Genomic DNA, 274,523 nt, shown 5'->3' on the forward strand with positions numbered 1-274,523 from the left:
CCACCTACCAGGGAAGGCCCCGCCCCCAAAGGAGACGCCTCCGGACCCCGAACCGAGCCACGCTCAGCAGACCCTGCCCGGGCACCAAGACTGTGCCTCGCCAGGCCCCGCCCCTTTACCTGGCCCCGCCCACCAACCACCGCCCCTCACCGAGCCCCGCCCACCAGCCCCCGTCCCAGAACGAGCCTTGCCCGCCAGGCCCCGCCCCTTCGCGGAGTGCTGCCCACTAGTCCCGCCCCCCGCATTGAGCCACGCCCACCCGCCGGACACGCCTGCGCCGCTGACTCCTCTGGCGGCTGGAGCTGAGGTCTCATTCGTCCCGTTCCGCACGATCGAGAAGGAAGTCGGCCGTCTAGCTCCCGGTCTCCAGGCCTGCGACCGTCCGCCAGCCGTCCCGAGGTCAGTAGCCCCAGCGGTGCGGCAGCCTCTCGCCAGGCCTCCCCGCGCCGGCCTTGGTCGGGCTTTCTTTGGACCCGCGCTCGGCGCTACGGAGGCCCCTGCCGCGCCGGCGAGACACGTGTTCCCTCGGCGGGACGGGGTCGGGGGAGGCCGGGGGTGGTGCGGAGGCTGCGCTAGGCGGCGGCGCGGCCCGGCGGAGGTGGCTCGCCCCGATCAAGTCGTCATACCGCGAGCTGCCCTTAGGGGCGCGCCGGAAGTCCCTGCGCGGGGGTGCGACTGCGCCTGCGTGGTTCGGCCTCGCCCGCCGGGCACCCCAGTCCTGGGATGTCAGCGAGCTGCGTAACCAACGCTGGCCCAGCCGAGCTTTTTTCCCCAAACCCCGTCAGCCGTGACTTTATTCTCCCAAAGAAGCGGCCTCCCGGGAATGACCGCCCTGGAGAAGACGCGCTCGGCTCCCACCACGGGGCGTTGGGGGAAACGTGGGCGGTCTCGGGCGGGGAAGGAGGGTCCTCCGCGCTCCACTGCGGAGCCTCGCCCCGGCACCACCCGGGGACGGGATGTCGGGCCGCGAAGCTGCCGCCTGGTGCTGCGTAGAGAGCAACGTAACTGGGACGGCACTTGGGGGTTAGCGTCAGGGCTGTCGCCAGAGTTAGCGGAAATGACGAAGAGGCCCCAGGCACGTCCCGTTGTGGGGAGAGGCTCCAGGCAAGGTGCCCACGCGCCTCGGAAATGCCTGAGGACTTAGGCACCCTTTCCCGAGGGCAGTTTGGCAGTGTTTCAGAAGGGCCTTAGAACCGGGCGGGCCGTTCTAGAATAGTGGAAAGCCTAAAAATCTGAAATCCGTTTTAAATGTTGTCTTAGCGATGGGCTGAGTAAACCACGCGTGCCTGTAGTCCCAGCTACTCGGGAGGCTGAGGCAGAATTGCCTGAACCCAGGACGCGGAGGTTGCGGTGAGCCGAGATCGCGCCATTGCACTCCAGCCTGGGTAACAAGAGCGAAACTCCAAAAAAACAAACAAAAAAACCCAAAAATTAGCCGGTGCTGTGGCAGGGCCTGTAATCCCAGCTACTCGGGAGCTGAGGCAGGAGAATCGCTTGAAATCAGGAGGCGGAGTTTGCAGCGAGCCGAGATTGCACCATTGCACCCCAGCCTGGACAACAAGACTGAAACTCCGTCTAAAAAAAAAAAAAAAGTTACGTTGGGCTGGGCGCTCTGGCGCAGGCTGTAATCCCGGCACTTTGGGAGTCTGAGACGGGCGGATTGCTTGAGCCCAGGAGGAGGATGCAGTTAGCTGTGGCCTCATCCCTGCTATAACAAATTTGCCACAGATAGGTGGTTTTATAGGCCTGGAGCTCAGACGCCCAAAGTGAGGTTTAGGAGGTTAAAATCAAGGTATTGGCAAGGCTCGTCCTGGAGGTTCCCAAGGAGAATCTACTTTTCCTCTTCCAACTTCTGGAGGTGACCTTGTTCCACCTAGAAAACCTGTCTTTGCCTCCTGCATAGGAACTCTCCTGATTTTATGCAGACCACCCAGACCCCCCAGGGTAGTCTTAGCGTCTCAACATTTGCAAATTCCCTTTTTAGATAAAGCCACCGGTTTGGAGATTAGGGTGTGGACATCTTTCAGGGCCATTCGTATTTTAAAATCGTACTGTTGATAAGAATAGGCGGGGTGGTGGTACCCGCCTATAATCCCATCACTTTGGGAGGCTGAGGTGGGTGGATCACGAAGTCAAGAGATTGAGACTGGCCGGGCGTGGTGGCTCACGCCTGTAATCTCAGCACTTTGGGGAGGCAGAGGTGGGCGGATCACCTGAGGTCAGGAGTTCAACACCAGCCTGGCCAACATGGTGAAACCCCGTCTCTACTAAAAATACAAAAATTAGCTGGGCGTGATGGCAAACGCCTGTAGTCCCAGCTACTGGGGAGGCTGAGGCAGGAGAATTGCTTGAACCCAGAAGGTGGAGGTGGCGGTGAGCCTGGATCTCGCCATTGCACTCAGCCTGGGTAACGAGGGAAACTTCGTCTCAAAAAAAAAGGGTAAAATGTTTGAAGAGATTTATTGTGAGCCAGATGAGTGTGGCTGGTGACATAGCTCTCAGGAGACCATGAGAACGTGTCGGTGGTTGGGGCAGCTCGGTGTTTTTTTTTATTTTTGAGTCGGAGTGTCGCTCTTACCCAGGCTGGAGTGCAATGGCGCGATCTCGGCTCACCGCAACCTCCGCCTTTTGGGTTCAAGCAATACTCCTGCCTCAGCCTCCCGAGTAGCTGGGACTACAGGCACGCACCACCATGCCCAGCTAATTTTTGTATTTTGAGTAGAGACGGGGTTTCACCTTGTTGACCAGGATGGTCTCGATCTCTTGACCTCGTGATCCACCCGCCTCGGCCTCCCAAAGTGCTGGGATTACAGGCGTGAGCCACCGCGCCCGGCCCCGGTTTCTTTTTTTTTTAATAAGTGCTGCGCTCACTTTTCATGCAGCGTGGTTTTATGCATTTTGGAGATGTGAGACATCCACGAAACACAGTTAAGATACATTGGTTTGGTCCAGAAAGGCGGGACCAAACAAGATTTTTGAACGTTTCCCGAGCTCAGGCATGAACTATTGCCTGATGCTCACAGAGTTTTCAGGGCGGCCCAGCGCTCTCCGAAAACCCTCCTCACAGCCTTGTGCATTTCGCCTCAGCCACACGTTACCGGCTGTTTCTGTCTCAGGTTTGCTTTATTTCTGAGTTCGGGGAATTTCTGGAATCGGGCCTGGTTGTGGGAAGGGGCAGGGCGCGTCCCTCCTGGGTGGTCGGGGCTGCGGAAGCTGGAGGGACTGAAGGCGGGTGCAGGTTAAATGGAAAGGCTGGTGGGGGCCAGACTGTGGCAAACGGGTGGGAAGTGGGACGAGCCCGGGGGCTGAGCTGAGCAAGAGGGTAAGTGGGTGTGGCCCCAGGGGACTCCCGACCCGCCCTCGCCTGGAGGCTCCGCCCGCCCCCGCCTGTGCGGAAGGAGCCCGGGGCTGGCCGGGTGAGGGTTCTGGGCTGAGCCGGCGCGGGAGGGGACAACCCTTGCGTATTTTTCTGAGGTCCCGTCCCAGCCTTTTAGTACGGGGCAGGGTGTCCAGAACTAGTGGGTTCAGGGACCCGACGCGGCGTGGGGGCAGGGGTCACAGGATCGGGACCCTTTGCGTGTCACCTGAGCGTGGCCCGGGTCTTCTGGGGGGGGGCCCTGCGCCCCCGGTGGTTGCCATGTCCACGACCTGGTCACATCAGAACCTCCAGACAGCTCCCTCCTATGTGGCTCCCCAGGGTGGGGCTCAGGCCGTGGGCGCTGCGGAGACCTCCCATAAGGTTGAGAAGGTCTGGTCTCTGGATAAGGGACCGTCAGGGCCGTGGGTCAGACTCTCGCCTCGACCATAGCAGGCTGCCAGCTGGCGGCGGTGGTGCCTGAATGTGCTTTTAGCCCTGGCTGAATAGGGGGGTGGGGGCCTCCTCCAGAAACAGAAGGGTGGGCACACCCACATGCTCATGGGGTCTTCAGTGGGCTCAGTGTCCTACACAGGTTCAGATGTGCCTTCCTGGCTCCAGGGTGCAGCCCTGGGGATACAGCACGGTCTGGTCAAGCCTGAGTGATGGGGACTGAGCCCCTCCCACAGCCCTCGTCTCAGGTGGTCATGGGAGTGCTGGCCGCTCTGGGCCCCCACCAAGCTTTCTCAGGAGGAAGACACCTTGGGGTCAGCTTCCTCTGGGTGCAGAGGACACAGGAGTGTCAGGCTGATTCAGGGAGCGCGTGCAGCCTGGGGAGCCCCCCCAAGGCTCTGCTTCCCCCTTTTCCGCCCACAGTGCCTCCCAGTGACTCAATTCTGGAGTCAGGGTTTGGGTGACCACGCCCTGGTTGGGTTTGCTCACATGCTTGGGGCGGTGGGGTGTCACTGCCCTTTGCCACAGCACCCTTGCAGGCCCGGCGCTGAGGCATGTGGACCCAGACACAGCCCTGCTCTTTCCTCCTAGTGGGTACCAGGGGCCTCTTCCCCCCATTCAGCCAGAGTGGACTGGCTGCCTCAGAACCATCCCTGGGAGGGCGTGCCAGGCACCAGGAAGCTTAGGGTTTCAGCAGCGGCCTCTGAGCTGTACTGTCGGCTGTCTTTGTGAAGGGCAGCTGGGGATTTGTCATTCCTGGAGTGTGGCCTGCCAGCTTTCTGTGGCTCTGGGATGAGAGCCCTCTCCCTACTGTGCCCGCCCCTCCCCCCAGCATGGCATCAGGACTGCTACCTCCAGGGTCCCCCTCCTCTCCAGGTTCCCGCCCTGCTGAGGCCCCCAGGCCAGTGCTTGGCAGGTGCTCTGGGAATGTATCCACCTACCAGGCTTTGGGGTAGCTGTCTCAGCCTGACCACTTCGTTCCCCAGGCCCTGGCAGGCAGGTGGGTCCTGAGCTGTGCTCTCAGGGCAGCCGGTCTTGCATTCATTCCGGCTCTGTGCCTGTCCCTCAGGAGGTTTCAGGGTATGGCAGCTGTGCCAGTCCTGGGCGAGCCTGACAGCCAGGCCTCTGTAGGCTGGCATGCTGTGGGGCGGGGGGCGTGCTGTGGGGCGGGGGACGTGCCCTGGCCTGGTGAAGAGTCCCTAGCCCCAGAAGGGGACATGAAAGCTGACACCCCAAGTGCCTACCCCACCTGCTCCGCCCTGTGCGGGCACTGGCTGGTGCCCCTCCTGCCAGCTGTTTCAGGGCCATGGAGCCTGGTTGTGTGGGAGGTGCTGGGGTCCAGGATCCTGGCATCCTGGGAGGTCTTGGGCTCTATGGGCAGCCTGCCTGGCCCGCCCAGTCCACTTCCCCTGAGTGAGGCACAGGCCCCGTTGCTCCCCTGCCCGGGTCTCCGACCACCCATCCCTACCCTGTCCCTGCCCAGGCAAATTAGAGGCCAGGCTTCCTGGGCTGCTGCTGTCCCTGCCTCTGTGGGGCAGGAGGAGGTGCCCACAGAGGCTGGGCTGGCATCTGTGTCCCCAAGCTCTGCTGCCCATGGTGGCCTTTCCAGGGGTGGGTCCTGGCCCCTGCTCCTGGACAAAGGTGGGAAGCTCCTGAAGAGGAAGTGCTGGCCCGGGAGAGGCTGTGGCTCCTCCTGAAGCATCAGCCTTGTGGCAGAATTTGCAGACTCCCAGCTGGCAAAACTGAGGGGATTCCGCCAAGACGTTCTCTTCCCTCTGCCCCTAACCCAGGCTACTCCCGACCTCCGCCATGAGTGTGGACACGCAGTGCCTGGACATCCAGTGTGAAGAGCTGAGTGGTAGATGGGCCAAGCTGCTCCCCCTGCTCCAGCAGTGCCACACGGTCAGGTACACTTGCCCTTGGGGTGGCTTTGGGGCACTGGCAGGGGCAGGTTTGCGGGTGGCAGCTCCTCTGAAGGTGTGCTTCTGTGGAACACCTTGTTTAATAGATGGGCAGTGTGAATTCTATGCAGCCTCCACGTGTGAAATGTGATTCTTGTATTGCTTTTCAATGATTTAGGAATGTAAAATCATTCTGGGCTCATGCAGCGGGCTGAGGTGGGCGGGCACCAGCCAGTGGGTCTCTGGCTCCAGCGTCCTGGGCCCTCTCCCTCCCCTGGAAACACAAGGGGCAGGACACAGCTTGGGTCCCCTTAGTGGGCATCCGTGGGCACTGGCTGTCCCTGCCTAGCTTGGGGCTGGGAGTCCTCGGCCCTCAAGGTCCTCACAAACCCAGCGGCTTCACAGCAGGAACAAGTGCCTGCGTGGGCCTCATCTTTCCTCTCACTGGTTATTTGAAGTCGTGTCAGGCTTGCAGAGGAGTTGGGAGGATTGCACGGCTCTCCCCTGGTGAGGCGGTCCTGTGTGTACGGGGACGATGGCGCCAGCCCAGCACCTCCAAGCAGTCTCCTCTCCCCCGCCCTTTTCCTCTTCCAGTCCTCTGTCTCCATGGCCCTCTCCCAACTGTGACCGTCCCCTCATCTCTCCGGGTTCTTGGTGGTCCGAGTGTCTGGACAGGCAGACGTGGGGTGTCCTCTGTTGGGGTGTCTGATGGTTTCCCATGGTTGAACCCACGCACTTTTGGGAAGAACTCGGGCGCCTGCCGGGCCCATGCTGACGCCCTCCCCTGCGACGTCACTGCTTTTCCTTCTGTGACTGATCAGTGCCTTCGACAGATACTTTAAATTCTTACGTTTAGGGACAGGGCCTCGCTCTGTCACTCAGGCTGGAGTGGCTCAATCATGGCTCACTGCAGCCTCGCCCTCCTGGGCTCAAGTGATCCTCCTGCCTCAGCCTCCCGAGTTCTGGTGGCGGAGGTGCTGGCTGGTGGGGCTACTGAGGCCCTGCTCACTCCTATGTCTGCGTTCCACCTGCCTGCCATGTTCGGCATGCATCAGAGGCTCCTGCCGGACGGTGGTTCCTGTGAGATCTGTCTCGTTAGGATTTTGTACTTTTTTTCCTTTTCTTTCTTTTTTTTTTTTGAGACAGGGTCTTGCTCTGTCACCCAGAATGGAGCACAGTGGCTTGACCTCGGGTCACCACAACATCCACCTCCTGGGTTCAAGCGATTCTCCTGCCTCAGCCTCCCGAGTAGCTGGGACTGCAGGCGCGCACCACCATGCCTGGCTCCTTTCTGTATTTTTGGTAGAGATGAGGTTTCACCATGTTGGCCAGGCTGATCTAGAACTCCTGACCTCAGATGATCTGCCTGCCTCGGCCTCCCAAAGTGCTGGGATTACAGGCGTGAGCCACTGCAGCTGGCCTGAATTCTTCTGTAACTTCTTTCTTTTCTCCTCAATTTTTTTTTCAGATGGAATCTCGCTGTCACCCAGGCTGGAGTGCAGTGGCGTGATCTCGGCTCACTGCAACCTCCGCCTCCTGGGTTCAAGAGATCCTCCTGCCTCAGCCTCCCTAGTAGCTGGGATTATAGGTGCCCACCACCACGCCTGGCTAATTTTTGTATTTTTCGTAGAGATGGGGTGTCACCTTGTTGGTCAGGCTGGTCTCAAAGTCCTGACCTCGTAGTCCGCCTGCCTCGGCCTCCCAAAGTGCCTTTTTCTCCACATTTATCAATTGTCATTCTTCTGTGAGCAAGGCCTGGTTTTCCTCAGTTACTTAAATATCAACTGTATTTATTTAGTTACTCATTAATCACAAAGCACCTGAGTGTAGAAGCTGGTGTTACTGTTTATTTGCTCCTGTGTCTAAACAGCGAGCCGCGTCCCGTCCGGGCAGCTCCCACAGCTGTTAACTCAGGTTTGCTTTTTCCCTGGAGACAGACCCAGAGGCTAGTGTTAGGCCCGGCACGTCTGCCCGCGTGCAACATCTGAGAACGTTCGGCTCACGTTTCGTTTCTACAATGTCCCTTGTGACTCGCCTCGCTGTCTTCTGGGCCCACTGATGGCCGTCCCTGCGCGTGGGGGGCGGTGGGGTCTGAGGCCGGCGCCAGCCGTGGCCCGCCTGACCCTAGGTTTTGGCCGCAGGCTGGATGACTGCAGCCTCACGGAGGCCCACTGTGAGGGCATCAGCTCTGCACTCCAGGCCAACCCTGTGCTGACGGAGCTCAACCTGCGCAGCAACGGGCTGGGCGATGCTGGCGTGCACCGCATCCTCCAGGCCCTGCAGAGCTCCTCCTGCAAGATCCAGAAGCTGAGGTGAGGTGGGGCTGGCACCACCTCTGCCCCGTGCGGCCTGTTTGGTAGCCCGGCAGCAGGGGACGGAGCCACCAGGGGTCGTGGGCGGGCAGGTGGTGGCATTGGGCACTTCCGACATCAGCCAGAGGCAGACAGGCCTAGTGGCCTCGCAGTGGTGGGACAGGGCCCCTCCTGCCTTGTCCCAGCCCCTGCACCCAAGGTCTGCCCCTGCCTGCAATCCCCGGGCTTCCGGCATCACCGGAATGCTGGTGTCCACGGAGGCCTGAGCCTCTGGCTGGCTCTCCTGGACCCATGCTGAAGGGGTTTCTGCAGACAAGGCCTCCTTGGGCTGAGCCACACGTGTGCCCCCTGCTCCCGGCCGGCCTGGAGACCCCAGATTCCGTCCAGGGAAGGAGTAGGTATAGGCCTGCCGTTTGTAGGGCACCACTCTGGGCTCTGGGCTCCGGGCTCCGGGCCCGTGAAGTGGGCGGTAGCTGGCTCCGGGGAGCCCTGCTGACAGCCAGGCCTGTTCCAGCTTCGAGTGCTGCAAACTGACAGTGGACGGCTGCAGGGTCCTGTCTGGCTCACTGCGCTCCCTGCCCACCCTGCAAGAGCTGAACCTCACCTGCAACGCCTTGAAGGATGCAGGCCTGCAGCTGCTCTGCGAGGGACTCCTGGACCCCCAGTGCCACGTGGAAAAGCTGCAGTGAGTGTGTGCCCTTCCTGCGGCTGTGCTCCCTGCTGCCTGTCCCCTAGCAGCCCCTGCCAGGAGAGGAGCCGTGATGAGTGGACTCAGGTCACAGGGTCTTTGGGGGGCTCCGTCGTCACCCTCCCACCCCCTCAGTTGCCCTTGGCAAGGAACAGCTGTCCTGGGACCTGACAGTGGGAACAGATGTGTGGCCTTGAGTCAGGCTGCACTCAGCACCCCAGTGTGTGGGGGGCACCCCGGTGTGTGGGGGGCCTGGCCACTGAGTTGAACATAGCCGGCATGGAAGGTGGCCCGGCCCTCCAGAGGCTGGCTTCTTTCTCTTGGGCCTGGTTGGGTTCCAGAGTCTGAGGTGGGTCCGTTGGTTAGTGAGGGGTTTCCAGAAGGAATGCCAGTGACCACAGAGGCCTGAGCCTCTGGCTGTCTGTCCCTGACCAGCCACCTTGGATGAGTCTCTAGGGGGCCCTCAGCACTCCCAGCTGGTGCCCAGGCAGGAGGCTGGGGGGAAGAGACGCCAGCACCCCCACACTCCCTGGCATCACGCCCTCGGCTGGCACACATTCCTGTGTGGTGCTGAGCTTGGTCTGCCTCGCAGGCTGGAGTTCTGCAGGCTCTCGTCTGCCAGCTGTGAGCCCCTGGCCTCGGTGCTCAGGGCCAAGCCGGACTTCAAGGAGCTCACGGTGGGCAACAACGACTTCGATGAGGCCGGCATCCGTGTGCTGTGCCAGGGCCTGAAGGAGTCCCCCTGCCAGCTGGAGACGCTCAAGTAGGCACTGGGCCTTGGGCGGGGGGTGCGGGGTGTGGGCGGGGGTGTCCGGTGTGCCTCACACGTGACCTGCACCCCAGGCTGGAGAGGTGTGGTGTCACCTCGGACAACTGCAGGGACTTGTGCAGCATCTTGGCCTCCAAGGCCTCCCTGCGGGAGCTGGCCCTGGGCCACAACAACCTGGGCGACATGGGCATCGCGGAGCTGTGCCCGGGGCTGCTGCACCCCAGTTCCAGGCTCAGGACCCTATGGTAAGTCACCTCCCTGAGGCCTCCTCCCAGAGGGTCAGGGGCTCAGGCCATCCTTGGAGCCCTCCCCCGACACCTGGACTTGCCTCAGGCCATGCCACAGTGCTGAGGAAAGTCCCTGGGGGGGTCTGTCTCCCACAGGATCTGGGAGTGTGGCCTCACCGCCAAGAGCTGCGAGGACCTGGGCCGTGTCCTCAGGGCCAAGGACAGCCTGAAGGAGCTCAGCCTGGCTGGCAACAAGCTTGGGGACGAGGGTGCCCAGGTGCTTTGTGAGAGCCTGCTGGAGCCTGGCTGCCAGCTGGAGTCGCTGTGGTGAGTGTGGCTGGCGGGATGGGACCCTGTCACCCAAGAGAGGGTCAGGGTGACCAAGGCCAGGGGAGGTGCTGGTTTCAGCTCTGACCTTCAGAATGCACGGCCCAGGAGCAGCCCGTGGTTTGGTGGGGACACTGCTTGGGGCTGAGGACCAGCCACAGGTGCCCACAAGCTGGGAGGCTCTCGGATGTTTCTGCTCAGGTCAATGTGGGGCCTTTAGGGGAAGGGCCGGTCGCAGCTGTGGGCCAGCCTGGGCCCCTTCCAGGCCTCAGTCCTTGTCCGTGTCCACAGGGTGAAGTACTGCGGCTTGACAGCTGCCTGCTGCTCCCACTTCAGTTCAGTGTTGGCCCAGAATAAATTTCTTCTGGAGCTGCAGATAAGTGAAAACAGGCTGGGAGATGCAGGTGTGCAGGAGCTGTGCCAGGGCTTGGGCCAGCCTGGCTCTGTGATGCGGTCACTCTGGTGAGTGTGTGAGGGACATGAATATGCATATTTGGGAGGTCGTGTGTGTGTGTGTGTGTGTGTGTGTGTGTGTGAGAGCACGAGCATCCATGTGAGAACACGTTTGTAAGAACCTGGGTGTTCATGTGCTGGGGAAGGCAGCATGGCGGCACCATTCTGGCTTCTTGCAACTTTGATCAGAGTCAGAGACAGAGGTCTTGGTTCATGAAGCCTAATAGCTTTTGGGGCTCCAGCGTGCCCTGGCCACCCTGTGGTCCATTTTCCTGGAAGTCCCGCCCACCTTCCTGCCATGCAGGAACCCAGGGTCAGGATGTCTTCCCAGGTTTCCTCCCTTTGTTAAAGCACGTTGTCTTGCAGCTTCCTAAGAACAGGTTCTGCAGAAGGTAATTATTGGAGGCCTGCATCTGCTCTGCCCTTGGGTCATTCAGCTGGGTATAGAATTCTGGGTTACAAATTCAGCTGGGTATAGAATTCTGGGCTACAGATGTTCCTGTAGAATTGGTAGGTGATGCTACATCATTTTCTGGCTTCCAGAGAGGACTTTGCTGTTCTGATTTTTTTTTTTTTTTTTTTGAGATGGAGTCTTGTCACCCAGGCTGGAGTGTAGTGGCGTGATCTCTGCTCATAGCAACCTCTGCTTCCCGGGCTCAAGCCTCCCGAGTAGCTGGGATGACAGGGGTGCATCACCATGCCTGAATAATGGGGCTTTCACCATGTTGCTCAGGCTGGTCTCAAATTTCTGACCTCAGGTGATCCACCTGCCTTGGCCTCCCAAAGTGCTAGGATGCCAGGTGTGAGCCATCATGATCTTGTGTGCACGATGTGCTTTTTCTCATTGGCAGCTTTTAAAGATGTCTTTGCCCATTGTGTTTGGGGTTCCATGTGCTTTGCCTTGATGTGTGTCTTGGTTCTTTTATTGTGCTGGATACTTGGCTGTCCTAAGTATCACGCCTTTGGTGATTTTTCCTCTCATTTTTTTTTTGAGAGTTTCACTCTTGTTGCTCAGGCTGGAGTGCAGTGGTGCGATCTCACTGCAACCTCCGCCTGGGTTTAAGCAACTTTCCTTCCTCAGCCTCCCAGCTGATTTTCGTATTTTTAGTAGAAATGGGGTTTCACCATATTGCTCAGGCTGGTCTCGAACTCCCGACCTCAGGTGATCCACCCGCCTCGGCCCCCAAAGTGCAGGGATTACAGGTGTGAGCCACCATGCCCCGGTGTGCCCGTGAGGTCTCCTGGACTGGCCCGCTAATTGTGTTCTCCAAATGTTCTGTCTCTTCGAGGTTTTGTTCTTATTTCTGGGAGATGTTCTTGTTCCTCAACCAGTCTACTGAATTTCCACCATCAGTGTTTTGTCTTTTGTGTGCTGCTTCACCTGTGCCTCTCGCCAGGGGCTTTCCATGGGTGGCCGGGCACCAAGTGCAGAGTGAGGCCCGGGAGCCCTGGGCAGCGGGCTGGGCAGGCGAGTCGTGGCTGTGTTTCCTGGGGCGGGGGGGGGGGGGCTCTCAGGACGCCATCCTGGCTGCCAGGACCCTGTGGGCCTTCCAGGTGGGGCATGGAACCCTGGGTCCTGGTCACTGCAGGCCTGTCTGCCTGAGCCACTGCCAGGGTGGGGGTCCTGCAGCTTCCCTGGCTCCCACTTTGTAGAGGCCCAGCACAGCTCCTTGGCCTGGCTCCGGCCGGATGCGGCTGCACCCTGGGGAGTGAGTGCTGGGTTTTCTCCACTGTCTTTTGTCTGGCCTGTACCCTAGTCTCTCTCGGGAGCCTGAAGTCTGTTGTCCACTGTGCCTTCCTCAGAACCCTCCACACCCTCGTTTCCCCACAGCTGCCCCTCGGTCTCCGTGGCTGGCTTCTCCTCTTAGCCCCACTTGGCCAGGCAGTGTTGAGGAGGTGGGGAGCGGGGGGTGGACGTGGCTCTGTGGGTGGACATTGTCTTCCTCTGGTCCTTTCTGCCCCTCGTGGGAGGAGAGAGTTGCTCAGGGAGTCAGTCTGCTGTGCCCTGCCAAGGGGCTGCGTGCTGGCCTTGTCTGTGGTGGGCACCTGCCCAGGGCCACAGAGGGTTACCGCCACCTGCTGGCAGCTTCCAGTGGGTTCTATGGGAAGATGCTTTTCGAGCAGCACAGTAGCAAGAGCTGATAGAGTTCACAGTCACCAAGGTGGAGTGCCGGTCTGAGGGCGGCCTTCCCCAAGAACTGGAGCAAGGTCCTACAACGCCTTTACCAGGAGCAGTGGCTCTCGCCCCAAGCCTGCCACACAGCGGGTATCTTTGCGATACTGAACGCTGCCGCCTGGGCCATGGGTTCTTGTCCTGGCATAACTGTTTTCCCTTAAATCATGCTCTGCGCCATATCTGCTCTAGGCATTCCTCCGATTATGAGCTGCTTATTCCTTAATTCATGCTCTGTACTGTGTCCACTCCAGGCATTCCTCTGACCATGAACTAAGATATAATTATATATATATATATATATATATATATATGTAGGGAAATATTCTTTAGGCACTCCTCATACTATCAACTATTATATGATTACATATAGGGGATTATATCAAGGGATTCTTCAAGCCCTAATTCTATAAACTAATATATGATTATGTAAAGGATTATATAAAAGGAAATAGCTGAGTAGTGACACTGTACAGTGAGATATTCCTCAAGCCCTAACTGTGCCAGGGTTCTGCTTAGCTCTCATTCCTCGGGGCCTATATGGGGGGTTACCCACACACCTGACCCCCACCCTGCTCTACCCAGGCTGGGGGAGTGCGATGTGACTGACGTTGGCTGCCTCAGCCTCGCCAAGACCCTGTTGGCCAACGACAGCCTGCGCGAGCTGGACCTTAGCAACAACTGCATGGGGGACGAAGGCATCCAGATGCTGCTGGAGAGCCTGCGGCAGCCGTCCTGCCACCTGGAGCAGCTGGTGTACGTGCCTGTGCGGGGCGGGGGGCGGGGGTCCGGGGGGCGGGCTGGGTGAGGACACCTGCCTACTCCTCCCTTCTGGCCTGTGTGCAGCCTGTACGACATCTACTGGTCTTTGGAGATGGACCGCCAGCTGCAGGCCCTGGAGAAGGAGAAGTCATCCCTGAGGATCATCTCCTAAGCCGCTTCCTGCCCGCCAGGCTCCTGAGACCCGCTCTCCCTGGACAGCCTGGCCTCGAGGCACCCCTGGGCTCTCACCCTGCGTTTCCTAGATTTGAAGAGAAATGCTCAGATCAGCTTATTTCTGCTAGTGTATTTTGGATACTTTACAATCATTAAAACACTTTCTTGGCAGGAGGGGCTCTTTCTTCCTGGGGTCTCTGCGAGGGTGCTGGTGTCAGGCTCCTGTTCTTCCTGGGGTCTCTGAGGGCGCTGCTATTGGGCTCCTGTCCTTCCTGGGATGTCTGAGGATACTGGTATTGGGTGCACCACGCCACTTGGTATGAGCTTCTCTCTTGACATGTCGCCCAGGCTGGTGCTTGGTCTTGGCCTCCTGAAGTGTGGGCATTACAGGTGTCAGCCATTGGCCTGGCCCAATAAAGCCCTTTTCAGTGACCTGAGGCTGGGCGTGGTGGCTCACGCCTGTGATCCCAGCACTTTGGGAAGTAGGCTGGGGTGGGCAGTTCACTTGAGGTCGGGAGCTTGAGACCAGCTGGGCCAACATGGTGAAACCCCATCTTTACTAAAAATACAAACATTAGCCAGATGTGCTGGCAGGTGCCTGAATCGCTTGAACCTGGGAGGTGGAGGTTACCTCGAGCTGAGATTGCACCACTGCACTCCAGCCAGCTCAAAAAAAAATTAACAAAGTAACCCAGACTCTTAGCTTCCTAATCAGAGGACCAAGGCTCTTTGGGGAAATGGCTGGTGCCAGGCCTGCCTGGGGTAAGAGACACCCAGCGTGAGCCTGGAGTGGCTGATGGTGTGAGGAACCGGAGCCTGTGGGTGCTGTCTGGGCCTGAGGAGCTGCCAGGAAGGCTCCCAGGGGCCGGGTGCCAGAACACAGGACTGATCACAGCCCCCTGCCCACCCCTTAGGGAAGAGCAGACAGTGACTGAGGAAGGCACCACCTCTACCCACCCAGACACATGGCTCAGTGTGAGCAGGGATGCAGAGCATGGAGTGAAGGGGAGGTGTGGGGACTCATGAGGTGTGAGGGAGGGGAGGGGCCCCCGCAGTGGGAAGACCAGGTGAAAACTGCCACCTGTTCCTCCTGGGGGGTTCGAGCTACCACCCGCACAGAGTGGAGTGCTGAGGCCCTGTGTATCCTGCAGAGGTGGACAGGCACGGTGGGGCCAAAGGTGTGAGTGACCGTAGGGAAGGGACTTGCTGGGTGTGAGGCTCAGTGGCTACAGGGCACCATCCTGCTGAACCGGGGAAGCTGCTCTTGTCTCCTCATTCCAGCCTCATGACTTAACGGGTTGAGACTTTCCCCAAAAGCAGTAAAAGTAAAGCCCTTTGAAGCCTGGGGCCCGAAGAAGAGCAGGGGGTGAGGGTGCAGCTGGCTCCCGGGACCCCCCAGGCTGTGTCCAACCTACCACTGACACCCCCTACCCCATGCCCACAGTGAAGAACAGCACCCAGGAGACCCTGTAACCTGCGACCCACACCCCATACCCCATGCCCACGGCGACCCCTTTTCTCCCCACTTGTGTTTGCAAGTTTTCATGGTAAAGTTTTAAAAATAGTGGTCTGGCCAGATCCCAGCACTTTGAGAGGCCAAGGCGGGTGGGTCACCTGTGGTTGGGAATTCAAGACCAGCCTGGCCAAGCTGGTGAGCCCCATCTCTACTAAAAATAGTAAAATTAGCCAGGCATAGTGGCGGGGTACCTGTACTCCCAGGTACTTGGGAGGTTGAGGCAGGAGAATTGCTTGAACCCGGGAGGCACAAGTTGCAGTATGTGGAGATCACACCACCACATTACAGTTTGGGAGACAGGACAAGACTCCATCTCAAAAAAACTGGCCTGAGAAGGCAGTGCCCCTCCCCAGAAATCCTGTGTCCACTGGCCAGTGGTCACCAGCTCAGCCTCCCAGCAAGGAATGAATGCAGCAGGGGGTGGGTGGACCTGGACCCTCTTGGATCCCCAGCTGTGCCCCCACCTGCTCTGCTCTGGGAGGCCAGGCGGGCGCTAAATCCTTGCTCAGGCTGAGGCTGACCCTGGTGCCTCCCGTCCTTTGTGTGGTTTTCCCCAAGTGGGCAGTGGGCATGAGGGCAGGCTGGGGGGGGCTGCACCAGACCCCAAAGCAGGACACGGGGAGCTGGGGGGAAGGCTGAAGCCTCGGACTTCCATCACTTTATTGGTTCTCTCTGCTCATGAAGATGACCCTCGACTCAGCCATGGAGGCAGCAGGGCCCCGGCTCTGACTGGATGTCCCAAGAACCAGTTCAGTGGCCTCTACCCCTGTCCACACGTCCTCCAGGGCAGTCTGTGAAAGGAAGACTCGGAGGAGATGGCTCAGCATCGCTGCTGGATCCGCTGCTCTCGGCCACGGAGTGTTTGTGGACGATGCCCCACAGGTGCTGCTGGGAGGTGGATGTGGGGCCAGCATAGGCTCCTCTGGGCCTCAGTGCACCTGGGGCCCACAGAGTGCAAAAATGGTACCGAGATGTCCCTGCCTGGGCCATGCCACAGCTGGGTGACAGGGAGCTTGGTGGGCCAGAGGCCACGGGGCTGACTGGGCAGAGGGGGAGGGAGGACATGGTTTCTGACGGACCTGCTGTCCCAGAGCACACCCTTGCCACACCAGCCAGCTCCCGCTCTGGAGAAGCCTCGGAGCCAAGAGCACACGTGCATGCCACAGGCGGCCACACAGCACACACACGCACACATGCGTGCACACGAAAAGAGGCTGCGCCGGGGCCGCCTCCACCCTCACCCTGAGCCTCGCCAAGCGCACGGGAGAAAGGGAGAAGAAAACCTTGAGGGCAAGGCCAGGCACGTGGCTCCCGGTGGGACTCACATGGGAGGTGGCCATGGAGGCCGGGGCTCTGGGAGGCTCGTGAAGCAGCCATGTCCCAGGTCAGTTTGGAGCCGGTGCTCCCTCGCCCTCTGCCGCCCCGGGCCCCAGCAGGTCTTCGTCCAGCCCTGGTGGGTGCTGGTCCCCATTGCCGACGGCGCTGCCCGGGTCGTCTCTGTTCTGCTGCTTCTGCCGCCGGGTCTCCTTGTACCTCAAGGTAATGTCCCTGGGGGCAGGGGGCGGCGTCACCACCTGCTCCCACACTAGCCCCCATGGGCCCAAGGACACCTGGCACCTTGTCCCTGTGGAGGTCCAGGACAGGCTGGGTGGGGGCCGGGTACCCTGGCCCTGGATGGCAGCCGTGGCCTGGATCCCTCCATGCAGAGTGATGGCCCGAGGGCTGGTTCAGGAAAGCCCCAAGCGGGTGCCTCCTACCGGACAGTCTCACAGAGGCAGCCAGAGGGCCGGGGCACGGATGGTGAGACACCAACACCACGCAGCTCCTGCAGCCCCTGTGCCAGGAGACCCAGAGAGCCACCCTCCTTCGGGACCACCCACCATACTCACCGCAGGAAGAAGCGCCAGATGGTCCAGGTGAGCACCAGGATGGAGCCGAGGGTCCAGCACTGGGAGATGTAGAAGGGCAGGGACAGGGTGAGCGTGTGGGGGTCATACTTGACCACGATGAGCAGCTCCGTGGCCGTTATGGCTGCCACCAGCCAGGCCTGCTGGCCCAGCTTCTTGTGGGGCTTCCTGCAGGGGCGGCAGCGGGCTCAGCATCCCCAGCCCCACAGGTCCTGCAGGCGGCCTTGCCTAGGCCCAGCCTCCTGAGCTCTGTTCCCCCACCCCCGCCCACAGGGGCGTCTCCACCCAGCTCTCGGCAGCCCTCACGGGTCATCCATGAAGTCGTAGATCTCACGCATGGCCACGCCACCCACGTTCACGAAGAAGACGAGCCGCAGGAGGACCAGGTAGTGCTCCGGGGGCATCCACAGCACAAACTTCAGGTAGAACGTGTTCAGTTCCGCCAGCAGGAACTAGCGGGAGGAGGGGTGAGCACCAGCTCTGCTCGGGACCCCTGCCCACCACACCATCACGAGGCAGCCCGGCCTTACCACCAGGATGATGCCACACACGGCCAGCCAGCGACGCAGGCTGGAGGCCGGCTTCCACTCAAAGCGGACCCAGCTGTAGGGCGTGAACTGGAAGGCGATCCTCTTCATCTTGCCCCTGGGGACCACAGAGCCGGCAGCCTGAGGACAGCAGCCCACCAAACCCCGCCCTGACCACTGTCAGCTCTGCTCCCGGCCACCCGGCCACACCCTACGCCATCAGACCAGCTCTGCTCCCGGCCACCCGGCCACACCCTACGCCATCAGACCAGCTCTGCTCCCGGTCACCTGGCCACACCCTACGCCATCAGACCAGCTCTGCTCCTGGTCACCCGGCCACACCCTATGCCATCAGACCAGCTCTGCTCCTGGTCACTCAGCTTCACCCTACGCCATCAGACCAGCTCTGCTCCCGGCCACCCGGCCACACCCTACGCCATCAGACCAGCTCTGCTCCCGGTCACCTGGCCACACCCTACGCCATCAGACCAGCTCTGCTCCTGGTCACCCGGCCACACCCTATGCCATCAGACCAGCTCTGCTCCTGGTCACTCAGCCTCACCCTACGCCATCAGACCAGCTCTGTGCCTGGTCACTCGGCCTCACCCTACGCCATCAGACCAGCACTGCTCCTGGTCACTCAGCCTCACCCTACGCCATTAGACCAGCTCTGCTCTTGGTCACTCAGCCTCACCCTATGCCATCAGACCAGCACTGCTCCTGGTCACTCAGCCTCACCCTACGCCATCAGACCAGCTCTGTGCCTGGTCACTCAGCCTCACCCTACGCCATCAGACCAGCTCTGTGCCTGGTCACTCAGCCTCACCCTACGCCATCAGACCAGCTCTGTGCCTGGTCACACAGCCTCACCCTACGCCATCAGACCAGCTCTGCTCCTGGTCACCCGGCCTCACCCTACGCAATCAGACCAGCTCTGCTCCTGGTCACCCGGCCTCACCCTACACCATCAGACCAGCTCTGCTCCTGGTCACTCGGCCTCACCCTACGCCATCAGACCAGCTCTGTGCCTGGTCACTCAGCCTCACCCTATGCCATCAGACCAGCTCTGCGCCTGGTCACCCGGCCTCACCCTACGCCATCAGACCAGCTCTGTGCCTGGTCACACAGCCTCACCCTACGCCATCAGACCAGCTCTGCTCCTGGTCACCCGGCCTCACCCTACGCAATCAGACCAGCTCTGCTCCTGGTCACCCGGCCTCACCCTACGCCATCAGACCAGCTCTGCTCCTGGTCACTCGGCCTCACCCTATGCCATCAGACCAGCTCTGCGCCTGGTCACCCAGCTGCTACCTGGCTGCTTGCTGAGGTCTGGCAACCCAGGCACCAGCCCTGCCTCCCCATGGCCCTCTGCATTCAGAAACTCTTCCAACCTGAGCAGTGGCTGCAGCTCCTCAGAGGGTGTCATGGTGCTGTGAGCTGGCCATGTGTGCAGAGGTGTCCAGGCAGGGCAGGAGCACCCACAGGCAGGAGGGGGACCCCTGAACCCGGCTCTCCAGGCCTTTCCTTAGACTTTTGTTTCTTTTGTAAACTCCAAAGTAAAAATGACAAAGTACCTGCAACTATTTCATAACCAAGGGAGGTGGAAGTACAGGGATGGCCCAGAGCTGAGCCCGGCTGCTGGGGACCGAGGAGGGAGCTGAGTGGGTGATGCCCTGGCCACCGTGAGGGACACCTGGCCTTGAGTGACAGCGGGTCAGAGGGGAGGTTCCAGGAGGCAAAGCCCCACAGTCACCCCTCCTGAGCTGCACACTGGATAGGCCTGGTGCTCAGGGTCCACGGGGACACGGACGCTGAGGCCACCTCCAGGTAACACCCACCCGGCCCTGCCCTTGCAGCCCCACAACGTACTTGTAGGTTGGAATGTTCCAGAGGCCCTGCCACTTATAGGTCTTTAGGGACAGCCACTCAAGGGTCTTCATGCCACAGTAGATGCCCAGCCCATTGCAGACGAGCACGTCCATGATCCACTGCGGGCAGGAGGCAGCAGGTGTGGGGGAACGCCCACCGAGAACTCCGCAGGGCACAGGGGCCCTAGAATGCCCCCAGGCCTGCACCCACTGCCCCTGGGGGCCGCGCTGGGCACCCACGTGATCCCACCAGCACTCGCTGAAGTTGGGCAGCTGGTGTGGGGGAACGCCCACCAAGGACTCCGCAGGGCACAGGGGCCCTAGAATGCCCCCAGGCCTGCACCCACTGCCCCTGGGGGCCGCGCTGGGCACCCACGTGATCCCACCAGCACTTGCTGAAGTTGGGCAGCTGGTGTGGGGGAACGCCCACCAAGGACTCCGCAGGGCACAGGGGCCCTAGAATGCCCCCAGGCCTGCACCCACTGCCCCTGGGGGCCGCGCTGGGCACCTACGTGATCCCACCAGCACTCGCTGAAGTTGGGCAGCTGGTGCTCGAGGCTGTACTCCAGGAACTCGAACATGACACTCACGATGATGCACATCCACCAGTCCCGGATCATCAGCGTCTGCGGGCACCATGTGTCGAGCACTGCCTCAGCCAGCGTGCACGCAGCCCCACCCCTGCTGGCAGCATCCTCGGAGTCCACAGCACTGGCAGGGCCCCCAGTGAGGCCTCGAGGTGAGTGTGGGGTGAGCGGCCCCCAGTGAGGTCTCGGGGTGAGTGTGGGGTGAGCGGTCCCCAGTGAGGTCTCGGGGTGAGTGTGGGGTGAGCGGCCCCCAGTGAGGTCTCGGGGTGAGTGTGGGGTGAGCGGTCCCCAGTGAGGTCTCGGGGTGAGTGTGGGGTGAGCGGTCCCCAGTGAGGTCTCGGGGTGAGTGTGGGGTGAGCGGTCCCCAGTGAGGTCTCGGGGTGAGTGTGGGGTGAGTGGCCCCCAGGGAGGTCTCGGGGTGAGTGTGGGGTGAGCGGCCCCCAGTGAGGTCTCGGGGTAAGTGTGGGGTGAGCAGTCCCCAGTGAGGTCTCGGGGTGAGTGTGGGGTGAGCGGCCCCCAGTGAGGCCTCGGGGTGAGTGTGGGGTTAGCGGCCCCCAGTGAGGTCTTGGGGTGAGTGTGGGGTGAGCGGCTGCCCCTCCAACAGCCTTGATGCTATGGGTGTCAGCAAACAAAGCGCCCCAGGCCCCAGCCTGACACCAAGCTCTGCAGGGGAAATGGGTCCCTCTGCCACGCTAGCTGAGGCTGTGTGCAGGGGCTGCTGGGTCAAGCCCGGGCGGGGGCGGGATTTCCTGCCCTGCTGCCTCTCTTCACTGCCCCACCCTGGGACCAAGCTGGGATCCCGCCAGGATCAGGGCTCAGCTCCAGGCCTTCTGGGACACCCGGGAGCTCTGTGGCTTCGTGAACCTCTGGGTGGGTGCAGCACATCCCCCTCCTACCACACTCAGAGCACCCAGGGGACAACCCCATGGGCAGAAACAGCCCAGGGCACGGGGTGGCCTGGGACAGGACGTGACATACCTTCAGGTACCAGCCAAGAAAGTGTGCGGGAACAAAGCCATCCAGCTTGTCCTGTGGGTGACAGGGTGTGACCCTGACCCTGGGGCACAGCCGCCTCACCCCCACTCCAGCAGGTCAGCCCACACCTGAGCAGCACCAGCCAGACCCTGAGCACCAGGCCAGGGACTCAGAGGTGCTGTGGAGACCATGCCCTGGCAGCCCAGCGAGCAGGTGCCCCCCGCCCCCGAGCACCACCCACAGGGATGGGGCCAGCAGACCCCATGTATGGGTTGAGGGGCGTGTGGGGCGAGGCCGGGGCATGGGCATGTCTGGTCTGGCTGAGGGCCGCACCTAGGGAGGGACCCGCCTCGGGGCTCCTGGTGTCTCACCCAGACGTTGTGGAAGGGGTCAGTCTCGTTGTCAGGGTCGTAGATGAGGCAGTTGCCCCCGTAGTCTCTCTCCGGCAGCGGGACTCCCAGCTTGGGGTCGACATACTTCAGAAACTGCCGGCCGTCCTGGACAGTCTGTGAGGCGGTGCCACAGCAGTGGGGCTAGTTAACGGTGGCCACGTGAAACAAATGGTGGCCCCACTGCACATCTCCGTCGGCCTGGGAGGAGGGCAGCGCCCTGTCTGAGCAGCCCTCCCGCCCAGGGAAGTCCTGGTGAGGCGGTATGTGTGGCAGGAACCTCCAGGCATGACACCCCGTCTCCACACCTGTGTACTGTGGGGAGCGGGGAGCTTCAGGAGACGGGGGAGTAGGGCTGCTGGTCAGACGGGAGCGGCTGGGCCCGAGTTCCTGCTCTAAAACCCCACCACCCCCGCAACATGCGCTCAGGCCAGCGCCCTCACAGAAATCCCCTCTGGGACAGCGCTCTTTCCTCACCCCGGAGCAGGCAACACCGGATGCGACTCTGGGCCTTAGAGCAAGGTAGGCGTTTGGGCCTGACCTCGAGGGAGGTTTCCATCATTTACAGACGCCTGCGCACACACAGTGAGCACACACGCACCCCGCGACCGGCCGTGTCTACAGACACCTGTGCACACACAGTGAGCACACACGCGCCCCGTGACCGGCCGTGTCTACAGACACCTGCACACACCCAGTGAGCACACACATGCCCCGTGACCGGCCGTGTCTACGGACACCTGCGCACACACAGTGAGCACACACGCACCCCGCGACCGGCCATGTCTACAGACGCCTGAGCACACACAGTGAGCACACACGCGCCCCGTGACCGGCCGTGTCTATAGACACCTGCGCACACACAGTGAGTACACACACGCTCCGTGACCGGCCGTGTCTACAGACGCCTCTGCACCCAGGAGCAAGCAGCTGACCCAGCACCCAGGCCTGAGTCCCCAATATTCAGTAAGGATGCTGAATAATGACGGCTCTTGGAGAAGACGCTGACTGCAGGACAGGGGTGAACAGGAGGAGCCTGTAGCATCTGCATTGCCTGGAAGTCAGGCCATGCTCAGAAAAACAAAACAAAAAGCAAGAACTCCACGATGTTGTGTGAAAGCAACACAGGACCCCAGTGGGAATTCCCAACGGCAACGTGATTGGGCACCAAGGTAAACAGAGTCGTAGTGAAATAAAATATCCAAGTGTAAGATAAATATCTATAAGCCCACACTGATATAAACAGATAAATGATGGATAACACAGCCGGTGCACAGGTGTGTGTGTGCCTACTGTGCGCACAGTGTCCACACTGATATAAACAAATGATGGATAACACAGCCGGTGCACAGGTGTGTGTGTGCCTACTGTGCACGCAGTGTCCACACTGATATAAACAGATAAATGATGGATAACACAGCCGGTGCACAGGTGTGTGTATGCCTACTGTGCGCGCAGTGTCCACACTGATATAAACAAATGATGGATAACACAGCCGGTGCACAGGTGTGTGTGTGCCTACTGTGTGCAGTGTCCACACTGATATAAACAAATGATGGATAACACAGCCGGTGCACAGGTGTGTGTGTGCCTACTGTGCGCGCAGTGTCCACACTGATATAAACAGATAAATGATGGATAACACAGCCGGTGCACAGGTGTGTGTGTGCCTACTGTGCGCACAGTGTCCACACTGATATAAACAAATGATGGAATAATTAACAGTAGAGAAGCAGGATCTCTTCATGCACAGGAATTCAGGTTACGTGCAGATGCCACACCCCAAGGAGGGCAATGAAACTCCCCTCCTTCCCTGCAGGGGCTGCACACAATGACCTCCTTGTGGGGTGTACACTACGAAATGGGGAAGAGAGTGACTATATGGGGGGAACCTGACCTCCTTGTGGGGCATACAACACTATAGAATAGGGGAAGAGAGTGACTATACGGGGGGAACCTGACCTCCTTGTGGGGCATACACTATAGAATGGGGGAAGAGAGTGACTTTACGGGGGGAACTGGCAGACACATCTCAGCAGGTGGTCCACATTCACACCACCAGCATGCATCATGGTTCTAGTGGGTGCCTTCACCCCAGTCAAAACACGAGAAAACATCAGACCAGAAGGAGACATTCCAGGAAAATTAAAGGACAACATCTCTACTAAAAATACAAAAAATTAGTTGGGCGTGGTGGCGCGCGCCTGTAATCCCAGCTACTCAGGAGGCTGAGGCAGGAGAATTGCCTGAACCTGGGAGGCGGAGGTTGCGGTGAGCCGAGATCGCGCCATTGCACTCCAGCCTGGGTAACAAGAGAGAAACTCCATCTCAAAAAAAAAAAAAAAGATTGTCTCCTACGTTTCACCATGTTGACCAGGATGGTCTCGATCTCTTGACCTCGTGATCCACCCGCCTCAGCCTCCCGAAGTGCTGAGATTACAGGCATGAGCCACCGCGCCCGCCCCATAGGAGACAATCTTAACAACCTGATGTTAGACAAAAAATCTCCACAATCCACACACAAAACAATGAGTGACCCTGGTGACACCTGAAAGGACAAACATCAGCCCCAGAGGACGTATCTGCAAGTCACGCAAACAGCACAAGCCCTTCAGCAGGTGCCCTACAGCACTGTCAGGATACCGCTCTTCGGAGACAACCCACCTTTCCAAAGAGCAGAAACTAACAGGGCACCGAGGAGGACATCCACACGCAGATAACCTCCCGAGAAGGCCCACATCACCAGCCACCACAGAAACGCAAGTGGAAGCCATGGTCGGGTCCTGGTGCCCACCTGCTAGAGTGATCACCCACAGAAATGCTGACAAAGCTGCCAGGCACCAGGACACCCACAGAGGACAGTGGACATACAGCTGCCCCGCACAGCCACCAGTTGGCCTGGGGACCCTGCACAGCCACCCTGCACAGCACTGCACAGCTGCCACCTGGTCCAGGGACCCCGCACAGCCGCCACCTGGTCCAGGGATCCCACACAGCCTCCCCGCACAGCCGCCACCTAGCCCAGGGACCCCGCACAGCCGCCACCTGGTCCAGGGATCCCACACAGCCTCCCCGCACAGCCGCCACCTGGTCCAGGGACCCCGCACAGCCGCCACCTGGTCCAGGGATCCCACACAGCCTCCCCGCACAGCCGCCACCTAGCCCAGTGACCCCGCACAGCCGCCACCTAGCCCAGGGACCCCGCACAGCCGCCACCTAGCCCAGGGACCCCGCACAGCTGCCACCTGGTCCAGGGATCCCACACAGCCTCCCCGCACAGCCGCCACCTGGTCCAGGGATCCCACACAGCCGCCACCTGGTCCAGGGACCCTGCACAGCTGCCACCTGGCCCAGCAACCCTGCGGCTGGGGTCCACCCGGGAAACGGAGACCGTGTCCACACAGACGCCTGCGCAGGGATGCTTGTGGGTAACACCCGCCATGGGCACCGAGGAAGGAGAACTGTGCAGACCCCAGGCATAAGTAGTGCCTGAAGAATATCTTAGTTTATAGTGTCATTGCTCAGCTGTTTCCTTTATATAATCCTTCACATATAATCATGTATTAGTTTATAGAATTAGTGCCTGAAGTATAACTTACTGCTTACATATATCCAGCTTATATAATCATACTTAATACTTATATCTAGCATACTTAGTTCTATATAATCATACAGGTGTTGTAGTCGGAGCTGTACCGACACATTCAGTGCTGATTTATATAATCCTCCCATATAACCACATAGTAGTTCATAGCAGGAGGAATGCCTAGAGCAGTCACAGAACAGAAGCAGACATGGGAAAACAGCCAGACCAGGACGAGAACCAAAGGCCCCGGCGGTGGCGTCCCTGCCTGAAAGGGCACACGCTGTATGGCAGGCCTGGAGCGGGAGCCTCCCGTCCTGATAGAGGAGCTGTGGCACCTGCATCCAGTTCCTGTGGAAAGTCGGCCTCAGGCCTGAGATCCTGGAAGTAACCGAGGGAGAAGAACCCTGTGGTGTGACCAGTCACGGCGGCTGTTCACCCTGTCGGTCTTTTCTCACTTCTGTGCTGGCTCAAATCATCATCCCATAAATATCTTAGAGAAGAGCACAAGTCTGTCAGCTCCCACCGCAATGGCGTACAGTATCCTTCTATTAGAAACCCTTTGAAGGCTCCAGCCCCAGGTAAGAAGTGTTGTGCATGACGCCTGTTGCATGCAGCCCACCTCCTTGCCTCGGTGACCTAATGGGTGGACCCCTTTTCTGTACACGACCCTCTACTGCTGTGCATGGCATGGCCCCCTACTGCACACAGCCCACCTCTCTGCCCAGGTGACATAATGGGGTGGCCGCCTTGCTTGTGACTCACGTGATTATGTCTGCCCTGTCACTAAGCCTGTAGATGATGACCTCACTCACCCCCCTGCCCCCGGCTTGTACCTAATACATACAGATGCTCTGGGGCATTTGGGGGCTGCCACTGATCTCTGCTCACAGGTGGTGTGGCCCCCCAAGTCCAGCTGCTGTTCACCAGTTCTTCAGTGTCCTGTCTACTTCTCAGACCCTGTACCCCAACACAGCATAAGGGACACCCCATGACCCTGTGGGGCCCAACAGCCCTACAATGCTGAGAGCGGCTCTGCCCGAGACAGCCTCCCCTTGGCGCACGGACACCTCCATGCACATGTGGGATGCCACTCAGCAGCGAGTGAGCAGGCGCCGTGAGACACGCAACCTGGATGAACCTCAGAGGCACCGTTCAGGGTGGCGAGAGGCTGCCCACCGCGTGACTCCATGCGTAGGACATTTCTGAAGAGACAGAGGACATCCCTCACCAGCCGCTGGGATCAGGGGCGGGTGCCACAACCAAGGGGCAACACAAAGAAGTTTTGGGGCCAGTGGAAGTGTCCCGTGTCCTAACTGTTTCTGTATATCTATGCGAGTGTTAACACTCAGAGACCGTACATCTAAGCTGGAAAAGGAAATTCTGCTACAATGAATCGTCTGGCCACGCAGGGATGGACTGTGAGACTGGGAATAGCAAAGTCCTTTGTGAACTGAAGACAGACACCAAAAAGTGTGTAGAAACTGAGGGAGTGGAACGAACAGTATAAGTATAGTAGCATCAGCAGCGGACGCACAGCCTCACCCGGGGTTATGAAGGGGCCGCCTCTCCCACCTGCCCTGCCCGTCTTGTGGAATGTGGCCAGAGGGGGAAGAGGCACACACAGCCACAGCTGGTCAACCACACAACACCAGGAACAAAAACCCAGTCCCTCTTGGTGCTGGGGTTCCCTGGGAGGCCCAGATGTGCCCTGGCCACGCACACACTGGCCTGCATGGGGGTCCTGACTGGCCCCTCCTTTCATGCCCACTGCCCACCTGCACTCGAACACGACAGCTGCAGGCAAAGCCACCCCGGCAGCCACACCACTGGCCCTGCCCTCATCTGCACCCACACGGGTGAGGCCCGGCTGAGTGGCTGCAGGCAGTCCCCCACGCAGCTTGGCCTGCTTTCTGGGGGTCTAGCTCTGCTTCCTCCCACCACTCGAGGGCCACGTGTGCCAGACCTCCTGTCACCCTGCCTGGGGTCCCACTGTCACCTAGGTTCCTAGGTATCCAACTAAGAAAAATCGGCTTACCTGGAAGAGGATAAAGATGAGAAACAGCTCGTAGACCACACTCACGCAGAGCCAAAACCTCCAGTAAGCTACAAAGACAGACGACAGAGCGTTAGTGCCTCCGGCCCAGGACTCCCTGGTCCTGCTCCGCCCCAGGCTGGCTCCTGGCTCCCTGACACCCAGTGTCTCTTCTGGGCCCTCACAAGTCCCTGGGAGAGACTTGATAAAGCAAGCTGTAGCTCAGAATTAAGCACAGTTTCTCTCTGAGACGTGGAAGATTTTTCTTCATTTTTCCATTCCAGTCCTTAAATCTTCTGCCCATAAACTGTGGCACAGAAGCACTCAGCAAACATCCCCGTGCTATGTTTCCTATGACACTTCGAACCTAGCATCACCAAGTATGCAGTAGGTTTTTGGTAGATACTTTATTTTTTTTTTTTTGAGATGGAGTCTCTGTCACCCAGGCTGGAGTGCAGTGGCACAATCTTGGCTCATTGCGACCTCCGCCTCCTGGGTTCAAGCGATTCTTCTGCCTCAGCCTCCCACGTAGCTGTGATCACAGGTGTGCACCAGCACACCTGGCTAATGTTTGTATGTTTAGTAGAGATGGGGTTTCTCCATGTTGGCCAGGCTGGTCTGGAACTCCTGACCTCAAGTGACCCACCCACCTCGGCCTCCCAAAGTGCTAGGATTACAGACATGAGCCACTGCACCCAGTCACTTTCATTTTATTTTATTTTATTTTTTGAGACAGGGTCCTGGCTGTGTTGCCCGGGCTGGAGTGCCATCTTGATGCACAACAACCTCTGCCTCCTGGGCTCAAGCAACGCTCCTACCTCAGCCTCCTGAGTAGCTGGGACCACAGGTACATGACACCACACCCAGCTAATTTTTTATTTTTATTTTTTTAAAGATGGAGTCTCACTGTGTTGCCCAGGCTGGAGTGCAGTGGTGCGACCTCGGCCCACTGCAACCTCCACCTCCTGGGTTCAGGTGATTCCTCTGCCTCTGCCTCCCCAGTAGCTGGGACTACAGGTGCATGTCACCATGCCCAGCTAATTTTTTTTTTGTATTTTTAGTAGAGACCAGGTTTCATTATCTTTGCCAGGCTGGTCTCGAACCCCTGACCTCGTGATCCGCCCGCCCTGGACTTCCAAAATGCTGGGATTACAGGCGTGAGCTACTGTGTCTAGCCTTTTTATTTTTACTTTTTTGTAGAGATGGGGTTTTGTCATGTTGCCCAGGCTGGGATACTTTTTATCATGTTAAAAAAATCTTTCTCCTGAGATGTTTAATCGGGAAAAAAAGAAAAAATCTTTCAATCCGAGTCATGGCACCAAAAACAGGAAAATCTGTTTAATTCCACTATGTTGTTTCTGTCATGAATGAATGTGAATTTTTGCTCTTCTGCATTTAAGGGGATCACTGTTTCATGTTAATGATGAATTACGTTGACTGATGTGTAGTGTGAAAACACCCCCCAATTCCTGCCTCGCCACGGCTCTGAGCAGCTCATGGCAAGACATGCAGGTGTGAGGTTTCAGGACGCTCACTACGGTTCACGAAAAGCCATTTTGCTTTTTGTTTGTATCAGGAGATACAAACGCCGGAAGTTCTTAGGAAAATCTGTGTATGGGCCCAACACACACAAGTGAGATCACAAGCTTATTCCTCATGCCTTGGAGGATGACAAGAATCTGGAAAATTCCCACTGGCTCAAGAGTTGCAGTTAAAGGGGTTCCTGAGCCAGGTGCAGTGGCTCACGCCTGTAATCCCAGCACTTTGGGAGGCCGAGGTGGGTGGGTCACAGGTCAGGAGTTCAAGACCAGCCTGGCCAAGTTGGTGAAACCCCATCTCTATTAAAAAAAGGAGGGGGAGCTTGTGGTGAAATTAACTTGGGGCAGCCCTCGCCACATAAGGACTGGCTGACTGAAGGTGACACCTTTGGAGAGGGTGCTCAGCCTGCAGGCTCCGTCTGGGAGGACAGCTACCCCATGATCGCTGACTGAAGGTGACACCTTTGGAGCACCCGGGTGCTCAGCCTGCAGACTCCGTCTGAGAGGACAGCTACCCCATGATCGCTGACTGAAGGTGACACCTTTGGAGCGGGTACTCAGCCTGCAGGCTCTCTCTGGGAGGACAGCTACCCCATGATCACTGACTGAAGGTGACACCTTTGGAGCGGGTACTCAGCCTGCAGACTCCGTCTGAGAGGACAGCTACCCCATGATCGCTGACTGAAGGTGACACCTTTGGAGCACCCGGGTACTCAGCCTGCAGGCTCTCTCTGGGAGGACAGCTACCCCATGATCGCTGACTGAAGGTGACACCTTTGGAGCGGGTACTCAGCCTGCAGACTCCGTCTGAGAGGACAGCTACCCCATGATCGCTGACTGAAGGTGACACCTTTGGAGCGGGTACTCAGCCTGCAGGCTCTCTCTGGGAGGATAGCTACCCCATGATCGCTGACTGAAGGTGACACCTTTGGAGCGGGTACTCAGCCTGCAGGCTCTCTCTGGGAGGACAGCTACCCCATGATCACTGACTGAAGGTGACACCTTTGGAGCGGGTACTCAGCCTGCAGACTCCGTCTGAGAGGACAGCTACCCCATGATCGCTGACTGAAGGTGACACCTTTGGAGCACCCGGGTACTCAGCCTGCAGGCTCTCTCTGGGAGGACAGCTACCCCATGATCGCTGACTGAAGGTGACACCTTTAGAGCGGGTACTCAGCCTGCAGGCTCTCTCCGAGAGCACAGCCACCCCCATGAAGCCACAAACTGCTGAGTGGGCCCCTCAGGTCACCATGTCTGCGGCTGAACTTCCCGCACTGCTGAGCTCCGTCTTTCATGTTTCTCCTGCTGGGGAAGGCCCCAGATCAGAAAGGTGGCATCTCAGACCCTCTCCCACTCATGCTTTACACCCGAGCAACACTAGGCCTGCTGCCCCGAATGCCCAGCAGGCCCTCCCTCTGTATCCCGCTTCGCTCCCCTGAGCACCTCAGCCGGGGGGCTCCCTGGTCCCGACGCCACCCCGCCACCCCTGGTGCTCATTCGTCTTTCTAAACATCAAACCAGAGGGAAAGACAGACAGGCAGCCTCAGCTGACTCAGCCTTCAGAGGAAGCGGGATGAAAATGCAGTTTACCCTCCTCAGTGGCCCGGGACCCTCAGCTTTGCTCAGAAATTCCAAAGCAAGCAGCGCCCAGCTGCTTGGGCTGGGCCCACTCCCACTCCTCCTCATGAGGCCCCGTGGCTAATGGCTACAGCAGCCAGACTGGGCGTTCCTGGGCAGAACCCAGGGGAGTGGGAAAGTGGGTGGAGCCACGGGGACCACTTTTCTGGAGAAAAGCCCTTCGCCCGCCCCTCCCAGAGCCTCCAATGCGCAGGACTCATCACTTGTCCTCTTGAATGTGTTGTGACTGGAGAGGTCTGAGGGCTGCCTGCCAGCCCCCAAGTTAATGAGACACATGGAAGAAGGTGGCTCCGGGACAGGCTTCCCTGCCAATCAATCGGAGACTGGCAAAGTCACATGGAACTGATGCCAAGCGAACTAAACTGACGGAAGAAAGGCAGAGCAGAGCTCAAAACAAAAACCAGGAACCCCTGCCCTGCAACGTAGGAGGGGACGAGGCACAGCTCAGAGACGCTGTGGCAGGAGCTTTCGGAAGGTCAAGACCTACAGGCCAAGACACTCCCCATCCCGCCAGGTGCCCTACAGACGGGGCTCCTGGACTAGATAGAGCCGAGGGTCCCCCAGGGGTCTCTCCCTGTGTCAGAGCCGAGGGCCCCCCAGGGGTCTCTCCCTGTGTCAGAGCCGAGGGTCCCCCAGGGGTCCCTCCCTGTGTCAGAGCCGAGGGTCCCCCAGGGGTCCCTCCCTGTGTCAGAGCCGAGGGTCCCCCAGGGGTGTCTCCCTGTGTCAGAGCCGAGGGTCCCCCAGGGGTCCCTCCCTGTGTCAGAGCCGAGGGTCCCCCAGGGGTCCCTCCCTGTGTCAGAGCCGAGGGTCCCCCAGGGGTGTCTCCCTGTGTCAGAGCCGAGGGTCCCCCAGGGGTCTCTCCCTGTGTCAGAGCCGAGTGTCTCCCAGGGGTCTCTCGCTGCGTCAGGGCCGCATGCCAGGACAAACTGCTGCCCGCTGACCAGTCTGTCCTGCTCATGGCTGCGTCCCAGCGCCCAGCGATGCCAGCACCCAGGAGGGATCTGGTGCATCTCCAAGCAAGGATGGCCCCTGGCTGAGCTTCCAAATCCACTTGAGAAGCTCATAACTGCACCAGGCTTTTCACGGTGTGACCGGCAGTTTTCAGACCATCCCTGCACTTTTCCACTGCTCAGTGTAGCAATCCAAACCTGTCTGAGGCAGGACCGTCTGTGCTCAGTGGGCTGTGCAGACAGAGCCCTGGCCCTTCCCACACAGCTGTCAGCCAGCAGAGCAGCCCACCAGGCACTCAGGGAGCCCTTCCTTTCTCAAGGCTGTGGGCAAAGAAGGGGCCAGCGAGACCAGCCTGCTTTGGTCACCTGCTCAGGGCCTCTGGGGACGGGGGAGCTTCACTCACCACCATGGCACTGACCCTGGAGCAGACACTGCCCTCCTGGAGGGCAATTGAATCACGGGCTTAAAATGTGTATGCCGGGCCGGGTGCGGTGGCTCAAGCCTGTAATCCCAGCACTTTGGGAGACCGAGGCGGGTGGATCACGAGGTCAAGAGATTGAGACCATCCTGATCAACATGGTGAAACCCCGTCTCTACTCAAAATACAAAAATTTAGCTGGGCGTGGTGGCGCGCGCCTGTAATCCCAGCTACTCAGGAGGCTGAGGCAGGAGAATTGCCTGAACCCAGGAGGCAGAGGTTGCGGTGAGCCGAGATTGCGCCATTGCACTCCAGCCTGGGTAACAAGAGCGAAACTCCGTCTCAAAAAAAAAAAAAAAAAAAAAAAATGCATATGCCCTGTAATCTAATACTGACTTCTGGGACATTCTATCAAATGAATAATCAGATATTTACAAAGCATGCATGCAAAAATCCACGAAAGCCTGGTTTATTAAAATAAAAGTGGAAACTTCCTAATTATACAATATTATGGCTTAAACAAATTGGTTAAGTATAGTACATCTGAATGACAGTTAACAAGCAGTCATTAGAATTTCAGCTGTCAAAAAGTCAGTAAGGGGATGACTAACGTGGAGAATGCAGGCTGCACAGCCACACCGTGTCCCGCCTTCGAGGCTGTGGGTACACACACACCAACACATCAGAACTCAACAGTGCCATCTCCTAGAACATATACTCCTGTTGAAGCAGAAAATATGTTTCTAATTCCTTCACGTGGCCATGAGGGGAAACGGTGAACCCTACAGAGGCCTGAGCCGCTGTCCTGGGGTGGGACTTGGGCCAGAGAGTGCACAGGGGCTTGTTAGAACTTGGGGCCATAAGGTGGGCTGGTAACTGAGGCAGAGCGTGCTAGGCAACCACTTTGAAGGCAGGGCCGTCACAGCCCATCCAAAGCCCACCCCGCCCCCGCCGCCTTACAGCCCATCTGGAGCCCCCACCGCCACCGCCTGCCCTCACAGCCCCATCTGGAACCCACACCCTCTGCCAGGCCTCACAGCCCATCTGGAGCCCACACACCCCCCCCCAGCTCACAGCCCCATCTGGAGTCCACACCCCCTGGCCTCACAGCCCCATCTGGAGCCCACACCCACCTGCGCCCTCACAGCCCCATCTGGAGCCCACATACACTCCCCACCGCCTCACAGCCCCATCTGGAGCCCACAACCCCTGGCCTCACAGCCCATCTGGAGTCCACGCCCCCTGGCCTCACAGCCCCATCTGGAGCCCACACCCCCCGCCCACCTCACAGCCCCATCTGGAGTCCACCCCCCCCACCCACCTCACAGCCCCATCTGGAGTCCACAGCCCCTGGCCTCACAGCCCATCTGGAGCCCACAACACTCCCCCCACCCACCTCACAGCCCATCTGGAGCCCACCCCCCAACCCCCCGGCCTCATAGCCCCATCTGGAGCCCTTACCCACCTCAACCTCACAGCCCCACTAGGAGCTCTCCTCTGACCGCCCCTGGCCTCACAGCCCCATCTGGAGCCCGCAACCACCCTGGTCCGTGAAAAGAGGAGGCACAAGCAGGGAGAGAAGGGCTGGGGGGGGCCCCTGGACAGGGAAGAGTGAAAGGGCCGGAGAAGGCCTGGGGGGACCCTCGGGGTTGGAGGAGGAGCACACGGCCAGCTTGCAACCCCATGCCCTTGTCCCAGTGTGGGAAGTGGCCTTGGAGGCCTTGGGGAGGGTCCAGGTGGAGGGGAGGACGGGACATTCACACCCAGCAGCACAGACACAGACTGACCGCTCAGAACAGAACTGCCACAGGGGCACACACGAGAAAGAAATGGCAAGTTACCTGGATGAGGTCTGGAAAATGGCCCGTCTTTAGCTTGTGTGACTCCAAAACATAAGAAAACCAAAATACTGGCCACAATGCCTCTGGAAATAAAGAACAAACAGCCCCTCAGTGTGTGCAGGCTTCTCCCAGGAGGGAGGTGGGGGCTGCAGGGACCCCCAGACACCCGCTGTGGAAGGGACCCCCAGACACCCGCTGTGGAACAGCCCGATGCAGGCGGGGGAAAGGCCGGCTACCTCCACCCCCTGGCACAGCGTTCACACTCCACCTGCCCAGTGGCTCACGCCAGGCGAAGGCCCTTACACTCAGGCTGCTGGTGGCTCCCAGGGTCACATGAAAAGACCCTCGCTTACACAGAAAGCACCGAATGGTCTGCATGTGACCATCAGCACAAACGCCCACGTAGGACGGAACAGTGTCGCTAATGCCTCCCTGCTCCACTGTGGCAGGACCCAGGAGGTGTCTCTACAGAGCTCCTGTGTCTTTCTGGGGTCATCTCATCTGATACCAAGAGGACTCCTGCGGTTCATAAGCTGGCAGCGTGAGAGCTGTAACTGCAATCAAGATGCAGGTCCACGAAAAGGAAGGGGCACAGCCCCACCCAGGAAGGTGCGAGGGGTTGCGCTGGCACGGGGGAGGAGCCTTGGGGAAGGTGCTCCTTCCTGGGCAAAGCTTCTTGGGGCCGGCCTCAGCTAGAGGCCCAGTGGGTCTCCATGAGAAGCAGCTTAGGCCGGCGGATGTGCAGACAGCCCTAGCCGCAGGCACCCACTCACATCGGCACCCCCACCCGGGCGTGGACCCTCTGTGATCCGCAGGCACCCACTCACATCGGCACCCCCAACCGGGCGTGGACCCTCTGTGATCCGCAGGCACCCACTCACATCGGCACCCCCAACCGGGCGTGGACCCTCTGTGCTCCGCAGGCACCCACTCACATCGGCACCCCCAACTGGGCGTGGACCCTCTGTGCTCCGCAGGCACCCACTCACATCGGCACCCGCAACTGGGCGTGGACCCTCTGTGATCCGCAGGCACCCACTCACTTCGGCACCCCCACCCGGGCGTGGACCCTCTGTGCTCCGCAGGCACCCACTCACTTCGGCACCCCCACCTGAGCGTGGACCCTCTGTGATCCGCAGGACCCTCTGTGATCCGCAGGCACCCACTCACATCGGCACCCCCACCCGGGCGTAGACCCTCTGTGATCCGCAGGCACCCACTCACATCGGCACCCCCAACCGGGCGTGGACCCTCTGTGATCCGCAGGCACCCACTCACATCGGCACCCCCAACCGGGCGTGGACCCTCTGTGCTCCGCAGGCACCCACTCACATCGGCACCCCCACCCGGGCGTGGACCCTCTGTGATCCGCAGGCACCCACTCACATCGGCACCCCCACCCGGGCGTGGACCCTCTGTGATCCGCAGGCACCCACTCACATCGGCACTCCCAACTGGGCGTGGACCCTCTGTGCTCCGCAGGCACCCACTCACATCGGCACCCCCAACCGGGCGTGGACCCTCTGTGCTCCGCAGGCACCCACTCACATTGGCACCCCCAACCGGGCGTGGACCCTCTGTGATCCGCAGGCACCCACTCACATCGGCACCCCCACCCGGGCGTGGACCCTCTGTGATCCGCAGGCACCCACTCACATCGGCACCCCCACCCGGGCGTGGACCCTCTGTGATCCGCAGGCACCCACTCACATCGGCACCCCCACCCGGGCGTGGACCCTCTGTGATCCGCAGGCACCCACTCACATCGGCACCCCCACCCGGGCGTAGACCCTCTGTGATCCGCAGGCACCCACTCACATCGGCACCCCAACCCGAGCGTGGACCCTCTGTGCTCCGCAGGCACCCACTCACTTCAGCACCCCCACCTGAGCATGGACCCTCTGTGATCCACAGGCACCCACTCACATCGGCACCCCCACCCGGGCGTGGACCCTCTGTGATCCGCAGGCACCCACTCACTTCAGCACCCCCACCTGAGTGTGGACCCTCTGTGCTCCGCAGGCACCCACTCACATCGGCACCCCCACCCGGGCGTGGACCCTCTGTGCTCTGCAGATGCTCCATGCGCCCGTCCTCCTCAGTGGTGCTCAGCTCGGGGTCTGAGACCCAATGGCTGCTGAACTGCCCAGTCCCTCCCACGGCTAAGCGTGGCTGTGCCGACCATCACACCTCGGGGTGTTTGCACACTGGGCCGTGTCCAGATTTTGACTACCGTGAAGGAAGCTGCTGCGCGCACACACATTCACGTGGCTGCAGGAACAGACGGGGCCACAGAGACAAGCTAACTATGTTGTAAGACTGTGCCCTTAAAAAGTATCCAGAAACAACTTCAGTCTGAGGGATTCCCCTCTGCCTGCAGGAGTGCCTGGGCCAGAAAGTGGAGCGCCCGCAGGAGGCCTGCAAGACAGAGGATAGGTAGGGCGCAGGCCGCTGGCCCCCAGTGCCTCCAGGGAAACGATCTGGTCGTTCTGGAAACCTGCTGCTGTCCACTCAGAGCCCCAAGGGTGTCGCCTGGGAGGCAGGACATTCATGGCCCCCCGAGGCAAAACCTGAGCTTCTGACCTGTCTCCACCCAAGCCCCAGCTCCCACATGCCTGCTGTCAGCCTCCAGGGACAGAGGCAGTGATGCCTGCGCTGGGTTCAGCAAGGCGGGACCCCCGTCCCTGTGCAGGTGCCCCTCCTGAGCTCTCTCAGTGCTGAGGGGTGGGAGGGGTGTGAAAAGTTCCCTGCAGAGCCCCCTGGAGCAGGACCCAGGCCCTGCCTCAGCTGTGCCTCCACGGTGCGTGCAGAGTCCTAACATTCAGAGGAAAGACGCTGAAATGTTCTATGCCGCCCCCCCCAAGAAAAGATAGAAATGAAAAGAGAAACACAGGCACTGACCTAGGGAAGCTGCTACCCCTGCCATCCGCTGGACAGGCACGTGCCACCCCAGGCCACTGGGTGTGACCTGGCCACGTGGTGTGGTGCTGGTGTTCAGCTCCCGAATTGGCCTGTGGCCCCCCACATGTGTGCACGCCGCCCAGAGGCGTGGTCACACTGGACGCTAACCTGGCTGGCCACACACCACATAATGTTTGCCACAACTTCAAAAGGCTCATTTGTTCATAAGAATTACTTGCTGGGCACGGTGGCTCATGCCGGCATCCCAGCACTTTGGGAGGCCGAGGTGGGCAGATCACTAGAGGTGAGAAGTTTGACACCAGCCAACATGAAACCCCGTCTCTACTAAAACTACAAAAAAACAGCCAGGCGTAGTGGCACGTGCCTGTAATCCCAGCCACTCTGAGGCAGGACAATCACTTGAACCCGGGAGGTGGAGGCTGCAGTGAGCCGAGATTGCACCGCTGTGTGACAGAGCGAGACTCTGTCTCAAAAAGAAAAAAAAAAAGAAAACAAATATATTACATTTTAAAAATAAACTTTTAATTTTAGGCTGGCTTTAGATTTACAGAGTTACTGTGAAACTAGTAAAAGTTCCCATTATCTCCCACGCCCAGTTTCTCATTATTCCTCATGGTTGACAAGCCAGTGCTGACGCATGGCTGCTCACTGAGGCCAACCACCTTCCTCCCTGGTGCCCTCTTCCTGCCCACAATCCCTTCCTCAGCGCCACACGGCATTTACTCATCCCGGTTCCTCAGGCTCCCCTAGGCCTCTCCTCGTCACTGAAGACCTGCACTGTCTGAAGGAGGCCTGGCCAGGAATTCTGTGGAACATTCCTTACTGAGGTGCTGGCCATGCTCTGTATGACCGGGCTGGGCCTTTGGGTCGGGAGGACCGGGCAGCAGCCTCACTGCGCCATCGGGGCCACGCGATGAACCTGACCAGTGCCTGCTGACCCGGGCCGCCGGGCTCGGGGGTGTCTGTGGGTGCCTCCGCCATAGGGCCCTCCCATCGCCCTCTTCATGTTGTTATTCAGTCACTGAAATGGGTATGAGCTCCTGGATATTCATCTCGTACTTTAGGCTATATTTCAAGACAACTTTACTGATTTTGCTGCTCTAACTGATGCAGCTTTGGCCACTGGGAGGCCCTTTCATGTGGCAGTCTTGCTGGGATGCAGTCCGTCGCTGTGGGTTTTGTTTGTGGAGCTCCTGGCACCGCAGGAGGCTCCTGGCTGATCCTCCGCATTTCTTGCCCTGTGCTGGAATCTGCCATTTCTCCTCAGAGGTCCAGCCCCGTGGACTGCAGAGCACTGGAAGCCTGGACCTGGGGCTGGGTGTGCTCGTTGCCACGGCAGGCAAGGCTGAAGGCCCACTCAGTTCAGAGTAACAAGATGTGTGCGTATCCATGAACCACCGCGCATGCACTGTCCACCATCTGTGTCTCTATCAGGCTAAACGTGCAACGGTAATCCACCATCACAGGGTCACTCTACCTCCTCCCTCATGGGGTCCCTCTGGCCTCCTCCCTCTGATTACCTAGACCCTCCCCTCCCACAGCATAATCTACCTTCACAGGGTCACTCCACCTCCTCCCTCACAGGGTTACTCCAGCCTCCTCCCTCTGATTACCTAGACCCTCCCCTCCCACAGCATAATCCACCATCACAGGGTCACTCCAGCCTCCTCCCTCTGATTACCTAGACACTCCCTTCCCACAGCATAATCCGCCTTCACAGGGTCACACCACCTCCTCCCTCACAGGGTCACTCTGGCCTCCTCCCTCTGATTACCTAGACACTCCCCTCCCACAGCATAATCCACCATCACAGGGTCACTCCACCTCCTCCCTCCGAGACTCCCTCCCACAGCACAATCCACCATCACAGGGTCACTCCAGCCTCCTCCCTCTGATTACCTAGACACTCCCCTCCCACAGTGAGATGCTGGCTTTCACAGCCATCACACAATCACAAACAAAATGGCAACAGCTGCCACCCAGCACCTCTGTGGAGCAAAATTTTATCAACTAGAGCAGCGTCTACGCCGTTCTTTTCCCCCTGGCCTCACAGACACAGCTGATTTCTAAAGTGACTCAGCACCTTCTTCTCAACACCCTACAGGAAGCTCACCAAATGCATTTGCAACAGTTAAGATTCTCCTCAGTCTGCCTTCCCTGCTGTGATCCCCGATCTCCTAAATGAATGCTTAAAATCTCCACAAGGTTTACTCTTGTGTTGTCCAGTTCTACAGGTCTGGACAAATGCACAGTGTTACGTATCAACCATGACGGTGCCACACAGAGTGGCCTCAGTGCCACACGAATGCCGTGTTCTGCCACAGTGGCCTCGGTGCCACACGAACGCCGTGTCCTGCCAGAGTGGCCTCGGTGCCACATGAACACCGTGTTCTGCCAGAGTGGCCTCGGTGCCACACGAACGCCGTGTTCTGCCACAGAGTGGCCTCAGTGCCACACGAACGCCGTGTTCTACCACAGAGTGGCCTCAGTGCCACGTGAATGCCGTGTTCTATCACACAGACTGGCCTCAGTGCCACACGAACGCCATGTTCTACCACACGGAGTGGCCTCGGTGCCACCTGAATGACGTGTTCTATCACACAGAATGGCCTTGGTGCCACACGAATGCCATGTTCTATCACACAGAGTGGCCTCAGTGCCACACAAACACCGTGTCCTGCCAGAGTGGTCTCAGTGCCACACGAACGCAGTGTTCTGCCAGAGTGGCCTCAGTGCCACGTGAATGCCATGTTCTATCACGGAGTGGACTCAGTGCCACACAAATGGCATGTTCTATCACACAGACTGGCCTCGGTGCCACACGAACGCCATGTTCTACCACACAGAGTGGCCTCGGTGCCACCTGAATGACGTGTTCTATCACACAGAGTGGCCTCAGTGCCACACAAATGCCGGAGGAGGTGGAGTGACCCCACAGGGTCACTCCTCTTCCCCTGGAAACAACTAATCTTGCCACTATGACATCATTTCGCCTCTTCCAGGGTTATCGAACTGAAACCGCAGTGTGTGGTCTTCTCCACTGGCTTCTTTCACGTAGGAACGTGTATGTAAGGTTCCTCCCTGTGGTCATAGCTTGATGCTCACTTATTACTATCTTTTAGAGAGAGGGTCTCATTCTGTCACCCAGGCTGGAGTGCAGTGGCTCAATCACAGCTCACTGCAGCCTCAGCCTGCTGACAGGCGGAAGCGTATGTGCGTGCTGTGACACTGGCTAGGTTTTTCAGTTTGGCAGAGCTGGTGTCTCTTTTTCATTATTATTATTTACTTTTTTTTTTTTGAGGTGGTGTTTCACTCTTGTTGCCCAGGCTGGAGTGCGATGGCATGATCTCAAGAGCTGGGGTCTCACTATGTTGCCCAGGCTGGTCTTGAACTCCTGGGCTCAAGTGATCCTCCTGCCTCAGCCTCCCAAACTGCTGGGATTATAAGCATGAGCCACCGTGCCCGGCCTGCGTGTGGACATGAGTTTCCAATTCAGCTGGATAAATACTTAGGAGCACAACCGCTAGACTGCATGGTAAGAGTATATTTACATTCACTTCTATGAGAGTCTGTCCAACTGTCTTCCAAAGTGGCTTTCGCATTCTGTATTCCCACCAGCAATGGATGAGAGTTCCTGGTGCTCCTGATTCTTGCGAGTGTTTTTAAGATTTTAGCCACTCCAACAGGCGTGTAGTGGCGCCTTCCTGTCTTCAGTTCCTGAAGGACGAAGGATGCCGAGCATCCTCCCACTGCGATCTGCCGTCTGAATATCTTCTCTGGTGAGCATCTGCTTAGACCTTTCACCCAGGGTTTGCTTTTGTTTTGAGATGGAGTCTTGCTCTTGTTGTCCTGGGTGGAGTGCAGTGGCACGACCTCGGCTCACTGCAACCTCTGCCTCCTGGGTTCAAGTGATTCTCCTGCCTTAGCCTTCCGAGTAGCTGTCACCCAGGTTTGTTTTTGAGAGAGAGGGTCTTGCTCTGTTGCGCAGGCTGGAGTGCAGCAGTGTGATATTGGCTCACTGCAGCCTTGACCCCCCCCCGGGCTCAAGGGATCCTCCCGCACTCAGACTCCCGAGTAGCTGGAATGACAGGTGTGTGCCACCCTGCCTGGCTAATTTTTGAAGAGACGGAGTTCGCCATGTGACAGTTTAGCTCTGTGTCCCCACGCAAATCTCATCTCTAATTGTAGCCTCCACGTGTCAAGGGAGGGAGGTGCCTGGATTACAAAGGCGGCTTTCCCCCACGCTGTTCTCGTGTGGTCAGGGAGTCTCAGGAGAGCTGATGGTTTTATAAGCAGCAGTTTTTGCTGGGAGCGGTGGCTCATGCCTGTAATTCCAGCACTTTGGGGGGCCAAGGTGGGCAGGTCACTTGAGGTCAGGAGTTTGAGACCAGCCTGGCCACTATGGTGAAATTCTGTCTCTACTAAAAAGCACAAAAATTAGCTGGGCATGGTGGCAGATGCCTGTAGCCCCAGCTACTCGGGAGGCTGAGGGCGGCGGAGGTTGCCGTGAGCCAGGATCAGGCCACTGCACTGCAGCCCAGCGACAGGGAGGCTGGAAGAGGAAGCGGCAGCTGCTCCTGTGCTCGCTCACTCGCTCCTGCCGCCTTGCTTCCCCTTTGCCTTCGCCATGACTGTTGTTTCCTGAGGCCTCCCCAGCAGTTAGGAACTGAGTCAATTCACCTCTTTCTTTCGTAAATGACCCAGTCTTGGGTATTTCTTCCTAGCCGTCTGAAAACAGACTAATACACCAGCTTACCCAGGCTGGTCTGGAATTCCGGGCCTCAAGCAATCCTCCTGCCTCAGCCTCCCACAGTGCTGGGATTACAGGTGTGAGCCACCCTGCCCCACCTGCTTCTTTTCTTCCTGTTGAGCTTTAAGAGTCCTTTGCACATTCTGAATACAAGCCCTTTATCAGTGTTTTGTAAATACTTTCAACAGCTTATGGCCCACCCTTTCATTCTTTTGACAGTGTCTTTTACAAAATGGAAATTTTAATTTTTTAGAGGTCTCACTCTGTCGCCCAGGCTGGAGTGCAGTGCGTGATCTTGGCTCACTGCAACCTCCACCTCCCGGGTTCAAGCGATTCTCCTACCTCAGCCTCCCGAGTAGCTGGGATTACAGGCACCCACCACCACACCCAGCTAATTTTGTATTTTTGGTAGAGATGGGGTTTCTCCATGTTAGCCAGGATGGTCTTGATCGCTTGACCTCGGGTGATCCGCCCACCTTGGCCTCCCAAAGTGCTGGGACAGCAGGTGTGAGCCACCGTGCCCAGCCAGGTATTTTCAAAGTAAGAAATCTACCCTTGAGGACGTCAAATAACTCTTGTATTAAAAATAAACCAGCCCCGCAGACTCCTGGACAGCCAACGTGCAGCAGAGAGGTTGTGCAGGAGTCAGGGCAGTGCCACTGTCAGGCTCCTCGTGCCTGCAGTGCGGGTCTGGGACGTGAGAATGGCCTCAGGACAGGAGCACCATGGCAGTGTCACTGGAAGGGAGCTGCAGAGCCACGGTCAGTGCCAGGGTGACGCAGGGCAGCTGGACCTTCCAGGAAGGAGCCAGCAGCAGAGAAGGAGTAGCTTCTTTTGTGCTCTCAAAGTGGGTGAGGGGGCCAGAGAACATGAGCTGGGAGCATGTCCAGTATCCCTAAAACAGAGCCTCAAAGGAAAGTGCTCAGGGCCCCGTGAATTCCCGTCTCCTGGCCCTCTTGATGAACATATACAGGGGCTCCCTGCTGGAGAGGACAGGGGGGCAGAACCCAGCCTCTCACGTCGGGGGCCACTTGGGAGAGGCCAGTGCTAGTGAAGTGGGGGAACGTGTCCACCGCTGCTGCCCCCTCAGGGGTCTAAGCTCCTGGTTCCTCTGGGTCTGCGTCGTCACCCAGTGCTTCCCACAGCACCCAGGCCTGGGAGGACAGGGACTGGCTTGGGGTGCTGAGGCTTCGTAACATGCCTGGTGGAGTCTGGTGAATGCTCTCGCAGAGCGCTCCCAAGACGCCCTCTGCACTCCTGCTCTTCCTCGGCAATTCCTGCCATATGGGGACACTTCAAGGGAAGACCCAGTGTCACTTCCTAATCCACCTGCCCTGCTGTGCCTGGCAGATGCCACAGACCTTACTGGCCAGGTGGTGACGGATGAATTCAAGAAAGACCAAGTCCTACTTGAAACCTCCCTCTAGACAACATGGAGCTCCTGCCAACAGCCTCACTGCCTCCAGAGCCACAGGTGCAGCGTCCCCAGGTGGTCCCTCCACAGGGCCCAGGCACGGCACATGCTCCCTCATCTATTTCTGGACCCTAATTACCCAGTGCACCCTGGGCCAACAGGGACTGACGGCCTAGGAGAGAGAGAAGGAGCGAGCTGGACCTGGAGGATGGAAGACGCGGGCCGGGCCAGGCCTGAGAACAATATGCCACCTCAGGCTCAGAAAAAAGAGGAAGGCCCAGCAGAGCTGACTGGGAGACGGATGTCAGCAAGGTGGCAAAGAGCCCACAGTGTGCACAGCCAGGAGGAGGGGGAAGACCAGGACAGGACAGGCCACCATGTCTCACAGGGGAGGAAGGAGGGGTGAGCTCCTCTGGGGAACAGGCTGCAGAGCCCTGGGTCCAGGCACCCAACAGCAACTTGTAACCAGAAATGCCTGCTGCCCCCAGGGAGCAGGTGATGTCTGCTGTGGGTGACTCTAAGAGCATCCCAGTCCCCTACAGACAGGGCACTGGGTGTGCTCGTGTTCTGGAGCCCACAGGGCTGGTGGCAAGTCAGTGAGCAGACAGGGCCCCCGAGGCCCGTGCACGCATGAGGACGTTCACACTGAGCTTATCCATCACCCGTCCGACACTCATGAAGACACTGAGACCCTTGCTTTACAAGACAAAGCACTGGCACAAGAGTGTAGGGACTGTAAGGCTGGTTGCCTCGGCGGGAGGCTGGACACACCCACCTCTGCACTCAGCCCCTGACTGCATCCGGCACCCAGCTCCACGCCACGTAGCCCTCCTAACTCCCAGAACACGTCCCTTTGCACTCAACACCCAGCTCTGCACCAAAATTTAAAAGAAAGCCTGCTGAAACCTGCCCAATAGCAGCTTGCCCCACCCACGTCCCCTCCTCCATAACCAATCAAAGCACCCTGCTCCTCCTCGCTCGCTATAAAAACTCCCCGCCTCAGGAAGTCAGTGCGACTTCTCTGGCCCCTCTCCTGGACCACAGAACCTTGCCCGGGAGCTGAATAAATTGGCATTTAATTTTCTTATACTGGCCTCACCTTCCTCATTTCGAACTTGGCAATACCCCTTACAGGGACAGCAGACGCCCCACAGGCCCCAAGGCTCCTGCCAACCAGAGCCGCCGTGTGGCGCGGGCACCAACAGGCCTCCAGTGCCTCCCTCCACCTCTGCCCTCCGTGGTGCTGCTCTTCGGACCCTGCTCTGGCCTCCTCCCGCCATCCGCCCAGACCCTGAAGGTGTCAACGGCCTTGCTGCGCTGGAGGCAGCCCTGGGCAGACACACCAAGGTGTGTGGATTGGGAGAGGAGAATCAGGCACAGAAAACAACACAAATTCCCAGGCTCTAAAGCAGCTTCTCTTCCACACACACTTCTGAGACTGGCGTGGGAACCTGTGGAACTCGGCAAAGGACACACCCCGTGTCTAGCCTGCTGTGGAGATCACGCTGAGAAGACATGTTTGCTTACTTCCTGAACGCAGAAGCGGGTCGCAGGCCACCACCCCCGTCCGTGCAAGAGCCACGCTGGCTGGAGGAACCAGCACCAGCCACCGCAGGAACCTCACACCAGGAGACGCCGGAACTCAAGGGCTCAGCCCTGCAGGCTGCCGCAGAACGTTCCAGCCTCTCAATACACAACACTCGGGAAATGCAGCACAGGATGCCGGGCGCATGGAGATGGCACAGACTCCCACTCCCGGGGACAGGTGAGGGGGGCTGACCAGTCCACGGCAGGAATGCCACACAGCACCCAGGGCGGCCCCAGGAGTCCGCGCATCAGACACACTCAAGGGAGAGGATGGCGGCCCACGTGGCAAGGACACCACACGGGGCTGCTTCGGAAAGCAGGACGGGATGGCCGGTTACCTCTTGGTGTTGTAGGCCGTGTCCTGAGGCGTTTCTTCCAGCAGCGTCACATAGCCAAGCGCACAGGTGAGGATGAAGAGCACGGTCAAGGTGTGGGCTCGCCTGAAATCCAGAAACGCATAAACATGGTGTCAGAGCATGGGGAGCATTGCTAAACACTCACATAACAGACCCCCAATCTGCTCTACACCAAGGAGAGAGCTTCAATTCCACTCTCCAACTCCCAACGAGCACGTGGTTGCGAGTCCCAGCAGGGGAATTCCGGGAAGACCCTGCGTCTGCTGGCCAGTGAGGGCTGAGACCAGCCCCCAGGACGCTGGACAAGAAGAGCCCCGTGCTCCTGGGGAGCTGAAGGCTGATGCTCAGAGGCCAGGAGGGCACTGACATCCAGGGCAGGTATCTGCTGTTAAAGAGTAAACATGGTACTTTTCATTGTGTAAGACGACCAGCCTTCCGGTTCAGGAAATCACAGCTCAGAGATTCAGGACAGCATCCCAAGAAACCAAGGGCTGAGAAGGGACCTGAGCAGAGGCCTACAGATGACCACGGCCAGCTGGGGGAGGTGCCAGCCATCTCTGCTCATCCTCTGATGGGCTGTCAGAGCCCATGTGGGAGGAGGAGGCAGGGTGCTCTCTTTGCAGTCATGTCCTGTCCCGTCGCTGGTGGAAAATGCCACACTTGGAAACAGCCTACAACAGGCCCAGGACCAGAATCACAGCGCCACCAGACCTGGAACACCGCCGGGGCCAGACCCTCGCCTGAGACCCTCTGCACAGCCACCTGCAAATGCAGCCAGAGACCTGGTTCCTACACCCACCGAGTGTGTCCTCGGAGGGAGGATGTACCCTTCGCAGCTCAGTTTCCCCATCTCTAACCCGGTTCCTACACCCACCAAGTGTGCCCTGAGAGGATGTACCCCTCGTGCCTCAGTTTCCCCATCTGCAACTCGGTTCCTACACCCACCGAGTGTGTCCTTGGAGAGAGGATGCACCCCTCATGTCTCAGTTTCTCCATCTGTAACCCAGTTCCTACACTCACCAAGTCTGTCCTTGGAGAAAGCATGTACCCTTCGCACCTCAGTTTCTCCATCTTAACCCGGTTCCTACACCCACTGAGTGTGTCCTCAGAGAGAGGATGTACCCCTCATGCCTCAGTTTCCTCAACTCTAAATGGGGGAGCTTCTGACCTCCAAGGACATTGTAAAAATTAAGTGAATGACGCACGTAAAGCACCCTGCCCAGGACTTGCCTCCATGAAACATAAACTGTGCCCTAAAGAAATGAAAAGGCAAATTACAAACTGGGAGAAAATATTCACAGTCATGTATCGGACAAAACTTTGTAGGCTGCGCCATCTGTAGTCCCAACACTTTGTGCAGCTGAGACAGGAGGACTGCCTATGCCCAGGCATTCAGGACCAGACTGGGTAACACAGTGAGACCCCATCTCTATAGGAAATTAGGTGGCATGGTGGCACGTGCCTGTAGTCCCAGCTACTCGGGAGGCTGAGGCGGGAGGTTTGCTTGAGCCCACGTCAAGGCTGAGTGAGCTAGGACGATAGTGTCACTGCACTCCAGCCTGGGGACAGAGCAAGATCTGTCTCAAAAAAAAAAAGACTTTGTATCCAGAATATATAAAAAACAAAAAAACAAAAAAAAATTCTTACAGCTCAGTAAACAATTTAATGAAAAAAAGAGGCAAAAAATTGAACAGGCACCTCGCAAATAACATATGCAAATGGATAATAAGCACATGAACAGCTGAAGTGCGTCACACAGGAACAGACGGTCACCGTGAAAGCAGGTCAAAGTCACGACACGACATCAGACACAGCCGCCACAATGGCTGAAGTTAAAAGCATCACAACGCCAAGTGCTGGTGAGATCTCGGCGTAAAGACGACGCTCACACACAGCAGGTGGGATGGTAAAGTGGGACAGAAAAGTTAAACTCACATCTACCACACAGCCCAGCCAGACACTCCCGAACATTTACTTGAGATAAAACTCGAAGACTTACATGCAGACGTTTCGTTTATAATAACCTGAAATGGGAAACAGACCGAAACGCTGTGTCCCCCCGCACTGCTCAGCACTGCTCAGCACTCAGAGTTACGAGCTGCCGGCAAGGACCTCAGTGTGGGTGGAGCTCAAAGGAGGGCAGCTCCGGGGCAAGAACTCAAGATTAGACGGGGCAACTGTGAGATCCCGTCTCAAGAGAAAGAAAAAGAAAAGCACGCCACAGAAGCCTGGCACAGAAGACAGCTCCCATCTGTCACCCACGCATGACTCGAGGAAATGAGCTGGCACCCATGAAGAGCAGACGGGAATGGGACACAGGTCTTTTGGGTGACGGAACGTTCTGGGGCTGAGCGCGGTGATGGTGGTGCATGGACGTGTCACCCGAAGATGGTGCTGCCACTGAATACACCCATGCCTGAACCTGGCTGGTTTCATGAAGAGCCAGGGTGGGGTCTCCAGGCTGGACCCTGGCCAGAGCCCACCTGTGTCTGGAATGCTGCCCCTTCTATCGTTGTTAATCCTAATTATGGGTGCACATTTATTCCACATTAATTTTAATGCATGTTAATTTAAATGGCAGTCTGGCAAGTGGACACAAATGATCCCGTGAGGATTCTGACTGGAACGGAGTTTATAGAGTGGTGTGAGAACTGATGGGTAGCTAACACTTAGGGTTCCCATTCGTGAGACATGGAATACTCTCCATTCATTCAGGAATTGGCTGACGCCTTTTAAGTTTTGCAGACTGGTCCCAAGTGAAGAAAACAGAGAAGTGAACTCCTTTGTTCTGAGACAGGGTCTGGCTGTTACCTAGGCTTGAGTATGGTGGTGTGATCTTGGCTCACTGCAACCTCCCACCCTGGGCTCAAGCCATCCTCCCAGCTCAGCCTCCCAAGCACCTGGGACCACAGGCGCATGCCACCACGCCCAGCTAATTATATATATATATATATCCCTCCGCTTCCCGGCTTCAAGCAATTCTCCTGTCTCAACCTCCCGAGTAGCTGAGATTACAGGAATGCACTACCATGCCCAGCTAAATTTGTATTTTTAGTGGAGATGGAGTTTCACCATGTTGGCCAGGCTGGAATTTTTTTGTATTTTTGTAGAGATGGGGTCTTGCCATGTTGTCCAGGCTGGTCTCAAACTCATGAACTCAAGTGATCTGCCCACCTTGGCCCCGCAAGGTGCTGGGATTACAGGCATGAAAGTGAATTCTTCTGCCATATTGCACAATACTATTCATTTAAGACAACCAGAGGTAAAGGTAAGTTTCATTTTAGCTATCAACCACCTTTTTCTTTAAATCCATTCTCACTTGAGTCCTAGGCCATGAGGAAACTGCAGGGAATCTCAGCCTTCCAGCTGAGCTCCGCACGGAGGACGGAGGAGGCCTTCAGTACCTGAGACCTGACCACAACCGCAGCAGAGAAACCACTTCAGAAGGCCCGCTTAGACGCCACTCCTAACGGTGCCTCGATTTGGCTACTCAGAAACTCACTCTGCTGAACACAACACTCACAGAACATGTCTTCCTGGACACAGCCCTGAGGGGAAACAGGCTGGAGCCCAGCTGGGGCCCAGGAGTCCCCTGTGCGCCTGCCTGCCCCTCCATGAGGCCCACCCTTTCCTCCACAGGAGTCATTAGATCTCGGTGGAGACGAAGACAGCTCTGGTTAGGATGAGAAGAGTCAAGCGTGTTTGGGGGCAGGTGCACTGGCTGTGACTGTAATTCCAGAGCTCTGGGAGGCTGACGCAGGAGGATCACTTGAGCCCAGGAGTTGGAGACCAGCTTGGGCAACATAGTAAGACCCTATTTCAACCAAAAAAAAAAAAAGTTAACTGGGCGTGGTGGCACGCGTGTGGTCCCAGCTACTTGGGAGGAGGGAGGGTGAGGTGAGAGGACTGCTTCAGCCCAGGAGTCAGGGGCTCCAGTAAGCTGAGATCGCACCCCTGCACTCCAGCCTGGGTGACAGCGAGATCCTGTGGAAATAAAAGAAATAAAATAAAAGGAGAAAAAGAAGAAACAAACCAAAACAGCAAAAAGCAGTATTCAGAACACAAAGCCAAAGACCCGAGGAGGACGCCCAGGGCCAGGGCAGCTTCTCGGGGTGTGCCTGGAGCCCGCAGGCTGTGCGCCCAGGGCCGGGGCAGCTTCTCGGGGTGTGCCTGGGGCCCGCAGGCTGTGCGCCCAGGGCCGGGGCAGCTTCTCGGGGTGTGCCTGGGGCCCGCAGGCTGTGCGCCCAGGGCCGGGGCAGCTTCTCGGGGTGTGCCTGGGGCCCGCAGGCTGTGCGCCCAGGGCCGGGGCAGCTTCTCGGGGTGTGCCTGGGGCCCGCAGGCTGTGCGCCCAGGGCCGGGGCAGCTTCTCGGGGTGTGCCTGGGGCCCGCAGGCTGTGGATCCAGGGCCGGGGCAGCTTCTCGGGGTGTGCCTGGGGCCCGCAGGCTGTGGATCCAGGGCCGGGGCAGCTTCTCGGGGTGTGCCTGGGGCCCGCAGGCTGTGGATCCAGGGCCGGGGCAGCTTCTCGGGGTGTGCCTGGGGCCCGCAGGCTGTGGATCCAGGGCCGGGGCAGCTTCTCGGGGTGTGCCTGGGGCCCGCAGGCTGTGGGTCCAGGGCCGGGGCAGCTTCTCGGGGTGTGCCTGGCGCCCACAGGCAAGTCAGGGATGCCAAGTGACAGTGTGAAGGTCACACAGCAAGGAGGGAGCCATTCCCTGAGCCCCACCCTGGCCACACTGAGGACAAGGCACAGCCTGCCTTCCTGGGCCCTCCTTCCAGTGGAGCGAGACCAACACAGGAGGCTAAGAAACCCTACATGTTCAGGGAAAAACAAGGGCTGGGAGTACAGGGTAGAAAGGGCCTCACGCAGGGACACTCAGGCAGACCAGAGATGAGGGTTAAGGCCTCACGACAGGGCAGCCGGACCTGTGCAAGCAGCCCCAGGGCCAGTGTGGCAGGAGGAAGGGGCCCCCCTCGAGGGTCAGATGTGGCTGTGGCTGAGCATGAGCTGCAGGGCAGCGAGTGGAGCAGGGCTGTGACTCCATGGGACCTTGGGAGCCACGGCAGCTGCAGCGAAGATGTGACTCTCCAAGCCTGAGAAGCTAGGAGTGCTCGGGTTGAGATCTATCCAGAGGAATGAGGAGCTGGGAATGCTCGGGGTGAGATCTATCCAGAGGAACGAGAAGCTGGGAGTGCTCGGGTTGAGATCTACGCAGAGGAATGAGGAGCTGGGAGTGCTCGGGTTGAGATCTATCCAGAGGAATGAGCACCTGGGAGTGCTCGGGTTGAGATCTATGCATAGGAACGAGGAGCTGGGAGTGCTCGGGTTGAGATCTACGCAGAGGAATGAGGAGCTGGGAGTGCTCGGGTTGAGATCTACGCAGAGGAACTACGCAGAGGAACGAGGAGCTGGGAGCACTCGGATTGAGATCTACGCAGAGGAACGAGGAGCTGGGAGCGCTCGGGTTGAGATCTACGCAGAGGAATGAGGAGCTGGGAATGCTCGGGGTGAGATCTATCCAGAGGAACGAGGAGCTGGGAGTGCTCGGGTTGAGATCTACGCAGAGGAATGAGGAGCTGGGAGTGCTCGGGTTGAGATCTACGCAGAGGAACGAGGAGCTGGGAGTGCTCGGGTTGAGATCTACGCAGAGGAACTACGCAGAGGAACGAGGAGCTGGGAGCGCTCGGATTGAGATCTACGCAGAGGAACGAGGAGCTGGGAGTGCTCGGGTTGAGATCTACGCAGAGGAACGAGGAGCCGGGAGTGCTCGGGTTGAGATCTACGCAGAGGAACGAGGAGCTGGGAGTGCTCGGGTTGAGATCTACGCAGAGGAACGAGGAGCTGGGAGTGCTCGGGTTGAGATCTACGCAGAGGAACGAGGAGCTGGGAGTGCTCGGGTTGAGATCTACGCAGAGGAACGAGGAGCTGGGAGTGCTCGGGTTGAGATCTATGCAGAGGAACGAGGAGCTGGGAGCGCTCGGGGTGAGATCTATCCAGGGGAATGAGGAGCTGGGTCAGCCTCAACCTCCCAGGCTCAAGCAATTCTCCCACCTCAGCCTCCCTAGGAGCTGGGGCCAGACGTGTGCCACTGCACCCAACTAATTTTTAACAATTCTATTTTTGGTAGAGACAGGGTCTTGCTACATTGTGCAGGCTGGTTGAAAACTCCTGGATTCAAGCTATCCTCCCATTGCAGCTTCCCCAAGTGCTAGGATTACAGATGTAAAGATTCCCACCTGGCGAAACCACCATTTCTGTTGCAAAGCCAGGTCCCAGTAATGCCACGTCAGGAGGGCTTGCGGCCTGGGAGGCATCACTGGAGACCACAACGATGATGGAGCAGAGGAGCAGGCACCCTTGGGCACAGGCTCCCAGGACCTCGCCAAACGGTGCACATATCTGAAGTGACCTGGGAGGACAGAAGTGCTGGAAGCCAGGACCAGCCTCACCCTGGGGCTTCCTGACAAGGCCCACCCTGCAGAAGAAACAAGGGTCAAGGGGCTCCAGACACCCAGGCCCACTCTAAGGGTCCACAGCACAGACAGACAGGGTGTGGCGTGCACGGAGAAGGACTCGGCCTGGCTGGAGCGTGGTGCTGGGACAGGAGCCTGCTGTGAGGGAAGAGCCAGAACATAGGTGAATGTGAGGACTCCCCACCCCTGTTCTGCAAGAGACCAACATGAACAAGTGGGCCGAAAAAGAAAGGGAAACAAGCAGGCCTCAGGGACACCCACACGCAACCTGCTGGAGGAGGCTGCTAGGCTTGGCTCCACATGACCCCGCAAGCATGCCGACACCTCAGGGCATCATCTCCCAGGCACTGCCATCGTACAGGCTCCAATTCACATGCAGTATCCCAGGAAGCCATGCAGAGCACAAGGGTGGGGCAAGCAGCCATGTGTCACCAGCACTGAGTTCCACAGGAGAGAGACAGGATCACACTCCAACACACGTTCCATAGGACACAGAGACAGGATCACACTCCAACACACGTTCCACAGGAGAGACAGGATCACACTCCCAACACACGTTCCACAGGACACAGAGACAGGATCACACTCCAACACATGTTCCACAGGACACAGAGACAGGATCACACTCCAACACATGTTCCACAGGAGACAAGACAGGATCACACTCCAACACACGTTCCACAGGACACAGAGACAGGATCACACTCTAACACATGTTCCACAGGAGAGAGACAGGATCACATTCCAACACACGTTCCACAGGAGAGACAGGATCACACTCCAACACACGTTCCACGGGACACAGAGACAGGATCACACTCCAACACACGTTCCACAGGACACAGAGACAGGATCACACTCCAACACACGTTCCACAGGAGAGAGACAGGATCACACTCCAACACACGTTCCACAGGACACAGAGACAGGATCACACTCCAACACACGTTCCACAGGACACAGAGACAGGATCACACTCCAACACACGTTCCACAGGACACAGAGACAGGATCACACTCCAACACACGTTCCACAGGACACAGAGACAGGATCACACTCCAACACACGTTCCACAGGACACAGAGACAGGATCACACTCCAACACACGTTCCACAGGACACAGAGACAGGATCACACTCCAACACACGTTCCACAGGACACAGAGACAGGATCACACTCCAACACACGTTCCACAGGAGAGAGACAGGATCACCCTCCAACACACGTTCCACAGGACACAGAGACAGGATCACACTCCAACACACGTTCCACAGGACACAGAGACAGGATCACACTCCAACACACGTTCCACAGGACACAGAGACAGGATCACACTCTAACACACGTTCCACAGGAGAGAGACAGGATCACACTCCAACACACGTTCCACAGGAGACAGGATCACACTCCAACACACGTTCCACAGGACACAGAGACAGGATCACACTCCAACACACGTTCCACAGGAGAGACAGGATCACACTCCAACACACGTTCCACAGGACACAGAGACAGGATCACACTCCAACACACGTTCCACAGGACACAGAGACAGGATTACACTCCAACACACGTTCCACAGGGCACAGAGACAGGATCACACTCTAACACATGTTCCACAGGAGAGAGACAGGATCACACTCCAACACACGTTCCACAGGACACAGAGACAGGATTACACTCCAACACAGGTTCCACAGGGCACAGAGACAGGATCACACTCCAACACACATTCCACAGGACACAGAGACAGGATCACACTCCAACACAGGTTCCACAGGGCACAGAGACAGGATCACACTCCAACACACATTCCACAGGACACAGAGACAGGATCACACTCCAACACAGGTTCCACAGGACACAGAGACAGGATTACACTCCAACACACGTTCCACAGGACACAGAGACAGGATCACACTCCAACACAGGTTCCACAGGGCACAGAGACAGGATCACACTCCAACACACATTCCACAGGACACAGAGACAGGATCACACTCCAACACAGGTTCCACAGGGCACAGAGACAGGATCACACTCCAACACACATTCCACAGGACACAGAGACAGGATCACACTCCAACACAGGTTCCACAGGACACAGAGACAGGATTACACTCCAACACACGTTCCACAGGACACAGAGACAGGATCACACTCCAACACACGTTCCACAGGACACAGAGACAGGATCACACTCCAACACACGTTCCACAGGACACAGAGACAGGATTACACTCCAACACACGTTCCACAGGAGACAGGATCACACTCCAACACAAGCTAAAATTAAACTTGACTTTGTTTTGTGGTGGGGAATGGAGTCTTGCTGTGTTTCCCGGCTGGACTGCAGCGGCAGGCTTGGCTCCCTGCAACCTCTACCTCCCAGGTTCAAGTGATTCTGCAGCCTGAGTCTCCTGAGCAGATGGGACTCCAGGTGTTTGCCGGCTAATTTTTGCATTTTTAGGAGAGAAGGGGTTTCAGTTTGTTGCCCAGGCCGGTCTGGAACTCCTGACCTCGTGATCCACCCACCTCGCCCTCCCAAAGTGCTGGGATTCCTGGCATAAAACTTGACTTCTTTGGTACTGCCTTCCATGACAGAGACCCTCCTGCAGCGTTTAAAGTGGCTGCCAGCAGTCACTCCTTGTGCAGCCCAGGGAAACTGATCAGTGATCAACCCTAATTGGAACACCATTTTCCAATTTCCCCCCAAACACAGAGATGACCTGAGAGATAAAGATAACCCTTTGTCCCTTGAGGTGGTCACCAAGTGCCCAGCACCCTCTTGGTCCTGTGGAAGCAGAAATGGGAATGAAGAGGACCCAGCAGGAAGGGAGGCAGAGGGCAAGGGACCCAGAGAAAGGGCTCCAGGCACGGCAGCCCTGCAGGAGGACACGCTTCAGAGCTGCTCAAACCCAGTGCTTCTGGAGAGTAAGGTCCACAACTGTGAGTTCCGGTCCTTGCCCTACACAGAGCACCACGTCCACACATCACGGTGGGGACAACAGCACAAAAAGACTCAGAGGCCGACTTCTGTATCCTCACCAGGATGCTGGGTCTGTCCAATGGCTCCTCCTACCTGCCTGCTGTCTGGGCAGACTCCCCGGGAAGGCACACAGAACAGAGCTGCGATACATCCTGGGAATTCAGCCACTTCACGAGGGTGAGGGCATGAGGACAGCTGGCTCTCTGCCACGAGGAGTGGAAAATACCAGCTGCCTTCCTGGAGATGGCTGCACTTATGCCAGGCGGGCAGGAAGGCCAAGACCAAGAGGAAAACACAATGGCATCGCCCAAAGGGCCAAGGAAAGGCCACGCCCGACGGGCTGTCCCAGGCCTGCGAGAGGCTCCTGGACAGTGATGCTGGCGCTCCTGGCTCTGACCAGCAAGACCAGAAAGACTTCATCTAGCTACTCGCACTTCCCAAGTGTAGGTGAAACTGGGAAATGCTGATCCAGGGCGACTAAGAGAGGTGTCTTCCGGAAACCTGCGGTATCTGAGATGACCCCACACACCACGTCCTCGGGTCCCTGACAAGCTCATTTGAGGTGCCATTCCTAGACCTAAGCATACAACTGTGGGTAACCCCCCATGTAGGCACTGAGGAAGGAGAACTAAGCAGAACCCTGGCACAGTTAAGACCTGAAAAATATCTCAGTTTATAGTGTTACTACTGCTATTTCCTATTATATAATCCTTTACATAATCATATATTAGTTTATAGAATTAGGGCTTGAGGAATCCCTTTATATAACTCTCTATATGTAATCATATAATAGTTGATAGTATGAGGAGTGCCTAAAGAATATTTCCCTACATATATATATAATTATATCTTAGTTCATAGTCAGAGGAATGCCTGGAGTGGACACAGTACAGAGCATGAATTAAGGAATAAACAGCTTATAATCGGAGGAATGCCTAGAGCAGATATGGCGCAGAGCATGATTTAAGGGAAAACAGTTATGCCAGGACAAGAACCCATGGCCCAGGCGGCAGCGTTCAGTATCGCAAAGATACCCGCTGTGTGGCAGGCTTGGGGCGAGAGCCACTGCTCCTGGTAAAGGCGTTGTAGGACCTTGCTCCAGTTCTTGGGGAAGGCCGCCCTCAGACCGGCAATCCACCTTGGTGACTGTGAACTCTATCAGCTCTTGCTACTGTGCTGCTCGAAAAGCATCTTCCCATAGAACCCACTGGAAGCTGCCAGCAGGTGGCGGTAACCCTGACAGCTCTGTCACTGCTCTGTGACTTAAAGGATCCTCCTATAAATCTTCTTAGAAGTAGTTTGCCCATAGATAGAAGTATTGCACACTGCACGCTCCTTACTGAGCACGACCCACCTTCAAGCCTCGGTGACCTAATGGGGGTGGACCCCATGTTTTATTGCTCACGACCCTATCACTGTCCTTAAAGATGATTTCACTCACTGCCCTGTCCCCTAACCTATACACAATAAATATTGTTGCTTCTGGACATTCGGGGCCTAGCCTGACTCCGCTTACAGGTGGCGTGGCCCCCTGAGTCCAGCTGCGTTTTCCTTGTACTTCTGTGTCCTGTCTCTATGTCTCGGATCCTGCCCCTCAGCACAGCATAAGGCTCACCCACGACCCTGTGGGCCCTCAGCCCTATATATAATTTATTTCTCGGATCCTGCGCCTCAGCACAGCATAAGGCTCAGCCCATCATGACTCTGTGGGGACCTCAGCCCTATATACAATAAAAACCCTCCAAACATCACAATGGTCCCCTGGCTCAGGGCTTGGTTAGCACATGTGGTCATGCCACGCTGTTTCAGCAACTTCCACGGACAGGCGGCAATGTTCACAGGCACCTCGCCAGGGTAAGGGGTCTCCAAGTGTTCTCCCAAACAATTTTCAGACCACAGCAGCTGCCACATCTTCGCATAGCGCTTCTCGGAGTCTGTGGCTCTAAACATTTTCCTCTGGATGTCCCCCGTAATTGTCCTTGTTATCTTTAACAAATCCAGAGAAGGAGAGCTCAGCGTGCTCCCAAGACCAGACAAACTCTGACTCTAACTGCATGCCTTATCCTTATGGCTGACAACAAACCACACATGGTCCCGAGGAAGCGCATCTTTGAAAACGAACACCCTGGCTGGGTGAAGTGTCTCACGCCTATCATCCTGGCATTCTGGGAGGCTGAGGCCAGGAGTTCAAGACCAGCTTGGGCAACACAGGTGAACCCTATCTCTATTAAAAAAAATAAATGAAAAGATCAAAAAGTAAAGTTATCTGAAACACAAAACTAGAGTTAAAAACATCCCAGCACAGCAAACCAGTACAGGTGGACTCAGGGGGTTGGTGGGGACCTGCAGGTACAGAGAATTCTCACCAAGCAGGCACCGTGGGCTGGGTGCGTTCCCTGGTCCTGGGTGGGCTGAGTGCGCTCCCTGGTACTAGATGGGCTGGGTGGGCTGAGTGCGCTCCCTGGTACTGGAAGGGCTGGGTGCGCTCCCTGGTTCTGGGCGGGCTGGGTGGGCTGGGTGCGCTCCCTGGCACTGGATGGGCTGGGCCGGCTGGGTGCGCTCCCTGGTACTGAATGGGCTGGGCGGGCTGGGTGGGCTAAGTGCACTCCCTGGTTCTGGGCGGGCTGGGTGGGCTGTGTGTGCTCCCTGGCTTCTCCCACACTCAGCCTCCCTCCAGCCAGCACATTCTGTGCCTTCTGAAGTTCCTTGTCTGTGCCAGAATCTAAACTTGTTTAGTTCTTACCCCTTAGAACAGTAACTGACATGCAGCAGGGTCTCCAAAATGTGCTGAATGCCCCAATGAGAAACAAGAAGAGCCAGTGCAGCCTCCTTACTCCAGGACCTCAGAGATCCCGGTCGTCCCTGGCCATGCTGTGGGAAGACTGTGCTCTCCCTTCCGCCCGAAGGGGCGTGGCGGGACCTCTGATGGGGAGGCCTGATGTCCATGGGACCGAGGCCAGAGGGTCTACACAGCATGTACCCCACCTCCTCTCTCTCTCGATGGCTCCACGGGCAACCAAAGCAGAGCTTGGACATGACCCACGGAAGACCCTGCGTCGGTCCGGACGCAGGGCTGCCTCCTCCACCCCAATCCTCTTTCCCACCCTTCGGAAGGTCTCTCTGGTGCTTCAGCTGCTGGGGACAGGCCGGGCCCGTGAAGTCTCTGTCCCATGGCGCCTTGCCCTGATACGCCCCTTCCTCCTCACCCCTCAGACTTGTTCTCCGACCACCCCGCAGTTAGGCGTCCACGCCGCCTTCCACCGCCAGCCACAGGCGTCTGTCTCTCCCACAGGCTCTGCTCAGGCTGAGGCCACTTCTACTGCACCTGCGCCCCGGGCCTTCCCCAGGACTGGAACTCCGCACCGTGCAGCGAAGAGAAGTAGCTTGCAGGCCTCGCAGGGGAGCAAAGGTCGCAGCGTAGGCGGGGGCAGGAGCGCGCCCGGAGCCTGCCTGGATAGAGCGCCACCCTCCAGCGGCTCCCGGGACCTTTTCCGCCTCCATCCCGGGAAAGGCAGAGCGGCAGACGCGGGACCCCAGGGCTTGGCGGGGGCCGAGCTGTGCAGGGGGGACGCGCTGGCTCCTCTGGGGGCAACTGGGGAGAGACGCGGAGCCCGGATTCGACCGACGCCGCCACGCTCCCGCAGCACGCGCGACACTGTCACCAACGCGGCCGCCACGCGGGGGTCGGGGCGACACACACACGAGATGATGTCGCGCAGCCACAGGCGGAATGACGGGACACGGGTCGAGCGTGGACCGAGACCAGAGAAAGCGTTTCTGGGGCGGCGCGGAGGCTGGCGGCGGCGAAGGGGCTGGACCTCCTAACGCGCGGTGGGCGGCGAGAGACGCGAGGCAGCCCCGGGGAGGGTCCGGCCAGGGCCTCCCCCGCCCACAGCACCGCCCTGCGCCCCCCGCCCCCCGCCCCGCCACGCCCGGCCTCCGGAGCTCCGTCCGGCCCGTCCCCGGGACCAGGTGCTGCATACCCTGGAACCCCGGCCGCAGCCCCGGACTCCAAGCCGGCGGGAAGGCGCTGCCGGGACCCCCGGGCCGAGCGCGGCCGCGCCCCCCGCGCCGCCCCCCGTTCCTCACCAGAAGAAGGTGTTGGTGCCGTCGTCGTAGACCTCGGACTCGGTGCTGCGGCGGCCCGCGCCCGGCCCGGGGTCTCGGCCGGCAGACGGCCCGTCAGGCGGCTCCTCCAGCGAGGCCTTGCCCGCGGGCACCGGGGACCCGGGCCGCGGACCCCCAGCGTCCCTGCGCTCGCCCCTCCGCATGGCGTTTCGGCCCGGAGCCGCTCCGCCTGGAGCCTCGACCTCACGCACACCGGGTCACCGGCGAGGGAACGCGCCACGCACCGCGCGAGGAGCGCCGGGAAGGGGTCGCGGCGCTCGCCCGCGGGGTCTCCGGAGAGCGGCGAGGGGCCGGCAAGAAAAGGGTGTGCGGTGCATTGTGGGGCTTGTAGTCCGCGCGGGGCATGCTGGGCCTTGTGGTCCAACTCGCGGGTTAGACGCAGGGCTTGCTGGGAAGGATGCCACCTGGTTGCCAGGTAACCGGAGCTGGACCGCGGTGCGATTGAGGCCGCGGGAACCGAGCGGCGGGTGGCGAGGGTCTCACCAAGGCCGCCAGAGCTCGGAGGTAACCACAGACATCCCCAGCGGCCTGGTCCGAGGCCCTCCACCCCTTCGCCCCTTCCTCACCTACGGATCCCGGAGCCCAGCCCGGTTCTCCCTTTGGGCGCTTCCCGACCCTTCACCCCAGTGCGATCTGGGTCTTTTTTTTTTTTTTTTTTTCGTTTTTTTTTGCGATGGAGTCTGGCTCTGTCGTCTGGGCTGGAGTGTAGTGGCGAGATCTCGGCTCACTGCAACCTCCGCCTCCCGGATTCAAGCGATTCTCCTGCCTCAGCCTCCCGAGTAGCTGGGATGACAGACGCCTGTCACCACGCCTGGCTAATTTTTGTATTTTTTTTTTTTTTTTTTTTTTTTAGTAGAGACGGGGTTTCCCCATGTTGGCCAAGCTAGTCTTGAACTCCTGACCTCAGGTGATCCGCCCACCTTCCCAAGTGCTGCGATTACAGGCGTGAGCCACCGTATCCTGCCCAATCCGGGTCATTTTTTCTCGGGATTGCGTGAAATTGGATGCCCAGGATGGGGTGGACACGCTGGTTTTGGTTGAATCAAATTGTTGGCATGGTACCCCGCAAAAAAGCTCCTGAGCCACTTTGAAAAGCTAGATAGCAGCTCCTCAAACATGGAAACACGTGTCCACGCCAGACTTACACATGGACGCTCATAGCTGCAGCATCTTGCTAACAGCAGCCATCGAGGAGCGAAGCATCTGCACGCTACAGCATGGCTGGACCCTGGAAACATTGTGCGAGGCAGGCCAGGTACCCTGGCTCACGCCTGTAATCACAGCACTTTGGGAGGCCCAGGCGGGCCGATGACCTGAGGCTAGCAGTTGGAGACCAGACTTGGCAACATGTCGAAACCCCATCTTTAATAAAAATACAAAAACTAGCCAGGCGTGGTGGTGGACGCCTATAATCCCTGCTACTCCGGAGGCTGAGGTAGGAGAATCATTTGCACCCTGGAAGTGGAGGTTGCAGTGAGCTGAGATCGTGCCACTGCACTCCAGCCTGGGCTGCAGAGCGAGACTGTCTCAAAAAAAAAAAAAAAAAAAAAAAAAAGAGGCCGGGAGTGGTAGCTCACGCCTGTAATCCCAGCACTTTGGAAGCCTGAGGCAGGTGAATCACGAGGTCAAGAGATCGAGACCATCCTGGTCAACATGGTGAAACCCCGTCTCTACTAAAAATACAAAAATTAGCTGGGAGTGGTGGCGCGTGCCTGTAATCCCAGCTACTCAGGAGGCTGAGGCAGGAGAATTGCCTGAACCCAGGAGGTGGAGGTTGCAGTGAGCCGAGATCACGCCATTGCCCTCCAGCCTGGGTAACAAGAGCGAAACTCTGTCTCAAAAAGAAAAAAAAAAAAAAAAGAGAAAGAAAGAAAAAAAATATATTATGCTAGGTAAAAGAAGCCAGTCACAGGAGACTGCATTATGTGACCCATTTATATGAAATGTCCAGAAAATGCAAATCTATGAAGACAGAAATTAGTTTTCACCAGGGATTGGGGAAGGGATAATAAGGGGCAACTGCTAAAGGGTGGCAGATTTCTTTTGGGGCGACGAAAATGACCTAAAATTGACCTCGGCTTCTAATCCTGAAGGTACTAAAAACCACTGAACCGTACACTCTAAATGAGTTGAATGGGTGAACTGCATGGTATGCGAAGTGTATCTTGTATCGGCTTTATTGAAATATAATTCACATACTAAATATATAAATATATTTGTAGGGGTCCTGCATGCCTAGCAGGGATGGGGCCTGTGGTGTGACATTCACCCCAGCTCCTGGCTATGGTGTGGAGCCCCCAGTGGGCCTGGGACACAGGCTGGGCAGTGTCAGGATGCGCTGGCCTCAGGGGCCATGCTGTTGGGCCTCCCCATGCCTGGCTGCCGCCCTCTGCCCACCCCTTGGTTCACCTTCTGCCCCAGGCCCTGGCCTATCCAGTTGGGGGTTGCCTGGGTGGCCAGGGCAGCCAGCTCCTGTCCACGCCATCTTTCCAGCAATCACTGCACAGGCCTCGTGCCCAGTGAACCATCCTTCAGGGAACCTGAAGGATCCAGCAATCACTGTACAGACCTCTACCTATAGGGTCAAGCCCTTACAGGGCCATGGGGTGTCCCCTATCACTGTGCTGACGTGAAGAATCCGAGAAATAAAGAGACAAGACACTGAAGGACTGGACAAGAGCAGCTGGGCTCGGGGCGCCACGCTGTTTACCAGTGGAGACAGGTGAGGCCCGGAGCATCCAGGAGCGTCTGTATTTATTGGGTACCAGATAGCGGGAAGGGTAGTGAGTGAGGTCATCCTAAAGACAGTGATAAGGTCAAGACAATCATGTGGGCAGTAAACGAGGGGTCCACCCCCATTAGGTCACCTAGGCAAGGAGGGGGGCCGTGCGCAGTGAGGAGTGCAGCGCGCAGTATCTCTTGTCTGGGGCAGGCTACTTCTGAGGAATTCTATAGGAGGACGCCTTGAGCAGCAGCAGAGCTGACAAGGTCCACAGACACCTGCTGGCAGCTTGCAATGATCTCTCTAGGAGGTTGCTCTGAGCAGCGCAGTAGCTAGAGAGCTGACAAGTTACCTCGTCACCAAGGCGCGGTTATACCCGAGGGCTTTTAAGTCCTCAGAGGCTCTCGGGATTGCGGGTCTGAGGGCAGCCTTCCACAAGAACTGGACGCAAGGTACTACAACTCCTTTATCATGAGGAGAGGCTCTTTCTCCAAGCCTGCCACACAGCGGGCATCTTTACAAGACTTAACGCTCCCACTGGGGCCAGGTTCTTGTCCTGGTGTAACTGTTTTTCCCTTAACTCATGCTCTGCACCGTGTCTGCTCTAGACATTCCCCTGACTATAAGCAAGATAGGATGACATATGTATAGCTGTTTTATCCCTTAATTCGTGGTCTGCACCGTGTCTGCTCTGGGCATTCCTCCGACTGAACTAGGGTATAATTATATATATGTATGTATATATAGGGAAATAACGGAGTAGTAGGATACTCTTCAGGCACTAATTGTGCCAGGGATCTCCTTAGCTCTCCTTCCTTGGTGCCCAGATGGGGGGTTACCCATAGTAGTAAGTGAGGTCATCTTAAGAAGAGCGATAGGGTCGAGACAATCACGTGCCATAAGCAAAGGGTCCAGCCCATTAGGTCACCGAGGCAAGGAGGGGGGCCGTCCATGCGCAGGGAAGAGGGCGCAGTTTGCAGTTTCTCTTATCTAGGGGCAGGCTGCTTCTAAGGAACTCTATAGGCAGATGCTTTGAGTCAGCGCAGTAGCCGAAGAGCTGACAAGGAATACAGCCACCTGCTGGCAGCTTCCAGTGATTTCCATAGGAGGATGCTTTGAGTCAGTACATAGCAACAGGGCTGACAGGGTTCACAGCCACTAAGGCGTGATTATACTGGAGGGGTTTTAAGCCCTCGGACGCTTGCGGGCTTGCCAACCTGAGGCCAGCTTCCACGGAACAGGATGCAAGGTACTGCAGCTCCCTTTCAGGAGGAGTGACTCTTGCTCCAAGCCTGCCATACGGCGGGTGTCTTTACGATACTGAACGCTGCCACCTGGACCAGCCTGTCATGTAGCACGTGCCCTTTCAGGCAGGGGCGCTACCGCCTGGGCCACAAATCCTTGTCCTGGTGTAACTGTTTTTCCCTTAAATCATGCTCTGCGCCGTGTCTGCTCCAGACATTCCTCTGACTATAAGCAAGATACTACTATATTTATATCTATATATATCTATATATATGTATATATAAATGGAAATAACTGGGTAGTAACATATGCTTCAGGCACTAAGTTCTGACTATAAACTATGTGATTATATATAAAGGATTATATAAAGGAAGTAACTGAGTAATAACACTATAGCAATAACACTATAACTAAGTAATAACACTTCAGGCACTAACTGTGCCAGGGATCTGCTTAGCTCCCCTTCCTGGGTGCCCCGATGGGGGGGTTACCCACCCTTCCCATCCCAGCCGGTGGCGCTCACATTCCAGGCGCCCTCTCAGTGGCGTTAGGATCGTTTCCTGGGTATGGGTGTTTCTCCCAAACTGCACAGAGAGCTCTAGGCCAGGGCGGGGACATGTCCGGCCCCACTGGGGTCCCTGGCCCCAAGTACTCTTAGCCCAAGGCCTCCTGGCAAGAAGTTCGGGCCAGTCGGCTTGGGGGCGGGGCATGAGGGCGGGGGCCGAGGGCGGGCGTGAGGGGGTGAGGGGCGGGACCTTGGGGATCCCAGAGCGGAATCTGGAGGGTGTGGCCCACCAGACCCTGCGGCTCCCGCTCTGGGCGCTCAGACCACGTGTTCATTACCCAACACTATGGAGCTCTGGTCACCTGCCAAATAGAATTCCCAGCGCTTGGCAAATGCTAACTATTGTGATTTTTTTTTTTTTTGCCACGGAGTCTCGCTCTGTCACGCAGGCTGGAGTGCAGTGACGTGATCTCGGTTCACTGCAACCTCCACAAGTTATTCTCCTGCTTCAGCTTCCTGAGTAGTTGGAATTATAGGCGCCCACCACCACGCCTGGCTAATTTTTGTATTCGTGGTAGAGACAAAGTTTTGTCTTATTGGTCACGCTGGTCTCGAACTCCTGACCTCAGGTCATCCTTGGCTTTACAAAGTGCCGGGGTTACAGGCGTCAGCCACAGCGCGGGGGCAACTATTGTGATCTTTACACACCCCGAGGTTCTATTTTTGACTGTCGCTTAGAGATGGAGAAACTGAGGCAGAGAAAAGGTTGGTGACAGCTACACCCAGCTCCTTCCACATCCCAGAGCCTCCACCCTGAACCCCTGCACTCTACAGGGATCTCTCCACCTGCAGTTTTGCACCTGCCGTCTGATATCTGAGTCTCACCTTACCCTGTCCCTGTCTTCACCCCCAGCTGCAAAAGCGCGCATGGCCCAACCCGGGAATGGGTGGACCGGCAGAGTCCATTGCAAGACGTGGGCCTGAGGGGCTGGGGTGAGGCCAGAGGTTTGTGGCTCAGGGAGCACTGTGGCTGGTGAGAGGAGGCAGCTGAGTAGCTTGGGGGACTTGGTCCATGGCGGCGCCAGAGCAGCAGAACTAGGGGCCCCCCGCCTGGGGGAGGGGTGCATGGACAGCTGCAGAGATGCCTGCCAGAGCCTCAAGACGCTGGAACTTTTAAGCAAAAGGGCTAACACCCTTTTCGGCCTTAGCCCACCTGCACCCAGGTGAATAAACAGCCATGTTGCTCACACAAAGCCTGTTTGGGGGGGGGTCTCTTCATTCAAGGCGAGCGTTTTGTTTTTGTTTTTGTTTATTTTTGAGACGGAGTTTCGCTCTTGTTACCCAGGCTGGAGTGCAATGGCGTGATCTCGGCTCACCGCAACCTCCGCCTCCTGGGTTCAGGCAATTCTCCTGCCTCAGCCTCCTGAGTAGCTGGGATTACAGGCACGCGCCACCATGCCCAGCTAACTTTTTGCATTTTTAGTAGAGACGGGGTTTCACCGTGTTGACCAGGATGGTCTCGATCTCTTGACCTCGGGATCCACCCGCCTCGGCCTCCCAAAGTGCTGGGATTACAGGCTTGAGCCACCGCGCCTGTCCTGACGTGAGCGTTTTTAACATTCGGTGCTAGAAACCCGGGATGGGGAACTCCTATGGGAGACCAAACCCCCATCCCTGTTCTTGTGCTCCCTCCATGAAGAGATCTACCTACTGACCTGGGGTCATCAGACCAGCCCACAGACGCACACCACTAGCTATTTTGGTAAGCAGTCATAAAGAAAACATAAAAATAAAGATAAAAAAAAAGAAACGAAAAGGGTCGGGGCTGGGTGCCGTGGCTCACACCTGTAATCCCGGCACTTTGGGAGGTGAAGGTGGGTGGATCACAAGGTCAGAAGTTCAAGACCAGCCCGGCCAAAATGGTGAAACCCCATCTCTACTAAAAATACAAAAATTAGCTGGACACAGTGGGAGGCGTCTGTAATCCCAGCTACTCAGGAGGCTGAGGCAGGAGAATTGCTTGAACCCGGGCAGCAGAGGGTGCAGTGAGCTGGGATCGTGCCACTGCACTCAAGCCTGGGGGATGGTGTGAGACTCCGTCTCAAAAAGAAAAGAAAAGAAAAGAAAAGAAAAGGGTCAGTTCCGTCCTTACCCAGGGCCAGAGTGGGCCAGAGTCACATTTGTGGAGGAGAGGGAGCCTAGGAATTTCTTTTCTCTTTTTCTGTTTTTGATACTGAGTTTCATGCCGTCGCCCAGGCTGGAGTGCAGTGGTGTGATTTTGGCTCACTGCAACCTCTACTTCCTGGGTTCAAGCGATTCTTCTGCCTCAGCTTCCTGAGTAGCTGGGATTACAGGCACACACCATCACGCCTGGCTAATATTTTTGTATTTTTAGTAGAGACGGGGTTTCACCTTGTTAGTCAGGCTGGTCTCAAACTCGTGACTGTGGGTAACCCCCCATATAGGCCCCGAGGAATGAGAGCTAACAGAACCCTGGCACAGTTAGGGCTTGAGGAATATCTCACTGTACAGTGTCACTACTCAGCTATTTCCTTTTATATAATCCTTTACATAATCATATATTAGTTCATAGAATTAGGGCTTGAAGAATCCCTTGATATAATCCTCTATATGTAATCATATAATAGTTGATAGTATGAGGAGTGCCTAAAGAATATTTCCCTACATATATATATAATTATATCTTAGTTCATAGTCAGAGGAATGCCTGGAGTGGACACAGTACAGAGCATGAATTAAGGAATAAACAGCTTATAATCGGAGGAATGCCTAGAGCAGACACGGCGCAGAGCGTGATTTAAGGGAAAACAGTTATGCCAGGACAAGAACCCATGGCCCAGGCGGCAGCGTTCAGTATCCCAAAGATACCCGCTGTGTGGCAGGCTTGGGGCGAGAGCCACTGCTCCTGGTAAAGGCGTTGTAGGACCTTGCTCCAGTTCTTGGGGAAGGCCACCCTCAGACCGGCAATCCACCTTGGTGACTGTGAACTCTATCAGCTCTTGCTACTGTGCTGCTCGAAAAGCACCTTCCCATAGAACCCACTGGAAGCTGCCAGAAGGTGGTGGTAACCCTGACAGCTCTGTCACTGCTCTGTGAGTGACCTAAAGCATCCTCCTATAAATCTTCTTAGAAGTAGTTTGCCCATAGATAGAAGTATTGCACACTGCACCCTCCTTACTGCGCACGGCCCACCTTCAAGCCTCGGTGACCTAATGGGGGTGAACCCCTTACTGCACACGGCCCTTGCCTTCATGGGAACGGGCCCCTTGCTGCGCACTGTCCACCTCCCAGCCTCGGTGACGTAATGGGGGTGGACCCCATGTTTTATTGCTCACGACCCTATCACCATCCTTAAAGATGATTTCACTCACTGCCCTCCCCCTAACCTATACACAATAAATACTCAGGCTTCTGGACATTCGGGGCCTAGCCTGATTCCGCTCATAGGTGGCGTGGCCCCCTGAGTCCAGCTGCATTTTCCTTGTACTTCTGTGTCCTGTCTCTTTATTTCCCGGATCCTGCACCTCAGCACAGCATAAGGCTCACCCAACGACCCTGTGGGGCTCTCAGCCCTACACCTGACGTCATGATCCGTCTGCCTGGCCTCCCAAAGTGCTGGGATTACAGGCATGAACCACAGCGCCGGCGGAATTTCTAAAGTAACAAAGTCTGTTACAATATTTCCTCTGCTGTGGTAAATCTCTAAAGATGAGTGGATTACAGAACACTCACCTGCCACATGTACACCTGTGCCTGGGAGTTTTCTCAGGCTTGGTGGAGGGAGCCTGGACAGCAGGACTGCTCCCTAAGTCAAGAAACTGGAACTGGTGGAAATTTAAGGCCCAGAGGTGCTGGGGAGGGAGCAGGGAGACAGAGTCGTCCCTGTCATGAGGACATGAGGGGTTTGAGTCCCCATCCCACTGCCACCCTGGTATGGCAGGCAAGGACGGCTTCAGGCAGACCTCAAGGGCAGAGGCCCAGCTGGGAGAGGGTCTCCCCTGCAGGGGCCTGAGGCTGGGGGTTGCCTGCCAAGCAGTCAGCCAAGAGAGGCTCCAGTCAGCAGGATGCCTGAGACCAGCCCAGAGAGAAAATAGGGGCAGGTTCCCAGAGGCACTGACTTCAGCTGACCTGGAGGGGCCCCGGACAAGGCACGCCCGGGAGGCTGTGGGGTGTGGGAGGATGGGTCTCTTGGGGAGGGGCCCAGGGCAATGGCAGTGGCCATCGGTGCTCCGACCTGGGATTTCACCTAGGGTCCTTATTGGCTTTGTCATCCTGACCCCTCTGCCAGATCCCACAATTGAAAGGAGACCGCAGGGATGGAGGGCCCGCCTCTGCTGCACCTTGGGCCTGGGGGTGGCGGAGGCATCAGGACGGTGGGTCTTCTGGAGGGGGGAGGAGGAAGGACAGAGGAGCAGGGTCCAAGGTCCACAGAGGAAGAGCAGGAGGCCTGCGGGGACTTCGACCAAAGTTCTCTGCCAAGGCAGGGCAGGGCCATAACGGCAGGGCCAAGCTCCTGAGTTGTATGCAGGAGCTGCATACAAAACGGGAAGCTGAGTCAGGCTGAGTCTGGGGAAAATAAAGGTTTTAATAATAGACTTGAATGTGATTGTTTGTGTTAGGAAATTCGAAAACAGTGAAGGAAAGCATAATATAGCATCCTTAGTTCACATTGTTAGGCACATATAAATACCAAATATCAATCTGCTCTTCCCCCCCTTTTTTTTTTAAATTGAGATGGCGTCTCCCTGTGCCGCTCAGGCTGGAGTGCAGTGGCACGATCTCTGCTCACGGCGACCTCCGCCTCCCAGGTTCAGGCAATTCTCCTGCCTCAGCCTCCCAAGTAGCTGGGACTACAGGCGCGTGCCACCGTGCCCGTTTTTTCTGTAATTTTAGTAGAGACGGGGTTTCACTGTGTTAGCCCGGATGGTCTCAGTCTCCTGACCTCGTAACTGGCCCGCCTCAGCCTCCCAAAGTGCTGGGATTACAGGCCTGAGCCACCGTGCCCGGCCCTACTCTTCCCATATTTTAATGCACCTTAGCTGAGTTGAAATAAACATTTTATGCATGTTTGTGACGGGAGCACCAAACCACCATAGCACACGTTTACCTGTGTAACAAACCTACACGTTCTGCACAGGTACCCCAGACGCAGCGGCTCACGCCTGTAATCCCAGCACTTTGGGAGGCCAAGGCGGGTCGATCACCTGAGGTTGAGAGTTTGAGACCAACTTCACCAACGTGGAGAAACCCTGTCTACTAAAAATAGAAAAATTGTCCGAGCGTGGTGGTGCATGCCTGTAATCCCAGCTACTCAGGAGACTGAGGCAGTAGAATTGCTTGAACCTGGGAGGCAGAGGTTTTGCTGAGCTGAGATCGTGCCACTACACTCCAGCCTGGGCAACAAGACTGAGACCCTGTCTCAAAAAAAAAGACAATTAAAAAAAATCAGTACATCTTGGCCAAGCGAGGTGGCTCACACCTGTAATCCCAGCACTTTGGGAGGCTGATGTGGGTGGATCACCTGAGGTCAGGAGTTCGAGACCAGCCTGACCAACATGGTGAAACCCCGTCTCTACTAAAAATACAAAATGAGTGGTGTGGTGGTGCATGCAGCCTGTAATCCCAGCTACTCGGGAGGCTGAGGCAGGAGAATCACTGAACCCAGGAGGCGGAGGTTGCGGTGAGCCGAGATCGCGCCATTGCACTCCAGCCTGGGCAACAAGAGCGAAACTCCGTCTCAGAAAAAATAAATAATAAATTAATAAATCTCTTTTGATTTAGACAAATTTTTCTAGACTTGTAATCTATGTTTTTCAATTTAACAGTATAACAGAAGCGTTTTCCTGTTTTCTCAAAAGCTCTTTGAAAGTGTAACTTCTGACGTCTGCTTAATCAGCATACAAATACGAAGACCGCGCTTACTCTGATATTTCCCTGTTGTTGAACATTGGTGCGTTACAATTTTTGCAGCAAATGACATATATATTTTTTCACTATTTCGCATTGTTTCTTTAGAACGGTTTACAGAAAGTTAGATAAATGGACCAAAGTCTCTTCATCCGTATAACGGCCGAATTGCCTTCTGAAAGGGTTGTACTGGTTTTCCGTCCAGACGGGCCTGGATGGGGTCTGCCCTTCCTCCCCCACCTCCTCCTACTTCACCAGATGTAAGGGAACTTCCACATGCCTCAGGCCAGCATCCAAGGCGGCCGCCTCGGTGAGCTCTCTCCCCTGAGGCTGGACACCCCGGCTGTGCCGGGAGGACTCCGGAAGACTGGGGATTCCTCAGGTGATGCCTATGGAAGGTGTGTGGGGAGGAGGAGCCATGTTTCTGCAGTGCAACTGGAATGCTGAAAAAGCCACGCCTATAGTCCCAGCACTTTGGGAGGCCGAGGCGGGTGGATCATGAGGTCAAGAGATCGAGACCATCCTGGTCAACAAGGTGAAACCCCGTCTCTACTAAAAATACAAAAAAAAACATTAGCTGGACATGGTGGCGCGTGCCTGTAATCCCATACTCGGGAGGCTGAGGCAGGAGAATTGCCTGAACCCAGGAGGCAGAGGTTGCGGTGAGCCGAGATCGCGCCATTGCACTCCAGCCTGGGCAACAAGAGCGAAACTCCGCCTCAGAAAAAAAGAAAAAAAAAGCCACTGAAAAAGAGCACAGCTGTGCAGATGCTTGAAGTGACACCTCAGAAGGGTAACACCTGTGACCCGCTGGCAGACTGTCTTTTTATTTTTTGAGACGGAGTTTCGCTCTTGTTACCCAGGCTGGAGTGCAATGGCGCGATCTCGGCTCACCGCAACCTCCGCCTCCTGGGTTCAGGCAATTCTCCTGCCTCAGCCTCCCGAGTAGCTGGGATTACAGACACGCGCCACCATGCCCAGCTAATTTTTTTGTATTTTTAATAGAGACGGGGTTTCACCATGTTGACCAGAATGGTCTCGATCTCTTGACCTCGTGATCCACCCGCCTCGGCCTCCCAAAGTGCTGGGATTACAGGCGTGAGCCACCGCGCCGGGCCACGGCAGATTGTCTTAACACGGTGAAAACGTGAGCACAGAGCGTCCTGGGCAGGCTGAGTTGGGGGCTGGGGACGGACACCTGTCCTGGAGCGTGCAGGCGCTGGCTGGCCACGTGGCCCTTGCATGTCCCTTCCCCTCGTGCTCAGTAAGCCTCGCAGATTCTGTTTCTGAATTCTAACTTGGCAGCTGTGACCCGCTGGTGAGACTGCTGGGTGTTCTGTCTTCCACTTACCTTTCCACGGGAAAAGAGCTCACAGGCCCCAGGCTTCCGTGCCGTAAAGTGTGGGCATGTGACTAACCAGGCGAAGGGTGGGGTTCCCTCCTTCACCCTTTCCTCTTCCCGCTGTCTGGAATGAGGATGTGATGTCCAGAGCTTGAGCAGCTATTTTGGAGTGGGTCCTTGGACCCTCTGCATTCTGGGTCTCCAATGACTATAGTTTGGCCACACTAGTGCAGGACTAGCCAACTCCAGCTGCGTGTGTGTGTGTGACAGCGTCTCGCTCTGTCACCCAGGCTGGAGTGCAGTGGTGTGAGCTCGGCTCACTGCAACCTCCCAGGTTCAAGTGATCCTCTAACCTCAGCCTTCTGAGTAGCTGGGATTATAGGCATGTACCACCACACCTGGCTAATTTTTTGTAGTTTTGGTAGAGACGGGGGTCTCAGCATATTGGCCAGGCTGGTCTTGAACTCCTGACCTAAGGTGATCTGCCCACCTCGGCCTCCCAAAGTTCTGGGTGTGAGCCACCATACCCGGCCAACTCCAGATTTCACTTATAGGAAAAACACACAGCTGGTTTAAGCCACAACCCTTTGGCACACAAATCTCAGCGTGTTCCATCTGGATTTGTTCCATCTGGAGAGTTCACGGGTCCTCGGCCACCATTTCACTCCCTTGTCTTTGCCAAAGTGGCAGAGTTGTGGTCTCTGCTGCTATCCCAGGCTGCCAGGAGGTCCCCCAGGGAGAAATGCGGGTGGGGCCATGTTAGCCCTTGGGGAAGCCGAGGACTGCACCACAGCTGAGGGTGCTGGGCTTGCCCGTGTGTGCTCCAGCCCAGCAGGCCTGTGGTGCTGTCTGTGTGACAGTGTCTGCCCGTGGAGCTCTGGCCCTGCTTCTCCAGCTTTCAGAAGCGGGTCTCGAACTCCTGACCTCAGGTGATCCTTGGCCTTCCAAAGTGCTGGGGTTACAGGCGTGAGCCACAGCACAGGGGCAGCTATTGTGATCTTTACACACCCCCTTAGGTTCTATTTTTGACTGTCGCTTAGAGATGGAGAAACTAAGGCAGAGAAAGGTTGGTGACAGCTACCCCCAGCTCCTTCCAGACCCCAGAGCCTCCACCCTGAACCCCTGTACTCTACAGGGAGCTCTCCACCTGGAGTTTTGCACCTGACGTCTCAGATCTGAGTCTCACCACACACGCTGCAGATAATGCCTGCCAGCCCGCCAGCCTGGGCCCCACTCCCTGCCCGCCTCTGATCTCGGGCACTCCACCGGATGCCACTCTCAGGACCCAGAGTCTTCCCAGCTTCTCAGCTTCGGTCCTCCACCCAGCTGCACAGAATGTCTTCAGGGCCTGGGGATGTGGGGTCTCCTTCTCCCTTGTCTACACAGGCTGGGGATGCAGGGGGCTCCTCCTCCAGCACAGCCTGGGGCCAGCCATGTGTCCCCAAGACTCCAAGGACTTCCCAGCTGGAGCCCAGAAAGCAGAGCTGAGGTGGGAGAAGACAGTTTCTTTGGGAGTCTGTTTCGTCCTCAGTCCTCCTTGCCCCCGTTTCTCCTCTAAGTGAATCAACACTGGACTTGTGGGGTGGTAGGTGGTGGCCTGGTGTGGTGTGCTGCCTGGGGCCGGGAGGTGGTCACCTGGGGTGGGGTGCTGTGTGGGGTGGGGTCCTCTCTGGGTTGGGGTGCTGCCTGGGGCTGGGAGGTGGTCACCTGGGGTGGGGTGCTGTGTGGGGTGGGGTCCTCTCTGGGTTGGGGTGCTGCCTGGGGTGGGGAGGTGGTCACCTGGTGTGGGGTGCTGCCTGGGTTGGGGTGCTGCCTGGGGTGGGGTCCTCTCTGGGTTGGGGTGCTGCCTGGGGTGGGGAGGTGGTCACCTGGGGTGGGGTGCTGCCTGGGGTGGGGTCCTCTCTGGGTTGGGGTGCTGCCTGGGGCTGGGAGGTGGTCACCTGGGGTGGGGTGCTGTGTGGGGTGGGGTCCTCTCTGGGTTGGGGTGCTGCCTGGGGTGGGGAGGTGGTCACCTGGGGTGGGGTGCTGTGTGGGGTGGGGTCCTCTCTGGGTTGGGGTGCTGCCTGGGGCTGGGAGGTGGTCACCTGGGGTGGGGTGCTGTGTGGGGTGGGGTCCTCTCTGGGTTGGGGTGCTGCCTGGGGTGGGGAGGTGGTCACCTGGGGCGGGATGCTGCCTGGGGTGGGGAGGTGGTCACCTGGGGTGGGGTGCTGCCTGGGTTGGGGTGCTGCCTGGGGTGGGGTCCTCTCTGGGTTGGGGTGCTGCCTGGGGCTGGGAGGTGGTCACCTGGGGTGGGTGCTGTATGGGGTGGGGTCCTCTCTGGGTTGGGGTGCTGCCTGGGGTGGGGTACTTTAGGAGGGAACGTGGGGATGTGTAAGCTGGGGCTGAGAGGCAAAGCAAGTGGGGTGTTGGTGCGGGCTCAGCCAGGGCTCCATGCCATCCTGCTTCCCCCTAGGAGTGGGTGTCATGAGCCCCATCTCATAGCGGAAACCCCCCTCCCAGAACTCCAGCCTAGGAACTGTCTCCTTCCCCTCCAGCCCCTGACCCCGCCATCTTGGCTTCAGGAAGGTGTCTGAGGCCCCAGAGGCTGGGGGACTCTCCTGGCCCAGATGCCGGCTCCTCCCCGACTACACCCAGGTGGCAGGCAGACGGTGAAGGATGAGGGAGGGGCAAGCCCCACGCGGAAGTCAGGTAGGAGTGTCCAACTCCTACCTGGCAGCCACTCTCCTGGCCGCCAGCGCCAGCCCCGGAACTCCAGCCGCAACCAGCATGCAGGTGAGTCCCTTGCTACAAAGGGTCCACACCTGTGCTGCCCCCAGCCACGCCCCGGCCACTGGGCCCCAGTCGCCCACTGGCAGCCCCACCTGGAAGGCTCCTGTGGGGGGGGTCCCTGCAGGCTGCCAGGTCGGGTGTGGGTGAGACCGCAGCAGAGCTCAGCTGCCTCTCGGACCTCCTGGATGGCTGGGGCACCCTGTGGGTCGGAAGCACTGCGGGAGGGCGGCTTTCCTCCGTCCAGCCTGGGATTCTGGGCACACCAGGGCCAGGCTCTTAGCAAGTGTGTGGGACCTGGAACCCTTACCAGAGTCCTCAATACTAGATGGAGAGCGCACGCTCACCCAGGCCGGGGGCTGCTGGTGAGGACCCCAGACCTGGCGGCTGTGCCTCGCAGCTGGCCCCTAAGCGGGAGGGGCTGAGGACTCCAGGCAGGCTGCCCTGGGGTTGGGAGCTGCAGCGTGGCCAGTGGGCTGTGGGCTGTGGGCTCTCTGCTCCCCAAGGAGCCCTGCCCCAGGCACAGGTGGGGGCCAACCACTGCTGCTGGATTCCAATTCTGGGGCTGAGGGTGCAGAGCATAAGTGGGGTGCAGGAGAACAGGCAGGAGGACATCGTTTCTCCCCTCTGCCAGTGAAGAGGTCACTTGGGGCCGGGCCAACGCCTGGGTGTGTCTGCTCCTGGTCGGCCCAGGGAGGAGGCAGTGCCGAGGCGGAGTGAAACCAGCCTCCCTGTTGCCTCCTTGTGTGGGCTGCGCAGGCAGCCTCTGGTTTCACCTCTGCCCAGGACTCTCCTCAGCCCTCCACATCCAGCCCTGACATCATGGCTGCTCAGCCCAGCCCCTGATGCCCCTTGGCCTGAGCTCAGGGTCCCCTCTGTCAGCCCCTTCCTCCCATGCTGGGGTTCGAGGAGAGACTTGGGGTTGGTTAGGGGTTGGGGCTGGGGGGAAGCAGCATCTGGTTTGCCCTAAGTGAGAGCATTAGTCCTTGAAAAAGGGCGGTGTGCATGCCTGTAGCCCCAGCTTCTCCGGAGGCTGAGGCAGGAGGACTGCTGGAACCCAGGAGTTCTGGGCTGTAGTGCTATGCTGATTGGGTGTCTGCACCGAGTTCAGCCCCAATATGGTGACCTCCTGGGTGCGGGGACCACCAAGTTGCCTAAGGAGAGGTGAATCAGTCTAGGTGGGAAACGGAGCAGGTCAGACTCTTGTGGGGATGAAAAAGGACAGTTGCAGACACAGGGAGGACTTGGTAGTCCCAGCTCCATGCCTTTCCTCTGCTCTAACCCCTTCTGTAGCTCCCCACTGCCCCCTGCTGAAGTCCAAACTCTCCAGCTGCCCAAGCTGCCTTCCCTGATTGGCTTCTGCCAACCTCTGGCCTCCCCTCTGGCGGCTCCCTTCTTGCTCTTTATGCTTCTGTAAAGGTGGAGTGTCAAGGACGGAGTCCCTGGAAGGACTAAGACTCAGTTTCCATAGGTGCTGAGTGCTGAGTCACCAAGAGTAGTAGCTACCGAGTCCTCCTTGGAGGTGCCGAGTGTTGAGTCCCTGGGAGGTGCTGACTGCTGAGTCCCAGATGCCAATTGCACCCTGCCCCTCAGGGCCTGCCCACACACATTCTTTCTCCCAAGAATGCTGCCCCCATTTTCTCAACCTCTGCCAACCTCTTGCCCTACAATGCCAAGCTCCATGCCTCCTCACCTGCCAAGTAGGCCCCCGCCCGTGTCCTCGAACACCACGCAGTTCCTGGGAGGGCAGCACGCAGGTCACGCACGCCATCAGTGTCTGGGCATGGATGGGCACACGAACGGGTGAACTGACAGATGACAGAATGGGCGGCTGGAGGGGAGTGGGGGGTGGAGATGATGAGCTTGGGGGCTCAAGGAGCAGAGCCAGGTGGGAGGACTCGCTCAGAGGCGAGGCGCTCTGGTTCAAGGGGTGAGCCTCTCTGCACGTGGGACGGCCCTCGGCACATGACGAAACAGCAAAGTACTCAAGGGGCAGATCCCAGAGGGCCCGGGCCGCCGGCAAAGGGGCAGATGACGTGCCAACACCGTCCGTGCACACCTGGGGCGATGTGCATCCTGGGACGCACTAGCCAGGCCTGCTTGGGAGTGGGCTGGGGCCCATCTCCTCTGCCTGTCCCAGCCTGGAGGCTGGACTGCGAGGACGGACGGGCAGGACCCCCAGCTCCATCCTCACACTCCAGCCCTTGGGAGGGAGGGTCTCTGTGGGCTGCAGTGCCTCTAGAGGCTTCCTCATTGGGAGTCAGGGGCTTGCCCACTGGACCCTGGCCCATGCCCACAATGCAGTGCCAGGGCCCTCCACCCACTCCCTGGGGCCCTGGATCACTGGGCATGTGGCCTGTGAGGCTGTGGGGCAGGAAGGACAGGGAGGACAGTGTCTGTGGTTCCGTCCACCTCCTTCCTGTGTCTGCACATCATCGAGGGGACTAAGCAGGGTGAGGGGCACCCTGCTGTACACACGAGGAAACTGAGGCAGGGGGTCTTTCGGTGGTGTCAGAGCCAGGGCCTGGCCAGCTGTCTGCCCAGAGCTGGCCTCCTTCTCTGGGTTTGCAGACGGCAAGGCTGGCTGAAGCCTCAGAGGCCCGAGACTGAGTGTGTCAGGCCAGCCTCTGTCACTGCCCTGCCATCTGGGAGCCTGTGGGCCCACACGTGGCTTCCCGGAGGTGGGGCCCATGGACTGGGGACATGGGGGGGTCCCAGACTTCTCTCTGCGGACAAACCCACCCAACAGTCTACTTGGCTGGAAGTGGAGGTGACTTCAGGTCGTCCAGCCCCCACCTCTGAAGGCTCCGAGGGCGGAGCAGAGAAGCCAGAGTCCTGTGGCTCCCTGGACACTGGCCATCAGGACAGATGGACAGATGGATGGCCCAATCCCGGGGGCTGGTGGCTGTGGCCCCGGGACCAGCCAGTGGGCCCAGTGTTTGACAGCAGAGTCTGGGAGCCTGAGGCCTGCCTGGCTGTGGGTGAGGGGCTCCACCTGCCTGGCTGTGGGTAGGGGGGGGGCTCCACCTGTCTGGCTGTGGGTGGAGGGGCTCCCCCTGTCTAGCTGTGGGTGGGGGGGCTCCAGCTGTCTGGCTGTGGGTGGGGGGACTCCCCCTGTCTGGCTGTGGGTGAGGGGCTCCACCTGTCTGGCTGTGGGTGAGGGGCTCCACCTGCCTGGCTGTGGGTGGGGGGGCTCCACCTGTCTGGCTGTGGGTGGGGGGGCTCCCCCTGTCTGGCTGTGGGTGGGGGGGCTCCACCTGTCTGGCTGTGGGTGGGGGGGCTCCACCTGTCTGGCTGTGGGTGGGGGGTGCTCCACCTGTCTGGCTGTGGGTGGGGGGGCTCCACCTGTCTGGTTGTGGGGGGGCTCCCCCTGTCTGGCTGTGGGTGGGGGGGCTCCAGCTGTCTGGCTGTGGGTGGGGGGACTCCCCCTGTCTGGCTGTGGGTGAGGGGCTCCACCTGTCTGGCTGTGGGTGAGGGGCTCCACCTGCCTGGCTGTGGGTGGGGGGGCTCCACCTGTCTGGCTGTGGGTGGGGGGGCTCCCCCTGTCTGGCTGTGGGTGGGGGGGCTCCACCTGTCTGGCTGTGGGTGGGGGGGCTCCACCTGTCTGGCTGTGGGTGGGGGGTGCTCCACCTGTCTGGCTGTGGGTGGGGGGGCTCCACCTGTCTGGTTGTGGGGGGGCTCCCCCTGTCTGGCTGTGGGTGGGGGGGCTCCCCCTGTCTGGCTGTGGGGGGGCTCCACCTGTCTGGCTGTGGGTGGGGGGGGCTCCACCTGTCTTGCTGTGGGTGGAAACCTCCCCCTGTCTGGCTATTGAGGGAACCTCCATCTGCCTGGCTGTGGGTAGGAGCCTCCACCTGGTAGCCCTCGTGCATCCCCCCTGTCCGAGGGAGCAGCAAAGGGCAGCCAGGGGCCAGCGCAGTCCCCAGGTGTGTGTGTAGCTCTGTTCTAGGGTGGCAGGCTCCCTGTCAGCCCAGGAAGGTGATGGGGGCTGGGGCCAGTCCCAGCCACACCCCATTCCCCCGGGGAGGCTGGTTCTGCTGTTTCCAGAGGCGTGGGATGATATGCACGATACCTCTGGTGGGGAGGGGTTTTCTGTGCCGTATTTCTGGGGCTAAGGACAGCTTCCCTCCCCGACCTCTGAGAGTGTTCTCCAAGGATGGCCCCCTCTCCCCAGGCTTCTCTGAACGTCCTGCCTGGCCTGGGGTCCCTGCCTGGTCCCTTCCTTCTTGGGGGTCTGGGCTTATCCTGCCCACTTTCAGCTTTGGGCCCAGGCTGACGTGAGGGGGGTCTCTAATTTCAGCCTCTGCCAGGGGAGCTGAGGTTCTGGGCTGGGGAGGGACCCTCACCCAGGGTCCGAAGCCAGGCAAGTGAGGGGTTGTTCCCTCACTAACGCCTCTGACACGACACTTCCTGGGCCCCTACAGAGGCAAGCCACAGAGCCACTGCCGTGACGCCCACAGCCCCCAGGCCACCAGTCCCCTTGGGGGAGGCCACCGTCTGCGCTGAGACAGAGAGGTGTCTCCTGCCTGGGCAGGTACCACGCCCTCCCTGCATCTCCATCTGAAGATGGAGGTTTCTTCTCTGACCCAGGATGGAGGGGGGATGTTTCTGTGGCCTGCCACGCCTGCATGCAGGTATCTGCCTATGAGCTGTGGGGAGGGCCAGCCAGGGAGTCAGAGGAAAGGCGGGCAGAGGCAGGAGAGCTCTTGGCCTAGGAGGGGGCAGAAGGACCAGATGAACCCCATGGGCCAACTGGGGTGAAAACCCCCCTGCCCAGGGAGGCTGCAGTGCGGCACTGGGCTTTGCTGGTGTCTGCGTGGGCCCACCTCTGTGACCAAGGTGGTGTCTGCCCAGGTCCCACCTCCCCGTGACCAAGGCGGCGTCTGCCTGGGCCCACCTCCCCGTGACCAAGGTGATGTCTGCCCAGGCCCCACCTCCCCGTGACCAAGGCAGCCGATGCCTTAGAGCATCAGTTCCCAACCTTTCTGGCACCAGGGACTGCTTTTGAGGAAGGCAGTTTTTCCACGGCTGTGGGTATGGGGGGTGGTTTCAGGATGAAGCTGTTTCGCCTCAGATCATCAGGTGTTAGGGTCTCATCAGGAGCACACAGCCGCGCTCCCTCACCTGCGCAGTTCACGGCAGGGCTCTTGCTCCTGTGACTCTAATGCCCCGACTTTGACGGGAGGCGGAGCTCAGGCAGAAATGCCCCCTTCCCCGCTCACCTCCTGCTGTGCAGCCCGGTTCCTAACTGGCTGTGGACTGGTACCAGCCGTGGACAAACCCCTGCCTGAGAGCCTCCCATCCTGTGGTCCGTCGGATGCATCTCCTGGCTTTTGTGGTTGAGATGGTAGCTAGAATGGGAGGCCTGTCCTGGAACCAGCAGCTCCTGGTGTGTGTGCGTGGGGCGGGCACTGGAGGGCAGGCCTGGACCAGGGTGGCAGACTTAGGGACACAAAGTGAGAAACAGACACCCAGTCAAGCTGAATGTCAGATAAAGAGCAAGGCTTTTAGTGCAGGAGTGCAGGCCCGTGCAATCACTGGAGTATACTTTGTTATACCATACTATACTGATACTCTACTAATATTAATACTAATACGGTGCTACAAATACTCTACTAATACTATACCATGCTATACTGATACTCTACTAATATTAATACTAATACGGTGCTACAAATACTCTACTAATACTATACCATGCTATACTGATACTCTACTATTAATACTAATATGGTGCTACAAATACTCTACTAATACTATACCATGCTATACTGATACTCTACTAATATTAATACTAATACGGTGCTACAAATACTCTACTAATACTATACCATGCTATACTGATACTCTACTAATATTAATACTAATACGGTGCTACAAATACTCTACTAATACTATACCATGCTATACTGATACTCTACTATTAATACTAATACGGTGCTACAAATACTCTACTAATACTATACCACACTATACTGAAACTCTACTATTAATACTAATACGGTGCTACAAATACTCTACTAATACTATACCACACTATACCGATACTCTACTATTAATACTAATATGGTGCTACAAATACTCTACTAATACTATACCACACTATACTAATACTCTACTATTAATACTAATACGGTGCTACAAATACTCTACTAATACTATACCACACTATACTAATACTCTACTATTAATACTAATACGGTGCTACAAATACTCTATTAATACTATACCACACTATACTGAAACTCTACTATTAATACTAATGCGGTGCTACAAATACTCTACTAATACTATACCACACTATACTGATACTCTATTAATATTAATACTAATACTGTGCTACAAATACTCTACTAATACTATACCATACTATACTGATACTCTACTATTAATACTAATACGGTGCTACAAATACTCTACTAATACTATACCATACTATACTGATACTCTACTAATATTAATACTAATACGGTGCTACAAATACTCTACTAATACTATACCACACTATACTGATACTCTACTAATATTAATACTAATACGGTGCTACAAATACTCTACTAATACTATACCATGCTATACTGATACTCTACTAATATTAACACTAATACTGTACTACAAATACTCTACTAATACAACACCATGCTATACTAATACTCTACTATTAATACTAATATAACGCTACAAGTACTCTACTACTATACCATGCTATGCTAATACTCTACTATTAACACTAATACGGTGCTACAAATACTCTACTAATACAATACCATGCTATACTAATACTCTACTATTAATACTAATATAACGCTACAAGTACTCTACTACTATACCATGCTATGCTAATACTCTACTATTAACACTAATACGGTGCTACAAATACTCTACTAATACAATACCATGCTATACTAATACTCTACTATTAATACTAATACAATGCTACAAGTACTCTACTAATACTATACCATGCTATGCTAATACTCTACTATTAACACTAATACGGTGCTACAAATACTCTACTAATACTATACCATACTAATACTATTCTAACACTATGACATACTATATTAATACTCTACTAATACTATACCATACTATACTGATACTCTACTAATATTAATACTAATACGGTGCTACAAGTACTCTACTGATACAATACCAGACTATACTAATACTCTACTATTAACACTAATACTGTGCAACAAATACTCTACTAATACTATACCACACTATACTGATACTCTACTAATATTAATGCTAATACTGTACTACAAATACTCTACTGATACAATACCAGACTATACTGATACTCTACTATTAACACTAATATGGTGCTACAAATACTCTACTAATACTATACCACACTATACTGATGCTCTATTAATATTAATACTAATACTGTGCAACAAATACTCTACTAATACTATACCATGCTATACTGATACTCTACTATTAATACTAATACTGTGCAACAAATACTCTACTAATACTATACCATGCTATACTGATACTCTACTAATATTAATATTAATACGGTGCTACAAATACTCTACTAATACTATACCACGCTATACTGATACTCTACTAATATTAATACTAATACTGTACTACAAATACTCTACTGATACAATACCAGACTATACTAATACTCTACTATTAACACTAATACGGTGCTACAAATACTCTACTAATACTATAGCACACTATACTGATACTCTACTAATATTAATACTAATACTGTGCAACAAATACTCTACTAATACTATACCATACTATACTGATACTCTACTATTAATACTAATACTGTGCAACAAATACTCTACTAATACTATACCATGCTATACTGATACTCTACTAATATTAATATTAATACGATGCTACAAATACTCTACTAATACTATACCATGCTATACTGATACTCTACTAATGTTAATATTAATATGGTGCTACAAATACTCTACTAATACTATACCATGCTATACTGATACTCTACTAATATTAACACTAATACTGTACTACAAATACTCTACTAATACTATACCATGCTATACTGATACTCTACTAATATTAACACTAATATGGTGCAACAAATACTCTACTAATACTATACCATGCTATACTGATACTCTACTAATATTAACACTAATATGGTGCAACAAATACTCTACTAATACTATACCATGCTATACTGATACTCTACTAATATTAACACTAATATGGTGCAACAAATACTCTACTAATACTATACCATACTATACTGATACTCTACTAATATTAATACTAATACTGTACTACAAATACTCTACTGATACAATACCAGACTATACTAATACTCTACTATTAACACTAATACGGTGCTACAAATACTCTACTAATACTATAGCACACTATACTGATACTCTACTAATATTAATACTAATACTGTGCAACAAATACTGTACTAATACTATACCATACTATACTGATACTCTACTAATATTAATATTAATACGATGCTACAAATACTCTACTAATACTATACCATGCTATACTGATACTCTACTAATGTTAATATTAATACGGTGCTACAAATACTCTACTAATACTATACCATGCTATACTGATACTCTACTATTAATACTAATACGGTGCTACAAATACTCTACTAATACTATACCACACTATACTGATACTCTACTATTAATACTAATACGGTGCTACAAATACTCTACTAATACTATACCATGCTATACTGATACTTTATTAATATTAATACTAATACTGCACAACAAATACTGTACTAATACTATACCATACTATACTGATACTCTATTAATATTAACACTAATACTGTACTACAAATACTCTACTAATACTATATCATACTGTCCTCATACTCTACCAATATTAACACTAATACGGTGCTACAAATACTCTACTAATACTATGCCATACTAATACTATTCTAACACTATGACATACTATATTAATACTCTACTAATACCGTCCCATACTATACTGGTACTCTACTAATACTGTCCCATACTATACTGGTACTCTACTAATACTATACCATACCATACTAATACTCTACTATTAACACTAATAGTGTGCCACAAATACTCTAATAATACTATACCATACTAATGCTATTCTAACACTGACATACTATATTAATACTCTACTAATACTATAGTATACTACCACCATGCTAATACTGTATGAATACTAAAAGTAATACTATACTATGTTTCTGTTATTATCTGGAAATGAAATGTGACTTGGTAACTGGGTGGCCTCTATTTTACCTGGCAGCCCTCAAGGGCCACTTGTCTCAAGCAATCAAGTGAGACTTTCTGGAGGAGGCAGGTCTTGAGCTTGGCAAGCATGTGGCGGGGAGAGGGGAGGGCTGCAGGTGCAGGGACTGGGTGTGATGCAGCCAGAGACAGCATGGAGGCTGCCTCAGTCGGTCACTCTGAGGCCCTGCAAATTCACCTCTTCCAGAAGGTTCTCGTGTCCCTGTGTCTGCTGGGATGTGCCTGAGACAGTCACCTTCAGGTGTGCTGAGCCCCGTGCACAGCACCTCACCTGCAACAGGATCCTTTCTGTGTGAGGACAGCAGGGTGTCCTCCGTCTGCCCAGCCCCCAGGGGCCTGCTGTGAGCGCCCTTGTCTGCACCTCCAGGGGCAGATGGGCTGTACCAGGTGCTAGGACCGTTCAGTTTTAAACACTGCAAAAAGTTTCCAGACCCACGCTCTGATACGCACAGCACCAGGAGCACGCAGGATGCCCGTGGCTTCTCCCGAGCCACTGGTATCGTCCCGTCCTCTGACCCCAGTCTACCTGGCTGTTCTGACCCCATCGGTCGCTCACCACACTCTGTTTCCGTGGGCTGCGTCTTCCCCGATGCATTTGCAGGAATCCAGGAGGTCCTTTGCACCAGGCCCTGCCCGCGGCGCTGTCACCGCCCACAGCCATCTCCTCGGGACTGTTTGCTGTTTTCGTTGTGGAGAGGGGTGATGTGTGGCCGCATCGTCGGCTGCAGGAACCCGCCAGCAAGGGGCATCTCACCCCAATCACATCCTGGCATCTATTCCTCTTCCCTGAACCCCCAGGGCGAAGAGAACCTGGTGGAGCCTGAAGGGGACAGCTTCCCGCTGATGGAGATCGGTCACTGCGAGGTGGGTGTCCATGGGCCCCTCCTGGGCCCCGCCTGGCCCTGCCCTGCCCCTTCGCCTGCACCTGGCCCTGTGCCTCCTCCTGCAGACCGAGGCCTCCGAGCAGTGGGACTACGTCCTCGTGGCCGACCTTCGCACCCAGAAGGACCCCCAGCAGATGCAGCAGCAGTGGCAGTTCCTGGAAGAGCTCAGGAGAAAGGGCTTCCACACCAAGGTGGGCTGGTGCCCAGCGAGGGGCAGGGGCGTGGGGCGTCAGGAGAGGAGCCACTGCTGCAGATGTAGGGGAAGGTTTTGAGGTGGAATAGAGGGTCTCATGCGGCCCCCCTACCCCCAGATGATAAAGGACCAGAAACAGGTGTTCTTCGGGATCCGTGCTGATAACAGCATCTTCGACCTGTACCGCACCCTCCTCCCGGAGCCCGAGGGTCTTGCCTGCCGTGCCCAGCAGGCCTCGTCTGTCCCAGTCACCACAGGGTGAGAGGCTGCACCCAGAGCCATGGCCGGGAGGACCCCTCGCCGCCTGCTTGGTCCAGACCGAGCAGGAGATAGTGCCAGGCTCTTGGCGCCGCCAAAGCAGGACAACCACAGGGTCTCAGGGCAGGGGCCCCGGGTGTGAGACCCACCAGCTGTGTGAGCCTCAGCTTCCCGTCCCGATAAAGGCTTGTGACGGTTCCCGCCTCTCCGCGCGTTCTGAGGGCTCCGTGTGGCTGCCTACGTTCCTGGGAGAGTCAAAGCCAGCCTTGGGGGGTGGGCAGGATTCACAGAGGCCCAGAGGCCCCCCTGGACTAAGGCCAGCATCTCCTGAAGGCCCCTCCTCTGCAGGTCCAATGCCCCTCCCTGGACACTGTCCCTGGCCTCCCAGAGGCCCGGCAGGGAAAGCCTCCTCGCTCCCCAATCCCCTGCTTCTCCCCAGTCCTGGAGCCCAGGAGGGAGCCTCCAAACCTGGCCCTCCATGCCCCCCTGACCTGCTCAGCCCTGTCCAGGCCCCACGGGGCTCAGCCCACTTGGTGAATCAGCCAAGGACATTGTGAGCAGAGACCTGTGGGGGAGGAGCGAGGGGCATCAGATGGGGAGGCGGGTCCAGGGTCTGAGGGGAGCTGCCTCAGGACGTCTCAGGACGTGGGCCTGAGACCTGCCCTGGGGTGCCCAGGAGCCATGTCTCTCAGCACGAGGCGGGGCTTGGAGCCGGCCTGGCTGTGCTGCTCCCTGGCCATGTGGCCTCGGGACGTTCCCTTCCTAAGCCTCAGTCTCTGCTCAGGCAGAACAAAATCACTCACAGGGTGTGAGGAGGGTTTGTGTGTATAACGGCTGGGGTGTGCTCTGGAGGTGGGGGTAGGGTTGGAGGTGGGGCTGTGGGTTGGGAGGGGAAGGAGGCCCCCCAGAGCAGCCTCATCCTGGAGGCCGTGGGGCAGGCCAGACCCCGGGAGGGCTTTCAGTGCGGGGGTGGACTCCTGGGTGAGTTGTGGATTCTGGGGTCTGGTCAGGGCTGGCAGGTTGGGGGCTCTGCCAGGACGGGAAGGGGCCTAGGCCTGGCCAGACCAGAGGGCAGGTGGAGACCTGGAGGCAGGGTCCACTGTGGCCACATGCGGCCGTCCTGTCCCGGCTCTTGGGTCTCAGAATCCGAATCGTGAACTTCGTGGTCCAGAAAAACAAGACCTCCGCTGGCAGTAAGTGCAGGGCAGGGCAGGGCTGGGCACAGCCGGGGCTGGCGGTTAGGGTAGGGCTGGGCACAGACAGGGGCATGGTAAGGGCAGGGCTTTCCCAGCACCTCGCTCCCCCAACTTGACCCATAGAGACATTCGAGAATTTGGTGAAGGACGGGGTCTTCGAGACCAGCTTCCCCCTACACAAGGTGAGGGGTGGGCCAGCCGGGAGAGGGCCCTGAGGTGGGTTCCCGGATGGGAGCTCTCACTCCCTGTCACCCGAGCCAGGAGGAACAACAGCTGAAGACCTGGGCACAGTGGAGGGGCATGTTCCGCAAGCAGCCAGTGAATGAAATCAGGTAAGGTGGCCACAGCGGCCACAGGAGCCCCACGGACACCCCCACACCCTCCCAGAGGGCACCTCACCCTGCAGACGCCTCCACACACCGCCCAGAAGCCACCACCCCACTGTGGATGCCCCCACCCCTGTGGATGCCCACACATGGCCGTGACGCTCCCATGCCCCCCACACTGCCATGGACAGCCCCACACCCCTACCCTGCCATGGACGCCCCCTTGCCCACAGATGTGCTACCCATTCAGACTCACTGATGCCACCAAGGCAGAACCCCACCTCCCCCACCCCCATCCTTGCCCCACCGCCCCCGACAGCCCCGCCCCTGGCAGAGCGAGCCTCGACCATGGCTGCCTGCAGGGACTACTTCGGGGAGAAGGTGGCCCTGTACTTCGCCTGGCTGGGCTGGTATACCTACATGCTGGTGCCAGCCGCCCTGATGGGCCTCGTGATTTTCCTGAGTGGATTCTCGCTGTTCGAGGCCAGCCAGATCAGGTGGGCTTCGGCGGGCACTGTTGGGGGGCTGGGCTCTGCTGCCAGGAGGAGCCACCCCAGCCTCACCCTGCCCCTGCAGCAAGGAGATATGTGAAGCCGACAACATCCTCATGTGTCCCCTTGGAGACCACAGCCGCAGGTACCAGCGGCTCTCGGAGACCTGCACTTTCGCCAAGGTTTGTCACCTCTGGGTCCACCCCAGGGCCTACGGAAGGTGGGGAGGCCAAGGCCTGGAGCCCCGTGGAGCTGCTCAGCTTCCCCATGGGGCTCGCAGGGAGGCCGGACCCCACCCACCCACCCCTCTCCCCTGCTCACCCCTCCCTTCGCTGGCTCACCTCCCCACCTCCCAGCTCATCTGGGCCCTGTTCTGGCCCCACTCTCCTGGCCCATCTGCCCCCTCTCCCTGGCTCACCTCTCCCACTCCCCAGCTCCCTGCATCCCCACTCTGGCCCACTCACCACTCTCTTGGCCCACCCACCCCCTCAAGCCTCCCATCCCCCCTCCCTGGCTTACCGGCCACTCTCCCGGCTCACTGCCCCCCTCTCTGGCACACCCACCCCCTCCAGCTCACCCACCTCTTTGACAACGATGGCACGGTGGTGTTCGCCATCTTCATGGCTCTCTGGGGTGAGTTGCCGCAGGACGCCTCTGCCGGGCAAGGGGAAGGGCCAGCCCAGATGGAAGGCTCCCCAGAGTATGCACTGATGCCCCCCATTCCCCGGACACAGCCACAGTGTTCCTGGAGATCTGGAAGCGGCAGCGAGCCAGTGTGGTCCTGCTGTGGCACCTGTACGGGTGGGACGAGGACCAGGTGAGTTGGGGCTGCGGCGTGGCCACTGTCGGTACCCGGAGCTCTGCGCAGCCCAGCTATGCCTGATGTGTCTGAGGCACATGTCCCTGTGTTTCCCCACACGTGGGTCATGTGTCCCGTGTCTGTCTCTCCACGTGTGGGTTGTGTGTCCTGTGTCTGTTTCACCTGTGAGGCATGTCCCGTGTCTGTCTCCTCACATGTGAGGCTTGTCCTGTGTCTGTCTCCCCACGTGTGAGGCATGTCCCATGTCTGTCTCTCCACATGTGGGTCATGTATCCCATATCTGTCTCTCCATGTGTGGGTCGTGTGTCCTGTGTCTGTCTCTCCACGTGGGGGTTGTGTGTCCTATGTCTGTTTCACGTGTGAGGCACGTCCCGTGTCTGTCTCTCCATGTGTGGGTGATATGTCCCATGTCTGTCTCTCCACGTGTGGGTTGTGTGTCCCGTGTCTGTCTCCCCACGTGTGAGGCATGTCCCGTGTCTGTCTCCTCACATGTGAGGCTTGTCCTGTGTCTGTCTCCCCACGTGTGAGGCATGTCCCATGTCTGTCTCTCCACATGTGGGTCATGTGTCCCATATCTGTCTCTCCATGTGTGGGTCGTGTGTCCTGTGTCTGTCTCTCCACGTGGGGGTTGTGTGTCCTATGTCTGTTTCACGTGTGAGGCATGTCCCGTGTCTGTCTCTCCACGTGTGGGTGATATGTCCCATGTCTGTCTCTCCACGTGTGGGTTGTGTGTCCCGTGTCTGTCTCCCCACGTGTGAGGCATGTCCCGTGTCTGTCTCCCCACGTGTGAGGCATGTCCCATGTCTGTCTCTCCACGTGTGGGTCGTGTGTCCCGTGTCTGTCTCTCCACGTGTGGGTCGTGTGTCCCGTGTCTGTCTCTCCACGTGTGGGTCTTGTGTCCCGTGTCTGTCTCTCCACGTGTGGGTTGTGTGTCCCCTGTCTGAGGCCTGCGCTCCACTTTCCTCAGGAGGAAATGGCACTTGAGCTCATTAACTGTCCCAGCTACGAGCTGCGGCTGCATGAGCACTCCTACCTACGCAGCACTGTCATCCTGGTCCTCACCCTGCTCATGGTACGCAGGGGACGCCGTGCTGGGGATGGAGACCTGCACGCCCTCTCCGCTCTCCCTGCCCCTACACCTACTATCGGCCCTACATCCCCCCACCCTCGCACCTGTGCCCTCCCTGTCCCCATACCTCCCTGCTCCCTGTGGGGGCTCTCCCATCCCTGTGCCCTCCCTGGCCCCACACGCCCTCCCCGGCCCCCGTGCCCTCCCCGGCCTCTGCGCCCTCCCTGCCCCCGCGCCCACCGCAGCGTCCCACAGATCTTCCTCATGATCGGCATGGCGCACGTCCTGGTGGTCTACCGAGTCCTGGCCTCCGCGCTCTTCAGCAGCTCGGCGCTGCCCTTCCTGGAGGAGCAGGTGACCACAGCCGTGGTGGTGACCGGGGCCCTGGTGCACTACGTGACCATTGTCATCATGACCAAGGTGGGGCCGGGAGCAGGGTGGGCGGAGCTGGGGTCTGTGGGGCCACAGTGAGTCCACTAGGAACTCTCCTCCATAGGTCAATAAGCTCGTGGCCCTGAAGCTTTGTGACTTCGGTGAGAGGACGACCCAGACCCTCCTGGGGGACCTGGCGGGAGGACTCAGGGCTGGAGCCTTGGAGCTGTGGTCAGAGACCGGGGAGGGGGCTCCTCCCTGAGCAGGGAGAGAGGTGAGGGCCCATCCCTTTCCAGAGAAGCCCCGGACCTTCTCGGAGCGGGAGAGCAAGTTCACCATCCGCTTCTTCACGCTGCAGTTCTTCGCCCACTTCTCCTCACTCATCTACATCGCCTTCATCCTGGGCAGGTAGGCTGGCGCCGGGCCCTTCCGACCAACGCGGGGGGCTGGTCCCGCTGCCTGTAACGTGGCAATGTCCATTCCTTTAATTTTAAAAACAGGCCAGGCGCAGTGGCTCACGCCTGTAATCCCAGCGCTTTGGGAGGCCAAGGTGGGCAGACCACCTGAGGTCAGGAGTTCGAGACCAGCCTGGCCAAGGTGATGAAACCCCGTCTCTACTAAAAATACAAAATTAGCCGGGGGTGGTGGCAGGTGCCTGTAGTCCCAGCTACTCGGGAGGATGAGACAGGAGAATCACTTGAACCTGAGAGGCCGAGGTTGCATGAGCCAAAACTGTGCCACTGCCCTCCAGCCTGGGCAACAGAGTGAGACTCTGTCTCCAGTAATAATTAGTGCTGAGAGCAATTGGAAATCCAATCTAGAGGCCTGTGAGGGAAGCCCGCAGCGAGCCCAGCCCCCGAATCCCAGGCCCAGAGGGGGCATCACAGCCGTCACTGGTGGTCCAGGCCTTCTCATGCATTTGCACGCACAGAGCTGGCAGAAATGGCTCTGTCCTGGGAATAGCTGCACCTGCTCTTTATGCTGAAAGGGTACGCAGGTCTGCCTTTCCACACATCTTCATAGACACACACACGCACATATATACATATACATATGCACATATATATATATAGAGAGAGCACACGCATGTGAGACAGAGTGAGTGACAGGGTCTCGCTCTGTCGCCAGGCCAAAGTGCAGTGGCACAATCTTGGCTCACTGCAGTCTTGACCTCCTGGGTCTCCTGAGTAGCTGGGATTACAGGTGGGCACCACCACCCCCAGCTAGTTTTATATTTTTTGTAAAAATGGGGCCTCACCATGTTACCCAGGCTGGTCTTGAACTCCTGGGCTCAAGTGATCCTCCTGCTTTGGTCTCCCTAAGTGTGAGGGTTACAGGCGTGAGTCACTGCCCCAGCCAAAGAAAGGTGCAGATCGATGGGCCCAGAAGGGGTCATCTCACTGATAGGGAAGGCGGGGCCAGAGGCGTGCCGGCTGCAGCTGTACCTATTTTTTTTGAGACAAAGTCTCCCTCTGTCACCCAGAGCTGGAGTGCAGTGGCAGAATCTCAGCTCACTGCAACCTCTACCTCCTGGTTCAAGCGATTCTCCCGCCTCAGCTTCCCGAGTGGCTGGGACCACAGGTGTCCACCACCACACCCAGCTAATTTCTGTATTTTTTGTAGAGATCGGGTTTCGCCATGTTGGCCAGGCTGGTTTTGAGCTCCTGACCTCAGGTGATCCGCCCTCCTCGGCCTCCCAAACTGCTGGGCTTACAGGTGAGCCACCGCACCCGGCCCTGTAGATGTTGGTTCTTGACCCCCATCTGTCTTGGGAAAGGCATGTGCCAGGCTTGCTGTGGGCCATGTCTCTCCTGATAGGGCCTCTCACTCTGGAAGTTCCTGGAGGCGAACCCTGATCTCCCATCTGGAGGCAGAAGGGTGCTGCCCATGTGCAGAGAGACCAGCTGGGGCTGGGGAGGGCTGGGGGGGACAGTGGGGACCTCAGTGTCAACTGGTTCAACCCTTCGTGCTGAGTTCTTAGCTGTTCAAACCCCTACTGAGCTTCTAGTCCTCCTGGGGGGCTTTGTGGTCAGGTAGGAGGCCCAGGGGCCTTCCAGCTGGGTCTGCACGCCCCCAAACCAGCAGGGGTACCCAAGTCCTGAGGCTTCCTGGGGATCCTGGCAGGCTGTGTTGCTTCCTGAGTGTCTCCCCTGAAAGCTGGATGTCTTGAGGGGACAGCAGGCCGCCCCGATTCCCTTCCACTTATATGACGATACTGGGAAGTGAGGGTCAGCAGCCTGTTATTTTATTTATTCACTTTTAGAGACAGTATCATGGCCGGGCGCGGTGGCTCACGCCTATAATCCCAGCACTTTGGGAGGCCGAGGCAGGTGGATCACGAGGTCAAGAGATCGAGACCATCCTGGTCAACATGGTGAAACCCCATCTCTACTAAAAATACAAAAAATTAGCTGGGCGTGGTGGCGCGTGCCTGTAATCCCAGCTACTCAGGAGGCTGAGGCAGGAGAATTGCCTGAACCCAGGAGGCGGAGGTTGTGGTGAGCCGAGATCGCGCCATTGCACTCCAGCCTGGGTAACGAGAGCGAAACTCCGTCTCAAAAAAAAGAGACAGTATCTTGGTCCATTGTCCCAGGCTGGAGCGCAGTGGTACAATGAAGGCTCAGTACAGCCTCAGACTCCTGGTTCAAGTAATCCTCCTGCCTCAGCCTTCTGAGTAGCTGGGACTATAGGCATGCGCCACCACGCCGGGGTAATTGGTTGTATTTTTTGTAGAGATGTGGTTTGTCATGTTGCCCAGACTGGTCTTGAACTCCTGGGCTCAGGCAGTCCCCCCACCTCGGCCTCCCAAAGTGCTGGGATTACAGGCGTGAGCCACCGCGCCTGCAGCCAGCCATTTTAATTGCAAGTTGGGAGTGTGCATTTACGTTAATATAGATACGGCTAAACGGACCCCCAAAAAGGCTGGGTCAGTAACACAGCCACCCGCAGGGTACGAAACCACGCGTTGCATCTCGAGCCGACAGGCGGGGTCTTTTTATTCTGTAAAAGTGCCTTTAAAAGCTGTTGGTGAGGCCTAGCATCTTTCTGGATACCGACCGCTGGCTATCTTTTTTCCTGTGAATGGACTGTGCATATCAGCGGAACGTTTGTTAGCTTCTTGTAGCAACGAAGCCACGCGTGTGTGTATGTTTCGTCCTTCCTTCCTTTTCCTTTCTTTTTCTTCTCTTTCCTCTCGTTCTTCCTTCTCTGTCAGTTTCCTAAAATCATGGCATGTTTTACTTTCCATTATATTCAGAACATTTGTTGTACAGCTCTTCGTTTTTCCTGGAGTTTTTTTTTTTTTTTTTTGTCTGCCTTCCAATCCATTTCCTGGGGCTCCTAATGCCTCTTTCTCTTGAGTCCAGCCTCTCTCTAGGATACTGCGTGTCGCACGGAGCCTTTTTCCCGGAGATCTTCCTTGCGAGCCCCCCTCTGTCCCACCCACACCCCGCAGGCTGCTCCGAGCCTCTTCGTGGCTCTCTTCCTTCAGCCCCTTTCCGGGTTCCTGAATTTCCAAGCCAGCTTCTTTCTTGGTTTCTGCTCTTATTTCCTAACAAATGTATATTTGGTAAACTTGCTGAATTCTTCATGTCTACAAATGTCCTGATTCTACGCTTGCACGTGATTGTGACGTGGCTGGGTGTAGCAATCTCAGGTCAAGAGAATTTTCCCTTCTAGAAGCCGAAAGTCACTGCTCTGTCGCCTTCTCACACACAGAGTGGCTGGTGAGAAGCGTGTGGAAAACCCTATTTTTCCTTCTGGCAGCTCTAGGACTTTCCCTTTAAGCCGGGGAGCAACGCAGGGTGGGTTTTCTCTTTGTCACTGTGCCGGGCAATCCGTGAGCACGTCCAGCGGAAAACCTGGGTCCTATCTTGGCTCCTTCAATATTCGTCTTAAACATTTTCTTTTCTCAGGTTTGGTTTTAAAAATGTTTCCTTCTGCTCTCTCTTCATGGAGCTCCGGCCTGGTGGCTTCCTGACCACGTTCCCTTCCTTCTGCTCTCTCTTCATGGAGCTCCGGCCTGGTGGCTTCCTGACCACTTTCCCTTCCTTCTGCTCTCTGTGTTCATGGAGCTCCGGCCTGGTGGCTTCCTGACCACATTCCCTTCCTTCTGCTCTCTCTTCATGGAGCTCCGGCCTGGTGGCTTCCTGACCACGTTCCCTTCCTTCTGCTCTGTGTTCATGGAGCTCCGGCCTGGTGGATTCCTGACCACATTCCCTTCCTTCTGCTCTCCATGTTCATGGAGCTCCGGCCTGGTGGATTCCTGACCACGTTCCCTTCCTTCTGCTCTGTGTTCATGGAGCTCCGGCCTGGTGGATTCCTGACCACGTTCCCTTCCTTCTGCTCTCTCTTCATGGAGCTCCGGCCTCGTGGCTTCCTGACCACGTTCCCTTCCTTCTGCTCTGTGTTCATGGAGCTCCAGCCTGGTGGATTCCTGACCACGTTCCCTTCCTTCTGCTCTCTCTTCATGGAGCTCCGGCCTGGTGGCTTCCTGACCACGTTCCCTTCCTTCTGCTCTCTCTTCATGGAGCTCCGGCCTGGTGGCTTCCTGACCACGTTCCCTTCCTTCTGCTCTCTCTTCATGGAGCTCCGGCCTGGTGGCTTCCTGACCACTTTCCCTTCCTTCTGCTCTCCGTGTTCATGGAGCTCCGGCCTGGTGGCTTCCTGACCACGTTCCCTTCCTTCTGCTCTCTCTTCATGGAGCTCCGGCCTGGTGGCTTCCTGACCACTTTCCCTTCCTTCTGCTCTCCGTGTTCATGGAGCTCCGGCCTCGTGGCTTCCTGACCACGTTCCCTTCCTTCTGCTCTGTGTTCATGGAGCTCCAGCCTGGTGGATTCCTGACCACGTTCCCTTCCTTCTGCTCTCTCTTCATGGAGCTCCGGCCTGGTGGCTTCCTGACCACGTTCCCTTCCTTCTGCTCTCTCTTCATGGAGCTCCGGCCTGGTGGCTTCCTGACCACGTTCCCTTCCTTCTGCTCTGTGTTCATGGAGCTCCGGCCTGGTGGATTCCTGACCACGTTCCCTTCCTTCTGCTCTCTCTTCATGGAGCTCCGGCCTGGTGGCTTCCTGACCACGTTCCCTTCCTTCTGCTCTGTGTTCATGGAGCTCCGGCCTGGTGGATTCCTGACCACGTTCCCTTCCTTCTGCTCTCTCTTCATGGAGCTCCGGCCTCGTGGATTCCTGACCACGTTCCCTTCCTTCTGCTCTGTGTTCATGGAGCTCCGGCCTGGTGGATTCCTGACCACGTTCCCTTCCTTCTGCTCTCTCTTCATGGAGCTCCGGCCTGGTGGCTTCCTGACCACGTTCCCTTCCTTCTGCTCTGTGTTCATGGAGCTCCAGCCTGGTGGATTCCTGACCACGTTCCCTTCCTTCTGCTCTCTCTTCATGGAGCTCCGGCCTGGTGGCTTCCTGACCATGTTCCCTTCCTTCTGCTCTCTCTTCATGGAGCTCCGGCCTGGTGGCTTCCTGACCACGTTCCCTTCCTTCTGCTCTCTCTTCATGGAGCGCTGGCCTGGTGGCTTCCTGACCATGTTCCCTTCCTTCTGCTCTCCGTGTTCATGGAGCTCCGGCCTGGTGGCTTCCAGACCACATTCCCTTCCTTCTGCTCTCTCTTCATGGAGCTCCGGCCTCGTGGCTTGCTGACCACGTTCCCTTCCTTCTGCTCTCTCTTCATGGAGCTCCGGCCTCGTGGCTTGCTGACCACGTTCCCTTCCTTCTGCTCTCTCTTCATGGAGCTCCGGCCTCGTGGCTTGCTGACCACGTTCCCTTCCTTCTGCTCTCTCTTCATGGAGCTCCGGCCTCGTGGCTTGCTGACCACGTTCCCTTCCTTCTGCTCTCTCTTCATGGAGCTCCGGCCTCGTGGCTTGCTGACCACATTCCCACCTGTGTCTCCTGCACCTCCTGTCTCTGTGTCTCCTCCTGCAGCATTTGGGGAGATTTCCTTCTCTCTGCCTTTTTCTCCATCCATTGATTTTTTTTAAAATTTAACAATTAAAGTATTAATTTCTAAGATTTATTTTGTTCCCTGTTTTTTAGTCACAGCCTCCCTTTCATGTTTTTCTTTTCCTGTTTTTGTTTTTGAGACAGAGTCTTGCTCTGTTGCCCAGGCTGGAGCGCAGTGGCTCAATATCAGCTCACTGCAACCTCCGCCTTCTGGGTTCAAGCGATTCTCCTGCCTCAGCCTCCTGAGTAGCTGGGACTACAGGCACCTGCCACAATGCCCAGCTAATTTCTGTAGGTTTAGTGCAGGTTGGGTTTCACCATGTTCGTCAGAAACTCCTGACCTTGTGATCTGCCCACCTTGGGCTGGGATTACAGGCGTGAGCCACTGTGCCTGGCCTTCGTGTTTTTATTTTCTCGAGGATGTCAATTAGGTTTTCCTTCTCCCTAACTTCTCATCTGTTCCCGAATGATCTCACCTTTCCTAAAGGGTCCGTTTTTAAAAAATCATTACCCTCTCCCTTACACAGCTGGTTTCCCTCTTGGGAGTAAACCTTTGTGGGTATTCACTCATATTAAAGACTAAAGAACTGAATTGGTTTTTCTTGATGGGTGAGATGGGTCTTTATAATAATAGCTACTCGCACATTCTACCCTAGGTTCTAGCTATGTTCATTGACACATTTAATGTGCACACTAGCCCTCCAGGGCAGAGCTTCTCTCATTGCCATTTTACAGATTAGATGACTGAGGACCAGAGAGGTTAAGAAACTATCACCAGGTCACACAGCCAGTGGGTGGTGGAACAGTCAAAAACCACAAAGTCTGACTGGAGCTGTAGAACACAGAGGCGTCTCTTGGAAAACAGAGGTGAAAAATGTATCTGGTTTCCAGTGCTACGCTAGAGGCAAATTTTCTTTCTGACAATCTGTTCCTTTATGGTTCTGTTTTTTCATGCCACTCCTCAAGATTAATAAGTACATTCAACTGTGGGCCGGGTGCAGTGGCTCATGGCTGTAATCCCAGCACTTTGGGAGGCTGAGGCAGGCAGATCACCTGAGGTCAGGAGTTCAAGACCAGACTGGCCAACATGAAGAAACCCCGTCTGTACCAAAAATACAAAAATTAGCCAGCATGTTGGCGTGAACCTGTAGTCCCTGCTACTCAGGAGGCTGAGGCACAAGAATCATTTGAACCCAGGAGGCAGAGGTTGCAGTGAACTGAAACTGCACCATTGTACTCCAGCCTGGGTGACAGAGCGAGACTCCATCTCAAACACACACACACGCACACACACACACACACACGTGTGTGTATATATATATATTTATTTATTTATTTGTGATTTCCTTTAGATGTTTATGATTTCAAAATATTAAACATTTGGCCGAGTGCAGTGGCTCACGCCTGTGATCCCAGCACTTTGGAAGGCCAAGGCAGGAGGATTACCTGAGGCCAGGAGTTCAAGACCAGCCTGGGCAATGTAGTGAGACCCTCCTTCCTGCCCCTGCACAACACTACAGAAAATAGAAAATCAGTTGTGTGTGGTGTGGGCCTGTAGTGCCAGCTACTCAGGAGGCTGAGGTGGGAGGATCGCTAGGGCTGGGAGGTCGAGGCTGCAGTGAGCCATCGTCTCCCCAGTGCACTCCAGCCTGAGCGACACAGATCCTGTCTCAAAAACCAAAACAAAAAACAAAATTAAACATTCAAATCCCTGATTTTTTTTTTCCGCACAGGCAGAGGAGGGAAGCCTGTTTGATTTCCCAACGGCAGCCAGTCGTGCAGTCCCTAAACCACGATTGACTAACCATCCCCACCACCACTCTTAACGTGAAATGCCTTCTTTGCCACACACCGAATTCCACTCTTCACTTGCCTATTTTTGTCTTTTCATGGATTCTGACATTCCGGGGGCAGCCCCTACTGTGTTGGGTACGGTCCTTTATGCCTCAGTGTTGCGTGGGGCTAGCTGCTGTCCATCACTCTTCTTTTCTACTTTTTTAATGGTTATTCACGTTTATTCTTTCAGATGAATGTCGGAATCACTTTGTCAAACTACCTCAAAATCCTGTGGGACTTAAGATTGTATCAGTAAAATGATACATTATTTCCAGGAGAATCACCTTAAGGAGCTTAGTGGCTTCAAAAGTACAAACTAGGCCGGGCGCAGTGGCTCAAGCCTGTAATCCCAGCACTTTGGGAGGCCGAGGCAGGTGGATCACGAGGTCAAGAGATCGAGACCATCCTGGTCAACATGGTAAAACCCCGTCTCTACTAAAAATACAAAAATTAGCTGGGCACGGTGGTGCGTGCCTGTAATCCCAGCTACTCAGGAGGCTGAGGCAGGAGAATTGCCTGAACTCAGGAGGCGGAGGTTGCGGTGAGCCGAGATCGCGCCATTGCACTCCAGCCTGGGTAACAAGAGCGAAACTCCGTCTCAAAAAAAAAAAAAAAAAAAAAAAAAAAAAAAAAAAAAGTACAAACTGTTCTCTCCCAGTTCTGCAGGCCACAAGTCCCAGCCGAGTCCTGCCACGTGAAAACCAAGGAGTTGGCAGGGCCGGGCCGCTCTGGAGGCTCCAGGGGAGAATTCATTTTTCAGCTTCCCCTTGGTGCCCAGCTGCTCCTCCCTCGGCGGAGCTCACAGCGTGGGCTGAGTCCTTCTGAGTCAGGACAGCTCCCAGCTGCCCCCTGTCCCCATGTAGGGACCCTTGTGATTATACCGGGAAAACCCAGATAACCCAAGATAATCTCCCCGTCTTAAACTCAGCTGATTAGCAGCCTTAATACGGTCTGCTGTGTGACATAACATTCCTTTGCCAGGTGAGAGTGCAGTCAGGGCTCCAAGAAAGAGCACGTGGACATCTTCGGGGCCTATCACTGCCTACAAATACATCCTGCGTTTTCTTTTCTTTTTTGGACGCAGTTGTGCTCTGTCACCAGGCTGGAGTGCAGTGGCACAATCTCGGCTCACTGCAACCTCCGCCTCCCGGGTTCAAGCAATTCTCCTGCCTCAGCCTCCCGAGTAGCTGGGATTACATGCGCCTGCCACCACGCCTGGCTAATTTTGTATTTAGTAGAGACAGGGTTTCACCATGTTGGTCAGGCTGGTCTTGAGCTGCTGACCTCTTGATTCCCCTGCCCTGGCTCCCAAAGTGCTGGGATTATAGGCATGAGCCACCATGCCTGGCCTCTTTTTTTTCGAGACAGAGTCTCGCGTCGTCGCCCAGGCTGGAGTGCAGTGGCACAATCTCGGCTCACCGCAACCTCCGCCTCCTGGGTTCAGGCAATTCTCCTGCCTCCGCCTCCCGAGTAGCTGGGATTACAAGCACCCGCCACCATCCCCAGCTAACTTTTTGTATTTTTAGTAGAGATGGGGTTTCATTATCTCTACTGGTCACACTGGTCTCGAACTCTTGACCTTGTGATCCGCCTACCTTGGCCTCCCAAAGTGCTGGGAGCCACACGCCCGGCCGCATCCTGTGTTTTCTTACTGAAGAACAAGCTTCTCCATCAAGTCTTCTTTATGCTCCTTATTAATTTTGTAGATTTCTTCACTTAGGCCCCACAGATACCTTGTGAATTTCACTCTTGTTATGGTTAACATGTGCTGGCCACTGATACTTCTCTCTCTCTTTTAAAAAAATATATATTTCTTTTTTTTTTTTTGGGACGGAGTTTCACTCTTGTTACCCAGGCTGGAGTGCAATGGCGCGATCTCAGCTCACCGCAACCTCCGCCTCCTGGGTTCAGGCAATTCTCCTGCCTCAGCCTCCCGAGTAGCTGGGATTACAGGCACGCGCCACCACGCCCAGCTAATTTTTTGTATTTTTAGTAGACACGGGGTTTCACCGTGTTGGTCAGTCTGGTCTTGAACTCCCGACCTCAGGTGATCTGCCCACCTAGACTCCCAAAGTGCTGGGATTACAGGTGTGAGCCACCGCACCCGTCTAAAATATATATTTCTTTTTAAATAGAGACAGGGTTTCACCATGTTGGTCAGGGTGGTCTCTATCTCTTGACTTGGTGATCTTCCCGCCTCAGCCTCCCAAAGTGCTGGGATTACAGGCGTGAGCCACCGTGCCCGGCTGCCACTGATGCTTCTCATGCCACATTTCCCTGTGGCTTGGTTTTCCAAATATATAATCACATTTTTAAAAATAGTAATTTTTGTCCTTTGCAAATGTATTCTATTTATACTTTGTATTTCTCTTGCCTATTTGCAAGGAATCCCAGAACCGCGTTAGAAACTAGTTGTCAGGAACTACCGGAGGAATGCTTGTGGAATTTCACCAGTGACCATGAGCCTGACTTTTTGGTTTAAAGGAGTTCACATTTTCTTGTATTATGGAAAGCAGATGATTTTTAAACACAGAATAACCCAGTGTGCCGTTTCCACGGGGAGAAACCGAGGCCACTCCTAAGAGACACCGTCGGGAGCCTGCGTGTGGCCTGTGTGTGCGCCACGTGTGGGGTGTGGTCCCTCTGGGTGTGAGCGCCTGTGCCCCGCTCACCTGCAGGGCCTGCCCGCCTGTTCTGTTTCTTTCCTCCCGCCTCTGTCCTTGCTGCTCCCACCCTGTCAGAGGCAGGACGCTGCCCGAAGTGCCCCAGACCTCCCTTCCCCCCACAGGATCAACGGCCACCCGGGGAAGTCCACGCGCCTGGCGGGCCTGTGGAAGCTGGAAGAGGTCAGTCACCCCCAGGCTTCACGCCCTGCCCAAGCCACGCTGCTCCCCTGACCCTCCGGCAGGGCCCCTCCCTGACCTCTCGCGTCTGACCCCGCAGTGCCACGCCAGCGGCTGCATGATGGACCTGTTCGTGCAGATGGCCATCATCATGGGCCTAAAGCAGACGCTCAGCAACTGCGTGGAGTACCTGGGCCCGTGAGTGCCGCCCCGCCCGGCCCCGGGAGCCCCAGGCCCCTCCACCCTTGCGCCCTCCCCACGATGTCTCGCCCGCAGGTGGCTGGCGCACAAGTGGCGCTCCAAGCAGGCCTCTGCGCCCGCCCGGGACCCCGAGCTCAGGGACTGGCAGCGAAACTACCTTCTGAACCCCGTCAACACCTTCAGCCTGTTCGACGAGTTCATGGAGATGAGTGCGTGGGCGCCGTGGGGCAGGGTCCCCGGGGACGGGTGCGTGGGTGCTGCGGGGCGGGGTCCCCGGGGACGGGTGCGTGGGCGCTGCTGCGGGGCGGGGTCCCCGGGGACGGGTGCGTGGGTGCTGCGGGGTGGGGTCCCCGGGGATGGGTGCGTGGGTGCTGTGGGGTGGGGTCCCCAGGGATGGGTGCGTGGGCGCTGCTGCGGGGTGGGGTCCCCGGGGACGGGTGCGTGGGTGCTGCGGGGCGGGGTCCCCGGAGATGATCGCAGGGCGCCCGCGAGCTTGACCCCCACCCCGCAGTGATCCAGTATGGCTTCACCACCATCTTCGTGGCCGCCTTCCCGCTGGCGCCGCTGCTCGCGCTCTTAAGCAACCTCGTGGAGATCCGCCTGGACGCCATCAAGATGGTCCGGCTGCAGCGGCGCCTGGTGCCCCGCAAAGCCAAGGACATCGGTCAGGCCCGACGGGCGCAGGATGGGCGGGAACCGACGCTGAGTTCAGCCTGTGGGCTTCCCTCTGGCCACCGGGATCTCCGTGAAATCATCTTTCCGATCTCACCCCGCAGACAGACCCAGCCCTTCCTCAGAAGCCTTGGATGCGGGTTGAGCCTGGGTGGGAGGGTCCCAGGAGTGGGCAGGGCTGGGCGCTTTGTAGACCCCTCCCACAACCCGTCAGGATCTCAGAGGGGCTTGATGCCCCCAAGGGGGACCCAGATGCTGCCAGTGGCTGGAGAAGGAACAGAGCAGCTGGCCTGTGTCCCAAGATGGGCCACACTGAGAGGGCAGCTAGCAGGAGAGTGACCGGGGCTGTGGCGCGCTGGACGTGGGGAATGGGGGAGGGGTGTTGGGGAGGCCCCCAGTCTTGAGCCCAGGTTAGGAGGTCCTGCCCTGGGGTGGGAACCCAGGAGGTGGAGGGGGTTGGGGGCAGCTGAGAAGTTCAGGAAGGTGGGGGGGGTGAGGATTCCTGGGTCCCTCACCGTCCACCTCAGCGTGAGGGCACAGGAGAGCTGAGGCCATGCTCTGTGGGGCCGGGGACTTCCTAGTGAATTCTGTGGCCCTGGAGCTGCAATGGGACGCCATGCATAGAGACGTGGAGGGCCCCTTGTGGGCAGGTGGGGGCAGAGCCAGCCGGGGGAGGCCGGAGGAGTCCAACCGCTTGCTGGCTGCTCTGTGCAGGGACCTGGCTCCAGGTGCTGGAGACCATCGGCGTGCTGGCGGTCATTGCCAACGGGATGGTCATCGCCTTCACATCTGAGTTCATCCCTCGCGTGGTCTACAAGTACCGCTACAGCCCGTGCCTGAAAGAAGCCAACTCTACAGTCGAGTGAGGCCTCCAAGTGTCTGGAGACCCCTGGGAGAAACATCCTGCCACAGCCAAGCCCGGGGGGATGGGGGGGACCCAGACTCTCTCTCCTGGAAATGGCTGGATCTGCCGGTAGCTCCTGGGACTTTAGTGAGGCTGGGGCTGGGGGTGGCCTGCAGGCCCTGGGCTGGTCAGGAGTAACTGACCAGGACTGCAGTGGGGGGTGAAGTTCCCAGACTCGGCCCCTCCCGATGCGGGGCCTGCGTGTCCTCTTCTGACTTATCCAGCTCCTCTGACATTAAGGAGCCACCAGACCGCCGACTGGGTCCCCAGGGTCAGTCCTTGGCAGGGAAGGCGGCTGGTGATGTCCAGAGTCCCCACAGGCCCCCGAGCCCCCTGGATGTGAAGATGTGCTTGGCCCTGGGGCCCGTCCCACTGGTGGCTGTCTGTGGTGTGGCCTCCATAACGCAGGCTAGAAGCACCCTGGGGCCTGAAGGGGCCTCCTGAAAGCCCACCCCCTCCCACACTCCTCTCCCCTCTCCCCAGCTGCCTCACGGGCTACGTCAACCACAGCCTGTCCGTCTTCTACACCAAGGACTTCCAGAAGCCTGATGGGATTGAGGGCTCAGAAAATGTGACTCACTGCAGGTCTGGAACTCCCCTTCCCCCACGAATGCCCTCTGAACTCCTGAACCCTGACCTCAGGCACCCCCTTTCCCAGGTACAGGGACTACCGTCATCCCCACCATTACACCCTCACCAAGAAGTTCTGGTTCCTCCTGGCCATCCGCCTGGCCTTCGTCATCCTCTTTGAGGTAGGCCAGAACCGGGAGAGGCCTCGGAGTGGGTTGGGGCAGTTCTCTCTCCACCCCTCCTCCCTGGCCCTGAGCGCCCAGATCCCTGCTGGCGCCTGATGGTGCTGGGCCTCTCCTATGATGCTCCCAGCACGTGGCCTTGTGCATCAAGCTCATTGCTGCCTGGTTCGTGCCTGACGTCCCGCAGTCGGTGAAGAACAGCATTCTGGAGAAAAAGTATGAGAAGATGAAGGAAAGGCAGCCCCCGACGCCCACCCATCCCACCTCAGCCTCCATCTTCAGCGCCAGGAGCACAGACGTGTAGGGCCAGAGCCTGTCCAGAGGCCCTGGCCCCCAGGAGCTGAGACAGTGCCAGTGCCTCCCACCCGGCCTCCGCTGTGCATGTGGAGGGAGAGTGCTGTAAGAAGGCTGTGCGCATGGGGGCTGCAGGAGTTCCTGTATGTTCGGGGCATCTGTGAGCCGCCGGCTTGTTCTGCCTGCTCCGTCTCTGGGGGGGCTCTCAAGCTTGGTACATCCTGGATTGAACTCTGGATGACCCTGGGCACCCACAGAACTGGGAGAGGGACTTCTCAGGCAGCCACAAGGCAGGAGAACTGGCCCAAGTTTCCTGGGCCCCAGATTCTGCCGTGCCCCCATTCTGGGTGTTGGGAGGTGGCCGGAGCCCACCTGGCCGGCCTGTTCCCTTTGGCCAGCAGGAGTTTCTGTAATAAAATTAAACCTGTTTGTCTTGCTTTCTTGGCCTTGCTGGGGGGGGGGGCGGGGGGGATTATATCTGCTCTCAGGGATAGATGGGAAACTGAGGCACAGAGTGTGGAAGGTCTGGAAGCAGGTGAGGAGCAGCCTCAGGCCCTGGCCCTTCTCCAGTAGGGAGGGACGCCTATGGGGGTCCTCTTGTCCCTGCACCTGGGGTGCTAAGGGTGACAAGAGAAGACTTGGGGGTGGGGTGGGGGTCAGGACAGGCTTCCTGGAGGAAAGGAAAGAAGTAGGGGAGTACGCTCGGAAAGGTCCCCAAGGCTCTGGGGCTCCGCGCACTGGTCGGGCTGTTTTGAACACTGGTTCCAGGCCCAGCGGCCGTGGCTCCCCAGCAGCGGTACCGCCTCCAGAGCGTCCCAGCAGAGCGGGACGCTTGGGTCCGCCCCCGCCCTGACTGCGGGGCGGGGCCGCACCTGCTGCCGCCGCCGGGGCCGTCACCGCTGCGCACCTGGCTCAGGTGAGCTGCTCCGCCCCCGCCCCGCGCGATCCCCAAGTTCCGGCAGCAGGTGAGTGGCGGTGCGATCGGACCCGCGAAGGTGAGTGGAGGCCGCTGTCCTCCCAGGGCCGCTCCAGGCCTGGAGTCGGGGCCCACGGCGCTGCTTGTTTCTGGGCGCCGTCTCTCAGGAAGCGGCTCGGAGCCAGGGAGGCTCCCGCGTCGCCCGCGTCCTGGTCCCTTCCAGGCCTGGGGAAAGGAGGGACAGTGGGCGAAGGGGGCTGGGGAGCCCTTTCCTCTGCCCGACCCCCGCGCAGGAGGAGAGAGAGGGCCGAGGCGCGCGGGGATCCCACCTCCGTCCCCCAAGCCTGGATCCCTGCTCGAGACGTCCTAAGGCGCCGAGGGCGACCAAGAGTCAGGCTGGGGCCGGAGCTCGCCGGGTGCCGGGTGGAGCTTCCGCCATCCGCGCGCCTGTGCCCGGGAGAGCGCCCCGAGCCGCCCCAGTGCGTGTCCCGGTCCCTCCACTCTCTGCACCTGAAGGGCGCCGGGAAGGGGAGGAGATGCGGCCCTCGACCTGCCGGGCCGCAGCCTCTTGCGCACGTTCCCGCTTCAGGGCAGGCGTGGGGGGCCCAGCGCGCGCGGGGAGCACAGCGGCGGCGCGTCCTAGTTGCGCTGGAGTCGCCCTCAAGCTGCAGGGCGCTGCGCGCACCGAGGGCGTTGGTTGGGTCTGAGGGCGGGAGGAGCTGACGCTTTCTAAGAACCTCAGGGTGCCCGGCAGAGCGTGGTGGGCAGTGCGAGGCCGCCAGGGCCAGGCTGGGACTGAGATTCCCAGCCCAATGCGGCTGAGGGCAGGGCCAGGGCCAAAGGAGACTCCTGTCTGATTCTGTGGGCAGTACCAGCCACCAGTCACTGGGTCCTGAGTCCCAGGTCAGCCTGGTGGGCGTCCGTGTGGTGACAACGGGGAGAGACCGTCTGCCCCCCATCTGCTCTGAGCCAGGAGCCTCGGCCAGCTGTGTTTGCTCCTTATCTGTCCTCCCACCCCAGCCTGAAGGGAAGGTCCACAAGATGCCATAGCAACTGCTAACCCACTGGGGGCCCCTGCCTGTGACAGGGACAGGGAGAGGGCCAAGGAGCCCTGCTGGAGCACCATGGTTGGCTTGGAGTTCCGGAAGGCCCTGTCCCCTGGGGTCAGAGGTCAGAGACGCATGGGGGAGCAAACTAGCTGGCCCCTTGGCTCCTGAGTGTGAACCCCAGTGCCGACTGGGAGGCAGACTGCAGACCGCACAGCCCTGTCCTCCCTGCGTACACGCATGATGGCCCTGGCTGGGGTCTCTGTGCCAGGAGGACGCCCCACCCATTATCCCTGGAACCTGCCCCTTTGAGCACCCTCCCAGCCCCCAACACACACACACACACACACACACACACCACAGAGGAAAGTGCTGTGCCTGGGTGGGTTGGGGCGGGCCCCAAAGGAAGGAGCCGCTTGACTCAGAGCTACAGGAAGAGCTGGGGCAGGCGGGGCAAGAACCACCACTGCCCGCCGGCCCGCCTAGGGAAGGGGTGGGTGCCTGGGTGGGGTTTAGGTTTAGGAGAGGATGTGACTGCAACGCCAGGAAGCTACAGGCAAAGTTCTGATGAAAATACATATAAACACACACCAGGTCCTCACGGTGCTCGGCGATGCATCCGGGGCAGCCTGGGTGCTGTGGACACTCCCTGGGGCCCAGCGGAGGGGACAGTTCGCTCCCAAAGGCACATCCATGACCAACATTCCCCCACCCCCGGAGGGAAGAACTGGAAGCAGGTGACTGTGCCTTCCCTGCTGCTCTGAGTGAGCCTGTGGCAGGGCCTGTCCTTAGAACCGGGCCTGCTGAGGGGAGGCTGGCGGTGCACAAGGCCATGTGCATGTGCATGTGAGAGAGAGTGAGGGGCAGCAGGAAGCTATGAGTGTGGCACTGGTGGCCAAGGGTGGGTGTGAGGTGCAGTGTGTGTGTCATGGGGTGCTTGTGGCCCTGGGCTCTGTGACAAGTGTTGCGATGGGTGTCGTAGATACTCAGAGGGTGTGCAAGTTGTGTGTAGCCTGAGCTGTGTGCAGAGGTAATGGGAGGTATGTGTGGTAGGAAGTGTGCCCATGTAGGAGGTGCAAGCGTCCACAGGCTGAGACTGAAGCTCAGTGCAGGTGTGCATGGGCCAGAGGGCTGTGCAGGGGAGGGGATGCAGGGGAGGGGGTGCAGGGGAGGGGGTGCAGGGGAGAGGCCGCAGGGGAGGCTATGCAGGGGAGGGAGTGCAGGGGAGGGGGTGCAGGGGAGAGGCCGCAGGGGAGGCTATGCAGGGGAGGGAGTGCCGGGGAGGGCAACTGCTTTCTCGCTGTGCTCATATCTTGGCAGTCTGCCCTTGACTTCCAGAAGGTTCTGAGGCTGCTTTTGGAGGGAGGGGTTTGAGGTCTGAGCTTGGGGCAGTCAGGGGTCTGCTGGGCTGGGATGTGTCCTCCTGGGCTGGCTGTTGGTTGCATGAGGAAGTGTGGGTTTTATGGCCCCTCCATGGGTGGTTCCCATGGGTCAAGGACTTTCCTTGGGCTGTCCTCCACCGCAAAGGCACCCCCTTGCCATCCCCCATGGGAGTGCGCCTCATGCTGTATCGGTTCCCGAGGAAATGCCAAACAGCCAAACCTGGGCCTCTGGCTGTGCTTCGCCCAGGCAGAGGAACAGGTGGGAGTCTGAGAGGGTTGTCCCTGCCACAGCCTCTGGGGCCTTTGGTGTGGAGTCCCACAGAAGCTGGGGTGCGGAACCTTAGGCTTGATCCCTCATCCCCACCCCATGTCCCTGCCACAGGGAGGGGAGCAGACAGTCAGTTGGATAAACGGGGTGACGCTGTGGCACCCAGTGAGGAGGGGCCCCCAGGATGCCAAGGAAGAGGCTCCGGGCTCCTCCCTGCAGCCACCTCACTGAGGAGCTCTGGGAGACGTGAGGTGTGTGTGGCTGCGGCCATGGGCTGGGAGAGGGTCAGGATCCGGGACCAGGGACCAGGAAGAAGGGGTTCCTGTGAGCCCCTTAGAGCTCCCTCATCCCAGCCTGGCCCCATTCAGTCTCCTGCCTCACAACCTCAGGGTGAGGTTAAGCTTAGGGTTCCCAAGGTGTGAGGTGTCTGTGCTCAGGTGTACTACTGACTGCATTGAGGTGTAGCCCAGGGTCTCAGCTGGGCGCCCACTCCATGGCACAGGGCATATCACACCCCTGCCCAAGGCCAGGCTGTGTCACTGGCACAGCAGCACGCCCCTGCAGTGGCAGCCCGGTTGAAGGGGACAGCCAGGGGTGAGGCTAGCTGCCATCTTGGGAGACAGGGTCCCACCTGGGGTATGTCCACTGTACCCCAGGTCATCATGGTGGCCCCGGGCCAGTGGAGGTGGTCCTGGACTTGAGGGTCCCTCCCTGTTGCCCTGGGCTGTGTGAGGTGGTGCCCATTCTGGCCATGTGTGAGGGGCTGGAAGAGACGCCCTGCTGGCCTCTGGGAGCTCTGCCAGCATCCACGAGGCTGCTCTGGGTGGCATCTGGTCAGGCCCAGTGCCGTCTGCGGCCGGCAGTTACTGGTTAACTCACCCTGTTCCTGTTTAACTTGCTCCCTGGGGATGGCGGCAGCCTCTGACCCATCCAGGTGCCCTGTCCAGCTGACTGCAAGCAGAGAGGAATCCTGCCCAGCTCTTGGATTAGGCTGCTTGGCTGAGGAGCCCTGTGGAGCTGGGGGTGGCCCCGGAGCTCAGCCTGCCCCGAGGAGGCCCTGGCTCAGAGCCATGCCAGGTAGGCTGGTCAGAGAGGGATGGGCGAGAGTCACCAGTCCCATCTCCTGCCCCTCGGGCTGACCCATATCATGCATCCTGCTCTCATCCCAGGCTCTCTGCTTGGCCACATGCCGGGGGTACAAAGGCCCTGTTCACCCCTCCCACTGGGCCCTTGGCCCTGAAACCAGGGTGGGGGTGAGGATGGGTGTCTTGCACCCTCCCCTGCACCAGGCCTCCACTCCAGGCCATGAGAGTCAGTACGGCCCAAGAACAGAGGAGTGGGCACTTCGGGGACCATGCGGGGCTGTGGTAGATGTGGGCTGGTAGGAGACCACACCCGACCGAGGAGATGCTGGTCTGGCCTTCTACTAGGGCTGATCACCCTGATGTAAAGGTGAGAAAGTCCAGGCCTCAGGTGGTGAGGAGGGTTTGCCTGTGGCCAGGAGCAGAGGGCTCCAAGACCCCTGGGCCAGGGATAAGCCAAGGCCAGCTGCTACTGGCTCCCAGCTCTGCCCATCCAGTGGAAGGTGCTGGCACACTGGGCATCTGGGTTCCCAAACCCACCGGTGCCCATACTCCCTGCAGATACCCCAGCAGAGGCAGGCTGCACTGAGGGGGTGCAGTGCCCAGCCCCTCCTCTGAGACGGGCATCACGGTGTCACCAGGGATTGGCACCAGGCATATCCAGGAAATGGGGGGATAGACTCATGTTCTGGGTGGACAAGCAGCCAGATGAGGCTCGTGCGTGGGCCTGAGGCAGCTCAATTGTCACTGGCCACTGCTCTCTGTCCCCTTAGCACAGGGCAGGCGGAACACACAAAGCCCGGCCACTTCTGAGGGAAGATGTGCCAAGTGCCAAGCCCGTCCCCATGGGACTCATGGGCAGACACGGTGTGACCACCAACACCACATGGAGGCCTTGATTCTTCCTGCGCCATGGGCCCCTGTGGAGGTGGCGGGGCCGGGCACTCTGGCACAGCTGACCCACTGTGTCCTCTCTCTTCAGGTGTCTGCAACAGGGCCCCTGACTTCCTCTCCCCGGCTGAAGACCAGGCGCTGGGGCCTGCCTTGGGCAGCTCAGTCGCTCTGAACTGCACAGCTTGGGTAGTCTCTGGGCCCCACTGCTCCCTGCCTTCAGTCCAGTGGCTGAAAGACGGGCTTCCACTGGGAAATGGGGACCACTACAGCCTCCACGAGCACTCCTGGTAAGAGGCCTGGGTTTCCAGGGTCAGAGTGACCCCTCAGACATGCCAAGGCCAGTGGTCTCCCTGAACTATGCCAGGGTCCAGAACCACCTGGCAAGACATGATGTGAGCAGAGTGCCTCTGTGGCCCCAGAGGGTCAGTGATGTCAGGGACAGAGCTGGGGTCTGCATGGCCCCTGTAGACACACACCTTGTACACTGCCCAGGGCTCTGGGTGTCAGCAAGGTCTAGGGCCTGAATGAACGCCAACCATCTGGCCAAGCCTGCCATCAGAGGACCTCCAGGCCCCACACCCAGGACTGGGACGGCTGTTCTGAAACAAATCTGCACCCCCTCCAGGTTTTGGTCACTTCTCTTGGCTTGAGGCCCAATTCTACAGCCTCCCTGGGCGAACCCAGACAGGTAGGGTTCTGGGGTGTCCACTGGTATCCCCAGTGGACCCTGACCCTGGCTTGGTGTCCCCAGGTTCAAGGCCAACTTGTCAGAGAGGTTTGTGTCCAGTGTCCTGGGGGTCAACGTGACCAGCTCTGAGGACTATGGAGCCTTCACCTGTTCCATCCAGAACGTCAGCTCCTTCTCCTTCACTCTTCAGAGAGCTGGTGATGGGGGTTCCCCGAGTAGTGGGTAGGAGGGGACTCAAGGCTTGGAAGCTCCTGGAGGGGCGCTGGCTCAGGCAACCCATCCGCAGGCCTTGCAAGCCACGTGGCTGCGGTGCTGGCCTCCCTCCTGGTCCTGCTGGCCCTGCTGCTGGCCGCCGTGCTCTACGTCAAGTGCCGTCTCAACGTGCTGCTCTGGTACCAGGACGCGTACGGGGAGGTGGAGATGAACGGTGCGTGGGGCCCGCGTGGGCGCAAGGAGGGGTCGCCGCGGCCTCCCTGAGGCTGCGCCGCTGAGCTCCGCTCTGGAGGCGTGGGGCGGGGAGACATCGGCCTCCGGGACTCTGTGCTGGGGTTAAAGTCCGGGAGGGCTGGCGTGAGGCCACCGGGATGACTGGCCGCCGTCCGCAGACGGGAAGCTCTACGATGCCTACGTCTCCTATAGCGACTGCCTGGAGGACCGCAAGTTCGTGAACTTCATCCTGAAGCCGCAGCTGGAGCGGCGTCGGGGCTACAAGCTCTTCCTAGATGACCGCGACCTCCTGCCGCGCGCCGGTATCCCGGGCCTCGCCCCCACCACAGGCCCCACCCCACCCTCCCGCGCCCGTCCCCGTCCCACCGGAGACCCCGCCCCACCCTGGAGCTCCGCCCACACTTTCCCCGCCCCCTTAGTACCGCAACCGGCACTGTCCCATCGGAGGCCCCGCCCCACCCTGGAGCTCCGCCCACACTTTCCCCGCCCTCTTAGTACCGCAACCGGCACTGTCCCATCGGAGGCCCCGCCCCACCCTGGAGCTCCGCCCACCCAAGGCTCCGCCCCCTTAGTTCCCGTGCCCGCCTCGTCCCACCGGAGACCCCGCCCCCACCCTGGAGCTCCGCCCACCAGGCCCCGGCCCCTTAGTTCCCGCGTCCGGCCCACCGGAGACCCCGCCCCCACCCTGGAGCTCCGCCCACCCCAGGCCCCGGCCCCTTAGTTCCCGCGTCCGGCCCACCGGAGACCCCGCCCCCACCCTGGAGCTCTGCCCACACCAGGCCCCGCCCCTTAGCCCCGCGCCTCCGACGCCCGCCCTCCGGCAGAGCCGTCCGCTGACCTCCTGGTGAACCTGAGCCGCTGCCGGCGCCTCATCGTGGTGCTCTCGGACGCCTTCCTGAGCCGGGCCTGGTGCAACCACAGCTTCCGGTGGGTTCCGCGCGGTGTGGGTAGGCCCCGGCTTGGCGCCTCCCCTGACGGTCCCGCCCCGCAGGGAAGGCCTGTGCCGGCTGCTGGAGCTCACCCGCAGACCCATCTTCATCACCTTCGAGGCCCAGAGGCGCGACCCCGCGCACCCCGCGCTCCGCCTGCTGCGCCAGCACCGCCACCTGGTGACCTTGCTGCTCTGGAGGCCGGGCTCCGCGGTGCGCTGGGGCGTGGGAGGGGTCGGGGCGCGTGGCTCCGCGGTGCGCTGGGGCGTGGGAGGGGTCGGGGCGCGCGGCTCCGCGGTGCGCTGGGGCGTGGGAGGGGTTGGGGCGCGCGGCTCCGCGGTGCGCTGGGGCGTGGGAGGGGTCGGGGCGCGCGGCGCGTTGGAGACGGGTGGCGTCCGTGCTGCTGACGGAGAGCTCTAGGCACCTCGCTTTGTGAATGGGCCCTGGGGGAAGGTTCTGCTGTCGGGGACCGGATGTGGGGAGCTGCCCTGGAGGCCCTGGAGCCGCGGAATAGCTGCTGCAGCCGCAGGGCTCTCACCGGGGGCTGACGATGTGCGCGCCCTCCCACGTGTTCACACCTGCAAACCGCCCCAACCTGGCCCCCAGACTCCTTCCTCCGATTTTTGGAAAGAACTACAGCTGGCGCTGCCGCGGAAGGTTCAGTATAGGCCAGCGGAAGGAGACCCTCAGACGCAGCTGCAGGACGACAAGGACCCCATGCTGATTCTTCAAGGCCGAGTCCCGGAGGCCCGGGCTCTGGAAGACGGCGACCTGGGTATGCCCATCCAGCCCCACTCTGGACCGGAGAAGCTCAGCCCAGGGCGTAACGGGGGCAGGCACGGGGCAGACAGCCTGGAGGGGCCCCGGTGTTGAGGACTCTTCCTGGCACCGTCGGCCCCTGCACAGCCTCTCTGCCCTGGGGGTGCTCGATCCTGGGCCTGCCTGGGAATATCCTGGGCCTCACAGGCCACCACTGCAGGGGCTGAGCTAGGACAGCCCCTAAGTGTGTCTGGGACAAGGCTGTGGGTGGTCACCTCAGGCGTCTCGGTCTTCCCTCCCCAGGTGTCCCGGGGTCGGTCTTTGGAGAGCAATCAGCTCCACCCAGCACTGGTGGCGTCTCGCTGGGAGAGGGCCGGGGCAGCGAAGTGGACGTCTCGGACCTCGGCTCGAGAAACTACAGTGCCCGCACAGACTTTTACTGCCTGGTGTCAGAGGATGACATGTAGCCCCCACTCAGAGTGCAGGATGATAAGGACAGCGGGTGCCAGGGCAGGGGGGTCGTTCCTCTGCTCAGCAGGACCACAACCCCTGTCTGCAGCCCTGGGACCCTCAGGGCAAGGCTGTGTCCCCAGCGCCCCTCCCAGTGCCAGAAAATAAAGTCCTTTTGGATTCTGCCTGGGCCTCAGTCCCCTCCCCTGCAGCAGCAGGAGATTTCGGTTTGGCTTCCCTCTGGGGCTCTCTTGGCCCTCTGCCCCTCCCTCCCTCCTCACCCCCCAAATTCCCAAATCTGCCCTCTCCCCATCCCCTTCCTAAGCTCAGGTTTGTCCCTTGCTTACAGTAGCCTCCCTGCCTGGTCCCTGCTTGAGGATGTGACTGTCCCTAGACCCTTCCCAATCCAGGCAGATCCTTGATGGGCAGGCCCCTGGAGACCTCAAGTTCTGAGCTTCACAGACGCTGTTTTAAGAATATCAACAGTAGGCCGCTGTGATGGCTCACGCCTGTAATCACAGTACTTTGGGAGGCCGAGAAGGGCAGATTACGAGGTCAGGAGTTCAAGACCAGCCTGGCTAACATAGTGAAACCCATCTCTACTAAAAATACAAAGAATTAGCCAGGTGTGGTGGTATGTGCCTGTAATCTCAGCTACTTGGGAGTCAGAGGCAGGAGAATTGGATGAACCTGGGAGGCAGAGATTGTAGTGAGCTGAGATTGCACCATTGCACTCCTGCCCACACGACAGTGCGATACTTTCTCAAAAATAATAATAATCAACAGTAACTTCAGACTAAATGGCCTGGCTCTGGGTGAGATTAAGGGGTCCAGAGCCTGCTGGGCCCCAAACCTCAGGCAGCCAGTGTGAGAGCCCCTGGTCCTGGCAACTCCAGGCCCAGGGTGGGTGGAGAGGGAGTTGGGTTCGTTTGCAGTATGAGTATAGCCTGCGAGGCAGCCCCCCTTCCCCACTCGTCACCCCTCTGCTCTTGAGGCTCCCAGCTCTGCTCCATGTGTGCCTGTGGTCCCCCTGTGTCCACCCTGTCCCCTCTTGGGCCTGAGGTACCAATTGTCCCTCTGCTGGGCTCTCCCTGTCCTGTGTCCTCTGACCTTGGGAGGCTTGTGAGCCCAAGGGGTGGGTGTCCTCAGGGGCAGGGGGGTGCCTTCAGTCCCAGGATCAGCCACCCTGGTCATGCTGCCAGCCACAGGGTCAGGCCAGCCATGGAAGGATGCAGGGCAGTGACTGTTCATGGCCATCTTTATTCCCAGTGCTGGCTATCCCAAGATTCTGCCAGGCCACGGCCAGCCCCACCTCTGTCAGTGTGACTGGGTCACCACCCCACACACCCGAGCAGCCTCAAGCCCTGCCCCACCCCCTGCCCTGCGGAAGCCAAGTCCCCAGTTATAAGCCCCTGTCCCTCCTGGTGGCCCAGGACCCTCAAAGGTGCACACAGGGGTCCCAGCAAGGGGCCCCTTGGTCATCAGCCTTCTCTGCGAGGCTGGGCTGAGTCAGGCAGCCCGGAGCTGAGTCTGTCCCTCGGATGCTGGGTCACATCACCTTCTCCTGCAGGAGGCTTTGCCTATGGGCCCAGGAAGTCCTCCTTTCGAAAGCCCTTCTACAGAGGAGAGGGCACAAAGTCATGTCCTGTCTGCCCGTGCGGCTCTCCGCCCTTTGTCCACCCTGCCTCTGCCCTCTGTCCACCCTGCCTGCCTGTCCGTGCGGCTCTCTGCCCTCTGTCCACCCTGCCTGTCTGCCTGTGCGGCCCTCCACCCTCTGTCCACCCTGCCTCTGCCCTCTGTCCACCCTGCCTGTCTGCCCCTGTGGCCCTCCGCCCTCTGTCCACCCTGCCTGCTTGTACGTGTGGCTCTCTGCCCTCTGTCCACCCTGCCTGTCTGCCCATGCGGCCCTCCGCCCTCTGTCCACCCTGCCTGCCTGCCCGTGTGGCCCTCCGCCCTCTGTCCATCCTGCAGTGTGCTGAGTGTGGCCTAGACACTTCCTCTCTGCCTTCCTGGCCTCCATCCACCCACTGGCCTCTTCGCCGACTGCTCCACGTGGGTTCCCTTGACCCTCCCCCGCGTCCCATGCCCCGCGTTCCTGCTGGCCTTGGGCTCAGGGAACCTACCGCCCGGAAGTCTCGGTGGAGCTTGCTGTACTGCCACAGGTTGGCCAGGAGGCTGGAAGCTGCCCGGGAGGACTTCTCACTGTCAGGGCTGAGGGTGGAGGGAAGTCAGGAGGGGACACAGTCAGAAAGCAGGTGGCTGGGAGGGGCCCGGAGAGCCCCCTGGCTGGGCTGCTGCAGGGCAGGGCCGGCCCCCACCTGTCCCGCTTCTTCTTGATGAAGACAAGCTTTCGGAGCCCGTCGAAGTAGAGCAGGTCCCGGGCGGCGATGGGGCTGGCCACCACCAGGTTGTTGAGCACGGCTATGATGTTGACCAGCACCTCGGCGGGCGGAGACTTCTCACCCACGCTGCCCGGTAGCTTCTCGATCAGGTGGCTCACGACCTTGGTGGCTGCGGGAGGTCGGGGGTCCGTCTACTCCCCACTCCAGCCACCCGGGCACTGGGGGTCCCCTGCCTCCCCCAGGGAGCTGCGTGCCTGTCTACTCCCTGTGGAGTGGCCGGGAGCCCCCGTAACGTGTGTGGACACGGCGGGGCGGGAACGGGGCTGCTCGACTCACACATCTCGTCCTTGTTCCGCGCGTTCCGAGACAGGTTTCGGATGAGGCCGGTCAGCGAGCGAAGCTGGTGGTGGTCGGCAGTGCGGACGCGGTCCAGCAGGGGGTTCAGGATCCGCTCCTGCTCCAGTGCCAGGCGGCTCAGCACCCCCGCCCACTGCAGGGAGAGAGGGAGGGAGGGAGGGAGGCACGCGCGGTGACCGGAGGCCTCAGACCCTCACCTGGGGGGATCCTGCCACCCTGGGGTCCCTGCATCCTCCTGCCACCCCGGGGGGTGGGGGCTCTGCTTCTGCCTTTGCCCCCAGGGACAAAGCCAGGGGCGTCAGCCCAGGCAGGATCAGGTGCCTCCCTTCAAACTCAGGGCAAAACCTAAGTCCTCCCAAGGCCCAAGGCCTGCCCACCGGTCGCTGGCCTCAGATGCTCCGAGGCACCACCTGCCTCCTCCCCTCCCCCTTCCTCTCCTGCCCCTCCCCCCGCAGCATGAACTCTCGGGAGCCCCTGGGTCTGGGGGTGCGCCCACCCTGCGGTCGCCCGCGGTGATGTTCTGCAGCGCCCCCGCGGCCGCCTCTGTCGTGTGCCGGTTGAGTTCGCAGCGCTGCAGCAGCCGGTTGTACAGCCCCACGATCTGGGGGCTCCACAGCCACTCGAGGCCCTTGGGGTCCTTGGACACTTCCGCGAAGGTGAGCGCGTCGGCTGTGAGAGGCAGCTGCGCGGGGCGGGGCCGGGGTCAGCGGGGCGGGGTCGGACCCACACCCCCCACGCCCCGCCCAGGCCTGTGCCCGCCCACCCCCACGCCCCGCCCAGGCCGGTGCCCGCACGCCCCGCACGCCCCGCCCAGGCCGGTGCCCGCCCACCCCACACGCCCCGCCCAGGCTGGAGTCCACGCCCCACCCAGGCCGTTGCCCGCACACCCCACGCCCCACCCAGGCCTGTGCCCATCGACTCCCCACGCCCCGCCCAGGCCGGTGCCCGCCCCTCCCCACGCCCCGCCCAGGCCGGTGCCCGCCCCTCCCCACGCCCCGCCCGGGCTGGTGCCTGCCCCTCCCCACGCCCCGCCCAGGCTGGTGCCCGCCCCTCCCCACGCCCCGCCCAGGCCGGTGCCCGCCCACCCCACACGCCCCGCCCAGGCTGGTGTCCGCGCCCCACCCAGGCCGTTGCCCGCACACCCCACACCCCACCCAGGCCTGTGCCCACCGACTCCCCACGCCCAGCCCAGGCCGGTGCCCGCCCACCCCGCACGCCCCGCCCAGGCCGGTGCCCACCTCGCGCAGCCGCCGGCTCTGCGGCGTGAAGCAGCCCACCATCTCGCCCGGCGGCGCCCCGGCCAGGTCCCTGCGGCCGCGGCCCTCCAGCCGCTGCAGCGCAGAAGGCGGCATCTCGTCGTACAGGCGGTAGGACAGGTTCCGCAGCACGCACACCGCGTTCTCCACGCTCTGCGGGCAGGGGCGCGGGTCAGGGCGGCGGCGTCGAGGGCCACGGGCCCCCCTCCGCAGCGCGGACCTCACCTTGTCCTCGCACTTGCCCACGTCCAGGGCGTGGTTGATGTAGGTGACCAGGGCGTCCACCAGTCCGTGGCACTCCCGCATTTTCTGGCGAGTGGCCTGAGAGGCTGAGCTGAGGTTCCTGGGGACAGAGGCAGATCAGAGCCCCCCAGGGACCCCCAGGCCCAGGCCCTGCTTTGGGCAGAGGCCCTGAGCACGATGCCGTCCCACCCTGGGCCCTGCTCGCCCCACCCCCAGTGCGCCCCTTGCAGTGTGTGGGGCTGTGGGCGCCGGGCCAGGCGGGGTCCCTGACAACACGTGCCTGCGGCCCCCACCCATCTGCCGAGGCCGCGCACCTGAGGAAGCCGGTGGCGTTGTAGAAGATCTCCGCCTCTGAGGCGTTCTGCTGGATGAGTGGGGGACCCCCAGACCCCGACAGGGGGCTCAGCACCAGGTCGGTGAGCTGTTCCAGAGTGTCTCTGGCCAGGCGGTCCTTCAGGTGGTCGCTGGATGAAAGGTTCCACAGGATTCCTGGACGAGGGGGAGGCTGCTGTGAGCGTCAGCCCTCCAACCCCCTGGGCGTTTCTGAGGATGGTGCGAGGAGGTCCTGCCTCTCCCCAGGGCTGGCCCTGTGTTCTGTGCCTCATTCACGAGCCCCACTGGGGAGACCCTGGGGTGGCATCTGGGGTGACAGAGCTCGGACCAAGCAAGAGGGGACGAGCTGGTTGGGGTGTGAGCGGGCTTGGGGTGGAGGTAGCTACCAGAAGACTCAGCCGCAGAACAGGGTGACCAGGGGTCCAGGAAAGAGGCAGGAGTGGAGGCCAAGTAGAAACAGCCAGCAAAGGGCTGAACAGCAGGATGGAGGGGAGCCGTATGGCGTGGAGGGGCCAGCACGGAGGAGAAAGGACAGTCGGAGGAGGGAGGGGAACAGGCAGAAGAGGGGTCAGGCGGAGGAAGGGACAGGCAGAGGAGTTGGAGGTAGAGGAGGGAGAACAGGTCGGGGGACACAGGACAGGAGGAATGGGGCCAGGCAGAGGGTGTAGGTGGAGGAGGGAGGACAGATGGAGGGCAGGTGGAGGAAGGCTGGGAGGAGGAGGGGCCAGGCAGCACCTGTGACGTTTTTGCGAAGCTCATCGTCCTGCTCCCGCAGGGTCCGAAGCAGCTCAAAGATCCCGTTCTCCTCCACCAGCGCCAGCTTGTTGTCTGCATTGTCGTAGATGAGGTTGCGCATGGCGCCTGTGGCGTGGCGCTGCACTTCCTGGTTGGCATGGTTAAAGAGCTTCACCAGCCTCGGCACGGCCTGAAGGCTGCGGGCCTGTGGGCACAGGGATATGGGGTGAACAGACTAGATACATGTGTGTAGATATGTCCAGGTGTATAGATATGGATATGCAGGTGATGCAGGTGTATACACAGGTGCAGAGGTGATGAGGTGTGTGCAGGGAGCTGGAGGTGATGCAGGTGTACACAGGTGCAGAGGTGATGAGGTGTGTGCAGGGAGCTGGAGGTGGTGTAGGTGTACACAGGTGTACGGAGGTGATGCAGGTGTACACAGGTGTACGGAGGTGATGCAGGTGTGTACACAGGTCTACGGAGGTGATGCAGGTGTATACAGAGGTGCAGAGGTGATGAGGTGTGTGCAGGGAGCTGGAGGTGATGCAGGTGTGTACAGGTGTACGGAGGTGATGCAGGTGTACACAGGTGTACGGAGGTGATGCAGGTGTGTACACGGGGCTACGGAGGTGATGCAGGTGTGTACACGGGGCTACGGAGGTGATGCAGGTGTGTACACGGGGCTACAGAGGTGGTGCAGGTGTGTACAGGGCTACGGAGGTGGTGCAGGTGTGTACAAGGCTACGGAGGTGATGCAGGTGTGTACACGGGGCTACAGAGGTGGTGCAGGTGTGTACAGGGCTACGGAGGTGGTGCAGGTGTGTACAAGGCTACGGAGGTGGTGCAGGTGTGTACACGGGGCTACGGAGATGATGCAGGTGTGTACACGGGGCTACGGAGGTGGTGCAGGTGTGTACAAGGGTACGGAGGTGATGCAGGTGTGTACACGGGGCTACGGAGGTGGTGCAGGTGTGTACACGGGGCTACGGAGGTGATGCAGGTGTGTACACGGGGCTACGGAGGTGGTGCAGGTGTGTACACGGGGCTACGGAGGTGGTGCAGGTGTGTACACGGGGCTACGGAGGTGGTGCAGGTGTGTACACGGGGCTACGGAGGTGGTGCAGGTGTGTACACGGGGCTACGGAGGTGGTGCAGGTGTGTACACGGGGCTACGGAGGTGGTGCAGGTGTGTACACGGGGCTACGGAGGTGGTGCAGGTGTGTACACGGGGCTACGGAGGTGGTGCAGGTGTGTACACGGGGCTACGGAGGTGGTGCAGGTGTGTACACGGGGCTACGGAGGTGGTGCAGGTGTGTACACGGGGCTACGGAGGTGGTGCAGGTGTGTACACGGGGCTACGGAGGTGGTGCAGGTGTGTACACGGGGCTACGGAGGTGGTGCAGGTGTGTACACGGGGCTACGGAGGTGGTGCAGGTGTGTACACGGGGCTACGGAGGTGGTGCAGGTGTGTACACCGGGCTACGGAGGTGGTGCAGGTGTGTACACGGGGCTACAGAGGTGGTGCACATGTACACGGGGCTACGGAGGTGATGCAGGTGTGTACACGGGGCTACGGAGGTGATGCACATGTACACGGGTCTACGGAGGTGATGCAGGTGTGTACAGGGCTACGGAGGTGGTGCAGGTGTGTACACGGGGCTACGGAGGTGATGTAGGTGTGTACAAGGCTACGGAGGTGATGCAGGTGTGTACACAGGTCTATGGAGGTGATGTAGGTGTGTACAAGGGTACAGAGGTGATGCAGGTGTGTACAGGGCTACGGAGGTGGTGCAGATCTGTATAGGGTATGGAGGTGATGCAGGTCTGTATAGGTATATGTGGCTGATACAGGTATATCCACATTGTATTCTCCTACTCTTCCTTTATGAGGGGGCTCTGGACAGAGTAGGGTCTGCCCAGTCAGCCTGGGGATCTTGAGGGGTGGTCAGGGAGCAAAGGTCAGTGGGAGGTGGTGGAGCCCCAAAGGTGGTCACCTGGGGGCAGTGAGCAGGTGGTCAGGGATGGTCACCTGGGGGCAGTGAGCGGGTGGTCAGGGGTGGTCACCTGGGGGCAGTGAGCGGGCGGTCAGGGGTGGTCACCTGGGGGCAGTGAGCGGGTGGTCAGGGGTGGTCACCTGGGGGCAGTGAGCGGGCGGTCAGGGGTGGTCACCTGGGGCAGTGAGCGGGCGGTCAGGGGTGGTCACCTGGGGGCAGTGAGCGGGTGGTCACCTGGGGGCAGTGAGCGGGTGGTCAGGGGTGGTCACCTGGGGGCAGTGAGCGGGTGGTCACCTGGGGCAGTGAGCGGGTGGTCAGGGGTGGTCACCTGGGGGCAGTGAGCGGGTGGTCAGGGGTGGTCACCTGGGGGCAGTGAGCGGGCGGTCAGGGGTGGTCACCTGCTTCTTGGCGGCGGCATCGCTGTAGCACTTGTGCTGGATGTAGGCTGCTCCCAGCACTTGCAGATTGGGGTCTGAAGCCATGAGGTACTTGACTGCTGATGGCAGGTCAATGTCATCAAAACTGCAGAGCCAGGAGTCAGAGGTCAGGGGTCAGGCTAAACTTGGGTTCAGGCTGGGGCCATGGCAGAAGCCCCCTCCCTGTGCCAGGCACAGCCCCTCACCCGCTGCTGAGCCTCTGCAGGGTTCGGTGGCCACTGTAGCTGTTGAACTCACGCACGTCCCCCAGGTGACCTGAGTCAGCCAGGCTGAGGCTGAGGCTGCGCACAGATGGTGCTCGGGCCACAGGCTCCAGGACGGGCCCAGGCGCTGTCCCGCCTACCCCGCGGCTCCGGTGGCTGCTCTGGAATCGCTGCAGGGTCCTCATAGCAGGGGCACGGATGGTCCGGCTCGGGGGAAGCTCGCTGGCCTCTGGCCAGTCCAGCCCCCCTGCCCGGGCCGAGCTGGAGCTGGCCTGGCGCTCGTAGGCAAAGGTCCTGTAGGTGGAGGTGGCCGCGGGCTCCAGCTGCTCAGACACCACACTGTAGCGGTCGTCCAGGCCCCCAGCCCCCAGCCGCAGGGAGCGCAGGGACAGCGTGTCATACTCGGCCCTGCTCCCAACCCCACCATGCTCGTGGAAGGACACAGGCCTGGTGGGCATGGGAGGGGTGGGCTGGGCACCCCCGTACCCAGCGGCCACAAAGGCGCTGCCCCCGTTGTGGGCGGAACTCAGCCTCCGACTGCAGCTCAGGTCCACGGCAGAGCGGGAGGACCAGGAGGCTGGACTGTAGGGTGGCTTGGCAATGGGCCGGAAGCCCTGTGGGTGGAGGGGGCAGTGAGGACGCGCCTGGCTCACCTGTGCCCAGCCTGCTGCAGAGCCTCCCGCTCTCCAGACTGCAGAGCCCAGATTGCCCCCCCCCAGGCTGGGCCATCACTCACCAAGGTCTTGTCCCCACTCAGGCCCTGAGAGCGAGAGCTGAAGCCGGCCTGCAGGGTGTGGTACTGCCCCCTGGATGCACCTGCGGAGAGGGACAGTGGGAGTCCAGCTCTGCCAGACAGCAACTCACTGGCCTCCTGCCTCCTCTCCACCAGTCCATCTCCATTCACAACCCTGGGAGCAGCCTCAGTCCCGGGCAGGGAGGCCAGGCGGGCCCGGGGGCCAGTGCCTCCCCGTTCCTGCCATGTCCTGATCTCCTCACCTGTCAGCCTGGTGGTCCACCTTCCACAGCCCACCCCCCAGCTGTGCCTCCTCTACCGGAGAAGGCAGATGCGCTCACCCTCTGACCTCCTGGTCCCTGGGGAATGTGCCAGGGACTCTCTGTCCAATCCCTGCCATGGTATAGCACCTGGCCCCCTCCTCCAGGAAGCCATCCTAGTCTGCCCCGGCCCACACTGACTTTTTTTGAGCTCCTCCTGTGCCCAGACCTCATCTGTGCCCAGTCACCGGAGAGTGCCCTGTCTCTCTAGACCAGTATGTCCTGTTGCAGTGCCCTCTCCCACCTGGCAGAGCCCGAGGCAGGGGCCACACCCATCCCATCCAGCCGCACACAGGCCAAGGGCAGCTGCATCAGCCCAGCCCCACAGTGAGTGGACAGACAGGTAGGTGGGTGGGGGGAGGGGGGAGGATGGAGTGATGGGCAGGAGGAGGGCAGAGAGCGGGGGGGGGGAGGTGGAGTGATGGGCAGGAGGAGGGTGGGGGTGGAGGAAGGAGGATGGAGTGAGGGGCAGGGGGAGGGTGGGTGTGGAGGGGGGAGGATGGAGTGAGGGGCAGGAGGATGGTGGTGGTGGAGGGGGGAGGATGGAGTGAGGGGCAGGAGGATGGTGGTGGTGGAGGGGGGAGGTTGGAGTGAGGGGCAGGAGGAGGGCGGGGGGAGGGGGGAGGATGGAGTGAGGGGCAGGAGAATGGTGGGGGTTGGGGGGAGGATGGAGTGATGGGCAGGAGGAGGGCAGGGGGGCCGCTGTGAGTGTTGAAAAGATGGAGAGTGCTGGGTGGAGAGTGGAGAGTGGGCGGCGAGTGAGGGTCCCACAGGTGGATGGTGACTGGGCATCAGGAGGAACCCATGGGTGGGCAGAGTGGACAGGCTGGCGGTGGGGGCATGAGAGGGCCTGGCAGGGCAACCTGGCTGAGGCACTCAGGGTGGGGTGTGGGAAGGGGGCCATGGCCTCCCACAGCTCTGCCCAGAGCTGGACGCTCTGTGCGGGACACCCCACATCAGGGGCCTCACCCATCCTGGTTAATGGGGCTTCTGGGCAGGGGCTATTAACCCTGTGACGCTCCTGAGGCCCAGCCTGGAGTGGGGGCACGCCCCAGCCTAGAGACCTCGCCCCCACCCCCCAATTATAATTCACCTCCCTCTAATTGGCAGGATAGCCGGGTGGTAATTAACCCTTCCCTTATCCTCCTCCACCCCATGACCCCTGGGCACCCAGCTTGGTCACCAGCAAGGCTGAGTTCCAGGGAGGGAGGACCCCTCAGTCCAGGCCTCAGGGCTGGCCCCTCTGCTGGGCGACTGTCACTTCCCCCGGCCAGTGGCTGGAGGCCAGTCCTGGGGAGGCCCCTCTAAACACCAAGTGGACCACAACCAACTGGCATCTGGGTCCCTGGCATTCTGGGAGGTTCATCTCACTGTCTAACCTTAATCCCTGTTGCTGTAGCGTGGCAAAGGACATTTCTAGAGCCACTGCCTTCTACTCCCAGTGTGTGTGTGAGCCTGTCACCTGCTCTCACTGGCACACACACACTCGCTTGAGCGGGGCCAGGATTCCGCCACGGGTGGGCCTGGCCGGCACCGAGGGTGCTCCTCCACCTGCTGTCCCCACAGAGAAATCTGGGTCACTCCAGCCGGCCTTCCCCTCTAATTCCTCAGGGAGCCCCTGGCCCAGACAGGCCTGGCTTCCCTCCAGGACTTGCGGCGTCCCCACCGCTCCCCGCTTTCCTGCTCTGCTCTTCCCACGAGGTGTTGGGGGAGCGTGGGTGTCTGGGTGTCCTGAGACCCTGTGTGAGCCTGTGCTGCCTGGGCCAGGTGAGGGTGTGTTCGGGGTTTCCCGACCCAGGGGCCTGGACCACCTGCTAGGTGCCAGCCTTCCCGTCACCCCCCACAGGGAGGGCTCAAGGCTGGGCACAGGTGGGGCCCAGCCAGGCTCCACATCTGGAGAACCCCGGGATCCATGCTTGTATGAGGCCGCCCCACCCACGGCTTCTCCCCACGCCCGTTGGGGCGGGGTGCATGACTCAGTGTGAGGCCTGGGTGAGTCAGGAGCTGAACCCTGGAGCTGGCCCGCCGAGGCCTCTGCCCTCTCACCGTCCCACTGCCCCACCGTCCCCGCCGCCTGGCACCCGCCTTGCGGCCGTGGCCTACCTCGGGTTGTCTCGGCCTGGGCCTCGGGCTCGGCGGCCCCGTTGTGCCGCGGCTGCTGCCCCAGTTGCAGGAGGCGGGCGCGGACCTGCTCCTGGACACGGGCTGCCCTCAGCCGCTCGGCCTCTGGCCCCTCTGCGGCCCGGCGGTCCAGCTGCAGGTCAGAGGGCAGCGCCAGGGAGCACACGCCAGCCTCTGGCTGCAGGGCCGACAGCAGGAAGTTACCATCCTGCATGGCGGTGGGCGCCTGCCGTCCTCGGGCCTGGGCCTGGCGGCCGCCTCTGAACCCAACTGTCTTCACTCCGTCCTGTCCCTCGAGGCCCTCTCCCCGGAGTCCCCGCCCCGCCGGCCTCACCCAGAGCCGCCTGGAGACAGACGCCTGCCCAGCCCCGAGCACAGCTGGGGGCGGGGACACCTGGCCAGGTGGGAGGGAGGGGCTGCGGCCTGCTTAAGGTGGAATTTGGGTGGAAGAACAGGCCCCGCCTGCATGGCCCCAGGTCCCAGCCTGGCCTCCTGCCTCCTTTTCTCCCATCCACAACTGGGCCACCGGCCTGGGTCCTCCTTGTTCTTGGCCTGTAAAGGCCAGACTGGGCCCTTTGTGGTGGGGGTTGGACAGAGGGGCCCCCTGTGTCCTGAGTATCGGGGAAGGGCCAGGGGCTTTCAGGGGATATGTCCCGTCACCCCCAGCCTGAATGGGAGCTGTCCCACCCCGCGGGGTCTAGGGCCTGTGGGAGCTCTGAGGACCAGGCAGCCTCCATGGTAGCCCAGCCTTGCTGGGGAGGCAGGGATGAGGCCGAGGTAGGGTTGGCAGGAGACAGTGTGTAGGGGGGGCAGGGGTCAGTGCCAGGGGTCAGGACAAAGGCTGGAGGGGTGGAGCTTTAGGGTCCAACGGGACCCCATGGAGCCCTGGCCCTGGTCCTCAGAACCCAGTGAGCCCCTCCCCACCAGGAAGCCTGTGGATGGACCGGCCCTCCCTCTAGGCCTGCAGACCCTGGAACTCACCCCCAGGACCCCCTCACCCCCCACAGAGGCCTCCAAAGAGCTGGATCGACCCCCTCTGGCTCCCAGGACCCTGGCACCACTCTGCTCCTGTCCTCCAGGCCCTGGGTTGAGAGGCTGTTCCCAGCACATGAGTCAGGGTGCAGTGGGTGGGGCTGCCCCAGGGGGTTGACTCAGAGGGACCTGGCCCGCCAGGCTTGGGGCAGGAGTGGGTGTGTGGGGAAGAACCAGGGGGTTCTGGGAGAGCGGAGGCTGGGGTGGAGAGGGTGTGAGGGTGGAGTGGGTGGGGATGGGGGTGCCAGGGGGTTCTGGGGGAGCGGAGGCTAGGGTGGAGAGGGAGTGAGGCTGGAGTGGGTGGGGATGGGGGTGCCAGGGGGTCTGGGGGAGCGGAGGCTGGGGTGGAGAGGGTGTGAGGGTGGAGTGGGTGGGGATGGGGGGTGCCAGGGGGTCTGGGGGAGCGGAGGCTGGGGTGGAGAGGGTGTGAGGCTGGAGTGGGTGGGGATGGGGGTGCCAGGGGGTCTGGGGGAGCGGAGGCTGGGGTGGAGAGGGAGTGAGGCTGGAGTGGGTGGGGATGGGGGTGCCAGGGGGTCTGGGGGAGCGGAGGCTGGGGTGGAGAGGGTGTGAGGGTGGAGTGGGTGGGGATGGGGGTGCCAGGGGGTCTGGGGGAGCGGAGGCTGGGGTGGAGAGGGAGTGAGGCTGGAGTGGGTGGGGATGGGGGTGCCAGGGGGTCTGGGGGAGCGGAGGCTGGGGTGGAGAGGGAGTGAGGGTGGAGTGGGTGGGGATGGGGGTGCCAGAGGGTTCTGGGGGAGCGGAGGCTGGGGTGGAGAGGGAGTGAGGCTGGAGTGGGTGGGGATGGGGGTGCCAGGGGGTCTGGGGGAGCGGAGGCTGGGGTGGAGAGGGTGTGAGGGTGGAGTGGGTGGGGATGGGGGTGCCAGGGGGTCTGGGGGAGCGGAGGCTGGGGTGGAGAGGGAGTGAGGCTGGAGTGGGTGGGGATGGGGGTGCCAGGGGGTCTGGGGGAGCGGAGGCTGGGGTGGAGAGGGAGTGAGGCTGGAGTGGGTGGGGATGGGGGTGCCAGGGGGTCTGGGGGAGCGGAGGCTGGGGTGGAGAGGGTGTGAGGGTGGAGTGGGTGGGGATGGGGGTGCCAGGGGGTCTGGGGGAGCGGAGGCTGGGGTGGAGAGGGAGTGAGGCTGGAGTGGGTGGGGATGGGGGTGCCAGGGGGTCTGGGGGAGCGGAGGCTGGGGTGGAGAGGGAGTGAGGCTGGAGTGGGTGGGGATGGGGGTGCCAGGGGGTCTGGGGGAGCGGAGGCTGGGGTGGAGAGGGAGTGAGGCTGGAGTGGGTGGGGATGGGGGTGCCAGGGGGTCTGGGGGAGCGGAGGCTGGGGTGGAGAGGGATTGAGGGTAGAGTGGGTGGGGATGGGGGCCCAGATCAAACGAGGCTTCTGCCTGGAAGATCTCCCTTGAGCACCACAGCCAGTGCGGCCGCAGGAGGGCTCTGGGACAGGCCCTGGTAGATGGGGGTGGGGGGCAAGCCTTGGAGGGCTGAGGGTGGGAGCTGAACATCTGTGATCCCCCTCCGGCTTCCCTCAGGAGCTCGTCTGACAGCCTGTGCCTCTCCCCGGACCCTGGACTCTGGCTCTGGGCTCTCCTCCAGGGCAGACCCTTAACCCAGCCCCGTCCCCTGAAGACTTTTGCCCTAGTGGGGCTGGGGGCAGAGGTCTGGTGTGGGGGTGGGGTCAGTGCTGATGGGGCAGAAACTGGAGGGTGGGAGTCAGAGGTCAGTGTTGGGAGTTAGAGGGGGAAGGGAGGCCTCTGAAAGGATGGGGAGGCTGGGCTGGGGCTGCCAGGGGCGGGGGTGGAAGACCTACCTTGCCTGTGGTCCGGACCCCACCAGCCTCCCAGCTCATCCCAGAGGCCACTGTGGATGGCCAAGGTGTCCTGGGCTCCATCCCCGGCCCAGCGTTCGGGGCAGCCTCTGCGTCGGGCCAGGACTGTGGGGCCCCGGAGGGCGGGGTGGGAACGCCCAGCACATCAGACTGGCTGCTTCCCTGGGAGACGGGTTTTGTGTGGAAAAATCCTGGGAGACAAGTTGGTGCGGCGCAGAGCGGGCTGAGGTATGTACCTGGCACGGGCTGGGGCCCGCCCTGCACCCAGGTCCACCCCAGGCCCACCTGGGGCCCTGCCGAGTCCAGGCTGGCCCTGTTGACAGGGAAGCCGGCCTGGAGGATCTCTGCAGCCCCGGCAGTCCGTAGGGCTCACGAGTGGGCGCCGTGGAGGGGCTTCCGTGCGGCCCGAGCCGGGATGGGAATGCTGGTGCCTGTGGCCTGCGATTCTGCTGACCTTCCCTCCTCCCCTTGGCAGAGAGGGCTGCAGGTGCCCCCCCAGAGCTGTGCTGCCTCCCTGAGGATGCGTGGTCCCTGCCAGGCAGTTTTGGCAAAGCTGGGAAGTTTTGGCAAAGCCGGGCACCTGGGCGCACCTTCGCTCACTGCTGCAGGGCCAGAGGGATGCGATGCCGGCCGGGCCTGTCACTACAGCTCCAGCCCAGGCCCGGAGGAGTCTTGTCTGACCCTGTGACCAGCCCTGAATGTCTCACTCTCCCAGGAGCCCTGGAGGAGGCGGTTGTCCCTGGAGCCTGGAATCTGCATCTGGCCTCAGGCCGCTCTGGTGCACCGTCAGGTTGACAGCCTGGCAGCTGGGAGCCTCGAAGGGCGAGTGAGTGAGCGCTGCTCTTCGATGGGTCCCAGGTGGCGGGTGGCCTGTCTATCATCTCCAAGAGGAGGTAGGAGAGGGCACAGGAGGCCTTCAGCGGGCGGTGGGCTCAGCATGGGGCACGGGAGGCTCTCGGAGAAGGCGGGCTGGCCCAGGTGCCAGCCTGGAGTTGTGGGAGGGCACAGAAGACAAACCTCCAGGGCAGAGGGGGTGGGGTGGGCGGATTGAGGAACAGAAGAGGGAGAATCTGGGCAGAAAGGCGTGAGGATGTTAAAAGCAAAACAGTCTCAAAACCGAAGTGAGGAGTGTGCTGCCGCATAGAGACTCGGGAGGCGGCCTCCGGTCCCAGCGCCTGAGGGGGGAGGCGGGCAGTGCCTCGGGGAGTGATGGCACCCAGTGATGGCACCCAGTGCCTGGGTGGGTGATGGACCTGGTGTGGGGACACAGCTCACCCAGAGGCAAGCGTCCGTCCTGGTGCTTCCTGTTAGCACCCACGCTTGCAAACCTTCCGAGCTGGGCTCTAGCCAAGTCTGGCCCAGGGCCCAGCCGCTCCGCGGAACCTACGGGGCTGCCCGTGGGCACCACCCCCACCCTCTGGAGTGTGGCCGGGTGCTGGAACAGCTCTGAGATCTCCAGCCTTGGCCTTTGGCCTGAAAGGTGGCTGAGGGGTATGGCCCCCATAGGCTCTTGGGGGGGGCCCTTTCATCTGCACACACCCCACCTACTGCTGGCCTGTGGGTCAGCCTGTCCATCTGTCCATCCAGCATTTGTGGCTCACTGGACGTGTTGGGCTCTTCCTAAGCCCCTGGCAAGGCTCTGGGCAAGGGTGTGTGTGTCTGAGACAGGCAGGGCACATCTGGGGGCTCTCCCAGGGTCTGTCAGGGCCTGGTGGGGCACAGTGAACAGACAGCAGCCCCCAAGTAAGGATGCTAGTCGAGGTGGCTGGTGCAGCAGAGGCCTCTGGCTCCGGAGACCCTGTAGCTGCCCTCCAGACAGGCGGTCCCCAAAGGGACCTGAAGAGCCCAAAAGGAGCAGAGTGGTGTCTGACAGCAGGATGCTGATACCCTGGATACTCTTCAGGAGGACAGCAGCCTCCAGATGGAGAATCAAGTAAAGGGCAGGGAGGGGGCAGATAGGGCTGAGGAGGTGATGGCTGGTGTCTGGGTCGCGGTGGGGGGCGGATGAAAAGCACCTGCCCCTCCCACCGCCCAACCGTGAGTGCCCTGCACTGCTGGGTGCAGGTGGATGCAGCCTCCCTCAGGTGCCTGGGCTGGGGTCCTGGTGTGCCGGCACCACCAAACACTTCATTCTTACTCTTGTTGCTGTTAATGTATATATTTTTTAAGACAGTCTTGCTCTGTTGCCCAGGCTGGAGTGCAGTGGCACCATCTCAGCTCACCACAACCTCTATCTCCAGGTTCAAATCATTCTCCTGCCTCAGCCTCCCGAGTAGCTGGGATTACAGGTGCGTGCCACCATGCCCAGCAAAAAATAAAAAAATGTTTTTTTATTTTTAGTAGAGATGGGTTTTCACCATGTTGGTCAGGCTGGTCTCGAACTCCTGACCTCGTGATCCGCCCGCCTCGGCTTCCCAAAGTGCTGGGATTACAGGCGTGAGCCACCGCACCCCGCCTTCCTACTCTGTTCTTAATCCTCATTGGAATTCCAGAAGGGCAGCGCTATCACACCTTCCATCTTACAGGTGGGGAAACTGAGGCCCCACAGGCTACTGACTTTCCAGAAGTTACCAAGCAAGCCAGGGTGTGTAGATAAATTTCTGGCCCCGAATGACAGCAGATTTCAGGCCCTGGGGCTGGGTGGGTCGGGGCTCCCATTTGCTCCGTTGAGTGGCGTCTTGGCAGTGGCCACTCTGGATGGGCTGCTGCCGTCACGCCACCTCTGAAGAGCTCCATCTAACTGCCATTAGGACAGGGACGATGCCACTCTAACTCCTCATGCTGACGGGGCCATCGTTTTGGGAAAACGCAGCCAGGTCTCTCTCGAGGCCTATCTAAGGGTTCCTGGAGAAAGGGGGCCATCATCCAAGGCTCATCTGCAGGACCATTTGGGGTCTGACGGCCCATCCCTTTTGTTTCTTCTGAGCTGCAGTCAGAGGTCACGGGTCGATTCACTCCACAACTGAGAAAGCCACTTGATGCTGGAAAACAAAGGATCAGCGTGTTCCAAGCAAAAGAGTCAGAAGAGGCGACTTCAGGGGTCAGCGCCTGTTTTCGGTCTCCCAAGTTGCGATCCGTGCTCTCTTCATTCATCCTTTGAAGAGAATCAAAACAAGACAATTGTCTGCACGTCAGAGCACCCTAGGGTAGCACAGTCTAAAGCACGACCGACAAAGGAACGTGGCCACCTCTGTGGTCTGCGATGGCCTCACGTGGCCACCTCTGTGGTCTGCGATAGCCTCGCACGAGAACCGTGATCACGACGGAACACTCAGATATCAGGGTTTTGGAAACCGCGCGCCATTCTGGAACACATATTAATGTTACTCACTAAAATATAACCTGAAGATCAAACGCCACCTTATTTTCATCATTCTGTGTAACTAAACATGTCTTAAAACACTTAATAGGCAGCCGGGCGCGGTGGCTCACGCCTGTAATCCCAGCACTTTGGGAGGCTGAGGCAGGTGGATCACCTGAGGTCACAAGTTTGAGACCGGCCTGGCCAACATGGCAAAACCCCGTCTCTACTAAGAATCTAAAAGAGTAGCTGGGGGTGGTGGCACACACCTGTAATCCCAGATACTCAGAAGGTGGAGGCAGAGGCTACAGTGAGCCAAGATTGTGCCACGCCACTCCAGCCTGGGTGACAGGGCAAGACTCCATCTCAAAAACCAAAAACAAAAACAACCCTCCCCAAAAAACATTTAATAGAATTTCAGGTTACTGTAAGTCATCCATATAGCCAAAATGATGACTCAAGTTTTTAAAAAAGCAAAAGTTTTTACTCATTAAGAGGGCCGGGCCAGGCGCGGTGGCTCAAGCCTGTAATCCCAGCACTTTGGGAGGCTGAGGCGGGTGGATCATGAGGTCAAGAGATCGAGACCATCCTGGTCAACATGGTGAAACCCCGTCTCTACTAAAAATACAAAAAATTAGCTGGGCATGGTGGTGCGTGCCTGTAATCCCAGCTGCTCAGGAGGCTGAGGCAGGAGAATTGCTTGAACCCAGGAGGCGGAGGTTGTGGTGAGCCGAGATCACGCCATTGCACTCCAGCCTGGGTGACAAGAGCGAAACTCCGTCTCAAAAAATAAATAAATAAATAAATAAATAAATAAATAAATAAATAAATAAATAGGGAAGACTTGTTTTTCCAAAGAGCCTGTCTGTTATCCTTCCCTTCTTTTTCAGTAGTTTATTCACAAGGCAAACAAAAGTGTTTCATTACACGAAGATCTTGTTTGAGAGAAAAAGCCAGATTTCACCCTTGTATCAGTTTACCATTACGGTCAACCTCAATTTTTAAAATGAAACCTTACAGACAAATCAATCCAATCTTAATCAGTTTGACCACAAGGTGAGATTCTTATAAACCTTTTATAACCCTTTACAGATTTTTGTAAAAGATCAGGGTAGTTTGTCAAGAAGACCTTGTGGTGCTTTTATTCCATCGTTCGATCTATGGATGAAGCAAATTAGAACCTTTTGAATTGGGTCGATATAAATTTCTTTTATGAGATGAATTTTTATTTATAACCCTTCCACAATTTGTTCAAACCTTTAGCTTTTAAACAGCCTTTAACCCTCTAAACTCAGGTAGAAATTTACCTTCCCCCTTCATTCACCTCAGAGAACAACAGCAACAAAAAAGTTTACCTTCCCTTGCCTTGTTATAATCTTTTACCAAACCACATTTTACTCTCCCCACACACCTTGCATGTAAATCTATTTTCAGTAGTCTCAATTACATGTTATAATGACAACTCCTGACCATTTTTAATTTCGGTGTAGAACACGGTGAGTTATTTTAATTATGTATTAGGCGCAGGTAAGGTCTGGTTCTTTCCAGCATAGTTAGTGGTGTGGCTGCGCTGTATGTCCCCAGCCTTCACCAAACTGTAAACCAGGCAAGCTGAACAGTTTTCAGAAGCCAAGAAGTAGTGTAAGGCCGGGCGCGGTGGCTCCCGCCTGTAATCCCAGCACTTTGGGAGGCCGAGGCGGGTGGATCACGAGGTCAAGAGATCGAGACCATCCTGGTCAACATGGTGAGACCCCGTCTCTACTAAAAATACAAAAAATTAGCTGGGCATGGTGGCGCGTGTAATCCCAGCTACTCGGGAGGCTGAGGCAGGAGAATTGCCTGAACCCAGGAGGCGGAGGTTGCGGTGAGCCGAGATCGCGCCATTGCACTCCAGCCTGGGTAACAAGAGCAAAACTCCGGCTCAAAAAAAAAAAAAGCAGCACTTTATGAGCTCGAAGCATTCATCAAACCCAGTATCTGACCTGCATAATTGGGGCCACATGTACACTCTGAAGACATTTAATTTTTAAAACTTTTTAAAAACATTTAATTTTTAAAACTTTTTATTTCTCAAAGATTAAAGTCACATGAACTGAAAGACATCACAACTTCTATTCTTCTTTAAGACTATTTGATCTAAGTGCTTATTTCACCTTAAGCCAACCAGTTAGAGTTCTTTTATATAAACCTCACACGTATCACACGTATATAACTACCCAGACAGACAAAAGGAGATCCTGTAGTTGGGAGATTTTTCATGTGCTAATCTCTTAATTGGATCCCTGGCCCCAGAGTGGAGCTCTTCTGGAGCCAGGGCTAGAAAAACATGCAGTTTCTAAGGCCTGATAAGTGGGCACGGCTGGAAAACCAAACAGATTTTGAGAGGAATCCATTCACTTCTAATTCCTGAGGTTCAGGGAGGGAAACAGAGGTTTCTCCTAAAACAAGGTCAGCAGCACCTTCTCTGCCTTACCAAGGAGTCCCAGACCATCAGAAGTTTATCTTGGGGCCGCTTATGTGTGCATTAGAGTGGCAAAACAAGGCCCGGGCATGGTGGCTCACACCTGTAATCCTAGCACTTTGGGAGGCCAAGGTGGTGGATCACCTGAGATCAGGAGTTCGAGACCAGCCTGGCCAACATGGTGAACACTGTCTCTACTAAAAATACAAAAATTAGCCAGGTGCAGTGGTGCAAATCAGTTTGCGATCTGGGCTCACCACAACCTCCGCCTCCTGGGTTCAGGCAATTCTCCTGCCTCAGCCTCCTGAGTAGCTGGGATTACAGGCACGTGCCACCATGCCCAGCTAATTTTTTGTATTTTTAGTAGAGACGGGGTCTCACTATGTTGACCAGGATGGTCTCGATCTCTTGACCTCGTGATTCACCCACCTCGGCCTCCCAAAGTGCTGGGATTACAGGCGTGAGCCACCACGTAATCCCAGCTACTTGGGAGGCTGAGGCAGTAAAATCACTTTAACCCAGGAGGTGGAGGTTGCAGTGAGCTGAGATTGTACCAGTGCACTCCAGCCTGGGTGACGGCACAAGATTCCTTCTCAAAAGAAAAAAAAAAGACTGGCAAGACAAAAATGGAGAAAAATAATTTAGCTGACTGAAAAGAAAAAAAAAAACTTTCTTCAGGAAAACAGGATCCACAAAGAGAAATGACATACAGACCTTTTGAATATATGTATCGCTTGGATATCCGTGGACATCCGCTTTTAATTAAGCTAACTTTTAACCCTAGCATTCCTTTGCTAAAAAGTCATTTGATATGTTTTATTACCTGACCTCAGCCATGCCAAGTGGCCAATGCTTCTGGCTTTTGAACTCATGGAGGTGTAGAGAATATAGTGATTTTTGTTGTTGTTGTTGCCATTCCTACAATCAGTTTGCACAAAGAGAGGGTATGACTGGCAAGAATCTTTACCCTTTTGCTGGCATGCCAGGCATCTGGGTTCCTTTCCCCCAAGCCATAGAGCTCTGTTGACCTTGGAGTCCTGTGAAGGGGGAATGGACAACGAGAAGTCATTCCTCCTCAAGAGATTTCCAAGCAGTTTAATGTTTGGGAAAACGAAACTCTTCCCAGTTTGGGGGATGTACCCGAGGGGAGTGTCCTGTGGCACAGAGATGTGATTACCCATCCATGAAGAGAGGACGGAAGAGGGAAAAAGTAAAAAGACTTTTTTTCTTAAGCGTCTGAGGGTCAAATGAATTCTAGTGATTTTAGGTGCATTCGAGGAATGCAGGCTGAAAATTATTGATTGGTTACCCATCTGGAAATGGGGAAAAGGCAACCCTGTGTTCCCCTCTCTTTCCAGCTAATACCCAGGGTATGTGACAGAGAGGAGGCCTTTTTCTTCTTCCAACATTACATCCCCGAGTCCCAGAGACCAGGGCAGGTGCTGACCATTGGTGCAAGTTCAACCTTCACCCATGAAGCGGGGAGGCTCAGCCAGCAGGAATATTCATGCTCATCTGTGTGGTGCCTAAGGCTCCCACTGTGAGTAACCTCCGAGTTCCCTAGACCTTATCTGTGCCGTGGATGTGAGCATGACCTCCATCCTTGAAGCAGGAGGGCCTAATTGGCAGGGATCTGTCACACTCACCTGTGTCGTGCCCCTTGACTCCTGCTGTCATCTCCCTCAGGTCTAGTGCTCCATTCCGGGGATTCAAACTGAAGTTGGGATAAAAAAGGTGCCTCGGGAGGGTGTATGGACCCATTCAATCAGTCCCAAGTGGCTCTTGCCAAATTGCAGCTACTAACAGGTGGGGGCAGCCCCTCTGTTGCTTCCTTATTATAAACAGGTGGAGCTGTGGGGCCAGGACCTCCTCAAACAAGGGGGAGGAAGCAAGTCCCGGGAACAGGGGAATTGGCCTGAGAAGATGACTCCTTAAAGGAAAAGAAGCTAACCCCTTGCATAGAAAGCTCCCTGTATTCATAGGACGGTGTTGACTCCCGACGCGGTGGAGAAAGGGGACCTAAGATACCTCTCACGGTTGTGCCAAGAGATGGGGGGACCCAGAGTGGAGAGGAGAACCGGCAGGCCCACTCTGGAGTCCGGAAGGAGTCCATCCTCCTTCCCTCGGCCCCCAGAATCACCTGGGGCCCCTGGATAGCAGTGGTGGTCTGGACTGCTGGAGGTGGGGAGAGGAGCCCCAGGACCCATCAGTCCTGCTGTACCAGCTGGGAGACCAGCCCTAGACCCAGCAACCCACATCTCCAGGGACAGGCTGTCCTCCAGAGGTCCCTGCAAACTGGGCAGGGTCAGGGTGGCCTCCAGTGGTCCCCACAAACTGGGCAGGGTCAGGGTGGCCTCCAGTGGTCCCTGCAAACTGGGCAGGGTCAGGCTGCCCTCCAGTGGCCCCCGCAAACTGGGCAGGGTCAGGGTGGCCTCCAGTGGCCCCCGCAAACTGGGCAGGGTCAGGGTGGCCTCCAGTGGCCCCCACAAACTGGGCAGGGTCAGGCTGCCCTCCAGTGGTCCCCGCAAACTGGGCAGGGTCAGGCTGCCCTCCAGTGGTCCCCGCAAACTGGGCAGGGTCAGGGTGGCCTCCAGTGGCCCCCGCAAACTGGGCAGGGTCAGGGTGGCCTCCAGTGGTCCCCGCAAACTGGGCAGGGTCAGGCTGCCCTCCAGTGGTCCCCGCAAACTGGGCAGGGTCAGGCTGCCCTCCAGTGGTCCCCGCAAACTGGGCAGGGTCAGGGTGGCCTCCAGTGGTCCCCGCAAACTGGGCGGGGTCAGGGTGGCCTCCAGTGGTCCCCGCAAACTGGGCGGGGTCAGACTGCCCTCCAGTGGTCCCCGCTAACTGGACAGGGTCAGGCTGCCCTCCAGTGGTCCCCGCAAACTGGGTGGGGTCAGGCTGCCCTCCAGTGATCCCCGCAAACTGGGCAGGGTCAGGATGGCCTCCAGTGGTCCCTGCAAACTGGGCAGGGTCAGGCTGCCCTCCAGTGATCCCCGCAAACTGGGCAGGGTCAGGGTGGCCTCCAGTGGTCCCTGCAAACTGGGCAGGGTCAGGCTGCCCTCCAGTGATCCCCGCAAACTGGGCAGGGTCAGGGTGGCCTCCAGTGGCCCCCGCAAACTGGGCAGGGTCAGGGTGGCCTCCAGTGGTCCCCCACAAACTGGGCAGGGTCAGGGTGGCCTCCAGTGGTCCCCGCAAACTGGGCAGGGTCAGGCTGCCCTCCAGTGGTCCCCGCAAACTGGGCAGGGTCAGGCTGCCCTCCAGTGATCCCCGCAAACTGGGCAGGGTCAGGGTGGCCTCCAGTGGTCCCCGCAAACTGGGCAGGGTCAGGGTGGCCTCCAGCCATCTGGAAAGCCCCTCCTGAAGTGCCCTGGCCCAACGCATTTGCAGCAGGCAGCAGGTGTACCCAAGGATTCTGGGGTCCATGAGCCCACAAGGCAGCTGTTGGAGCCTCTGCCTGTTCCCGTACCTCCCCTCTCTTTTCTGGACTTCCTTCCAGTCCCCACTGCAAAAAGCTGCAGTGACCACTCCCAGGATGCCCTCCAAAGTACCATCTGGTCCCACAGCCCATTTCCTCATCCCTCCTGCTGACATTAGGGGCTGCCTGTGCAGTAAACTCATCCCCCTCATCCCCTGAGATGAGCTGTTCTTTGACCAAATCAGGAGACAGCGAGGCCCACTTCACCAAGGCCCTTCCCATCCCCCCAGGAAGGCAGTGGGCCTCCATCTCATCCCTGCCCCACCATGGACAGCCCGGTGCAATCCAGAGGCCTCGTCCCATTCCCTCACAGGCCCTCCAGTACACGCGCCTGAAAGCGTTTCATCCTCTACCCTCCGCTGTCATCATGGGTTGAATTTAGGATCCTCCAGTGGTCCTGCTCTTCTCCCAGGTGGATAAAGCTCATCCTCTTCCCTGGCCCTATATAAGCTCATGCCCAGAATTCTTGGCCACTTGCAGGGTGGCCGGCTTTGCAGCAGTGGTCAGGGTTGGATTCAAAAGTAACATGACCTCCTTCCAGGAGAGCTCGAATACTTGGGTTAAGTTCTAGGAAGCCTCTATATATCTGTCAGGGTCATCTGGAAACGTGCCAAGATCTCCATTAAGTTGACTGGGAACGGCCTAGAATGAGGATTTGTACACTGGGGAAGGCTTGAGAGGGAACCTGGATGGGAGGAGCAGAGGGTTAGATTCCCCCACTGCAGGTGCCTCTGGGGTTCGGTTCTCTACTTCCCTGGGTTGCCTCTTGTAGCCTCTCCTGAGGTGGCCCCTGGGAGGGCCGGATCAATTCTACAGCATAGGCAGAGGTCCAGCCTGTGCACATGGGGCCTTGGCCCTTGAGTTCACAGAAGACCTTCGTTCCACAGAGCAGCTTCCCTTCTGAGTCCGAAGGTGCTTGGCACCAAGTTGGCAACCAAGGAACTGGCAAGAACATTTTTTGCCACAAATTCACCTACAGATGCCAAGGCACACTGGCTTCACCCGCGGTAGTCTTAGCCCATTTTATAGTTTCGAGGACTAAGCCAAATGCTCATTCTACATAAGGATGTTGCAACAACATTCTTAATACTTAACCCTGTGTATAAAGAAGAGCTGGGAACCACGACAGCCACAAAAGAAAGAAAGAAAAGAATGGCAGGGAAGAGCGGAGGTCCTCATGCCAACACCCTAATGGGAGGCTGGGGTCTGGAGTTAGTCCGGAGGCCTTTGGATAACACCAAGAGGTGACCTAGGCCAGATACCGTCAGTTGCTCTGGGACCTCCTCCGGTCCCAGGTGACAGCTAGACCTCCATGAAGGAAACTGGGTTGGAGATTGGAAGACAGCCAGCATTCCCAACACCCGAGGGTGATGGGGGATTGGACGGGGTCCTCCCCAGCAAGCCTGTCCTCCGTGCGTTAAGTCTGGCAGCTGCACTAGTCACTTGTAGCTGGTTGACAGAGGCCTGGCATTTTTCTTTCATTTGAGTTACTGTGGAGTTTAGGGACTAGGAGAAAAAGACAGAGAGAGAAGGTCCACTTTTACTCACCCGTCCGCAGATCCCAGACGAGCCCCCCAAACCCCCCAAAATGTTACAGGATATTTGAGGCCAGAAACCTCTGTGATACACAGGTAAGTGGAGGGTGAGCAAGATGAAGAGGAGCTTTAGTAAGTGTTAGAGCAGCTCAGAGGCTCTCAGCAGAGGAGGCCGGGAGTGAGTGGCTCCTCTCTCCGGGCAGGTCATCAGAGTGGGTGTTCCGCTTCAGGACAGAGGGTAGCTCCTCTCTGCAGCTGGTCATTCTGTTGTCTCTGTCCTCCTCTGCTGCGGCTGGGGCTTTTATGGGCTCAGAGGGGGGGAAATGTGTGCCAATTGGTCCATGGGCAGCCATGGGTGGGCCCAGAAAAGGAACCGTAAGTCCCCACGCTGGTCCTTGGGACCGACAGCCTGGCCCCCAGCCTTCAGGCCCACCCTAGCTTGAAGGTGGGGCCTCACCAGGGAGCTGCCCCTTCCCTCCCGGGAGCCTCTCTGCCTCCCGCATGGTGCCCAGGCTGCTTGTGCCAAGGGTTCCCACAGAGCAGCTCTGTGCTGCCCCCAGCCCCACCTCGGCCTCCCTCCTGCACTCAGTGGTGCCCACCGTCTGGAGGGCTGAGGTGGGAGGGGACTGGTGCATTGGCACTGCCCTGAGGGTGCCCACACCTGCTGGGCTGCAACAGCACCAGGGCTTGGCCCCAACCCCGCTCCAAGATCAGCGTGGGCACCAGGAGCAGGGAGAGGCAGGCAGCAGGAGCGGACGCTCCCAAGTCTGTGGTGATGGGGCGGCCCTGCCTGGCCCCCAAGACCATCAGGAGGCCTGGGCCCACGGCCACAACCTGGATGGCTGCAGCTGCACCTGGGGAGCTCCCGGAACAGAAAGCCCAGTGCTCCAGGGCTGGCCCATGGGTCCCAGCTGTCTTTGGCTGGGTGCTCACAGCAGGAAGGGAGGTCGAGGCTGTGGTGGGGGCTCCAAGCCTGGGAGTGGATCCTTCCCAGCCATGCGAGGGTGGGGGTGGCACTGTTGGCTGCCCTGGGGACTTGGGGCACAGGGACCCACTGCTGCCATCCTGCTGCCCCATCTGCCACCTTGCAGCCTGGGTCGGGGGCTCCAGGCCCTCACAGGGCCCAGGCTGGCATCCGGGCAGAGGTGATATCACAGTGAGTTCCCCCTGCAGTTCCAGTGCTCAGGGGTGGCCTGGGGCCACCCCTCACCTGGCTCACAACCATGCCCGGGGGCCGCCTCTGGGAGCAGACTGCAGGCCCCGACTCCAGCTACCCGGAGCGCCAGGCTCTGCAGTGGGAGCAGGTACTTCCAAGCCTACAGGGGGTGGGGGGTCCCCAAGAGCACAGGAATGCTGGGGTGCACACAAATGAAAGCAGTACCCGGGAGGTGGGGCTCCTGCCTGTGCTGTGGAGTGGGAGGCCCGGCTGTGCCTCCCCACGGCGGCCCGTGGCCACTCTGGATGGGCTACTGCTGCCATCACTCCTGCCTCGGTCTCCCAGAGTGCTGATATTACAGGTGTGGGCCACTGTGCCTGGCCTCGTCATTGATTTTTAAGACATTTCCTCACAGGGCCGCCTGTGTCCTGGGCCACCCTCAGCTTCTCAGACTTGGTCCTTCTGACCACCCCACTTAGAAACGCGGCCACACTCACATGGGCCGCTGCCTTGCCAGGCTCCCTGTCCCTCTGCTGTGGCCGCCAGCTCTGTACAGATGTTTTGCTTATGGCTAAGTCGTGTACCCCTCCCCCCACATTAGACTGGGAGCTCCACGCGGGCAGCAGTTTTTCTCTGTTCTGCGCACTGCTTTTCCTCCGTGGGTGATGTAGTGAGTGCAATGAACCTTTGCTAAGTGCGTTAAATCACGCTGTGAGTATTGTCCAGATCACGCGGAATTGTGTGTGACTTCCTGTGTTCCAAGGTGGATTCTCCGATGTGCAGGCTTCCCCTGCCTGTGGCTTAGGATTGTTCTCTCCTTTCCTCATTCTCGGGGTTGCGTGGATCGTTGAATCCACTGGTGGTTCTCCTGCTGGGACGCATCTGTGCGTGGGGACAGTTCCATCTGAACTAGGTGCACAGGGCACAGTGGGCAGGACGGCTGGTCATCGCGTGGCCCACAGGCGCGTGCGTGGCCGGCCGGGTCCCCCGTCCTGTGGCTCCTCTCCCCTGTGGACCAGCGGGACCCGTGCAGCCCACCTCAGGCAGCTGGGTGCTGCTCTGGCCAAGGGCAGGTCCCCCTGGTTCCTCCTCCGGCTCCACCTCCCGCCGCCCTTGTGCGCAGTGAGCGGTGACCTCAGGACACATCTTCAGAGGGCAATTTTGGCTGCTGGGCGTGTGAGCTGTTTTCCCACCCAGTGTGAACGAGGAGGTAGGAAGAAGAGTGGCCCCTAGAGATGGGCCTGCCCCAGCACCTGTAACTGCTGCCTTCACGGCAAAGGGCCTTTGCCAATGGACCCAGTGAGGGGTGTGATGGGGAGGTTACTGCGGGCTCGCTGGGTGGGCCCAGTGTAATCACAGGGGTCCTTATAAGAGCAGGGTCAGAGTCACAGAAGGAGATGAGAGAGAGAGGGCGAGAGAAAGAGAGCAAGCTGCTGAAATCCAGGTGGCCCCGAGCAGCTGGAGAAGAAGAGGAAACAGCCCCACACCTTCTCCAGAAGGGACCAGCCCTGCCGACACCTTAGTTTTAGGACATTTTTTTCTAAGACAGGGCCTCGCTCTGTTTCCCAGGGTGGAGCGCAGCGGTGCAATCACAGCTCATTGCAGCCCCAACCTCCCAGGCTCAGGTGATCCTCCTGCCTCAGCCTCCCAAGTAGCTGGGACTACAGGTGCACACCACCACGTCTGGGGCTCCAGCTGCTTCAGCCTCCCAAAGTGCTGGGATTACAGGCATGAGCCACTGTGCCAGGCTTAACTTTGGGACTTCTTACCTCCAGAACTGTAAGGTAATAAAAGTGTATGTTTAAAGCACTTCATCTGTGCCGATTTGCTACAGCAGCCGTAAGGAACTGACACAGGCACTCAGCGCCTGCAGGGGACAGCCTCCCTCATGATGGGGCCCAGGCTAGGGCTGCGCTGGGACCCACGGGCAGAGAGGAGACAAGTGAAGTGGCCTCCACCGGCCTCTGGGCCAATCCTCTGGTGCCCTGCTGACTCTGACCTTGCACTTACCACAGTCACACAGGCCCCTGATGACACAGCTTCACCAGCTTGAGTTGGGTTTCTGTTTATGGCACCCCGGAGTCCTGCCTGATCACCCCCAACCCCAGCACCGGACATGCCCCACCTGGGTGCAGATGGCTCCTCCACTCTAGAGGAGGCTGGGGCAGGACTAACACTCTAATTCTCACTGCAGAATCAAGGCCACTGGGGTGGTGACTGCTCATTCCTCACCCCAGTACTATCGACGTCTGCTATCAGTGGGCACAGGCCCTACAGACTCGGCGCAGAAGGAAGAAATCGGAAGCCCCTCCCCCAGGGCCCTGGGCACAGAGGCTCACAGGCAGGAAGGGGCACGTGGTCTTGGGGGTGGGAGAGGATGGGCTGGGAAGGGCTGCAGCTGGGAGTCAGGAGGTCGAGCTCAGGGACCCTGGGGGTGAGGACTCTACCTCCCAAGAGAACAGACGCAGAGGACGAGTCAGAACTAAAAAAAATATTTCATTTCATTCTGAATAAAAAACAGAACAGACAGAACTCTTGGGTATCCTGAAAACAACGTCATCGCTACAGCAAAATTTCACAGAAATCATCGCAGAGTGGGGACAAGGCCAGGCCCTGACCTGCCGTGAAGCTGCCCCTCCGGGGTGGGCCTGGCACGGGGGCCCCGTGGGCCAGGAGGGGCAGGCATGGTGGTGGCTGTGACCCATTGACCAGCCCTGAGCCCTGCCGGGGCCCTCAGGACCAAGCTCTAAGCCCAGGCCCCAGCAGCTGCCCTGGGCCTCCCACTGGGGTTGGGAGGGGCTGCCCATCCTCACGACGCCCCCACCCCCGTGTGAGAGGCTTTCCTGCTGCGGGCGCTCCACATGCCCCTTTTGGAGTGGTAGTGGTGGAAGAAGTTCCGCAGACGTAGCCGCTCCACCTCCAGCCCTGCCTGCAGGACCCTGTGAGGGGCAGAGAGGTGGTTAGGACCCTGGCGGGGGTGGGGGGGCAGAGAGGTGGTCAGGACCCTGGCGGGGGGTGGGGGGCAGAGAGGTGGTCAGGACCCTGGTGGGGGGGGGCAGAGAGGTGGTCAGGACCCTGGCGGGGGGGGGGGCAGAGAGGTGGTCAGGACCTTGGTGGGGGGGGCAGAGAGGTGGTCAGGACCCTGGTGGGGAGGCATAGAGGTAGTCAGGACCCTGGTCCGGGGGCTGGAGGTGTCAGGGCTGCCTCGAGCCTGCAGGACCCCAGTGGGAGGACGGGGGGACTCAGGGCCACCATGGGGTCACAGGATCGGGGGCAGAGCTGGTTCAGGGACATCCCTGAGCTTACAGGACCCTGAGGGTGGGAACGGGTTTCAGGAGTGAAGCCGGTGGAGGGTCTCTCTGGGCCTCCAGGATACTGGGAAGAGGAGGAAGGGCAGAGTTCTCTCAGCAGGTGGGGCCCCATGGCGGGGCACAGGGCCTGCTCCATGTCCGCTCCCCTCCCCCACTCAGAGGAGGAGGAGGCAGGGGTCAGGGGTCTCCTCTGTCTCCCTGAGGAGTGGGGAGGCGGTCACCTGTCCAGGAGCTCCCAGTCTTCACCCCCCCACTGGTCTCGGAACTCCTCAGTGTTCATGCCTCCGACCCGGTCAAAATCCGACTTGTAGATCCCAAAAAGGCCAAAGCCGTTCACCTCCCAGTAACCTGGGGCGGGGAGGGTGCGAGGGTTGCCCTTCAGACCGGGTCCTGCAAGGCTTCCCCGAAAATGGCCTCTAGGAGACCTCGGGAGGGGCGCAGGTGCAGGGTCCCATCACCACAGGGGCTTCCAGGAGTCTGTCCACTGGTGCTAGGTCATGACCCTGGAGTGCCCAGCATAAGTGCGGGAGACTTGAGGAGGTTCCTGGGGACCCACTGTGGCCCTGGGTGTGCTGGTGCCAGGGAACTGGGGCCCTGGGCCCTACTGAGGGCACCGATGGACTCACAGGCCTCCCCTGGGGATTGAGAGAGGCCCAAAGTTCCAGGACTTGTCCCTGGCGGTGGGTGGGAACCCTGGCATCACAGGGTGGGGCACTTGGGGCCTCACCGTGTGGGTCCCGGGGTGAGCTCCCACAGCCCAGGCGCATGACCACTGGCGCGAAGGCCAGCCTGCCCTCCACACAGTGCTTGCGGATGGCGTCCAGGATGTTGGGTGGGAAGTGGATGTGGAGGTCGCAGAGAAACACGATGCTACTGGTGTCCTGGGGGTGCGGGAGGTCTGAGCCTGGCCCTCTTCTTCCAAGGGCTGCTCCTCCCCGGCCCCCACGTTGCTCCCCCACCCCGTCTGGCCCTCGGACCTCCACCGCGTCCACTCCTGCTTGCAGCCCCGCGGAGCGCTCGAAGTTTCCGGTGCGTCTCAGGTACTGGTACCTGGGGAGGGGGAGTCACAGGCAGGCTCTCTGGGGTGGGGTCAGGAAAACCCACCTCCGAGGGAAGGAAAGGCGCGCCATTACCGGGGCAGGCGCGCAGCGCGCAAGGCCCGCTCCACGTCCATGTCCTCGCTCTCGAAATCCACCAGGACGACGCTGAAGTGCGAGTCCCCAGTGCGCGCGTGCAGCGTGGCCATGTCCGCCAGGAACTGCGCTACCCACCGTGCCTGATTTTTCACTGGAGGAGAAATGGGGGGACAGGGGGTTGCTGAGCCGACCCGGCTGCTAGCTGGGGCCTCCCAGCTCCAAAAAACCTGGTCCCTGACACCCACGCCCTTCCTGGTCAGTGGGGTCACATTCTTCCTGGGGGTCTCCCGGAAACCACAGCCTGCCCTGCGAACCTGGCACGATGAAGTGGACCATCACGTCCTGGCGCCAGGCCAGGCGCAGCGGCCGGCAGAGTTCCGGGCGGCCGTCGGGGCGCACGGAGGCGGCGGGAGCGGGCTCGGGACTTTCTCCGTCTGCATCCCCCACGCGGGCTCCCGGCAGCCGCAGGAAGACGTACTCGGACAGTCGCAGGCGGCGGCCCCCGCGCTCCTGCAGCTCCAGCTCTAGCAGGAAGCGGCTCCCTCGCGCCGAGTCCCGGCGCTTCTCCACGTTCACGATGCGCAGCAGCGCGAAGTGCCTGCAAGGCGCGGTGGTCAGCCCCGTAAGAGGGCTTCGAGCCTGCACCCCCTGGCCACAGAAACTCAGCTAACTTGCGGTGGGGGAGGCTGTGAGCTCCTGGGCACAGCTCCTGCCCCTCCAGGCAGGCCCAGCAGGCAGGTCCACCTTCCAGCCACCCTCTCCCGGGTCGGGGCAAGCCTGGGGCACCGAGCCCAGGCCTGTCCCTGACTCCCAGCAGGCCTCCTGGCCACCACTCACGTCCCAGGTGACCTTTATGACATGCCTGCCTGTCCAGTTACCCCCTTGCTCAGAAACCTTCAGGAGTTTGCCACCACCCATGGGACCAGGTTCCAAGCGCTTCTGCAGCATTCTAGGACCATAAGCAGTTTCTATCCTGCGGCCTTCAATCCTCAGCAGATTGCTCCTCAGGCACAGCCACTGTCTCCTCTCCTTTGTCCTTCAGTGTCCTCAAGCTGGGATGTTTGTCCCAGCCTTCCTAGCCCCTCCTCTTTGAGGCCCTAGGTCACCTCTTCTGAGAAGCCCCCCATGCCTTTCCCCAGGCAGCAGCTCCAGGCCGATTCTAACCCCTGCGTGGAGGAGGCTGCTGCACTGCTCAAGCCGTTTCTGGCCCCTCCTCTTCATTCCTGCCCCAGTGAGAACCTGACTTTTCCTTCCACTCTGCTCTCCTAATCTGGAGAAAACAGAACTCTGCCCTAGACTAAGGTTCCTCTTCAGTCGGCCTCATGCCCTCCCTCAGCAGTCAGTGCGCTTTACGGGGGCGCCCACCTGTGTGACCCTTAAGGGGTCCAGACACCCCCCTCCAACTCCTGTCCTTCCTATGTCCCCCGCGGCCCAACAGTCAGAGACCCCCGACCCAAACACTCTTGGTGTCTCTACACCATTGCTCCACATCCAGGTGGGCAAAGGTGGGGCTGAAACCATCACCATCCCACGAGGCCCCCCTGGGATGACGAGCTGCTCTCAGGAAGCTGAGACCTGGCAAAGGCAGGCGTGTCCTAGCAGCCAACCAGAATCCAGCACCCACTCCCCAGGGCTCCAGGCTGTCAGCCACCACCTGTCTGCACCCAAACGGGCCAACTCCTGCCCTGCTCACAACCTTCCATCACACACAAGAGAAAGTCCCGCGCGGCTCTGTCTCCATCCTCTGCCCCGGCCTTTGCCTGTCCTCACTGTGCGGCTCCTACTTTGCCTTCAAGGCTGGCACAAGAGACACTGACCCTTCTTGTAGGTCCACAGCACCTCCCCAAAGCAAAATCAGGCTCCCCACTCCTGCCTCCACAGCCCTCTGGGGGTGGGGTCAGCACTAGATTCCTGGGGAGATGAGAGGGGCCCATGGGGCAGAAGCCCTGCACCCTCCGCTGCAGTCAGGCCCTGAGCATCTGGGAGCACTAGGGGTACTGCCAGGGGAGAGGAGGAGGGGTGTGGGGCCCCGATGAGGCCATCTGTCCAGCAACTGAGACTGAGAGGATCTCTGCAGCTTGGACTCATCATCCCTGTGCCCAGGTTCAGGGTGACAGAGTGAGGCTTACAGGTACAAGGATGGGACCTCAGCCCTGGGTGGGGCTCCAGGAAGGTCCCTGAGGCTAGACAAGTGCTCTGGGCAGTCAGGAAAGCCGGAGGGAAGAGGAGAAGCTGGGGCTTCCCTGGGGTGGGGGTGGTACATCAGACCCAGGCCTGGACACCATTGAGCCCTGGGGAAGGTCTGAGGGGCCCACCCAGGCCAGGCCCTCCTCTCCGCGGCCATCCCCGCCCCCTATACCCGCCATGGCGCGCGTTGAGCCGCTCCATGTACTGAGCCACCACGTCCACGGCCTCCGCCTCCGGCAGCTGCAGGTTCCCCGACACGTTGCACCGCAAGTCGTTCCAGTCCGAGCGCAGCAGCTCGAAGTCCACGGCGCCCACGCTGAACGTGCGCTGCCAGTCGATGGCGTCCTCACGCCAGCGTCCGAGCGCAGGGCCCGCGGCCTCCTCGCTGTCCTCCGACGCGGCCTCGGCCCCGTCGTCCTCCCCCTCCTCCTCCTCTTCGCCCTCCCCCGGCAGCCGCGGCCCAGACACCTGAGACAAGCTCAGGAAGGAGGTCACGGGCTGTGCTTCGGAGGACGAGTTCGAGTCCACCGTGGGCGCCGCAGGTCCCAGCGTGCGCGCCTGGCTCTCCCGGCCCCCGGGGGTGGCCTGCGCCTGGGCTGGAGGCCGCAGCTTTGTGGTCTGGGGGCCGCCGGTCCTGCGGCCGTGAGGCCGTGGGGGGCGCGGGGGCACCCGCAGCTGCACTCTGGGCAGAGGCCGAGGGCGCAGGAAGACGCCGGGGAAGGGCGGCCAGGGCGCGCGCGGCGCCGGGGCTCTGGGGGAGGCCCGTTGTCCCGGCCGCACCCTGGTCACGTACACCTTCCCGGGTGTCCGGGGCGGCTGCTCCGCGGCAGGGCGCGGGGGAGGAGCTCGGCCCAAGAAGAGTGGCAGGGGGCGGGCGGCCCGGGCGGCCCAGCTCAGGGCCCGGGTGCGCCTGGGGGTCCTGTCGTCCCGGGGGCCGGGAGGGGTCGGCGGGGCGGGGGACGGGGGGCTGCTCCTGGGCGGGGCCGCCTCCGTGGGCTCCAGGCTGTCCAGCGGCTCCCCTTCGTCCTCGTCATCCAGGAAGTCTGCGGGAAGCGCGGGTTAGAAGCTCCGCGCATGGTGGGTGTGAGCCGGGGGCACTGGGGACCCTCACCGTCGGGGTTGAGGAAGAGGAAGGCTCGGCGCTGCACCTCCTCCTCTTCGTCGCCGTCCCCCTCCTCCTTGTCCATCTTCATGTATTTGTAGAACCCAAACCTGGGGCGGGTAGGGCATCAGAGCCGAGCCCCGCCCCACTCCGCCCACCCCTCCCCCCCACCCCCCCCCGCCCCCGCCCACCTCTCCAGGTACAGCGGAGACTCGCGGTAGAAGCACTTGTTCTCGGTCTCCATGTGCGTGAGGCGGGTGTAGTCGTTGGGATACACGAAGGACAGGTACACCTGGGGGTGGGGGTTGGGGGCGGGGCTCAGGGCAGGCCTCCCACGGGGCTGGATGGGGCTGCGTGGAGTCCCAGACAGACGGGACGGGACAGGACGGGGTCCCCAGCCGCACTCACAAATTGCAGTCCCTGGTATCTGGCGATGGGGAAGTCCTTGACCACGTAGGTGGGGGCGTAAGCGCAGGGCTCCAGCACGTCCTCCAGGCTCGAGGGCTCCACGCGCGGTGCTGCAGGAGGGGCGGTCACAGGGTGGCTGGGCAGGCACCCCCTCCACCCTGCGCGGGCCCCGTCTCACTCAGGAAGAAGGTGTCCCTGGGGTCTGGCCGCAGCATGTCTGCGCTGGTCTCCTCCTGCGCCGGACGCCCCCCTACGTGGCTGGCTGGAGACTGGGGGACGTGGGCCACATGGTCCATCTTCAGGGCTGACTCATCTGGGGGCAGAGGAGTTCCCAGGAGTGCTTGGACCCCCTCCTCCACTATGCCCGATCCCGAGAGGCCCCACACCCCCAGAGGCAGCTGTCGCACCTGTGTACAGGGAGATGTGAGCAGAGTCGATGACCTCGAACTTCAGGCCGGGTAGGAAAGCTCGCCACTGAGGGGCAGAGAGGGTGGGGGTCGGGCGCGGCCGTGGCTGGGTCCAGGGAGGAAAGGGTCTACCTTGGCTCAGGGCGGGGGGACTCCTAGGACCAGTCCCTTAAAGGAGGCAGGAGGGGAGATGGCAGAGGGGTCCCAGGGTTGCAGGAAGGGGCAGCAGGGAAGCTGGGGAAGGAGGCCCCGAAAGCTGAGGGGCCCTGGGAGTAGGGCCAGACCCCACGCTACCTTCCTCACCTTTCCTCCTCCCTCCTTTCCTCCCTCCTGAGTCCCTCCGGGCCTTCCAACACCACCCACTCCCAGAGGTCACTGCCAGCCTCTAAGGGCCAGGCCTGGCGGCCCCTCCACTAGACTTCTCTACCCCCCCACCAAGTTGGGGCTTCAGGGGCTATTCTCACCTCATCCTGGGGCCTCCACACAGACCACCCCAACCCCCTGTCTCCAGCCTGGGCCCTCTGCCCAACTGAGCTGGGGTGAAACACGCCCCATACACACCAGACACAGGCAACGTGGCGCAGCCCCCCACAACCCGAGGCTCCAGGCCCTGCCTTGCTGTCACCCCTTCCCCTCCCCCGTCCATCCCGGCCACCTCCCTGGGATGAAGGACCAAAGGCTACAGTAAAAATCCTTCCCCCAGGCTCTCTCATTCTGTGGCCAGGGTTTTTTCCTGGAATGCAAATCCGATGGCCTCATTCTCAGGACAAAGCTCTGTCTGTCCAGGGTGCCCAGGCCCCGCCTGCCCTGGCCACCAGATCCCTCCTAGTCCCCAAGACGTGGTTCCTCAGCTGGGTCCTTCCTTCGCTGTTCTCGTGGTCGGGAAGTCACCTGCTGTGCACCGTACCCCAAATTCTCTGCCTCCACATCTCTACTGAATGCCTGTGTCCTCTCAAGACTCTACTCAAGGGTGACTCCTCAGGGAAGCCACACGAGCCCCCCCAGAGGGCAGAGCAGACTCTCCTCCTGACCTCAGGCCCACAGCCCTGACCATCTGCTTTGTTATCTTTGGGATGGGGACCCCACTGCCGTTGTCCTGCAGGGAGGAGGTGGGAGTGGAGCCTCCAGAAGCTTCTGTGGGTGGGGGGCATGGGGGGAGTGGGGGCCGCACTCACTCCCACTTCCACATGGTCCGAGCCACGGTCGTCCTGCTTGTGCAGCAACTCAAAGTAGTACCTCCGGGATGTCATGAGCCTGGGGACGCGAGGAGAAGGGGCTGAGCCCACCATGCCCAGGAAGTGGGGGAGCCAGGGAAGAGGGGAGCCAGGGAGGTGGGGGAGCCAGGGAGGTGGGGAGCCAGGGAGGTGGGGGAGCTAGGGAAGGCGGGGAGCCAGGGAGGTGGGGGATCCAGGGAAGGGGGGGAGCCAGGGAAGGGGGAGAGCCAGGGAAGGGGGGGAGCCAGGGAAGGGGGGAGTCAGGGAAATGGGGGGAGCCAGTGAGGTGGGGTAGCCAGGGAAGAGGGGGGAGCCAGGGAGGTGGGGGGGGATCCAGGGAAGGGGGGATGGGGGAGCCAGGGAAGGGGGGAGCCAGGGAGGTGGGGGAGCCAGGGAAAGGGGAGCTGGAGGGAGCCAGGAAAGAGGGGAGCCAGGGAAGCGGGGAGCCAGGGAAGGGGGGAGCCAGTGATGTGGGGGAGCCAGGGAAGGGGTAGGGAGCCAGGGAAATGGGGGGAGCCAGTGAGGTGGGGGAGCCAGGGAAGAGGGGGGAGCCAGGGAAGGGGGGGCCAGGTAAGGGAGGGCGGGGGAGGGGGGAGCCAGGGAATCGGGGAGCCAGGGAAGGGGTGGGGAGCTCCCATACCTATCAGGGCTGGTCCTCAGGAGGATGGCAGCTGGTCTGGGAGCATGTGTGCAAGTGTGCACAGGATAAGGAGACAGTGGGCAGCCCCCTCCCACGAGTACGTGAGTACATGCGCACATGCACACCCCGTCACTCACCGCCTGGGCTTGGACACCTGGGAGCTGAACTTGGTGAATTCCCCAGGTGCTGTCCACTCAGAGCCAGTCTAGAGGGTGACAGAGCAGGGGTTGGGGGACTCACTCTCTCCTTGGGGACACCAGACCCATCCAGTCCTCCTTCCCAAGAGGCTGGAAGGACAGGTGACTGAGCTGCAGGAGGCCCAGGAAGACGATGGGGCTGGGGTGGGGGTACCTTGCCCACGAAGGCCACCAGCTGGGCAGCAGCTGGGCTCTCATCCAGGCTCAGCCAGAACTCCGAGTTGTCATCTGAGGCCACAGAAAACTGGACATCTCCTAGTCCACAAGGCTAGTCTCAGGGGGGTGGGGCCTCAGGACACCACCCCCCTCCCAGGGCGCCCTCACCCCCGTACCATCCCTCGCTGGGTGGATGAAACCAAAAATACGGAGTCCATAGTTCTTCCACTTGGGGGACACGGCCAGCTTCTTCACAGTGGTGCGAGTCTTGGGGGGGAGCAGTGACTGTTACTGCTGAAGCCCCCAACACTCCCTGCCCACCCTGCACCCCCAATCCCGGCACTCACATGAGGGAACAGCGGGAAGTGCAGGTTCCTCCTCAGGTGGCCCACGGCGCCCCCACACCAGTCCTCGAACACATGCAGGTTCACCTGCCCCTTGTACTGGGGATGGGAGGGCCTTACCCACTGCACGGCCGCCACCCCCAGCCCCCGCCCCCACCTCCCAGCCCATGACAAGCCAAGCAAGCTCACCTCCTCCCGCCATGGGGGTGTCTGATGGGTGAAGTTCAGTGGCAGCCTCCTGCCCTCCCCAGGAAACAGCATGTTTGAGTCCCGACCTTCCGGCTGCAGGAGAGAAAAGGCAGCAGGGTCAGGGCTGAAAGAGCAGGGAAGGGGTCACATACCCCAAGCCAGATCTTCACAAAGACCCCTTTCAACTGCAGCCACACGGCCCTCGAAGCCCAAGAGCCCACAGCCAGGCAAAGCCTGATGCATGGCACCTGGCACACACACTCAGACACACTGGTCACTCTAGCCCAAGAAGATGCTCCGCTGCCCCACACACCACCCGCCAGCACATTTGTGCACCTGCTGCAGCCCCGAGACACAGCTTCAGACCGGATGCCTGGTGCTGGAGCACACACCAACGAGGCATGACGCGTCCACCACCCACATGTCCTGTGTCTTCTGACCCCCCTGCCGTGCCCTCCAGAATAGACAGGTTCTCAAGGCACCAACACATGAGTGGCTTCGGGGTCTTGTGAGCTTATGCACACCCGTTCTTCCCAAGGCCCTGCTTACCGCCTGCTCCTCTTCACGGCTCTCGCTAGAGTCCTCCGCCCTCTGTGTGGATGGCACAGCGTGGACACCCCGGCCGTCGGTCACGCTGGTCAGCTTCTCGCCGTCTGCAGGTGGCACATGAGGTCTGTCTGGGGCCTAGGTTCTCGCCAAGGCCATTCCACCTGCTGCTGGGGTCAGCAGGGCAGGGACCCACATGGCTGGAGCAGGGCAGGGAGGTGGTGTCCGCACTAAAGCCTCTCCTTCCCATCTGCTTCCTCTGCCACAGGATGACCCACCCCATGGTGAGGCAGCTTCTTCCACACCTCACCTCTGTTGGGGCGGCCCGGCCTAAGCCCTCCACCAGGCTTTTCCCAACCTGCAGCTGGTGTGAGGAAGGAAAGCTGGGTGCGCCAGCTGGCATGTGTAGGCACCCACATGCAGTCCCATCTGGCCCTTCCCATTGAGTGGGTCTGCCTCCAGGAAGACCCCAGGACTTCCCTGCCTTCTCAGCCTTTCTGTGTGCTGGAGTGTTCACGTCTGCCTCCCTTACCAGAACTGGGAACTCATGCTTAGTGCCAGAGACTGTGGAAAGGAAAGCCAGTACTGCCTCTCCAAGTCTGGCTTGAGGGACAGGCATGGATGCTGAAGCCCAGGCGTGGCCCTGGATTTGAGTGTCCTTGGGCAAGAGGAGCAGGAGGAGCAGAATTGGGGTGAAGCAAAGCCTCCCTTTAGACGCTCAGGTCCCCCTGGAGCCGCAGTGAGAATGTCTAGGCCCTCAGCTTAGGGAGGTCCAGGAGGTGGAGAGGGCTGGAGCACAGAGGCCTGCCCAGGCTCGAGTGGGGAGGCTGTGGAGAGGTCCACAGGCAGCAGACCTGGGAAGGGTCTGTCTCCCCCCCGGCACTGTCAGGCTCCTTTTGCTTGTGGCCCTGACCTCAAGGGGTCCTTGGAAGAGGGGTTCCTCTGCCTCCGCCCCCACCTGGTTGGGCTTAGACCTCTGGCTGCTCAGAAAACCAGAGGCACCTGCTAGGGTGACTGGGGGCGGGGGGGGGGGCGCTGGTTTTGTTCTGTGTCGCTGGGTCAGCTGTGGACCCTGCCCCGTCTGCTGATAGCTGGGTTGAGGCTTCTCTTAGGGATTCAGCAGTGTCGGGGGGTCCCCTGAGGATGCGGCAGCCGTGAGGTATGTGGGTTGGGACAAGAACCAGACCCTTGGCCTGTGTGGGGCCCAGCATCCCAGCACAGAAAGAGAAGACAGAGGGGCTCTGGTAGGTAGAGCAGCCCAGGTGTCCCCAGCCAGTGTCACTGTTCTGCCCTTGCAAGGACACCCAGTCCCTGGAGAGGCTCAGAGGCAGCCAGCTGGGGTCTCTCCCACTCTGGGACAGTACTTCCCTCCCTCCTTCGGGAGGGGGCAATCTGCCCCTTCCCCCCAGCTTTCATCTTCGCCTTCCTGTCTGGAATCCTCTTTCCCCCAAAGGTGTGTCAAAGATCACCATCTCCAAGAGGCCCTCCCCCGCTGGCCCAGGGGACGATCTGCTTGTGGGTTGGGAGAGCTTACTTCAGGCTCCCCAGGCTGGGCCCATCCCCACACCTGGATCCCCAGAACCGTGGCACAGTTCACTGAGGGCACCCCCACCAGGAAGCGTTCCAATTGCACCGGCCACTTTGCCGTGCCCCAGCCCGGGTCCCCAGCACGCGGGGAAACTGAGGCCCTGCTAAGCGGGCAGGTGGTAGAGGCCAAGCCTGAGAAGGCCTCTCATGAGCCTCAGCAGGGCCGAGGAGGCAGCGGCCTCCCCAGAAGCCCACCGTTAGCCCCCTCACCGCCGGATCCAGGCCAGAACCCGGAGTCAGGGACCATCCTAAAGAGGGTCGCACGCGTCACCGCCAACGTCATCGGGCGTCCGGGCCGAGCCGAGCCGCGCCCCCTCCCCCCAAATCGCAGAGCTGGGGACGCCGGGCGGGGGCTCCGGGCGGGTCGGGCCCAGCCGATACCCGCGTTGGGGGGGGGAGGCCGGGGCCCCGCCGCCCGCGCCCCCGCGACCCCGCGCCCCCCGCGCCCCCCGCGCCCCCCGCGCGTACCTCGCCCGTCGCCCAGGCGCTGTCGCAGCCCGCGGCCCTGGCGCACCAGGCCCAGGTGCAGGTAGGTGACCCACGCGGCGCAGCTCAGCAGCAGCAGCAGCAGCAGCAGCTTCACCTGCTTGCGGAGCTTCTTCACCGGCAGCCACGGCATCGCGGCCGCCGCGCCCGACCCCGGCCCAGCTCAGCGGCGCCGCCGCAGCCCCCGGCCCCCGCCCGCCCCGCGCCGCATCCCCGGCCCGCCCCGCCGCGCTCAGCGCCCGCGGCCCCGCATGGTCCTTTGTCCGCCGCCCGCGGCAGCCCGGTGCGGCCGCGACCCCCAGGCTGCCCTCGGCCGCGGGCCCGGGGTGGGCGGCGGGGGCGGCTCCTCGCGGTGCCCCCCGCCCGGCCCCGCCCGGCCGCTCCCGGCTCCGCGCTCCTGGGGCGGCGGCGGGACCGAGCAGCATCCGCGCCGCGGAGCTGCCCACCGCGAATCGGGCCCCGGCAGCGCGCGGAGCCAATCGGCCCGAGCCAGGCCGCGGGGAGCCAATGGCGGCGCGCGGGGCGGGGCGCGGGGTGCGGGCCGGGTGCATGGTGCGGGGCGCGCGCATCCACCTGGGCCGCGGAGCTGCGCCGGAGGGCTGGGAGGCGCGGGGGTTTGGGGACCGCGGGGGCTGCGGGGGAGGGGGACGGCCCGGCCGGGAGTCGGGGCAGCCTGGAAACAGCGTGACCCGGACCGGAGCGGAGGACACGGAGGAGGGAGAGAAGGGGAGCCGGGCGCTTGGGGCGGGGAATGCGGGGGACAGGGCCGGCGACAGAGGCTGGGGGGCCCCAAGCACGGGGTGGGAGTCGCTGAGGGATCTCAGCCTCAGGGCTGGACCCCCGGGGGCCGAGGCTGTCCCGGCCGTAGGAGGGGCCCAGCCGGCCGCCTCCACCCCACGGAGCGCGGCCTGACGGTTCTGTGCCTCTCGCCCGGGCGTTGTCCCACTTCCTGCCGGTTCTTCCCTGGTCCGCACCAACCCCTGCTAGTCCCCTCGGTCCCCCCAGCACGCCCCCTGCCCAGCTGCCAGCGCCACCCTTCGCTTCTCCCTCGTCTGCTCCGTTGTCTCCAGAGACAACCGGTGTCCGACAAACCACCCGCTCCGTGCTGTCCAGCAACAGCGTCCTGTGGGTCAGGAGCTTGGGGCACTCAGGGCAGCTCCTCCCCGATCCCCGGGGTGCTGGGCTCCAGGGGGAGGACGTGAGTGGCCGGGCGGCTCCGCGGGACAGGCTGGAGCCATCCAGAGGCCTCGGCTGGAATGGCGGGGCGCCCAGGGCCGTTGGCCCAGAGCACCTGCACGCCCAGCTGGCGGGGCAGGCCGCCTGGTGCAGAGCACAGAGTGAAGCATCTTGGAGTCACCTCTCCAGGTTTGCCACATGGCGTCGTGGCCACCCAAGTTTGTGGGTTGTGGGCATGTGGACCCCACCTGACGATGGAAGATTGCCCAGAGTTGCCTTCTTATTTTAATATAACCCTCGACTCCATCCTCCATCCCCTCCAACCTCCTCTCCTAACTGCAGAGCTCAGGAGCAAGTTGGTTACCTCTGCTGTTCATAGCTGCCCTTAAACAGAACCTTTATCTCCCCAGGCTTCCCCCAGCCCATCACCTCCCGCCTTCGGGCCACTGGTATTTACGTTATCTGCATATTCATTGAAATATAGTGCCCCACCCCTTTTGGAGACAGGGTCTCACTCTCCCAGGTTGGGGTGCAGTGGTACACAGGCTCACAGCAGCCTGGACCCCTCCAGGGCTCCAGCAATCCTCCCACCTCAGCTTCATGAGGAGCTGGGACTAGCACGTGTCACCATGCCAGCCTAATTTTTTGTATTTTTTATAGACCTGGGGTCTCGCCATATGGCCCAGGCTGGCGTTAAACATCTGGGCTCAAGTGACCCTCCCACCGTGGGCTTCCGAAGTGCTGGGTTACAGGGTGAGCCGCTGAACCCGGCCAATAGCTTTCTCTTACGTATTTCATTCTGAAAGTACTTAAGAGCCCCGTATTTTTATAGGTATCTGTCTTGCTGTGCATCTACTGCTTTCCCTCTTTTCACTGCCTGGCGCCCCATCCTAGGCACATCCAGCCAGCCAGCAGACACTATCTCGTATTGTAGTGTTCTGACCAGCCAGGGACTTAGGGGACACAGTGAGTGAGACAGAAAAGGACCCTTCTTTCACAGAGTTTATGTGTCACAAGCAAGGACGCACAAGTGGACATATGGTGACGTTGCTAGTGGTGAGCGACGTGAAGGAGATGAGACGGGTGACGGGGGGGGGCCGGCTTCAGCTCCAGGGTTCGCTGTCTGGGGAGGCAGCGTCTGGCCGCACCCGTAAACAGCGTCCTTAGAAGGCAAGCATTGGCAATGTTGGGAGAGACTGTTTGGGACACTTGATGGGTCCACAGCCAAGCAGTGTCTTCTGTGGATCCAAAGCATAGTAGGTGCAATGGAGGGGCGAGCTGGGATCTGCCAGACAAGGCTGCTCCATATGCTACCCCGGTGGCCACGGCCACCCTCCAGAGAATGGCCACTGCCTCACGTCTGTCAGAGCCAGCCACAGAGGGAAAGGTTCTGGGAAAAGGTCTCCTGCCTAGAACAACCTGGCAGGATCCCCCTCTTGACTGGTACACACTCCTTTTTAAAACCACATTTAACTTCAGACTCATGCTTCTGCTTGATACGATGCAAGAATTCCAACCAGGACTGAGCAAAAGGTTCGTGCCGTTTTATCCGCAGTCGAGAAGATCCTCATTCCTCTGCTCAGTTTCTCTAAGAGCATTTAACACTGGACACTGCGAAGAGCATGCCTGGGGGTTGGATGGCACAAACACTGAGACGAAATGTCTAGTTAACTATTGTGAACATGTTCTGTGTGTGATAGCAGGAACTGGGAGACGAACAATGCAGGGAGAAGGATTGGGCAATGTCAGTACAAATGTGACTTGTGCGGGGACCGGAAGTCCTCACTGCTGCAGGTCTAGGCAACTCCTCACCACCCATGACGTGTTTCAGAGAGACGAGGCCGAGTTGGGGGAGCTGCCTGTTCACAACCAACCTCCTCCACTGGCTTCACGGGGTCCCCAGGACCTGCTTGAGCTGACCACGCATAGACCACTATTGTCGATGGCATCTGCTGTGGCTGGGTGGGTCTGACAGCACCCAGGGCATGATGGCAGCCCAGGCATTAGAATGTGGCCTGTGGGGCTGGTCATGGTGGCAGCCCAGGCATTAGAACGTGGCCTGTGGGGCTGGTCATGGTGGCAGCCCAGGCATTAGAACGTGGCCTGTGGGGCTGGGCACGGTGGCAGCCCAGGCATTAGAACGTGGCCTGTGGGACTGGGCACGGTGGCAGCCCAGGCATTAGAACGTGGCCTGTGGGGCTGGGCACGGTGGCAGCCCAGGCATTAGAACGTGGCCTGTGGGGCTGGGCACGGTGGCAGCCCAGGCATTAGAACGTGGCCTGTGGGGCTGGGCATGGTGGCTCATGCCTATAATCTCAACACTTTGGGAGGTGGAAGTGGGAGGATCGCTTGAGCCTATGAGTTTGAGACCTGCCTTGGCCACATAGGGAGACCCATCTCTACAAAAAATATAAAAATTTGCCAGGTGTGGTACATACCTGTAGTCTCAGCTACTTGGGAGGCTGGGGCAGAAAGATTGCTGAGGGCTGGGAGGTCGAGGCAGCAGACCCCTGAGTATACCACTGCACAGCAGACTGAGCGACAAAGCAAGACCCTGTCAAAAAAAAAAAAAATTGAATGTAGCCCTTGGCCCTCCTTAGTATCTGGAGCCTGGTGGGAGCCTGGCAGCTCTGTCCCAATGGTGGGGGCCGGGACACCTCTCTCCAGATGGTGGAGGTGGGGACACCTCTCTCTAGATGGCGGGGGATGGGACACCTCTTTCCAAGTGGCGGGGGCGGGGACACCTCTCTCCAGGTGGCGGGGGCCGGGATACCTCTCTCCAGATGGCGGGGGCTGGGATACCTCTCTCCAGATGGTGGGGGTTGGGACATCTCTCTCAGATGGTGGGGGCTGGGACACCTCTCTCCAGATGGTGGGGGCGGGGACACCTCTCTCCAGATGGTGGGGGCGGGGACACCTCTCTCCAGATGGTGGGGGCTGGGACACCTCTCTCCAGATGGCGGGGGATTGAACACCTCTCTCCAGGTGGCGGGGTATGGGACACCTCTCTCCAGGTGGCGGGGGCGGGGACACCTCTCTCCAGGTGGCGGGGGATGGGACACCTCTCTCCAGATGGCGGGGGATTGGACACCTCTCTCCAGGTCGGGGGGGCCGGGACACCTCTCTCCAGGTGACGGGGGCGGGGACACCTCTCTCCAGGTGGCGGGGGCCGGGATACCTCTCTCCAGATGGCGGGGGCCGGGATACCTCTCTCCAGATGGTGGGAGCGGGGACACCTCTCTCCAGATGGTGGGGGCGGGGACACCTCGCTCCAGATGGTGGGGGCGGGGACACCTCTCTCCAGGTGGCGGGGGTTGGGACACCTCTCTCCAGATGGCGGGGGCCGGGATACCTCTCTCCAGGTGGCGGGGGTTGGGACATCTCTCTCCAGATGGTGGGGGCCGGGACACCTCTCTCCAGGTGGCGGGGGTTGGGACACCTCTCTCCAGATGGCGGGGGCCGGGATACCTCTCTCCAGGTGGCGGGGGTTGGGACATCTCTCTCCAGATGGTGGGGGCTGGGACACCTCTCTCCAGATGACGGGGGTTGGGACACCTCTCTCCAGATGACGGGGGTTGGGACACCTCTCTCCAGATGACGGGGGCGGGGACACCTCTCTCCAGATGGTGGGGGCGGGGACACCTCTCTCCAGATGGTGGGGGCGGGGACACCTCTCTCCAGATGGTGGGGGCGGGGACACTTCTCTCCAGGTGGCGGGGGATGGGACACCTCTCACCAGGTGGCGGGCCCGGGACACCTCTCTCCAGATGGCGGGGGATTGGACACCTCTCTCCAGGTGGCGGGGGCGGGGACACCTCTCTCCAGGTGGCGGGGGATGGGACACCTCTCACCAGGTTTCGGGGCCCGGGACACCTCTCTCCAGGTGGGGGGGGGCCGGGACACCTCTCTCCAGGTGGGGGGGGACCGGGACACCTCTCTCCAGGTGGCGGGGCCCAGGACACCTCTCTCCAGGTGGTGGGGATGGGACACCTCTCTCCAGGTGGGGGGGCTGGGACAGCTTGTCCAGATAGTGGACCCCAGGACACCTCTCTCCAGGTGGTGGGGCCCGGGACACCTCTCTCCAGGTGGTGGGGATGGGACACCTCTCTCCAGGTGGGGGGGGGCCCGGACACCTCTCTCCAGGTGGCGGGGCCCGGGACATCTCTCTCCAGGTGGTGGGGATGGGACACCTCTCTCCAGGTGGGGGGGGGCCCGGACACCTCTCTCCAGGTGGGGGGGGGCCCGGACACCTCTCTCCAGGTGGCGGGGGCCCGGGACACCTCTCTCCAGGTGGGGGGGCTGGGACAGCTTGTCCAGATAGTGGACCCCAGGACACCTCTCTCCAGGTGGCGGGGGCCCGGGACACCTCTCTCCAGGTGGGGGGGCTGGGACAGCTTGTCCAGATAGTGGACCCCAGGACACCTCTCTCCAGAGGATGGCAATGCTTCACTGTAGGTCAGTGCAGGGATCAACTAGGTGTCCAGCCGGAAGCTCCACACAGTTCAAGCTCCATTGCATCTCTGGGCCACGTGGTGTAAGTGGCAGAGCAACCCTGTGGTCCTTGGCCACCAGCAGGCCTCCTCTTGTCTCAGGTTAAGGAGTGGAGCAGCACCCCCAAATGAGGCCAAGGTTGCCTCCCAGATAACATGGGACTTACAGTACTAGGCATCATGTGTCTCTCTTCGTGGTAGAAGGGACTGCAGGTAGCCACGGGGCTTGTGCTTGGGACAGGAAGGACCGCTGGGTCCCTGGAAGTGTGGGAGGCGCTGGCCCCAGGCGTTTGGCTTACAGATGTTCGAGGGAGGGGTTGAGGGCGGGGACTACCTTCTGCTCAGCGAGTTCAGCTCGCATGATGCCACCCAGGAACGGGCAGTGATGCCCGTGCAAGGGAAGGCGATGTGGGTTCCCGTCACCAGAGGATGACTGAGCGGGGAGCCGGTGTCCCTGGAGGGAAGGAAGTCAACGTGAGTTGTTGACCTAGCCGTCGAAAGCAGGGTCTTCAACGGTCTTCACTCTCAGGCATGGAGACAAAGTCATTCCCCATGAATCGCTGTGCTCGAGGCCTCAAGGGACGTGTGGATTTGCTGCTCATTGAAACCATATCAGGAGCAGAAGTTACGGTCATCACCATCTGGTTATTCTTACAGTCATTCCCTGTCCTGCAGAATCCACCTGCCTTCTGCACAGGCCACATCAGGGAGGGAAATGGGGCTGTGTGGAATCGCCAGCCCGTGTGTCCCCAGGTCCTCAACGGAAGCACTAATCTCTGTCATTCCCCAGGGAGGCAGGACTGATCTTGACTATTTTCCTGGGTAGAGGCAGCTCTGTGGCCTCCGTCTGGCCTTTTCCAACACGAGAGCCCTCACCCCATGGGTCAGGGGACCAGTGTGGGATTCTGAGGATGGCTGTGCCATGGTGCATTCTGGAACTGGGGAGTAGCCACAGCGGGACTCCAGCTCACTGGCCTTGCCGAGAGACAGACCTGAGCTGGAGCTCCAGGTCTCCTGACTGCCACAGCCCCTGCTCTGCCCGGCAGACCACGGTGGAGTCAACGGCCGTGCCCAGCGAGTCCCGAAAAGCCTGGCTTGCTGTGTCTCTCTCCCTCTCTGGGGACTGGTTCAGAATGGAAATGGCGGAGTGGCCACAGCCCTGCTGTGAAGGTCCCAGGCGTCTCCTCGTGGGCTGAGCAAACACACAGGTTGAAGCCCTAAGCCTGTGCGATGGCATTTGGGGGTGGCACCTGGGAGGTGATTAGGGTCAGATGAAGTCTTGAGGGTGGGGCCTCCAGGAGGCGGTCGCTGCCCTTATAATAGGGGAGCCCGGAGCTCATGTACCTCTTCCCCCAATGCTCTCCCCTGACCCCCCATTCTCTCTCCCTGTCTCTCTCCCTCTCTGTCTCTCTCCTCATCTCTATTTCTCCCTCTCTCTCTCCACCATCTCTCTCAGTCTCTCCTCCGTCTCTCTCCCCATCTCTCTGTCTCCCTCTCTTTCTCTCCACCATCTCTCTGTCTCTCCCTGTCTCTGTCTCTCTCCTCATCTCTCTGCCTCTCTCTCTACCATCTCTCTCTCTCAGTCCTTCCCCCATCTCTCTCTCTCTCAGTCTCTCCCCCCATCTTTCTCTCCCAACTCTCTGTCTCCCCCTCTATCTGTGTCTCTCTCCATCTCTCTCCCACCCCCCACATGCACACCCGAGGAGAGGCTGTGGGAGGACACGGTGAGATGGAGCCCACGTGGGGCAGCGTCCTCCTAACCTGACCCTGCTGGCTCCCTGATCTCAGGCTTCCAGCAGCCAGAAAGGCGAGAAAGTGCATTTCTGTTTTGCAGTGTTTTGTAATGGCAAACTGAGCTGACTGACACAGGCCCAGAGTGTTTTCTACGACACACATCAGGGGAGGCTTCAGTGGGCAGCCCCCAGCCTAGGGGCACCGGGACAGGTGAGCAGCTCCTGGGTTTCTGTGGTGGCCGCACTGCCCGTTTCTGTGGCCACACCCGCCTGTCTGTAGACATGAGGTGCCACCCCCAGTCCTGCCATGCTGGGGCCGGCGGAGACCCCGTTTCCAGGGCCACTGCAACACCCTGGACCCCTCATCTGTGCCTTTCACAATAGGGAGGAGGGGGCGTGACAACATAGTCAGTTTCTCATTTTAAGAGACGAATGGACTTTATTTTTCGGAGGGCTTGAGATGCACAGAAGTGAGAGAGCTTCCCCATCCCCACCAACAGCTCCCCCTGTTATCACCGCCCTGCCTCAGTCTGGTACAGTTGTTACAATTAATGAACCAATATTAACACATTGTTAACTAAGTCAAGTCACACTTTGTTCAGATTTGCTCATGTGCTTTCCCTGACGTCCTTTCCGCGTCTGGACCACGTTCCTCCGTGCCTGGATGGGTCCGCCAGCTCCCAGGGTTTCTGCAGGTGGAGCCCAGCCCCTTCCACATGGCGCGCTCTGGAAGGACAGTGAGGGCCCCGGAGGGACTCTGCCTCTCCTGAGGGGTGGTGTCTATGCCATTGATTTATTTATAGACACACATATTGGCGTATGTGTGTCTATATGTGTGTGGTGTATATGTATGTGGTGTGTGTGGGGTATATGTGCGCATATGTGTGGTGTATGTGTGTGGTGTGTATAGTGTGCATGTGTTTGGTGTGTGTGTGTATGTGGTGTGTGTGATGTATGTATGTGGGTGCTGTGTGTTTGTGTATATATGTGCAGTGTGTGTGGGGTATATGTGTGCATATGTGTGGTGTGTGTATATGTGTATGTGTGTGATATGTGTGATGTATGTATGTGGAGTATGTGTGGGGGTATATGTGTGCATATTTGTGGTGTGTGTGTGGTGTGTGTGAAGTATGTATGTGTAGTGTGTGTATGTCTATATTCGTGTGTGGTGTGTGTATGTGTGTATATATATATACATACAGACATCACATACACAGCATACATATACAAATACATACACGCCTGCATCCATACATACACACCAGAACCCCACACAGACATGCATGCATACACACCACACACCTACTCACACATCACACACCCAACACAGCCATACATATACCACACACATACATGTGTGCCTGTGTGTGTGTGGTATATGTGATGTATGTATGTGTGTGGTGGTGGGGGGTATACTTGTGCATATGTGGTATGTATGTGGTGTGTGTGTGTATGTGTGTGTGGTGTATGTGTGTGTATAAGTGTGTGGTGTGTGTGGGGTATGTGTGTGGTGTGTGGGGGGTATATGTGTGGTATATGTGTGGTGTGTGTGATGTATGTATGTGTGTGCTGTGTGTGGGGTATATGTGTGGTATATGTGTCGTGTGTGGGGGGCATATGTGTGCATATGTGTGGTATGTGTGTGGTGTGTATGTGTGTGTATATGTGTGTGGTGTATGTATATGTGTGTGTATGGTGCTTATGTATAAGTGTATGTGTGTATGTATGTGGTGTGTATGTGTCTGTGCATGGTGCATGGTGAATGTGTGTGTTTGTGGTGTGTGTGCATGGTGCATGTGTGTATGTGGTGTGTGGGGGGGTATGTATATGTGTGTCCATGGTGCTTATGTATGAGCGTATGTGTGTATGTGATGTGTATGTCTGTGTATGGTGAATGTGTGTATGTATGTTTGTGGTGTCTGCATGGTGCATGTGTGTATGTGGTGTGTGTGTGCATGGTAACAGTGGTGAGATGACACACAGCCTCCCACAGTGCTGGGATGACAGGTGTGAGCCGCCCGCCTCGGCTCCCACAGTGCTGGGATGACAGGCCTGAGCCTCCTCGTCCGGCACATTCTTTCCTGGGATTCCCTGCCCTCCTAAATTATTATTCAAAATTTTTGAGGCTGGGTGTGTTGGCTCATTCCTGTAATCCCAGCACCCTGGGAGGCTGAGGCTGGAGAACTGCTTGAGCCCAGGAGTTCAAGGCCACTCTGGGCATATGATGAGATCCCATCTCTACAGAAAACACAAAAATTAGCCAGGTGTGGTGGTGCCCACCCATAGTCTCTGCTACTGGGGAGTCTGAGCTACGGATACTGCTTGAGCCCAGGAGGTTAAGGCTGCAGTGAGCAGTGATCGTGCCACGGCACTCCAGCCTGGGAGACAGTGTCATACATAACAGTTTTACCATTTTTTTTTTTTTTTTTTGAGACAGAGTCTTGCTCTGCCGCCCAGGCTGGAGTACAATGGCAAAATCTCGGCTCACCGCAACCTCCGCCTCTGGGGTTCAGGCAATTCTCCTGCCTCAGCCTCCTGAGTAGCTGGGATTACAGATGAGTCACCATCTCTTTATTGTCTGAACACTGTGCTTCGTAGAACCGAACTTTTAATTTTAATAAAGGCCAACTCGCTTTCTTTCGTGGATGTTCATGATGGACCTAAAAATGTCATTGCTAAACCCAAGCTCACCTAAAGCGTCTCCCGTGTTATCGCGCTCTGTAGTTTCGCATTTTACATTTAGATCCGTGATCCATTTCGTTAAGTTTTGTGACAGGTGTAAAGTCTGTCTAGATTCACTTTTCCATATATGGAGGTACAGTTGTTCCACCACAATTTGTTGAAAAGATTATCATTCTTTATTGAATTTCCTTTATTCTTTTCTCAAAGATCAGTTGACTATATTTGTATGGACCTATTTCTGGGCTCCCGGTTCTGTTATATTGATCTATTTGTCTGTTCTTTTGTTGATGCCAGGCTGTTTTGATTACTATAGCTTTATAATAAGTCAGTTCTCTTATTTATTTATTTATTAGTACGGTGTTGGCTATTCTGAGTGTTTGAGTTTTCACATAAACTTTGGAATCGGTTTGTCAATAGCCACAAAACAACTTGCTGGAATTTTGATTTGGATTGTATCGAATCTATAGATCGACTTGGGAAGAACTGATACCTAACAGGGTATCAGTTGGTTGATTAAATTTCTATCAACCAACACAAACTATCTCACCATTTATTTAGATCTTCAATTTCTTTCATCAGAGTTTTGTAGTTGTTTTCATGTAGTTCCTGTACATATTTTGTTACATTTATACCTACGTATTTCACTTTTATTGTGCTAATGTAAATGCATTAAGTTTTTATTTAAAATTTTTTTTCTCAAGGCAAGCTATAGTAAGTCATTTGCATTGAGTTTTTTTTTTTTTTTAAACGGAGTTTCGCTCTTGTTACCCAGGCTGGAGTGCAATGGCGCGATCTCGGCTCACCACAACCTCCGCCTCCTGGGTTCAGGCAATTCTCCTGCCTCAGCCGCCTGAGTAGCTGGGATTACAGGCACGCGTCACCATGCCAAGCTAATTTTTTGTATTTTTAGTAGAGACGGGGTTTCACCATGTTGACCAGGATGGTCTCGATCTCTTGACCTCATGATCCACCTGCCCCGGCCTCCCAAAGTGCTGGGATTACAGGTGTGAGCCACCGCGCCCGGCTGCATTGAGTTTTAAATGCTGAATTCCCATAGTTCATTGCTAGTACACGGGAAGAAATTGACTTTTGTGTATTAACTTTGTATCCTGCAGTCTCCTATAATGACTCACTAGGTCCAGGAGTTTCATAGTTAATTAGCTGGGATTTCCTATACAGGTAGTCTTGTTATCTGCGAACAGAGACAGTTTTACTTTTTCCTTCCCAACCTATATACATTTGATTCCTTTTCCTGTATTATTTCATCAACCTGGGTTTCCAGTGCAACGAGGATAATTAGGAATGGTGAGAGGGGAGAGCCTTGGCTTCCTCTGTGTCTTAGGAGACAGAATCCACAGCCTCACCATGAAGGGTGGTGAGAGGGGAGAGCCTTGGCTTCCTCTGTGTCTTAGGAGACAGAATCCACAGCCTCACCATGAAGTGTGGTGAGAGGGGAGACCCTTGGCTTCCTCTGTGTCTTAGGAGACAGAATCCACAGCCTCACCATGAAGGGTGGTGAGAGGGGAGACCCTTGGCTTCCTCTGTGTCTTAGGAGACAGAATCCACAGCCTCACCATGAAGTGTGGTGAGAGGGGAGACCCTTGGCTTCCTCTGTGTCTTAGGAGACAGAATCCACAGCCTCACCATGAAGGGTGGTGAGAGGGGAGAGACTTGCCTTCCTCTGTGTCTTAGGAGACAGAATCCACAGCCTCACCATGAAGGGTGGTGAGAGGGTAGAGACTTGCCTTCCTCTGTGTCTTAGGAGACAGAATCCACAGCCTCACCATAAAGTGTGGTGAGAGGGGAGAGCCTTGGCTTCCTCTGTGTCTTAGGAGACAGTATCCACACAGCCTCACCGTTAAGAGTGATGTTGGTTGCACATTTTTTTGGTAGATGACCTTTATCAAGTGGAAGAAATTTTCTTTTATTTCTAGCTTTTTGAGAGTTTTAATCACAAATGAGGACTGAACTGCATCTGCTGCTTTTTCCGCCGCAATTGATCCTCCATCTGTGGACGAAACAAGGAAAATCATATATATGATCTTATCAACAGATGCAGAAACCCATTGATGAAGAGGATGACATTGATTGATTTTCAAATGTTGAGCCAGGCTTGCACAGCTGGAGTAAACCCCTTGGTAGTTGTGTACAATTCATTTTATACATTGTTGCATTCGATTTGTTAACATTTTTTCAAGGTTTTTGCACTGACGCTCAGACTTCCTTTCTTCTGTCTTTACCTAGTTTTGGTTTTGTTAGCGTAATGCTGGGCTTAGGGTGAGTTAGGAAGTGTTTTTGCTGTTTCTATTTTCTAGAAGAAATTGTAGAGAATTGGCATCATTTCTCCCTTAAATGTTTGATAGAATTCACCAGTGGAACCATCTGCTTGTTTCTTGTTTGGAAGATTATTATTTATTTACTTTCTTCCCCCCCCACTTTTTTTTTTTAAAGAAATGGGGTATCTCTGTTGTCCAGGCTGGACTTAAACTTCCGGGCTGCAGTGCTTCTCCGGCCTCGGGCTGCGAAGTAACTGGGACTATGGAAGTGTGCCACTGCGCCCAGACAATTCAGTTTCTTTGATACAGGCCTACTGAGTTGATCCATTTCTCCTTGCATGCGTTTCCGTGGTAACTTTCTCTTTTTGCAGGGCGAGGGGAGAGGGACAGACTCTCGCTCTGTTGCCCAGGCTGGAGTGCAGTGATGCCAACACAGCTCACTGCAGCCTCGACCTCCTGGGTTCAAGCAATTCTCCCATTTCAGCCTCCTGAGTAGCTGGGACTACAGGCACCTGCCCCTACCGCACCCAGCTAATTGTATTTTTCATTGAGACAGGGTCTCCCTATGTTGCCCAGGCTGGTCTCTAACTCTGGTATCAAGCGATCCTCCCACCTCGGCCTCCCATAGTGCTGGGATTACGGGCACACGCCACGCCCAGCAGTGGAGGCCGCACAGCTCAGTGTGACGCTGCCCTGTGGCTTGGGTCTAACCAATGCACCAGGTGCAAAGCAGGTTCAACCACAGACCCCACTGGAGCGGCCGTGCCCTGGGAGGGTGGGTGGGTCTCGGACGCCTGGCCATTGGGGATGGGGGCTGCCTTGCGGCCACACTGTCAGGAATAATTGCCCGAATCTCCTCCGTGTCTTGTTGGGCCCCCAGAAAAACGGGGTTGTCCTAGGGTGGGGCCGACTCCTGGGTCCAGGCAGCAGGGTGAGACAAGGCCAGGACTCCAGCCCTGGCTGGATCAGTAGGCCCGGGCGGGGTGGGGGGGGCGCCCATGCGCACGGGTCAGGGGCGCCTGAGTCTCTTCCCTGCCGAGTCAGGAGAAGCACCTGCTGCGTCTGGGTGGTCGGGACCTCGGAAAGGAGGCTGGGGTCACGGGAGATGCAGTCTGTGCTCGTCTGTGACGCACGGGGCGCAGAGTCAGGGTCCCGGCCAAGGACAAACGCAGGGATGGGGCGGGGGTCCCGCCTGCCGGCGAGTGTGACCTGCAGCCCCCGGGCCGCGCCGAGTGGGTTCAGCTGAGGGTGCAGCTGCCGGGCGAGGCGCGCAGCGGCCCCTGAGCCCCGCGTGTCCCTGCGGAGGGGCCCTGACCGGCCCTCCAAGGGGGAGCGGCTTCTGGGGCCGCCGCGCAGGCAGCCGAGCAGGTCGGGGGACCGGGGTGGGCGCCGCCCGTGTGTCTGCCGCGCCCGAGCCCCCGCGCCCCTCGCTGCGAGAGGGCACCGGCCTGTGGCCCTGGGAGGCCGCGCGGAGGCGGCGGGAGGTCGGACGTTCGCCCGAGCCAGGCCCGCTCCTGGGTCCCCGCAGCCCCCAGGCCTGGCCCTGCCCCTCCATCCGGCCCTCCCTGGGGTGCGCACCGGCCCCTCCTGGGCACCCCCCGGGCCCTGACCTGCCTGATCAGTCCTGGGGTCCTTCGACTTGTTTAGGGTTGGTTTTCCCAGGGGCAGCTGAGGCGCCTTCGGCGGTTCCTGCCCCGAGTGTCCCCCCAGCCTCCTTTCCCGGGGGCGGCCCCGGGACCCCGGGACCCAGCGGCCTTCGCGGCTCCAGCGCCCTGGGCGCCTCCGCTCTCTGTTGATAGAATGAGACGGGCCCTGGGCTGTTGGGGCCCGAGCCTGCGTCTCCGCGGGGTCCCCTCCACCCGCCCCGGAGAACCGGACAGCAGCGGAAACGAACGCCCGCTCGGGTCCCGTGAATCCTCCTAACGCGGCTTCGTCGGACGAGAAATGCTCGGGACCAACAGGACCAGAATCCGAGGTCCCGGGGGTAACGGGATGGGGGCGTCCCAGGGGTAATGGGACGGGGGCGAAGGCCGCGGCGGCTCCCCCGCCTCCCCCCGCCTCCCCCCGCCTCCCGGGCCCCGTTTCGTCCCCTCCCCGCGGGCGCGTTTTGCCGGCAAGGCCACCAGATGGCGACGCAGGGCCCGAAGCGGCCGAGGAGGCGCGCGCAGAGCTGGCCGGGCTCCTCTCGTGGGCGGGGCCGGGGGAGAGGCGGGGCCCTGGGGATGGGCGGGGCCCTGGGAGGCGGGGCCAGGGGAGAGGGGGGACCCTGGGGAGGCGGGGCCCTGGAGAGGCGGGGCAGGAAGGGCGGGGCCCGGGGAGGGGCGGGGCCGGGGCAGGCGGAGGGGGGAGAGGCGGGGAGGGGGGAGAGGCGGGGAGGGGGGAGAGGCGGGGCGGGGGGGCGGGGTCAGCGGGCGGCTCCGGGGACATCTGAGTGGGTCCCGCGCCGCCCGAGGTCAGGGGGCTCCGCTGGGGCGGGGCTCGCAGTGGCGGGAAGGTCCCCACCTCCAGGACCCCGGAAGGAGGGGGTGGGGGGGATGCTCTGGTAGCCTCCGAACCCCGCCCCCGATGCCCTTTCTCCGTTTCCCCGAAGTGACGACCGCACCTGGGCCGGAAGCGGGGAGGGGCCGCCGCGTGGGAGCCGGTCGCCAGAGCCCTCTGTGGTCGCGACGGGGGCGCAGGGGGTGGGACGGGGTTGGGGGGGCGGGACCCCCTGTGCCCGGCCCTGCGGAGAAGGAAGGGGCTCTAGCCCAGGACGGACGCTCCTCCGCGCGGTCGGGGGCGCTGGGGGCCCGAGACGCAGACCCGCCCCCACCGTGGGAACGCACCGCCCCCGCCCGGCCGCTCTCCGGGGACCGCTGGGAAACGCGCCCCCACAACGGTTCCCGGCCGCGCCTTGATGTTTTCCTCCGGCTGCAAACGCCCCGCCCCGTGACGGGCCGCGGGTTGGGGATGTTTTCGTGGCGCGCAGCCCTGAAGGCTTCCCCAGCGCTAAGGCCAGTGCTGTTCACCAACCCCGCGTGGCAGCCCGTGTCTGGGGCAGAGTCCTTGCCCAGGCTCCGGTCCTGCCGCCACCCCCTGCGTGGCCCCGGTCCCCCCAGGCCTCCCGCGGGAGCAGAAGCGGTCCCCTTGGCCACCTCCCTGCGTGGGAAGTCCGCAGTCCTGGCCTCTGAGCCGGGCTCGTGTCTTCTGACGGCCTCCGTGGAGCTGTGGCCGGTCACCCCCAGCTGGCGGGTCGTCGGAAGCTCAGACCACGCTGCTTCTGCAGGGGCAGAGCCCCCCCCCAGGCTCCTGGAGTCCACCCACCTCCCAGCCCAGAGCTCCAGGCGCAGCCTCGTGTTCTCTCAACCGCTTAAACCCGCGGCCAGCCAGGCTTCCAGAAGGCCGTCCCTGGACGCAGTGAAATTGACTCCCTACGTTCTGAGCCCCCATTCCCTTCCTATCCTGTTTTCCACCCAAGATTGTTCTTCACACTGTTGAGCTCAGTGTAATAGAAGTTATGCTTTAGTCAAATGCATACCAATTTGGAATGCCAACTTAGAATATACACCCTTTGGCTGGGCTCAGTGGCTCACACCTGTAATCCCAGTGCTTTGGGAGGCCCAGGTGTGTGGATCACGAAGTCAGGAGTTTGAGACCAGCCTGGCCAACATGGTGAAACCCTGTTTCTACTAAAAATACAAAATTTATCTGGGAGTGGTGGTGCTCGCTTGTAGTCCCAGCTACTTGGGAGGCTGAGGCAGGAGAATCACTTGAACCCTGAGGGTGGAAGTTTCAGTGAGACAAGATCGTGCCATTGCACTCCGGCCTGGGTGACAGATGAAGACTCTGTCTCAAAAGAAAAAGAATATATTATCTGAAGTAGGCTTCAGAAGGTGGATGATAAGAAACTTCTGGGAGTTAAAAGAACTTGTTCTAACCCAATGTAAAGAAACTAAGAACTTTGAAAAAAGGTTTGACGAAATGCTAAAAAGAATAGTCAATATAGAGAGGAATATAAATGAACTAACAGCGTTGAAAAATACAACACGAGAACTTAGTGAAATATGCACAAGTTTAAATAGCAGAGTGGATCAAGCAGAAGAAAGGATATCAGAGGTCAAAGACCAACTTAATGAACTAAAACGACAAGACAAGAATAGAGAAAAAAGGATAAAAAGGAATGAGCAAAGTCTCCAAGAAATATGGGAGTATGTGAAAAGACCTAATCTGCGTTTGACAGGTGTACCTGAATGTGAGGGAGAGAATGAATCCAAGCTGGAAAATACTCTGCAGGGTATTATTCAGGAAAACTTTCCCAATCTAGCAAAGCAGGACACTATTCAACCCCAGGCAATACAGAGAACACCACAAAGATATTCCTCAAGAAGAGCAACCCCAAGGCACATAATCCTTAGATTCACTAGGGCTGAAACGAAGGAGAAAATACTACGGGCAGCCAGAGCGAAAGGTCATGTTACCCACAAAGGGAAGCCCATCAGACTTACAGCAGATCTCTCAGCGGAAACCGTACAAGCCAGAAGAGAGTGGGGGCCAATAGTCAACATCCTTAAAGAACAGAACTTTCAGCCTAGAATCTCATATCCTGCCAAACTAAGCTTCACAATTGAAGGAAAAATAAAATCTTTTATGAACAAGCAAGTACTCAGAGATTTTATTACCACCAGGCCTGCTTTACAAGAACTTCTGAAAGAAGCATTACACATAGAAAGAACAACCAGTATTAGCCTTTCTAAAAATACACCAAAAAGTAAAGAGCATCAACATAAAGAAGAATTTACATCAACGAATGGATAAAATAGCCAGTTAACATCAAATGGCAGTAACCCTAAATTTAAATAGACTAAATCCCCCAATCAAAAGACACAGCCAAAACCTAATGATATGCTACATACAGACCCATTTAACATCCAAAGATATACAAAGACTTAAAGGGTTGGAGAAAGATTTACCAACCAAATGGAGAGCAAAAATAAACAGACAAAAAGCAGGAGTTGCCATTCTCGCATCTGATAAAATAGATTTCAAAGCAACAAAGATACAGTGGTAAAAGGATCAATGCAACAATCAGAGCTAACGGCCCTAACACCCAGATACATACGACTCATAAAGAGATTTAGACTCAACGAGACAGAAAATTAATAAGGATATCCAGGACTTGAACTCAGATCCGGAACAAGTAAACAATAAATATTTATAGAGCTCTCCACTTTAAATACACAAAATATTGATCGGCCATTATTAATACCCATTTTTAGAATAAAGCAATATTCCTGTTCTCTCTCCCTCTTTTTCTTCCTCTTTCTTCCTCTCCTTATCTCCTTTTTTTTCTTTAAAAAAATAAAAATAAATAATAAATAAACAAACACTAAAAGATTGATCCCTTTCTTTTCCCGCCAAGCTCAACCCCAGAGAAGTTGAACCGAAGTTGAAGTCCAAAAATACTGGGAAGAGGAAAACAAAACAGAAAGATTCCAGGAAACAAACCTCAGGGAAAAAACCCAGAATTTCATCATGAAAAAGTGTCCTGTTGCCCTGTGTCTGATCAACAGCTCACTGCTGGTTTTTCACCCGGCCTCTGGGGCCGGCGCTTGCCTGGGGCGTCTGATTTGCTGGCACAGTCCGCAGAGTCGGGATGGGCTTCCCGCCCCGGACAGCAGTCAGGGTTTCTCCGCGGGAACCTGCCTGGGCACGCAGTGTTTTGCCGGTTCTTCCGCAGTAAGTCTGAGCCAAAACGTGGGTGCCTCGTCACAGTCTGATACTTTGCTTTTAACATAAAACAAAAAGCCAAAAAAATCTGGGTTTTTATTTGTTTAGAAAGAGATCTTTCTGAGTTGCTTCTGCTCTCTCGGCCTGGGGGTGAGGTGCAGCCCCCCAATAGCTGCTCGGGCTGGGCCTTCTGCTCCCAGCCGGGGGGACCATTGAGCCCCTCTAGAGGTAACGGAACACACCCAAGGTCTCCCTTCTCTAAAAAGGGCACAGAGTTACTGGGCGAATCTGAATTTCATATTGTTACCAGTGGAGGGTGTCCAGGTTCTTGGCATATTGAAGAAAGAATTGGACACAACACACAAAGGAAGGAAGGAATGGAGAGATTTATTGGAAATGAAAGTGCATTCCACAGTGTGGGAGCAGCCAGCGTGTGGGGCTCACAGTCCCCGCTGCAGAACTTTGGGGAGTTTAGATAGCCTCTAGAAGATTCCACTGGTGACGTGGCGTGTGCCCTACGTAAGTGGAGAGGATGAAGTCAACTTATAAAGTCATGTCCTGGTCGTGTGCCCGTGAGAGGTTATTTCCATCATAGCTGGGGTGTGAATCACCCCCGTGTTCCCTGCCCCCAGCCTTGAATCCGCCCCGTGTTCCCTGCCTCCAGCCTTGAATCACCCCCGTGTTCCCTACCCCCAGCCTTGAATCACCCCCGTGTTCCCTGCCTCCAGCCTTGAATCCGCCCCGTGTTCCCTGCCTCCGGCCTTGAATCCGCCCCATGTTCCCTGCCTCCAGCCTTGAATCCGCCCCGTGTTCCCTGCCTCCGGCCTTGAATCACCCGCGTGTTCCCTGCCTCGGGCCTTGAATCCGCCCCCGTGTTCCCTGCCCCCGGCCTGGAATCCGCCCCCGTGTTCCCTGCCCCCGGCCTGGAATCACCCCCGTGTTCCCTGCCCCCGGCCTGGAATCACCCCCGTGTTCCCTGCCCCCGGCCTGGAATCACCCCCGTGTTCCCTGCCTCCGGCCTTGAATCACCCGTGTTCCCTGCCTCCGGCCTTGAATCCACCCCGTGTTCCCTGCCTCCGGCCTTGTTTTCCTGCCACGGTGTCACCAGGCCTCAGCCACACAATGTGGAAAATGGACTCCACGTGCCTCCAAGGTGAGCACCGTGGCTCCCAGGCTCAGAGACCTAGGGGCGTCCTGGGGAGAGTGGAGAGATGAAGAGTGTCCTGGCTGGACCAGGTGGCGAAACAGCACAGACTGTTCTGTCAGAGGCGTGTGAAGCAGAGCAGCTCCATCTTGAACAGGAGCTGGGTAAAGTGAGGCTGAAATCCCCTGGGTGAAGGTGGCGGTCAGCACAAGATACAGGTCATAAACAGCCTGCAGTAAAGAAGCCGGCAAATCCCCCCAAAACCAGGATGGCCACGAGAGTCAGCGCTGGTCTCACTGCCACACTTCCCACCGGCACCGTGACGGCTTACACATGCCGTGGCCACGTCAGGAAGTGACCCCGTGTGGTCTAAACAGGAGAGGCATGAATAATCCCCCCCTATTCACAGGAGCAAGGAATGGTCATAAAAAAGGGCGACCAGCCGCCCTGGGCTGCTCTGTCTAGGGAGCCGCCTTCTTCATGCCTTTGCTTTGCTGATAAACGTGCTTTCACGTTACAGACTCGCCCTGAATTCCTTCCTGCACGAGGTCCAAGAACCCTCTCTTGGTGTCAGGATCGGGACCCCTTTCCTGTAACATCTTTCTGGCGACCACAGAAGAAAAACCCCAGACCCAAAAGCTAACTTAGGGAAGGTGCTGCGGTCCAGTGACATATTTCTGGCGACCACAGGAGGGACTATAGGGAGGAACCCCCGGACCTAAAGGCTAACTTTGGGTAAGTGGGGGTCCGGTGACATCTTTCTAGTGAGTCCTGAAGGGACGATACTGAGGAGGCCACAACCCAAAGGAAGGAGGACTCAGCACTGACTGGACGACGCTGGTGCGTGCTGGGGTCCTGGCGCGTGCTGGGGTCCTGGGCCATGCTGGGGTATCAGATGGAGGATGGGATTGGGTGAGATGCTCAATGTAGGGAGGCAGAGTCTCTCCTAAGACAGAGAGAGTGACAGCCCCTCTTTATAAAAGACAAGGATGCTTGACCCACCTTGGGTTAGAAGGCCCACTTAGGAGGGTTGGTTAGAGTCCCTTCTAAGATTCAGGGGCTCAGAGGCCCCTCTTGGAAAAGTCCCTCTCGGCTGAGAATGGCTTGGCACCAGGGGTGTTAACTGTGCTCTTGGATTAGTCCGCCTGGCACTCTTTATTGACAGCGGTGGGTGACAGAATTAGGCATGTACAGGATCGTGGGACATCGGGAGCTTTCTCCTCCCGCAAAAGGGGGAACTTGAGAGCTGACGGGACTGCTGGAAAAAACCCCTCACAACAGCAGCTGCCTGAACTTCTCGGTGTCGTTGCAATGGCGGGGGCGGGGGCGCTTTCTCTGGCCTCCCTGGGTGTTTTGCCTTCCCCACCCTGCCACAGGCAATGCTTTTCTCTGTCTCCTTTCCCTTTTTTACATTTTCTATCCCTCAGAGAGACCATCTTGCCCAGAGAACACATGTTGAAACAGAGGTTGGGTTGACGAGGCCGGGGGCAAGTTTGAGCCTTGCCAGTGTGACGCTGGGTGCCAGGCAGAGTGGCTCACGTCTGTTTTGTCACACGTATTTTGCTCTGACCAGAACGGAACGAGATCATTTTCGTTTGTGTTGTGGCGCAGCCAGCCAGGTCACCAGGCCCACTTGGCAAAAGTGTAGGGCTGTGGAATCCCCACAGGGTCATGGGGTGTCCCCTATGCTGTGTTGGGGTACAGGATCCGAGAAGTAGACAGGACACTAAAGAACTAACTGGTGAAGAGCAGCTGGACTTGGGGGGCCACACCACCTGTGAGCAGAGATCAGTGGCAGCCCCCAAATGCCCCAGAGCATCTGTATTTATTAGGTCCAAGCAGGGGGCAGGGGGGTGAGTGAGGTCATCATCTATAGGCTTAGTGACAGGGCAGACGTAATCACGTGAGTCACAAGCAAGGCGGCCACCCCATTATGTCACCTGGGCAGAGAGGTGGGCCGTGTGCAGTAGGGGGCCATGCCGTGCACAGTAGTAGAGGGTTAGGTACAGAAAAGGGGTCCACCCCCATTAGGTCACCAAGGCAAGGAGGTGGGCTGCATGCAACAGGTGTTGTGTGTGACAATTCTTATCTGGGGCTGGAGGCTTCAAAGGGTTTCTAATAGAAGGATACTGTAAGCCATTTCAGTGGGAGCTGATAGACTTGTGCTCTTCTCTTAAGATATTTATGGGAGAGGCCGGTCGCGGTGGCTCACGCCTGTAATCCCAGCACTTTGGGAGGCCGAGGCGGGTGGATCACGAGGTCAAGAGATCAAGACCATCCTGGTCAACATGGTGAAACCCCGTCTCTACTAAAGATACAAAAAATTAGCTAGGCACGGTGGCGTGTGCCTGTAATCCCAGCTACTTGGGAGGCTGAGGCAGGAGAATTGCCTGAACCCAGGAGGCGGAGGTTGCGGTGAGCCGAGATCGCGCCATTGCACTCCAGCCTGGGTAACTCCATCTCAAAAAAAAAAAAAAAGATATTTATGGGAGATGTCGCGTCCTTTTCCCACCATATTGCTTGACAAAGTCTGAATATGGGGAGACGAGCTTAGAGGCAGACTTTCCTGGAAAAGGACGAGGCATGGGGTTGCAATTTCTTGGGTGGATAGTGGGTGCTTGGGAATCATCTGCTTAATCATTTTTCTTGCTAATCAAAAAATTGTGTACTCGGCTGATGTCACTTTAGAGTCCCAATTTTCCACCGACACTCCTAGCACCTCAGAAATCCCCATTACTACTGATGGCCCCAGATGTCGCCACGGTATAGTCGATACCTTGAGGAAAGACCCTAAATTCACTAAGAGACGTAAAGCAGTTTATGCTTGAATTGCAACAGGTGGAAATACTCCAGGAGCCAGTCACCCCTACACCTATTCCCAGAATTAAGAAAAATAAGGGAAGAACAAAAACTTAGAAATCTACTTCCCACTGCCCAGGGGCTTCCTTGGGTAGCTTATAAGCTAGGGAATAAATTTTGGTATCCCCCTGAGGGAGCAAACGTTAATTAGGAAATAATTAGACTTCCTGATCCTTCTCTACCTTATACAGAATTAGAGAACAAGGACGGAATGAAAATGGTTGATACAGACGGTGTCCATGTCCTTTATCACCCCTGACATTTATGGAAGAACAAGATCTCCTTGGTGTATAAAAACAAAACAACAGAAAATATTTGCACTAAAACAGTTAAAGAAAGTAAGTTCGTGAATGTCCACGCTGGGGACTGTCCACTCATCCCTGAAGATAGAACGGACAATGTCTATCACTTGGTCACTATTCAGCTCTTAGCCTGTTTTATAATTTCTTTAGCATTTAGTTATGAAGGCATAATGTCTAACAAAAGTTAATCATAAATGAATAACCTTTAAGAAAAAAGGAAAGTTAATTGACAACAGTAGAATGTAGATATCGAACGTTTCCTTGGAATCATCTTTGAAACAAACTCTTCTGATTATTCTGGCGAATCATAGTGCCTGGGGTCTGCACAGTTCTCCTTCCTCAGTGCCCATGGGGGGTGTTACCCACAAAAGAGGACCCAGAAGCCTGGCATGCCAGCAAGAATTTCTTACCAGTCAGGCTTCTGACCCCTCTCTCCCTCACTGCCTCCCCGCACCCCGCTCTTGCTGTCTCTCTTGCTCCATCTCTCTTTGTGTGTGTGTGTTTGTGTGTGTGTGTGTGCATGCACGTGCGTGTGTGTCCCTTCAGGGCTCATTAGAAAGATGTCACCGGACCCCCACTTACCCAAAGTTAGCCTTTAGGTCAGGGGGTTCCTCCCTATAGTCCCTCCTGTGGTCGCCAGAAATATGTCACTGGACCGCAGCACCTTCCCTAAGTTAGCTTTTGGGTCTGGGGTTTTTCTTCTGTGGTCGCCAGAAAGATGTTACAGGAAAGGGGTCCCGATCCTGACACCAAGAGAGGGTTCTTGGACCTCGTGCAGGAAGGAATTCAGGGCGAGTCTGTAACGTGAAAGCACGTTTATCAGCAAAGCAAAGGCGTGAAGAAGGCGGCTCCCTAGACAGAGCAGCCCAGGGCGGCTGGTCGCCCTTTTTTATGACCATTCCTTGCTCCTGTGAACAAGGGGGGGATTATTCATGCCTCTCCTGTTTAGACCACACGGGGTCACTTCCTGACGTGGCCACGGCATGTGTAAGCCGTCACGGTGCCGGTGGGAGCGTGGCAGTGAGGAGACCAGCGCTGACTCTCGTGGCCATCCTGGTTTTGGGGGGATTTGCCGGCTTCTTTACTGCAGGCTGTTTATGACCTGTATCTTGTGCTGACCGCCACCTTCACCCAGGGGATTTCAGCCTCACTTTACCCAGCTCCTGTTCAAGATGGAGCTGCCCTGCTTCACACGCCTCTGACGCTGGGGCGTGAACAGACGCGGGCCAGAGGAAGGGAACAGGAGGTGCCAGGGACCAAAACGCAGCGGGAACTTGGCGCACAGGATGGAGATGGACTTTTCAGTAAATGGTGCTGGGACAACCGGATAGCCTTTGGGAAAAGACAAAATCAGATCCACACCTCACACGTACCTGCAACAGAACACACGAATCAGGAGTCTGAATGGAAGAGCAGAGACCACCCAGAGGAAAACAGGGGCAGAACTCTGATTAACATCCTTGTAGGGTTAGCTTTCTAATTCAGATCCAAAATCCTGACGCAAAAAAGGAGAAGAGTAATATGTCTGACTACATAAATAGATTCTTTAAACAATTCGCACGACAGAAACGCCACATACAAAGCAAAAGACAGCTGATAAATTGGGGTACGGTATTTAAAATATATGCCACAGACAAAAGGCTAGTATCCCTAAGGAATCAATAGATCTTCTTTTTTCTTTTTTTTATTTTTGAGACAGTCTTGCTCTGTCACCCAGGCTGGAGTGCAGTTGCAGACCGTGGCTCACTGCAGCCTCCACGTCCTGGGTTCAAGTGAGCCTCATGTCTCAGCCTCTCGAGTAGCTGGGATGATAAGCGCTCCACCAGGCCTGGCTAATTTTTGTATTTTTAGCAGAGATGGGGTTTCGCCATGTTGGCCAGGCTGGTCTTAAACTCCTGACTTCAGGTGATCTACCTGCCTTGGCCTCCCGAAGTGCTGGGATTCAGGTGTGATCCACCACGCCCAGCCTCAGGAAATCTGTGTTATGTTCTCAGATTTTACCAAAAGTCAACATAGAAAATAACCACAGAGGCCGGGAGTGGTGGCCCACACCTGGTATCCCAGCACTTTGGGAGGCCAAGGCGGGCGGATTGCCTAAGCTCATGAGTTCAAGACCAGCCTGGGCAACATATCTATTTAAACAAATAAAAAGAAAACCATAGAAACAGCGTCTTCTATCTAAGGTTTGTGACTGACAGTTGTTGGATACCCAGCGGGAACCAGGGACTACTTAACGCTCTGGTGGGAAGTCTGGTCTCTGCCATCTTGACATTGTAGCCTGAGAACTGGGGAAGGGGGGTGCATGTCAACAAATAACTAGGCTACATAACTGCCATGGCCCCCTTTTGCTTCGGGGGGGTCTCCCTCTGTCACCGGGCTGGAGCGCAGTGGCACGATCACAGCTCACTGCAGCCTCAGACTCCTGGGCTCAAGCCTCCCGAGAAGCTGGGCCCACAGGCAGGAACCACCATTCCTAGCTCATAATTGCCCTTTAATTATTGCTGTATATGATACATAAATTGTATTGAATTAATGACTTCCTGGACCACCTCTGAGATTTCTAGATTCATGTACTTACCATAAATCCTGCCTTTAGGTGAATTCCCTATGGAATGCCAGCCCTGTCTCTGGGAGGCAGCTGAGCAGGGATGCAGCATCTTCTGTTTCCAAGTCCCCACTAATTGCTTCTTTCTAAAAAACTGGGTCTGTCAGCCTCTTTCTTTCGCCTCTCAGCTCCCATGTCCTTGAGGGTTCAAGCCATTCTCCTGCCCCAGCTTCCCAGTAGCTGGGACTACAGGCGTGCACCACCATGCCTGGCTAATTTTGTATTTTTAGTAGAAACGGGGTTTCATTATATTGGCCAGGCTGGTCTTGAACTCCCGACCTCAGGTGATCCACCTGCCTCCCAAACTGCTGGGATTACAGGCATGAGCCACTGTGCCCGGCCAGCAAATCACTTTTTAAGTTTTTTTTTTTTTCTTTTAGAAGATGTTTTACTAGGGTAGGCCACTGCCCGCCCCAGCTACAACTATCACTGTTTATATTTCCAGCAAAGATTTGGTTGTGAAATCAAGTCTCCATCTTGTTTTGCATCCCGAGGGCCTGGCTTGTAACTCCATGCCAAGGCTTTGGTTAGGGAGCCGGCCTTAGGGAATAAGCTTCTTTCCGGTTTGATCTCTGCGGGTTTTCCCAGCCTGGTCTCTTAAAAGGCCCCACCCAGTGACTGCATTTCCTTCTGCCTGTTCGTTCGTGTACTGAGTGTGGCGTCTGCAAAAAGAGCTCTAACCACCTAAAGAAGGACAAGCACTGGGATCTAATAGGATTTAAAGTTAAAAGCTGTGGTACCTTTCAGCTCATGTGACTTTAAGAAATAAAAACAGGGTTCCTCATGTTCTCACTCATAGGCGGGTGAGGAAAAATGAGAACACATGGACACAGGGAAGGGAGCACTACACACTGGGGTCTATTGGGGGGAATAGGGGAGGGACAGTGGGGAGGGGGAGCAGGGGAGGGATAGCCTGGGGAGAAATGCCAAATGTGTGTGAAGGGGAGGAAGGCAGCAAAACACACTGCCACGTGTGTACCTATGCAACTATCTTGCATGTTCTGCACATGTACCCCAAAACCTAAAATGCAATTAAAAAAAAACAGGGTTCCGGGTGCCGTGGCTCATGCCTGTAACCCCAGCACTTTGGGAGGCTGAGGCGGGTGGATCACGAGTCAAGAGATTGAGACCATCCTGATCAGCATGGTGAAACCCCCGTCTCTACTAAAAATACAAAAATTAGCTGTGCATGGTGGCATGTGCCTGTAGTCCCGGCTACTCAGGAGGCTGAGGCATGAGAATCACTTGAACCCAGGAGCCAGAGGTTGCAGTGAGCTGAGATTGTTCCACCGTGCTCCAGCCTGGTGACAGAGGGAGACTCCGTCTCCAAAAAATAAAAAAATAAAAATAAATAAAAACAGGGCTGGGTGTGGTGTCTCATGCCTGTAATCCCAGCACTTTGGGAGGCTGAGGTCAGGAGTTCAAGACTAGCCTGGCCAACATGGTGAAACCCGATCTCTACTAAAAAGAATTTTTAAAAATTAGATGGGAGTGTGCGCGCCTGTAGTCCCAGCTACTCAGGAGGCTGAAGCAGGAGAATCGCTTGAACCCAGGAAGCAGAGGTTGCAGTGAGCAGAGATTGCACCTCTGCACTCCAGCCTGGGTGATAGAGCGAGACTCTGTCCCAAAAAATAAATAAATAAAACAATCCGAAAAACTATGGTAAGATGCAAGATTTGCTGAGTCTTTTGAGGTTACAAACTGCTTCTTGGGTTTCGAGAACGACTGGAGTTGCTGGGTTCACAACCGGTAAGGCCTGGAGACATATGGAACGAATACACCCTTAACTAAGACCACAGATCTTGGCCGCACGGAGCACACGATTAGAAATGACTCTCAGGCTTTACCTCAAAGTTAAAAATTACCAGGAGCTAATTGAAACTACTAGAGATAGATTTACATGCCAGGTGTGTCGGAATGGTAAAAATGTGTCTTTTAGGAAAAGGTTATAAGAAGGTGTGGAAATGTAAGCTTTTGCCTTGGATTGAAGGATTTGTTTTCTTTTTTCTTTTTTTTTTTCATTAAATTAGGGAAAAGCTAAGGTTCAAAGTCGTGGTGGAAAAACTGTGGAATTTTTTTTTTTTTTTTTTTTGAGACGGAGTCTCGCTCTTGCTACCCAGGCTGGAGTGCAATGGCGCGATCTCGGCTCACCGCAATCTCCGCCTCCTGGGTTCAGGCAATTCTCCTGCCTCAGCCTCCTGAGTAGCTGGGACTACAGGCGTGCGTCACCACGCCCATCTAATTTTTTGTATTTTTTTTTAGTAGACATGGGGTTTTAATCCTTTTCAAAACATGGTTTGCAATAAGCTATAGGAGCTTAACAGGTGCCCTCAAATGTGGGCTTCTGGTAACTTTGGAGATTGTAACATTAGAATAAAGAAAAATATACAGAACTCATGAGGAGCTGACATGTTCACAAATGCCAGAGTTATTAGATGGACAGAATTGAGAACGCTGAAGCCACCTTTTCAACTTTTGTTGGAATGTTGCTGATCCTGGTTTTGTTTTTCAGAGTCAAGGAAACTTACTTTGAATGATGTACGGACTTTTAAAAAATTTGGAGCGTATTTGTTTCTCTCCATCTGGTTCCCCACGTTGGGTGCCAGATTGGGGCTGTTGGCCCCACAGGGTTGTGGGGTGTCCCTTATGCTGTGCTGAGGTGCAGGATCCAAGAAGTAGAGAGACAGGACACTGAAGAACTGGGGAAGAGCAGCTGGACTCGGGGGCCACGCCACCTGTGAGCGGGGACAGGCGAGGCCCCAAATGCCCAGAAGTGTCTGTATTTATTAGGTACAAGCATGGGGCAGGGTCATAAGCAAGATCATCTATAGGCTTAGTAATTGGGTATACATAATCATGTGAGTCACAAGTGAGGGGCCACCCCATTATGTCACCTGGGCAGAGAGGTGGGCCGTGCACAGTAGGGGACTGTGCCATGCTCAGTAGTAGAGGGTCGTGTACAGAAAAGGGGTCCACCCATTAGGTCACTGAGGCAAGGAGGTGGGCCGTGTGAAACAGGCGTCATGCACAACACTTCTTACCTGGGGCTGGAGCCTTCAAAGGGTTTCTAATAGAAGGATACTGTACGCCATTGCGGTGGGAGCTGACAGACTTGTGCTCTTCTCTAAGATATTTTACAGGATGATGATTTGAGCTAGCACAGAAGTGAGAAAAGACCGACAGGGTGAACAGCCGCCGTGACTGGTCACACCAGAGGGTTCTTCTCCCTCGGTTACTTCCAGGATCTCAGGCCTGAGGCCGACTTTCCACAGGAACTGGATGCAGGTGCCACAGCTCCTCTATCAGGAGGGGAGGCTCCTGCTCCAGGCCTGCCATACAGCGTGTGCCCTTTCAGGCAGGGACGCCACCGCCGGGGCCTTTGGTTCTCGTCCTGGTCTGGCTGTTTTCCCATGTCTGCTTCTGTTCTGTGACTGCTCTAGGCATTCCTCCTGCTATGAAGTACTATGTGGTTATATGGGAGGATTATATAAATCAGCACTGAATGTGTCGGTACAGCTCCGACTGCAATACCTGTATGATTATATAGAAAGAGTATATGGAACTAAGTATGATTGTATATATATATATATACAAGCTAGATATAATAAGCAGTGAGTTATGTTTCAAGCACTCATTGTGCCGGGGTCTGCACAGTTCTCCTTCCTTGGTGCCCCTGGGGATGTTACCCACAGAATTTGGAAGCTGTGAGGATTCTTTTTTTTTTTTTTTTCCTAAATCCATTTTTATTTTTACAACAACTTTACTATTTGACTATATTCATTGTAGAAAAATGTGAAGACACAGAAAGAGTCAAAGAAAATAAAAACTATCCCAGTATCCCTCCCCCAAATACAATAACAAGGTTTTATATATATTTCTTTTGAGGTTTTTTTTTTGCATATATATATATATATACAGCATTTTAAAGCAAAACTAGTACTATAAAATGCTACCATATCCATTTTTTCATTTCATATATAGAGCAACCATATCTTTTTAGGATAGTAAAATATTCAAAAAGGATTTTCAGTTGGCTGATTCACAATCTAATTATAACTAAGACATAATTTATCTCCAGTTGCTTGGTATTCAGATTGTTTTAATTATTTGCTTTTATCACTATCATTATTAAACACGCTTCTTTATACATAATTGTTTGTATCTCTGATACGGTTTTAAAGAGAAATTCCTAGATGTAGAGTTCCCAGCACAAAGTATGCCAGTATTTTTAAGCCTTTTGATGCATTTTACCAAATTGCTTTCTAGAAATAATGTACCAATTTACAGTCGCATCACTAAATAACCAAAAAGTCCCATTTCTTCCTCATATTCTTTGGCAGGATAGGAAAATAGAGATTACCCTCTACCCTTCATCGTTGCGAATTTAAGAGTGGGGAGAAGAAAATGGTGTGTTTTTTGTTTTGTTTTTCCTAAAATGTAAAATTTTTTTCCCATGTTTACTGGTCATTTGCTTTTCTTCTGTATTTTGAAGTTGTCCAAGTCATTTAGGAGCCTCTAATACACATAATGTCTTGTCTTTCCCATATTTTTTTCAAGTTAAGCAGGAATTCCCAAAAGGACTGAAGTTAGAATGTCTTCTTTTCTCCTGGGCAGTCATGCTACTTTAATGTCTTGGTAATAAAACAGAAAACTGGGCCATATTCTTCAGGCTATGGAGGGTTTCTGACCATTCCATGGACCCTATCTGAGGTATGGTAGTGAGCAGTAAACTTTTGGTTTTATTAGCATTTTCTTTCAGAGTCTTTAAGACCCGGTCCACCAAAACTGCTTCCTCATGCTCCTTCCAGCAGTCATAATCTGTCGCCATGGCGATACTTGCATAACAAATTCCAGCCTCCTTAGCAAGAACCACCTCCGGAACTGTAGTCATGTTGATAACATCTGCCCCCCAGGTGCGGAGCATGAAGCTTTCTGCCCGGGAGCTAAAACGAGGTCCCTCAATTGTGGCCATTGTCCCCTTTGAGTGGCACCGGAGTCCTAGCTTCTTAGCAGTCTCTATAAGAACCTCTCTCGTTTTGGGGCAAAACGGCTCGGCCATTGGAATATGGCACACTCCTCTGGCACAAGAATGACTTCCATCATAGAAGGACTGTGGTCTCATAGTGGTCCTGTCAATGAACTGATCAATAATGACAATATCGCCGGGCTGAATCTCCTCCCTCAAAGAGCCACAAGCTGTGGTCACTATGACATGTGTACATCCCTCTTCCTTCAAAGCCCAGATGTTTGCCTGGTAGTTGACTTTTGAAGGCATGATGGTGTGCTGCCTCCCATGCCTTGCAAGGAGGACGCAATCAACGTTTTTTATCTTCCCCAAAATTAAGGCATCAGATGGCTTGCCAAATGGAGTATCCACATATTTTTCAGTTCTTCCTTCTAAAATTTCTGGATCATCCAGGCCTGTTCCACCAATTATTCCAATCTTCACGACAGTGGTGGTGGTGCTTGAAGCCATGTCTGCACGGGAAAGGAAGCTGCAGTGGGTGAGCACTCGGGACTAAGGGAACCAAGCGAGCCCGCTGTGAGGATTCTTATGGCAACACAATCATCTGCCTCAGTGCCATGAGATTCCACCGTTGTTTCTCAACAGGACGCACTTGGAGAACATGGTTGTGGCCGGGTGCGGTGGCTCACGCCTGTAATCCCAGAACTTTGGGAGGCTGAGGCAGGTGGATCACCTGAGGTGGGGAGTTCGAGATCAGCCTGACCAACATGGAGAAACCCCGTCTCTACTAACAATACAAAATTAGCCGGGCGTGGTGGTGCAGGCCTGTAATCCCAGCTACTCAGGAGGCTGAGGCAGAGAATCCCTTGAACCCAGGAGGCGGAGGTTGCAGTGAGCTAAGATCACATCATTGCACTCCAGCCTGGGCAACAAAAAGAGTGAAACTCCGTCTCAAAAAAAAAAAAAAAACAAAGAAAAGAAAAGAAAAAGAAAGTGGCTGTTTTACCAAGGCTTTGACTGGAAGCGGATTCTTCCGGAGTCAGTTTCAACTCAGAGCCGGTAAAAGTCCAGTGGGGACACTGACCTTAGGCCCTTCATCTACACAGTCCCTGTCCAGGCCTCCTGAGCTGCGGTCAGCAAAGAATGTCACTCTCTAACAGGTCCAGGAGCTCCAAGTTTCTTAGGGGACCGTAAGAGGACGGAATCACCCACCTTTCGGGTGTTTGAGGTACAAACTCATGTTGGGCTCGATGTTAAAAGGGCGTATCTGAGAGTCCTTGCGGAATGAACTTTCATGGAAGCCAATCCAAATGGCGCATGTAGAATAATGATTCTTGCCGTATTTGATGGAATCAGGCCAAGTGTAACAGTGAGGTCTATGGTGCAAACCATGCAGTCCTATGTGATTTTTTATCCAAAGTGGGGACTGGAGAGAGACAGAGAGAAATCATGTTTAAAAACTTACCACCTATCAAACGTTCGGCATCCAATTCTGAACTCACAGCTGCCTCGTAATCTTTGGCTACATTGTAGGCTAATGTTTCTTGTTCCGAGAACCTTCCCGCTGTAGCTCAAAAGGAACAAAAGGGCTAGGTAATGTGAAAATGATCAATATTCTAGTTCTGAGCAGTTATTCTGCGGATCCTACCAGGCGATGGGGATGAATAGGGCGCCCATGACCCAGAGGTTTCCTTTTGGGAAAGTAACACCAAGGGAGCTGACAAAGGCCAAGTCCCATGCACCCAAATCCTGGTGAGCACTACCACAGCCACCGCTAACCTGGGTGTCACGAGGCACCCAGATCCTGGTGAGCACGACCACAGCCACCGCTAACCTGGGTGTCATGAGGCACCCAGATCCTGGTGAGTGCGACCACAGCCACCGCTAACCTGGTGTCACCAGGCACCCAGATCCTGGTGAGTGCGACCACAGCCACCGCTAACCTGGTGTCACCAGGCACCCAGATCCTGGTGAGTGCGACCACAGCCACCGCTCACCTGGTGTCACCAGGCACCCAGATCCTGGTGAGTGCGACCACAGCCACCGCTAACCTGGTGTCACCAGGCACCCAGGTCCTGGTGAACTCGACCACAGCCACCGCTCACCTGGTGTCACTAGGCACCCTTTCTCTCTCTGGTTGGAGGAGGACTCAGTTCCACAGTTTCACCTCAGCATTTACCTTATGATAAGGAGTCCCTGCAGCGCCCTCTGAGAGGCATTTTTTTGTCCCAGACTCAATTCCAAGCTTTAGGTCAAAGCCCTAGGAGAGAAAACTGGATCTGAGAGATCCAGGGGCACAGGAAGTTAAAAGGCACAGCAGAGGCGAGTGTGGCTGATTCCTCTCGATCAAGCCCAGCCCAAGCTTCCCGTTTCGTGGATAAAGGCCATGGTACTATCCATGACACCAATGAGGTCTGGGGAATTCAAGGCTAGTGACAGGAGGTGGGAAAGAGACAGGTGAGAGCGGCCAGTTCCTGTCCTCTAGGCCCCCCTGCTGCACGGGTGCAAGCCGCTTTTGGTATTCATGGCACCTGCCAAGCTCACTGGGACTCGGGGATACAAGGATGAAAGAGGGAAAGAGGGTGCTCCTCCTTCCTTCCCTCACTTACCCGGCTGTGTGCTGAGAAGAGAAGGAGCCAGCAACGTCCTCTCCTCTCTCTCTAGATGGCAGCCATTCGTCTTCAGCCTGTGCCCTGGTTGAATGCTTCCTGGACTCCTGGGACTGCTTTGAAAAAGCACCTTCTGGGAGCTGTGGTGGCTCCGGCCAGTTGTCCTGGTGCTTGAGGAGGCAAGGCTATGAGTTCAAGGCCAACCTGAGCAACATAACAAGCTCTCATTGATTAACAACAACAACAACAAAAGGGCCAGGCACAGTGGTTCATGCCTACAATCCTAGCACTTTGGGAGGCCGAGGGGGGTAGATCATGAGGTCAAGAGATCGAGACTATCCTGGTCAACATGGTGAAACCCCGTCTCTACTAAAAATACAAAAATTAGCTGGGCATGGTGGCGTGTGCCTGTAATCCCAGCTACTCGGGAGGCTGAGGCAGGAGAATTGCCTGAACCCAGGAGATGGAGGTTGCGGTGAGCCGAGATCGCACCATTGCACTCCAGTCTGGGTAACAAGAGCGAAACTCCGTCTCAAAAAAAAAAAAAAAAAAGAAAAAGAAAAAGCACTTTCTTTTCTCCTCTCCCCTCCTCGGTTCTCTTCACTCACAGGTAACTGTGTCTTCATCCTGTGGGATGATCCTCTCAGATGCATCCTCCAAACCCAGAAGAGTTTCCCAGACCTTAAGCTGGTTGGCTTAGGACGGGGATCAGGGGAAGGGAACCGAGAAGCCCGCCGTGCCGGCAAACGGGTCACGTTTCTTACCAGCTGTGCTTCAGCCTACCTCTCCCAGGCAAACTGGTAGAAGGCCTTGGAAGTGCTGAGCTGGCCTTCCCCTTCCCCTGGTTCTCTTTTGATATATGTTTTCTAATAACCCGTCTGCTCTTGTCTTGAGGCCTCCAGACTCCAAACAGTCATGCCCTGGAGCCTCTGACAATGGCCCCTTCTGCCAGGAACCCTTAGATCAGCCTCTAGAAAAGCTCTGGCTGCTGTTTCCCCAAAACAGTGACCCCCACACCCCGTCAGCAGGAAGCAGTTAAGATCGGTCTTTGTCCTTCTCTTGGTTCCCACAGTTAGATGGACTTCCATGGAGGAGAGAATGAGACAGCCCCCTGGGAGAGGGTCCCTGGAAACTGCAGCCAGCGTGCCCACTGAGGTGGAGCCTTGGGAAGTTTGGGCCCTTTGTGGGGGTGGAGGGCATTCTAGCAGGGACTCTGTCCTGGAGAGCGTCCTTCCTTTTCACCCGGTAAAACCCTGTCTTACCCACTATTCAAATTGTCTGTGAGCCTGAATTTTTATGGCTGTGGGACAAGAGCCCCATCTCTCACTGGACTAAGGGGAAGTCTGCTTAAGGAGAGGTGGGCTGGCCGAAGGGAGCTCTGCCCGGTCCTCAACACTGAAGGGCCTGAGTCCCTCTACCCAGTCCCCTGCTGGGAACCCAAAGCCTTTTTCCCGGGGGAGGGTAAGACCGTCTGGGGTTGGAAAAGAGAGTTTCTGGGGACCAGAACATAGAAGTGTAAGGGTTGGTCGGGTTATGGAAGTTGGAATGGGCCAGGTGTGGGAGCGGATGCCAGTAATCCCAGCGGGAGGCCGAGGTTGGAGTCTCGCTGGAGGCTGGAAGTTTCCAGGCTGTAGTGAGCTGTGATGGCGCCACTGCACTCCAGCCCAGGTAACAGAGTGAAACCGTCCCCAAAATCAAAACAATCAAGGGATAAAGAACCCAAAGCTGCATGGAAAAACAGAGAAGACACGTCGATGCACGCTCTGTGGAGAAGACACGTCGATGCCCGCTCTGTGCGTAACCCCCTCCTGCCCGCCCCAGATACTCGCCCCAGCCTGTGCGCCTGCAGCGTTTACCCTGAGATACCTTTGCCACGAAACGTCTTGCTCTTACTGTTATTTCTACAACACCCTCGTATATCAGCTTTGGAAAGAAAAGACAACGTTCTGTCTATGGCATCCTGTTTTTAGTAGCGGTGTTTCCATTGACAAAATATCGTCATTCTCGGTTGCCCAAAATGCCAAATCCAAGATCACCACATTCCTACAGGAGATATTAATGTTGCCGGGAGATTCATCTCATGACTCTAGTTTTTCCAAAATAATGATTCTGATGATTCAGATGATCCTGGCATTAGGTCTGTGTCGAAATAACTCCAATAAAAAAAAAAAAAAAAGAAAGAAGAAAGAAATAACTCCAAGAACAGTTGTTATATTTTATTTTCACGTTGAAAATCAGTCCGATTTTCTTCAGCCTTGTGGGAAGTAGAAAAGTTCCTTTTTAAAGTTTCCTTTCCTGTTGAGGAATAAATGTGCTAATAACTTTGTGAAGCCCTACCCTATGTAGCTGTTAACATGCCACGATTGCAGGCACGTGGCACCTTCTATGTCCTTGTATTTTCACCACGGTATCTGTGCTGCACGTGCTCACAGGTGTGTCCCAGCTCTCCGCTGCCTTTACCTGTCTAAGAAAAGTTTTATGTTATTAGCCAATGGGGTTTTAGTTTAGATGGTGGGGTCTGGCTCCCACCAATGAAAATCAGACACAGCGGTAGGGATGACCCCAAATGAGTAAGGGGTACATTTGTTCATTGTAATCTGCGGCAAGATGGCTGGTGAGGGTCCCCTCCCTGCAGCCCAGGAAGTAAAAGTCATGTTGCTGAAAGATCCTTTGTCTCAGTGCTGATTGTTCTTTGAGGCACCGAGCACCGTGTCCAACATGCCTCAGAGAGCATGTTCATGTAAAATTAAATGAACGCCAGCAGGAAGTCACATTTTTATTTTTCTACACAGGAAAGGGGCTAAAAATAAAAATGTCCAGCCGGGCGCGGTGGCTCAAGCCTATAATCCCAGCACTTTGGGAGGCCGAGGCGGGTGGATCATGAGGTCAGGAGATCGAGACCATCCTGGTGAACATGGTGAAACCCCGTCTCTACTAAAAATACAAAAAATTAGCTGGGCATGGTGGCGCGTGCCTGTAATCCCAGCTACTCAGGAGGCTGAGGCAGGAGAATTGCCTGAACCCAGGAGGCGGAGGTTGCGGTGAGCCGAGATCGTGCCATTGCACTCCAGCCTGGGCAACAAGAGCGAAACTCCGTCTCAAAAAAAAAAAAAAAAAAAAAAAAAAAAATAGAAGCTGTATTTCTCACTGTTAGAGAAGTTACAAACAAGGAAGGAGGGAGGCTGCAGCAGGCCTTGCTGTGCTGTGTGGAGATCCAAGACGGCAGCAGGAGCCATGCTTTCCAATCTACACACAGGAGGAGGCACGTAGACCTGTGAGCACCTGTCTGCACCCACCCGTCAGGGCACTTGCTCCTGCTTCCGTCTGTCTTTGCTGAAGGCGATCAGACCCGGTTTCAATGAACACTTGCAGCACCCAGACTCCGCGATCCGATATTCTGCAGTAAAGGAATAATGGCTCCTGGGAGAAATGGGTGATTCTGGGCCTGGGGCAAGAAATATACAAGAGGGGCCTGGAGTATCTTTTAGTAACAGAAAGCAAAGAAGTACTTAAAACAAACAGACAAAAAAAAAAATAACCAATAAAGGTTTGTGGAAAGCCCACAGTTCAGGGTCCGGTCCTGCAGGGTTCTGTGAGCTGGCGTGGAGAGGAGAAATTGTAGAAATAAAAGACACAAGACACAGAGATAGAGAAACCGAGTTTGGGCCCGGGGTCCACGAACAGCCAAGTCGCGGAGACCAGCAGTGGCCCCGAGTGCCGATGCGCTCACTTTATCGATTTGAGAATCTGTGGGCAGGACACGGAGAGGCGTCGCTTTGGTGGTCGGAGACTGGGGGCCGGGTGGATGGGGCGTGGCAGGGACAGGGTCAAGGCCATCACGTGTCATTCAGGTTGTGATAAGCTGCTTTTTGCCAGGTAAGACTAACTCTCTCTTTCTCAGAGTAGAAGCTGCTCCGGCTTCATGTCGGCTTCCTGAGCTGGACAGACTCCATCTTAGCTTCTGCGTTTTAGTCATTTTCCCACCACTGAGTGTGTAGCTGGGGCCGGGTGACACTGGGCACCTCCAGGAATGCGTTTGTTGGTAAGAGGCTGAGTGAAGTGGCACCAGCAGAGCCTGGGAATGCAGCTGCCATCCAGCGCCCAGCGCCTAGTGCCCCCGTTATCTGTAAGTCGTGCATCTTTCATGACAGCTTCACCCCTCGCACCTGGCACTGTTATATTTCTCATGTTCTAGTTTATCTTTTAACGTTTTGCTTACTCTGCATTTGTGAAAAGTTTGCTTCAGCTAGGTTCTCCCCCTTTAAAACTGGGGTATAGAAGACCCCCCTAACTTTTTCTTAGGGGCCGAGAGAATTTTGGGTGTCAGCCACCTCTCAGTCACCGGCATAATAAAGGACTCATAATTCAATCTCAGACTGTGGCGCATTCCTTGACTTACTCGGGTATGGCAAGGTAGGGGCGCAGGAATCTCTGGCCCCCAAAGTGAGGTGAGGAGCATAAAGCATCAGCCCTTTTCCCATAAAGAATCAGCCCTTTTCCCATACTTACCAAGAAAGAACTAAAACATGACGATTTATTTTACTATTACTGATTATCTTTTCCAAGAAAAAAGGAACCAGGTGCAGAAGCAGAACATGAGCGTAGACGCACTGAAGCGCAGCCTCACAGAGAGACAGTGAAGCCCCCGGATGTCTGCGGGTCTCCCCGACAGCCGTCAGGCCTTGTCACAAGAGCTCGGAGAAGCAACGTTTTCTCCAAACTTCCCCAGGAAGGCGTCATCTCGGCCATCTTGGACGTCTCTTCCCCTAGTTGGCTAAACAGCGGGCGCTTTCCCAGAGCTGGTGCTGCCCCACAGCCGAGGCGCCCTCCAGCAGCCCTTATGCAGGTGGGACAGAGGGCTTAGAGCATCTTGCCTTAGTGTCATTCATTTCACAGTGTCACGCCAGGTCCACACTTCTGACCTGAGAGGCATTAGTGAAGGAATGCAGATCACCTGTGAATAACTGAGATCACACATGAATAATAACTTTCTAATTACTTTCTTCTTCGTTACTCACATGGAAATAGGCTTATGGGATCTCCCCCCTGCACACAGGTGCAAAGGGAATCCTGATAGCCACGGCTGAATGTCAACAGCGATATAATGATGACGTTGGATTTCAAGCCACAAAGTGAAATAGGCATCTCCAAGTCCACACGGATCTAAGCCATTACGTGAAGAGAATGGCTCTTCTTCTTTTTTCTGAGATGGAGTCTGGCTCTGTCATCCAGGCTGCTGTGCAGTGGCTCGATCTCAGCTCACCGCAACCTCCGCCTCCTGGGTTCAAGTGATTCTCCTTGCTTCAGCCTCCAGAGTAGCTGGGACTCCAGGAGCGTGTCACCATGCCCGGCTAATTCTTGTAGTTTTAGTAGAGAAGGGGTTTTGCCATGTCGGCCAGGCTAGTCTCAAACTCCTGACCTCAGGTGATCTGCCACCTTGGCCTCCCAAAGTGCTAGGATTACAGCATGAGCCACTATGCCTGGCCCAAGAAATGGGTCTTCCTTACGGTAGAATTGCAATTAATGCTAATGGAAAAGGAAGCAGAGAATCGCCGTCAGGCAAACACCACGATAGTCATCGCCGGAGACAATGTGCTCTGGTGGATGCTAACTTTTATGAGGAAAAGTTTGAAGAAAAACAATTCGCATAATCTTTAAGTATCTCTCTAATATACTTATTATCCGCTTGGAGCAGATAGCAACTGTATGTGGAAACACTCATCAGATACCACGTTCTCTTTGACACAAGTCACCATCACTGTAACAAATGTACCCACATCAGCAGGTGCCACGTTCCTCACTGATGGAAGTCACCATCACTGTGACAAATGTACCCACATCAGCAGGTGCCACGTTCCTCATTGATGGAAGTCACCATCATTGTAACAAATGTACCCACATCAGCAGGTACCACGTTCCTCACTGATGGAAGTCACCATCACTGTAACAAATGTACCCACATCAGCAGGTGCCACGTTCCTCACTGATGGAAGTCACCATCACTGTAACAAATGTACCCACATCACAGGTGCCACGTTCCTCATTGATGGAAGTCACCATCACTGTGACAAATGTACCCACATCAGCAGGTGCCACGTTCCTCACTGATGGAAGTCACCATCACTGTAACAAATGTACCCACATCATCAACTCCATATAGGATGCACTGAGAAGAGCCCAGCATTATTTCTGTTTTGTTTGTTTTTTCTTGACAGGGTCTCATTCTGGCACCCAGGCTGGAGGGCAATGGCATGATCATGGCTCACTGCAGCCTCGACCGGCTGGGCTCAAGTGATCCTCCTGCCTCGGCCTCTCGAGTAGCTCGGCATGTGCGTCCACATTGGGCTGTTTAATAGTGCTAGTGTAGGGAGAGGGTCTTGCTGCGTTGATCAGACTCGTCCTAAACTGCACTCAAGCGACTCTCCTGCCTCAGCCTCCCAAATTGTTGAGATTACAGCCACGAGCCACCGTGCCCAGCCCATTTCTGTAGTATGGTTGCCAAAAATGCATAACGTTTTTCCCAAATGAGAGAACGTCAAACATGAACTGAGAGATATTCTACGAGGTGATTGGCGGACAGTCTTTAAAAGTGTTAAGATCAGGAAATTGAAGGAAAAGCTGAAGAACTGTCCCAGGCCGCAGGAGGCTGGGAGAAGTAACAGCAGAATTCAAAATGGAACAGAGCAGAAGAGGGCATCAGCCAAAACACGGGTGAAATTCGGATAAGGTCGTCACTCACTGGTACTGCGCCGATGTTGATTTCCCGGCTTTGGTGACTACACCACGGTCACGTAAGATGCTTCCAGCTGAGGGAGCTGGTGAGGGAGGTACAGAAGCTGTCCGTACCGTTCCTGCAGCTTTTCAGTAAGTCCTAAATTGTTTCAAAATAAAAAGTCAGAGAATAATCAATACTAAGTGCATTGGATGAAATAATACAAAAGGTGGAATAAACGGAGCAGCACAGGGACCAAGAGAGCAGGTCCCAGAGCGTCCTGGTTCAGCCTCTGCTGCTTCTCAGCTGTGTGACGTCGGGCAAATTACCTAACCTCTCTGTGTCTCCATTTTCCCTTCTGGAAAGTTGGGCAGCAATAGCACCTGTGTCGTCAGGTTGTTGTGAGTGTGAAATATACTAGGTAAAGCACTTAGTACTGTGCTTGGTACAGACGAAGCCCTCAGAAAGTGATAGGGTTTCCCCCGCCACTCAGACAGACTCCGACAGAAGTGCTGGCTTTTGTCAGTCCTATGATGACCAGAACCAGAAAAGGACAACAATCCCATCTGAAGAGCAGACGTTGCATTGACAGAGCTGTTGACTGGTCCTGGTCCTGGGAATTACCATGGAAGATAAGGAGATGGGACATGTAACACAGAGCAGAGAGGAGGGGAGAGGCTGAGGTGCACACGTGTCAGTATTACATGTTCTAGAAGGGTGCGCAAAAAAACGGGGGAGGAAGAAACCCCTGAATAAATAATAAAGCTAACACAGAATTAAGGAAAGACGAAGGGCTTCAGACTGAAAGGCTCCAAAGAGGCAAGATAAGAAACAACCTACATTTCAAAGAGAAAGTTCCAGAAAGGAAAAACAGATCTCCTACCACAGAACGGGAAGTAGTTGGATAGCAGACTTCTCAGCAAATCATGCTGAAATAATCAACTGGGAGCCGTCAGACTGAGGAGGCTCCAGTGCCCTGAGCTCTTAGAAAGGCAAACTGGAGCCCGACTTAGCATGAATGGTTAGATTCTAGGAAGACACAACCTTGTCAAACATGACTTCAAACTCAACACAGTAGTTAGATCCTAGGAAAACACAGCTTCAATCTAGGGACTTTGAAGCTCCTGCTTTGATTTAACCCATCTTTTTTTTAATATAAGTTTTCCTTCCATGTGTACCTTGTAAATGTTTTCCCCTTATGTCCCTTCAGGGGAGCCCTGAACTACCTGTAGTTTTGTGCTGCCCAATTCAAGAATTGTTGTTGGCTAAAATAAACTTTAAAATTTTCCGTTGTCTGTTTATCTTTTAGCGGTTCAGGTGTCAGAAGTGAGATCTGAAAGAGTGTCCTCCTGGCAGTCAGAAGGCCTGGGAGTGATGGATAATCAGGTGTGGCTGCCCGTCGCGCCTCTGCGCTCTCTGCCTGCTTGCTGCTGATTCGGACGTCACCAGCAGCAGATCCGTCTTGGATGCAGCCTCCACAATGTTCATCCTGAGATCTCCAGCTTTAATTGAGAAAAAAAATCCAGACAAGTTCTCGTGTCAAACTGGATGTGTCACGAACTGGACTGGGCCTAGAAGGAGACCTGTAGAAGCTGGACGGGGCCCGGGAGGCATCTTCAGACAGGTATGGATTTGGGAAGACAGAATAGTGACATTATCTGAATCCGAGGAGTCTGAGATTCCTCCATCTGACAACCTGAACTTGTCTAGAGAGGTTGGTGAGTGGGTAAGCGGTGATGTAAACAAAGCTGTTCATCTGTAGCGTGCACTGGAAAAGATGGAATCCAGATCAACTAAGAGAAAATGGAATGCATTGTTAAATTTAATTTTTCTGACACAGAGTCCCACTCTGTCACTCGGGCCGGAGTGCAGCGGCGTGATGTCAGCTCACCGCAGCCTCCGCCTCACAGGCTCAAGCGATTCTCAGGCTCAGCCTCCTGAGTAGCTGGGCCTGCAGGCATGCGCCACCTCGCCCAGCTAACTTTTTGTATTTTTAGTAGAGACGGGTTTCCGTCACGTTGTAGGCTGCTCTGGAACCCCTGAGCTCAAGTGAATCATCCGCCTCAGCCTCCCAAAATGCTGGGATTACAGACGGAAGCCGCCATGCCTGAACAATTTTTTGATTGGCTGCACAGGCTGCTGAAAGACTAAATGAATCTAAAATTGCCTCCCTAAGAGACTCCGCAGAGAAGGCAAGTGGAAAACTGAAGCACCGATTGGGCAATGAGGAGAGGTGCCCGTCTGGTGACTCAGCACAGGTGAGTCCTCTCTCCTCACCTTGCTCGGCCAGATTACTCTGAACTATCTGTTTTGCTCAGTAACTTTTATACCCCAGAGACAAAGAGAAAGTTAGCCCAACCTTCATAATGTTAGGCCTTTAGACCAACCAGGCCTGCCTTCTTTTTTTTTTTTTTTAATTGACGGGGTCTCGCTACGTTGCCCAGGCTGGAGTGCAGTGGCTGTTCACAGGCATGATCCCACTACTGATCAGCGCTGGAGTTTTGACCTGCTCCGTTTCTGACCTGGGCCGGTTCACCCCTCGTAAGGCAACCTGGTGGTCCCTCGCTCCCCGGAGGTCACCATATTGATGCTGAACTTAGTGTGGACACCTGATCAGCATAGCACACTACAGCCCAGGACTCCTGGGCTCAAGGGATCCTCCAGCCTCAGCCTCCCGAGTAGCTGGGACTACAGGCACGTGTCACCTTAAAGGCCTTCCTTCCTTAACCACATGTACACCTTGGTTAAAATTGAGCTCAGACCAATAGTGAAAGATTTCCCCGTCCCAGAGACTCGCTGATGACTTAGAAGTATATCCCAGTCCATTCAGGCTAATTCCAGGAATGGGAAATGCCTGCCCATTCATCACTGGGCTCCACCCCGAACTCAGTGATCGAGTTTAAAAGCATATGCAGGGCTGGGAAGCCTCTGATCTGGCCAAAGGAGACCCCATACATGCTACTCTGGCATAAAGTTCATTTTGATCCAATTATTTTGAGACCCTTTTGTAAGAGAAATTTACTTCTATAAAAGAAACAGAAGTGATGGCTCATGCCTGCGATCCCAGCACTTTGGGAGGCTGAGGCGGGAGGAAGGCTTGAACACAGGAGTTCAAGACCGGCCTTGGTGACATAGTGAGAGCCCACATATTAGTCCCGTCTCTCATTGCTACAAAGAACTACCTGAGACTGAGTAATTTATAAAGAAAAGAGGTTTCAGCCGGGCACGGTGGCTCACACCTGTAATCCCAGCACTTTGGGAGGCTGAGGCAGGCGGATCACTTGAGGTCAGGAGATTGAGACCAGCCTTGCCAACATGGTGAAACTCCGTCTCTACTAAAAATACAAAAATTAGCCAGGTATGATGGCGTGCACCTATAGTCACAGCTACTCGGGAGGCTGAGGCAAGAGAATTGCTTAAGGCTGGGAGGTGGAAGCTGCAGTGAGCTGAGATCACACCGTTGCACTCCAGCCTGGGAGACTCTGTCTGGAGAGAAAAAAAAGGCCAAAGGAAAGAGGTTTCATTGACTCATGGTACTTCAGGCTGTGCAGGAAGCATGGCTGGGGAGACCTCAGGAAACCTACAGTCATGGCAGGAGGCAAAGGGGAAGGGGCACGTCTTGTGAAAGAAGGGGGAGCGGCCACACACTTTTAAACAACAGATCTGAGAACTCACCAACTATCCTGAGAACAGCAGGGGAAGCTGCCCCCATGATGCAGTTGCCTCCTGCCAGGCCCCTCCTCCAACACTGAGGATTACTTTTTTAAAAATTTAAATTTTGGCTGGGCGCGGTGGCTCACGCCCATAATCCCAGCACTTTGGGAGGCCGAGGCAGGTGGATCACAAGGTCAAGAGATCGAGACCATCCTGGTCAACATGGTGAAACCCCGTCTCTACTAAAAATACAAAATTAGCTGGGCATGGTGGCGTGTGCCTATAATCCCAGCCACTCGGGAGGCTGAGGCAGGAGAATTGCCTGAACCCAGGAGGCGGAGGTTGCAGTGAGCCGAGATCACGCCATTGCACTCCAGCCAGGGCAACAAGAGTGAAACTCCATCTCAAAAAAAACAAAAAATTTAAATTTTATTTTGTTTATTTTTTTAGATGGAGTCTCGCTCTGTCACCCAGGCTGGAGTGCAATGGCAGGATATCGGCTCACCACAATCTCTGCCTCCCAGGTTCAAGCGATTCTCCTGCCTCAGCCTCCCCAGTAGCTGGGACTACAGGCACTCACCACGATGACCAGCTAATTTTGTATTTTTAGTAGAGATGGAGTTTCCCCGTGTTGGCCAGGCTGGTCTCAAACTCCCGACCTCAGGTGATCCACCCGCCTGAGCCTCCCAAAGTGCTGGGATTACGGGTATGAGCCACCACGCTCAGCTGAAGATGTGTTTTTTGTTTTATTTTAAAGAGTAATTTTGGCCAGCTGTGGTGGCTCACGCCTGTAATCCCAGCACTCTGGGAGGTCAAGGCAGGTGGATCATGAGGTCAGGAGATTGAGATCATCCTGGCTAACAGAGTGAAACCCCGTCTCTATTAAAAATACAAAAAATTGGCCGGACGCGGTAGCTCAAGCCTGTAATCCCAGCACTTTGGGAGGCCGAGGTGGGCGGATCACGAGGTCAAGAGATCGAGACCATCCTGGTCAACATGGTGAAACCCCGTCTCTACTAAAAATACAAAAAATTAGCTGTGCATGGTGGTGCGCGCCTGTAATCCCAGCTACTCGGGAGGCTGAGGCAGGAGAATTGCCTGAACCCGGGAGGCGGAGGCTGCGGTGAGCCGAGATAGCGCCATTACACTCCAGCCTGGGTAACAAGAGCGAAACTCCGTCTCAAAAAAGAAAAAAAAAAAAGATAATGTTTTCTCCTCTTAATAGCACATTGTAAAGGTTTTTCTTTACCTTTAAGGAATTGACCCGGGAAATAAAGATGTTTTATTTTATCAGGATAATTTCCTGTGCTTCTCTTTGTCTTTATTAGGTCTTTGATTACTTGAAAACTGAGTTCTCTCTATTAAGAGAGGGAAGGGTTTTTTTGACAATGACATAACTTTCTGTATTTGCCTTTGGGGTCTCTGAATTACGACTCTGGTTGAATGAATAACTAAGTGTTGTTTCACAGAGACCTGCGAGTCTATTCAAGCTTATCCAACCTGCAGCCCTCAGGGCACATGTGGCCCAGGAGAGCCTTGAATAAGACCCAAGACAAATTCCTGAACTTTCTTAAAACAGTCTGAGATTTTTTGTGTGGTTTTTCTTTAGTTCATCAGGTATTGTTAGTGTGAGTGTATTTTATGTGCGGCCCGTTGTGAACTGACTCGCCCCACGTTGGGCGCCAGCTGTTGTAACCGAACGCGAGCCCGGGAATCTCATCCAGCAAGAGGGTCCCAAACCTGGAAGAGAGTGCGCGCCGGAAAAAAGGAGATAGAAAAGGCGAGGTCTGGAGGGCTACATGCGCTGTGCTCATGCAGCAATTTTATTTCTGCAATGTGTTTCATTATATACTTTTCTGAAGTTATAAGTTGTTTACACCAGATTAATGTACTTAAGTTACAGTAAGCAAGTTACACCCAGTAAGTAAGTTAAGCCCAGTAAGTAGGCTACGCCCAGCAAGCAGGTTACTTCCAGTAAATAGGTTACGTCCAATAGGTCAAGGTAAGTAAGTTACAGTCACGCCCTGTAAGCTATGGTAAGTAAGTTACAGTTACACCCAGTAAGTTATGGTAAGTAAGTTACAGTTATACCCAGTAAGTTATGGTAAGTAAGTTACAGTCACGCCCTGTAAGTTATGGTAAGTAAATTACAGTTATACCCAGTAAGTTATGGTAAGTAAGTTACAGTTACGCCCAGTAAGTTACGGTAAGTAAGTTACAGCTACACCCAGTAAGTTACGGTAAGTAAGTTACAGCTACACCCAGTAAGTTATGGTAAGTAAGTTACAGTCACGCCCTGTAAGCTATGGTAAGTAAGTTACAGTTACACCCAGTAAGCTATGGTAAGTAAGTTACAGTTACGCCCTGTAAGCTATGGTAAGTAAGTTACAGTCACGCCCTGTAAGCTATGGTAAGTAATTTACAGTTACACCCTGTAAGCTATGGTAAGTAAGTTACCAAGTGTAAATACTTAAGTTAATATTTTACAATGAAGGTAACAAGGGTCCAAAATGAACACAATCAAGCAATAAACCATAAGAAGCCAAAAGTGGACACATTGCCTCCCAAGTCCTCATATCCATAAAGTAATGTCTATTAATTATTTAGAATAACATTGTTTGGAAAACTCCGCCCCTACTGCAAAGGCTCTCTCTCTCTCTCTCTTTCCCTCCCCCACAAAGAGGTTCCCTTATCTCTCACTTTACATACCGGCCCTAGCCCTCCCGCCGCCCAGCTTCCCGCCGCCCAGCTTCCCACCCAGCAGTTCAAACTGACCAACAGTTGCCCACCACCTCGGCTTTTGGCTTCCCCACCCCCCAGCCCTTCAGCCCCCTATAAAACAACCCTGCCCCTCTGAGCGGCGTGGCCATTTTTCCTTTTCGTCCCGGCTGGCCTGCCCAGAGGCTCTTTCCTCTCAATAAAGCCTGAACTTAAGGAATTTCCTCTAGCCTGCGGTCCGGTTTCTTTCCCAATGAGCCCAGTCTTCCCGCAGAGGGTAGGTCGGACAAATGGTGCCGAAACCCGGGACGGGAGCTGAGGCCCTTGGCCCGGCCACAGCCCCCCTCCCCGACCTACCCAACACTGGCCCTGCCACCTCCACGTTCCGATTAAGGTAAGCCAAGTTTTTCTTGCTTTGCCTTCCCCCGCTTCCCGTCTCCTCTTCCTACGGCACGGTGCAGTTGCTCCCTCTCCGGCGTTCCACACGGACTCCTTGCCTAGTCTCAGCCGAGCCAAGGTAGTCTTCCATTCCGGCTCCAGGAGCCTTCTGAGGGACAGCCGCCAGATGGGGGACGCCCCTCTGACCGCTTCCCTTTCCGTACTTAATTGTACTCCGGGGAATTTGCAACGAACGGGGACGCCTTTTCGTTGCATCTGCCCATCCATGCCAGAGAGTCTGTAGCTGCGCCTGCCATGGGAAATTCGGAGTCCAAAATACCTCTGAGCACCCCCCTCGGGTGCTTGCTGCGAAATTTTACCAAATTGGGATATTCCCAAACCCTCAGAAAGAAAAAGCTTGTTTTCCTGTCCCAGGTGGCTTGGCCCCAATACAAACTCAGTAACCAGTCACATTGGCCCCCGACTGGCACTTTTGATTTCAACACCCTCCGAGATCTCGACGATTTTTGTCGCCGCGCGGGCAAGGACAATGAAATTCCTTACGTCCAGGCTTTTTGGGACCATCGTACCCACCCCGACCTATGTTCTTCCTGCTCCACCTACCAAATCCCCTTATCTTGAACCACCCGTAAATCTTCCTCCACTACCTCTCCCCCTCCCTACTCCTCACCGGAGGATCTGCCTGAACATCTGTCCTCTCCTGCCAATCTCAGCAACCAGTCGCCATCAACGGCACGCCCTTCCCCCACTCCCTCTGCACCTCCTACCTCAGAGGCCATGCCTCGCTCTCCCTCTACTCCCTCCGAGCCCCCTCCCTCAGAGGCCGCACTTCCTCTTGCCTCTCCGGTGGCGGCCCACACCCGCTCCCACCAGCCAGCTATCCTGGTCCCACTCCGAGAAGTAGCAGGCGTGGAAGGTTTAGTCAGGGTCCATGTTCCTTTCTCACTCCAAGACCTGTCCCAAATTGAGAAACGTTTAGGATCCTTCTCAGCCGACCCGTCCACCTATATTAAAGAATTCCAATACCTCACTCAAACATAAGAAGCCCTAGTCCGATACACTCGACTAGATCCAGCCTCCCAAAACCGGGCCACTGTATTAGCCTCCCACTTTATCTCCCAATCAGCACCCGACATAAGAAAGAAACTAAAAAAAGCAGAAGAGGAGCCAGAGACTCCCATCCAAGACCTGGTAAAAATGGCCTTTAAAGTATTCAATGCCAGGGAAGATGCGGCTGAGGCTGCCCGCCAAACTCGCATGAAGCAGAAGGCTGCCCTCCAGACCCAAGCCCTAGTGGCGGCTCTAAGGCCAGCAGGGAACCAGAAGCCCAAGGCCGAAACCCATGCCCCTCCAGGGGCATGTTTCAAATGTGGAAAGGAAGGACACTGGTCCCGAGCCTGTCCACAACCACGGCCACCAACTAAGCCTTGCCCTATCTGCCACCTCCCGGGACACTGGAAGTCAGACTGCCCCAGCTTCCCCAGGGTGCCGGTTCCTCAAAACAGACACACTGGCGTTACGCAGCCGGCGGTCACCCTCAGTAGGGAGGAGCCTGCTTGCCAGGAGCCGACCTCCGAGGGAGCTCCGTTCCCCAGTCTATTAGGGCTGCTAGATGACTAGTGGGGCCCTGGCTTACCGACTCTGGTTACCCTCGCCGAGCCTAGGGTCACAAGACATGGGGGCTACCTACTCCGCACTTCCTTCCTATTCTGGCTGTCTCACTCCTTCCCAGGTCTCGGTCATGGGAATCGACGGGACCCCGAGTATCCCCTACCAAACCCCACCACTCATGTGCTCATATAACTCTACTCCATTCACCCACTCTTTTTTAGTAATCCCCACCTCTTTTCTACATTAGTCTTTCCTCATCTCTTTTATGCCTCCCAGTAACCCTAGTCCCTCGACTCCCTATATATTCCCCAGCCGAATTCCAGATGCTGCAAACTCCCCATCGCCGCCGAAGAGCCCTAGACCTGCTCACTGCTGAACGAGGAGGGACCTGTATCTTCCTACAAGAAGAGTGCTGTTACTACATCAATGAATCCGGCCTAGTAGAAACCCAAATCGAGAGCCCCCAGAAACTCAAAACTAACCTGCAGAGTCAGAAGTTCTCGGCTGAAGCCACAGCGTGGTGGTCTTCCTCTATGTATACCCTCTTGTCCCCATTGCTTGGGCCCCTAATAGCCGTTTGCCTAATCTTACTTATTGCTTTCTCCAGTTCCTACAGTGGCGCTTTCAAGAACTGACTCGAGCCACCATCCACCAGATGCTGCTCCAACCCTACCCTGAACGAGTGCAAGAAACGGACCTCTCCCCGAACATCCAGGCTCCTTAAGAAAAGAGACCTCTTCAGAACCCCCCGTCGACCCTTGTCAGCAGGAAGTAGCTAGAGAGACAACCGACGCCCTGACCCCCTCTTTTTCTTTTCTTTAAGGAGTTGGGAATGTTTGGAAAACTCCGCCCCTACCGCAAAAGCTCTCTCTCTCTCTCTCTCTCTTTCCCTCCCCCACAAAGAGGCTCCCTTATCTCTCACTTTACATACCGGCCCTAGCCCTCCCGCCGCCCAGCTTCCCGCCGCCCAGCTTGCCGCCCAGCAGTTCAAACTGACCAACAGTTGCCCACCACCTCGGCTTTTGGCTTCCCCACCCCCCAGCCCTTCAGCCCCCTATAAAACAACCCTGCCCCTCTGAGCGGCGCGGCCATTTTTCCTTTTCGTCCCGGCTGGCCTGCCCGGAGGCTCTTTCCTCTCAATAAAGCCTGAACTTAAGAAATTTCCTCTAGCCTGCGGTCCGGTTTCTTTCCCAATGAGCCCAGTCTTCCCGCAGAGGGTAGGTCGGACAAACATAGTCCCTCTCTCGGTTCCTGCTTTCCCTCAGCTCAACTCCCCCAACCAGGGATCTGTGTCCGGGCTCAAGCTCACCGTATGGTGAGGCCCATTTCCCAGGGGCCTCACGCGGGAGCGATCCCCACAGATCCCTCAGTGGCCCAAGACAATTATTCTTCCAGTGTGGCCCAGGGAAGTCAAAAGATTGGATCCCTGGTTTAAACCATTTGATGGTTTCTGACCAAATTCCCAAAATCAAATTCTAAATTATGTTTTTCTTGACCTCAATCAAATGTTGGAATTTTCTGTATAGGCCTCTGGAATATTTCAAAATGATTTGGTGTTTTTCTTGTAAAAAGAGAGACGTTAAACTCAGAAGGCTCATTTGATGTGTTGAATTACGCGGGAAGCCCTGTCAGGAAGGTGCTGTGCGTCCTTCTTGTGTTATACTTGTGTGAATATATGTTATTAATGTAAGTGTTCTGGAAATTGTATGACATTCCCAGAACTCTGGTACATTCTAACACAATGGTATCAGTCACAATCCCAGTTATTATGTAAAAATCTTGTATGCCACAGAAATATCCAAATGTCCTCACCAATAGTGAGCAGTGTCCTCACCAACATCCTCACCAATGTCCTCACCAACATCCTCACCAGGAGTGAGCAGAGTCCTCATCAATGTCCTCACCAATAGTGAGCAGTGTCCTCACCAATGTCCTCACCAGGAGTGAGCAGCATCCTCATCAATGTCCTCACCAGGAGTGAGCAGCATCCTCATCAATGTCCTCACCAGGAGTGAGCAGTGTCCTCACCAACGTCCTCACCAGGAGTGAGCAGCATCCTCGCCAATGTCCTCACCAACGTCCTCACCAAAGTCCTCACCAGGAGTGAGCAGCATCCTCATCAATGTCCTCACCAATAGTGAGCAGTGTCCGTACCAATGTCCTCACCAATGTCCTCACCAGGAGTGACCAGCATCCTCATCAATGTCCTCACCAGGAGTGAGCAGTGTCCTCGCCAACGTCCTCACCAGGAGTGAGCAGAATCCTCGCCAATGTCCTCACCAAAGTCCTCACCAGGAGTGAGCAGCATCCTCATCAATGTCCTCACCAGGAGTGAGCAGTGTCCTCACCAACATCCTCACCAATGTCCTCACCAACGTCCTCACCAATAGTGAGCAGTGTCCTCACCAATGTCCTCACCAGGAGTGAGCAGCATCCTCATCAATGTCCTCACCAGGAATGAGCAGTGTCCTCACCAACGTCCTCACCAACGTCCTCATCAGGAGTGAGCAGCATTCTCATCAATGTCCTCACCAGGAGTGAGCAGTGTCCTCGCCAACGTCCTCACCAGGAGTGAGCAGCATCCTCATCAATGTCCTCACCAGGAGTGAGCAGTGTCCTCGCCAACGTCCTCACCAGGAGTGAGCAGCATCCTCATCAATGTCCTCACCAGGAGTGAGCAGTGTCCTCGCCAACGTCCTCACCAGGAGTGAGCAGCATCCTCATCAATGTCCTCACCAGGAGTGAGCAGTGTCCTCGCCAACGTCCTCACCAGGAGTGAGCAGCATCCTCATCAATGTCCTCACCAGGAGTGAGCAGTGTCCTCGCCAACGTCCTCACCAGGAGTGAGCAGCATCCTCGCCAATGTCCTCACCAAAGTCCTCACCAGGAGTGAGCAGCATCCTCATCAATGTCCTCACCAGGAGTGAGCAGTGTCCTCGCCAACGTCCTCACCAGGAGTGAGCAGCATCCTCATCAATGTCCTCACCAGGAGTGAGCAGTGTCCTCGCCAACGTCCTCACCAGGAGTGAGCAGCATCCTCATCAATGTCCTCACCAGGAGTGAGCAGTGTCCTCGCCAACGTCCTCACCAGGAGTGAGCAGCATCCTCATCAATGTCCTCACCAGGAGTGAGCAGTGTCCTCACCAACGTCCTCACCAGGAGTGAGCAGCATAAGGCACTCTCATCAGGTATTTGCCCATGGCTACTTTTTTTAAAGACAGTGTCTGGCTTGGTCGCCCAAGCTAGAGTGCCATGGTGTGATCTTGGCTTACTGCAACCTTTGCCTTCTGGGTTCAAGTGATTCTTCTCCCTCAACCCTGCCAAGCAGCTGAGACTGCAGCTCAGTTACTCCACCATGCCCAGGTAATTTTTGTATTTTTTTGTAGAGACAGGGTTTCACCATGTTGTCCAGGCTGATCTCAAACTCCTGAGCTCAAACCGTCCACCCAGCTCAGCCTCCTGGAGGCTGGGATGACAGGTATGAGCTACTGTGCCTGGCCTATGGCTAGTTTGTTTTTTTTTTTTAGATAGAGTCTCACTCTATCGCCAAGTTGGGGTGCAGTGGTGCGATCCCGGCTCACTGCAACTTCCGTTTTCTGATGTCAAGCAACTCTCCTGCCTCAGCCTCTGGAGTAGCTGGGACTACAGGCACGCATCACCACACCCAGCTACATTTTTTTGTATTTTTAATAGAGATGGGGTTTCACCATGTGGATCAGGATGGTCTCAATTTCTTGACCTCATGATCCACCTCGGCCTCCCAAAGTGCTGGGATTACAGGGGTGAGCCATGGAGCACGGCCGCCTATGGCTATTTTTAAGTCTTTTGTTATCCACAGAGAGTTAGTTGTTTTACTCTGACGGTTTCCTGAAAGTTTTGCAAGCAAGTATAATCCTAAAGTGCTGTGTCTTCAAGGAAATGTATAGTCCAATATGTAAGATTGTTGATAACTTCAAGATCACAATGTAGGACTGTGTGAGAATTTCCAGGATGTGAGAAATTCATCCTCATGAAAAGAAGGATGGATTCATTAAACTACTCAAGAAAATCAAGTAGAACAAGAATTATCCTGCAGGGAAAAAAAAAAAACACAATTAGAGAATTACTTACACGTGACTAAGTGATCTGATGAGGAAGGACTATGGTTTTACGGTTTTTAAAAAATAACTTTTAATGTAAAACATCGATGGCTCTCTATGTTTTGTTTTTTTTTTTTTTTTTTTTTTTTAAGACAGAGTCTCGCTCTATTGCCAGGCGCCAGGAGTGCAATGGCGCGATCTTGGTTCACTGCAAACTCCGCCTCCTGGGTTCAGGCGATTCTCCTGCCTCGGCCTTCCAAGTAGCTGGGATTACAGGCACGCGCCACCATGCCTAGCTAATTTTTGTATTTTTAGTAGAGACGGGGTTTCACCATGTAGACCAGGATGGTCTAGATCTCTTGACCTTGTGATCCAGCTGCCTCGGCCTCCCAAAGTGCTGGGATTACAGGTGTGAGCCACTGCGCCAGGCCCTTTTTTTTTTTTTTTAAAGATGGGTTTCACCATGATGGCCAGGCTGGTCTTGAACTCCTGACCTCAGGTGATCTACCTGCCTCAGCCTCCCAAAAAGCTGGGATTACAGGCATGAGCCACTGCACCCGGCCAAAACAAAAGTGTTTTGAGGACCTCAAGAAGAGAGTAACTCACCCCAATCTATCAGTATTTGAAATGGTTTGGCTATGACCTCACGCAAACCTTATCTGGAATTATACTCCCATGATTCCCACATTGGTGTGGGAGAAATGCAGTGGGAGGTGATGGAATTATGGGGGCAGTCTTTGCTGAGCTGTCCTGCTGATAGTGAATGAGTCTCACAATATCTGATGGTTTTTTAAAGAAAACGGAGCTTTCCCTGCACACGTGCTGTCATTTTCTGCCTGCGCCATCCACAGGAGACGCCCCTCCTTGCATTCCTCTGTGGTCGTGAGGCCACCCCAGCCACGTGAGCTGCAAGTCAGCCTCTTTGTATTGTGACGTGCTCAGTCTCCGGTCTGTCTTTATCAGTGTCATGAAAACGGACTGACACAGTGTTGCAGGCAAGGTCTGATGGAGTGGCATGGCTTCCTAGGCTCAAGAGGTTTAAAAGTCAAATCTAAAAATCTGCATTAAAAGTTGTAGCTGGGCACGGTGGCTCACACCTGTAAGTCCAACACTTTGGGAGGCCGAGACACGAGGATCACCTGAGGTCAGGCGTTTGAGAACAGCCTGGCCAACACAGCAAAACGCCATTGTTTTACGTAAATTTTCGGTGCCACAAAGAAGTCAGCATTGGGACAAAGGATCTCTCAGCAAGGCAATCTTGACTTCCTGTAGAAAAGGTACCTCGCAGTCTGCCCACGAGAGTACAGCGAATGAAGGAAAAGCAGACGTATTTATCCCTTATGCATTGAGGGTCGTCCTTACTGCTGTGTCTGATCTCTGGTTGGAGCCAGATCTTAGAATCTAAAACTGAACCTGATTGGCTCATATTTAAAACTCTTCTAAATGGAGGACAGAGGAAAAGAGGAAGTTCAAATAAGGAAGGAAGCTGCTCGTGAAAACACTTAGAAAAGTAATAGCACAAATACCTTGGTTAAAGCACAAGGACGCAGAATGTCCTACGTGCCTGTGCGCGTGTCTGACAGCTACCTAGGATGGGGCTTGACAGAGAGCTGCTAGCAAAAAGCAAGATGGCTTTGAAGAAAGTCTTTAAAACAAACTAATCTTTCTAACACTTGTGATTTACTCTTTAACAAGGAAGGAAACTTTGAAGAGGAACTTTTCTACTTCCCACACCCATCTTTCCTAAAAATACAAAAAGATTCACCAGGTGTGGTGGTGTGCACCTGTAATCCCAGCTACTCAGGAGGCTGAGGCAGGAGAATTATGTGAACCCAGGAAGCAGAGGCTGCAGTGAGCCAAGATTGCGCCACTGCACTCCAGCCCGGACAGAGCGAGACTCCGTCTCGAAAAAAAGTTCTAAGTCTGGGCATGGCGAGATTGTTTTTACTGAAAAAGAAAGCTAGGTGTGATGACGCCTGCTTGTGGTCCCAGCCATTTGGGAGGCTGAGGTGGGAAGATTCCGTAACCCAGGAGGGCAAGGCTGCTGTGAGCCACCATCACGCCCCTGTACTCCAGCCTGGGAAGCTGAGCAGCACCTTCCCTAACCCCCACCCCTCAAAATAGTTCTAGTGCCAGGGGTGAGGGCTCATGCTTGTAATCCCAGCACTTCGGGAGACCAAGATCAGAGGACTCCTTGAGGCCTGGAGTTTGAAACTCACCCCATCAACATAGCAAAACCCCTTCTATAAAAAAGATAAATAAAGTGGGTATGGTGGCACATCCCTGTAGTCCCAGCTACTTGAAAGGGTGAGGTGGGAGGATCGCCTGAGCCCAGGAGTTTGAGGCTGCAGTGAGCTGTGATGATGCCATTGCACGCTCCAGCCTGGGTGACGGAGTGAACCTTATCTCAAAAAGAGAAAGAGTTCTAGCAAAGCAGACTCTCAAAAAACCTGTGTGCTTGGCCGGTGCGGCAGCTCACGCCTGTAATCCCAGCACTTTGGGAGGCCGAGGCAGGAGAATCACTTGAGGTCAGGAGTTTGAGACCAGCCTGGCTAACACAGTGAAGCCCCGTCTCTACTAGAAATACAAAAAACTAGCCGGGCATGGTGGCGGGTGCCTGTAGTCCCAGCTACTCGGGAGGCTGAGGCAGGAGAATCGCTTGAACCCGGGAGGCGGAGGTTGCGGTGAGCCGAGATCGCGCCACTGCACTGCAGCCTGGGCGATGGAGTAAGACTCTGTCTCAAAACAAAGACAAAGAGACAAACAAAAAACACTATGTGATCAATCACTATCATATTCACTGCAGACATGTGAATAATCCGGCCGAGTTTAATGAGACTAGAGCTAGTTTGCAAACAAATTAGTTTTCTGTGACTATCTTTGGTAGAAATGGGGCCGACGGTAGAGAGGAACTGTGTTTCAGTAGGAGGCTATAGTGCACCCATGATGATGTTTTAGCCCTCTTCGTTTTCTTTGAGGGTCTGCCCGGCTGCTGGAACGTTGCCCGCTGAAGCTGGAAATTACGTGTAAACCTCAGAGGCCACCCCTCATGCGCTGCTCATGTGCGTTTGGAGTTCGGCAAGATGCAGAGAAACGTGCTTTCAGCTCAGGTCTAGAAATCTCCACTAACTGCTTTCTGGACGCACAGACGTAGCTCTGAGTTTGTGCTACCCATTTCCCACCGTTTTCTTCTGTTTAGGCTTACGGGGAGCTTGGCTGAGAGCAGCAGCCGTCCCGTGAGATCCTTCTCCCGACGGTCCTCGTCGTGAAGGTCCTGGGCACTGTATTCTCTCACGGGTCTTACGGCTGTTGTTGTTTTTTCAGTACATGGTTCCAGGACATCTCAGGGGTCTTAGACGCATCTTCAAGGCCAACAGCGGTAGACCAGATGGCCTCACTGAGATCAGAGCAACAGAAAGGGAGAAGAAAAGTTTTCTGATGAGCCTGACATCGTGACTTACAAGTCCCGTGCTGAGACAGAGGCAAACACAAGCCGTGATGGTGACGGCGCGTGGTGCTCGGGTCCGACTCTTGGTCAAGCTCTCATACATGAGAGGCTGGTGGACGGAGTTTTCAGAAGAACCTCCTGGGAGGCCGTCGGATGGAGGAGGCCTCAGTGCCCTGACTTCTTACATCAGCAAACTGAAACCCAACTGAGTTCGGAAGGTCGTATCCTAGGAAAACACAGCTGAAGCTTCCTCAGTCAGAACGTGTGGACTAACCTCTAACTGGGGGCTTGGAGGCCACTGCTCCACCTTTGCCAGGGAGGGGTCTGCCTCCCGCGCGCTTTGCAGAGCTCCCGCCGTGCTCCTCTGCCGTCCGGTGCTGCCCAGTTCATAAATTACTGCTTGTTCACATCAACTTTAAAAAATGTTACTGTGTTTATGTTTTAACACAAAAAAGAAGATTATAGGGTGATATTTTACAGAACAGGAAGAAAAAGATTTAGAATTTTATATGCAGCCAAATTGTTACTCAAATCTAAAAGCATAATGAAGGTATTTCAAGAAAGCCTCAGAATGTGTCTCTCCCTCACATCTACATTGAAAACATTCTTGATGGAGGAAGTCAAAAAAGAAAAAAATGCAAAAAAACACAAAACACAAATCCAGGAAATGCTGCAAGCGCCAGGAGAAGGGCTGGGAGCAAATGTTTGTGAAGTCTGTTATTGTCTTAAGGGCAAATCTCTGCCAACAGAAAGGTGCATGCCAAGGGCAACGGTGACGGAAAATGCAGTTGCACAAAGCCTGAACTCTGGATAACGCAACAGGATGGGGGAGATCAAAGGGATACGGGAGGCTTTGCCAAGGGGTGTGCAGTGCCAGGAGCTCCAGCGTGCCAAGGCCAGGAAGTGAAGGGGGGCAAATGAACAGGGTGGGTCTTACAACCACCACAGGAACTCACCTAGACCACACTGTGCCCACCACTGTAGGGGAGAAGATGCAGCATTTTTTTCTTTTCCTCACAGGTTCTTAGTGGACACGGTGCCCTGAAAACAGAGGAGGAATTAACATGAGAAAACTCCCCAGCAGTTTGTTGAGCCTGCTGTTCTGTCTCATGGGAGAGGCCTCTGTTTAAAAGTATTTCTGGCTGGGCGCAGTGGCTCAAGCCTGTAATCCCAGCACTTTGGGAGGCAGAGGTGGGTGGATCACGAGGTCAAGAGATCAAGATCATCCTGGTCAACATGGCGAAACCCCGTCTCTACTAAAAATACAAAAAATTAGCTGGGCATGGTGGCGCCTGCCTGTAATCCCAGCTACTCAGGAGGCTGAGGCAGGAGAATTGCCTGAACCCAGGAGGCGGAGGTTGCGGTGAGCCGAGATCGCACCATTGCACTCCAGCCTGGGTAACAAGAGCAAAACTTTGTCTCAAAAAATAAAAAAATTATATGTGTGTGTGTGTGTGTTGAATCGATGAATAAATATAAACTTTTAGAAAGTTATACAAAAAAACTCTCATGAAAATAAGCAAAAGAAAAAAATCTCAAAAAAGTAAGGCAAATAGAAAATACAAAAACTATGGCAGAAAGATGTCCTTGTAGAAGAATTATTATAATAAATATGAATTAAAAGACAGAGCTTTAATAAGAGACACATTTTAAGAAAAAATCCAGAAATATGGAAAAGTTCTCTGAAAGTACTTTAGGTGATTCTCGGTGCCTGACAGAATCAGCAGGGAACCCTGCCCCATGGAGACACCGCGCCAGGCCCGAGAGTCACTCTGTGTCCAGCAGTGACTCAGAAGCAGGCAACGTGAGGAGAGAGGACAGTGTGGGAGAGGGTCAGCCGGAGCCACAGGCAGCAGTGGGTTTCCCAGACGACAAACCAGCTATGCCCGCTAGGGTTTGGAAATGAAAGGTAAACTCAAACACTTTTTCAAGCAAGTGGAACTGTCCTGGTGCTGGTGGGTGCGGGCTGAGTACGGAAATGAGCATATGAGGTCCTAGGGAAGCACTGGCCAAATGCAGCTCTGGCCTGTCTTAGAAGCTTGGCCCACACTCCGACTTCCAAGGTCGTATCGGCCCCTCCCTCCTGCAGCTTCCTTGTAGTCACGTGATGCACTGAGAAATCCAGGTTTGGTCTCGTTCCTGGCTCTGCAGAGCTCAGGACACCCTCGTGATTTCCGAAGTGAGGGGGGGTAAAGGTGGAGCCAGCCCCCCCAGCCACATCGGGGTTGATGCCAATGAAGAGCCTTTTGGAAAGGGGGCTCGGGTTGCCAGGTGATTGGAGGGTTGGAACTTTGAGCCCCATCCTCAGCCTGTGGGGAGGGGAGGGGGACTCGATAGAGTCTGTCCCGTGGGGTGATTTAATCAATTGTCCCTACATCAGGAAGCCTCCATAGAAAACCCTAATCAGTGGAGTTCCGAGGACTTAGATGTCGGAAGCTCGAAATCACCATGTTTAGGTTCAGCCAACACTCGATTAAGCTTGGTTTAACCCACAGCCGGGTGTTAATGTCCTGACAGAAAGCAAGAGCATCTTCACCGCAGATGTCCGGAGTGCTGGTCTTGGGATGGAGGGGGCGCTACTGGGCAGGGACAGGCACCTTCTGGGAGAGGGCAAGGCACCGGTTTTTGACTAGTGGGGTAGTTTTTTACTTTTATGTTTCATACATTTTGCTGTAAATGTATTAAATTTCATAACAGGGAAAAGTTAAAAATATATGCACCCAGCAATACAGACTTTTTTTTTTTAGATGGAGTCTAGCTCTGTAGCCCCGGCTGGAGTGCAGTGGCGCGATCTCGGCTCACTGCAGCCTCCACCTCCCGGGTCCCGGTTCAAGCAATTCTCCTACCTCAGCCTCCCAGGTAGCTGGGATTACAGGCACAAGCCACCATACCCAGCTAATTTCTGAATTTTTTAGTAGAGATGGGGTTTCACCATGTTGGCCAGTCTGGTCTTGAACTCCTGACCTCGCGATCTGCCCACCTCAGCCTCCCAAAGTGCTGGGATTACGGGTGTGAGCCACGGCGCCCGGCCAGCAACACAGACTGTATGCACACTAGGCAGCCACAAATAGAAACACTGGGAGAAGTGGATTCAGCAGTAATCAGATTTCTGATATCACCGAAATTCTGCCAGGAAGAGATCTGGAGAGCCTGTGAGGCCAAGGCTAGGATCTCCAGTGAGGGTGAGACTAAGCTGAGGACGGGCAGGTGACGGCTGCACTGGCTGCCTGCATCCGCCAGGCCAGGCTGTGTAACAAATGGCCCCACACAATTACGTCCCAGGCACGTGCCACTCCCCCTAAGGAGGACTCTGCTCCCCAACCTCATGCAGAGGCCCAGGCAAGGTCACCCCTCGACACGCGTCTCTGTGGTCACTGAGGCGACAAGACAGAAGTCCATGGGAGGACACAACCCTGCCATCTGCCCAGAGGAGAGCCGATGGCGCGTGGTGAACAGCACTGATGCAGCCGATGGCGCGTGGTGAACCACATCCAGACACCTGCGAGCTACCTGGAAGGCTGCCCTTCCTGTGAGCAAAATACACCCGCTTCCTCAAGGGCACCCGCCCCACGTGTCCTCAAGCTACACGAAGCTCAACAGTTCACAGTTGCCGCCTTCAGCCTGGCCGCGTCTCCTCTCAAGCTGGAGGGCTGAGTTGAAAAGATAAAGCGTCTGCTGCCCGCGCCCCCAGTACTCAACCAAGGAGCAGGGACAGGTGGCTTCCACAGTCTGGTCTGGGAGGGGAGGAAGGCAGACCCCAGCGGTCAGGCTCTGCAGCGGCTCCAAAGTCCCCCGATGGCTGGGTGAGGACTCCGACCCCGGGGAGCAGCTTCCTGGAAGAGATGTGGGTTGTGCTTGGTGGAGGGAACACCCCCCATCCCCCCGGTCCTCTGTGGCCCCACCAGGGCGGATGCTGGAGAGCTGAGTGGCTCCCTCATCTCCCTTCCTGCCCAGAGAGATGTGGGAGGCCAAGGGCTACTTTGAATCTCAAGCTGTCATGGTCCCTTTGGATCCAGGCTGTGTTTTCAGGAGGATAGTGCAACTCTTTCAAATATTTCATCAATTTTTTTTATGTTTTGAGACAGGGTCTCACTCTGTCACCCAGGCTGGAGTGCAGTGACGTGATATCCGCCTGCCTCCGCCTCCCAAGTGCTGGAATTACAGGTGTGAGCTGCGGCTCCTCCTCGCCTTAATCAGCGTTTTACACTTCAATTTGATTAGTCAGGTCCACGGCCTGAGGCAGCCAGGATGAGCTGGGCTGTGCTGGTGACCAGCAGTTCCACCCTCGGCCACTGACCCCCTCCGGTGTGGACCTGGGAGGGTGTGGGGTCTGTGCATCGCCCTCGCCCACCACCAGGTTGGGGCGCCCGGGGTGTGCTGCCAGGCCTCCGAGGTGGGAACTGGAGGTGGAGTCACGCCAGATTGCTTGGCGCCACCTCTCATGCCCACAGCATCTCAAGCGACGCCACCACCTTGTCACTTGAGGTGAGTTCACGCCTGCTGCAAGGTGTTGGGGAAGAAAGGTTCCAGGAGAAAAGCTGGAGCCTCGGGAGCAGCACTGACCCAGTACATCTGGGCCCCGTCAGGCCATGCGGGTGCGGGGAGGGCTGTGCAGAGGGCGGGGCCACACTTGGAGGGAGGGAGCCACTGCCCCGGGAACAGCAGCTGCATCAGAGCAAGGCCAGGGTACCCCGCACGGGGCTGTTCAACCTAAGCTTGGGGAAGGGTGCATTTCATCCTCCCTCTGACCCGGGGCTTCTCTGAATCTGTCCTGACCGTCTGCAGGCATTGGCAAAGCTGGCCACTGGCTCCTGCCAGGCACCCGCTGGACGCAGCCTCTTTCTCCACACCGAGTCTCCATAAAGACAGGGCTCCACTCACAGAGACCATTTCAGGTTGCTTTCGTGGAAGATGAATGCTCAAATACTCGTTACTTCTCTGCGGATTAAAACCCTGATGTAAGCATTAGCTGGGCACGGTGGTGTGTGTTTGACTCAGGAGGCTGAGGTGGGAGGATCGCTTGAGCCCAGGAGGTTGAGGCCGCGGTGAGCTGTGAGGGAGCCACTGCCCTCCAGCCTGGGTGACGGAGTGAGCCCTCATCTCAAACAAAGAAACAAACACCCACAGATCAAAAGAAAACAGAACAACTCCATTTATTCCTTACTCCATTGTTAGGCCATTAGGAGAGCCCCTGGAGACTTGCTTTTTCTTTAAAATGCTAAGTCATAAAATTCTAGAGCCTTACTGTGAGAAACTCACGCGTCCAAACCCAAGGAATGAACTTAGAGACCCGAAAACAGCGGAAGTGAGAGATGTAAAGATGGTCTTGCAAGAGCAGGCGTGTGGGGGGCAGGCTCACCCCCGGTTCCCTGGCGCTCAGGCCCCTCCCCGGCTCCTGGCAGGCGGAGGACTGCGGGGTCACGATCTTCCGGGACGGATGTGGCCTGGTTGGGCAGGGGAAGTTAGGAGTTTTCGTTAGGGTCGTCCTGCTGCATTTTGTGGCCCCCCCCACGATGCATTGCAGTCCCAGCTCCGGGGCTCTTCGTGCATTTGATTTATGACCTAAGCAGCTGGGCAGGCTGATAAGAACAGACAAAGCCAGCTGTTTTGCAGGCTGGTAAACGTTCATCTCGGACTAAGCTTCTTGGTTGGGGACTAAGTGTCGGGGAGGAAGGGCGCGGGAGGCCGGGGAGCAGGCGCCGCGGTCCACGCAGGGGCCTCGTATTGTATCCTGTCCCTTGTGTAGTTTGCTGACCTAAGTTGATTTAAAGCACTTTGTCATGGAAATGGACCACTGTATACGTTATTTTCTTCACTTAGGAAGAAGAGATGTTTTTCAATATCTAGATACATTTTTAAAAATCGGTTTTTGGTTGGGTGTTAATAGAGTAGGTTCACAGAAATACCAACATTATTTCCCCGAGCCATCAGAACATTCGTCTTCTCAATGATGCCCAGCTTGTTCTTAAGTCTCTGACAATTAGCCTGTCCTTGGAAAACGTCCATTGGAAAAAGTCTTAAGACTCCCAAGAGGTCAGGTACAAACACCACCTTCTGAAGTTTTCGTGTCTGAAGGGGCGGGGGGAAGCCACCTGGAGCGCCCACACAGGGCTGATGGCCCTGAGCTCCCGCTGCCCCTGCTGCCCTCTGCACAGAGGCCTGTCCTGTGTCATGAGGCGTATTTGTCAAAGGACCCAAGCCTCAAATATGCAGCTCCCTTGTGGCCAGGAGACCCAACCCTAATTCAAGAAAGAAGTGAGCCCCTTAGCGGAAGCCAGAGTCCTGGGCGACTTATGGGGGCGGCTCTCCAGGCCAAGATCCGCACCTCTGGACACACGCTCCCCTGTGATGCTGCCAGTGGAAGGACTCAGGGTATGCCCTTCCCGCTCAGTTCTAAATCTCCCAGTACCAGCATTTCCTGGGTTTTTTTTTTTTGAGAGTCTTGCACTGTCGCCCAGGCTGGAGTGCAGTGGTGCAATCTCGGCTAGCTGCAACCTCCGCCTCCCGGGTTCAAGCGATTCTCTGCCTCAGCCTCCCGAGTAGCTGAGAGTATAGGCGCCCGCCACCATGCCCGGCTAATTTTTTGTATTTTTAGTAGAGACGGGGTTTTACAATGCTGGCCAGGCTGGTCTCCAGCTCCTGACCTCAGGTGATCTGCCTGCCTCGGCCTCCCAAAGTGCTGGGATTACAGGCGTGAGCCACTGCGCCCGGCCCCCAGTACCAACATTTCTAAAAAAGCAAAAGGAAATGGTAATATTTGTTTTAACATCTTTATTTTAATTTAAAATTTTTTGTACTGATTTAATTTCACTTAACCGTTAATCGTTTTTAGAGACGGGGTCTCACTCTGTCATCTGGGCTGGAGTGCGGTGCTGCGATCTCAGCTCCCTGCAGCCTCAACCTCCTGGCCTCAAGTGTTCCTCCTGCCTTGGCCTCCCAGTGCTGGGATTACAGGAGTGAGCCACCATGCCTGGCCAGCAATCTATTTTATTTAAACAAATACATCCAAAATATTATCTCGACATATATAATCAACAAAAAATACCATTGATGAAATATTGACATTTTATGAAGAAATTTTTTATCTCACGAAATCTTCACAGTCCGGCATGAGCTTTGCACTCACAGCATTTGAGAATGGAACTGGCCATGTTCCAAGGGCTGGGTGGTCACAGGGACTGCCTCAGAGGGCAGCCAGGCCAGAGGCCCCGCAGAGGAGATACAGAGGAGGCCCAGGCCACCTGAGTCCAGGCTAAGACAGCACAGGGGCAGGTCTCTGGCAGCCTGGACAAGCTCCAGGATATGGTGGGGAGGAGACTGGACCCTGGGGACCTCAGAGAGCAGAGCAGGGAAGCAGGAGGCCCACCAAGGAAGAGCTGGAGATGGGGACCCCGTCCAGCCTCACGTGACTCCCACTTCCTCTTGGAAGGCGCAGGGGTCTCTCTGGAGGTTAAGTTCTCATTCAGATCTTTTCAGGGAAACTTTCCAGCATGTTGTCTTAGGCCAGATGCCACAGAACTCACCTTGCTCTGCTCAGATTGCACCCCTGTCCACGGGCACTGAGGCAGGAAGGAGGAAGTGCTGTAATCTCAGGAAGCTCTTGGCCCATGGGGCCCAGGCCCTACGGGTGTGGCCCTGAGTCCAGGAAACCCCCTTGCCCCTCATGTCCCCTCGATCTCTGTGGCATCTTTTAAAACAACAGGGCCCAGGAAGGAAGAAGGAGGGGGTCACAAATGTCGGCCCTGAGCACTGAGGCTGCCCCCACAGGTGCTGGAACCTTCTGTGTGGCTCCAGGCAGCCTCCTCTTCAGTCAGCGCCCCCAGCGTCCCGTGCCTGGGCCTGGAGGGCTGCTTTGGGGCAGGCAGCACTGGCCGCTGGGCCTCTGACCTGCACCAGGAGACACTTGGAGGTTTCTGCCTCCGAACCCACATAGAGCAGAACGGCAGCCCGGGAAAGGGAAGATTTCCTCACTGGAGGCCTGTGAACGGTGAGGGCTTGAGAAGCCTGGAGTGTGCAGGCCCCATCCTGGCCAAGGCAGTGAGGTCCTGGCTCTGGGCGTAAGAGGAGGGACTCTCAGGCCTACTAAAGTTCACAGAGGCCTCTGACCCCTATGAAAGGAAGTTGGGGTCATGTGGCACTTGTCCTGATGGGCCCCTGGATGGAAGGCCCCTGACCCCACAGTGCTTCACCTGCACTGAATGTATAACCTCACGTTCAGAAATGCGTTATCTCCCCCAGACCTGACACAAATTCTCGAATATCCAAACAGCAGGAAACAAGAACTTCTAAGAAGGCACAAGCCCTGAGTCCGGGGGGCAAGACTCTGACACGACGGCAAAGACCTGAAAGGGACCGGCCCAGCTTCCGAAGTCACTCCACAGATGGCCACATCAGCGGTCACGAGCCACACTTGCCAAGCCTGCTTCACTCACAGACAGCAGCCTCCCCGAAACCTGACACGTGGTCAAGGAGGAGAAGGTGTGAACTCAGCCGTGATCCACATCCGAAGCGAGGCCTCTGTGCCCGACCACGTCGTCTGGTCCCTGTTCAACACCCTCTTCATGAACTCCTGTTCCGTGAAGGTGCGTGCGGCCCCAGGGAAGTCCAGGGGGTGCCGGGGAGCCTGGAGCTCCACCTGCCCAGGTGCCGCCTGGGGTGGTGAGTGTGAGTTTTTGTGCACCTCTGTCCTGTGTGTGCCCACGTCTGTAGCTTTGTCTGAGTGACCTGTGTGTGTGTGGCCTGGGGAATCTGCCCAGTGCAGGTCTAGGAGGAGGCTCTGGCTCAGAGTTAGTCTCCCGATCCAGCAGCCCAGAGCAAAGCTCCCTATAACCCAGTGCCAGAAATGACACCCTCACCTTCCAGACTGGCACCCAGGCTCCCCCAGAAAGTGAGAGGGAACTCGAAGGTGACTTCCCCCCATGGTGGGGAGAACAGCCTGTGCTGGGGCCAAGGCAGAGGGAGGCTGAGCCCCGAGGCTCCTGGAGAATCTGAGGCTGGGTGAGGAAGGAGAGGGGTGTTCCCTGATCTCAGGGCAGGTAGGAGCCTGGGGGGAGCCTGAGCCATAGCACAGGTGGCTCCTACCTGAGGGCTCCTGGTCCCCTCACTGTCTCCTCTGCCCCAGTCTAGGGACAGGAAGATGGTTGGTGACCTGACCGGGGCCCAGGCTTACGCCTCCACCGCCAAGTGCCTGAACATCTGGGCGCTGATCGTGGGCATCTTTGTACCACTGCACCCATCGACCTGTCACCAGTAGTTCTGTGGTAAAATCCCGAGCAATTTCTCAGATGATGAAGAATCTCCAAGGCCAGGTACTCGCCATCTGCTGCTGCTCCTGACCCCTTAACCCAAATCCTGTATCAGGTCTTTATCCTTACACTTTTCTACAATGGCAGTGCCTGGACCAGACATTTTTAAATTTTTCTTTCTTCTTTATTTATTTTTTTTGAGACAGAGTATTCCTCTTGCCGCCCAGGCTGGAGTGCAACGGCGTGAACTCAGCTCACCACAACCTCTGCCTCACAGGTTCAAGTGATTCTCCTGCCTCAGCCTCCCAAGCAGCTGGGATTACAGGCATGCGCCACCGCACCCGGCTAATTTTTTTCTGTTTTTAGTAGAGATGGGATTTCTCAAAGTTGTCAGGCTGGTCTCGAACTCCCAAACTCAGGTGATCTGCCAGCCTGGCCAACATGGTGAAACCCCATCTCTACTAAAAATACAAAAATTAGCTGGGTGTGGTGGCGCGCGCCTGTGATCCCAGCTACTTGGGAGGCTGAGGCAGGAGAATTGCTTGAAACCAAGAGATGGACGTTGCAGTGAGCCAAGATTGCGCCATTGCACTCCAGCCCGGGCAACAGAGTGAGACTCTGTCTCAAAAAATAAATAAATAGGCCGGGCACGGTGACTCACTCCCGTAATCCCAGCACTTTGGGAGGCTGAGGCAGGTGGATCACGAGACAGAGACCATCCTGGCCAACATGGTGAAAGTGAAACCCTGTCTCTACTAAAAGTACAGAAATTAGCTGGGCTTGGTGACACACACCTGTGGTCCCAGCTACTTTGGAAGCTGAGGAAGGAGAATCACTTGAACCCAGGAGGCAGAGGTTGGAGGCTGCAGTGAGCCGTGATCAGGCCACTGCACTCCAGCCTGGCAACGGGGCGAGACTCTGTCTCAAAAATAAATAAATAAAAATAAAATAAGTAAATAAATGCAAACAAAAATCCGCGTTGACTATTATTAAGGCATGTCTAACATTACCAGTAACTGTAAAGCTAGCTTATTAAAGACTGAAGTCACATGAATGTGAAAAGCACTTGGGTTTATTATTTAATTTATGAGTACTCTTTAAGTTCAGGCCACATTTGGTGACTCGTGGCCAAAAGCACACAATGAAACACGTGTCCGTACACAAACACACACACACAGATACACACGCAAGCAAAAGTACAGCTTTGCCTTCAGAACTCCAGCCGTGAGATGCTCATACGAATTCATCGATTCACACAGACAGTGAAAAGACATGGCTGGATGCAAACAGTGGATTTTATCCCTGTAGAGAAGTAGCTGCAGACTTAGAGCAGGAAGAACAGAAAGCAGAAAGAGAGCTCAGGGACCTGATACGAAGAACTGCAGGTCCACCTTCAGGCTCCGATTTTCCCTTTAGGTTCCTTCTGCCCGAGGGCTCCCTCCCCACGCAGCAGATAATTCTCTGCCAAACCTCCAGGTCCCTTCTGCATGGCCAGGACTCAACGCCTAAGTCATCCAGTACTCACCCCAACCAAACACACGGGCAATGCTGGGACCCACAGGGAGGAAGTGCCCGGGGCTCTGAAGCTGCCCCCACAGGCCCTGGAATCCTCCCGTGTCCCACCACAGCCCCGTCTTCAGTCAGGGCTCCCAGAGTCCCCACTCCTGGGCCTGGAGGGCTGCTTTGCGAGCCCAACATGGGCGACCAGGCCTCTGACCTGCACCAGGAGACACCGGGAGGTTTAGCCTCCAAACCCATATAGAGCAGGACTGCAGCCCCAGGAAAGGGCAAGGGAGTTCAGGAGATGAGGCCTGTGACAAGTGAGGTGAGGGCTCTGGGGGGATTGTTCCAGGACCTGGAGTGGGGGCCTGGCAGGGGCCCTGAACTGGGACACTGAGACCTGCACTTTCTAGCCTGGGGTGGAGAGAACCCGAGCCTGGGTAAAATCCCCAGGGCCCCCCAAACCCAAGACTTAGGAAGTGACCAGTCCTGAGTTGAGTTTCTGATGAGGAAGCCCCTCCTTAACCCTCAGCCTTCCCTCCCACTCTGCCATGAAGTAATTTGATCCTGGGTCCCTGGCTAATTCACCAATTCATAAACAGCAGGAAATAGAAACTTACAAGAGATACACGCTTCTGAGAAACAGAAACTACAGAGGAAAAAACCCACTGAGCACCGTCCCAGTGACGGAATACCACAGCTGCCCTTGACTCCACACCGAAAACCACACTTCTCAAACCTTCACTCAATACTTCCTTCTCCAAAGCCAGAAGATGCTCAAAGAGGAGCACGAGGTGGCAGTGCTGGGGGGGCCCCACAGCAGCATGCTCCCCACGTCCACCGTGATCAACATCCAGAGTGGGACCTCCGTGCCCGACCACGTCGTCTGGTCCCTGTTCAACACCCTCTTCATGAACTGGTGTTGCCTGGGCTTCATAGCGTTCGCCTACTCCGTGAAGGTGCGTGTGGCCCCGGGGAAGTCCAGGGGGTGCCGGGGAGCCTGGAGCTCCACCTGCCCAGGTGCCACCTGGGGTGGGGCTTGTGTGTCCCCGTGAGTGTGAGTTTGTGTGCACCTCTGTCCTGTGTGTGCCCACGTCTGTAGCTTTGTCTGAGTGACCTGTGTGTGTGTGTCCTGGGGAAGCTGCCCAGTGCAGGTCTAGGAGGAGGCTCCAGGAGGCCGGCTGGCTCAGAGTTAGTCTCCCGATCCAGCAGCCCAGAGCAAAGCTCCCTATAACCCAGTGCCAGAAATGACACCCTCACCTTCCAGACTGGCACCCAGGCTGCCCCAGAAAGTGAGAGGGAACTCGCAGGTGACTTCCCCCCATGGTGGAGAGAACAGCCTGTGCTGGGGCCAAGGCAGAGGGAGGCTGAGCCCCGAGGCTCCTGGAGAGTCTGAGGCTGGGTGAGGAAGGGGAGGGGTGTTCCCTGATCTCAGGGCAGGTAGGAGCCTGGGGGGAGCTTGAGCCATAGCACAGGTCGCTCCTATCTGAGGGCTCCTGGTCCCCTCACCGTCTCCTCCACCCCAGTCTAGGGACAGAAAGATGGTTGGCGACCTGACCGGGGCCCAGGCCTACGCCTCCACCGCCAAGTGCCTGAACATCTGGGCCCTGATCGTGGGCATCATCATGACCATTGGATTCATCCTGTTACTGGTGTTTGGCTCTGTGATCGTGTACCACGCTGTGTCACAGATCTTACAGAACCAAAGAGTTCACTTGTAGCTGCCCACCGCCTGCCACCCTTGTACTCCACCACTTGCTGCCCTTGCACCTACCTTGCAGCAAGGGGTTTCGGGTCCTGCTCCCTGGGTCCCGCCCCCAGATGTAGCTGTGTACCTTCACACACCTGTCTGCGATGGCGCTTAATAAAGTCTGTGATGGCGCTTAATAAAGTCTGCGATGGCATGTGCCTGTGATGACGCTTTCACTTCACCTGAGAGGGGCCCTGCCCGAGTCCCCAGCCTGGTCCTGAGACTGAGCCCACCTGCACAGCCAAATCCCTCCTCTGCAAAGCTTTCCCGGGAGACGGCGCCTGCTCAGCCTTAGCTGGTTTCTGGCCTCCTGCTGAGGGCAGCAGCTGGACCAGGACCACAGGGTGGAGATTCCTCTGACACCAAGGTAAGGACACACTGTGTCCAGAACACCTTTGGGCCGAGACAACCCTGCCTGCCTCTGAGCTGGCTGGAGCGCTGGTCTTGCACATGTGGGCGGCTCGGGCCCTGTGGGAGGACCGGGCTTTGTGCCTAGGGCAGCAGCTGAAGGAGGCGGCCTGCAGCCTTTCCTGGGTCATCAGGCTGCTGAGTCCTGGCCCTGCCTCCTCCAGTCCAGCGGGCATCTTCCCTGCTCCCCTGGGGTGAGGGCAGCCATTGACCTGAGGGTGGGAAGGGCCCTCCAGGACGGCCTGACTGCAGAGGCCAGTGAGACCCAGTGACTTCTCCACCGAGTCGACAGAAACTCTGAAGTCGGAGCCCACCAGGCCGGGCCCTCCCCCTCTCCCCGACAGGAGGTCCCGGGGCCAGAGCAGCGCCTCCCAGCACACGGTGGCGGCGGCGCCTCCTCCCTCGCGGGATCGCGGCTCTCAGGCTTCCAGCAGTGGGACCGACCTGCCTGGGGACCGACCCCTAACTGCCCCACCCCCTCCTCCGCCCCCGCTGCGGCGCCCTGGCTCCGGGGGCCCGGTCCTCTTGGGGGTCCCCGCGGGGTACCATGGACGCGCGTGGGGGCGCGTGCTCTCCACGGGGTTCCGCTTTCGTGAGCTTGACCAGGGACGAGGCGGGCTCAGGGGTCCCGGGGATAGAGCGGCGGGGAAAGGAACTCGCTCCGAGGCAGGGAGGCCGGCGGGCGGGGGGCGCAGCCGGGGGTCGGGAGGAGGCGCCAGGCCCAGGCGCGGGGGGCGCGGGACGAGGCTCCCGCCAGGTGGAGGCCCCCGCGGGGCAGCCCGGGACCCGCGAACCCGCAGAGTCGAAACGCGCAACACGAAGGCGGAGATGCGGGGTGCGCTGCGGTCCCGGCCCCAGCGCGGTTCCCACGCGGCCCCCCAGATCCCGGTTCCCACCCGCGGGGCCCAGGCTGCCGTCGGGGGCGGGGGCGGGAGAGGCCCGAGCCCGAGTCTCTCCCCAGCAGCTCTGGGAGGCCGAGCGGGACTCCGGGGTCCCTGCGGGCGGCGGCCCCCGCCGGGCCTCTCCTCCTCCAGGGGGGACTGGGACGGGGCGGCGCGGAGCCCAGGGGTGCAGGCGTCAGGGGCCTCACGTGTCCCCCCGCGCGTCGAGGTGAAGAAAGGGTTTGGGAGCCGGGGTGGCCCCGAGACGAGATCGCGACCCCGCACTCCAGCCCGGGCGGCAGAGCAAGACTCCGTTTCAAAAAACGAAAAGGTTGAACAGACTCGATGGCCGCACCGCGCGGGGGACGGACTTCGTGCTCAGGTGACCTCGTCCAACGCTCCTGGGTAGGGTTTTTTCAAGGGTAGTTTGGGGCAGGCGCGGGGCTCTGATCGTTTGGGGCGGAGATGAAGGCGCTGGGGGTCGACACTGTCCTCCTGAGCTGAGTCGCTTCTCCCTGGAGGGACCACAGGAGCTGACGGGTCCAGGGGGAGCCGTGGGTGTCAGGCTCGCAAAAAAGGGGGGAATCTCAAAAGGCTGATCTTAAACTCCATAATCAAGTCAAAAAGAGTCAAACTCTGTAAGGTATTTGAAGAGGTTTCTTCTGAACCAATCAGGAGAGCCCATGGCCGGTGACACAGCCCTGGGGACATGCCCAGGGTGGTCAGGTTGTAGCTTGGTTTTACACATTTTAGGGAGACATAAATCAAATACATTCCAGAAAGACACTGGGCCCCGGGGTGCTGACTCACGGCTGTAATCCCAGTACTTTGCGAAGCCGAGGCAGCAGATCATGAGGTCAAGAGTTCGAGACCATCCTGGCCAACATAGTGAAACCTCGTCTGTACTAAAAATACAAAATTAGCTGTGCGTGGTGACGGGCACCTGTAATCCCAGCTACTTGGGAGGCTGAGGCAGGGGAATCGCTTGAACCTGGGAGGCAGAGGTTGCAGTGAGCCGAGATCGTGTCATTGCACTCCAGCTTGGCGACAGAGTGAGACTCTATCAAAAAAAAGAGAAAAAGAAGAAGAAGAAGAAGAAAAAAGAAATATAGATAGAAAAAGAAGGAAAACATTAGTTTGGTCCAGAAAGGCAGGACAACGCGAAGCAGTGGGGGATGGGGGGGAGGTTGGTGTTCCAGGATATGGGTGAATTTAAACATTTTCTGGTTGACGATTGGTTGAGTTTGTCTAAAGGCCTGGGATTGATAGAAAGGGACTGTTGAGGTTAAGATGTGGAGACCAGGGCCAGGCGTGGTGGCTCATGCCTGTAATCCTAGCACTTTGGGAGGCCAAGGTAGGTGGATCACCTGAGGTCAGGAGTTCAAGACCAGCCTGACCAACATGGTGAAACCCCATCTTACAAAAAAAGAAAAAGATGTGGAGACCAAAGTTCTTTTGAAGTCTGACAGTGCCTGTCCTGGGACAATAGGTGAGAAAGGGTTCCTATTCAGTCCTTAGCTAATCTCTTCAGGATTGGGAGGGTCTGAAAGAAAAAGAATCTACCTATGTTAACAGAGATTCTTTACAGATGCAGATTTCCCCCGCAAAGAACAGCTTTGTAGGGCCATTTCAAATATAGCAAAGAAACTTGCTTTGGGGTAAAATATTTTTATTTTCTTCCTCCGATTGTGATGTTATGCCAGGGTCAGGTTGGAAAACCAGTCTTGATATATACGGTTAAATAAAACCCATCTGAGGAGAATTTGGGGGGCATGACTCCCTTAGATGGGAATCTGGGGAAGATGAAAAATCAGAGTTTAGTCCTCAATCATGATGAACTGCTGAACTTTGAACAAGGCCTGTTGTCTTTTGTTTTTTTTTTTTGAGACGGAGTTTCGCTCTTGTTACCCAGGCTGGAGTGCAATGGTGCGATCTCGGCTCACCGCAACCTCCGCCTCCCGGGTTCAGGCAATTCTCCCGCCTCAGCCTCCTGAGTAGCTGGGATTACAGGCACGCGCCACCATGCCCAGCTAATTTTTTGTATTTTTAGTAGAGACGGGGTTTCACCATGTTGACCAGGATGGTCTCGATCTCTTGATCTCATGATCCACCTGCCTCGCCTCCCAAAGTGCTGGGATTACAGGCTTGAGCCGCCGCGCCCGGCTGCCTGTTGTCATTTAAACAATGGCCTAAATGTCTCTCTAGATCAGCTTGGCCCAAAAGACCAGGAGAAAGCCAGGCAGTTCCTGGGCCGCCTGAAGCCCAGCCACACATCTCGGACCCTCATCTTGTCCCGAGGTGCTGGGGTGGGTCACCAGCCCATTCTCATGTTTACAGGGGTTGGGGGTGCAGAGGGGGTCTGTGAATTTGAGTGTCACTCGGGTGACCTCCCGCAGGGAGCCTTCTGCCACCAGCCCCTCCCCAGACTCTCAGGTGGAGGCAACAAGGCCGTGTGCTGCCCTGTCGCCAAGCCCAGCTGTGGGCGGCTCCTGGTGCTAACAGCAAAGCCCCACACCCAGGCCTGCCTGGTTCCCTCCCAAAGGCCACAGGGAGCCCAGTCAGCTTCTCCCAAGCCCAGGTCAGGCCTGGCCTCATCTCAGACCCTGCTTAGGATGGGGGTGCGTGGCCAGGGGTGCCTCTGTGCTCAACCCCTCTTGGGGCATTTTTTTGGGAAGAGTAAAATTGCCTTTCTCTTAAAAAAAAAAAAAAAAGACCAGGAATAATTAAGGGAAAGGCAAGGTGGGGGGGGAGGGGGGAGGTTGGCTTGGGGGGAGGGGGGAGGTTACCTGGGGGGGAGGGGTGGGTTAGCTGGGGGGAGGGGAGAGGTTACCTGGGGGGAGGTGGTGGGTTAGCTGCGGGGGAGGGGAGAGGTTACCTGGGGGGAGGGGGTGGGTTAGCTGTGGGGGAAGGGGGAGGTTACCTGGCGGGAGGGGGTGGGTTAGCTGCCGGGGGAAGGGGGAGGTTACCTGGGGGGAGGGGGTGGGTTAGCTGCCGGGGGAAGGGGGAGGTTACCTGGGGGGGAGGGGGTGGGTTAGCTGTGGGGGAGGGGGTGGGTTAGCTCAGCTCACAGTTAACGATAATTCTCACTGATCTGTCACTGTAGGTAGCTCCTCAGGCTTGAGCAGGAAGGAGAGCCCTTCCCACCCCAATCGGGAATGTCCAGCAACCCCTGGGGTGGGGATCAGATGGGTGTTGCTGTTTCTCTAACATAATAATTGGTAGCAACCAACACCAGGGAAAGGCAGTCTCTGAACAGATTAAAACCCTGAAACGGATTGTAAGGTCGCCCGCACTGTGGCAGCATGGCGACCCCAGGACCGACACACACACCTCTGGAGGGCCTTCTGGAATCACAAAAGCTGCAGTAGCCGGAAGGAAGACCCTGTGGCACCCCACGAACCTGAGCCGTTCTTCTGTTGTTTCTTTCCTGCCCCGGTTGACAAGGCCATTGGACTGTGTAACTGACCTGGGCCCAGCCTCCTGACTCCACACCCTGCGACCCCTCCCAGCTTGTAGTAAACGACCCTAAAGTAACGTCTGTAGCTTCCACCGCCCACCCCAAACCTATAAAACTAACTCCTCTCCGACCGCCCTTCGCTAACTCCCTTTTCAGCCTTAGCCCACCTGCACCCAGGTGAATAAATGGCCTCACAAAGCCTGTTTGGGGGTCTCTTCATTCAAAGCGCGTGTCTTAACGGTGCTGAAATCTCAGGAGTTGGGTGAGTGGGCTCCAGTGTGCGCAGTAAGAGGCAGAGTGGCGGAGTCTAACTGATGTCAGACCTTCCAGGAGCATTCAGCTGCCGAGGGAAGAACGCCTCAAGGGACTGTTGGGTCCCCCAGAGATGGCAGCCCTGTTGTCAAGCCATTTTGAACTCTGTAACCTGCACGTGCGCCTCCAGATGGCTACCTGGAGCCTGAAAGTCTGAAACAATCGGAAGACCACAAAGGACAGCAGGTTCCTGTTCCGGCCTCCGGGTCAACCCACTGAGTGAGCAGCAACCAACCCTCGGCTGTCACGTCCCTGTCGTTGCCCCAGCCTGTACAGCCTGCTGTGCCCCCACCTCCACGTTGACTCCCTTGTCGGACTCAGCCCGCTGGCACCCGGGTGGATGAACAGCCTCGCCGCTCACACAAAGCCTGTCTGGGTCGTCTCTTCCATCGGATGCTCACTTAACAGTGAGCGTGCGCGTGAGTCCAGCAGCCACTCCCAGGTGCTGGCAGGCCACCGTGCTTGCGGACAGCCCCCCAGGGAAGAATCAGGGGAAGGGGCGCAAGACGCCAGAATCATGCCAACATATAAGACCCCAAGGCAAAGGTCAAGTCACCACGCGGCACCCTTCCAAGTGCACTTTACTTCCTCTCATTCCTGCTCCAGAGCTTTTCTACAAACTTCCACTCCTGCTTTAGAACGTGCCTGGTCTCAGCCTGGCCTGGTGGCTCACACCTGTACTCCTGGCACTTGGGGAGGCCAAGGCAGGCAGATCACAAGGAAAAGAAATCGAATCAGCCTGGCCAATGTGGCGAAACCCATCTCTACTAAAAGTACAAAAATTAGGCAGGCGTGGTGGCACGCGTAATCCCATCTACTCGGGAGGCTGAGGCAGGGGAATCGCCTGAACCCGGGAGGTGGAAGTTGCAGTGAGTAGAGATGGCTCAGTTGCACTCCATCCTGGGTGACAGAGCAAGACGCTCTCAAATTTAAAAAATGAAAAAGAAATAAAAGTAAATCAAAGAGGCCGGGCCTGGTGGCTCACACCTATAATCCCAGCAATGGGAGGCCGAGGCGGGTGGATCACAAGGTCAAGACGAGACCATCCTGGTCAACAAGGTGAAACCCCGTCTCTACTAAAAATACAAAAATTAGCTGGGCATGGTGGCGCGTGCCTGTAATCCCAGCTACTCAGGAGGCTGAGGCAGGAGAATTGCCTGAACCCAGGAGGCGGAGGTTGCGCCATTGCACTCCAGCCTGGGTGACAAGAGTGAAACTCCGTCTCAAAAAAAAAAAGTAAATCAATGAAAAGAACTTGTCTTGGTCTCTCCTGCCTTGTGCCCCTCAGCTGATTTCTTTCTTCTGAGGAGGGAAGAGTTGAGGTGGCTGCAAACCCTCACGGATTTGCCACCACCAACATATTTTCATGCCCCGTGACTCAGACACATTCCACTGCTAAGACAGTTTTTCCGAAGGTGATTTTACATTTTCAAAACTGGACAGATGGGATTTGCCCATATTAACATAAGTCTTAACTAAACATCTGAAAAGACAGTGGGCTGTCATCTAATCTCAGATGGAGGCACAGATGAGAACTTGGCAGAATGTGGGCACTGAGGATGCTGGTAATGGGCACGGAGGGGCTGATGACTTTGGTCTCCATTTATTATTTTTGCCAAAACACAGGTACATAAACTTCTTCGAGCTCCAAAAAAGGTGCTGTGTGTTAAAAACAGGAGCTTTGAATGAAGAGACCTTCCAAACAGGCTTTGTGTGTGCAACATGGCTGTTTATTCACCTGGGTGCAGGTGGGCTAAGGCCAAAAAGGGCGTTATTGAAGGGCGGTGGGATTTGGTTTTACAGGTGGTTTGGGGCGGGCAGTGGGAAGTTAGAGTGAGATCAGTTACAGTGGTGGGGACTGGGAAGGAGTGTACGTTACAGTAAGTAGTTACAATGGCACGTGGGTAAGAGTAGTCAAGATGGCGGGGTGGGGTGAGGAGTGTTCACATTATCATAATAACAGGATGGCAGGTGGGTGGATGTCGGGGAAGCTCTGCTGGGTGATCAGGGATAATGGTGGTGGCAGGCGGTGTGTGTGTGTGTGTGTGTGTGTGATCAGCTGAGGCAGGCGGGACTGCAGACTCCCTGGGGCTCGTACATGGAGGCTGACACTGTGATATGGCTGGCCTAGGGTTAGAACCTGTATAATGCCATTTTATAAAAGACAAAACTGTTTCCATTCTCCTCACAATGACTGCTAACCTTGGCTTCTGTAAACTGCTAGTTTACTTTGTAAAGAGGTAAAGCTGCATACCTTCTCTTATCTGTAACTATCAGAATTGCTGGCCTCTGTTTACCGGTACTGACCAGAGTAAGCACCCCCAGATAATTCCATCCTGGCGCCAAGCAACTGAAAAATCTGTGGACCCCACACCTGTCCAAATAATGTATAAACTAATGTTTATCTTAACCTCTGTAAACCACTTAGGTGGCAATCGGAATGACAAAAGTCCCCTGGCCCTTGGAACGTCTGGAGCCCCCTCACCCTCGTCTCAGCCGAGGAGGTGATTGACAGCTTTCACTCCCATCCCCACTCCTCACCCCCACTCCCAAGGGGTTTTGTGGGTATAAAAAGGTCTTGTCACCCTTCTTTCTCTGCCACGGGTTGGAGAGAGGTGAGTCCTCCGTGGTCGCCGGCAATAAACCCTGCAATTTGGCATACTTTTGTCCTGGTGTTGACTTTCTGTGCTGGGTCCGATACAACAACACTATGGTTAGACTTTGTGTCCCAACCCACAGCTCATCTTCCTTTATAATCACAATCCACACAATCCCCGTCTATCCAGGGAGCAACGAGGTGCAGGGAATTGGCTCACGGGGTGGTTTTCCTGTGCTGTTCTCCTGATAGTGAGTTTCCTAGACGTCCGATGGTTTTATGAGCGTTTAATAGTTCCGCTGTCCTTCATTCTCCTTCCTGCCAAGTTGTGAAAAAGGTGCCATGTTTCCCCTTCCAACTTCTGCCATGATTGTGCGTTTCCTGAGACTTCCCCAGCCATGCTGAGCAGTGAGTCAATCAAACCTCTTTCCTGTATGAATTACCCAGTCTCAGGCAGTTCTTTAGGGTACGGTGGAAAGAAACTAAGTCAAAGGCTAAACCCCCATCCACATATGGAGGGGCATCTGGCCTGGGCATCTGGAATCTGCATCCAGACCTGCCAGACCCCTGAGCCTGCAGAAGCACCCCACAGTTCCGATTAAGAGCCAGCCCTCGCCCTTGCTTGGAGTCACTCCTGGGCCCCCCAAATCGCACACCAACCCCCCTCCACCCAATTCCCAACAGGCCACTGCTGGTCATGGAGCCTGCTTCGAGACAAGCAAACTCCCCACAAGCTTTGCAATCTCCTCTCTAAGGCCACACACTATCACTGCGGAGTAGGGTGGGGTTTGAATTTCCTGTGGAAGGTATTTTGGAATCGTCTTTAAAGCATGGGGAGTTTAGGGAGGAAGAAGCTGCAGGGCGCAAAGAGGGAGGCGGGATTCTGAGGGGCAGGCGTGCAACTGAAACTGTCTTTGCAAAGATTACAACTGAGAATATCACGCCAGCGAAAGAGACTTGACCTGACTGACTCCGTCTGGCTCCTCACCTCCAGACTGTCCTTGTTCATCCCTGGGCTTAGGCTAAACTAATTTGGGAAAAACAGTTTATACATTAAGGTTGACCAAACCCCCTTCCTGCCTGGGGACTAGACCGCCTCTGCAGGCCTAACAAGTCAGCCACAAGAATAGAAATTATGCCGGGCGCGGTGGCTCAACCCTGTAATCCCAGCACTTTGGGAGGCCGAGGCGGGTGGATCACGAGGTCAAGAGATCGAGACCATCCTGGTCAACATGGTGAAACCCGGTCTCCACTAAAAAGAAATACAAAAAATTAGCTGGGCGTGGTGGCGCATGCCTGTAATCCCAGCTACTCGGGAGGCTGAGGCAGGAAAATTGCCTGAACCCAGGAGGTGGAGGTTGCGGTGAGCCGAGATCGCGCCATGGCACTCCAGCCTGGGTTAACAAGAGACAAACTCCGTCTCAAAAAAAAAAAAAGGGGAAAAAAAAAAGAATAGAAATGACGGCTTAGGGGTCATGCAGCTGAAGGACACAAGATTCTGACCCCACCCGCAGCCGCCAAATTGCTCCCGGGATGACGTCACCGCTGTAGAACCCGGGATCAGGGTTTGAGACACGTTAAGGACCCTGCGCTCAGGGAGGAGCTGGCGGCCCCCAGATCCACAGCCTGGCTCACGTGGTCCTACCACCACCACCCCAGAACTCAGTCGGGGTTAGGAAGACAGTGGGACTCCCCGAGACTTCCTCTCCAACCGGACCCCTCAGCACTCCCTACCCACCAAATCATCCCTAAAAAAGCTTTTCTGAAGAGACTGATGTGCCTTGGGATAAATCTGCGGCCGGCCCTGCGTGAATTACACTTTTCTTATTGCAATTCCCCTGCCCCAGGCGACCCATGGGCTGTGTCCTGGCACCTAAATGAGACCCACTGTGGGGTCACAGGGCCGGGCTCCTGACCCCCAAGTCCTGGACCCGGGCGGGAACCCCCGCCCAGCGAGGGGCCCAGGAGACGCGGAAATCGGGGTCCCCGAGGGGAAGGGGAGGTGGGAGCGGCGGAAGGCAGAAAGGCCCGGCGGGGTCGTGCCCGAGAGAAGGGAGAGCGGCTCGGTCCCCGCCAGGCGCCTGAGTCCCGGGTTCGCGTCCCGCCCACCGCGCCTGGGCCCGGGCTGCACCTGCGCCGGCCGCCGCCAGGGGCGCCGCTGAGCTCCCGCCTCCGACCCGGGAGCGCTTCCGAGTGCGCCCTTAGCGCCACCTCCGGGAGACCCCCGAGGGGAGCGGGCTCCTCCTACGCGTCCATCGCCCTCTGCGGCCCGGGCCCTGGGGTTACCGCGCGGCTCCGGGGCCGGGAGGGGGCTCGATCCACACCCGGAGTCGGGATGGACGGCGGGGCGCGGCGCGCACGGAACCCCAACTCCACCGCGGCTGCCCGTGGGGCACCCCACATGCCACCCCGGAGACCGGGCCGGGGGAGGGAGCTGGAACCACGTCCAGCAGGGGGGCGCTTTGCAGGACTTCGCACCCGGGTAGAGTTCACTCCGCTGGGGGCGGCTGCGCTCCTCAGCCGCTGTCCCCACCGCGGGGGAGCAGGGACCACGTCCGCTCGGCTGGAGGAGGCACCTGGGCCACCCAGGAGGGGCGACGAGGCCCGGGACCCCTCCGTGCCGCACTCCGCACAAAGTCCCCGTCCCTCCCACGGGGCTGCGCTGCCCACGTCTCCAGGACTGGCTGCTCCACAGCTCAGAGGCAGGAAGCTCGGTGCTCCCTCCACCTGAGGAACTCAGGCCAGGTCCCCAGCAGCACAGAGCAGGGCCTGGGAGCAGCTGGGCAGCCGGTGCCACCTTGCCCCTCAATGTCCCTACAGGAGGCTTAGGCCCTTCCCTCTCTGTTGAGACCACAGCCTGGGTCACTGACAGGCCGAGAGTGTGGCCTTGGGCCCAGGGTGTCCAGGACTCAGCACTGACGTTCCGAAAAGTGCTCACCTTGACTAAGAGCTGAGACTCTCCAGGACACAGGAACCCCTCCCAGGGTCCTGGGCCCAACTGCTGCCCACAGCAGGAGGCCAGAAGCCACAGGCCTGAGCACCTGCTCCTCCGGCAACCAGGCTCGGACCCTCCGCAGGAGCCCTCCCCAAGTGAGGTCGCAGCCGCACCAGGAACATGTGCACTTTATTGAACACAACTGTGGAAAAGTGTGTGAGGGAAAAAGGCTGATACAGGATCGGCTGGGGGCAGGGTGAGGAATGGAAGCGGGAGTGCGTGGGAGACAGGTCCCGTGCAGAGCCCCTGGCCGGGATGATTCCTCTGATCTACTGATAGGCTTGCAGAATCAGTATGGGGATGATGATCAGCAGAATGGTCGTGAGGATGCCCAAGATCAGGGCCCAGATATTCAGGCACTTGGCGGTGGAGGCGTAGGCCTGGGCCCCGGTCAGGTCGCCAACCATCTTCCTGTCCCTAGACTGGGGCGGAGGAGACAGTGACGGGACCAGGAGCCCTCAGGTAGGAGCCACGTGCTATGGCTCAGGCTCCCCCCAGGCTCCTACCTGCCCTGAGATCAGGGAACACTCCTCCCCTTCCTCACCCAGCCCTCAGACTCTCCAGGAGCCTCGGGGCTCAGCCTCCCTCTGCCTTGGCCCCAGCACAGGCTGTTCTCTCCACCATGGGGAGAAGTCACCTGCGAGTTCCCTCTCACTTTCTGGGGGAGCCTGGGTGCCAGTCTGGAAGGTGAGGGTGTCATTTCCGGCACTGGGTTATAGGGAGCTTTGCTCTGGGCTGCTGGATCGGGAGACTAACTCTGAGCCAGCCGGCCTCCCGGAGCCTCCTCCTAGACCTGCACTGGGCAGATTCCCCAGGACACACACACACAGGTCACTCAGACAAAGCTACAGACGTGGGCACACACAGGACAGAGGTGCACACAAACTCACACTCACAGGGACACACAAGCCCCACCCCAGGCGGCACCTGGGCAGGTGGAGCTCCAGGCTCCCCGGCACCCCCTGGACTTCCCCGGGGCCACACGCACCTTCACGGAGTAGGCGAACGCTATGAAGCCCAGGCAGCAGGAGTTCATGAAGAGGGTGTTGAACAGGGACCAGACGACGTGGTCGGGCACGGAGGTCTCGCTTCGGATGTGGATCACGGTGGATGTCGGGGGCGCAGGGTTGTGGGGCGCCCCCAGCGCAGCCACCTCATGTTCCTCCTTCAGCATCTCATAGTCCGGGGGACGGCTGGTGCTGGCGGGAGTGAAGAAGGTTTGGACCGTGTGGTTCATGGTGTCCAGGGAAGACTGGCCGTGGTCGGGTAGCTGGGATGCTTCTCAGTGGTCCCTCCCCTTCCCTATTAGTTTCGATTTCTCAGCTATTTTCTTTTCCTGGCCTTTGTCAAATCAGGACTTGGCTGGGGCCAGATGAGGGTGGAACAAAGCCCGGGGGATCGAATTACTTTGGGGCAGGGAGGGGCAGGGAGGGAGGGGCTGAGGGCTGAGCGGGGCTTCCTCTCTTCTTCCTCTCGTGCAGTACAGGCTTCCTTTCTAGAGCCCAAGGCAGCGCAAAGTCTTATCTGACCCCAACTCAGTTGGGAGTCAGTTTAGAGGGGCGGGGCCCTGGAGACTTCCTCTATGTGGAGTCTCCACACCCCAGGCTGGCAGCTTCGGGACCTCACTGTCCGGGTTCAGGGCTCCTGCCAGGCGTGTTCGCCAGGCCCCAGAACAATGACCCAAAGCCCTCAAGTCACTTGTCACAGTCATCATCTGCTGAAATCCCTTGTCCTTTCCTGGGGTGGCAGTCCTGCCCCGTATGGCTTTGGGGCTCAAGTTGCCGGTATCTCCTGGTGCAGGTCGGAGGCCTGGTGCTTCTCCACGTTGCACACCTTTGCTGCAGGCTGTTTTCCAGGCCACAAAGCAAGGGTTATGTCTAGATAGTAAAATATTAAGGTCTCATACTAAATGCCCACTAGAAGGAGTCAGTCCTCGGGCCTGGCTCCCTAAGTCCTCTTCTTTCAGCCAGACAGAGTGAGTTGAAAGGTTTGGCCATGTCCAGCCCTCCTCATGAGTTTTACCCCAGGCCACGTCTCCCTGAAACTCAGGATGGCCCCAGCTTCTGTGTCTGGCTCTGCCATGGGGACATCATGGTCTGAAGTGTCCCACTGAGGTCCAACTTCTCCCTTACCCACAGCAGACCCAAGGAGGAGCAGGTTCCTCCTTCATCGGGTCCCCTTGGATTGACTGCAGCCCTTGACGTGGACAGAGCGACAGGCCTTGGGGAAAGGTGGGGCAGGAAGAGGGCCAGGGCAGCCTGTCTGCTCCGTCTGTGTGTGCACATCCACGCTGCCATGATGCCTTGCTGCTCGCCCCACCCCTTCTCTTACTTGGTGGGTCCGACAGGGCCCTGCTGGTGGTGGACAGTTCTGCCACAGGGCCACAGATTGGCCACCGTCTATCTTTGGCAGCATTTGCCAGGTCAGCGTCCACACCTCCCAGGCTCCAGGCTGGCTGCTAGGCCACACTTGGTTGGTCTGCACCAAACCGTACCACCCACCAGGGGCCGTGGGATCTGTGGGGCCACACTGCTAAGGAAAGGGAGGGTCACTGGGACCAGCACCCGGTACCCACCAGGCTCCCAGGGCACCACTTCCTTCTGCTCCTTCCCAGATGAGACCTTGTTTTGTTTGACTCTCCCAGCTGGGGCAGGTGGGGAAGCAGTTTCAGAGACTCCAGCTGCCTTTCCCCCATGCAATGGCTGCTGCCCCCCAGGCCACTGACAGCTCGAGGGGCTGTGCCCACCTGCATTTCTCCCTATTCCAACTACATATTTTGGGAGTGGGAAATGCTTGGGGGGATGGTCCGTGGACCAGGGCCCCCCAATTCCTTGGTCCCCCGATTCCTTGGCCCCCTGTGTCCCATGTGGGCCAGTGGCCAGGATGAGGCTTCATGTGTCAGGATCCTGGCCGGCCCCTGTGTCCAGCGTGGCCTGAGATGCCTGGATGCCCCCTTTCCTCAGGCCCCATGATCCAAGTGGATGGCCACAAGCTCCTCGGGAAGGACTGAGGCCTGGTGGGGCACGGGGTCTCCTCCTGGGACCTGCAGCCTCACTGAGTGGAGGGGCTGGGTGGAAGACTAGCTGATGTCTGGTAGGCAGTCTTTTCTATCTATTGGTGAAGAAAGTGAAGCTCTATCAAGTATGTAAAGAGGTTTGTTCTGAGCCAGATATGACTGCCCATGGCTCATGGTACAGCCTCCAGAGTTTGTCCAAACGTGCACCAGAGGTGGCCGGGAGACATGAGGCATCGATCGAACGCATTTGAGAAATAGAGTGATTTGTCCAGGCATGGTACCTCACGCCTATAATACCAGCACTTTGGGAGGCTGAGATGGGTGGAACAGGAGGTCAGGAGATCGAGACCATCACGGCCAACATGGCAAAACCCCATCTCTATTTTTTTTTTTTTTTTGAGACTGAGTTTCGCTCTTGTTATCCAGACTGGAGTGCAATGGCACCATCTCGGCTCACCGCAACCTCCGCCTCCTGGGTTCAGGCAATTCTCCTGCCTCAGCCTCCCGAGTAGCTGGGATTACAGGCACGCGCCACCATGCCCAGCTAATCTTTTGTATTTTTAGTAGAGACAGAGTTTCACCTTGTTGACCAGGATGGTCTCGATCTCTTGACCTCGTGATCCACCCGCCTCGGCCTCCCAAAGTGTTGGGATTACAGGCGTGAGCCACTGCGCCCGGCCCCTTTTTCTTCCTTCTTGGAAAGTGTTATACCAGACCGAGCGGAGAAAGTCAACACCAAGACAAACGTATGCCAAATTGCAGGGTTTATTGCCGGCGACCACGGAGGACTCACGTCTCTCCAACCCGTGGCCCTGAAAAGAGGGTGACAAGACTTTTATACCCATAAACCGCCTCCAGGGGTGGGGGTGAAGGGATTCAGACATTCCGAGGGCTACTGGATTCTGCAAATCACCTTTCCGGACATTTCGAGGGCCAGGGGACTATTTGACATTCTTTTTTTTTTTTTTTTTTTGAGACAGAGTTTTCGCTTGTTACCCAGGCTGGAGTGCAATGGCGCAATCTCGGCTCACCGCAACCTCAGCCTCCTGGGTTCAGGCAATTCTCCTGCCTCAGCCTCCCTAATAGGTGGGATTACAGGCACACGCCACCATGCCCAGCTAATTTTTTGTATTTTTAGTAGAGACGGGGTTTCACCATGTTGACCAGGATGGTCTCGATCTCTTGACCTCGTGATCCACCCGCCTCGGCCTCCCAAAGTGCTGGGATTACAGGCTTGAGCCACCGCGCCCGGCCCTATTTGACATTCTGATTGTTACTTAAGTGGTTCATAAAATTTAAGGTTAGCATTCATTTACACATTGTCTGGGTAGGGTGGGGATCACTGTCCTTAATTACTTATTCACATTTGGGTTATAGAGAGCAGTTTCAACAGAAAGCTGAGGTGTGGTTGAGGTGCGCAGGTTTACGGGGCTTTTACCATGTCACAAAAGTAAGTTTTTTTTTTTTTTGAGACGGAGTTTCGCTCTTGTTACCCAGGCTGGAGTGCAATGGTGCGATCTCCGCTCACTGCAACCTCTGCCTCCTGGGTTCAGGCAATTCTCCTGCCTCAGCCTCCTGAGTAGCTGGGATTACAGGCACCTGCCACCATGCCCAGCTAATTTTTGTATTTTTAGTAGAGACGGGGTTTCACCACGTTGACCAGGATGGTCTAAAAGTAAGTTAAGTAGGTGAAATACAACCCATGTGGTGAGAATTTATGGTTTGTGGAGCATGGTCCCCAGACCCCTTTGATAGGAATTCGGGCAAGATAAAAAAAAAATCAAGAGTTTAGTCCTCACAAGTAAGGGTGCATTGCTTCTGCCAGGAAAGGCAGGACATCTCAAAGGGGGATGGTCATAGGTCATAGTGATTCCAGTGGGCTTCGGGAGGTCCCCAAATGCCAGTGGGACCTAGACCCACACTGGCGTCCAGGCTCTTGACACCACAAGAAGGAATTTCAAGGGCAAGTCAGAAAATAGTGAAAGGGAGATCTACTGAACAGTGAAACGCGTGCTGGACATGATATAGCTCACCTGTGATCCCAGCACTTTGGGAGGCCAAGGTGGGTGGATCACCTAAGGTCAGGAGTTCAAGACCAGCCTGGCCAACATGGTCAAACCCCATCTCTATTAAAAATACAAAAAAGATCAGCCAGGCATGGTGGCGCATGCCTGTAATCGCAGCTACCCAGGAGATTAAGGCAGAATTGTTGAACCTGGAAGGCAGAAGTTTGTGTACTCCAGCCTGGGAAACATGAGCAAAACTCCATCTCAAAAATAAAAAGAAAAGTGGGGCCGGGCGCGGTGGCTCAAGACTGTAATCCCAGCACTTTGGGAGGCGAGGCAGGTGGATCACAAGGTCAAGAGATCGAGGCCATCCTGGTCAACGTGGTGAAACCCCGTCTCTACTAAAAATACAAAAAATTAGCTGGGCACGGTGGCATGTGCCTGTAATCCCAGCTACTCAGGAGGCTGAGGCGGGAGAATTGCCTGAACCCAGGAGGCGGAGGTTGCGGTGAGCCGAGATCGCGCCATTGCGCTCCAGCCTGGGTAACAAGAGCGAAACTCCATGTCAAAAAAGAAACAAAAACAAAAGAAAAGTGAAAAGTACACACTCAAAAAAGGGCAGAGAGGGCACAGACTCAAGAGAGTGCCTTGCAAGGGCTTTGAGGTTGGGGTTTCCATCTTTATGGGTTTCTTTAACCAAAAGGGGGAATATTCATGAGGATGCCTGCAAGGTGAGAACTTGTCAAAACTGAGATCGTAGGGCTGTTGGTCCCACAGGGTCGTGGGGAGTCCCTTATGCTGTGCTGAGGTGCAGGATCCAAGGAGTAAACAGACAGGACACTGAAGAACTGGAGAAGAGCAGCTGGACTCGGGGGGCCACGCCACCTGTGAGCAGAGACAGGCCAGGCCCGGAATGCCCAGAAGAGTCTGTATTTATTAGGTACAAGCAGGGGGCAGGGTCCTGTGTGAGGTCCTCACCTACAGGCTTAGTGACAGGGCAGACGTAATCACGTGAGTCACAAGCGAGGCGGCCACCCCATTATGTCATCTGGGCAGAGAGGTGGGCCGTGCGCAGAAGTAGAGGGTCATGTACAGAAAAGGGGTCCACCCATTAGGTCACCGAGGCAAGGAGGTGGGCCGTGTGAAACAGGCATCCTGCACAACACTTCTTACCTGGGGCTGGAGCCTTCATAGGGTTTCTAGTGGAAGGATACTGTACGCCATTGCGGTGGGAGCTGACAGACTTGTGCTCTTCTCTAAGATATTTATGGGAGGATGATTTGAGCCAGCACAGAAGTGAGAAAAGACCGATAGGGTGAACAGCCGCCGTGACTGGTCACACCAGAGGGTTCTTCTCCCTCGGTTACTTCCAGGATCTCAGGCCTGAGGCCGACTTTCCACAGGAACTGGATGCAGGTGCCACAGCTCCTCTATCAGGAGGGGAGGCTCCCGCTCCAAGCCTGCCATACAGCGTGTGCCCTTTCAGGCAGGGACGCCACCGCCGGGGCCTTTGGTTCTCGTCCTGGTCTGGCTGTTTTCCCATGTCTGCTTCTGTTCTGTGACTGCTCTAGGCATTCCTCCTACTATGAACTACTATGTGGTTATATGGGAGGATTATATAAATCAGCACTAAGTGTGTCGGTACAGCTCCGACTGCAATGCCTGTATGATTATATAGAAAGAGTATATGGAACTAAGTATGATTATATATACGAGCTAGATATAGTAAGCAGTGAGTTATGCTTCAGGCACTAACTGTGCCGGGGTCTGCACAGTTCTTCCTCGGTGCCCCTGGGGGGTGTTACCCACAGAGGTGGCCCCCATTTTTACACCAAACATGTGTGTTCCTGGAACTGTCCTGGTGCTGCTGGGTGCGGGCTGAGTACGTGAATGGACATATGAGGTCCTAGGGCAGCACTGGCCAAATCCAGCTCCCCAGCAGCTCGGGCCCGTCTTATCAGCTTGGCCCACACTGTGTTTTTCAAGGCCGTATCAGCCCGTCCCTCCCGCAGGAACTTAGCTTCCTTTGTATTCACGTGACGCTGCTGTCCAGACCCTTGTGTTCTCCGGCAACTGCTCCATATTATTCTGTCTCATTTTTCGGATTTAAGGATTTTCTGATTGGCAGTTAGCTGAATGAGTTCAGCTCTGCCTAAAGAGTTGGTTAGTGGGAAGAAACTCTTGAGTTTAGATAACAGGGGCTGTGGAAGCCGAGGTTCCTGTTAGGCACATGAGGCCTCCAGGCAGCAGGCTGGAGGGAATGATGGTCAATATCTCTTTCCCACCTTTAAAAAGGGACTCTTAGTTAAATCTCTGTGTTGGAAATAAAAGCTTGGCGCTGCAAAGGAATCCAGCACTGAAACAAGGAAGTTTCAGCAAGGCAAATTTACTTCTGCAGAAGGGTGCCCCTGGCGCCTGGCGCAGGCGTAAGAGCAAAGGGGGGCAGAGCTGTCCACCCCAAACGCAGCTGGGTCTTGCTTCTGTGTCTTATCCCGGTTTGCTGCTGTTGCGCCCCACAATCTAAGCTCATTTCTATTGGCTATTTTAAACGGAGGAGGGGTATGGGTTACAGAGGCGGGAAGGGGCAGTCTGGCAGGGAAGAGCCATGGCAGCAGAGGGGCAGCTTACAGAGCGGGCAACTAGGAGTGGGAAAGTGAAAGAAAGTTTATCTTCAGAAGGAAGAACAGGCTGGGCGCGGTGTTCAAGCCTGTAATCCCAGCACTTTGGGAGGCCGAGGCAGGTGAATCACGAGGTCAAGAGATGGAGACCATCCTGGTCAACGTGGTGAAACCCCGTCTCTACTAAAAATACAAAAAAAAAAAATTAGCTGGGCACGGTGGTGCGTGCCTGTAATCCCAGCTACTTGGGAGGCTGAGGCAGGAGAATTGCTTGAACCTGGGAGGTGGAGGTTGCAGTGAGCCGAGATCGTGCCACTGCATTCCAGCCTGGTGCCTGGTGATAAAGTGAGACTCTGTCTCAAAAAATAAATAAATTAATAAATAATATATTTTTTGGGGTAAATAATTTTTATTTCCTTCAGAGCCTATCTGTTGTGAAGGGAAAATAAATCTTGGGACCCCCAAATCATGAAGCCAAAAGGGGCTGTCAAACTGGGAACTGCTTAGGGCAAACTTCCCTGCCATTCTATGCCTTAAAAAGATAGCTACCAAGATAAAAAAGCCACATTCCTCCCTCACCACAGACAGAACTCAAAGTCACCCTTCGCTGACTGAGACAAATGCATATCTGATGGCCTCCTTTGGAAAGGCTAATCAGAAATTCAGAAGTATGCAATCCATGTCTCCCTAACATGTATAAAGCCCAGCTGTGCCCTGACCCCCCTGGGCACGCTGTCAGGACCTCCTGGGGCGGAGTCACTTGCGTGTCCTTAACCTTGGCAAAATAAATGATTAATCGACTGAGGCCTTCCTCAGATATTTGGGGTTTACACTGGTGTGTGCCACGGTCGGTGGGAATGTGGTACCTCTGGCGTGTGCTGCTGTGCCACGGTCGGTGGGAATGTGGTACCTCTGGCGTGTGCTGCTGTGCCACGGTCGGTGGGAATGTGGTACCTCATCACTGCAAAGAGTCTGCTTTGTCAGTTCTGTGAGCTCTAGTTCAGTGTTAATGCTGGCCAGTCGTGCCTCAACTCCAAAGGAAGGGGATACAAGTAGGCCTGTCCAACCTCCCTTCCCTTCAAGGCTGTGAATTCAGTTTTTCAGGTTTCTCTGGGATTCCCTTGGCCAAGGGGGCCCATTCAGTCATTGGAGGAGGCTTACATTTTTATTTTTGGTTTGCAATCTGCACCCTAGTCCAGTCAGAAGGTCTTCAGACCACGAAGAGGGGAAGTGTCCACATGGAAGAGCCAGGCACAGATCCCGGGACATCCTGTGTGTGGGAGACACATGACCCAGGATAGAATGTGCGTGGAGGCCTGGACGTGGCTAAGTCCTTCCAGCTCACCCCAGCCGGCAGCAGTAAGGGGACTTAGGGGCCCTGTCCTCATGACAGACTCCTGCAAGCGGGCATTTAGTATGAGACATGAGTATTTTACTTTGAGAGCCAGAGCAGGGGCTCAGGCCTGTCATCCCAGCACTTTGGGAGGCTGAGGTGGGTGGATCACCTGAGGTCAGGAGTTCAAGACCAGCCTGGCCAACATGGTGAAACCCCATCTCTACTAAAAATAGAAAAATCTGCCGGGCATGGTGGCTTATGGCTGGGATCCCAGCTACCCAGGAGGCTGAGGCAAGAGAATCTCTTGAACTCGGGAGGCGGAGCCTGCAGTAGGCCGAGATCGCACCGCTGCACACTCCAGCCGGGGCAACAGAGTGAGACTCCATCTCAGAAACAACGACAACAAAAATTACTTTCAGGATATGATTGAGTCAGGAGAATAGGGTTTGGAGGCTGGAACTTAAGGACGCTTTGCATGGTCTTCGTAGGATTCGGAAGTCCTGTTCCCTGGATTTGGAGGCGGGAACTTAAGGGCATTTCACATGGTCTCCTAGAATTAGGAATTCCTACTCCGTTTGCAAATTCCCACTTCTGCATGGAAGCTGGGAAATTAAAAGTACCTCTGGTCGGCTTTTTGCATCCCATCAGATGTTTACATAGGAGGGCACCCTTTAGCTTAATTTAAGCTTCTGACTGGAGGCCAAGTCTTGTTTGCACAGAAGTGCAGCTTTGTAACTCCAGCCTCTGAGGCTCCCTGCAACCGCTCAGACCAATGGCTGCCCACCACTTGACTGACATGGGGTGAACACAAGGGGCCACTGGGAAGCTTCTCGCGGGTATCTGGATCCCAGAAGGTTCTGTATCTGGCCCTGGAGCAGCTGCTAGGCCCACTTTCACCGTCTGCAGTGAGATTTAAAAAAAAAAATCTCGGCCGGGCGCGGTGGCTCAAGCCTGTAATCCCAGCACTTTGGGAGGCCGAGGCGGGTGGATCACGAGGTCGAGAGATTGAGACCATCCTGGTCAACATGGTGAAACCCTGTCTCTACTAAAAATACAAAAAATTAGCTGGGCACGGTGGCGCGTGCCTGTAATCCCAGCTACTCAGGAGGCTGAGGTAGGAGAATTGCCTGAACCCAGGAGGCGGAGGTTGCAGTGAGCCGAGATGGTGCCATTGCACTCCAGCCTGGGTAAGAAGAGCGAAACTCCGTCTCAAAAAAAAAAAAAAAAAAAAAAGAAATCTCTGCTGTGGTTGCTTCATTGTTTCTTTGCTTTGTGCATTTTGTCCAATTCTTGGGTCAAAACACCAAGAACGTGGACACCCTCTACCCATAACACAATCCCTGGAAAACATCCTGTAGCAAAGGTGTTCAATGCGCAGATGCACTGAGTGGAGGGCAGACACCGCCGCTGTTAAAACCAAACCTCGTAAATCTTACAAACTATCAATAACACTTATCCTATAAAGTCAAAGTCATCATTACTCAAACACATCACTCTGCAATTACACGGCTGCACACTGCTGTCTTGTAAGCTCTGAGGTTACTGATGTGGAGCTGACCTCCCGCCAAGGTGAGGGTGAGCAGCCGCCCACCTCTGGACACTCCACCTTCAGGCATGTCCTCTGGGGAGTCTGGCCAGGATGGGCAAATAAGCCCGGGAAAACGGGCACGCAGAGCGCAGCCAGAGTTAAGCGGGCCCCTTTCCACAAAGGCTGCACAGCACGTTCCTGCCTGTCACCCCTCCCTGCCAGCCCCGCACACACTGCCCTTCCGACAAATCCGCCTGTAAGCATCAGCTCCTTTTGCCGAAATAGCCCTCTGCCAAGGAGGGTCCCGGAAGAAACGTGGAAGCCACTCAAGGCATTTTCACGGGGAGGACGTAACCTCAGGAACTGCTTAGGGGCAACACTGGTAGTGGGGAAACCAAGAGCAACGACAGGAAGCAGCTGGCGCCCATGTGAGGACCCGCGGAGAGGCAGAGATGACCAGAACCTGGAAATCTGGAGGGCACCCCAGGGACCAGACACCCAGAGCTCTAGGCGGTGCGGGTCCTGCTGCACCTACCCTGGGTGCTGGGCGTCTGCACCCAGGGGGGCTTCTAGGCTCAAGGGCCATGGCTTCTCACTGCACTGTCCAGGCCTCTGTCACTGTATCCCAAAGCCCCTCTTCCGTCAGTGCTCCCCAGAGTCCCCATTCCTGGCCTGGAGGGCTCCTCTGAGGCAGCCGAAATTGGGCACAAGGCCTCTGACCTGCACCTGTTTATTCACCTGGGTGAATAAAGGAACTCACAGGTGACTTCGCCCCATGGTGGGGAGATACGGGGAACTTGAGCCCCAAACCCGACACGGAGCAGGACTGCTACCCAGGAAGGGACAAGGGATTTCAGCAGATGGCGCCTGCGACAAGCGAGGTGGGTGGAAACCGACCGCACCGGGGACGGCATGGTCACCCCCTGAACTGCGTGTACACCTCCGGGGGGCCTCTGGAATCAGAAAACCTGAAAAGTCTGTAAGATCCTGGGAACGGGAAGAAATGATCAACGGCTGCGGTGCCTCCTTAACTCTGAGACATTCTCTATGGTTTCTCATCCCAGCTTCCATCCGCAAGGCCCTGGGACTTTGTAAATGACTTTGGCCAGCCGCCTGACACCGCACCCGACCACCCCTCCCGGCTTGCAAAAAACTGCCCAAAACTTAACTTTTGTAACTTTCCACTGCCTTCCCCACCAACTGTTATCCCAGCGCCCTCGGCTGACACCATTTTCAGCCTCAGCCCCCCCTGCACCCAGGTGAATAAACAGCCGTGTTGCTCACACAAAGCCTGTTTGGGGGTCTCCTCATTCAGAGCCTGTATGGTAACAGTGAGGGCTTTGGAGAATCGTTCTGGGGCCTGTGGTAATCAGATAAGACTGTGCTGGCTTGTGCTCTAGAGAGGAAGCCCCATTAGCCCTCAGCCCCTCCCTCCCTGCCCTACAGTAATTTGATCCTCAGGAATTTCTTCCCCCCTCATCTGGCCCCATCCAAGTCCCGATTTGACAAAGGCCAGGAAAAGGAAGTGGCTGAGAAATCGAAACTAATAGGGAAGGGGAGGGACCGCTGAGAAGCATCCCAGCTACCCGACCACGGCCAGTCTTCCCTGGACACCATGAACCACACGGTCCAAACCTTCTTCACTCCCGCCAGCACCAGCCGTCCCCCGGACTATGAGATGCTGAAGGAGGAACATGAGGTGGCTGCGCTGGGGGCGCCCCACAACCCTGCGCCCCCGACATCCACCGTGATCCACATCCGAAGCGAGACCTCCGTGCCCGACCACGTCGTCTGGTCCCTGTTCAACACCCTCTTCATGAACTCCTGCTGCCTGGGCTTCATAGCGTTCGCCTACTCCGTGAAGGTGCGTGTGGCCCCGGGGAAGTCCAGGGGGTGCCGGGGAGCCTGGAGCTCCACCTGCCCAGGTGCCGCCTGGGGTGGGGCTTGTGTGTCCCTGTGAGTGTGAGTTTGTGTGCACCTCTGTCCTGTGTGTGCCCACGTCTGTAGCTTTGTCTGAGTGACCTGTGTGTGTGTGGCCTGGGGAAGCTGCCCAGTGCAGGTCTAGGAGGAGGCTCCGGGAGGCCGGCTGGCTCAGAGTTAGTCTCCCGATCCAGCAGCCCAGAGCAAAGCTCCCTATAACCCAGTGCCAGAAATGACACCCTCACCTTCCAGACTGGCACCCAGGCTCCCCCAGAAAGTGAGAGGGAACTCGCAGGTGACTTCCCCCCATGGTGGAGAGAACAGCCTGTGCTGGGGCCAAGGCAGAGGGAGGCTGAGCCCCGAGGCTCCTGGAGAGTCTGAGGCTGGGTGAGGAAGGGGGGGTGTGTTCCCTGATCTCAGGGCAGGTAGGAGCCTGTGGGGAGCTTGAGCCATAGCACGTGGCTCCTACCTGAGGGCTCCTGGTCCCCTCACCATCCCCTCCGCCCCAGTCTAGGGACAGGAAGATGGTTGGCGACCTGACCGGGGCCCAGGCCTACGCCTCCACCGCCAAGTGCCTGAACATCTGGGCCCTGATCTTGGGCATCCTCACGACCATTCTGCTGATCATCATCCCAATACTGATTCTGCAAGCCTATCAGTAGATCAGAGGAATCATCCCGGCCAGGGGCTCTGCCCGGGACCTGTCTCCCATGCACTCCCGCTTCCATTCCTCACCCTGCCCCCAGCCGATCCTGTATCAGCCTTTTTCCCTCACACACTTTTCCACAGTTGTGTTCAATAAAGTGCACATGTTCCTGGTGCGGCTGCGACCTCACTTGGGGAGGGAGGGCTCCTGCGGAGGGTCCGAGCCTGGTTGCCGGAGGAGCAGGTGCTCAGGCCTGTGGCTTCTGGCCTCCTGCTGTGGGCAGCAGTTGGGCCCAGGACCCTGGGAGGGGTTCCTGTGTCCTGGAGAGTCTCAGCTCTTAGTCAAGGTGAGCACTTTTCGGAACGTCAGTGCTGAGTCCTGGACACCCTGGGCCCAAGGCCACACTCTCGGCCTGTCAGTGACCCAGGCTGTGGTCTCAACAGAGAGGGAAGGGCCTAAGCCTCCTGTAGGGACATTGAGGGGCAAGGTGGCACCGGCTGCCCAGCTGCTCCCAGGCCCTGCTCTGTGCTGCTGGGGACCTGGCCTGAGTTCCTCAGGTGGAGGGAGCACCGAGCTTCCTGCCTCTGAGCTGTGGAGCAGCCAGTCCTGGAGACGTGGGCAGCGCAGCCCCGTGGGAGGGACGGGGACTTTGTGCGGAGTGCGGCACGGAGGGGTCCCGGGCCTCGTCGCCCCTCCTGGGTGGCCCAGGTGCCTCCTCCAGCCGAGCGGACGTGGTCCCTGCTCCCCCGCGGTGGGGACAGCGGCTGAGGAGCGCAGCCGCCCCCAGCGGAGTGAACTCTACCCGGGTGCGAAGTCCTGCAAAGCGCCCCCCTGCTGGACGTGGTTCCAGCTCCCTCCCCCGGCCCGGTCTCCGGGGTGGCATCTGGGGTGCCCCACGGGCAGCCGCGGTGGAGTTGGGGTTCCGTGCGCGCCGCGCCCCGCCGTCCATCCCGACTCCGGGTGTGGATCGAGCCCCCTCCCGGCCCCGGAGCCGCGCGGTAACCCCAGGGCCCGGGCCGCAGAGGGCGATGGACGCGTAGGAGGAGCCCGCTCCCCTCGGGGGTCTCCCGGAGGTGGCGCTAAGGGCGCACTCGGAAGCGCTCCCGGGTCGGAGGCGGGAGCTCAGCGGCGCCCCTGGCGGCGGCCGGCGCAGGTGCAGCCCGGGCCCAGGCGCGGTGGGCGGGACGGGCGGGACGCGAACCCGGGACTCAGCTCTCCTCCCGCTCGGGCACGACCCCGCCATGCCTTTCTGCCCTCCGCCGCTCCCACCTCCCCTTCCCCTCGGGGACCCCGATTTCCGCGTCTCCTGGGCCCCTCGCGGGGCGGGGGTTCCCGCCCGGGTCCAGGGAGAGTCTCAGGCTGGGAACCCCCCCACTGGCTGCGCAGCAGGAACGGCAGGAGCACCCCATGCGCCGGGGTCACGGCTGGAAGCGCGCCAGCCACACTCAGGGCAGTTCGTCCGCGGAGGCCTCCCTGACCCGACCCGGACTGGCCTCCTTAGGGAGGGGGCCCTAATGGCTCAGATGAGAAAGGTCAGGTGCGGGCAGTTCCCTCCTATGGCGGCGAGAGGGGCCCCACCGCTTTGCCAGCGGAGTCCTACAGACCCCCAGAAAGACATTGTCCCCACAGGGAAGGGAGGAGGTGGACAGGGCTGTCTCCACTCCCATCTGCCCAGGAGCCCGGGCAGAGCAGGACACCGGTGACATCTCCATCACCACTAGGGAGCTGGGCACTCCAGACATCAGCCGCGGCCCCTCCACTCAGTGAGGCTGGAGGCCCCAGGAGGAGACCCCGTGCCCCACCAGGCTCGAGACCCCCTCACATGCCCCAGTCCTTCCCGAGGAGCTTGTGGCCATCCATTTGGATCATGGGCCCTGAGGAAATGGGGCATCCAGACATCTCAGGCCACTCTGGACACAGGGGTGGGCCAGGAACCTGACACAGGAAGCCTCATCCTGGCCACTGGCCCACATGGGACACACGGGGGCCAAGGAATGGGGGGGGGAGGGGAGGGCCTGGTCCAGGGACCGTCCCCCCAGGCATTTCCCACTCCCAAAAGTTGGAATAGAGAAAGGCACAATTAGTGCCTGAAGAATATCTTAGTTTATAGTGTTATTACCGAGCTGTTTCCTTTATGTAATCATTTATATATAATTATGTATTCGTGCCTGAATTATAACTTACTGTTTACATATATCTAGCTTACATGATCATACTTAGTACTTATATCTAGCATACTTAGTTCCATATACTCTTTCTATATAATCATACAGGTATTGCAGTCGGAGCTGTACCGACACATTCAGTGCTGATTTATATAATCCTCCCATATAACCACATAGTACTTCATAGCAGGAGGAACGCCTAGAGCAGTCACAGAACAGAAGCAGACATGGGAAAACAGCCAGACCAGGACGAGAACCAAAGGCCCCGGCGGTGGCGTCCCTGCCTGAAAGGGCATACGCTGTATGGCAGGCTTGGAGCAGGAGCCTCCCCTCCTGATAGAGGAGCTGTGGCACCTGCATCCAGTTCCTGTGGAAAGTCGGCCTCAGGCCTGAGATCCTGGAAGTAACCGAGGGAGAAGAACCCTGTGGTGTGACCAGTCAAGGCAGCTGTTCATCCTGTCGGTCTTTTCTCACTTCTGTGCTGGCTCAAATCATCCTCCCATAAGTATCTTAAGAGAAGAGCACAAGTCTGTCAGCTCCCACCGCAATGGCATACAGTATCCTTCTATTAGAAACCCTTTGAAGGCTCCAGCCCCAGGTAAGAAGTGTTGTGCATGACGCCTGTTGCACATGGCCCACCTCCTTGCCTTGGTGACCTAACGGGGGTGGACCCCTTTTCTGTACACGACCCTCTACTTCTGTGCACGGCATGGCCCCCTACTGCATACAGCCCACCTTTCTGCCCAGATGACATAATGGGGTGGCCGCCTTGCTTGTGACTCATGTGATTACGTCTGCCCTGTCACTAAGCCTGCAGGTGATGATCTCACTCATGAGTCTTCCCCTTGCTTATTTCTAATAAATAGAGATGCTCCTGGATGTTCGGGGCCTCACCTGTCTCTGCTCATAAGAGAGCAGAGGGGGCCCCCGAGTCCAGATGTTCTTCACCAGTCCTTCTGTGTCCTGTCTCTTTACTTCTCAGATCCTGCACCTCAGCACAGGGTAGGGGACACTCCACGACCCAGTGGGGCTGAGGCCCTACAGCAGTGTTCTTACGCATACAATAGAGGCAGGTTCCCACCTATGTTCAAAAACAGAGGCCTCCTTACCAGCAGCTGGACTTGTGGACATGTGGCTCGGGGAGCTGGTTGTCACTGAGGTCATTCAGGGTCATGCATCCTCGAGGTCACATCCTGCTTCCGGTGAATGCTCAACGGCCCGAGTGGAGGGGCCCAGACCTCCCGCCCGTCCTGGCTATCCCCGCTGCACCAGCTGTAACGCAGCTCGGCTTCACCTCTGGCTTCCTTGTCTCCTTTCTGCAGAGACCCCGATAATGTTCTACACACAAATCTCCTCTTGGGAACGTGGACCGGAGCCCCTCACAGGCCTTGTGGGTCATTCCAGGGCCTAGTTATTCCAGTTTCCCTTTGTGAAAGGAAAATAAATCTTGGGGTTCCAAAGTCACTAAGCCAAGAAACAAAGTGAAGCTGGGGGCTTGGACTCAAGCAAGACAGCCTCCCATTTTATTTCTGAATAAGAGAACTACAGAGATTAAGCAGCTACGTGCCTCCCTCACAATTTGCCCACCAAGAAATTCCTTGCGGGTCTCAAGATGTTACCTTTTTTTTTTTTTTTTGAGACGGAGTTTCGCTTGTTACCCAGGCTGGAGTGCAATGGCGTGATCCCGGCTCACTGCAACCTCCGCCTCCTGGGTTCATGCAGTTCTCCTGCCTCAGCCTCCCGAGTAGCTGGGATTACAGGCACGCGCCACCATGCCCAGCTAATTTTCGGTATCTTTAGTAGAGACGGGGTTTCACCTTGTTGCCCAGGGTGGTCTCGATCTCTTGACCTCATGATCCACCCGCCTCGGCCTCCCAAAGTGCTGGGATTACAGGCATGAGCCACCGCGCCCGGCCAAGATGTTACCTTAAAGCGGTTCTGGTGAATTTCTCCCTGGCACCGTAAACTGATAATTTACCTTCATAGGTGCAAGACAGAAAGTTATCCCTCCGCTCACCTGAGACTAACGCATATCTGATGGCTTCCTCTGCCCTATTGTCTATGTAAAAATGCAGTTTCACTGAGCCAGACCAAATTGTGTATTCAGTGAAAAGCTGAACCAGGACTCAAAAGAATGCAACCTTTTCTCTCGTATTTACCTATGACCTGGAAGCTGCCACTTGCCGAGTTGTCCTTCTGAACAGAACCAATGTACATCTCACACATATTGATGGACGTCTCATGTCTCCCTAAAACGTATAAAAGCTGTGGCCTGAACACCTCGAGCACATCAGAACCTCCTGAGGATCCGCTACGGGCATGTCCTTAACCTTGGCAAAATAAATCAGCTTTCTGAGTTGATGAGGCCTGCCTCGGATATTTTAAGTTGACACCTGGAGCACTGCAGTGTTGTGGGCACAGGAGGGACACACCTGTCTTCCGTCTTAATGTCATCACTCTGCAGCAGTGAGAACAGACTCTCGAGGCGCGTGTGAAAGGAAAGTAAATCTTGAGGTGCCAAAATCGCTAAAGGAAAGAGTCACACAGGGGACTGCTTAGGGCCATCGCCCCTCTGCCCACTGAGATGAAAGCAATCTCCAATTGCCTCCTTTAAAGAAGCTAATCAGAAACTCAAAAGAATGCAACCATTTGTCTCTGATCTACCTAGGAGCCCTTCAACCCTCCCCCACTTGCTTTGCATGGTCCCACCTTTCCAGACTGAACCAGCTTGTTCGTCCTACATATGTTGACTGAGTCTCCTGTCTCCCTAGAGTGTATAAAACCAAACTGCGCTCTGACCCCCTTGGGCACATGTGGTCCGGAGCTCCTGAGGCTGTCACGGGCACGTCCTCAACCTTGGCAAAATAAACTTTCTACATCAGCTGAGGCTTGTCTCAGATGTTTGGGGTCCACAGGCTCAACAGCAGGAAGGAACCCCCCACCCAACCATCCCCTAGAGGTGGCCAGTGCGGGTCCTGGAGGAGGAGAGGGCAGCTTGGTCACAGGCCCTCGAGAGTGTGGCCGGCTGGGAGACTGGGAAGCTGAGTCTTCTGGCAGGGTGGGTGCAGGAGCACCATGGCTGGAGGATTGTCGGGGAGTGGGTGGGGGTCCAGTGAGCCTTCTGCACAGACCAGGCACTGGGTGTGTGAGTCCAGAGCTGGGGACCCACACCACTGTTTTAAGGGGAAGTCTGGGCTAAAGACATGAATGCGAGCCATCAGCGTACAGAGGCATTTACAGCCAGGGAGACAAGACTGGGGTGGACCTCGAGCCCTAACAGGACCCCTTACCATGGACATTCTGGGATTAGGAGGGCAGGAAGGAGGCTGAGGAGGGGTTCATCCATCGCAGGAGTCCAAAGGCTCCCTGATCCCTGACACCAGGGTTAACAGCTGTCACTGGTCCCTGGGGGTCCCCCTGCCGGCCCCTTGCAGACTGCACCCCATCTCCCCGCTCCCCGTGAGGTTCTCTCCTTCTCAGGTGCCCTGTGACAGCTGCCCTCCCTGTTCATTTGGAGGGATGCCTGTGCTCCTGGGGCCTGGAGCTCGTGCTCCGAGAGTGTCAGGGACAGAGTGGAGTTGGGAGTCCTGGGAATACACGGGCTGTGGTTTCAGCAGCTCTGGTTCTGAGGAGGGGGCTCCTGTATATCCCTGAATTGTGAGGCCCATGGCCCTGAGGCAGCACCTCCAACTCCTCTTGGCTTGGCGGGGGGCTCTGGCCAATGGTCTGCCCACTGCCCACTGCCCACTTGGCCAGCAGTCTTTGATAGGGGTAGGGTGTATTGGGGGGGGGGTCTCTGCCACTGCCAGGCAGTCACCTTCCAAGGAGGGGGCTCCCTGGTGGGATGTCCATCAGGAGGGGCCCTGCTGGGTGGTCCGAGGCAGCCTCAAACAGGGGCTCCCTGGGGTGGGGGCTGAGGGGCGGACCACACCCTCAGCCTGCAGGCTGTAATTTGTGTTAAATATAGCGCTGAGGGGCTGGGCCGGGAGGGGTGGCCGGGCTATAAGGGAGCTGGTGCCCACCCTCCCAGCTTGTCTGAGTGTGGAAGAGACGGCGCTGGAACCCATGGACACGGCGTATCCCCGAGAGGACCCCCGGGCCCCCACGCCCAGCAAGGCCGGCGCCCACACAGCCCTCACACTGGGGGCCCCACAGCCCCCACCTCGGGACCACCTGATCTGGTCGGTGTTCAGCACCCTCTACCTGAACCTGTGCTGCCTTGGATTCCTGGCACTGGCTTACTCCATCAAGGTGGGCGTGGGGCTCCACCCCTACTTCACCAAGGTGGGGGGGGGGAGGGAGCAGGGGGCAGGGCGTGGGGAGCTTCTCAGGGGTCCTTGCCCTATTGGGGGCCGCAGGGGGCTCTGCTTGCCAGCGAGGGTCTCTGTGGGCACCACTTGTGAAGGTGACTCCATCAGCATGGCCCAGAAAGAGCCCCTCAGAGGTGAGGCCACGGGGCTTCTCCATTGAACACAGGGGCCTCTTCTTAAGGCAGTCTGGCCCACCCGAGAGCACAGAGGCCACTGGGAGGCACCCAGAGAGATGTGTCATCAAGGGGATTCACATGCTATCGGCTTCTTCAACAGGGCCCCCTTTGACTTTAGCTCCTGAGTGGCAGGGTGGAGGGTGTCCCAGCACCCTGGGGGACCTCCACCCATAGAGCTCTTACAGGGTCACACTGGCCTGGGATGGTCCCTGTGTCCATAGCTGGGGCCCCAGGGAGTGCCTCCTCAGGTCACACCTCTCCATCTAGATTTTGGGGCCTTCTAGGGGCCCGGGGTGGGGGTGGGAAGGGGCCCCAGGCCCTGAGTACACATAGACATCTGGCCCTGTGGCCACCCTGCAGGCCCGGGATCAGAAGGTGGCTGGGGACCTGGAAGCAGCCCGGCGTTTCGGCTCCAAAGCCAAGTGCTACAACATCCTGGCTGCGATGTGGACGCTGGTGCCGCCGCTGCTGCTCCTGGGGTTGGTGGTGACCGGCGCCCTGCACCTGGCCCGGCTGGCCAAGGACTCCGCCACCTTCTTCAGCACGAAGTTTGAGGATGGGGACTATGACTGACAGGCTGGGCCCTGATGGAGGCCCCAAGCCCCAGGACACTGATCCCAGGGTGCTCCCCTGAGCCTGGCCCTTCTGTGGGGCCTCCATCCCTGCCCCATCCTGACCCTGGGGCCCTCGAGCCCCAACATGGGTACCTAACGCTAACCCAGTCGGACCCCAGGGGCCTCACCCTAACCTGAGGGCTCCCAGCCCCTAACTCTGCCCTCCCTGCCCCTCCCTCCACATTCCAGGATCCTTCCTTTCACAATTAAAAGTGCCTGGTTTCAGAAAATGCCTCCTGGGTCTCCTTCCTGCCCAGCATAGGGGAAGGAGCTGCCCTAGGGATCACTGAAGCCAAATGCCACGGGGCGACACCGAGTCAACGGCAGGAGGTCCCCCGGCAGCTCTGCAGCTCCGCTGTTCTGCTTGACCAAGTCCTGACAGGCCCCTTCTCTGTCACTGGGCGGCCTGTGGCTTCTGGGGCGGAGGCCCAGAGTATTTTAGGCTGAAGTTTGGGAACCAGGCCTTTGATTTCTGCTACTGTGGTTTAGCGGCCTGTGATCCAGAACATTGCGGGTGTGTCCCATGTGTCCCAACTCCACGTGTGCCCAAAGTCTGCGTGGGAGTCCTCTGGTGTGTGCCTCCTTCCTTCTGGGTCATGCTGCCTGTCCCCATGACCCTGGGTCCCCTTTAATTCTGAGAAATCCTAGTCCCCATGGTGGCTTCCCTTCCTCTTGGGCCAGTGGGGGTGTCTGGGAAGGCAGGGTGGGGACCATCCCATGGGTGGGGCTGGACACACACATCATCCACATGGCGCAGGATCACAGCTCCCCCTCCCCACACGCACAGCTGTATCCAGAAAGACAAAACGGGCGTGCGTGCAGAGTCTTCTGAGTCCCCCAGTGCGTGTTTTTCGTGTTTACATGCACTGCATACCACAGTCTCCCCCACACACCCTGGACGGGTGATGGGAGGGTGCCAGGGACACACACACCCTGACGCCTCGTGGAGGCCGCCCCTGCTGGGATAACTGCAGGGGCTGTAACCGCAGAGTGGCCCGGGGTTCTGAGCCCCCCACCCAGGGGCCTTTCCCTCCCCAGGGATCCCCCCTGCCTGCCTGCCCTCCCTGGGTTGGGGTGGGAATCTTTATCTAGTTGGTCTACTTGGAGCCCTGGGCTGCACCCCCATCTGTGGTATGCCTGCAGCCCAGCCAGCCCTGGAGGCAGGTGTGTGGAGGCTATGCTGGGCACTGGAGACAGACAGGGCCAGTCCCACGTGGACCAAGGACAAGGGCAGTGTGCCCACCTGTGCCTGGCTTGGGAGAGTATGGCAGCCCCAGGCCCCAGGAGAAGGGACCAAACTGTTGGGTGCAGAGGCTGGGAGGGAGTCAGCCCACATGTGGCTGGATACGTGTCCCCAGGGATGAGACGGTCTGCTGGCCCCAGGCTTATGTCACGACAGGTGTAAGACATGTGGTGTCCACCGGTCTCGGCCACCTGCACTCTACACAGGTCCTGTCCGGGGAGCCGAGAGCTGGCAGACCTCTGAGTGCCGGTCCCGGCCGTGTGAGTCCCCAGCACACTCATCCCCCACATGCAGCTCCTGGCAGCCACAGAAGGTGGCAGAGACAAGGAGACAGGCCCAGGGAGACACTGGCATCCTGATCCTCAGAGCCGCACAGGCGTCCTTGCCTGCCTCCCTCCCTCCCTGGAGTCTCCTCTCGAGGAAAGGGTGCAGCCGCAAAGCCAGCGCAGGGGAGGTGCAGATTCGAGGGGACCCACGCTGCCCGACCCAAGTGAAAAGGGAAGTGGGACCCAGGGCACCGTCCTTACTTCAGAAGGAAGGAAGCACACTGGCTCCTTAGAGGAATAATGCTCTTCCTGACACCAAAGCTTTAATTCCTCAGGCTGACGTGGTGCAGGCGTCCTGGTCCTCATCAGGGTTTCAGCAGCAGACGCCATCGCATCTTGTTCTTAGGAAACTGCTGACGACCCAACCCTGGGGCTGAGGCTGGGCAGGGCCTTGAACCCATGCACATCTGGCTCCAGTCCCTCTGGCTGGTCAGTGGAGAATGCTGGGGTCTGGCCCTCAGGTCCCTCTGTCCCGTTCTCTGGTGACTCCCCACTTCCCACCTCTCTCCTCACAAGCTGTGTGGCTGAGGAAAGAGCCATCACACCCCACACTGTGGGAAGAGGCCACCTGAGCGGATTAGGGCTGCCCAGAGTGGCCAGGAGCCTGGGACTGAGATCAAATCCCAGCATGCTGGACCCTCAACTGCGTGAAGGGAAAAGCTCCTTTTTGGCAAAGCTGCACCTCAGAGTCCTGAGGAATTCCGAAGGTGGCCGAGTCCCTTCCTTCACGCCCCTTATCCCTGCTGTCCACACTGAGCTCTGCACCTGCCTCTCTGCCCTCTCAGCAGAGAGAGCTGCAGGTCGCAGTGACTGAGGCACTCAGGGAGAAGGGGATGAGAGGCCAGAGGTGATGCAGGCTCAGACCCTGCCTTCAGGAGCGTGGGGCGGTGCCCTGGGATGGTGGGTGATGGCATCCGTCCACAGGGCAGGCAGACGTGGTGTGGAGATGCCATGGGGAAGCCCATGGGAGGGGTTCAGGCCAGGGTCAAAAAGCGTTGAACTTTAGGCCAAGAAGCGTGGACTTTCCTTGGGCGCCTGGCTGCACGTGGGATGGCAGGCTAGCAGGGTGTCCAGGAGAGGTGCATGCAGAAGGAGAGGATACAGGGAAGGCCCCAAAGACATTTCTGAAGCCAACACTCCTGATTATTCAAGGGCAGGTTCCAGGGTGAGTGACTCAGTGGGGCAGGAGGGACCAAGGGTGCCCCAGAGGGACCCTTCGGACTCTGGAGCAGGTACCTACTATCTTCAAAAAGTCCTCCCAGGAAACTTGGAGCTGGAGCTTCCAGGCAGCTTCGGGGGCGACCTTTGTATCCGGCCAGCCGAGCGGGGAAAGGAGGCCTTGCGTCCTGCAGGGGGAGGGAGGCACCCTGGGGGTGAGGGGGACAGCCTGGGGGATGGCCTGTGGCCACAGGCGCCTGGGCTCTTTGGGGCTGGCATGGTCTTCTACCTGGCGGCAGGGCGAGCCGGGCCTGGGATGGCCACAGCTCAGCCTCCAGAGGGGGAGCCCAGGGCCCTGCTCGGGCTGTGACCTCCACTGTCACGGAGTCCTCAGAGAAAGAGAAGTTGAGCTTGTTCCCCTGGTAGAAGATGCCGGAGACGCTCACTCTGGAGATGCCCAATGGGCACAAAGGGTCGAAGGTCACACCCAATCGGGTGAGCCTGTGGGATGAGAGGTCTGTGAGGTGGCAGGTGGGGGTATGGGCTGCCCTCTGCCAGCCTCTGCACTTGCCTGAACCCCGTGCACCCGAAGAGCACCGCCTGCAGGAAGCCCCCCATGCCCGTCAGGAAGTTCACAGCGCCTGACCCGTCCGAGTTCTCTGTCCACACCTGCAGGGGCAAAGGCAGCTGACACCAGGACCCCCAGGACACCGTCCTCTCTGGGCTGCTGTCCAAGGTCCGGCTGGAAGCTCCAGGGCAGCACCCTGCTGTGCCCGCTCTGGGGCCTGGCTCCACTCCCACCATGAGGGGCCCAGTGGGAGGCAGGCGTGGCCAGGCTGACCTTGAAGGGCTCAGCCGTGTTGGCAAAGCTCCTATCCAGGAGGTCCCGGGCCCGCACCGTGTCCTTCAGCTCCATCCAGCCCACAGCAAACATGCTCTGGGGTCAGAGGTAAGAGGATGCGAAGGGGTGAAGCTGACTGTGAGGGCAGAGACTGAGGCCACTGGGGCAGGAGCTCCCCACCCCAGGCTGCTCACCCAGGTCATGGCGGGGCCCTGGGGGGATGTCACAGCCTCGTAAATCTCCAGGTTTTTCCTTCGAACCTCAGGAATCAGGGAGAAGGGGACGGGGTATCCCAGGAGCACAACGTCTGCCTGCTTCACTGTCTCTCCTATGGGGAGGTGCTGGTGATGGCGGGTGGGTGCAGGTTTGGGGGTGGCAGGCGTTCCAGGACAGACTCGAGGTCTCTACCGTAGGGGCGAAGGAGGCCTTGGAGGGGTCCACCCACACTCACCAGGCTCATATCCATCGAACTCCGGGTGGAAGTTCTGTTCTACATCAAAGGGCACCTTGATGCTGTCAGCCACGGCCAGCCACTGGCGGGGGACGGGCAGTCCCAGGTCCTGGGCCAGGGCAGCAGCAAAGCGCAGGCTGGGGGTGGAGGTGGGTGAGGGAGGCTGTGACCCCTGGGCTTCCAGCTGCTGCCCGCCGAGTGGGGGCACTGGGGCGGGTCTCCAGCTGGGGTGGGGGGTGGGGTGAGGTGAGGGACTTGTGTCTCACCTGTTCTGGACCAGGACGTTGGTATATACAGAGTTGTTGACCCCTGAATGGTACTCGTCGGGGGACATGACTCCTGGACACACAAGTCCAAGACGGTGCTCAGTGCAGAGTCTCAGAGACCTTCCCTCCACGCAGCAGTCAGCGTGGGGCCTGCACACGTGAGGTGCCTGAAAATCATCTGCTGAATCCGGGAAATCCCTTCTTCCCCACCATGGCCCTCACCCCTCAGGTGGTACTGCTCCTCTCTGGGGCTCCACTCCACACGGCTACACCAGAACTCCGCCACAGCACTGACCACGTCCCAGCCACCAGCCTCTCGAAAGAGCTGCAGGTCCTGGGGGGCAGGAGGCGGGACAGAGGCCAGAGCCCTGGTCACCGTCGTTCCCAGTGGCCTGTCTGTGCGCAGAAGCAAGGCCTGGCACTGAGACACCCATCCTCGGCCAGCTTCCCAGGACTGGCCCCAAACAGGAAGCCACGCAGAGTGGGTGTGGCTACACCAGCTGCCTGGCCACGCTTGCAGGAATGGTGGGCACACCACGCCTCACCTGGGTGGCGTGGTAGTACAGCTCAAAGGCCAGTACCACAGCCCCATTGACGTGGACCTCCTGGGCCCCGTAAATGTCCTCAGGGCAGACCTCCAGGCCGGAAACTGCACTCTCCCAGGCAAACTTGGCTCCCTGAGGGGTGGAGACAGGCAGACTTGATCTTGTTGGAGGGGAGAGGTGGCCCAACAACTTTCCCATGTCCCCCCCCGGAAGAGGGGGCACAGCCTGTTCCAGGTCCCCCGGTGGGCAGTACTGCTGGGAGTTTTTCTCCTTCTGCCCAGTTTTCACCATGTGCTGATCTGGGGGCTGACCCCAAGGGGTCCTGGGCCAGAGCAGGGTCCCAGCCCTGCTGAGGCCCCTCAAGCCTCAGGGTGGAGAATCCAGGACATCTCAGCTCTGTCCAGAGAGGGGCCCAGGGAGAGGAACACAGGCCTGGGGAGGGGTTGGTGGGGGGGGGTTGCAGGCCCTGCCAGTGGCCAGAGTGGGGCCCGCGGAGAGGGATACAGGCTGGGAGGGGTGTGGAGGCTGCAGGGCTCTGCAGGCCAGTGCCCAGGTCCCCTCACCTGGTAGCCCAGGTTCTGGGCATTCTCCAGGGCCCCGCCCAGGGTGCGGATGCGGTACTCCAGGATGGCCCTGGCAGCCTCTGGGTGGAACATCAGGATATTCGGGAACATCCAGAGGTCCTGAGAGCACGGTCCCTTGTTCAAGCACTGGACAGGCTCTCACGTCTCCCTCCCGCCTGGCCACATTTCCCCCTGGCACAGCTCTACTGCTGGCGCCTTCTGGGTTCCTCCTCTGCTGCCCACTCAGATCTGCAGGCCCTCTCCACCTGCCCACCCAGTTCTGTCTCCAGCTCAGATGCTCCCTTTGTTCTGGTCCTCAGCCCCACACTTTGGCTCCCCAGCCGGTGTTCGTGTGCCCAGAGGCTCCGGCCGAATGTGGACGTGGGTAGCCTCAGGCCGACCGACCTGCAGTAATGACTTGGCCTCTGGGAGCCTCATCAGAGAAAAGGGCCACAGCACCAGCATGGGAAGGCTTAGACAATGATGGAGCAGTCCCAGCTCTCACTCTCCACACCTCCACGCCCAGCAGCCACCATGCCCCCTCCCTTGTGCCCTCGGTGTCCCCATCACCCTCTTTGGCCTCCAGCTCCAGGCTCCACGCAGTAGCCCCACAGGTCTTCCCAGTGCCCAGAGGTCCCCTCCTGATCAAAGTCTCTGCAGCTCTGCTGGCCCTCAGGTAAACTCCAAGCGCCACACAGCTGTGCAGAAACCCTGGAGACCTGGGCCTGCAGCCCTTCCCTCCCTGGTGGGGGCCCCTCCCCTGGCCCTGGTGGGGGCCTCAGGCCCTCTCAGCTCTGGTCTCCACACCTTCCATTCCCCTCACCGAGATCACTCCTCCACACCCTCCTGCTGAGACACCACCTTCTGTAGGCCTCTTCCCGTGTGCCACAGTCCCTGTGCTTCCCAACCACAGCCCTGATCCCAGGGAGGGCAGGGGCAGGGGCAGGGGACCTCTGTGCGTCACCTGCTGTGTGCCTGGTGCTGGGTGTACAACGCTCACCTGGTCCCAGAAGACGTGGCCCCAGTAGCATTCCTCACGGCTCCCATTGGAGAGGCCCCCAGGACTGAGGCCATGGCAGATGTATCCTGGGGCCTTGGGCTGGGGCAGGGCACTGAGCAGGTAGTAGAGGGAGCCACGCAGGGCCTGGCGCAGGGGCAGGGGCCCCACCACGTCCAAGCCACATTCTGCCCAGAGCTGGGCCCAGGCCAGTGCGTGGGCCGCGTACAGAGCTCCCCCTGCCTGCAGCCGAAGGGCTTCCTCGAGGCAGGCCTGAGCTTCGGCCTGGCTGCCACCCACCACGGTCAGGAAGTCCCAGGTCTCCTCCTCCTCGCCTTCCCCAAGTGTCAGGTCTGGGGGCGTGGGTGTCCACAGCATGTGCACCTCCTGCTGCGGCCCCCCGGGCTGCTCCGGGGTGAGCGTGTGGCCGTACAGGTACCTGCGAGTGTAGAGTGTGGCCGTGTCTCAACGATGAGCTCCCTCCCTGGGCTCCCTGGCTGCAGACCCAGCCCCCTCCTTACCGGGCTCCCTGGAAGTCAGGACCCAGATGCAGGTCCAGGTCTGGGCTTTCCGGGGAGAAGGCTGACGGCAGCAGCAGCGTGATGGGCCCGCTCCCCGCAGCCAGGCGGGCGATGGACACACGGAAAGCCAGGACGTGGGGCAGTGTGCGGTGCGCATAGATGCACTGGGAGGCCCGGAAGTGGGGGCCCTCCAGGGTGTGAAGAAAGGAGCCTGCGGAGGCAGAAGGGAAGACAGGACCACTCGAGAGGGGTTGCCAAGCTGCCGCCTCCTGGGCCAGGAGTGGACCCCCGGGCCGCCTCTCCCCTCCACGGGGCAGATCCATTCCGACGCTCGGCTGCTCATTTTCGGAAGCTACAGCTGCCTCGGGGGCCTCGGGCTGCTGCCCTGTCCAGGTGGCCTCTAGGCCGAGGGCGGGGGACCCTGAGGGCCTCTGGGGCCTCCTGTCTCAGTGAAACGTCCCCTGTACACTCAGGAGGTGCTGGGGGCATTTGCGGCTGTGCCCCCCACCTGGAACGATGCCTGGGGCAGGGGTGGGGCAGGCCAGGTGTGATACCTGTGTTGGTGTCCAGGGCGAAGGTCTCGGTCAGCTGCTCCCCCATCCCTGCAGGGGCCTCCAGCCTGACGTTGAGGGGGCTGGGCAGCATTGCCCGGTGCGTGTCCCCGCCAGCACCATTGTACACGCCGCTCACATGCAGCGCGTGGTGAAACACTCGTGTGCCCAGGAATGCGTTGGTCACAGTGGCCAAGAGGCGGGGGTCACTGGGCAGCCAGTGCGCAGCAAACGTGGTGGGGTCCTCCATGGAAATGCTGCTAGGCCAGGGTGGCCTGCTGGGGGTCAGGGGCCCGGGGACCGGCTGGGCCTCCTTCTTGAGGCCGTCCATCATCCTCTGAAGCCTCCCTCAGAAGTGGGGGGAGTTGCGGAACCAGCTGGGCGCCCCGGTTTTCCTGAGGCCCCTCCTAGGAGGAAAACACCCAGGACAGGAGCTCAGCTCTGAGATGCTCGAACCCGGAGAGCTGATCTCCAGGAACCCAGCAGAGTCCCCAAGCTTGTGTGTCCCACGGGGCCCCTCAGAAGTCCAACCCTAACCCTGCTGTCCAAACACGACCCCGCAACCCCCGCCTCGCCCCACCTTCTGTGGTCGGCCCGCCAGGCTGGAGGGGAGTGGAAGTGGGGGAAAGGAGGTGGACCCTGTGTGTGTGTGGGGGGGGAAGGGGAGTGTGGGTGTGTGTGGGGGGTGGAGTAGGGGGTATGTGGGGGGGAAGGGGAGTGTGGGTGTGTGTGGGGTGGAGTAGGGAGTATGTGGGGGGGAGGGGAGTGTGGGTGTGTGTAGGGTGGGGCGGGGGTGTGGGGGGGGGGAGTGGGGGGTATGTGAGGGTGGGGGATGGGGAGTCGGGCTGCCAGGGGCACTGAGGAGACGGGGCGCTGGGCGGGTGGGGGTGTCGGGGCCGTGGGCGGGTGGGGGTGTCGGGGCCGTGGGTGGGTGGGGGTGTCGGGGCAGTGGGTGGGTGGGGGTGTCGGGGCAGGGGCGGGGCTGTCGGGGCCGTGGGCGGGCGGGGGTGTCGGGGCAGTGGGCGGGCGGGGGTGTCGGGGCAGGGGCGGGGCTGTCGGGGCCGTGGGCGGGCGGGGGTGTCGGGGGAGGATGGGGTCTCAGATTCTCTGGGTGGGGGGGCTGGGCGGGCAGCGGAGGGGAGGCTGGCGCGGCGGGGAGCGGGACGGGCCGGGGCCTCTGGGACTCACCGCAGCCCCCCCCCACCAGGTCGCCGGGCGCCAGCGCGGGAACCCGCGTCCGTCTGCTCCGCGCGGGTCCGGGAGGGAGGAAGGAGGAGCTGCCCGGCCGCGGCGCCACCAGGAAGGTCCGCGGTCCCCGCCCCCGAGGGCCGGGGCGGGCGCTGGGCCGCGGGGTGGGACGTGGCCTCGGGCTGCAGTCCGGGCTCCCCTCGGTCCCCGCCGGCGGGGCCTGGTGGTCGCGTCCCGGGCCCGGCGTTCGTGGCCCCCGAGCCGTGTTTGGGGGGGCGCCCTCCCCGCGGCCTGAGGACTCGGGAAAAGGGTCCCCCACGCGGGTGAGACCCCGGCCCGGCCGCCGTCGGGAGGGAGTTCAGGGCGGGGCCGGAAGGAAGCGGAAGGCGGGAGCGGAGCGTTTCCGGCCGCGACTCTCCTCAGGGACGCCCGGCCGCGCCGTTCCCGCCCGTTTCTCCGCCGTCTGCCTTTGCCGCCCTGACGGGTCCGGCCGCTTCCCCGTGTGGGGTTTTCCCTCCTCCCGCCGCCGCCCCGTGCGGTTCCATCTCCGTCCTCGGTCCCCCGTCCCGGCCCCCCAGGCGCCCTGCGCAGCGCAGACGGCCCCGCCTGACCCCGCTGCTCCCACGGCCTCCCCCGCGGCGACGTGACGCGGCACCCGTGGGTCCGTCGCCCGCACCCATCCCACCCATGGGCGGGCGCTGTGGCCGCACCTCCGGGCCGCCGTCGAGGCCTCCCGCACCCCCTCCCGTCCCAGCTCCTCTTTTGTGGTTAACAGACACCCCACCCCCAACATTGACGGCGGACCCCGCCCTCCGCGCAGGAGGCTGTCATGGCGCCCGACTCACCGAGGAGGGGCCCAGAGCTGCCCCGCGCGAGCGCCACCCGCGACCCCCTCCTGCGCCTGCCTTGCTTCCCTGACCTCCTCCCCTCCCCTCCCCGACTCCCCCGCGGCTACCTGGCTTTCCTGCTGCTTCTAGAACTTTCCAAGCACGCCCCCCCCCCCCCACTCTTCCTGGCTTGCTGGGCAGCCTCATTGTCTGGAGCGCATTTTCTCCAGACGTCTTGGGGGCCGCCCCCTTAGTCCTTGGGGTTTTCGAATGGCCAGTCGTCAATCAGACTTCCCCAGGCCCCTTTCATGCACCGGGGAAGCCTGGGCTCCATGCCCAGCAGCCCGTCTCTGCTCTCCCCTCCTAGGTTTGCCTGTCCATCAAACCGTGTTACACGTGTGTGCATCGTGGGCAAATGTGTATAAATGTGTGTATCATAAACACATGTACTGATTTATTGGAGCTGGGGGGGGTCTCCCTGCGGCCCGGGCTGGACTGCAGTGGCTCAATCATACCGGGTTGGGGCAAAAGTAATGGCGGTTTTTGCTGATTTCCAGGCAACCTGATAGCTCACTGCGTCCCGGAACTCCTAGGCCCAAGCCTCGAACCCCCGCCGCAGCCTCTCCAGTATCTGGGACCGCAGGCACGTGCCGCCACACCTGGCAGACGTGTGTGTATAGCAGACGTAGTGCCACTGCACGGTGTCACACGCGTGTCGTGCATTGACGTTCATATACGTATTTACTGTATTATCCTACGTATCGTGTAGGTTTTGTGTTCCTACCTGGAGTGTCAGCTCTAGGAGGACAGGGATTTTTGTGTTTTGTGAAATGAAGGAATGGACTTAGAAAGTGGATTTTAGAAGGGGATTTCCGCTGGGAAGTGATGGGGCTGCATCCAGAGTCTCCCTCACCCCCCACGCACACACACACACTGGGGTCTCAGCGGCCCAGCACGGTTGAGCAGAGAAGACTCCAGGACCCGAGGACTGTCCACTGCTGGCCCTGTCCATCAAGGCCAAGCCTTGTCGCAGCGGTTTCTGCAGTCAGGCAGCCCCTGAGATTCGAGCCGGAGCCATCATCCTGCCTTGTGAAAGTGGGATGCTGGAAAGCTTGTGAGCACCTAGCTGCACCAGGCCTGGCCAGGTGTAACAGAAGCCAACGGCAATGAATACGCTGGAGAATGCATCAATCACCAGGGCATGGGGGCTGCTCGCCCCCGTGTGCTCACCACTCCCACCCAGCACCGGGCTTCTGCTCTGCCTCTGCCCTGGCCTCCCTTCCCAAAGTCCTCAGACACTGGACACCTCTGGGTCTAGGCCACAGCCTCAGGGATGGTCTCATTCTTAACAGGGACGGTCACCTGCCTACCTTCAGTCTACAGTGGCACAGTTATGGAGGCTACTGGGCCATTCTGCCAGGTTGGGCTCAGGCAGCGAAGGGTCATTCCGCCAGTTCTGTAGGTGTTTAGTTAATTGGAGTTCTCACCGTCGTTAGTGTGGCTTGGTGGGGGTGGGGGTCTTCAAGGGGAATGACTGGAGGGTCCCAGGAGAGGAAGGAGGGTGCAGTAGTGGTGGGGCTGGGGGAGGAGGGGTCCCCCAGAGTGTGGAGAGAGGGGCAGGTGCCGGGCCTGTCCTGGACGGGGTAGGGTGCTGTGTCTGGGCCTCCCACATGCCTGTCCAGGGCCTCTGGGCTCAAACGTTTCCCAGAGGTGAGGGCAGGGTCCTGCGATTCTCTCCACAGGGACTCAGACTAGGGTCTTCCACCCTGCTCTGGCCACCTGGGCCTCAGAAGGTTGAGCTGAGTTCCTTGGGAGGTTCTGGGTGGCCGTCCAGTGCTGGGTGTGCGATGACCAGATCGGGCTTGGCTCTCTTCACATCCCGGAGCTCCTGTAGTGACTGCTCGCTCAGCTCCACAGAGGCCAGACTGCAGCCACACACACAGAGCAGAAGCGGGGTCAGTGGTGGAAAGCAGCATGCTGCGGGAGCAGGTGGGCTGCGGGCAGTGGCATGGCTGTTGGCTGAGGTGTGCCACAGACACTCAGTGACAGGCAGTGACAGGTTGATTCGGAGGTTTGTCAGATGCTAGGGGAGGGGCAGAGGCAGGGCCTTGGGGGTGGCAAAACGGTATTGGGGTCACTGGCCCAGGCTGTGGGCCAGATAAACAGATGAACGTGTGGTCAGGCAAAGTGGTCGAGGCCCAGCGCTGTCGCCAGGGCTCCAGAGGGCGGGCCTGTCAGGGCCAGGTTCCCAGGTTGGTGTTTGAGCTCCGTCGGTTGGGAGGCCCTGGGAGCCCCTCTTCTGGGTCCAGGTGAAGCCTCCAGGCACCCACCCCCACCCTGGGTTGACAGGCTGTGTCCCCAGTACCCTTCCCACCCCGGCCTCCACCTGAGGGTCTGCAGGCTGCATCCCGGGTGCTGCAGGACTGCACACAGGTAGGTCACCATAGGGGCAGGCAGCTGGCAGCCGCTGAGATCCAGGGTGGTCAGGGCAGGGCTCTCCCGAAGCATGGGCATCAGGTACTGCAGCCCTCGCTGGGGGCCAGACAGCTGCACCCTGTGGGAGGGCGGACCTCAGGAGCTGCCGGGTGGTGGGGGCATCCCTCAGCCCTCCCAGGCGGGGCCTCACCTGAACGTCTGCACCTGGCACCGGGGCCAGGCTAGGCCCTCACTCAGCATACGCAGGCCGGCCTCACTGAGCCTGTTGTGGAGGAGGCTCAGCTCCGTCAGCGTGGGGGCTGCCCTCAGGGCCTCGGAGAGGTCTCGGCAGACTGCGTCAGGGAGTTTGCAGTGGGACAGCCTGTGGTCAAGAAGCACGTAGATTTACCTGCAGGCGCCTCAGCTGCCACTCCACCTCCAACTGCACAAACTGCCCAAGGTTCAGCTGAGAGAGGCCTGGGCACCACACTCCTCCCTGGATGCTGCCGAGCCTGCCCTGCCCTTTGTAACCACGCACCCTTGGAGAGCTGTGTCCACTTCTCCCTGTGACACACACTCTTTTTTTTTTTTTTTTTTTTTTTGAGATGGAGTCTCTGTCACCCAGGCTGGAGTGCAGTGGCACGATCTCTGCTCACTGAAACCTCCACCTCCCGGGTTCAAGCAATTCTCTGCCTCAGCCTCCAAAGTAGCTGGGATTACAGGCACCCGCCACCACACCTGTCTAATGTTTGTATTTTTAGTAGAGACGGGGGTTTCACCGTCTTGGCCAGGCTGGTCTTGAACTCCTGACCTTATCCGCCCACCTCAGCTTCCCAAAGTGCTGGGATTACAGGCATGAGCCACTGCGCCCGGCCCCTACGACACTCTGCACTAGCTCTTCGGTGAGCTGAGACAGACACGTTTCAGCAGGTTTGCCACACATTCGTCCGCCAGGTTGAGCTGCGCCAACTCAGTGACTTAAGCCAGTCCCTAGAGCTTGGCTGGATGTGCTATTTCTATTTTTTTTTCACCATTATAAATAATGGTGTGCTGAGCATCTTAGGTTACCAGCAGAATTGCTGGGCCAACTGTGGTCACCTTTTTGGCTCTCATGTTTAAATCCACCCCCACACCAAGCTCCTTTGCTGAGCCTTGCTGAACGTGTGAGGCACCTGTTTCACCAGGCTCCATCAGTACTAGGTCCTGTATTTTCTCCTTTCTGCCCACCTGGTGGCAGAGAAGAGTAACTGCAAAGTCACTGCCACGTAAGAACTGTGCATGGAAGAACGTAAGTCTCACCCCAGCTCTGCGGATCTACTGACGCCCTTCACAGGGGAGGAAACAAGCTTAGACAGACGGACTTGCCACTGGGCACACAGAAGCAGGCTAGGATTTGCAGACAGCCTGACCCTGGAGCCTGAGCCCCAACACCGTCCTCCACTGCTTCTAAGAACCCAGTCGTTTCCAGTGGCAGCTTCCCTCGGAAGGAAAATACACTCTTGCCTTCTTTAATCCCTCCCTCAGCGCGCTTAGCTGCTTTCCACTCACACCGGGACCAGCCTTTTCCTACCAGCCCGTAACCTGGTAATGACGCCCCAGACCCCATCCCCTCCTCCCTCGCTCTGCGTGGGGAAAGCCTGCCAGCCCTAGCACCAGCACCAGAGGCCTCCGGGTCTGGCCTGACCCCTTAGCCTTCTTTCCTAGGCCACACTTCTGTCTCTGCCCAGGGCATCCTGCTCTCAGCCCCCTCCATGGGAAGGGCTGGGGGCATGGCCACTCACGTGAGGCTGTTCAGACAGCACAGGGGGTCAGTCATCGCCTGAAACAGTGGATGAAGAAGGGAGGCTGGCAGTTGTTTTGCAGTGGCTCGAGAACTGCTGGGGGAGAGAGGAAGGTGAAGCCCACCCTGCCCCTCACAGACTCCCAGAAAGGACCCCTCCCCATCTCTAGTCCACCCTAACCCCTCACGGCCTCCCAGAAAGGACCCCTTCCTATCTCCAGTCCTGCAGTCTCAGAGCTGCCTCCTCACTTCCAAGCTGAGCAACCCCCTTCTCCCTCCCCGAACCAATCCCAGAATGAAACCACTCATCTGTGGCCCTCGTACCATCCCACTGGGGTATTTAAGTGAGACCAGTGAGAGGGTGTCAGCCACATCCCCCACATGGGTGTTTGGGTCCCCAGGCCCAGTCCTTGCCAACATCGTGACATTCATTCTCTTAACAGATGCCAAGCACCTGGGTAGGAACTGAATTGGAGTTAAATTCAAAGAACTCTGGCAAAAGCCTTGCCCTGGAGGAGCTGAGGGTCTGGTGGAGGCCTGGGGCAGATGTCATGGCAGGGTGGTCAACAGGGCACTTCTGGAGCCAGCTGGGGGAGCCAAGGCAGACCTCTAGGACAGGCCGCAAACAGAATATTCTAGGTGGAGGGAATGGCAAGGCAGAGGTTCAGGGCACAGAGGGCATCGTTTGTTCCAGAACTCATTGTCAGAAAGTATAATGGGAAGAAGGGCTGGGCCAGAGCTGAAGGGCCATACTAGGAAGTTTCCATAGGCTGTGGATGGCTGAGGGTGGGCATGGTGAGGACACCTGGGGAAGAAGAGAGGCACTCGGTTGCCTTGCCAGGGGGTGGTCAAACCTCCCCATCTGGGGAGCCAGGGTCTGATCTGGACATGCTCCCCATGCCAGATGGACATAGGTGCCTGGGTTATGCACCGAACACAAACTTCCCAGATGGACACAGGTGCCCGGGTTGTGCACTGAACACAAACTTCCCAAATGGATACAGGTGCCCGGGTTATGCACTGCACACACACACACCTGCCAGATGGACACAGGTGCATGGATTATGCACTGCACACACATACACCTGCCAGATGGACACATGTGCATGGGTTATGCACCGCACACACACACACACACCTGCCAGATGGACACAGGTGCACGGGTTATGCACCGCATACACACCTGCAAGATGGACACAGGTGCACGGGTTCTGCACCGCACACACACCTGCAAGATGGACACGTGCACGGGTTCTGCACCACACACACCTACAGATGGACATAGGTGCCTGGGTCATGCACTGCACACACACTCCCAGATGGACACAGGTGCACGGGTTATGCACCGCACACACACCTGCCAGATGGACACAGGTGCATGGGTTATGCCCCGCACACACACCTGCCAGATGGACACAGGTGCACGGGTTATGCCCCGCACACACACTTGCAAGATGGACATAGGTGCCTGGGTCATGCACTGCACACACAGTCCCAGATGGACACAGGTGGATGGGTTATGCCCCGCACACACACCTGCAAGATGGACACATGTGCACGGGTTCTGCACCACACACACCTGCAGATGGACATAGGTGCCTGGGTCATGCACTGCACACACACTCCCAGATGGACACAGGTGGATGGGTTATGCCCCGCACACACACCTCCCAGAGGAGAACATCTCTGCCCCAAAGACGCACCTGCTGCCACCCAGGCTGGCCTGCAGCCGCTTCCCCAGGCTCTTCTTCTTCTTCTCCTGTGCAGCAACCAGTCTGCAGCTGATCAGCCGCAGTGCCTGTCCAGGGGGGCAGCACCTCACGCAGTAGCTCAGAACAGCCACATCCATGCGGCTGAAGCGCACTCGCTGCAGCACCAACTCGGGGAGCCCGCTCAGGGCCTGGCGCACAAACGCGTCCTCCTGCGTCTCGTACAGGCAGTACAGCAGCTCCAGCGAATAGTTGGGCTCCTCTCCCTCCTCCTCCTCCTCCTCCTCCTCTTCCTCTGGCTCCTCCGTGTCCTCAAGCCCTTTGGCCCCCTCGGTCACCTCTGGTGCCGCTCCCCGGCAGCCCTGTCCCTGCACCCACCTCAGGGCCTCCTGCTTCACATGATCCGAGACCCTGCAGCCGAAGTGGCGCTGGATGTCGCCCATTCGCTCCGCGCTCAGTAGTCCGAAGAGGAAGCGCGTGGTGAGCACCAAGTGGCTGTGGGGCTGGGCGTCCCCACGCAGGAGTGTCCCCACGCCGCCGGCCGCGGTCCCGGGCACGCCCTCGTCCTCCAGCAGGTAAGACAGTGCAGCGAGGAACTCCTGGAAGCTCAGGTCGAGGAACTGGTAGGTGACCTCCGTCTCCAGCACGCCCGGCCGCTCCTTCTTGCTAAAAAACTGCGTCTGGACTTTGGAGTCACGAAGCTCCAGTTGCTCCAGTTCCTCCTCTGCAAACTGCGCCCTGCGCTCGAGGACGCCCTTGCGGGCCAGGCGGCACAGTTTGCGCAGGTCGCCCTGCACTCGGGGCCGGTCGGCTGCGGGAGCCGAGCTCAGCACGCTGGCGACGAAAAGCAGGTACACGGACGTGGTGGTCTTGGACGTGCGCGACAGGTCCCGGCCGAGCTCCAGCTGCTGGTGCAGCACCGTGCACACGATCCAGCACACGAAGGGCACGAAGCACAGCGCGAACAGCGTCTCGTTCTCCTTCACGAAGCGGTAGGCGCGCTCGGCCCTCTTCTCGTTCCCGAAGAACTTGTAGAAATACTTCTTTTTGTCCTTGTCGGAGAAGCCGCGAACCTCCGCGCACTGCGGGGAGCACAGGCGGCCCTGCAGCCTCCCGGGGTCGGTGGCGCGCGTGGTCACCAGCAGGAGGGCCGAGGGCAGCAGCGCCTTGTTCAGCAGCCCGCCCAGCACCCGCGCGCCGCTCGCCGCCTCGAAGGGGTCCGTGCAGGGCGCGGCCTCGGGGCCCTCCAGCGCCGGCAGCTCGTCCGCGCCGTCCAGGATGAAGAGCAGCCGCTCCGGCTGTGCCAGCATCCGCTGCACCGGCGCGCCGCGGTCAGGGCACTGGTCCAGGATCAGGTCGGCCAGGCTGCGCGCGCCGGGCCGCTCCAGCAGCTCGCCGCAGGGCAGGAAGAAGGCGAAATCCACCTGGCCCTGGTAGAGCTTGCCCGCCGCCCAGTCGTACAGGATCTTCTTGGCCGCCATGGTCTTGCCGATGCCCGCCGGGCCCTGCAGCACCACGGTCAGCGGCCGCCGGCCCTCCTCGTCGCCGCGGAAGAGGCGGTTGAACGTGTGGGTGTCCGAGCGCCGCGCGCGCTGCGGCTCGGGCTCTTCCGCGGTCCCCAGCGCCTCCCCCAACGGGGCGGCGCTCTCGTGCGCGATGAGCAGCTTGGTGAAGCGCTTGGTGATCTTCACGGAGCGGGCGTTCCTCTCCGTCACCCGCGCGTGCCGCTGCAGCACGTGCTCCCGGTACTTCTTCTTGTACTCTGGGCGGAGGGGAGAGGGCGCGGGATGAGGTCGGGGCGGGGTGGGCTGCGACGGCCGCGCTACGGAAGCCCTCGCTCTCCCTAGCCCCGCTCAGGCCTCAGTTTCCCCTGCGGGACCACAGTCCGCGCCCCTGCCGGCCCTCCCCACCCGGTCCTCCCGGGGACCCTCCGAGTGGGGCTGGGACGCTTGCGCCCCAGCCTCGGGCTCTAGCCTGTGCCCCAGCGAGAAACACCCACCGGACACGGACAGCAGCGCCGCGGGGTCGAAGCCGAGCCCTGCAAGGGAAACGGGGTGAGGCTCAGCCGAGGGCGGGAACAGGCAGAAGGCGCCACGGGGGTCCCAGTCACCCCGAGGAGCACGCGGCATCCTAGCTAGGGGCCCGCGAATTTGTGGATGAAACGCGTGGGCGGGGGCGCGCCGGGGTTTCTCGGGGACGCGGGGAGGAGGGCGGTCCAGCCTCTGCCCCGCCCGGAGGGACCTCCTGCCCCGAGCTCACGCCGCAGCTGTTGCTCCTGGAGCTGCGCCGCCACGTCGCGCGCGTCCGCCCTCTTCAGGGTCTTGCGGGCCACCTCCAGCGCGGGCTCCGGGCCGTAGAACTGGGCCAGCTGCTCCGCGAGGTCCATCGGGTCCGCGCGCTCCAGCCGCCCCCATGGGATGCTGCGTCCATCCGAGCCCACGTCGCGCAGCTTGTGGCGGAAGCGCTTCAGCTGCTCCTGGCTCAGGTCCTCCAGCGCGGCCTGGAGCAGCTCGCGGGCCACGGCAAAGCGTGCCCCGGTGCTGCAGGTGGGCGGGCGCGGGTTAATGGGTGGGCGACCCTTAGGGGCCTCTGGCATCCGAGAGCCCACCGCAGGCAGGGCCTCAGGGAGCCCGGGACAAGCATTGTGTGTATCCGGAGTGGAGGACCCCAGACTTTGCCCTCCCCTCCCTGTCCCGGGTGGCGGCATCTTGGTGTTCTTCACTTTCTGGGGGTGACGTGGGCACTGGCCACCGCTGACCCGAGCTCTGGGGGGCACCTTTCTCCCCTGCACCTCCCTTTCTGCTTCTGTCCTTCCACACCCCAGACCAGGCCAGGCCAGTGGCCCCAGGGAGGCATTTCCAAGGGACCCTGGGCTCTCTTTCCTTCTTTCCTCTCTCTTCCCAAGCCTGGAGCAGAGCTGGCCTCTGTGGCAGCAGACACTGCCAGGCCCGGGCGGTGTTCCTGGGGTCCCCACCCTGGCCGCCCTTGGTGGGGCCAGGGCCTGAGCCTGAGCCTCTGGTGAGGAACAGACTCCACAAATGCCCTCTGTGGGGATGCAGACTTAGACTTCTAAGCCTGAGGATGGGGGTAGTGGAAGGATGTGGAGAGCCAAGGGGCTCCAAGGGTGGAGAGCCCCAGGGACTCAGCGGGTGAGGTGGAGGCCCCAGAGATATTCCCAGTGACCACCCGGGGGTCAGCACTCACCTGGAGCAGGGGGCGTCTGACTGGTCCATGGGGTATCTTCCTCCCTGGGTCTAGCACTCAGGGGCAGAGGTGGGGACCAGAGAGGTGATTCCTTCACAGGCTTTCACAGGCTGAGCTGGAGCGAAGCCTTAGAGGTTGTCCAGCCCGGTCCATTCCCCGGGTTCACACACCCCATCTCAGCTGGTATGAGAAGCCATTGTGCGCTGTGGCACACGCACAGCATTGCCCTTTAAGGGCTCAGCTTGGTGAACTTTGATTTTCTCACTCATTTATTCCATTAATGTTCCCCAAGAACCCTTGGGTGTGGCATCAGGGCATGGCTGCGAGTAGGTGGCTTTCACCTGCTTCCGCTGAGAGTGGGAACAGGTGGAAGGTGCCATGGGGGTCTGAGTCACCCCGAGGGGCACATGGGGTCCTAGCCCTGGGGCCCGAGAATTTGGGTTTCTCAGGGACTTGGGGAGGAGGGTCCAGGAATTAAAAGTGGATAGATCTCTCTCTCAGCCACTGCCCAGACAGGAGGGACCTCCCACCCCAAGTTCCAGGAGGAGCCTGGCAGCAGCAGCCTGGGAACACAGCCAGGTGGACCCTTCCTTGCTTTTCTTGCTTCCCAACCTCCTGCTGGGGCCCCTACCTGTCTCACCTGACTGCTGGGCACAGAGGGAGAGGGAGAGTGGCCTGGAGGGGGCTGGCGCGGTGTGTGTGTGTGTGTGTGTGTGTGTGTGTGCCTGTGTGTGTGCCTTTCAAAGGACTTTCATGAACATGAACACATCTTGCTGGTTCTCACGGTAACTCTAGCTTTGTCTGTCACAATGGTGGCCTGGGTTCAGGGTTCAGTTCCTGACTTAGGGAATGAGTCCTTTCTGGTTTGATATTTGAGTGACCTTTACCATTTATTAATTATCTGCCCTTCCAGGAACTCTCTTGAATTTTTCCTTCTCTGAGCACCTGTGAGGTTACCTTTGGTAAAGTTCAAAAGCCAGAAACATTGGCTTTTGTATAAAGCTGAGTAATAAGAGGTTTAAAATGATTTTTTTTTTTTAAAGAGCACTAGGGTTAACAGTAAGCTTAATTAAAAGTGGATATTCACGCTCTGACAGCCTGGGACTCCTTGGCAAAAACGGAGGAGGTGTCACAGACCCTGTTTTGGAAAAACAAAAACGAACAAACAAAAAAAACCTCTGTTTTTTTTTTTTTTCATGGCACCCCAGGAATTAAAAGTGGATAGATCTCTCTCAAAATCTAAGGCTCTGTTCTGTTCTACGTTGCATTATCTGACGTTCTTGATTTTTGAGGGTATCAGAAATTACCTTGCATTATGAGAGAGTGTTGATGTGCAATAACTAGGTAGGAAATACATCTTTAGGAATGGCTAATGGCAGTTATAGGATCAGAGAGGCATGCTCCTGGCCACCTAGAAGGTGAGGAAATGTCCCCAGCCCCCCACGGGGGATGCGCTAATTATAAAACGGACCGATTGGTGTAAAATCGTTGCACTGTCTTGTTCATAGTGTTTCTCTTTTGGGGATCTAGGATCCAGTGTTAAAACGGGACCCTTCATTTTCGGGGATCCCTTTTGTCTTCCAGCTGTGGTTGCTTATGAGGCTGTAGAAACTGCACACTTTCCCAGGTCTGTCCCCGCCACGGCTCCGCCTTGCAGCCACTTATCCAATTAAGAAACTGGCAAATGAAAAATCTTACTACCGGATTTTCTTCAGTCTTTGTATTTATATGTGTTGTGTGTATGATATAAAAGAGCTTTGATTAGTTGGTTTAAACATAATGTGCTTAAATAAAATATTTTGTCAGAAAAGGAAAAACTGGCCAGGTGTGGTGGCTCACGCCTGTAATCCTAGCACTTTGGGAGGCAGAGGTAGGCAGATCACCTGAGGTTAGGAGTTCCAGACCAGCCTGGCCAACATTGTGAAACCCGTCTCTATTAAAATACAAAAATTAGCCGGTGTCATGGTGCCTGCCTGTAATCCCAGCTACTCGGGAGGCTGAGGCAGGAGAATCGCTTGAACCTGGGAGGCAGAGGTTACAGTGAGCCGAGATTGTGCCACTGCACTCCAGCCTGGGCAAGAAGAGTGAAACTCTGTCTCAGAAAAACAAAACAAAACAAAACAAAACTATAATGCCTTTTGGTTCATGTGACTTTAATAAGCGTTGGGAAATAAAGACAAGTTTTAAATATATTTGGTAAAATAAAAATGTCTTCAAAATGTAGACATAAGTCTAAATCGGGCAGGTCAGTCAGATAGATACTAGGCTTGCTAGTTGCTTTAAGGTCATAAAATGCTTCTTTAGCTTTTAAAAATTATTCATTTTCCCTACTTTTTTTGTTTTTTGAGATGGAGCTTTGGTCTGTCACCCAGGCTGGAGTGCAGTGGCGCAATTTCAGCTCACTGCAACGTCCGCCTCCCAGATGCAAGCAATTCTTCTGCCTCAGCTTCCTGAGTAGCTGGGGTTCCAGGCGTGCACCACCATGGTGGGCTAATTTCTGTATTTTTAGTAGAGGCGGGGTTTCACCGTGTTTGCCAGGCTGGTCTCGAACTCCTGATTTTGTGATGTGCCTGCCTTGGCCTCCCGAAGTGCTGAGATTACAGGCGTGAGCCACCATGCCCGGCCTCATTTTTCCCACGTTGGAGCATTGGGTTCTAGATAAGGCTTGGGGACATGTGAAGAGCCACACCTCCTAGCTCTGTTGGAAAGGGTCAGCCCTTATCTGCACTTCTGTCTAATGTTCTCGGCTCCACACCTTGTTCATAATTACAATTGCTTACTAATGAGATTTTTCACCAAAAGTGAAAGTTGCTAAGAGTTAACAGTATAACGTGTTTCAGGCTATTAAAGAAACAGCTCTATTCATAAGGAAAGTGGAATACGCTTTTGGCAAAAGATTATAAGAAGGCATGGGAATGTGGATTTCTTGAGTTTAGAGGGTTAAAGAATTCTTTAAGTGAGATAGAAAAAAATTAAAAGTTTGAACAAGTTGTGGAAGTTTATAAAAAATTAATTGTAAAAGATATTCTGTGAACATATTGAATAAAGTTAAAGGGGTATTCAGTTTTTCTCTAAATTAAACATTAATATAAAAGCACCAGGGCCGGGCGCGGTGGCTCACGCCTGTAATCCCAGCACTTTGGGAGGCCGAGGCGGGTGGATCACGAGGTCAAGAGATCGAGACCATCCTGGTCAATATGGTGAAACCCTGTCTCTACTAAAAATACAAAAAATTAGCTGGGCATGGTGGCGTGTGCCTGTAATCCCAGCTACTCAGGAGGCTGAGACAGGAGAATTGCCTGAACCCAGGAGGCGGAGGTTGCGGTGAGCCGAGATCGAGCCATTGCACTCCAGCCCAGGTAACGAGAGCAAAACTCCATCTCAAAAAAAAAAGGAAAAAGCACCACAGGGTTTTCTTAGGGTACTGACTGCTCTTTAACAAAAACTGTAAAGGGTTACAAAAGGTTTATGAGAATCTTACATTATAGTCCAACTGATTAAGATTGGATTGATTTGTCTATAAGATTTTATTAATAATTGGGGTTGACATTAATAGCACATTAATGCAAAGGGTAAAATTTGGTTAATTTGTATAAAAATCATACAGAAAGAATTGTCAAATGTCAAATGGTATTTGGCTCTCTTTTGGCTGTATTTGTGTAAATATGTTACTGGTATGTGTTCCAAAAAATGGGAAACTCCTATAATTCTGATATGATTTAGTGTATGTTATCATTAATAATGATAATTGTCACATAAAATCATTGTATGTTGACTGGTCATGGTGGCTCATGCCTGTAATCCCAGCACGTTGGGAGGCCAACGTGGGCAGATCAATTGAGAACAGCCTGGCCAACATGGTGGAACCCCATCTATACTGAAAATACAAAAATTAGCGAGACATGGTGGTGCACACCTGTAATCCCGGCTACTTGGGAAGCTGAGGCAGGAGAATTGCTTGAATCTGGGAGACGGAGTTTGCAATGAGCTGAGATTGCACGACTATACTCCAGCCTGGGTGACAGAGTGAGACTCTATTTCAAAAAAACAACATTGTATGCCACAGAGGTAACCAAATTTCTTTGTCAATCATGTTTTTGACTGAGGCTGCCCTAAAACTTTTTGTCACTCACAGACAATTGTTGTCTTGTTTTGGTCCTCTTTAGAAGGTGGTTTTATAATCAACATTAGAACTCTAACAGATGTTCTTAAATTCAGGGTTCTTATAACTTTGGAGATTCTGACATTAGAATAGAGGAAAAACTTTCAGGCATCCACTTTCTCGGTCCCAGCGTGCACCATCAAGATATAATCCGTGGATATAAACACCATCTTCTGGCGATGTGTCAGATGTGTCAGATGGGATAACCTCAAATTCGTATCCTAGCAAATCAATAGGGGTAGTATATTTTCTGGCATAATTCTGCATAGCTCCAGTTAAAAAGGCCTGGGTGAAAAAGAAACCTGGAGATACGGACTATTCATGAATATCAAACAGAATGAGGGTTAACTGCATGGATTGATCTAATAGAAAACTGAAGTAATTTTTCCTTTTTATAATGAAAGAAAGAAAGAGAAAGAGAAAAGAGGGAGAGAGAACAGGAGTCTTGCTCTATTGCCCAGGCTGGAATGCAATCTAAAAGTAGGTATTAAAAACCTCTTTTATGCCGATAATTGTGCTTAACAGTGGAGACCCGGAAGGAATAAGGGAAGAAAATAACAAACAAACAGCCAACCAATATTTCATTTAAATCTGTGAAATGCTATGCGAATGCTGAAGAGTGATTTGTTTCCATTTATGTGGTCACTTTCAAAATAGGTGTAAAGTGATACTAAAAAAAATGTAGGTTCTGTGGACCTGGGTGAAGAATTCTATAAATATTCACTGAGTTTACTTGTTCCGGGTCTGAGTTCAAATCATAAATGTCCCTGTTAATTTTCTATCTTGTCGATCCGTCGAATATTAACAAGGTGGTGTAAAAATCTCCCACTATTATTGTGTGGGAGTCCAAGTCTCTTTATAAGTCATTGAAAACTTGTCTTATGTATCTGGGTGTTCCTATACTGGGTGCATATATATTTATGATCATTGACTCCTGTTGTTGCATTGATCCTTTTATCATTATGTAATGTCCTTCTTTGTTTATTTTAGTCTTTGTTACTATTAAAGTCTATTTTGTCAGAGACAAAAGTTACAACTCCTGTATTTTTTTTTCCTCTCCATTTGATTGGTGAGTCTTCCTCCAACCTTTTGTTTTGAGTCTTTGTGTGTCCTTGCTTATGAGATGGATCTGGATACAGAGTGCGGATGTGTTTTGACTTTTTATTCAGTTTGCATATCTATGTCTTTGATTGGGGTGTTTAATCCATTTAAATTTAGGATTAATATTGATATTTGTGAGTTTAATATTGTCATTTAATGCTAGCTGGCTATTTTGCCCATTAGTTGATATAGATTCTTCATTATGGAGATACTCTTTACATTTTGGTAAGTTTTTGGGATGACTGATACTGGTTGTTCCTTTCTGTGTGTAGTGCTTCCTTCAGAAGCTCTTGTAAAGCAGAGTATTTTTTTTTTTTAAGGTGGAATCTCCCTCTATCACCCAGGCTGGAGGGCAATGGCATGATCTCAGCTCATTGCAACCTCCGCCCCCTGGGTTCATGTGATTCTCCTGCCTCAGCCTTCTGAGTAACTGGGATTACAGGTGCCTACCACCACACCGGGCTAATTTTTGTATTTTTAGTAGAGATGGGATTTCACCATCTTGGCCAGGCTGGTCTTGAACTTCTGAACTTGTGATTCATCCACCTTGGCCTCTCAGAGTGCTGGGATTACAGGCATGAGCCCCCTCACTGAGCTGCATTTTTTTTTAACTTTTTGCCTAAAATATTACTGATCCTTTGTTTTATTTTTCAGAGCCAAGAAAACCTTTATTTGAGCTATTGGCAGCTTTTAACAACTGAGTAAAGTATACTCTTGTGATCAAAATTTGGAGCATATTTCTTTCTCTTTATCTGATTTCTCCCAAATTTGGACACTAGTTGTGGAGTATTCTTAATTTATGGCAATATAGCTATTTGCATAAGTGCAATAAGAATCTGTTTTCTACCTGGTTATTTTACCAAGGCTTTGACTGGAATGATGGGCTTTCCTTTAAGGAATGAAACTTGGCCTGTAAAGCCAATAGAAGCCCCTTGGGAAAACTGACCTCATACCTTGTCTACAGTCCCCGGACAGGGTTCTTGACCTATGATAAGTAAAGAATGTCACTTTTTCACAGGCCCAGGAACCCCAAGTTATCTTGGGACCTTAAGAAGAGAGGAATTTACTCAACTCATAGGTATTTGATGGCACAAACTCCGTGGCTGGGCTCGGCTTTGAAACGTCTTATTAGAGATTCCTTTTATGGAACAAAATCCCATCAAAGCCAATTTTTAAAAGCCTATGTAAAAAATAATTATTCGTGCTGAACTTTATACAAATAATCAGTTCGAGTATAATAAAGCAAATCAGTCTTACCATAATTAGTCTTTAGTAAAAATGGGAGACTGAAAAGACAAAAATTTTATGTTTTAAAAACTTTGGTACACTTGTTATTAGATTCTCGTCCCATCAGTTGTTTTTTAGTTTTTTTTCCTGCAATTTGGACTAACCCTGCCTATTCCTGTGAACTAACCAGTGATCTCTGGTTGCAGCTCAGAGAAAAGATGAGGGATGGGTAATGTAAAAATCTGAATCAATATTCTAATTCTGGGCACATTTTGGAATCAGCTAGTGATCGTATATCAGCTTGGTTCCAACAGTTGCCCAGTTCATGGAAAGCCTTCTTATTTACTCTACTTGGGATAATTTTACTTATTTTGCTTTGCTGTTGTGAAATATATTGCAGCTGTACTATTTGTGTAAGAATGCAGGATAAGTTTAACAAACATTTTACTTTTCTCTCTTTCTTCTTTTTTCTTTTTTTTTTTTTGAGAAAGAGTCTCACTCTGTCACCCAGGCTGGAGTGCAGTGGCATGATCTTGGCTCATCGCAACCTCCTCCTCCTGGGATCAAGCGATCCTCCTGCCACAGCCTCTGGAGTACCTGGGATTACAGGCGTACGCCACCACACCCGGCTAATCTTTGTGTTGTTAGTAAAGATGAAGTTTCACCATGTTGGTCAGGCTGGTCTTGAACTCCTGACCTCAAGCAATCCACCACCCGCCTTGGCCTCCCAAAGTGCTGGGATTACAGGCACGAGCCACCGCGCCCAGCCTGAATGTTTTCTTAAATTGAACACTTGTTAATCTTCTAGATATCACCTTTTCTCAGAATTATGAATGGCCCTCATCATACCTACATTTTCTGACCGAGCTTCTCTCTACTCTGAATGCAAGAGACCCTAATAGTTATTAGGCAGGAGTATCATCACCCCTGTTCAGCCTGAGGAAGTTACAGAAGATGGATCTTCATCCCTTTGCAATCCTTAGGACTAAGGATTTCCTTGTAAAAGGGAGAGGGGAAATGTCAGAGGTGTTTGAACTGGATCAACTCTATTTTGAATTGGAGCTGGGTAAAATAAGGCTGAGACCTGCTGTGCTGCATTACCCGGAGGTTAGGCATTCTAAGTCACAGAATCAGATAGGAGGTTGGCACAAGATACAGATCATAAAGATCTTGCTGATAAAATACGTGGCATAAAGAAGCTGGCCAAAACTCACCAAAACCAAGATAGCAATGAGAGTGACCTCTGCTCATCCTTCCAGCTCATTATACTCTAGTTACAATACACTAGCATTCTAAAGGACACTCCCACCAGCACCATGACGGTTTACAAACGC

At 56.9% G+C, this 274,523-nt stretch overlaps 14 protein-coding genes, 1 long non-coding RNA gene and 1 pseudogene across 48 annotated transcripts; 8 read left to right on the forward strand and 8 right to left on the reverse strand.

The window, feature by feature from the left end:
- The first annotated feature begins 312 nt into the window (after positions 1 to 312).
- RNH1 (ribonuclease/angiogenin inhibitor 1) lies at positions 313 to 13,765 on the forward strand. 2 transcript variants are annotated; one of them, XM_078341897.1, is made up of 10 exons: positions 313 to 3,116; positions 5,599 to 5,715; positions 7,851 to 8,021; positions 8,536 to 8,706; positions 9,302 to 9,472; positions 9,553 to 9,723; positions 9,862 to 10,032; positions 10,324 to 10,494; positions 13,244 to 13,414; positions 13,505 to 13,765. In XM_078341897.1, exons 2-10 carry the CDS (start codon positions 5,618 to 5,620, stop codon positions 13,590 to 13,592), a joined length of 1,383 nt encoding a protein of 460 aa, XP_078198023.1. In that variant the 5' UTR covers positions 313 to 3,116; positions 5,599 to 5,617; the 3' UTR covers positions 13,593 to 13,765. The 2 variants fall into 2 exon arrangements, with proteins under 2 accessions (XP_078198023.1, XP_003734396.1); XM_003734348.6 differs by having other exon boundaries at positions 313 to 399.
- Positions 13,713 to 58,167, reverse strand: PTDSS2 (phosphatidylserine synthase 2). Of its 14 annotated transcripts, none has more exons than XR_013523647.1 (13): positions 57,944 to 58,167; positions 44,379 to 44,480; positions 33,368 to 33,450; positions 26,985 to 27,052; positions 21,346 to 21,507; positions 20,978 to 21,028; positions 19,925 to 20,038; positions 19,414 to 19,532; positions 17,548 to 17,662; positions 17,324 to 17,469; positions 17,000 to 17,185; positions 16,436 to 16,658; positions 13,713 to 13,964 (listed from the first exon to the last, which is right to left on the reverse strand). XR_013523647.1 is itself a non-coding variant. In XM_078341894.1 (12 exons), exons 1-12 carry the CDS (start codon positions 58,123 to 58,125, stop codon positions 16,645 to 16,647), a joined length of 1,188 nt encoding a protein of 395 aa, XP_078198020.1. In that variant the 5' UTR covers positions 58,126 to 58,167; the 3' UTR covers positions 15,741 to 16,644. The 14 variants fall into 14 exon arrangements, 8 of the variants coding, with proteins under 8 accessions (XP_078198020.1, XP_009007030.1, XP_078198019.1 ...); XR_013523649.1 differs by lacking the exon at positions 13,713 to 13,964 and adding an exon at positions 15,741 to 16,048 and having other exon boundaries at positions 17,000 to 17,058; positions 21,346 to 21,480; XR_008474890.2 differs by lacking the exon at positions 13,713 to 13,964 and adding an exon at positions 15,741 to 16,048 and having other exon boundaries at positions 21,346 to 21,480.
- ANO9 (anoctamin 9) lies at positions 57,336 to 101,269 on the forward strand. 3 transcript variants are annotated; one of them, XM_078341887.1, is made up of 25 exons: positions 57,336 to 58,486; positions 70,860 to 71,213; positions 72,259 to 72,496; positions 82,579 to 82,644; positions 82,730 to 82,855; positions 82,976 to 83,115; positions 84,259 to 84,308; positions 84,435 to 84,493; positions 84,573 to 84,643; positions 85,000 to 85,134; positions 85,214 to 85,310; positions 85,701 to 85,761; positions 85,863 to 85,945; positions 86,916 to 87,020; positions 87,273 to 87,437; positions 87,514 to 87,550; positions 87,686 to 87,797; positions 97,956 to 98,013; positions 98,111 to 98,208; positions 98,287 to 98,420; positions 98,723 to 98,875; positions 99,598 to 99,745; positions 100,271 to 100,372; positions 100,446 to 100,539; positions 100,670 to 101,269. In XM_078341887.1, exons 3-25 carry the CDS (start codon positions 72,380 to 72,382, stop codon positions 100,841 to 100,843), a joined length of 2,385 nt encoding a protein of 794 aa, XP_078198013.1. In that variant the 5' UTR covers positions 57,336 to 58,486; positions 70,860 to 71,213; positions 72,259 to 72,379; the 3' UTR covers positions 100,844 to 101,269. The 3 variants fall into 3 exon arrangements, with proteins under 3 accessions (XP_078198013.1, XP_078198014.1, XP_035119835.3); XM_078341888.1 differs by having other exon boundaries at positions 100,727 to 101,269; XM_035263944.3 differs by having other exon boundaries at positions 72,286 to 72,496.
- On the reverse strand, positions 97,638 to 108,697 carry LOC118145576 (uncharacterized). Its single transcript, XM_078341889.1, has 2 exons — positions 108,395 to 108,697; positions 97,638 to 107,652 (listed from the first exon to the last, which is right to left on the reverse strand). Exon 2 carries the CDS (start codon positions 103,723 to 103,725, stop codon positions 101,746 to 101,748), a length of 1,980 nt encoding a protein of 659 aa, XP_078198015.1. The 5' UTR covers positions 103,726 to 107,652; positions 108,395 to 108,697; the 3' UTR covers positions 97,638 to 101,745.
- Positions 101,685 to 110,495, forward strand: SIGIRR (single Ig and TIR domain containing). 4 transcript variants are annotated; one of them, XM_078341898.1, is made up of 11 exons: positions 101,775 to 101,828; positions 103,390 to 103,532; positions 105,364 to 105,522; positions 106,510 to 106,708; positions 107,173 to 107,306; positions 107,396 to 107,536; positions 107,715 to 107,858; positions 108,381 to 108,483; positions 108,548 to 108,698; positions 109,092 to 109,260; positions 109,548 to 110,495. In XM_078341898.1, the coding sequence occupies exons 3-11, from the start codon at positions 105,516 to 105,518 to the stop codon at positions 109,709 to 109,711; spliced, it is 1,212 nt and encodes a 403-aa protein (XP_078198024.1). In that variant the 5' UTR covers positions 101,775 to 101,828; positions 103,390 to 103,532; positions 105,364 to 105,515; the 3' UTR covers positions 109,712 to 110,495. The 4 variants fall into 4 exon arrangements, with proteins under 4 accessions (XP_078198025.1, XP_078198024.1, XP_035119842.2 ...); XM_078341899.1 differs by lacking the exon at positions 103,390 to 103,532 and having other exon boundaries at positions 101,685 to 101,798; XM_035263951.3 differs by having other exon boundaries at positions 101,775 to 103,532.
- Positions 110,496 to 110,934: 439 nt separating this feature from the next.
- PKP3 (plakophilin 3) lies at positions 110,935 to 123,738 on the reverse strand. Of its 2 annotated transcripts, XM_035263955.3 has the most exons (14): positions 123,614 to 123,738; positions 120,754 to 120,949; positions 118,334 to 118,413; positions 117,580 to 118,211; positions 117,356 to 117,479; positions 114,961 to 115,165; positions 114,207 to 114,381; positions 113,875 to 113,992; positions 113,632 to 113,802; positions 112,890 to 113,075; positions 112,373 to 112,526; positions 112,013 to 112,205; positions 111,818 to 111,905; positions 110,935 to 111,310 (listed from the first exon to the last, which is right to left on the reverse strand). In XM_035263955.3, exons 1-14 carry the CDS (start codon positions 123,692 to 123,694, stop codon positions 111,275 to 111,277), a joined length of 2,439 nt encoding a protein of 812 aa, XP_035119846.2. In that variant the 5' UTR covers positions 123,695 to 123,738; the 3' UTR covers positions 110,935 to 111,274. The 2 variants fall into 2 exon arrangements, with proteins under 2 accessions (XP_035119846.2, XP_078198012.1); XM_078341886.1 differs by lacking the exon at positions 123,614 to 123,738 and having other exon boundaries at positions 120,754 to 121,080.
- A 71-nt stretch (positions 123,739 to 123,809) lies between these two features.
- LOC118145578 (uncharacterized) lies at positions 123,810 to 126,990 on the forward strand. Of its 2 annotated transcripts, XR_013523651.1 has the most exons (3): positions 123,810 to 123,859; positions 124,347 to 125,919; positions 126,564 to 126,990. It is a non-coding gene; the product is annotated as an uncharacterized LOC118145578 (long non-coding RNA). The 2 variants fall into 2 exon arrangements; XR_008474892.2 differs by having other exon boundaries at positions 123,810 to 125,919.
- An 11,042-nt stretch (positions 126,991 to 138,032) lies between these two features.
- B4GALNT4 (beta-1,4-N-acetyl-galactosaminyltransferase 4) lies at positions 138,033 to 149,715 on the reverse strand. Of its 4 annotated transcripts, none has more exons than XM_054241296.2 (21): positions 149,449 to 149,715; positions 147,397 to 147,500; positions 146,848 to 146,940; positions 146,662 to 146,757; positions 146,491 to 146,581; positions 146,313 to 146,413; positions 146,099 to 146,166; positions 145,283 to 145,361; positions 144,108 to 144,213; positions 143,879 to 144,013; positions 143,701 to 143,810; positions 143,484 to 143,584; positions 143,302 to 143,402; positions 142,363 to 143,233; positions 140,318 to 140,601; positions 140,001 to 140,154; positions 139,845 to 139,917; positions 139,595 to 139,748; positions 139,089 to 139,215; positions 138,863 to 138,931; positions 138,033 to 138,495 (listed from the first exon to the last, which is right to left on the reverse strand). In XM_054241296.2, the coding sequence occupies exons 1-21, from the start codon at positions 149,597 to 149,599 to the stop codon at positions 138,366 to 138,368; spliced, it is 3,198 nt and encodes a 1,065-aa protein (XP_054097271.2). In that variant the 5' UTR covers positions 149,600 to 149,715; the 3' UTR covers positions 138,033 to 138,365. The 4 variants fall into 4 exon arrangements, with proteins under 4 accessions (XP_054097271.2, XP_035119849.2, XP_054097272.2 ...); XM_035263958.3 differs by having other exon boundaries at positions 144,108 to 144,174; positions 149,449 to 149,714; XM_054241297.2 differs by lacking the exon at positions 138,863 to 138,931 and having other exon boundaries at positions 149,449 to 149,713.
- A 14,508-nt stretch (positions 149,716 to 164,223) lies between these two features.
- On the forward strand, positions 164,224 to 172,148 carry LOC144578212 (uncharacterized). Its single transcript, XM_078341902.1, has 3 exons — positions 164,224 to 167,538; positions 169,194 to 169,408; positions 171,724 to 172,148. The coding sequence occupies exon 1, from the start codon at positions 164,389 to 164,391 to the stop codon at positions 165,298 to 165,300; it is 912 nt and encodes a 303-aa protein (XP_078198028.1). The 5' UTR covers positions 164,224 to 164,388; the 3' UTR covers positions 165,301 to 167,538; positions 169,194 to 169,408; positions 171,724 to 172,148.
- A 6,775-nt stretch (positions 172,149 to 178,923) lies between these two features.
- On the reverse strand, positions 178,924 to 179,972 carry LOC100412759 (S-methyl-5'-thioadenosine phosphorylase pseudogene; annotated as a pseudogene). Its single transcript, XR_013523652.1, has one exon. The product of XR_013523652.1 is annotated as an S-methyl-5'-thioadenosine phosphorylase pseudogene (transcript).
- A 36,028-nt stretch (positions 179,973 to 216,000) lies between these two features.
- Positions 216,001 to 217,271, forward strand: IFITM1 (interferon induced transmembrane protein 1). The gene is made up of 2 exons (XM_035263963.3): positions 216,001 to 216,339; positions 216,907 to 217,271. Exons 1-2 carry the CDS (start codon positions 216,154 to 216,156, stop codon positions 217,099 to 217,101), a joined length of 381 nt encoding a protein of 126 aa, XP_035119854.3. The 5' UTR covers positions 216,001 to 216,153; the 3' UTR covers positions 217,102 to 217,271.
- Positions 217,272 to 227,889: 10,618 nt separating this feature from the next.
- LOC118145580 (interferon-induced transmembrane protein 3) lies at positions 227,890 to 229,063 on the reverse strand. Its single transcript, XM_035263964.3, has 2 exons — positions 228,768 to 229,063; positions 227,890 to 228,201 (listed from the first exon to the last, which is right to left on the reverse strand). Exons 1-2 carry the CDS (start codon positions 229,014 to 229,016, stop codon positions 228,049 to 228,051), a joined length of 402 nt encoding a protein of 133 aa, XP_035119855.1. The 5' UTR covers positions 229,017 to 229,063; the 3' UTR covers positions 227,890 to 228,048.
- A 10,788-nt stretch (positions 229,064 to 239,851) lies between these two features.
- Positions 239,852 to 241,023, forward strand: LOC118145581 (interferon-induced transmembrane protein 3). Its single transcript, XM_035263965.3, has 2 exons — positions 239,852 to 240,147; positions 240,713 to 241,023. Exons 1-2 carry the CDS (start codon positions 239,899 to 239,901, stop codon positions 240,863 to 240,865), a joined length of 402 nt encoding a protein of 133 aa, XP_035119856.2. The 5' UTR covers positions 239,852 to 239,898; the 3' UTR covers positions 240,866 to 241,023.
- Positions 241,024 to 247,047: 6,024 nt separating this feature from the next.
- IFITM5 (interferon induced transmembrane protein 5) lies at positions 247,048 to 248,343 on the forward strand. The gene is made up of 2 exons (XM_002755705.4): positions 247,048 to 247,265; positions 247,861 to 248,343. The coding sequence occupies exons 1-2, from the start codon at positions 247,080 to 247,082 to the stop codon at positions 248,071 to 248,073; spliced, it is 399 nt and encodes a 132-aa protein (XP_002755751.1). The 5' UTR covers positions 247,048 to 247,079; the 3' UTR covers positions 248,074 to 248,343.
- A 1,578-nt stretch (positions 248,344 to 249,921) lies between these two features.
- Positions 249,922 to 257,700, reverse strand: PGGHG (protein-glucosylgalactosylhydroxylysine glucosidase). 8 transcript variants are annotated; one of them, XM_035263968.3, is made up of 15 exons: positions 256,765 to 256,884; positions 255,580 to 255,983; positions 255,026 to 255,236; positions 254,508 to 254,943; positions 253,508 to 253,627; positions 252,945 to 253,076; positions 252,622 to 252,733; positions 252,400 to 252,472; positions 252,134 to 252,270; positions 251,877 to 252,010; positions 251,683 to 251,778; positions 251,413 to 251,510; positions 251,131 to 251,342; positions 250,924 to 251,029; positions 249,922 to 250,207 (listed from the first exon to the last, which is right to left on the reverse strand). In XM_035263968.3, the coding sequence occupies exons 2-14, from the start codon at positions 255,908 to 255,910 to the stop codon at positions 250,929 to 250,931; spliced, it is 2,193 nt and encodes a 730-aa protein (XP_035119859.3). In that variant the 5' UTR covers positions 255,911 to 255,983; positions 256,765 to 256,884; the 3' UTR covers positions 249,922 to 250,207; positions 250,924 to 250,928. The 8 variants fall into 8 exon arrangements, 5 of the variants coding, with proteins under 5 accessions (XP_035119859.3, XP_035119857.3, XP_078198030.1 ...); XM_035263966.3 differs by having other exon boundaries at positions 249,922 to 250,741; XM_078341904.1 differs by having other exon boundaries at positions 250,920 to 251,029.
- Positions 257,701 to 259,040: 1,340 nt separating this feature from the next.
- NLRP6 (NLR family pyrin domain containing 6) lies at positions 259,041 to 266,904 on the reverse strand. Of its 2 annotated transcripts, none has more exons than XM_009008794.5 (8): positions 266,700 to 266,904; positions 265,755 to 266,035; positions 265,495 to 265,533; positions 263,490 to 265,257; positions 261,788 to 261,880; positions 260,218 to 260,388; positions 259,978 to 260,145; positions 259,041 to 259,516 (listed from the first exon to the last, which is right to left on the reverse strand). In XM_009008794.5, the coding sequence occupies exons 1-8, from the start codon at positions 266,726 to 266,728 to the stop codon at positions 259,378 to 259,380; spliced, it is 2,688 nt and encodes an 895-aa protein (XP_009007042.3). In that variant the 5' UTR covers positions 266,729 to 266,904; the 3' UTR covers positions 259,041 to 259,377. The 2 variants fall into 2 exon arrangements, with proteins under 2 accessions (XP_009007042.3, XP_002755752.3); XM_002755706.6 differs by having other exon boundaries at positions 261,788 to 261,883.
- Between the last annotated feature and the right edge of the window lie 7,619 nt (positions 266,905 to 274,523).

This window comes from Callithrix jacchus, chromosome 10 (genome assembly GCF_049354715.1).
Source record: "Callithrix jacchus isolate 240 chromosome 10, calJac240_pri, whole genome shotgun sequence".
NCBI classification, from domain to species: Eukaryota; Metazoa; Chordata; class Mammalia; order Primates; family Cebidae; genus Callithrix; species Callithrix jacchus.

Coding starts and splice junctions, on each gene's coding strand:
- RNH1 (XM_078341897.1), top strand. CDS start 5,618: ATGAGTGTGGACACGCAGTGCCTGGACATCCAGTGTGAAGAGCTGAGT. Junction 5,716..7,850: donor CAGCAGTGCCACACGGTCAG/GTACACTTGCCC, acceptor TTTTGGCCGCAG/GCTGGATGACTGCAGCCTCA. Junction 9,473..9,552: donor TGCCAGCTGGAGACGCTCAA/GTAGGCACTGGG, acceptor CCTGCACCCCAG/GCTGGAGAGGTGTGGTGTCA.
- PTDSS2 (XM_078341890.1), bottom strand. CDS start 58,125: ATGCGGAGGGGCGAGCGCAGGGACGCTGGGGGTCCGCGGCCCGGGTCC. Junction 19,533..19,924: donor GCGAGTGCTGGTGGGATCAC/GTAGGTGCCCAG, acceptor TCCTGCCCGCAG/TGGATCATGGACGTGCTCGT. Junction 16,659..16,999: donor ATCTGGCGCTTCTTCCTGCG/GTGAGTATGGTG, acceptor CCCTGCCCCCAG/GGACATTACCTTGAGGTACA.
- ANO9 (XM_078341887.1), top strand. CDS start 72,380: ATGAGGGAGGGGCAAGCCCCACGCGGAAGTCAGGTAGGAGTGTCCAAC. Junction 82,856..82,975: donor GAAAGGGCTTCCACACCAAG/GTGGGCTGGTGC, acceptor CCCTACCCCCAG/ATGATAAAGGACCAGAAACA. Junction 83,116..84,258: donor TCTGTCCCAGTCACCACAGG/GTGAGAGGCTGC, acceptor CTTGGGTCTCAG/AATCCGAATCGTGAACTTCG.
- LOC118145576 (XM_078341889.1), bottom strand. CDS start 103,725: ATGACACACACACTGCACCTCACACCCACCCTTGGCCACCAGTGCCAC.
- SIGIRR (XM_078341899.1), top strand. Junction 107,537..107,714: donor CGGGGAGGTGGAGATGAACG/GTGCGTGGGGCC, acceptor CGCCGTCCGCAG/ACGGGAAGCTCTACGATGCC. Junction 108,699..109,091: donor TCTGGAGGCCGGGCTCCGCG/GTGCGCTGGGGC, acceptor CCTGGCCCCCAG/ACTCCTTCCTCCGATTTTTG.
- PKP3 (XM_035263955.3), bottom strand. CDS start 123,694: ATGGAGCCCAGGACACCTTGGCCATCCACAGTGGCCTCTGGGATGAGC. Junction 113,993..114,206: donor AACGCCACCGGCTTCCTCAG/GTGCGCGGCCTC, acceptor CTCTGTCCCCAG/GAACCTCAGCTCAGCCTCTC. Junction 113,076..113,631: donor AGAGCCGGCGGCTGCGCGAG/GTGGGCACCGGC, acceptor CGCCCCGCGCAG/CTGCCTCTCACAGCCGACGC.
- B4GALNT4 (XM_054241296.2), bottom strand. CDS start 149,599: ATGCCGTGGCTGCCGGTGAAGAAGCTCCGCAAGCAGGTGAAGCTGCTG. Junction 146,167..146,312: donor TGGTGGCCTTCGTGGGCAAG/GTACCCCCACCC, acceptor GTCACCCTCTAG/ACTGGCTCTGAGTGGACAGC. Junction 138,496..138,862: donor GTTCCCACCCTCAGGGTCCT/GTAAGCTCAGGG, acceptor TGCCCCTCACAG/GGTCCTGCAGGCAGGGCTGG.
- LOC144578212 (XM_078341902.1), top strand. CDS start 164,389: ATGCCCTTTCTCCGTTTCCCCGAAGTGACGACCGCACCTGGGCCGGAA.
- IFITM1 (XM_035263963.3), top strand. CDS start 216,154: ATGCTCAAAGAGGAGCACGAGGTGGCAGTGCTGGGGGGGCCCCACAGC. Junction 216,340..216,906: donor CGTTCGCCTACTCCGTGAAG/GTGCGTGTGGCC, acceptor CCTCCACCCCAG/TCTAGGGACAGAAAGATGGT.
- LOC118145580 (XM_035263964.3), bottom strand. CDS start 229,016: ATGAACCACACGGTCCAAACCTTCTTCACTCCCGCCAGCACCAGCCGT. Junction 228,202..228,767: donor CGTTCGCCTACTCCGTGAAG/GTGCGTGTGGCC, acceptor CCTCCGCCCCAG/TCTAGGGACAGGAAGATGGT.
- LOC118145581 (XM_035263965.3), top strand. CDS start 239,899: ATGAACCACACGGTCCAAACCTTCTTCACTCCCGCCAGCACCAGCCGT. Junction 240,148..240,712: donor CGTTCGCCTACTCCGTGAAG/GTGCGTGTGGCC, acceptor CCTCCGCCCCAG/TCTAGGGACAGGAAGATGGT.
- IFITM5 (XM_002755705.4), top strand. CDS start 247,080: ATGGACACGGCGTATCCCCGAGAGGACCCCCGGGCCCCCACGCCCAGC. Junction 247,266..247,860: donor CACTGGCTTACTCCATCAAG/GTGGGCGTGGGG, acceptor GCCACCCTGCAG/GCCCGGGATCAGAAGGTGGC.
- PGGHG (XM_078341905.1), bottom strand. CDS start 255,910: ATGATGGACGGCCTCAAGAAGGAGGCCCAGCCGGTCCCCGGGCCCCTG. Junction 253,077..253,507: donor CCCAGAACCTGGGCTACCAG/GTGAGGGGACCT, acceptor TCCACCCCTCAG/GGAGCCAAGTTTGCCTGGGA. Junction 252,473..252,621: donor GGAGCAGTACCACCTGAGGG/GTGAGGGCCATG, acceptor TTGTGTGTCCAG/GAGTCATGTCCCCCGACGAG.
- NLRP6 (XM_002755706.6), bottom strand. CDS start 266,728: ATGGACCAGTCAGACGCCCCCTGCTCCAG. Junction 265,258..265,494: donor GGCGCTGCTGTCCGTGTCCG/GTGGGTGTTTCT, acceptor CCCTCCGCCCAG/AGTACAAGAAGAAGTACCGG. Junction 259,517..259,977: donor TGCAGCCTGCAGACCCTCAG/GTGGAGGCCGGG, acceptor GTGTGGCTGCAG/TCTGGCCTCTGTGGAGCTGA.